The sequence below is a fragment of the Hemiscyllium ocellatum genome, chromosome 8 (genome assembly GCF_020745735.1).
Source record: "Hemiscyllium ocellatum isolate sHemOce1 chromosome 8, sHemOce1.pat.X.cur, whole genome shotgun sequence".
NCBI lineage: Eukaryota > Metazoa > Chordata > Chondrichthyes > Orectolobiformes > Hemiscylliidae > Hemiscyllium > Hemiscyllium ocellatum.
This window is the reverse complement of record NC_083408.1, coordinates 31,954,031-32,183,071: the sequence shown is the minus strand read 5'-3', so window position 1 is coordinate 32,183,071 and position 229,041 is coordinate 31,954,031. Positions and strand designations below refer to the sequence as shown.

The 229,041-nt window shown below is 47.7% G+C and overlaps 2 protein-coding genes across 4 annotated transcripts; one reads left to right on the top strand and one right to left on the bottom strand.

Moving 5' to 3' along the window:
- Positions 1-31,245: 31,245 nt before the first annotated feature.
- Positions 31,246-51,103, top strand: pigh (phosphatidylinositol glycan anchor biosynthesis, class H). 2 transcript variants are annotated; one of them, XM_060828314.1, is made up of 5 exons: positions 31,246-31,480; positions 36,024-36,233; positions 40,242-40,322; positions 42,723-42,836; positions 50,264-51,103. In XM_060828314.1, exons 1-4 carry the CDS (start codon positions 31,307-31,309, stop codon positions 42,804-42,806), a joined length of 549 nt encoding a protein of 182 aa, XP_060684297.1. In that variant the 5' UTR covers positions 31,246-31,306; the 3' UTR covers positions 42,807-42,836; positions 50,264-51,103. The 2 variants fall into 2 exon arrangements, with proteins under 2 accessions (XP_060684297.1, XP_060684296.1); XM_060828313.1 differs by having other exon boundaries at positions 40,239-40,322.
- A 7,455-nt stretch (positions 51,104-58,558) lies between these two features.
- Positions 58,559-217,668, bottom strand: plekhh1 (pleckstrin homology domain containing, family H (with MyTH4 domain) member 1). Of its 2 annotated transcripts, XM_060828794.1 has the most exons (29): positions 217,499-217,668; positions 186,690-186,866; positions 161,901-161,963; positions 147,017-147,166; positions 144,467-144,550; positions 142,129-142,210; positions 134,108-134,865; positions 131,385-131,463; positions 128,086-128,177; positions 125,655-125,805; positions 121,056-121,195; positions 118,491-118,601; positions 118,307-118,393; positions 114,228-114,386; positions 109,168-109,248; positions 106,443-106,622; positions 98,722-98,830; positions 96,851-96,963; positions 94,946-95,122; positions 91,124-91,221; positions 88,920-89,097; positions 87,502-87,657; positions 83,657-83,754; positions 82,715-82,856; positions 79,033-79,175; positions 77,149-77,278; positions 73,045-73,131; positions 70,618-70,764; positions 58,559-61,433 (listed from the first exon to the last, which is right to left on the bottom strand). In XM_060828794.1, the coding sequence occupies exons 2-29, from the start codon at positions 186,813-186,815 to the stop codon at positions 61,260-61,262; spliced, it is 4,095 nt and encodes a 1,364-aa protein (XP_060684777.1). In that variant the 5' UTR covers positions 186,816-186,866; positions 217,499-217,668; the 3' UTR covers positions 58,559-61,259. The 2 variants fall into 2 exon arrangements, with proteins under 2 accessions (XP_060684777.1, XP_060684778.1); XM_060828795.1 differs by lacking the exons at positions 161,901-161,963; positions 186,690-186,866; positions 217,499-217,668 and adding an exon at positions 148,946-148,993.
- Positions 217,669-229,041: the final 11,373 nt, after the last annotated feature.

Below are 229,041 nucleotides of genomic sequence, written 5' to 3'. Positions count from 1 at the left end.
AGTCTGAGGGGATTTTCCTCAATGTTAGGTTTAGATTTTTTTTTGAGAAATGAGCAGATAAGCTTCACAAATCACCAGTACTTCCCATTCGGACACTAGGACCCCGTTGAGTACTGACACGTGTAACATGTAGCCCAGTATTGAGAATTGTAACAGCCTCCCCTCTGCGTGGAGAGGTACTGAGGGGAATAGGGTGATAGGGTGGTGGAAGGGCCTTCTGAAAGAGCCCTTGGGATGTTGTCTGCGATCTCTTCAATTTTAGGGCGCTGATGGCCCCCAGCCACCTTCCCAAATACATCCAGACATTGGATCACATGAATCCTACCCCACAAAGGGTCTTTGCACCCACCCTCTATATTTCCTCTTCCCCCCACCCACCTTACTCTTGCAATGGGGCACTTCTGTGTCCTCTGTGAGATGGCAGACTGGCATTTGACCACCCTTCTCTGTGAGACAAGACTTACTTCTCCCAGGGGGCAGCCTTTCTCTGGCATTTTAGAGTTCAGCCTACCGTTCTGTCAGCAAATAAACAAGAAACAAAGAACAAACAACACACAACCCACACAGACAGGACTAAACACTGGCACCCTGGTCAATTGTTTTAATGTGATCGCAATTAAAAGTGCAAAGTCATCATTTTGGAATCAATTCACCATTCAAATGAAAGCTTTCACCACACATATCATCACAATCATTCAAAATTTCAAACTGGATATCCTTTCATTTGTATATAACAATTTACCAAAATGACCAATCTCTCAGAGGGCCAACAACCCCTATAATCATTTTCCTGATCAGGTATTTTCTCACAGATTGTCCCCCTTCCCGACTATATAGAGGGACTGTCCCATTTTACCTTATGACTCCTTGCTCTGCTGTAAACAATTTCCACCAGCCATATCTGAATGAGACAGCTCCCTAAGCCGAATCTGTCAGGTAGTGACGAACGTTTCCTTGACCAGAGTCCCCAGTCTCGACAGGAACAATACAGAATAGCCAATGCCACCCCGCAGCAATTCAGAGCAATCTGACAAAACTTTCCGACCTTACAAACTGGGTCTGGGTGGTTCATTCAACCTCTTCAAGGTACCAGTTCCACTGGGCGACGGACAGATTGTCTGGCTGAACACAAGCAGCAGTCTGGGGTAAAGTACCTTACCCTTACCTCCTGTTCAATTCAGACCTTCATGTCACGTACTCAGCCCAGTGAGACGTTTCCTATGTTGAGGTCCGAGTCACGGCACCAAATGCTGATGTACATTTTGTTCCATAAATCCGGACGACACAAGTTTCTGTACAACAGTAGATGCTTTATTATCGGACAGCTGGCGAGAGATTCGCAATGTCCCCAAAAGTAGTCGTGCATCTACCTGTGGTGACACTTCTCCACAAGTTTCTGCTCTACACACTAAGACAGTACTTTTTATAGGAATAATACAGAAGGTCTATAAGTGACATTGTTGATTATCGTTACATTGTTCGAGATGGGCAATTATAATTTTACACAGCAAAGTAAATATCGATGTCCTGTGATAACGAGTGAATGGATTACAGGGACCGACTATCGTATTCTTCATGGCCATGACAATTGGATAGGTACATGGATAGGTGCTTAAGCAAATGTTTCAGCACAACATTGTGGGCTGAAGGGCCTGTTCTGTGCTGTATTGTTCTATGTTCTATATATTGATGGGAAGAGATTAAAACTGAAGTGCTTTGCCTGTTCTCAATGGGGGATTCACATACGATGCTATTATGGAGGGGAAGCAAGATAATGGGAGCAGGAGGCAGTTTAACAGGGTTGTGGCCAAGGCTATCAGTCTTGTCTGGGGAGGACAAATACCTTTGCCTGAGGCTGCAGAGGAACCCACATGTGTGGCTCCAATGGATTCCTTCTCTAAGATTCAGTCAGCCTCCTCCCTACTGAGATGTTCTGTCTCTTCTGTAAGAGGACAGACATAATTGATACGGCAGTGAGTCTCTTTGGTAGTGGAATGTTTAACCCTTGAGTCCCCAGTCTGCCTTGACAGAGAAGCAAAACATGGCACTGATCCCTTTGTGGCTTTCAAACTTTTTCACTGCAGGGGAACTGAGCTCAGCTCAGCTGCACACAAAGGGAGGTTGTCATCTGACTCTGATCTGATGTGTCTTAAATCTTTGCAGCAAATTGGTGTGAATTGTACATCAAAACACATAATAGCATGAAATAAATCATTTCCTCATCGTAACATTTATGTGCAGGATAATACTTTGACTCACAAATGTTGAGCTGTCATCTGTAAAGCACTACGGTCAACTTTTACATGAGATCGACCTTTACTCGTGTATATACGGTAATTCTCTTGGTCACCATGTCCCTGTGCTAGAGAGGAGGGGAGACACATCCAGCAATCACTCTCTTGATAGTTATCCAGAAACTCACTGCCAGATGTGAAAGTCACACACTTCAACACATTGGAGGGAACAGGATTTGTTGCAATGACCATGCATGTCTCTGGGTTCCCCTGCCCCTCCACCATTGCACCATTCCAGCTGCCCCTCACAAGGAATGCCATTTGCGGATGTACTAGGGAGAGGAGGTAGGGGTTGGAGAGTCGAGACTGGTGCCTGTGGAACAGTCAATGATTGAAAAACGGGGGAATGTGCCTATCCATTGCTCCACTCACATTAAATTACCCACATCACTGAAGTATTTCCATGTAAGTATCACAAAGATGATCAGGGCTAGATCTTCTGGACTTCCCCATTTGTTCTCAGCCTCTTCAATGAAGAGAACCTGTAGGAGATCACTGAGGTCAATAAACCTTTCATTATCTGGGAAGATTTGTTAAATTATGGTGATTTAAGGCTAAGATCAGAACAACATATTCAAAGAGATCTTTGTGACACAAACCAATGGACTAATTATTCAGCTGTAGGCTTGGGAAACTCTATTCACAATTGAATTTTGAAACACAGCTGGCAAATGGTTCTAGGATATCTGGTCAGTGTGGATGAGTTGGACCGGAGGGTCTGTTTCCGTGCTGTACAACTCTATGATTCTATGGGCCATGTGTGATATGAACTGCCAGAGGAAGTGGTGGATGCAGGGACAGCAATAAAGAGACCTATGCATTGGTTCATGAATAGGAAAGGTTTGGAGGGATATGGGTCAAATACAGACAAGTGGGAGTAGTTTACTTTGGGAACATGGTCAGCAGGGACTGGTTGGACGGTAGAGTCTGTTTCCATGCTGTTTGACTCTATGATTCAGGACTAGAATTGTTCCTCAGCAATCTGAGACTGTGCCTCAGTTAGTTGGTTGCTAAGACTAATTAAAATTTATCATCAACATCAGTTGTGCCCTATTCTTAATTCATCACTTCAAATTACTCGCAACAATCCTGAAGCTACAAGGCACAGATGTGTAGCCAGCCATTACTCTGCAGCAATGGAAAGCTAGACATTCAACAATCCCCCAACCCTTACCAAAATCAGACTTTGCCTCATCCCAGACACAACACACTTCAAGTGGATATACTAAAGGAATTTCATACATGCACCTTCATGCCTTCTAGAAACCCAACTGTCAGTAATGTTGGACTCTGACTCACCTGGAAGAATACTCACTGATCATTCACAAAACTAAAAGGGGACTTCTGCACCCCAAATCAACATGAACCATGTCACTTATTCAAATGTTATGCACGTGCTTAGAATATGTCAGTTTAAAAAATGTACTTATTTAACAGTAATATCCTCGTGTGTTTTTGCGTTGAGACTGTCAATATCTTTATATGACACCTCAAGCAAGTCCTGTTATGACACAAGATTGCCAAAATAGTTAGGTTGCAGGCTTGAGATGTGAGCCTGATTTAAAACTTCACTTGCAACTATTTATTCCATGAACTCAGTGTTATAATTTGCATTATAATAAAAGCATCCAAGTGTCAGAATTCTCAAGGATGTATAGCAATTTGCCAGGTGTCAGGGTTGTCAGAATTAGATTGTTCAATAGTTGTTTGGTGGTACAGGACTTGAGTGTTGCTAAATTTAAAATAAAACACGCATTTCCTCAAAGATTTTCATCTTGCACTCATAGAGTCATACGGCATGGAAACAGACCCTTTGGTCCAACTCGTCCATGCCGACCAGATACCCTGAATAAATGTAGTCCCATTTGCTAACACTTGGCCAATATCCCTCTAAACCCTTCCTATTCATATACCCATCCAGATGCCATTTAAATGTTGTAATTGTACCAGCCTCCACCACTCCCTCTAACGGTCTTGAAGAAGGATTACACCCGAAACATTGACTTTTCCACCTCCTGATACTGCCTGGCTTGCTGTGCTCTTCCAGCCTCCTGCCTGTCTACCTTAGGTACCAGCATCTGCAGTTCTTTTTGTCTTGCAACACTTCATCTGACAGCTCATTCCATTTTTGTACCAACCTTTTAAATCTTTCCCCCTCTCGCCTTAACCTATGTCCTCTAGCTTTGGAGTCTCCCAACCCAGGGAAAAAACTTGTCTATTTACCCTATCCATGTCCCCCATGATTTTATATACCTCTGTAAGGTCACCCCTTACTCATCAGAGTAATATATAGGAATACCAGTTCAAGAGGGAAACCAACATGAGGAGAATGTGTTTGGTTAACAACTGCACTTTGATTTGTAGAGGGGTTGATAAGGAGAATGCAACCATGAGTGTTGATTGACAGTTAACTGCCAAAACTTGCATGAACTTTAAAACAGACAGGTTGACTTTGACTGGATGGCTCTCATCTACCTTGCTTATTGCAAACAGCTGAAGGGACATGCAGTTTGAAATGATCAGCCAGTCTTTGGGCATGTATGCCTACAAACCTGGTATCACACTGGCACTGAAATGTATATACCACATTACAAGTAAACTCATGAAAGGCCTTAAGGTGGTTAACCTTGGTCCTGAAAGAACCTGGTCCACCTCAGATTACCCTGGAAGGGCAGAGTATCCCTCACGTTTCAGCAGCTCTGCCACTATGTGGTAGCAATATAAATATTGTTTGACAGTAAAGATGCTGCCATAAACAAAAACAGCAAGTGCTGGAGAAACCCAGCAACATTTTGAGTTCAGTGCCCCTTCTTCAGAACTGATTGTAGAAAGGAAAAGATTGGTATATACGCTAAAGATGGGGTCGGGGGGAGGATGGAGGAGTAAACAATAAGTGGAGATGGAGCCCAGAGCGAGGGAGAAAAAACAGTTGGACAGACAAAAGAATGGGTAATGGTTGGCCAGGGGAAATCAACAGCTGCTAATGTTGCAGCTGTACAAAACTCTGATGTGGCCGCACTCGGAGTATTATAGGAAGGATGTGGAAACAGGAGATTTACCAGGATGTTGCTAGGTATGCAGGGAAGGTCTTATGAGGAAAGGTTGAGGGATTTGAAGCTGTTTTCGTTAGACAGAAGAAGGTTATGAGGTGACTTAATAGAGACATACAAGATGATCAGAGGATTAGATAGGATGGACAGGGAGAGCCTTTTTCCTCGAATGGCAATGGCTAGCACATGGGGACATGGGTTTCAATGGAAGGGTGATAGATATAGGCCAGATATCAGAGGTAGGTTCTTCACTCAGAGCGTAGTAAGGGCATGGAAAGCCTTGCCCTGTCAGTGAGTAGTAGACTTACCAACCTTAAGGGCATTTAAATGGTCATTGGATAGACACATGGATGAAAATGGAATAGTGTAGGTTACAGATTGGTGTCATAGGTTGGTGTAACCTTGAGGGCCGAAGGGCCTGTACTGCACTGTAATGTTCTATGTTCTATGTTAATGGGGACTGTTAACATAGATTGGTTGTGGTAGCAGCCCATGTGATGTCAAGGCTTGGTGTGTGGGGGTTGGGATGAGGACATGGGCGGCACGGTGGCACTGTGGGTGGCATGGTGGCACAGTGGATAGTACTGCTGCTTCACAGCGCCAGAGACCTGGGTTCAATTCCCGCCTCAGGCAACTGTCTGTGTGGAGTTTGCACGTTCTCCCTGTTTCTGGGTGGGTTTCCTCCGGGTGCTCCGGTTTCCTCCCACAGTCCAAAGATGTGCAGGTTAGGTGAATTGGCCATGCTAAATTGCCCATAGTGTTAGGTGAAGGGGTAAATGTAGGGGAATGGATCTGGGTCGGTTGCTCTTCAGAGGGTCGGTGTGGACTAGTTGGGCCGAAGGGCCTGTTTTCACACTGTAAGTAATCTAAACATTTGGTGGTAATCTACAAAATGGGAGAAGGAGCCCAGTGCCTAAAGTTGTTGAACTCAACATTGAGTCTGAACATTCTGCCTATCATCCAACTGGGTAAACAGGATTAAAACTAAACTGAGTTAAACTTTCAACAAAGCTTGTGAATAGATAGTCAAGCATTAATAGGTATATTCACATTGGAAATGCCTCTGCCAATCAGAATTTACTTTCCAATCAGTCACCACACTCCTCTCATGTAGTATAAATGTTGATTTTCCCACTGAATTTTGGTATTCTTGCAAAGTTTCCTGATGAGATCAAGACAAGAAGCTTCAACAACATGTGTTTTTAAACTGATGAGAACTATTTCAAAATCCATCGCAATTTGTTACTGGCATTAATGTCTCTCTCTCTCAGTTAAGCTAGAGTGCTGGCAAATTGTACCCTTTAATGACTATCATTCAGTATCTGTCAATTTCCCCCAGTTATCAGGATAACTGAGAGATAAAACAAGCTGAAGCCTCAGATCTCACACACAGGTATATCTGGGAAGGGCACTTCTTGTGGATAGCAGCTCATGCGTAAATTGAATGTCAAACTAAATAAGACCAAAAGTAATACGTCTCAGTCTTGCTCTCAGCTCTTACTATCCCATTGAATTCAATTTAATGAAATCGATTAGGTTTATTTGAAAGTAATTTTGAGTTAAATAATTTCAAGCCTTAAATGCTAGTTTTACCAGACCCTACACAGTTTGCAGTCTGTCTGAGGGGAGGCTGATATAATGTCAGCAGTGTCTGCTTACGAAAAGGAAGAAATTGCATTCCTAAATGCCTTTCATGACCTCAGGTGTTCCCAAAACATTGTACACCCAGCAGAGTGCATCTGATTTACACAGACGGTTGTAATGGAGGAAACACAACAGCCAGTTTATAGGCAGCAAGCTCTCGCTAAAAAGCAATGAGGTAACAAGAAGATCGATTTATTTTAACCAGTGAGGTTGGTCAAGGGTTAATATTGGTCAGGACGTTGAAGAGAACATCCCACCTCTTAGAAATTAAGTCATGGGATCTTTTACATTCGCCTTTTCAATTCTGTATGATTTATGGTATTTATTGTCCATCTCTAATTGCCTTTGAAGTGATCAGCTTGCTATGCCATTTTAGAGACAAATAAAAACTGCAGATGCTGGAATCCAAAATTGGCAGGAGGCTGGAAGAACACAGCAAGCCAGGCAGCAACAAGAGGTTCAAGAAGGGTTACACCCGAAACATCATCTTCTCCTCTTTCTGATGTTGCCTGGCTTGCTGTGTTCTTCCAGCCTCCTGCCTATCCCATTTCAGAGAGCAGTTAAGAATAAACCACGTTGCTTTGGGTCTGCAGTCATGTGCAGGCTGGACTAGATAATGATGGCAGATTACCTTCCCTAAAGGACATTAGTGAGCAGGATGGGTTTCTATGATAATTGTTGATGGTCATAGCCACCATTGCTGAGAGTGCCTTTGTGTTCCAGATTTATTCAACAAATTTAAGTTCCACCTGCTCCCATGATGGGATTTGAACCCATTTCCCTGGAGCTTTAGAATGGGTCTTCATCTTTCAGTGCAGAAATATTGCACCTGTAGCAGCTTCTCTCCACCTGAGAGATGGGGGCCACCTTGGGAAGGCAGACATTATCGAAGTTTGTGAATAGATAGTCAAGCATTAATAGGTATATTCATATTGGAAATGCCTCTACCAATCACCCCGATTATAAAACCTCTTCAACTTCTTCCATCAGGCAGAAGAGAGAACAGCTTAAACACTTTTACCAACAGATTCAATAATAGCGTATTCAGAACACCTGCTGTTATTAGACTTCTGAAGGGACCTTTCAAACTTTAAATTTAATGTCGATCTCGCTCTGTGTGCACCTTCTCTGCAGCTGTAACAGTGTATTCCTTGCTCTGTTCTATTACCCTAATGCACTTTGTATGGTATCATTTGCCTGTACTGTACACAATAGTTTTCACTGCACCCGAGGTACATGTGACAATAATAAATCAAATCAATTTGCCATCTCGTGCCTATAGATGTCACCTCTGACAGTGCAGACTTCTTCATAGTTGCAATGGTAATGTCAGCCTTGATGTTATGCTCAGGTCTTTGACTCTCAGTCACAGAACTACCACTGAGCAATGGCTGGTACGCGCTATGCTTTGCAGTTGTCTCTCTCTCTCATGCTCTGCAAAGCTGTTTGAGTTCTTGCTGAAGAGTTTCTTAGACAGCAATGTCAGACAGACAAAGCCATATCATAATATCTTCTGCTGACTGTTAAAATTCAGTACAACTGTTTTCAAGCATTTGTCCACAATGAAATAAGGGTGCAAACCTGTCAGGATTACTCTGGAGACTTCAGCAGGTAAAGATTAACCTCCCAGATAGTTGAGGATATAGCAGGCGGTGAGAACGAAACCAATCGACCACAACTTTTATATGTTCATTCATAGGATGAGGGCGTCACTGGCTAGACCAGTGTTTATTGCCCAGAGGGCAGCAGAGAGAAGCAGGAGCTGGGCGGAAGTGAAGTCAGAGTGCAAAGCCAGTTGGGAAAGTAAGTGATTGTTATTTAAGCACTTACCTCGACGCCAACGGTCTTTTTGCAGCATAGAGTGGCGGGAGCTGGGCAGAAGTGAGGTCAGAGTGCCAAGCCGGTCGGGAAGGTAGGTGATTGTTATTTGAGTGAGTGTGTTCTGGTGCCAGGGTTAAAGACATCACAGACAGAGCGCAGGAAATCCTCAAGGACGAAGGTGAAGAGCCAGAGGTGGTGGTACATGTCGGCACAAATGATATCGGGAAGAAGACGAGGGACATTCTACAGCAGGACTTCGGAGAACTAGGAAGAAGGCTGAAAAGCAGGATGTCCAAGGTGGTTATCTCTGGTTTGCTTCCAGTTCCTCTGGCTGGTGAGGCCGGAAACAGGGAGATAATGGACTTGAACGTGTGGCTGGGGAACTGGTGCAGGAAGCAATGATTTAAATTCTTGGATCACTGGGGTATGTTTTGTGGTAAACATAAATTATACAAGAGAGACGGTTTGCACCTTAATAGGTTAGGGACCAGCATCCTGGCAGGCAGGTTTGCTACTGCAACACCGCTACGTTTAAACTAAGTAGCGAGGGGGAGGGGACAAACTGGATGTTTAAGAAGGAAATTGGAGGGAAAGTTAGAACAAGGGAAGTCAAGAAAGACAACTGTATCAATGAGGCAGAAAACTCAAAAAGGGATCATGCTGTAAGGTGGAGTGAATTAGGAGTTGATGGGAAGGGTGAGGGCAGTAACAAATTTAAAATACTATACATGAATGCACGAAGCATTAGAAATAAGATGGATGAGCTTGAAGCTCTTTTGGAAATTGGCAGATACGATACTGTGGGGATAACTGAGATGTAGCTTCAAGTGGACAGGGCCTGGGAAATGAATATTCAAGGCTACACGTGCTATCGTAAGGACAAATTGACGAGCAGAGGGGGTGGGGTGACCATGTTGGTAAGGGATGATGTTCAGTCCCTTGCACGGGAGGGGAATCTAGAATCAGGGGATGTAGAGTCAGTGTGGATAGAGCTGAGAAATTCTAAGGGTAAAAAGACCCTCTTGAGAGTTAGCTACAGGCCCCCAAACAGTAATCTGGATGTCGGGTGTAAGTTGAATCAGAAGCTGAAACTGACCTGTCACAAAGATGTTACTACAGTTGTTATGGGGGATTTCAACATGCAGGTAGACTGGGAGAATCAGGATGGTAATGGACCTCAAGAAAGAGACTTTGTGGAGTACCTCCGAGATGGATTCTTAGAACAGCTGGTGCTGGAGCTGACCAGGGAGAAGGCAATTCTGGATCTGGTATTGTGCAACGAACCAGAATTGATCAGGGACCTCGAAGTGAAGGAGCCATTGGGAAGTAGTGACCATAATACAATAAGTTTCAATCTGCAATTTGAGAGGGAGGGGGTACAATCAGAAGTGACAATATTTCTGTTGAATAAAGAGAACTATGGAGCTATGAGGGAGGAGCTGGCCAAAGTTCAATGGTGCAATACCTTAGCAGGGATGACAGTGGAGGAACAATGGCGGATATTTCTGGGTATAATGCAGAAGATGCAGTATCAGTTCATTCCAAAAAGGAAGAAAGATCCTAGGAGGAGGCATGGGTGGCCGTGGCTGACGAGGGAAGTTAAGGAACATATAAAGTTCAAAGAGAAAAAGTATAACATAGCAAAGATAAGTGGGAAAACGGAGGACTGGAAGCTTTTAAAGAACAACAGAGGATTACTAAGAAGGAAATACGCAGAGAAAAAATGAGGTATGAAGGTAAACTGGCCAAAAATATAAAGGAAGATAGTAAAAGCTTTTTTAGGTATGTGAAAGGCAAAAAAATGGTTAAGACTAAAATTGGGCCCTTGAAGACAGAAACAGAGGAATATATTACAGAGAACAAAGAAATGGCAGAAGAATTGAGGTAACAGTGGCTGAAGGACCTGAACTTAAGGGAATTTATATTTTCCAGGAATTGGTGTTGGAGAGACTGTTAGGTCTGAAGGTTGATAAGTCCCCGGGGCCTGATGGTCTACATCCCAGGGTACTGAAGGAGGTGGCTCGAGAAATCGTGGATGCGTTGGTGATTATTTTTCAGAGTTTGATAGATTCGGGATCGGTTCCTGCCGATTGGAGGGTGGCTAATGTTGTACCACTTTTTAAGAAAGGTGGGAGAGAGAAAGCAGGAAATTATAGACCAGTTAGTCTGACCTCAGTGGTGGGAAAGATACATAGAACATAGAACATAGAAGGATACAGCGCAGTACAGGCCCTTCGGCCCTCGATGTTGCGCCGACCGAATCCTACCATACCTATACTAGCCCAATAACTTCCAAATGCCTATCCAATGCCCGCTTAAATGACCATAAAGAAGGAGAGTTCACCACTGATACGGGCAGGGCATTCCATGAACTCACAACCCGCTGTGTGAAGAATCTACCCCTAACATCTGTCCTATACCTACCACCCCTTAATTTAAAGCTATGTCCCCTAGTAACACCTGACTCCATTAGCGGTAAAAGGTTCTTAGTATCTACCCTATCTAAACCCCTAATCATCTTATACACTTCTATCAGATCTCCCCTAAACCTTCTCTTCTCCAATGAGAACAGCCCCAAGTGCCTCAGCCTTTCCTCATAAGATTTTCCTACCATTCCAGGCAACATCCTGGTAAACCTCCTCTGCACTCGTTCTAAAGCTTCCACATCCTTCCTATAGTATGGCGACCAAAACTGCACACAATACTCCAGATGAGGCATCACCAGAGTCTTATACAACTGCAACATGACCTCAGGACTCCGGAACTCAATTCCTCTGCCAATAAAGCCCAGTACACCATATGCCTTCCTCACAGCACTATTTACCTGGGTGGCAACTTTCAGAGATCTGTGTACATGGACACCAAGATCCCTCTGCTCATCCACACTACCAAGTAGCCTACCATTAGCCCAATAATCCATCATCTTGTTATTCCTACCAAAGTGAACGACTTCGCACTTAGCTACATTGAATTCCATTTGCCACATTTCCGCCCAGCTCTGCAACTTATCTATATCCCGCTGTAACCTACCACTTCCTTCCTCACTATCCACAACTCCACCGACTTTTGTGTCATCCGCAAACTTGCTTACCCAGCTTTCAAGTCCTTCCTCTAGATCATTTATAAAGATAACAAAAAGCAATGGTCCCAAAACAGATCCTTGTGGTACACCGCTAGTAACTGCGCTCCAAGATGAACATAATCCATCAACTACTACCCTCTGTCTCCTTCCAGCCAGCCAATTCCTAATCCAAACCTCTAATGTATCCTCAATGCCATACCTCCGTAGTTTTAGCATTAGCCTACCATGGGGAACCTTATCGAACGCCTTACTAAAATCCATATACACAACATCTACTGCTTTACCCTCGTCCACTTCCTTAGTCACCTTCTCAAAGAACTCAATAAGGTTTGTGAGGCACGACCTGCCCTTCACAAAACCATGCTGGCTATCCCTGATCACGTTATTCCTACCCAGATGTTCATAAATCTTATCCCTTACCATTCTCTCTAAGACTTTGCCCACCACTGAAGTCAGACTCACTGGCCTATAGTTACTAGGGCTATCCCTACTCCCTTTCTTGAACAATGGGACCACATTCGCTATCCTCCAGTCCTCTGGTACTATTCCCGTTGACAATGACGACATAAAAATCCAGGCCAGTGGCTCTGCTATCTCCTCCCTAGCTTCCCATAGGATCCTGGGGTAAATGCCATCAGGCCCAGGAGACTTATCTATATTCATCCTTTCCAATATTCCCAAAACCTCTTCCCTGCATATTTCCAGGGCATCCATTCTAATTATTTGTGATTCCATATTCACATCAGCAACAGTGTCCTGTTCCTGAGTGAATACTGATGAAAAGTACTGATTTAATGTCTCTCCAATCTCCTCCGCCTCCACACACAACTTCCCACTACTATCCTTGACTGGACCGATACCTACCCTAGTCATCCTTTTATTCTTGACATACCTATAGAAAGCCTTTGGGTTTTCCCTAATCCTACCAGCTAAAGACTTTTCATGTCCCCTTCCCGCTTCTCTTAGCTCCCTCTTTAGCTCCTTCCTGGCTACCTTATAACTCTCAATCGCCCCTACTGAACCTTCACGCCTCATCTTTACATATGCCGCCTTCTTCCCTTTCACAAGGGACTCCAATTCCTTACTAAACCACGGCTGCCTCACAAGGCCCTTCACACCATGCCTGACTGGTACATACCTATCGAGGACACGCAGTAGCTGCTCCTTGAACAATCCCCACATCTCATTAGTGTTCTTCTCTTGAAGCCTGTTTTTCCAATCCACACATCCTAAGTCATGCCTCACTGCATCATAATTTCCCTGCCCCCAGCTATAACTCTTGCCCTGCGGCGCACGATTATCCCTCTCCATCACTAAAGTAAAAGTCACCGAGTTGTGGTCACTGTCCCCGAAGTGCTCACCTACCTCCAAGTCTAACACCTGGCCTGGTTCATTACCTAGAACCAAATCCAATATAGCCTCCCCTCTTGTTGGCCTGTCGACTTATTGTGTCAGGAAACCCTCCTGCACACATTGTACAAACACTGACCCATCTAATGAACTCGAGCTATAGCTCTCCCAGTCAATATCTGGGAAGTTAAAGTCCCCCATAACAACCACCCTGCTACCTTCACTCTTTTCCTGAATCATCCTCGCAATATTATCCTCTACTTCTCTAGGACTATTAGGAGGCCTGTAGAAAACACCTAACAGGGTGACCTCACCTTTCCTATTTCTAACCTCAGCCCAAACTACCTCAGATGGCAAGTCCTCTTCCATCGTCCATTCCACTGCTGTGATACTATCTTTGACAAGTAATGCCACGCCTCCCCCTTTTTTACCCCCATGTCTGATCCTACTAAAACATTTGAACCCTGGAACGTGCAACAGCCATTCTTGTCCCTGTTCTACTCACGTCTCTGTAATGGCCACAACATCGAAGTCCCAGGTACCAACCCACGCTGCAAGTTCACCTACCTTATTCCTTATACTTCTGGCATTGAAGTATACACACTTCAATCCACCCTTCTGGTTACAGGCACCCTCCTTAGAGATCACTGCATTATTCCTAACCTCCCTACACTCAAGGTCCTGTACCCTAAAGCTACAGTCCTGGTTCCCATGCCCCCGCGGAGTTAGTTTAAACCCTCCCAAAGAGCACTAGCAAACCTCCCCCCAAGGATACTGGTGCCCCTCAGGTTCAGGTGTAGCCCATCCTTTTTATAGAGGTCCCACCTTCCCCAGAAAGGACCCCAGTTGTCCAGAAACCGGAATCCCTCCCTCCTGCACCATCCCTGTAGCCACGCATTTAACTGCTCTCTCTCCCTATTCCTCGACTCTCTATCACGTGGCACATATGATGCTGGAGTATATTATAAAGGATGAAATTACGACACATCTGGATAGTAGTAACAGGATAGGTCAGAGTCAGCATGGATTTATGAAGGGGAAATCATGCTTGATTAATCTTCTGGAATTTTTTGAGGATGTGACTCTGAAGATGGACAAGGAAGATCCAGTAGATGTAGTGTACCTGGACTTTCAGAAAGCTTTTGATAAAGTCCCACATAGGAGGTTAGTGAGCAAAATTAGGGCGCATGGTATTGGGGCAAAGTACTAACTTGGATTGAAAGTTGGTTGGCTGATAGGAAACAAAGAATAGTGATAAACGGCTCCCTTTCGGAATGGCAGGCAGTGACCGGTGGGGTACCGCGGGGATCAGTGCTGGGACCGCAGCTTTTTACAATATATGTTAATGATAGAGAAGATGGTATTAGTAATAACATTAGCAAATTTGCTGATGATACTAAGCTGGGTGGCAGGGTGAAATGTGAGGAGGATGTTAAGAGATTACAGGGTGACCTGGACAGGTTAGGTTAGTGGTCAGATACATGGCAGATGCAGTTTAATGTGGATAAATATATGGTTATTCACTTTGGTGGCAAGAACAGGAAGGCAGATTACTACCTAAATGGAATCAATTTAGGTAAAGGGGCAGTACAAAGAGATCTGGGTGTTCTTGTTCACCAGTCAATGAAGGTAAGCATGCAGGTACAGCAGGTAGTGAAGAAGGCTAATAGCATACTGGCCTTCATAACAAGAGGGATTGAGTATAGAAGCAAAGAGGTTCTTCTGCAGCTGTACGGGGCCCTGGTGAGACCACACCTGGAGTACTATGTGCAGTTCTGGTCTCCAAATTTGAAGAAAGACATTCTGGCTATTGAGGGAGTGCAGCGTAGGTTCACAAGGTCAATTCCTGGAATGGCGGGACTACCTTACACTGAAAGACTGGAGCGACTGGGCTTGTATACCCTCGAGTTTAGAAGACTGAGAGGGGATCTGATTGAGACATATAAGAATATTAAAGGATTGGACACTCTGGAGACAGGAAACATGTTTCCGAAGATGGGTGAGTGCCAAACCAGAGGAACACAGCTTAAGAATACGGGGTAGACCATTTAGGACAAAAATGAGGAGAAACCTCTTCACCCAGAGAGTAGTGGCTGTGTGGAATGCTCTGCCCCAGAGGGCAGTGGAGGCCCAGTCTCTGGATTCATTTAAGAAAGAGTTGGATAGAGCTCTCAAAGATAGTGGAATCAAGGGTTATGGAGATAAGGCAGGAACAGGATACTGATTAAGGATGATCAGCCATGATCATATTGAATGGTGGTGCAGGCTCGAAGGGCAGAATGGCCAACTCCTGCATCTATTTCTATTAAGATTCAACCACATTGCTGTGGGTCTGAAGTCACATGTAGGCCAGACCAAGTAGAAATGGCAGTTTCCTTTCCTGAAGGTCATTATTCAACCAGATGGGTCTTTCCTGACAATTGACAATGGATTCACGGTCATCATTATATTCTTAATTCCAGACTTTGATTGAATTCAAATTCCACCATTTGCCATGGTGGGATTCAAACCTGATTCCTAAAACATTAGGTGGCATTAACAGTCCAGCAATAATATTACTAGATTGAAATCTCCCCTGGTCTTAGCTAGGCTTGCACATTGGTAGACAAGTGGCAAATGGAATTGAATATAGAAAAATATGAAGTGACACATTTTGGGAAGAAGGATTTGGAGATCCAATAATAAAAGGACAGAGGGACCTGGGTATTCACATGCATTGACCTTTGAAGACATCAGGATATGTTGAGAGAATAATCAGCAAAACATTGCAATTGTGGGCTTCATAAATGTTAAGTGCAAAAGCAATGAAGTTATGCTGGAAGTTTATAAATGAAGTAAAAGTTGCCATTGTCCCAGAGAACCATGGACTGCTCTCTCACTGGACAGAGACAGAGAGGGACTCTGTGGGTGAGTTACCTGACAGTCACCACTGCCTAGAGGAGAGGTGAGGGGTTGGGAAGCTTCTGCCTTCATAGTAATCTCAACCCCTGTAGTTGGTGCAACTCTGCTCTGCAAGCCAGCCAACTGGGCTATCCTATACAAAGTTCTGAGGAAGGGTCACCGGACCCGAAACATCAATTCTAATTTCTTTCACAGATGCTGCTGGACCTTGCTGAGCCTTTCCAGCAACTTCTGTTTTTATTTCTGATTTCCAGTGTCCCTAGTTCTTTCGGTTTTTATCCTACACAAAGCTCTGGTTGGATTTGAATGAAAGTATTATGGTCAGCATACTTTAGGATAGGCATCCCCAAACTGAGATGCAAGATTCAGGGGTTGTGAGCCTGAATCAGAAGCGACTGCTGTGAACTCTGACTGATTCTGAATTGCTGCATGGAATCTTTAAGTGTTCACCCTTTTTATTGATTGATGGGCGTATCTGACCCTGTTTTGGGCTGCTGCAGTGAAAGCTCACCAAAAAGGAACCATTCTTTTAGATTCTGCCTGCTTTTCATCAAGTCCCACAGAGCCACTTAGGTATTAAAGGAGTGGGAGTATATGGTTTGTGATGAAGGGGTAGGCGGGGAGTGAAGGGAGGTAGTTGGAGGGTGTTGATGGGGTGGGATGAAGGAAGGGAAATGACAGGGGAATGACAGGAATTTGGGGAGAAGGACGGGTTTTTGGGGAGGGAGGGTGAATTGTAGGAGATGGAGTCTGAAATAGGGATGGGCAGGTGACAAGATGGGGTTGTGAATTGGGAAGGTTGGAAGTGAAGGGGTGGCAACAGGAGTGTAGGGGGTGATGAGGCAGTTGAAGAGGTGTAGATAATGGATGAAGCTGGAAATGAGGACGTGTAGGGTTTGGATCAGGGGCACAAAGGAGAGGGAGATGAAGGAGGATGGTGATGGAAAGGTGAAGAAGATGTAGATGGGGGGGGGGGGGAGGCGGGGTGAAGAAGGAATACAACAGTAAAAAACTAACTCACTGGTAACATTGGGATCATTCCTGTTTTTGGAACTCAACTCCATGCTTAGGAATTACTCTTTATCAGAGTGAACCATGTGCAGCACATTTCCGATTTCCCCGGAGATTGTGAGTGAGATGACATTTCTGTAAAAGGAGGGATTCCTATTAAAGGGATGTTTTAGGTCAGATGGGTGACCTCCAATAAAGAGTTACATCAACGCCATGGGTTCAGTCCCTGCACCAGCTGAGGTCACCATGAAGGACTCTCCTTGCTGCTCCTTTCATCTGAGGGATGCTCTCAAATTAAACTACCACCAACAGAATGCAGATAGAGGCCATTTCAGCCCATCAAGTCTGCATCAACTCTCCAAAGGGTATCCCACCCTATCACCATAACCCTGCATTTTACCATGGCCAATCCATCTAGCCTGAAGCACCTGGTAGGCACACATGCAGATGTGGAGAGTCACTCCATACAGACAGTCACTGATGGTTAGAATTGTATCCAGGTCCCTGGCGCCATGAGGCAGCACTTCTAACCACTGAGCCACCATGTCACCCATTGTCTCTCTGTCTCTCTAATGACACAGCAGTCCTATTGTCTGTTGAGACTATGGTGACTTTATCTAATTTTTATCAATCCATTCATGGGATGAGTGCATCTCTGGCTAGGCCAGAATTTATTGCCCATCCCAGATTGCCTGGAGAAGAGTCAACAGCATTGCTGTGGGTCTGGAGTCACATGATGGCCAGATCAGGTAAGGATGGCAATTTTCTTCTATGAAGGACATCAGTGAACTAGTTGGGTTTAGTGAAAGCTGGGCAACTTCTATATTGCATAGATATTGTTATATATTAGAGTTATGCATGAGCGTTTCAGTATGGGATATTTTACATCTGCACCTTGATAAGCATGTAATGTGTAAGAGAAACAGTAGAAACCAGTCTGGTGGAGACTGATTCCGAGTCACTTTTGTGCAGCAGCCTGTTAGAATAAAACAAGTTATAGATCTCTGCAGTTGAAACTTGAAATATGATTATTCAGACATCACAGAACACATATGACCATATTATGGGTGGCAGTGATGGAATCTGAACACACACCTTCAATAGATTAGCAGCATAATATGACTGAAAGGAAACAGCCAGTAAATACAAGCTGAAGGACACAGACAAAAGGCTGATAGTTCAACTCCGAAATACAGAAAGCACAAATTGGAAAGAACAAGTTCACAATATTGCAGGCACATTGCCAGGGACACAAAGGTATAGGCAGCAAAATTGATGCAGTGAGCCCGAAACAAACAATTTTATTTGGCACTGTGGGCGACAACCCGATTCACAGACAAAAGGACATCTCCTACATATGGATCAATCAGCAGGGCTGAAGATCAATCTTTCTGAAAAAGACATGGACAGAATAAAGCAAGGAGGCGATGGATGAACCACCAGAGACAGGAACACAGCACGGATTGCTCAGGAAAGAAACCAAAATGTCCATAATCTTGAAGGTGACAGCAATTTCAAGAACATACTGGACGTCGGAGCCATATGTTTGCATGGAATGTCTGGATGTGACAACTCCCAGAGGAAAGGAATTGACACAACCATTCACATCAGAAGAGGGTGTGAAACAAACCCACACCACAAACCTGAAGCTTGATACTGGAGTACTGCTCAGATTACACCAAAAACCTTGACCAAAAATCTGGAGGAATGTGGTTATCCAAATGGAGTTGTTTTGAAACCAAACAGTATCATGCTAATAGCATATGGAGGAATTGAAATCCAACAGCTCGGGTCAAACCAAATAAAAGGGACACACGAAGAACAGGATATTATCTGCGTGTTCTACACTATTGAAACAGCTGGTCCTGCTATCCTGGAGTCCAGCAGTTAGGAAGAACTGAAGATTATCTCAGAAAACCAAGAGATAAACCTGAGGATTGAAGATTGACTGAAAAATCTCCCTCTGATCACATGCAATGAAGATGTGGTGCAAACCTTTTAGCATGTTTCGATGAGGAGTTTCGAGGCTTTGAAGATTCAATGTCACTTCACCCTACCTGGTCTGGTAATCAGTGATTCATCCCCTACATAAAGTACCGACTGAAACAAAAGAAAAGCTGGAAAGAGAACTCAAAAAGATGAAAGAAAAGGTGATAGACAGAGTCACAGAGCCTACAGATCATTTCCATCATGGCACAGTGGCTCAGTGGTTAGCACTGCTGCCCCACAGCGTCAGGTTCGATTCCAGCCTCAGCTGACGGTGTGCAGTTTGCACATTCTCCCCGTGTCTGCATGGATTTCCTCCCACAGTCCAAAGATGTGCAGGTTGGGTGGACTGGCCTTGCTAAATTATCCGTAGTGTCCAGGGTTGGGCAGGCTAGATGGGTTAGCCATGGGAAATGCAGGGTTACAGGGAGAGGGTAGGGATAGGTGGGTGGGTCTGGGAGGGATGCTCTTTGGAGGGTTGGTGTGGACTCGATGGGACAAATGGCCTGCTTCCACACTGTAGGGATTCTGTAATTACGATGAGAGTAGAAAAGAATGGCAAAGAACTTGCCTGGATCCCAAAGATCTTAATCAAGCCGTAAATACAGATCACTACCCCATTCCAGTATTGGAAGAGATCACACCGATGCTAGTCAAGACAACACGCTCAATGCTAGAAATGCCGACTGGAACATGGGACTAGATATGGATCTCAGAACTGAATGAGGGAATATACGCAAGCCTGTCTCTTCAAGGCAGCTTGGTAGTAAAAGATTTAGACTCTCAAATATAACACACAACGTTGGACTGAGAAATGCAGATGGGGAGTTGTAAGGACCTGAGGAAAACAGTAGTTGAACATAATGAGTTACAAGAGTTGTTTCTGATTGTTGGAGCAAAGCAAATCCAAAATGCTGACTGACCAGATAGAGGAGGTGGAAATGCAAATGACAAGGGACAAAGCCTTAGAGATCAGTGAGACTGCATATCAGCTGGTTTGGATTGGGCTTCAGGAGGAGGAAGCAAAATGCTGCTGCTCAGAAGTGTTGACCATTTCACAAGACAAAGGTGAAACAAGAAGATATGTGTGTTTGACCAAACAGCTGGGACCACAGTGGCTTAAAGTGCTTTTTCCAGAGGAACGTGAATCTGGGAGTGGCTAAAAAGATAGCAGTGATCAACAAACCATGAATGGAACAGAAGCCCGTCACATTTGTGAGAAATTTAACAAGTAAGACACATAAGAAGCAACACAGAAAGAAACCCAGCAAAATGTGGAGGAGAAATAAACTTCTGCAGAGTAGCAGTTCTCCAAGTGATACAGGAGCTTAGATGATGTACATTCTGATCCTTGAATGTTCCCAGTGACTGGGAAGTCCAGGGCCAGGCGTCACTATTTAAAGCTACAGGATGAGATGAGCAGAAATATCTTCACCTGGAGAGTGATGGGTCTGTGGTATTCCTTGTTGTAGAAAGTGGTTGAGACCAAAACATTGAAGGTTTTTGAGGAATAAGATATAATTCTTAGGGCTATAGGGATCAAAGCATGTGGGGAGAAAGCAGGAACAATGTACTGAGTTGGATGATCAGTCACGATCATATTGATTGGTAGAGCAGGTTTGAAGTGGTGAATGGTCTACTCCTGTACCTATTTCCTATTTCTATAGAAAAAGGAAAAGGTGAAGAAGGATTGTAGCTTGCCAGCTCACCTTTAAGAGAACCTCCTCCCTGAAAACACTGGGGTCTACCTACACCAAATAAGCTGCTGTTCAAGAAGGCATCTCGCCACCACCTTCCTAAAGGCAACTAGGAACAGGCAATAAATGCTTGGTCAGCTAGCGACATCCACACCAAATGGATGTTCAAACTGCCAAATGTACATGATGGGAGCACAACATTTAACCACCTTATTAGATGTTATTGTTAATTTTTTTTGGGAGGCAGTGGTGGGGGAACACCACAGTGGTCATGCCACAGGTGAGTGCGACTGCAAGTGAGGCAGGTGAGGGGATCCAGAGGACAGGAGTGAAGGAGCATCAGCCTTTTCTATTGTCCAGCAAGTCTGAGCTTTCTTTAGGCTTATTTGGATAAGAGTGAGTCCTGCAGGTTGGATGAACTAACTGACCACTGCACTGTGGTACAGGAAACCATTCAAGAATGGGTGAATGCAGTGGTAGGAGTGGACAGTTTAGACAATGGGTTTGACAGTGTTCTCTGTGGCAGAACGCAAGTCCACAGTGTTGTCTGCCCTCTCCAGGATTTGGGACATCCACTTTGGGCTGGAGAGAAATTTACAGTGGGAGGGGTAAGACCCAGTCGTAGTGGTCCATGTAGGTGTCACAAAATTAAATGAGTTTGGTCAGATGCATAAGAGAACCCGATAGGTTTTGTAGTGAGAAACCCTCTGGAAAAGTTGACATAATTCAAACTTAACCAAGAAAAACCTCCATAACTCCACTACCTCCCATTGACACTCTACAAGCAGAATTCCACGTGTTCCTGACACAGAGTCCTTGCCTGGAAAACTGTACCAAAAGTAGGCAAGACTTTAGTGCGGTCTGGGTAGAAATAGGAGGTTCTGTAACATTCAGGCCTTTCTGTCTCTTTTACAAGAGATTTTAATTTATCACTTTCGAAGATCTAGGCTGGAGTCAAATCTGCTTTGTCATGGACCTGACAAGTTATTGATGACAAAGACCTTCTGCCTGACAGTAACGATTAGTTTGTCCCCCAGAAGCTGAACAGCTTGGGAGTGGGGGTGCAGGGGAATGGTGTGTGAATGTTTCTGTATGAACAATTGGATCACCGCAATGGCAGCAGCTGGTTCTTTTCTCTGTAGTAGAGAGTGTCTCAAGCTTGAAGGCTGACAGGTTTCCAGTTGCTATAAGCTGTGACTTTTAATTAATAAATCAGAGAACTTTATATGTGTGAACCAGTCACCCTGTGCGTCCTGCAAACAAGTGGAAGTACCTGGAGAAGGAAGACTGAGAAGCAGCATTCTGAGCAACAAAAGGATCACCTCAGCAAACCCTGTGGATAGGGACCACTGAATTACCTTCCCAGTCTTTCCCTCCATTCATCACACCCATGTTTGTTTTCTGACTGTATCTGTCTGTATGTATGTGTAGATGGGGACCTCATAAGGGGGTTAGAGTTTTAACCAATAGTTATATGTTGATGGTACATAATTGTTTAGCTGTGCATTGTGTCAAACAGAATTTGAAAGCTTGGGGATTCTTCATACTTCCAAAAATCTTTTAGCTTTTGTTGATTTTGGGAACAGCAGAATTTGATTTCCCGCACGGTACCCCAGTAAGTCATGACACAGAAAGGATGATGCTGAGACTGGAGGTTTGAGTTATAGGGAGAGGCTGGATAGGCTGGGGCTTTTTCCCTGAAGCGTCAGAGTCTGAGGGGTGACCTTATCGAAATTTATAAAATCACAAGGGGGATTGATAGGATGAATAGGCAAGGTTTTTTTCCGAGGGTGGAGGAGTCCAAAACTCAAGGGCATAGGTTTAAGGTGAGGTGGGTAAGATTTAGAAAGGATCTAAGGAGTAACTCTTTCACGCAGAGGGTGGTGCGTGTATGGAATGAGCTGCCAGAGCAAATAGTGGAGATGGGTACAATTACATTTAAAAGACATCAGGATATGGTCCAAATGCTGACATACGGGACTAGGTCAGATTGGGATATCTGGTCAGCACAGACAAGTTGGACAGAAGGGTCTGTTTCCATGCTGCATGACTCTATGACATGCCCATGACAGCTCTTCAGCTTCCCTAGTAAGTGTTCCCCATCATGTTTTCCTGCAGTTGGTACTACCTTTGTAGCATGGTGTAGCTCCCAAACATTCAGTCCACATGTTTCATCCGCTACTGAGGCCTACAATTCTAACTCTTGTCTGAAATCTATCTGCAAATCCACTGCTTGATTCCCTTCAGAGTATTACTTTGCGATAAATACAGAACGTAGATCGTTTATTGTTCTCCTGCACTGGATCCAGCTTCTGATGTGGACCCCAGGGCTCCTAACCTATACTGCCTCCTGCATCCAGGCTGCCCTAGTCTGACAAGAGAGCCTCCTGGGGAACAGGTGCTCCTGCTTTCCCCAAATGGCCCTGAGTGAAACATTGGTGAACCATGGGGCCATGTTTTGTTTTCTCTGAGACTTCGCTCTTGAAAACAAATACTAGCAGCAGCTGTTAAGGTATTTGAGAGGATGGGTGATTGGCATTGTTTGCTCAAGACGTGAGACAACCAGAAAAGCAGACAGAAATTGCTAGTATGTGTAGAATGAGTGCCACTGCGGGTGCCCACTTGAATATTTGAAGTCTAAGGTCATTGTAGGTGGCATCAACTTCCTGCCTTCCTTCACACAGGATTCACCAAAGTGAACACTGAAGAGCCAATCAATTGACTGCTGCTTGCTTGCGTGCAGCCAATCCACTAGTGGGAGGAGGTGTCTCGTATTTCTGGTCCCGTCACTGATCATCTCAATGACAATGTACGATCCCAGACACCAGGTTCCCACAAACAGGAGTGATAATGACCAGATAATCTTTCTCAGCAAAGTTGGCCACAGATAAATATTGGTCAGGAAACTGGAATGGCCGTCTTTGAATCGCACCAAAAAATTGACGACATCCACTTGTAAGAGAAAATGGGGTGCCGGTCTAACAGCTCATCCAGAGAACAGCACCTCTGATAGCACTGTACCTGAATGTTAGGTCAGATCACATGCTCAGGTCTTCAGAATGAGGTTCAAACCCATGATCTTTCCACACCAAGGCAAGAATATTGTCCACTGAGCTATAACGGATATTTCACGTGGAGTACTGAACACTCCTTAAGTAATTTAATCATGAGGGATAACAAGGGAGCAGGGATGCTCCAAATTTACCTGCATGTATGGATCAAATGGGCTAAATAGCCTTTCACATCCACAAGGCTCTTGTGGAGTGAAGAGTGAAAGCTCTATGAGATAATATTGGTTAAGAGATGAATGTTGATCAGGGAATTGGAATGTAGACTTGTTTGAATTGTGCTCAATGATCTTTTATGAGGCAGTTGGGACCTCTAACAGTTCAATAGTGCATCATTACATGGATTTAACAGCACTGAAACAAGTCACTGAGCCCATGTGATCAATGTTGATGTTTATACTCCACATGAGCATCCTCCCACTCTAATTACCTCTTCCCACACTGCCTCTGTGTTCCTCCAATGGCTTCTCCTGCATGTACGAATCAAGCCTCTACTTAATTGCATCAATGTAGTTTATTCTGCCTACTCCATGGGGTGGAGATCCACTTTCTCACTACTGTCTCTGCAATGAAATTCCTCTGTTTTATTTGGTCTCCAAAAGTGAAAATTGTTTTCCATGTCCACCCTGCCGAATGCCTTCACAATTTCAAAGGCATCTATCAGGTCCCCTCTCATGTCCAGAGGTAATGGTTCCTGCCTGCTTCATTCTTTCCCTCTGCAGCTGCAGCCCCTGAAATCTTGCAATATCCTAATAAAATGTCTGTGCATTTTTCAGAGCATGGAGACTCAACCTCAAAGCAGGGTACTCCACAAAATTAACACCACCTCCCAACTCAGTGCTCATTTGCCTCTAGAAATGAACTCCAAAACTTCACTAATAATTATGATGTATTAATGTATCTGTATTTCCAGAGCACTGTGCTCCTCTACCCCATTTAATAACTCGTCTCCTTGTTCTTTAGACCAAAATGAACTAACTCACACTTTTCTAGATTGAAATTCATTTCAAGATAATACCAATTTGAATTATCCACAAATTCTGATAGCATCGCTCCCAGGCCTTAAACTGTGTCATTTACATATGCGGTGAACACTGATGGTCCCATATGTAAATCAATGGGTAACTAATTAATACTTTCTGGCAGAGTGAGGAATCTCCCTAAAGAGTCACTAGCAAAGGCAATTGCTTTTGAGAATGTGGTACTGAGCCACCTTCTTGAACCTTAGCAGTCCATGTGGTCTAGGTACAAACACAATGCTCTCTGGGAGGAAATTCCAGGATTTTAGGCCAGCAACGATGACATATTTTCAGGTCAGGTTGGCATACAACATGGGGATTGTGCTGTTCCCCTGTATCTGTTTGTCAAGGTGTTGGAAGAAGTTGGTCAAACAAGCCTTGGTGACTTGATGCAGTGTGTCTTAGTGGTGGTACACTGTGCAGCCATCTTGCACTGTTGGCAGATGGACAGATATTTAACATCGTGGATAGTGCTTTTCAATACATTCTACTCATGTATCATTGCATTGTTGAATGATTACTGCATAAGTGAAGGCCATTGTGTTCAAGAGCTCATTGTCTACAACAGCTAATCAGTCAGCTTCACCCTGCCCTATCACAGAGGTCTTTTTGAATGCTAATCCAATTCCCTTTTAGAAGTTACAATTACATCTGACTCCATCATACTCTATGGCAGTGTGTTCCATACCATAATCACCCATCACATAAAAACAAAAGCTGTCGGTTCATTTTACAATTACCTTAAATCAGCTTCCTCTCATTCATGACTCTTCCAGCAATAGGGACAGATACCTCCTATTGACCTAGCTACTCCCCAGACATTTTGAACACTTTTTTTCCAACCTCCTCTCAACTTCTTCCAAGGAGAACAACTTCTGCAACTCCAATCTAACTTGGTACCTTATGCCAAGGAGTCATTCTCATGACCCTTGTCAGCACCCTCCTGAGAGCTTTCACATCTGACTGAAAATGCAGTGCCTAAAATTGAGCACAATACTCCATTCAAAATCAGACCAGTGTTCCATAAAGGTTCACTAAAACATCCTTCCTCTTCTAACCTGTATTTTAATTAATAAGGCTCAGGATCCCGTATGGGATCCTTGCCGGATTTTCACCATCCCTCCAGATCTCCCCCTCTCTGAGGATGAAAGATCAGTCCTCAGCAGGGGCCTCACCTTCATTCCCCTACGCCCTCGGATTAATGAGTTCAACACGCAGCGAGATATTGAACAATTCTTCCGCCGCCTTCGCCTCCGTGCCTACTTTCACAACCAAGACTCCCGCCCACCCTCTGACGACCCCTTCTCCCGCCTCCAACACACCCCATCCACCTGGACACCCCGTGCAGGCCTCCTACCCGCCCTCGACCTCTTTATAGCCAACTGCCGCCGTGACATCAACCGACTCAACCTGTCCACCCCTCTCACCCACTCCAACCTCTCACCCTCAGAACGTGCAGCCCTTCACTCCCTCCGCTCCAATCCCAACCTCACCATCAAACCCGCAGACAAGGGAGGCGCGGTGGTAGTTTGGCGCACTGACCTGTACACCGCTGAAGCCAAACGCCAGCTCGCGGACGCCTCCTCTTATCGCCCCCTTGACCACGACCCCACCTCCCACCACCAAACCATCATCTCCCAGACCATCCAGGACCTCATCACCTCAGGGGATCTCCCATCCACCGCCTCCAACCTCATAGTCCCACAACCCCGCACCGCCCGTTTCTACCTCCTGCCCAAAATCCACAAACCTGCCTGCCCCGGCCGACCCATTGTCTCAGCCTGCTCCTGCCCCACCGAACTCATCTCCCAATACCTCGACACGGTCCTGTCCCCTTTAGTCCAAGAACTCCCCACCTACGTTCGGGACACCACCCACGCCCTCCACCTCCTCCAGGATTTTCGCTTCCCCGGTCCCCAACGCCTTATTTTCACTATGGACATCCAGTCCCTGTACACCTCCATCCCCCATCACGAAGGACTCAAAGCCCTCCGCTTCTTCCTTTCCCGCCGCACCAACCAGTACCCTTCCACTGACACCCTCCTTCGACTGACTGAACTGGTCCTCACCCTGAATAACTTCTCTTTTCAATCCTCCCACTTCCTCCAAACTAAAGGAGTTGCCATGGGCACCCGCATGGGCCCCAGCTATGCCTGCCTCTTCGTAGGATATGTGGAACAGTCCATCTTCCGCAACTAAACTGGCACCACCCCCCACCTTTTCCTCCGCTACATCGATGACTGTATCGGCGCTGCCTCGTGCTCCCACGAGGAGGTTGAACAGTTCATCAACTTTACTAACACCTTCCATCCCGACCTGAAATTCACCTGGACTGTCTCAGACTCCTCCCTCCCCTTCCTAGACCTTTCCATTTCTATCTCGGGCGACCGACTCAACACAGACATCTATTATAAACCGACTGACTCCCACAGCTACCTGGACTACACCTCCTCCCACCCTGCCCCCTGTAAAAACGCCATCCCATATTCCCAATTCCTTCGTCTCCGCCGCATCTGCTCCCAGGAGGACCAATTCCAACACCGCACAGCCCAGATGGCCTCCTTCTTCAAGGACCGCAGATTCCCCCCAGACGTGATCGACGATGCCCTCCACCGCATCTCCTCCACTTCCCGCTCCTCCGCCCTTGAGCCCCGCTCCTCCAACCGCCACCAAGACAGAACCCCACTGGTTCTCACCTACCACCCCACCAACCTGCGCATACAACGTATTATCCGCCGCCATTTCCGCCACCTCCAAACGGACCCCACCACCAAGGATATATTTCCCTCCCCTCCCCTATCAGCGTTCCGCAAGGACCACTCCCTTCGTGACTCCCTTGTCAGATCCACACCCCCCACCAACCCAACCTCCACCCCCGGCACCTTCCCCTGCAACCGCAGGAAATGTAAAACTTGCGCCCACACCTCCACACTCACTTCCCTCCAAGGCCCCAAGGGATCCTTCCATATCCGCCACAAGTTCACCTGTACCTCCACACACATCATCTATTGCATCCGCTGCACCCGATGTGGCCTCCTCTATATTGGTGAGACAGGCCGCTTACTTGCGGAACGCTTCAGAGAACACCTCTGGGCCGCCCGAACCAACCAACCCAATCACCCCGTGGCTCAACACTTTAACTCCCCCTCCCACTCCACCGAGGACATGCAGGTCCTTGGACTCCTCCACCGGCAGAACACAACTACACGACGGCTGGAGGAGGAGCGCCTCATCTTCCGCCTGGGAACCCTCCAACCACAAGGTATGAATTCAGATTTCTCCAGCTTCCTCATTTCCCCTCCCCCCACCTTGTCTCAGTCGGTTCCCTCAACTCAGCACCGCCCTCCTAACCTGCAATCCTCTTCCTGACCTCTCCGCCCCCACCCCACTCCGGCCTATCACCCTCACCTTGACCTCCTTCCACCTATCCCACCTCCATCGCCCCTCCCCCTAGTCCCTCCTCCCTACCTTTTATCTCAGCCAGCTTGGCTCTCTCTCTTATTCCTGATGAAGGGCTTATGCTCGAAACATCGAATTCTCTATTCCTGAGATGCTGCCTAACCTGCTGTGCTTTGACCAGCAACACATTTGCAGCTGTGATCTCCAGCATCTGCAGACCTCATTTTTTACTCAGGATCCCGTATGCATCCATAGCATTGTTTCAACATGCCTTGTAACTTGCAATGATTTGTGCATATAGGGCCCCAAGCTTCTCTGATGCTAGAATATTTTTAGAATTGTCCCCTTTGTTTTGTACCACCTCATTCTTTCCACTAGTCTATCACTTTGTATCAAATCCTGAAATGGTAATGTAGTGGTTATGTACTGGAATTAGATTAGATTAGATTCTTTATAGTATGAAAACAGGCCCTTCGGCCCACCAAGTCCACACCGACCCGCCAAAGAGTAACCCAACCATACCCATTTCCCTCTGACTAATGTACCTAACGCTTTGGGCAATTCAGCATGGCCAATTCAACTATCCTGCACATCTTTGTGATGGTGGGAGGAAACCGGAGCACCCCCATGCAGACATGGGGAGAATGTGCAAACTCCACATCGAACCTGGGACCCTGGTGCTGTGAGGCAGCAGTGCTAATCACTGAGCCACCGTGCCAGTGCCAGAATGGTAATCTTGAGGCCTGAAGAATGCTCTGAGGATGTAGATTCAGATCCCATCTAGTGGAATTTAAATATCAATTAATTAATGTATGACAACAATATGCTAGTCTCATCAAAGATGACTGACCGTTAACATCAACTGTTATAAAATCTCAACTGGTTCACTAATTAATGTTCTTTAGGGAAGAGAATCTGTCGACCTTAACAGAGTTCAGACCCACAGCAAAATGGTGGAACTGCCTTCTTAAATAGCTAGACAAGACAATCAGATTCAAGGTGGACAGCAAATGTTGGCTTTGCCTCCAGAGCCTACATCCCATGTAAGAATAGAAGCAGAGAGAAAAAAAAATGCTTAGCCAAAGATCTCTTCTGTGGCACCTTCTAACAATAGATACACACCACAGCTTTTGTTATTTCTTTTTTAATCACCTTTCTTTCAAAAGTTGGTTAATTTGTATTATAGCCTCAATCACTGGCTGTTTTGCTGTCTGGTCTTTTAACAAGAATTCTAGCATCTTACAAAGTGAAATACTGCTGATGCTGGAAATCTGTAACAAACTGAAATGCTGGAAACAATCGAGAGGGTAGCTGTGGAAACATTTTTTAAAATTTGGTCAGGGGATGTGGATATTGCTGGCTGGTCAGCACTTACTGCTTAGCCCAAGCTGCCTTCTTGAACCGCTGCAGAGCATGTGCTGTAGGTAGACCACAACGTCCTTTGGGAGGCACTTCCAGGATTTTGACCCAGTGACAATCAAGGAATTCTGATACATTCCCAAGTCAGGATGGTGAATGGCTTGGATGGGAACTTGCATATTTCCTGATGTCAGAAGCACAGAACTTTGGGCAGCTTGGTGGCTCAGTGGTTAGTATTGCTGCCTCACAGCAGCAGAGTCCCAGGTTCGATTCCAGCCTTGGGTGACTGTCTGTGTGGAGTTTGCACATTCTCCCCCTGTCTGTGTGGGTTTCCTCCCAAAGTGCAGGTGAGGTGAATTGGCCATACTAAATTGTCCGTAGTGTCAGGCCAATCATTCAGAGGGAAATGGGTCTGCGTGGGTTACTCTTCAGAGGGTTGGTGTGGACTGGTTGGGCCGAAGGGCCTATTCCCACACTGTAGGAAATCTAATCAGCCCACCTCCTCTATGCCAACCAAGTTTCTCAAACCAAACGAGTCCCACTTGCTTGTATTTGTCCCATATCCCTCTAAACATTTCCTACTGATGTACCTATCTAAATGTCTTTTAAAGTCTTGTAACTGTAATTGCATCTTCTACTTCCTCTAGCAGCTGATTTCACATATGAGCCACTATGTATTTGAAAACTTTTGCCACTCTGCTCCCTATTAAATCTTTCTTCGCATCTTAAAAATATGCCCTGTAGTTTTGAACTCACCCACTCTATTAACCTTATGTGGCTCTCAAAATCTTATAAACCTCCATAAGGTCACCCTCAACCTTGTACCCTCCAGTGGGTAAAAAGTCCCAGCCTATCCTTATAAGTTAAGCCCTCCAATCCCGGCAATATCCTGGTAGATACCCTGTATATTTAATATTACCCTTCCTACAGCTCGGCAACCAGAAGTGTACACAGTAGTCAAAAAGTGACCTCACCAAAGTCCTGCACAACCTCAACACGTCTTCCCAACTCCTATTCTCAATGGTTTGAGCAATGAAGGCAGATGTGCTAAATGCCTTAACTGTCCGATCTGAGATGCAACTTTCAAAGAGCTACATACCTGAACTTCTAGGTCTCTCTCTTTGACAACACTACCCAGGGCCCTACCGTTAATTGTAGGAGTCAAACTCTTGGAATTTGGAAGGTATAGTTTAAAGGATCTTTGAATTTCTGCAGTGCTTCTTGTAGGTAATACACTCTGCCATGACTGAGCATTGGTAGCATCAAGCTGAGTTGTTGGATTTGTACTTATCGAAGCATGTGGGGGGTACGACTTCACAGTCCTGACATGTCTTTGATGGGATAGGCTTTGGGGAGTAATCATAGTCCCTGACCTGCTCTTGTTTATTTATCAGGCAAGTCCAGTTGAGTTTCTGGTCAATTATTACCCCCTGGATATTGGTAGTTGGGTTTGGGGAGGGGGATGCAGTGGAAATGCAGCTTGCAGCAATTTGAAGTTGCTCCTGGCTGGTCAAGAGGGTGGCCTGTCTCTTTAAAAGGTCACGTGCTCCGCCCGGTCACGTGATCGGACACAGCCAACGTCCGCACGGCACGAGCAGCTCCAACCGGCGGCGGGAGCGGCAGACATGGCGTCGACTTTCACAGACCTGAACGGCCGCTGCATTACCCTCGAACAAACACACCACTCGCCGCTATGCCGCGAGTTTACAATCCTCTCCCCGAAGATGTCGCTGCGCTCGGTGCTGGGTTACACGGCCGCCGTTTGGTTGACCGCTTACGCCATCTTCTACCGCACTCAGGTGAGAGGGTGGAACCCCCTGGTAATTGGACGGGGTGCCGCTGACGTAATATTCCCCGCCCGTTTGGTTGGCCGGGACCGACTTGTGATTCGCTCACGCCCCCTTCCGTCAGAGGCTGGTGATGACCACCACCCTCGTTGGGCATGCCGATTGGTACACGCTCTTGTCTGTCAAGTCATGGTCACGCCCCTTCCACCGGGATGGGCTGGCCGATTGAACCAAGTTCCAGTCACGCCCACTCCAATATGGTAGCCAGGTCGATTGGCCCATGTTGCCGTAAGTCAAGGCATGGCAACGAGCCATCGACCGTATCCGGCAAAGCGATTGGCCGATATCCCTGTCAGTCAAGAACTAGTACCGCTCCATGCACAGTGTTGGCCAGGCAGATTGGTCAATGCTCCTGTCGTTCAAGGACTGGCGTCGCCCCATATACGGTGTCGATCAGGCCGATTGGTCCATGTCACTGTCAGTCAAGGTATGGTCACGCCTATTTTCATGCACTGTCCGAGGGGGGAGGCGGAGACATTTTGATTCCCCACATGCGCAGTACCCTCACGGGTAGATGCTCAGGTAGGCAGTGTGCTCAGAGGGACATGTCAGGTTTCTGAACCTGGGAATATCAGTTTAGGTTTTGGTCAATGGATGTTGATAGTGAGGGGCTCAGTGGTGGCAGTGCCATTGAATGTCAGGGGTTGATGGTTAGATTCTCAAGTACCAGCATCAGATTGTTAGTCCTGATCTATATTAATGACAATAAACTTAGATGCACAGGGTGTAATTTGTAGATTACTTCCAATTTTTTTTGTCATGCTGTGGACAGTGGAGAGGATAAGACCTCAAGAGGACCTAGGCAGAATTATTGGATGGATATAAAGCGGATGAAATTTAATATGAATAAATCTGTGGTGATGCAATTTAGATTAGATTACTTACAGTGTGGAAACAGGCCCTTCGGCCCAACAAGTCCACATCGACCCGCCAAAGCGCAACCCACCCATTCCCCTACATTTACCCCTTACCTAACACTACGGGCAATTTAGCATGGCCAATTCACCTGACCCGCACATCTTTGGACTGTGGGAGGAAACCAGAGCACCCGGAGGAAACCCACGCAGACACGGAGAGAACGTGCAAACTCCACACAGTCAGTCGCCTGAGTCGGGAATTGAACCCGGGTCTCAGGCACTGTGAGGCAGCAGTGCTAACCACTGTGCCGCCCACAATTTAATAGGAGGTGATATAACATAAAGGTCAATTTCTAATATAAGCAATTAAAAATGGTATGGGTAATTATCATGGGGGATTTTAATCTACATGTCAATTGGTTGATCCAGCTTGGTTAGATTAGCCTTGAGGAGGAGTTTGTTGAGTTATCCAAGATTGCTTTCTTGAACAATATACAATGGAACGACGAGGGGGCAAGCTATCCTAGATCTCGTCCTGTGTAATGAGACAGGAATAAGAAATGACTTTGTTGTTAGGGATCGTCTTGGAAGGAGCGATTGAATTTAGAAAACAGATGGAGCGTGTGAAGATAAAATCCAATATCAGGGTCCTGTGCTTAAACAAGGGAGACTACATTTTGGGAAAGTAAATCTTAGCAGGATGTATACGCTTAGTGGTAAGGTCCTAGGGAATGTTACTGAACAGAGAGATCTTGGTGTGCAGGTTCATTGTTCCTTGAAAGTAGAGTTCCAGGTAGATAGGATAGTGAAGAAGGCGTTTGGTATGCTTTCCTTTATTGGTCAGAGTATTGAGTATAGGTCTTTGTTGCGGCTGTACAGGACATTAGTTAGACCACTTTTGGAATATTGCATTCAATTCTGGTCTCCTTCCTATTGAAAGCATATTGTGAAACTTGAAAGGGTTCAGAAAAGATTTACAAGGACGTTGCCAGGGTTGGAGGATTTGAGATATAAGGAGAGGCTGAATAGGCTGGGGCTGTTTTCCCTGGAGCGTCAGAGGCTGAGGGGTGACCTTACAGTTGGACCAAAGGATCTGTTTCTGTGCTGTACATCTCTAACACTCTATGACTGTATAAGGGAGGACGTGACTAAAGTAGACTGGAAACAAAAGCTTTATGGTTGGACAGTTGACAAGCTGTGAAGGACTTTCAAAGCAATTACTCAAAGTGCTCAGCAAAAGTATATTGCAGTGAAAAGGAAGGATGATAAGAAAAGGGGTAATCTGCTATGGGTGTCTAAGGAAATAAGGGAGTCTATCAAATTGAAAGAGAAAGCCTTACAAAGTGGCCAAAATTAGCTTGAAACTAGAAGATTAGAATAGCTTTAAAGATCAACAGAAAGCCACACAAACAACTTTAAAGAAAAGTAAGATAGAACATGAGAAAAAACTAGCACAGAATATAAAGTTAGATAGCAAAACTTTCTATAAATATATAAAATGAAAAAGATTGGCTAAAGTAAGCGTTAGTCCTTTAGAGGATGAGAAGGGGCATTTAGTCTTGGGATATGATTGAACAGGTATTTTCTATTGGTCTTCACATTGGAGAATAGTAATAACATGCCAGTAAGTGACACAGAGACAAAGGTAGGTGAGGACCTGGAAACAGTCATTATTACTGAAGAGGTGGTGTTGGGCAAGCTAATGGAGCTAAGGATAGACAAATCTCCTGGCCCTGATGGAATGCATCTCAGGGTACTAAAAGAAATGGCAGGAGAAATAGCAAGTGCACTTGTGCTAATTTCCCAAAATTTGCTTTGACTGGGGCAGTTCCTGCAGATTGGAAAACAGCAAATGTGATGCTGCTGTTTTAAAAGGGAGGTAGATAAAAGATGTGGAATTATAGACCAATGAGCTTTACCTCTGTGGTGGGGAAGATGCTTAAGTCTATTATCAAAGAAGAAATAGCAAGGCATCTTGATAGAAATTGTTCTGATGGACGGACGCAGCATGGGTTCAAGAGGGGCAGGTCATGCTTAACCAATGTTTTGGAATTCTATAAGATATTTTGAGCAAGGTGGAGAACAGGGACCCAGTAGATGTGGTGTACTTAAAATTCCAAAAAGTCTTCAACAAGGTCCTGTACAGGAGGCTGCAGCATAAGGTAAAGGTACATGGCATTACTGGTAAAGTATTAGCGTGGATAGAGGATTGGTTGACTAACAGGAAGCAGAGATTGGGGATAAATGAATGTTATTCTGGTTAGCAATCAGTAACTAGTGGTTTGCCTCAGGAAACAGCGGTGGGACCGCAATTATTCACAATTTGTATAGGTGACGTGGAGTTGGGGACCACGTGTGGTGTGTCACACTTTGCAGATGACACTAAGATGAGTGGCAGAGCAAAGTGTGCAGAGGACAGGGATACATTGAGGGAGTGGGCAAAGGTCTGACAGATGGAATACAATGTTAATAAAGGTGAAGTTACTCTGGTAGGAGTAACAGTGAAAAGGACTATTATTTGAATGATAAAAAATTGCAGCACACTGCTGTGCAGAAGGAGCTGGGTGTCCTTGTGTATGATTCACAAAAGGTTGGTCTGCCGGTGCGACAAGTAATTAGGAAGGCAAATGGAATTTTGTCCCTCATTGCTAAAGGGGCTAAGTTTAAAAGCAGGGAGGTAATGTTACAGCTGTACAAGGTGTTGGTGAGGCCACACCTGGAGTACTGCGTGCAGATTTGGTCTCTTTACTTAAGAAGGGATGTACTGGCACTGGAGGGGACGCAGAAGAGGTTCACTAGGCTGGTTCTGGAGTCGAGAGGAGAGGCTTGTGAGGGTAGATTGGGATTATAATCATTGGAATTTAGAAGAATGAGGCGGGATCTTATAGAAACACACAAAATTATGAAGGGGTTAGATAAGGTAGATATGGAGAGGGTGTTTCCATTGCCAAGTGAAACTAGGACAAGAAGGACTAGCCTCCAGCTTAGAGGGAGCAGATTTAGGACTGAATTCAGAAGCAAGTTCTTTAGAGGATTGTGAATCGATGGAATTCCATGTCTGGTGAAGTAGTTGATGCTACTTCAAAAAATGTTTTTAAAGTTAAGATTGATTTTTTTTTAGCAATGAAGCAGGTAAGGGTGATGGCGGGACGGCGGGGAAGGGTGGTGGCGGGACGGCGGGGAAGGGTGATGGCGGGACGGCGGGGAAGGGTGGTGGCGGGACGGCGGGGAAGGGTGGTGGCGGGACGGCGGGGAAGGGTGGTGGCGGGACGGCGGGGAAGTGGAGCTGAGGCCATGAAAAGATCAGCCATGATCTTAGTGAATGGCAGAGTGGGCTCAAAGGGCCAGATGGCCTACTCCTGCTCCTAGTTCATATGTTCTATCATATTGCAAATGCTGGAGCTCAGCAATAAAGACAAAAAATGCTGGCGAAACTTATCAGCTCTGCCAGCATCTGCAGAGAATGAAACAGAGTTAACGTTTCAGGTGTGTGTGACCTTTGATCCGAACTGGGAACTGAGCTGGTGAGCACTTGCAGCATTTTCCGTTTCCATTATTGGAATGGAACTGGAGTTGGAATTCTGAACTGTCTGCAGGAACTACACTGATATTGTGTGTTGGAAATTGCTTTTTTGCAGAACACTTCAGTGCTGTCAGCTTCAATTGTTTTGACTCTGGTTGGGATGATACTGCACCTTCATTTATTTAAGATTGATCAGGAGTCGGTGCTGATCATTGGATCGATTGGAGTTCAGATGAACACCTTGTATGCCTCGGGCAGAGAGAGCGTGAGATTCATTGAAATGAAGAAGGTGAAAGATATTGTGATCAACGAAGCCATTTATATGGTAAGTGGGGCAGTTACTGAAACTCAGCTGCAGGGAAATGACAAATATGGTACCTGAAAATGAAGGATTGTTTAAATGTTTGAGAACATTCCACATATAAACGGGTCAGTACTGGAGGAACTGCATCAGGAATGTTTTTTTACTTTCTATTACCTGCCTTTAATGTTGTAATGAACAAACCACATGAAATGTGCAAATTGCATAGTTGTTTTCAGAACAAAGGCCAGGATAGGAACGCACATTTGTACAATGCTTTTCATGACTTCAAGTGTCCCAATTTATTTTTTCTTTTGGACATTGGGTAAGTCACTTTTGGAATACTGCGTGCAATTCTGGTCTCCCTGCTATAGGAAGGATGTTCTTCAACTTGAAAGGGTTCAGAAAGGATTTACAAGGATGTTGCCAGGGTTGGAGCGAAGGCTGAGGGATGACCTTACAGAGGTTTATAAAATCATGAGGGGCATGAATAAGGCAAGGTCTTTCCCTCAGGGTAAAGGAGTCCAAAATGAGAGGGTATAGATTTAATATGAGTGGCAAAGCAGTTAAAAGGGACCTAAAGGGCAACTTTTTCACGCAGAGGGTGGTGCGTGTATGGAATGAGCTGCCGGAGGAAGTGGTGGAGGCTGGTACAACCTCAGCATTTAAAAGGCATTTGGAAGATACATGAATAGGAAGGGTTGAGAGGGACATGGGCCAAATGTTGCCAAATGGGACTAGATTAATTTAGGATATCTGGTCAGCATGGACGAGTTGGTCTGTTTCCATGCTGTCCAGCTCTGACTCTAAGTGTGCTACTGTGTATTGGGAGTCTCCATAATCTTACCAGACAAATGGCCACTGTCTTAGAGAGAGAGAGAGAGAGAGATGACTAATGATGACTTAATATCAGGGCCACCATTCCTGAGGAGTGGGGAGAAGTTGAGGAGGTAATGTGGGGATTGAACCCATGGTATTGGCATCACACTGCTTTGCAACCCAACCGTCTAGCTGACTGAGCTAAACTGATCCCCATGGGGGCACCTAACTGGATGTGAGATGCCATTTCTGGAGCTTCTATTACTGAGAGCTCCGAACTCTCATCGGCCAGGGTCGCTCCTCCACTCAGTCTCAGCTGATTTCCTGCCTCCCTCGAAACTCGCAAAACTTCTAACTTCTCCCAATTTTGTCAAAGGACCTGTAATGTTAAACTCCGTCTCTTGCTGCTCAGATTCTGCATGACCCCTAGATTGTTCCCAGCATTTTCAATTTTTATCTCCAGATTCCCAAGATCCACAGTATTTTGTTTCTGGATCCATTTGTATTTAAATGTATTGAAATGCCTCTGAGTTGAATTTTTAAAAATTAATTTGTGAAGTATTAAAGGGATATAGAAAAAAATGTAAATCAGTAAAACGGAAGGTTGCAGAATTAGACGCAGTCGGTGAAAGAATCTTTTGAACGTTATGAAGTGAGTAGTTGCTCATTGAAAAGGGCTGGGGTGGGCTGAATAGACAGGATCCTGGAGGTGAGAGCTGGAATGTGAGAGAATGTGACAGATGGGGCAAGGGAGGGGAGGCGGGAATAGAAAGTCTTGTCGGAGTGTCAAAACGGAAACCGTGTAGGAGGTGAAAAACAGATTGTTTTAAAAATTAAAACAGGTAGAGGGGAAAGATCTGGATGTAAAAGAAACAATTTAAAAATGAGTAAACTGGAGGGCGGAAGGAAGATTGCAGTTCACGAGGTGGGCGGGGGAGTGGCGCCGATAAAAGTGAAAGTGAATTAGCTAAGTGTTGGAAAAGGAGAAAGTTGCACCGCTGTGGGGAAGAAAGACCATTTCTCATTCTAACAAAGTTAAAAATCGCACAACACCAGATTATAGTCCAACAGGTTTAATTGGAAGCACACTAGCTTTTGGAGTGACACAATCACCTGATGAAGGAGCGTCGCTCCAAAAGCTAGGGTGCTTCCAATTAAACCTGTTGGACTATAATCTGGTGTTGTGTGATTTTTAACTTTGTACACCCCAGTCCAACACCAGCATCTCCAAATCATCATTCTAACAAGTAATGGCTGAGGGAAATTGGTACTTAAAGCAAAATTCTGGAAACATCACGCAGTGTCTCAGAAAAGTTATGTGGAATTAAAGTTTCTGGGCCTCAGGCTTTCACCCAGTTGATATTGACTGATTATCCTGACCTTGCTGCTCTGTGTGAAGTGGCTGTGGTCATCAGGCAGTGTTGTTGAACTATACAGGCCCTTTCATACACTAAGTGAAGGAAGTGAAAGTAATAAAACAAGCAGCTGCAGATGCTGGGCGATCTGAGACCACAACGGAAATCGCTGGCAAAACTCAGAGGGCCTGGCAGCATCTGTGGGAATAAAGCAAGTTGATGTTTCCGAACCAGCTCTGATGAAGAGTCACTGGACTCAAAACTGCTTACTTCTCACAGATGCTGCCAGACCCTCTGAGTTTCTCCAGGAACTTGTGTATTTGCGAGCGAAATCAAATCACGGCTTTGATCCAAATCTGGATAAAAGTGTGGAATTCTAAAGCTGAGATATCAGGCAACATTTAACCAAATGAGGAATCCTGATAAAACAGAAATGAATCGAGATTAAAAGGAGTGATTGGAGTCATACCTAAAAAGTGGATAAATGTTTGGTAATAATCATGCCTAGGAAGTCTGATTGTTCAGTGTGTATAATCCCTGCTTCCATCATAGTAATGGCAAAGGCAGGTGTGTTCATTATATGGCCAAACAGGCTGGGAGCAACTGGGTAAATCCTTGCAATTAATTCCAGTGGAAGGCAATAATAGAGATTCCTGGTCATCCATACTATTTTCCCATAAATTGGAGTCTCTGTCATCAATTCCCATAACGCACATGTGTTTGTTGCTGCAACAACTCCTGACTGAGTTGGGTGTGTGGGAGGTACGGGTGGTGGCGGACGTGACACTGGCTTAGCTGACTGGTGGCTAGTGGGGACCACCAGCATGAAGTTCAATCCCAATGGGGAATTTGGGACCTGCAGTAATGAGTTGACACTGTGTGTTGGTACAATGTAGAAGATCTTTTATCCGAAATGCTCAGGACCAGCTGTTTTTCAGAATTCGGAATTTTTTGGTTTTCAGAATGTGTCAGTTTAATGGTGAAATGTTAAAAAAAATCTTAGCAGAGAAGCAGATTTCTGACTAAGAACATGCTTGGCCAGGCTCTTCCCCCGCCCCCCCCCCCCCCCCCCCCCCCCCCCCCGCCCCACATCACATCTGGGTGACATGCATCGAGTGGGTGTCGACTTGGGTCAACTGTTTGCTCACCAAACAACTTTGTTAATGAGAAAAAAACCTGCGGATTTCAGAGCTTTTCAGTTTTTGGATGTTCGGATAAAGGATCTTCTACCTGTACTACCTTTTGCGCAAAGTGCTCCTGTTGTGCTGCTCATCTTGAGGTTTCATAACATTACAGATGTTATATAAATTATAAGTGACTGTTGTTGGGTGGTCCTCCTAACTGCTAATCAATCTATTTCACCAGGCTAATGCACTCGACCCCATGGTCTGCAACTGTTCCGTTGATTACATCCTCATAACATCTTGGGGACTGCAGTCCATGCTTGGATGTAACCAGGCAGAGTTTTAGGGGTAATGCTTGTCATAATGTTCATGCTAGGCTATGGATATCTCTGCAAACAATAGAGAGGCTCATCGCATCTCGTGCCACCATCGCTAAATTCCAACTCACCAGCGATGTGGGGGCTTACCATTGACCAGAAACCCAACAGTTCAACCACATGCATAACTGTGGCTGCTAGAGCAGGTATTTTTATGGCTCACCTCTTGAATCTTCAAGCCTCCCTTTTACCTCTGAGGTATAATGAAATGTCCTTCACTTCCCTGGACAGATGCAGCTGCAACATCTTTGCCAGATGTTCTGTAGCAGTCCCAGAGGAGTCTGTGTTTGGGAAAGGCTGGGGGATGGATGGGGTGAAGCCGGTTGTTGAAGATTATTTGTTTCTTCCTTGCAGCAGAAAGTTATCTACTACCTGTGCATTCTGCTGATCGACCCCGGAAACCCCAGGGGAGTGTCCGAGGTGGTGCCAGTATTCCAGGTAAAACATGGCTAGACCCAACAATTGAGAGTGTAAATGATGATTTCTCCCTCTCCCTCTTTCCTTTACCACCCACCACCTCAAAGGGATACACGAGGCACTGACTTTTCCTCCGAAACTCACTCAACTGCTGCTCTTTTTGTAAGAGGGAGTGCTAAACTGTGAGAAAGATTGCAGCCAAGTTTGGCCTTGGCTCTGACTGCTGCTGTAGATGGGTGCAGGTTCGCTTATCAATTATTGAGAAATGAGGTGGGCTTTCTCCACCCCCCCCCCAACCTTGGTAAATGAAAGCAACTTCCAACAGCAGCAGCACCATGCTTTCAATTGGGCAATATTTACCACTGAGCTTTATGATCAAAGTTTTCAGTCAGAGAGGTAGCAGGCATTTATAAATTGTACATCATGCCTTCAGGCCATCCCAAATGCTTTTCAGGCAATGTCTTAATTTTAAAATGCTGCAGTGAAATTGGTACGTTCCCACAATCGGCAGCATGGTAATGAACACACCATCCGTGTGAGTGATGTTGCTTGATCTGGCCAGGGCAACAGGGAGAACACTCCTGCTGCTGCTCTTGGAATATTGCAGTAGGTGTTCTCCATTTTGCTCAGTCCTGAGTGTGCGTTGCCATTGTGCCTCGGTTTAACATTTAGACCAGCTCCCCGCTCTCCCCCAACCCCCACAGTACAGCATTCCCTCAGACTGTGCTGGAGAGTCAGCTCAGACTCTGCTCTCTGGAGCTCCCGTAAGCTTCGAACTCAGAAGCATGAAACATCAGAGCTGGACTTAATCCTATTCTTGCCCAGTCTGGTTCACAATTAAGGTTATTAGGAGGCTCTTGCGGCACCTCTGATCCAGAAGTCCTGGGTTCGTGTCCCCAGTGCTCCAGAGTATGTAGTAACATCACTGAACTGGTTGATTAGAAAGATCTGTATCTTAAAATCAGAAAGCGGGCTAGACCTGCGATCTTGCAGATTCTGAGATTTGATGTCGCTCCACATTCAGGATTCAAGGAGCAGATATTGGAGACTGATTGACGTTATTGAGGAAGACCACTGTCATTGATCTGACACTGTCACTGTCATATGTGAGGATGGAGGACCAAGGGGAATCATGAGGGAAATGAATTGAAGAAGAATTCCAGGGAATGTGAGGAAAGGGGGCGAGATTAACTAGGGAAGAAGGAAACATATTTATAACTGTTCAAAGTAGGGGTAAATTTTAGGGTACTGGGACTTCCCTGCTCCTCCTTCGCTCACCCCCTCCCTCCCTCCCTCTCTCTCACCCCCTTCCTCCCTCTCTCCCTGTCTCTCACCCCTTCCTTCCCTCCCTCTCTCTCACCCTCTCATTGTTTCGCTGTTAGTCTCACCCCTTACCTCACTCACTCTCTCACCCTACCCCACCTTTCCCTCCTGTATATTTCTGTCTGTCTGTTTCCCTCAGCTACTTGGTGATCTTGCCTTATCTCTCTGTGTAGCCAGCTGAGTTCTCCCTCTTGTTCTCTGTAGCTTGATTGTTAATTCATTTCCTCTCAGTCATGGTGACACGGTAGCTCAGTGGTTAGCACTGCTGCCTCACAGCGCCAGGGACCCAGGTTCAATTCCACCCTGCCCGTGTCTGCATGGGTTTCCTCCCACAATCCCAAGATGTGCAGATTAGGTGGATTGCCCATGCTAAATTACCCATAGTGTTCAGGGATGTGCATGTGAGGAGAATTGTCCATGCTAAATTATCCATAGTGTCCAGGGATGTGCAGGGTAGGTGGATTAGCCATGGGAAGTGCAGGGATAGGGTAAGGGGATGGTGAGCCTAGGTGGGATGCTCTTTGGAGGGTTGATGTGGACTCTGGGCCAAATGGCCTACTTCCACACTGTAGGGATTCTGTGATTCTCATTGTCTCTGTATAACCTGCTGTATCTTTTCCCCAATTTCTACTCCCTCTCTGTGTCTATTGTCTCGATTGCTAAACGTTCCTGTATGGGGTGGTGATCTTTCTTTCCCTCTCCTCCTCTGTACTTTTAGTTGCACATCTGGGTCTCGCTCTCACTATATACTGGTTCCAGTTCTATGTTGACATACGTTATTCGGTGCCCGTCCACTCAATGTGTTTGCTAAGTGCTGTGGCCAGTGGGTTATTGACTGCAATCTGGATTCTGGGCAGCACATCTTCAAAAATATTAAAAGATTTGGTTTTGATGGGGAAGGGTTTGCTAGTTGTGTGAGGAAGCGATTGGTTTATAACTGCTTGGTATGTTTCAGTGTTGCTAGCACTGTGTCTAAGATACACCTGAGATCGGAGAAGGTCGTGTGGATCCCTCTGTAGCTCCGAGCTATGTGGAGGAGCTTGGGGAAGGGGAGGAAGTCCTCAGGTTTCTAACCCCACTCCACCTCCTTTTTTCAAGAGTGCCAAGCCACGTCTGGACTGTTTATCGCAGGTGTACAGAAGCTGCCAGGAAATCCTACAACAGACACAGGAGGAACAGTGACCGAGTCAAGGAAAGGCCCTGTTCTGTCAGGTAATGGCACACCCGTCCTCCATGCTCGTATTCATTGACAGTAGAGTGGGCTGCATGGGATTGATGACATGCGATTTTCCTCACCCGGTAAACTTGACCAAATCATAGAACCGTAGGATATCCACAATGTGGAAGCAGGCCGTCCAGCCCATTGAGTCTACACCAACCCTCGAAACAGCATTCCCTCCCAGACCTGGCCCCTACCCCTATCCCCATAAGTCTGCATTTCCCATGGCTAACCAACCTAGCCTGCGCATCCCTGGACACTATGGGCAATTTAGCATGGCCAATCCACCTAATCTGCACATACTTGGACTGTTTGAGGAAACCGGAGCAGCCGGAGGACACCCACGCAGACACTGGGTGAACACGCAAACTCTACACAGACAGTCGACCGAGGCTGGAATCGAACCTGGGTCCCTGGCCCTGTGTGGCAGCAGTACTAACCACTGAGCCACCGTGCCAATATTGAATTATACCCAGTGCCAATTTGAAGAGAAGTTAGATTTTTCTGAGAAGGCTTGGTGAAGGGCTACATTGTACCATGGCTGGTTTTCTGGCTGTGCTCACCTGGTATCCTTTTGAGTATAAAGGATTACTCATAGGATTACAGAAAAAAAAATAAGACCATTTCACCCCTTGTATCCTTGATTGCTGAGAGAGAGAGAGAGAGAGAGCTGTCCAGCCTAATCCTGCTTTTCACTTTTCTTGCTTTGTTAGCCCTGAAGGTTAAATGCAGGTCCACAATACCTCTTGCATTCAGCTCGCTTTCAGACAACGAGTTCCAGAGTCTGCTCAACTTTTCTCTAATCCTTTATCCAGTCTTTCCTTACAGTTACATTTCACCAGCCGTAGTCACACAGCACAATCAGTCCAACTTGGTGGATTGGTTCAGGCCATCTATGTTTCTCAAACTGAATTAATCTCCACTTGCCTGTATTTGGACCATATCCCTCTAAATCATCTAACAGTCCAAATGTCTTTTGAACTTGATTCTACCACTTCCTCTGGAACTTCTTTCATTATACACCCTCTGGGTGAAAAGGTTGCCCTCAGGTCCCTTTTAAATTTGCCTCCTCTCAACTTAAAAATATGCCTCCTAGTTTTGAACTCACCCTCCCTAGGGAACAGACCTTGGCTATTTGTCTTATTTAGTCCCTCATGATTTTATCAACCTCTTTAATGTCACCCCTCAACCTCCTATGTTCCTGTGAAAAACAATCACAGCCTATACAGCTCTCCTTCTAAATCAACCCTTCAGTCCTGGCAACATCCTGGTAAATCTTTTCTGAGCCCTCTCCAATTTAATAATATCCTTCCTATAGTAGGGTGACCAGAATTGTATGCAGTACTCCAAAAGTGGCCTCACCAACGTCTTGTAACAACCTCAACCTGATGTCCCAACTCCTATACTCAAAGGCCTGAGTAATGAAGGCAAGCGTGCTAAACATTTTCTTAACCCCCCCCAGTCTAGCTGTGATGCAACTTTCAAAGAATTATGTATCTAAGCCCCTAGGTCTCTTGGTTCAACAACACTAGGCATTAAGGTGGACAAGTCCCCAGGTCCGGATGGGATCTATCCCAGGTTACTGAGGGAAGCGAGAGAGGAAATAGCTGGGGCTTTAACAGATATCTTTGCAGCATCCTTGAACACGGAGGAGTTCCCAGAGGACTGGAGAATTGTTACCCTTGGTTAAGAAGGGTAGCAGGGATAATCCAGGTAATTACAGAGCTGTGAGCCTGACGTCAGTGATAGGGAAGCTACTGGAGAAGATACTAAAGGATAGGATATACACCCATTTGGAAGAAGATGGTCTTATTAGTGATAGGTAGCATGGGAAGGTCATGTTTTACAAACCTAATAGAACTCCTTGAAGAGGTGACAAAGTTGATGAGGGAAGGGATGTAGATGTCATATACATAGACTTTAGTAAGGCCTTTTATAAAGTTCTAGGAGAAAGTGAGGACTGCAGATGCTGAAGATCAGAGCTGAAAATGTGTTGCTGGAAAAGTGCAGCAGGTCAGGCAGCATCCAAGAAGCAGGAGAATCGATGTTTCGTACATGAGCCCTTCTTCAGGAACCTTTGTAAAGTTCCCCATAGTAAGCTGATGGAGAAAGTGAAGTTGCATGGTGTGCAGGATGTACTAGCAGGATGGATAAAGAACTGGCTGGGCAATAGGAGACAGTAGTAGTGGAAGGGAGTTTCTCAAAATGGAGACCTGTGACCAGTGGTGTCCCACAGGAACCCATGCTGGGCCCACTGTTGTTTGTGATATACATAAATGATTTGGAGGAAGGTGTAGGTTGCCTCATTAGCAAGGTGGCAGATGACTCTAAGATTGGTAGAGTAGCAGACAGTGAAAGGAACTATCAGAGAATACAGCAGAATATAGATAGATTGGAGAGTTGGGCAGAGAAATGGCAGATGGATTCAATCCGGGCAAATGCAAGGTGATGCATTTTGGAAGATCCAGGTCAAGAGCGAACTATACAGTAAAAGGAAAAGTCTTGCGGAAAATTGGTGTACAGGGAAATCTGGGTATTCAGGTCCATTGTGCTCTGAAGGTGGCAATACAGATCAGTAGAGTGGTTAAGAAGGCATATGGCATGCTTTCCTTCATCGGACGGGATATTGAGTACAAGAGTTGGCAGGTTATGTTACAGTTGTATAAGACTTTGGTTTGGCCACATTTGGAATACTGCATACAGTTCTGGTCGCCACATTACCAAAAGAATGTGGATGCTTTGGAGAGGGTGCAGAGGAGGATATTGCCTGGTATGGAAGGTGCTAGCTACGAAGAGAGGTTGAGTAGATCAGGATTACTTTCATTGGAAAGGAGGTTGAGGGGTGATCTGATTAAAGCCTACAAATTCTTGAGAGGTGTAGACCGGGTAGATAGCAAGAAACTTTTTCGCAGAGTGGAGGACTCAATTATTCGGGGTCCCTAGTTCAAAGTGAGAAGGGAAAGGTTTAGGGGAGATATGCGTGGAAAGTTCTTTATGCAGAGGGTGGTGGGTGCCTAAAGCGTGTTGCCAGCAGAGGTGGTAGTGGCAGGTATGATAAAGTCATTTAAGATGTATCTAGACAAATACATGACTGGGCAGGGAGCAGCAGGATACAGATCCTTAGAAAATAGGCAGCAGGTTTAGATAGAGGCTCTAAACCGGTACAGGCTTGGAGGGCCGAAGGGCCTGTTCTTGCGCTGTAAGGTTCGTTGTTCTTTGTACTGCCCAGGGCCCTACCATTAACTGTATAAGTCCTGCCCTTGTTTCTTTTACCAAAATGCAATAACTCTTGGCAACATGACACTAAAGTCGGTAGAGTTGTGGATAGTGCAGAAAGAGAGAGACATAGATAAGCTGCAGAGCTGGGCTGAGAGGTGGCAAATGGAGTTTAATGCGGTAAATTGTGAGGTGATTCACATTGGAAGGAGTAACCGGAATGCAGAGTACTGGCCTAATGGTAAGATTCTTGGTAGTGTAGATGAGATCTCAGTGACCATGTACATAGATCCCTGAAAGTCGCCACCCTGGTTGATAGGGTTGATAAGAAGGTGTACGGTGTGTTAGCTTTTATTGGTAGAGGGATTGAGTTTCGGAACCATGAGGTCATGTTGCAGCTGTATAAAACTCTGGTCTGGCTGCACTTGGAGTATTGTGTACAGTTCTGGTCACCACATTATCTGAAGGATGTGGAAGCTTTGGAAAGAGTTCAGAGGAGATTTATTAGGATAATGTCTGGTATGGAGGGAAGGTCTTATGAGGAAAGGCTGAGGGAAGAAGGTTGTTTTGTTAGAGGGAAGAAGGTTGAGAGGTGACTTTCTTGCAACATATAAGATAATCAGGGGGTTAGATAGGGTGGACAGGGAGAGCCTTTTTCTTCAGAAGGTGATGGCTAGCATGAGGGGACATAGTTTTAAATTGAGGGGTGCTTGATATAGGACAGATGCAACAGTAGTAGACTCGCCAACTTAAAGGGCACTTAAATGGTCATTGGACAGGCATATAGAGAATGGAATAATGTAGGTTAGATGGGCTTCAGATTGGTTTCACGCGGCACGGTGGCACAGTGGTTAGCACTGCTGCCTCACAGCGCCTGAGACCCGGGTTCATTTCCCGACTCAGGCGACTGACTGTGTGGAGTTTGCACGTTCTCCCCGTGTCTGCATGGGTTTCCTCCGGGTGCTCCGGTTTCCTCCCACAGTCCAAAGATGTGCAGGTCAGGTGAATTGGCCATGCTAAATTGCCCGTAGTGTTAGGTAAGGGGTAAATGTAAGGGTATGGGTGGGTTGCGCTTCGGTGGGTCGGTGTGGACTTGTTGGGCCGAAGGGCCTGTTTCCACACTGTAAGTAATCTAATCTAAAGTTAGCACAACATTGAGGGCTGAAGCGCCTGTACTGCGCTGTAATGTTCTTAAGATTAAGATTAGATTAGATTACTTAGTGTGGAAACAGCCCCTTCGGCCTGACAAGTCCACTCTGACCCGTCGAAGCGCACCCACCCAGACCCATTCCCCTACATTTACCGCTGCACCTAACACTACAGGCAATTTAGCATGGTCAATTCACCTAACCTGCACATTTTTGGACTATGTTAACATTTTCATTAATATCCTTTGTACCTTTTTGGGAGGTGATCCCATCGTTCCTGGATTGTTCCCAGTACTCTAGCTTGGCCTAATTAGTGTTTTGCACAGTTCGAGCACAACTTTGCTGTGTCTTGACTTCTTCCACCTAATGCCCCTTAACCACGTTAGATACCTTCAGAGAGCTCTGGGCATGCACTTTAAAGTCCCTGTGTTCCTCTAGGCTTCGCAGTATTCTGCCATTCCTTGCCTTGTTTGTCCTCTCTATCCTGCTCAAATGCATTGCATCATACTTCAACAGTTTATAAATATCCATTGCCATGTTTCTGCTTCTCTCCCTAGTTCATTGATATCTTCCTGCAGATTGGGGATTCCTTTCTCTGCCAATCACAGGATTTGTTTTATATCAGCTACAATCCTTTTAATCGCGTTCCCCACATTTAAATCTAAGCCAGCGATAAATAACCACAAAGATATCAAATATCCAGGAAGGGGTCTGTGCAACCCCACAGTAATACTTTTCCAGTCAAGTAATACCCATCCTGCACCAAACCAATTTTGTATCCAATTTGACATTGCCTCTTGGCTCCTGTAGGTTTTTAGTTTTCTATCCAGTGTGTACACAAGACCTTGTCAAAAGCCACTGCAAAATTCATCTAGGAAATGTCCAATGTGCTGTTCCCATGGCCCCTTCTTACTATACAAAAAATTAATGAACTGAAAATGTGTTGCTGGTTAAAGCACAGCAGGTCAGGCAGCATCCAAAGAACAGGAAATTCGACGTTTCGGGCCAGAGCCCTTCATCAGGAGGCTCTGGCCCAAAACGTCGAATTTCCTGTTCCTTGGATGCTGCCTGACCTGCTGTGCTGTAACCAGCAACACATTTTCAGCTCTGATCTCCAGCATCTGCAGACCTCACTTTTTACTCTTTCCCTTAATGAAAACATGTTGACTGTGCCTAATTAATCTGTACCTTTCTACATAATTTATACTGTCCTTCACAACTTGTTCCAATAATTTGCTCAGCACTGATTTTAGTCTGACTAGCCTGTAATTACTGGCTCCCTTTTAAACTAATGGTATGTATTAGCAGTCGTGGGCAACGTGCCTGAAGCTAAGGAGAATTGGAAAATAATGGTCAGAGCCTCCTCAATTTCCTCCTTTACTTTTTGAGCAATGGCAAATTATTTCACTTTTTGTGAAGACAAATACAAAGTGTTCATTAAGACCCATGTCTGTGTCATCCTTTTCCATACAGAAGATACATTCTCGGGCTGTAACCCTTGATCATCCTTTTGCTCTTTGCATATTTTTAAAACAAAAATCCAAGACGCTCACACCAGAAGTTGCCTTGTGATAACTTGGCTGAGTTTAACTAGGGTAGTAAGGGAGCTGATGCAGGGCTACAGAGGAGAAAGAGAATTCCTTTTCCTTACTATCCAGTGGAAATTTCATGACAACGAATGTCAGCTAAGGATGAAGTTGAGATTAAGTTGCCTGTGCAACCTTCTAAAAAAAGAACCCGGCAATTTATTTTTTTAGATAGCAACACGTAATAGGAAGCTCCTGGGGAGTGTTGTCGAACAGAGACCTGGTTCTTTGAAAGTGGAGTCACATTTAGACAGGATAGGAGAGAACATGCTTGCCCTTATTGGTCAGTGCATTGAGTATAGGAATTGGGGTGTCATGTTGTACAGGACATTGGTTATTTCACTTTTGGAATACACTGTTCAGTTTTGATCTCCCTAATATAGGAAAGATGTTGTGAAACTTGAAAGGGTTCAGAAAAGATTTATAAGCTTGTTGGAAGGTTTGAACTATAGGGAGAAGCTGAATAGGCTGGGGCTGTTTTCCCTGGAGCTTCAGAGGCTGAGGGGTGACCTCAGTGGTTTATAAAATCATGAGGGGCACAGATAGGGTAGATAGACAATGTTTTTTTTTAAGATTACTTACTTACAGTGTGGAAACAGGCCCTTCGGCCCAACAGGTCCACCCCGACCCGCTGAAGCGCAATCCACCCAGACCCATTCCCTTACATTTACCCCTTCACCTAACACTACAGGCAATTTAGCATGGCCAATTCACCTAACCTTTTCCCTGGGGTGGGGGAGTCCAGAACTAGAGGGAATAGGTTTAAGGTGAGAGGGGGAAAGATATAAAAGGGACCTAAGGGCAATTTTTTTCATGCAGTGGGTGGTGCATGTATGGAATGAGCTGTCAGAGGAAGTGGTGGAGGCTGGTACAATTACAACATTTAAAAGGCATCTGGATGGGTATATGAATAGGAAAAATTTAAAGGGAGATGGGCCAAATGCTGGTCGATAGAATTAGATTAATTTAGGATATCGCAGCTGAGATTCTGTGCTGTTCAACTCTATGGCCTCAATGTATTGAAACATCCCAAGGCATGTCATGTTTGTAGGTTGTAAGTGTTTTAAAAATTAATTCATGGGATGTGGCCCGCGCTGGATGGACAGCATTACCTGCACATCCCTGGTTGCCCACCGCAAACCAGTGTATTGGGATTTATGGAGCATCTTGGAGGAGGAATGAGAATAGCTGAGCAGCCCTTGGTGTCCAGTCTCGTGTTAAGGATAGTGAGATACCTGAGATTGGCTGGTCATCATAGAACTCTACCCCAGCCAGAGACTGAGAGAGGTGAGTGGTAAATCCCATCCAAGAAACACCAGGCCCGTGCGTGAATTTCAGTAAGTGGAGTTTTAGAGTTAAACTTTGAGTGTTGTTCCAGAAAGTAATGCTCTGGGAGTGAATCATGTTTCGGGTGGAGTATGCTCGTGTTGTTGAAATTGACCTCAAAGAGGACTTCTTCTCTAAAAACAGGTGCCTAAAGGAAGCCCTCGACCTGTCAAATGATCCTCAGCAGCCAGTGAAGAGGACACAGCACTTCCCACTGCTGTCAGCAATGTCATGGAAACGACCCCACCAGGTCGTAAACATCATCAGGTGCTGGCCATTGGAAATGACATCCTTGTTGTTGGCACACTTCACGAAAGAAGGACGTTGGCATAGCCACAACGTATCAGACGCAGGGCAGTTGGATGCAATTACAGACTGATGCTTCTTTGTTCCTCATGCCCACCAGGGTGACATAGACTTTCCAGATATTGCACCTTTCACAGTCACGCGATCTGCCAGCACACAAGTGAAGTACTTACAAAGTGAGGTTGCTGTTGTAACGTAGGAAGTGCAGTAGCAGTTAAATGTGCAACGATATGCTGATAATTTGATAATCAGTCTAAACTCATGCTGATTGAAGAATAAACAGTGACTTGAACACCAGAGAAAACTGCCTTGCTCTTCTTTGAACTAGAATCTTTTATGTCCATCTGCGAGAGAGAGAGAGAGAACGCTGCACTGTGGTGGAGAGTCACCCTGGTATCTACAATCAAGTTTTGAGATTGGAACTTGAGTGCACCACCTACTGACTGGGAGCTTAGAGTGCTGTTACTAAATGAGTGACAACCACTGGTAACAATCAGCAACAGGATTTATTTCTGGAGACCTGTGCCTAACATCTCATGCAAATGTACCCAGTATTGTCCTGAGCAATTTTATTGCCACAATAAATGGTGGGGATGACTGTATAAATAAAATAATGGAGAGGTCTGGTTATTAGGTTAGTTGTGGACCCTCTGGTGACCACATATGTTGATAAGTGAGTGAGCATTAAAAGATTTGTGAACTTCAGCTCGTGTTGTTGCACCCTGTGGTTCAGGCTGTGTTAAGAAACCACATAGTGGTCACTGAATTTGTGACCAGTTCTGACAGAAAGCTGTCTGCAAATGGATATCTTTTAAAATGTTTTGTGGCTATTACATGGAATTCACCGCATTCAGCTGAGTCCAGGAGCAGCTAACCAAATACTCCTTTGTTTCAACTCTCCTGGATTTTAATCCCCTTGTACGCCTGTCCTCTTACATTGCTAAATATATATTTGTGTGCGCGTGTGACACCATGAAGGTTGTTGTGTTAACAAGTCTTTCCTATCCAGCTAGTTAGGTGATAAATGTATCTTGTTGCAACAAATTACTGCAGATGCTGGAATCTGTACTGAAAACAGCAGATGCTGGAGGTCAGACAGCATCCATGCAGAGACAGCAAGCTGATGGTTTCACTCCCCTTCCGAGCTGAAGTGAGGTGTGGAGGGGGCAGCATTTATGACATGGTGGGGGGTGTTGGTGGGGTGCAGATTGCTGCTAGAGAGGTGTTGATTGTTCACATTAAGTGATCGGGATGTGAGAATGTATCTTGCTCTTTGTTTAATCTAAGAAAACATACCAAAAGGATCAGCACTGGGTCCACTACTTTTCGTCATTTACATAAATGATTTGGATGTGAGCATAAGAGGTACAGTTAGTAAGTTTGCAGATAACACCAATATTGGAGGTGTAGTGGACAGCAAAGAAGGTTACCTCAGATTACAATGGAATCTTGATCAGTTGGGCCAATGAGCTGAGGAGTGGCAGATGGAGTTTAATTTAGATAAATGCAAGGTGCTGCATTTTGGAAAAGCAAATCCGAGCAGGACTTAGACATTTAATGGTAAGGTCCTAGGGTGTGTTGCTGAACTAAGAGACCTTGGCGTGAAGGTTCATAGCTGCTTGAAAGTGGAGTTGCAGGTAGATAGGATAGCGAAGAAGGCGTTTGGTATGCTTTCCTTTATTGGTCAGAGTATTGAGTACAGGAGTTGGGAGGTCATGTTGCGGCTGTACAGGACATTGGTTAGGCCACTGTTGGAATATTGCGTGCAATACTGGTCTCCTTCCTATCAGAAGGATGTTGTGAAACTTGATAGGGTTCAGAAAAGATTTACAAGGATGCTGCCAGGGCTGGAGGATTAGAGCTACAGGAAGAGACTGAACAGGCTGGGGCTGTTTTTCCTGGAGCGTCGGAGGCTGAGGGGTGACCTTAGAGGTTTATAAAATCATGAGGGGCATGGATAGGATAAATAGACAAGGTCTTTTCTCTGGGGTGGGGGAGTCCAGAACTAGAGGGTGAGAGGGGAAAGATATAAAAGGGACCTAGGGGGCAACTTTTTCACACAGAGGGTGGTATGTGTATGGAATGAGCTGCCAGAGGCAGTAGTGGAGGCTGGTACAATTGCAACATTTAAAAGGCATCTGGTTGGGTATATGAATAGAAGGGTTTAGAGGGATTTGGGCCAAATGCTGGCAAAGGGACTAGGTTAGGTTAGGATATCTGGTTGGCATGGACGAGTTGGACCAAAGGGGCTGTTTCTGTGGTGTACATCTCTATGACTCTGAGCAAATTCTTCATAGGCTTAAAATGTAAATTAAGTGAGACTTACAGAATTGACAAAACACATCCTATCTCAATTGTAAAACATTAAATTGGTTACAGGAGGAGTGGGAGAGTGCGAGGCATCATTTCACCCCTCCTCGTCTGCCTGTAACAGACGAGGAGAGTGGAATTAAGAGCAAGACCAGATCAGCGATGATCTTATTGAATCAGAGCAGGCTGAAGGGGCTGAATGGCCTACTCCACACCCTTTGTTCCTATGTCATAGAATCATTCAGCCCAGAACAGATCCATCGGTCCAACCAGTCCATGCTGACCATAATCCCAAACTAAACTAGTCCCATAGGCCTGTGCTTAGCCCATATCCCTTTTCTATTTATGAATGTATCCAAACATCTTTTCCATGTTGTGAATGTACCCATATCCATCACATCCTCTGGAGGTTCATTCCACACACGGGCCACTGTTTGTGTAAAACAGATGCTCTTTATTTAGTGATCTGGAAAGTATGAAAGCACTGGAAGCAACTGGAAGAACTTAGTGTGGGCAAACAAGAACACAAAACACTTAACCTGCTCCAGTATTCCATCCAGTTCACTGAAACCAGATTCTCAGACAGGAGGAACAAAGCCCTAGAGATCTACAGCACAGAAACAGACCCTTCTGTCCAACTCATCAATGCCGACCAGACATCCTAACCTAATCTAGTCCCATTTGCCAGCAGTTGACCCATATCCCTCTAAACCCTTCTTATTCATATACCCAACTGGATGCCTTTTAAATGTTGTCATTGTACCAGCCTCCATCACTTCCTCTGGCAGCTCATTCCATACATGTATCACCCTCTGCGTGAAAAAGTTCTCCCTTAGGTCTCTTTTATATCTTTCCCCTCTCACCCTAAACCTTTGCCCTCTAGTTCTGGACTCCCCCAAAAGACCTTGTGTATTTATCCTATCCATGCCCCTCATGATTTTATAAATCTCCATAAGGTCACCCCTCTGACACTCCAGGGAAAACTGCCCCAGCCTGTTCAGTCTCTCCCTATAGCTGAAATTCTCCAACCCTGGCAACATCCTTGTCAATCTTTTCTGAACCCTTTATTTCAATCTTCCACTTCATTTCTTTTGAAGGGAAGTGAGGAAGCCCAATTATTTCCACCTTTCTTTTAAATCCCATTATTGTCACCTTTCCTGATGGGAGGTGTGACGGTTAGGTGTGTTGGCTGTAGCATGATTACATCGCCAACACTTCAACTGCTGTTTCTGAAGCGTGATTGTTTTATAACGCGGGGTTGCACGACCAAATTGTTATAGACAGACTGATTGTGGAACGAGTTCTGAGATTACTCAGAATTACAAATGGCTGTCAAATGAATAGTGGAAATTTGTGTTGTGGGTCATGAGAGATGCCGTATGGGTGTGGTGATTGTAGTGGGAAGGGTTATTATGTGAGTGAATAATAGGTGGATTGCGAGATGGGATAGTGGGGTTTGTGATGGAATGTATGAAGCCTCATTGGATGACTAAGGTTTAGTGTCGAGGTGCTGAGTGTGTTTTGGGATAGCAGGGTAAGAGCCAGTCAGTCTACAGCTGTTGGAGTAAAATGCCAGATGGGTTAGAGCACTTTACTTTCCCACAATTGCTCTACTAATGTGTGGAGTGCTGTATCGGGGTTGAATTATTTCCATTAGTAAGTTGCTCTTAAACCATGGCTCTCTTTTTATTGCTACTTCAGCTCAGTGACTCCCAGCATGGGCAACAGAAGTAGCTGCTGGATGTGAGTTCTTGCTGCTTTTCGTTGGTACCTGAAATTGATAAATTAGCTGCATAATTCAAAATGGTGGATAAGGTGAATAATTTTCCTTCATATCAAGGTCGCAGTTGTTAAAAAGTGACACCAAGGAGTCCTAGGCAAATCAAGCCAGTGGTAATTGGGGAAGACTCCAGCGTGGAGTCACAAGGGAAGATGGTTATGGTTGTTGGAAGCCAATCATCGAAGCCTTGCAGAATTTCCTTTAGGGTAGATATTTTTAACCAGGCACATTGTGCAACATCATAGATCTGGCGGGGTCTGTGACCCTTCTTCACTCTGTTTTCTCTTCACAGTTCCTGCTGTCAGGTGTGTCGAGTTTCTCCCAACAATTCCCATTTTTGTTTCCGATTCCCAGCATCCACAGTTGTTTATTTTACATTAAGAAGCATCTCTGGAGCAAGTGGGACCTGGACCCGGGCCTTCTGTCCCAGAGGTAGGGCATCACCACGGAGTCACATCAGCCTTGCATTCCCTCGGGGTTGATGTTTTCTGGTCAGGATCATATCCCTAAGCCCAACCATTGTCACCTGCTGCATTAATCTTCCTTTATCGTAAGGTCTAAAGTGAGGGGATATTTACAGGGTTCAGTTCCACATGCAACTGTTGAAATAATGATGCATGTACCAGGATCTGGAAAACACTTGTGCCATAAAAGGACCACTCAATAATCATCTCCAAGAAGAGAAAATCTAGCCAGCTCCCATTGACGTTCCATACGGTTTTTAGCTGAATCTCCACCATTAACATTTCTGGGGGTTAACATTGACCAGGAATGTAATTGCCATATAGATACTGTAGCTATAAGAGGAGATTAAAAATGTATTTTCAGACAAACTGTGAAACCACTGTCTACAAGGCACAAGTGTGATGGCGTACTCTCCCCTTGCCAAGAATGAATGCAATTCCAAAAACACTCAAGAGGCTTGACACCCATTCAGGACAAACGTGGAAGATAGGAACAGGAGGAGGCCATTCAGCCCTTCGAGCCGTCTCCACCATCATGGCTGATTGTCCATCTCAGTACCTTAATCCTGCTTTCTCCCTATAACCTTTGATCCTGTTCACCCCAAGTGCTATACCTAGCTGCCTCTTGAAGACATTCAATGTTTTGGCATCAACTACTTCCTGTGTTAATGAATTCCACAGGCCCACCACTCCTTGGGTGAAGAAATGTCTCTTCATCTCTGTCCTAAATGGTCCACCCCAAATTCTCAGACTGTGACCCACCTGGTTATGGACACACCCACCATCAACAACATCCTCACTGCATCTACCCTGTCTACTCCTGTTAGAATTTTGGAAGTCTTGGTGACATCCCCCTGTTATTCATCTGAACTCCAGTGAAAACAATCCTAACCTCGTCAATCTCTCCTCACGCATCAGTCCCGGCGTCCCCAGGATCAGCCTGGTAAACCTTTGCTGCACTCCCTCGAGAGCAAGAGCACCCTTGCTCAGAAAAGGAGTCCAAAACTGCAAGCAATAATCTATTCAATCAAATATTATTCCCTACCTTCCCTGATGCACAGTAGTGTACTATATTCAAGATATCGTGCAGCAACTCACCAAGTCTCCAAGATGGCGGCAGAGCAGGACTCCTGAGTTGGAGCCCACCTGCTCAATGCACCTTTATTTTCTTTTTTATCCCCTCTCTCTTCACTTTTTACCTCCCGTTCTCAGCGTGGACTCGAACTCCCGACCTGGTCTGGTTAGGGAGGGCTGTTATTTTGAACTCTCACTTCTCTATTTTTCCAATCTGTTGTCGGATTTTTCATTTTCCTCATCTCCCCCCCCCCCCCCCCCCCCCCCCCCCCCCCCCCCTCACCGGCAAGAATTTGTGTGAAATAATCTGTACCTTGGAACCTAAGATGGGGCACCGTAAGTGACGAATTGTAAACTTTGCACTGTACTCCATGCAAGCACGTGACTGTAAAACTAAACCTAAAGAAGTTCTCAGTTTTTTTGACCAGTTTTGTAAAGTAGTTCATGGGAACATTATTTGGGGTTGGGAATTCTATCATCATTACGTTCATTGTGGTTGTGTTAAAATCCTGGATCTCCCTCCTTAACAGCACTGTGATAACACCCACTTCCTGCACATTGTCACAGTTCAAGATGGTGGCTTTCCTCCCCACTACCATCTCGGGGACATTTAGGAATAAGTAATCAGTGGTGGCCTGTCAGTGGTACGACTACATTTTAAAAAGTGACAAAGATACAAAAAAACAGAGTGCATAGATTACTTTGCATGGTTCCAGATCATTGTTTTGCATAATGCACCTTTACTGCCTTACACATCAGCTAAATATGGGTTTGATGCACCAGTTGCTAAAGGTCAGAAACACCTTTTCTGAGTAACGAGAGTAGAATGGCTCTCCATTAGCAGTTGGCAAGACGCAGATATGTTTGTGTTACCACTTTTTATTTTGACTACTAGCAGTCATAGATGGAGGGTGTGTGGGAACATTCCAGTATTACCCTCTTAAATCACACAATGATTCCCAAAAATACAGGCAACTGCTCAGATTTAAGTGTGAAAATCACAGTGTTCACTTCCAACAGTTAGAATAAATAAGAGGTACAGTACATTGGTATAACCATTCACAGAAATGGGTTTGTCCCTGTCACATTCAAGTATTCAATAATATATTATACAGTGTGGTGTATTTACACTCACACACACAATTGTCAGGGATAACACTCTGTGTTCTATGAGAATGCCATTTGTTCTGTGTCGGCTTTTAGGCTTTGTACCGATCTTTGAACAGAAAAGGTCATCTTCAAGTCTCTGTGAAAGAACAAAGTGGTTAAAGAATGCTACACATCTCGTGGTGACAAGCTTCACCTGTGGCTGTATGTGAAGGAGTCGCTAGCGCAAGTCTTCACTGGTCAGGCCTACTGCCCTACACCAACAGGAAACAAAAGGATCACTCAGTGGCTGAGTCAGAGCCATGAGAACAGCCACCAGCTCAAGTGGGCACCTGCAGTTCACTACAAAACGGTTTCTTCCCCAAATAAAGCCTCAAGCCCACGCCACGCACATTTCACTGGGCATTATAAATAGAACAGGGTAAGTCAAAACTAGAAGGTGGCTGCGAACATTGCTAGACAGTTTTGTCAGTGCACGAGAAGGACTTGTTTTTTTCCCCCAATGAACTGAGGTCGTTTTGGTTGGAATGGGAGGGAGTCAAGCTGACATTATTCACCTGGGACACTGCACTGACTCACTGAGGGCTGTATGTAACAGCCTAATGGAACAGACACCCACTGGCCCTGCAGGAACTGAGCTGCCCAATGCAGATTCAGGAATAATAAATAGCCCATCTTCCAATGAGGCACTTTAACAGTGAGTTACCATCATATTTCTGGACAGTCCATGTTGATCATGCTTCTGTCATAATCATTTACCCCTCCCTCTGGAAGCATCTTTCTTTACTGCCCCAGTGCCATCCTATATTGGCTTTGTACCATCATATAACCTTTGGCCATTTACTCTCTCCTGCCTCCAGACTAATCTAAGTGAATGAATGCCCTTTAGTCAGTGCTCCCGTCTCTCGTGCTTCCTTTAGGTTCTTCCCTCTTGCCCTCCTGTTCTAGAGCCGTCTTAGTACCATTAGTAAAACTCTTAAGCTCTGGGGAAAGGTTGTGGGCCCAAAGCGTTCTCTCCACAGATGTTCCCTGACCTAGTGGGATTTCCAGCAACCCGGAACATTCTATCTGATCCCTAACGGGAATGGTCTGCCTTTTGGATGCCGCTTGGAACTCAGAACAAACCAGCAACAACCAGAGACACAGAATGTGCATCTGTCCAGGGGAGGTTCAATCAAAGGTACGCAAGTGGATGCTTAGATGGGGAAAAGTGTACGGATTTTGACTTTGACCCGTCTTTATTGCTGGAAATTTCACAAGTATTCCTCACCAGCAATTAAATAGGCAAAGCTTAATGCTAAAGAATGGTTATAGGCCAGGAGGAATTAGAATTAGAATCCCTACAGTGTGGAAACAGGCCCTTCGGCCCAACAAGTCCACACCGACCCTCCGAAGAGTAACCCACCCAGACCCATTCCCCTACCCTATATTTACCCCTGACTAATACAGCTAGCCTACACATCCCTGAACACTATGGGCAATTTGGCATGGCCAATTCACCTGACCCACACATCTGTGGATTGTGGGAGGAAACCAGAGCACCCGGAGGAAGCCCACGCAGACAAGGGGAGAATGTGCTAACTCCACACAGACAGTGCCTGAGGCTGGAATCGAACCCAGGTCTCTGGCGCTGTGAGGCAGCAGTGCTAACCACTGAGCCACCCTCACGTCCAGGTACTACTTCAAATAACTCCAGGGAATCTTTTATGGCTTGACTGTGAGGGAAGACACAAATATGCTTTCCTGTCTCATCTGACGGAGCTGCACTCCCTCTATGCACTGGAGTATCAGCTCCTGCTTCAGACTCTGATAGTGAATCCACAAACCTCCTGCCCGGGAAATGAGGAAGTTACTGATGGGGAGCACTGACAAACATGTGTACTGGTCATGGCGCTGGGCACGGTTGCAAAATCTCCAACTGGGGTGCTGGAATGCAAGCTGGGCCAGGAATAGGGCAGCGACAGTGAAGTTATGAGAGAAAGCCAGTGGTTCACTCATGGACCCTCATGAGATGACAGCCCTCTGAGGGAGCTACAATGGTTGAAAAGTGTGGTGCTGGAAAATGACAGGAGGTCAGGTAGCATCCAGGGAGCAGGAGAGTCAACGTTTTGGGCATAAGCCCTTCATCAAGAATATGGAGGTAGGTGGGGAGGGTAGGGGGCTGAGAGATAAATAGGAGGGTGGGGGTCAAGGGTAAGGTAGCTGGGAAGGCAATAGGTAGAAGGTGGGAGGGAGGGTGATAGGTGGGAAGGAAGATGGACAGGTCAGACAGATCAAGAGGGCAGTGCCAAGTTGGAGAGTTAGATCTGGGATGAGGTGAGGGGAGGGGAGATGAGGAAACTGGTGAAATCCACATTGATCCTGTGTGGTTGGAGGGTGCCAGAGTGGAAGATGAGGCGTTCTTCCTCCAGGCATCGGGTGGCTAGAATCTGGCAGCAGAGGCGGCCAAGGTCTTGCATGCCTTTGTCAGGATTTGGGGGGGGGGGGTTGAAGAGGGGCAGTGGGGTCAGTTGGTGTTTGGGTCCTGGAGATGATCTCTGACATGTTCCGCGAGTCGTCCAATGCGACAGTGGTAGGTTCTGCGAGTTGTCCATTAGTACAAGCAATGTCAGTAAAGCAAGGACCAGCACCTCAGCTTTCTCAAGGTAGGCGTTGGTTATTAAGAGTCTCGTCCACAGGCTGATCAATTTTACAGCACTACCTCCTTGGTTCATCTTTGAGAGGCAGTGACAGCCTCTGACTGTTCCCTTGATTTCCGTGGTCTCGTTATTTAATCCCATGTTAACACACTGATTTCAGGACGGAAAATCTGAGCTTGATTTTGTTAGTCCTGGATAACCAATGATTTCAAAGCCCTTTAGTCTGGGGACCTACAAGAATACTTGGACTCTAGGAACCTTTGCATTGAAAGGCTCACTCCTGTATCATTTGTGATATACCAATCCAGCGGCATGTGTTTGGGAGCAGTTCCTGCAAAACAGCAAATACTCAGCCTGAAACCAAACGTTAAAGACAGTGTACTCTCCTGAGGCGTCGTGTGTCTAACATATTCAAAGAGCAGGTCCTGAAGGGGGGGGTGGGGATTGGGGTGGTGGGTGCAGAGTCCTATTCTGGGTGCTGCCTGGTATAGAATCATTAAATCTCTACAGAGCGGAAGCAGGCCATTCGTCCCATTGAGCCCATACCGGCAGTCCCAAAGGGGAATCCCACCCCTATCCCCTGCAATTTCCCATGGCTAATCCGCCTAACCTTCACATCCGTGAAAACTCCGGGGCACTTTAACACGGCCGATCTACCTGACCTGTACGTCTTTGGATGGAGGGAGGAAACCGGTGCAACCAGAGGGAATACGGGGACACTGGGAGAACGGGGGCAAACTCCACACAGGCACTTGCCTGAGGGTGCGAGGCCAGGCCCTGTTGTTCCTAGTTTAACAGGTACCAGTGCTCCTCTGATTGACTGCACTGATGATTCTTTGCCTGATGAAAGGACAGCACCAGGGTGTCTGCAAAGAGGAGGTCATGGACCCTGTTGCTGTTGCTGCTGTGACCCTTCTTCCACTCTTACGCAAAGGCCCCTGGCTTCTGCTGATAACCTTACAGTTTTGGACTCCCAAGACAATTTACTGTGTACCAACACCTTTGTCACCCACAACCTTGCCCCTTGGGTGCCGAAGCCCATCAGAACTGGAGCTATGGCCAAGGGGTAGGAGGTGGGCACTGCCATGTTTGCAGAGTAATCAACCCTCGGGCGGAACTGGGTAAGGGAAGGGAACCGCTTTGGAGAAAGGCCTTGTCCCATTTCAGGGTGCTTTTCCCGGGAGCCTGCACCATTCCGGCTTTACTGCATACGGACCAGCCTTAGCACCGGTGGCACAGAGCATGCTGGGATCTGCACGCTCAGCTCGCACGAGATCTGTGAAGTATCAAAACAAAAGAAGATCTAAAAAACACTACTCAAGCACTTAAATACAGGCTGCAACAGAGAGAGTGCAGACACAACGGTGATCCATGCACCATTTGAATCTTGCAAGTGGTTTGTCCTCTGGTAGCCGGGTCTCATGTTCCGCGTCTTCAGCTCTCACAAGGGGCTGGGGTTCTCAGAGCAGGGTTGGGCCCTGGGTGGTCCGTGTCATGCTCGGGAAGTGCTTGCTGTCGATCTCCCACAGCTTCTTGCCCGAGAGGTTCGCAGCCGGTAGGTTCGGCGAGGCGGATGGGGAGGGCCAGCCGCTGTGGTTGATGTAGCTGGCCAGTATCAGGGTCAGCTCCAGGATCTGCAGAACACAACAACAGGGCAAGAACTGACAAAAACAAACTGCTTCGCTTCGGGGGAGTGACCCAGGGAACCTGCCTCAACTCTTCATTATGTCACCACAAGTCAAAGCTGGAAGGTTCCGGAATCACTACTTGCCTGACCTTGTGCCAGGCCTAACACCCTCTGGCACTTCTTGACTAAACCAGAGAGCCTGCCCAGCCTTACAAAAACTCAGGTCACAATCAAGTTTAGAGAACATGACGTTTTGTGGCATAATTCTGTTGGTTTGTTGCTCATTATTCTGATTTCTTCTTTGAATATTAACAGTGGCAGATGTGAGTTTAATCTGGATAAATGTGAGATATTGCACTTTGGAACAAAACAGGGAAGGACTTGTACAATTAATGGTCCGGCCTTGGAGGAGTGCTGTAGAACAGAGACACCTAGAGGTTCAGGTACATAATTCTTTGAGATTTGCGTCACAGGTAGATATGGTGTTTAAGAAGGTGTTTATCATGCTTGCCTTCATTGCTCAGACCTTTTGAGTATAGGAGTTATAGAGTCATAGAGATGTACAGCATGCAAACAGAGCCTTCAGTCCAACCCGTCCATGCCGACCAGATATCCCAACCCAATCTAGTCCCACCTGCCAGCACCCGGCCCATATCCCTCCAAACCCTTCCTATTCATATACCCATCCAAATGCCTCTTAAATGTTGCAATTGTACCAGCCTCCACCACATCCTCTAGCAGCTCATTCCATACACATACCACTCTGTGTGAAAAAGTTGCTCCTTAGGTCCCTTTTATCTTTCCCCTCTCACCCTAAACCTATGCCCTCTAGTTCTGGACTCCCCGACCCCAGGGAAAAGACTGTCTATTTAACCTATTCATGCCCCTCATAATTTTGTAAAGCTCTACAAGGTCGCCCCTCAGCCTCCGAAGCTCCAGGGATAACAGCCCCAGCCTGTTCAGCCTCTCCCTGTAGCTCAAATCCTCCAACCCTGGCAACATCCTTGTAAATCTTTTGTGAACCCTTTCAAGTTTCACAACATCCTTCCGATAGGAAGGAGACCAGAATTGCATGCAATATTCCAACAGTGGCCTAACCAATGTCCTGTACAGCCGCAACATGACCGCCCAACTCCTGTACTCAATACTCTGACCAATAAAGGAAAGCATACCAAAAGCCTTCTTCACTATCCTATCTACCTGCGACTCCACTTTCAAGGAGCTATGAACCTGCACTCCAAGGTCTCTTTGCTCAGCAACACTCCCTAGGACTTTATCATTAAGTGTATAATTCCTGCTAAGATTTGCTTTCCCAAAATGCAGCTGAAAAATGTGTTGCTGGAAAAGTGCAGCAGGTCAGGCAGCATCCAAGGAGAGGAGAATCGACGTTTCGGACATAAGCCCTTCTTCAGGAATGAGGAAGGTGTGCCAAACAGGCTAAGATAAAAGGTAGGGAGGAGGGACTTGGGGGAGGGGTGTTGGGAATGCGATAGGTGGAAGGAGGTTAAGGTGAGGGTGATAGACCGGAGAGTGGTTGAAGGCGGAGAGGTCGGGAAGAAGATTGCAGGTCAAGAAGGCGGTCCTGAGTCCGAGGGTTGGGATTGAGACAAGGTGGGAGGAGGGGAAATGAGGAAGCTGGAGAAATCTGCCTTCATCCCTTGTGGTTGGAGGGTTCCTAGGTGGAAGATGAGGCGCTCTTCCTCCAGGCATCATGTTGCCATGGTCTGGCGATGGAGGAGGCCAAGAACCTGCATGTCCTTGGCGGAGTGGAAGGGGGGAGTTAAAGTGTTCAGCCACGGGGCGGTTGGGTTGGTTGGTGCAGGTGTCCCAGAGGTGTTCTCTGAACTAGATTACACCTCCTCCCACCCTGTCCCCTGTAAAAACGCCAATCCATATTCCCAATTCCTTCGCTTCTGCTGCATCTGCTCCCAGGAGGACCAATTCAAATACCGAACAACCCAGATGGCCTCCTTCTTCAAAGACTGCAATCTCCCCCCAGACATGGTTGATGATGCTCTCCACCGCATCTCATCCACTTCCCGCTCCTTCGCCCTTGAACCCCGCCCCTCCAATCACCACCAGGACAGAACCCCACTGGTCATCTACCACCCCACCAACCTCCAGATACATCGTATCATCCTTCGTCATTTCTGCCACCTCCAAACAGACCCCACCACCAGGGATATATTTCCCTCCCCTCCCCTATCAGCGTTCCGGAAAGACCACTCACTCCGCGACTCCCTTGTCAGGTCCACACCCCCCACCAACCCAACCTCCACTCCTGGCATCTTCCCCTGCAACTGCAAGAAATGCAAAACTTGCGCCCACACCTCCCCCCTCACTTCCCTCCAATGCCCCAAGGGATCCTTCCATATCCACCACAAATTCACCTACACCTCCACACACATCATTTACTGCATCCGCTGCACCCGATGTGGCCTCCTTTATTTTGGGGAGACAGGCCGCCTACTTGTGGAATGTTTCAGGGAACACCTCTGGGACACCCGCACCAACCAACCCAACAACCCCATGGCTCAACACTTCAACTCCCCCTCCCACTCCGCCAAGGACATGCAGGTCCTTGGCTTCCTCCATCGCCAGACCATGGCAACATGATGCCTGGAGGAAGAGCGCCTCATCTTCCGCCTAGGAACCCTCCAATCACAAGGGATGAATGCAGATTTCTCCAGCTTCCTCATTTCCCCTCCCCCCACCTTATCTCAGTTCCAACCCTCGGATTCAGCACCGCCTTCTTGACCTGCAATCTTCTTCCCGACCTCTCCGCCCCCACCCCTCCAGTCTGAAAAACAACCCTCCACCACCCTCTGAGCCAGTTCTGTATCCAAATGGCTAGTTCTCCCTGTATTCCATGACATCTAACCTTGCTAATCAGTCTCCCATGGGGAATCTTGTTGAATGCCTTACTGAAATCCACTGAGGTCAGGCTCACCAGTCTTTAGTTCCTTGGCTTGTCTTTACCCCCCTTCTTAAACAGTGGTACCATGTTTGCCAACCTCCAGTCTTCTGGCACCTCACCAGTGACTATCAAATGATACAAATATCTCGGCAAGAGGCCCAGCAATCACTTCTCTAGCTTCCCACAGAGTTCTAGGGTACACCTGATCAGGTCCTGGGGATTTATCCATCTTTAACCATTTCAAGACATCCAGCACTTCCTCCTCTGTAATATGGATATTTTGCAAGATGTCACCATCTGTTTCCCTCCAGTCTATATCTTCCATATCCTTTTCCACAGAAAATACTGATGTGAAATATTCATTTAGTATCTTCCCCATTTTCTGTGGCTCCACACAAAGGCCTCCTTGCTGATCTTTGAGGGGCCCTATTCTCTCCCTAGTTACCCTTTTGTCCTTAATGGATTTGTAAAAATCCTTTGGATTCTCCTTAACTCTATTTGCCAAAGCTATCTCATGCCCCCGTTTTGCCTTCCTGATTTCCCTCTTAAGTATACTCCTACTTTCTTTATACTCTTCTAAGGATTCACTCGATCTATCCTGTCTATACCTGACATATGCTTCCTTCTTTTTCTTAACCAAACCCTCAATTTCTTTAGTCATCCATCATTCCCTTTACCTACAGCCTTCCCTCTCACTCCAACAAGATGATATTTCTCTGGATTCTTATTATCTCATTTCTGAAGGCTTCCCATTTTCCAGCCGTCCCTTTACCTGCGAACATCTGTCTCCAATCAGCTTTCGAAAGTTCTTGCCTAATACCGTCAAAATTGACCTTTCTCCAATTTAGAACTTCAACTTTTAGATCTGGTCTATCCTTTTCCATCACTATTTAAAAACAAATAGAATTATGGTCGCTGGCCCCAAAGTGCTCCCCCACTGACACCTCAGTCACCTGCCCTGCCTTATTTCCCAAGAGTGGGTCATGTTTTGCACCTTCTCCTGTAGGTACATCCACATACTGAATCAGAAAATTGTCTTGTACACACTTAACAAATTCCTCTCCATCTAAACCCTTAACACTATGGCAGTCCCAGTCTATGTTTGGAAAGTTAAAATCCCCTACCATAACTGATCTATTATTCTTACAGATAGCTGAGATCTCCTTACAAGTATTGTTTCTCAATTTCCCTCTGACTATTAGGGGGTCAATAATACAATTCCAATAAGGCGATCATCCCTTTCTTATTTCTCAGTTCCACCCAAATAACTTCCCTGGATGTATTTCCTGGAATATCCTCCCTCAGCACAGCTGTAATCTATCCCTTATCAAAAACACCACTTCCCCTCCTCTCTTGCCTCCCTTTCTATCCTTCCTGTAGCATTTGTATCCTGGAACATTAAGCTGCCAGTCCTGCCCATCCCTGAGCCATGTTTCTGTAATCGCTATGATATCCCAGTCCCATGTTCCTAACCATGCCCTGAGTTCATCTGCCTTCCCTGTTCGGCCCCTTGCATTGAAATAAATGCAGTTTAATTTATTCGTCCTACCTTGTCCCTGCCTGCCCTGACTGTTTGACTCACTTCTGTTCTCAGCTGTACCAGTCTCAGATTGATCTCTTTCCTCACTATCTCCCTGGGTCCCACACCCCCCACCTTACTAGTTTAAATCCTCCCAAGCAGTTCTAGCAAATTTCCCTGCCAGTATATTAGTCCCCTTCCAATTTAGGTGCAATCCATCCTTCTTGTACAGGTCACTTCTACCCCAAATGAGATTCCAATGATCCAAAAATGTGAATCCTTCTCCCTTACAACAGCTCCTCAGCTCATCTGCTCTATCCTTCTATTCCTACCCTCACTAGCTCGTAGCACTGGAAGTAATCCAGATATTACTACCCCTTGAGGACCTCCTTTATAAATTTCTGCCTAACTCCTTGTAATCTCCCTTCAGAATTTCAACCTTTTCCCTTCCAATGTCGTTGGTTCCAATGTGGACAATGACCTCCTGCTGGCCCCTCTCCCCTGTGAGAACATTCTGCACCCTCTCTGAGACATCCTTGATCCTGGCACCAGGGAAACAGCACACCATTCTGCTTTTTCTCTGCTGGCCACAGAAACGTCTGTCTGTACCTCGGACTAGAGAATCCCCTAACACAATTGATCTCTTGGAAGCCGACGTTGCATTAGAGCCAGTCTCTATACCAGAAACTTGGCTATTCGTGCTCTGTTCCCCTGAGAACCCACGTCATGTTGAGGTTGTACAGGACATTGGTGAGGCCACTTTTGGAGTACTGTGTCCAGTTCTGGTCACCCCGCTATAGGCAGGACATTATTAAATTGGAGAGGGTTCGGAAAGGATTTAACCAGGATGTTGTTGGGATTGAAGGGGTTGAGTTACGAGGAGAGGCTGGATTGGCCAGGGATGTTTTTCGCTGGAGTGTAGGAGATTGAGGGGTGACCTTATAGAGGTTTACTTTTTCCTAGAGTGGGGGATTTCAAAACTAGGGGGTATATTTTTAAAGTGAGAGGAAGAAGTTTTAAAAAGGACATGAGGGGCAATTTGTTTTACACAGAGAGAGTGATTCATGTGTGGAATGGACCACCAGAGGAAGTGGTGGATGCAGGAGCAGTTACAACATTTAAAAGGACCATCGGGTAAGTACATGAGTAGGAAAGGTTTGGAGTGATATGGAGCAAGTGGGACTCGTTCAGTTGAGAACATGGTTGGGCATGGATTCGTTGGACCGAAGGGTCTGTTTCCATGCTGTTGAATTTGTGACTGTCTAACTCTGTATCCAAACCGCACTTTCCTATCATAACCCCCATATCCAATCATCCACCTGCTCAGCAAACACTTATCCATCGCAGTTGTGAAAAAGCAACCGTTCCTTCAACTACTGTTTTTTGGGGGAAAAAAGCTTCCAGATTTTTACCACCTTTTAGATGAAATGTGCTTCAAGGCTTCGCTTCTGAGTGCTGATTCTTACCAATCCCAAAGAAAATGTAGAGACATAGAGATTTTGGTCTGTACTGGTCACCAAGCATCTATTTATTCGATTCCCATTTCCCAACGCTTGGTGCATCACCCTGTATGTCATGGTGCTGCAAGTGCTCCTCGAAATACTTAAATGTCCCAAGCTCCAGTCTCCACACAACCCTCTGAGTGAGAAACATTTCCTCAAAACCCTGCTCCTCACCTTAAAACTGTGCCTCCTGGTTACTGATCCCTCTACTAAGGGGAAAGGTTTCTTCCAGTTATGTATGCACCTCAGAACTTTGTACAACCCTGCTCTGCAACCTTCTCTACTTTAAGAAAACCAATCCCAGTCTATCCAATCACTCTCTGTAGTTAGATTGCTCCAGCCTGGGTAACATCCTGGTGAATCTCCTCTGCGCCCTCTCCTTTCACACCTTTCCTATTGTGTGGTGACCAGAACTGCACATACCAGTGGCCTAACCGATGTCTCATATCTCACCTTGCACTTGTACTGAATGCCTTGAGTAAGAAAGGCAAGTTCTCAAATGCCTCCTTAACCACCTTATCTGCCTGTCCTGCTGCCCTCAAGGATTTATGGATATGCCTCTGATCCTCTGTACTTCCTACGGTTCCACCGTTCCACATGTACGTTCTTGCCTTGTCAGTTCTCCCAAATGCATCGCCTCACACTTTTCTGACATATTTTATATGTTTGTGACACTTATTATGGAGATACTGATGTCACGTTACAATAATTTGGAGGCTTTTCACATTCCTACAGTTGCTGCTCAGACAGCCATCTACCTGGTTGAGGGTTTAGTCATGTATATCATTTTAAAATTGGAATTCCCACTCTAAACTTGACAGGTCGCAGAAAAGATTTACAAGGATGTTGCCAGGGTTGGAGGGCTTGAGCTACAGGGAGAGGCTGAACAGGCTGGGGCTGTTTTCCCTGGAGCGTCGGAGGCTGAGGGGTGACCTTATAGAGGTTTACAAAATCATGAGGGGCATGGATGGGGTAAATAGCGAGGGTGGGGAAATCTAAAACTAGAGGTTTAAGGTGAAAGGGGAAAACATTTAAAAGGGCAACTTCATCACTCAGAGGGTGGTACGTGTATGGAATGAAGTGGTGGAGGCTGATACAACTGCAACATTTAAGAGGCATTTGGATGGCTATATGAATGGGAAGGGTTTGGAGGGATATGGGCCGGGTGCTGGCAGGTGGGACTAGATTGGTTTAGGATATTTAGTCAGTATGGACAGGTTGGACTGAAGAGTCTCTTTCAATGCTGTATATCTCTGACGAGCAATCCACAAGATCAGTCTATTGCACCGGGATGTGGGTTCATATCTCAGCAAACTGTCTGGCAGAATGTACTTCACTGGTTACACCTGGCCCAGAGGATTACATTTCATAACATACAAGATCTCCGGCTTCTGGAGATAATCAGTTGAAGTCAGTGGTTTCTGCCCGCCTTCCTTTCAGCCAAGAAAGTTATCCTAAACCATCCTCAATCACAAGAGAAGTCTGAGCTGGAGAATTACGCTCTGTTCTGGAGCTGCAGTATAATGGCAAGGTGCTGGGAAGGGGGCAGAGGAGATTGACAGGAATGGATCCAGACACCAGATCTCTGTGTGTGCAAATACTGGGATTGCTCCGAGACAGGATGAAAGGGAGATTTAATACCGCTGATCAAGATCATGGTAATTTCTAATCAAATAAATAAAGGAGATATTGGTCCCAAACAATGGAGGGTCACTACGAGCACATTGAGAGGAGAACAAGGCAGTACAGGGGGACAGTGAGAGAGAGCGTAGGGGGAGAGCGAGAGCACACAGGGGGACAGTGAGAGAGAGCACAGGGGGAGAGCGAGAGCACACAGGGGGACAGTGAGAGAGAGCACAGGGGGAGACGAGAGCACACGGGGGGAGAGAGAGCGCGCAGGGGGAGAGCGAGAGCACACGGGGACAGTGAGAGAGAGCGCAGGGGGAGAGCGAGAGCACACAGGGGGACAATGAGAGCGCGGGGGAAGAGTGAGTGAGAGCACGCAGGGGGACAGTGAGATAGAGCGCAGGGGGAGACGAGAGCACACAGGGGGACAATGAGAGCGCGGGGGAAGAGTGAGTGAGAGCATGCAGGGGGACAGTGAGATAGAGTGCAGGGGGAGACGAGAGCACACGGGGGACAGTGAGAGAGAGCGCAGGGGGAGACGAGAGCACACGGGGGAGAGAGAGCGCGCAGGGGGAGAGCGAGAGCACGCAGGGACAGTGAGAGCGCGGGGGGAGAAGAGAGCACACGGGGGGAGAGTGAGAGAGAGTGCAGGAGACAGTGAGAGAGTGCGGGGGACAGGGGGAGAGCGCAGGAGTCAGCGAGAGAGTGTGAGGGACAGGGAGAGAGTGCGGGAAACTGGGAGAGAGCGCGGGGAACTGGGTGAGAGCGCCAGGGACAGGGGGAAAGCGCGGGAGACAGGGAGAGAGCGCAGCAGACATCGAGTGTGTGTGGGGAACAGGGGGAGAGTGCGGGGGACAGGGAGAGAGCGTGGGGGACGGGGGAGTGTGGGGGACAGGGAGACAGCACGGGTGACGGGGGAGAGCGCAGGGGATGGGGGAGAGTGCAGGGGACTGGGAGAGAGCACGGGGGACTGGGAGAGAGCGCGGGAGACTGGGAGAGAGCGCCAGGGACAGGGGGAAAGCAGGGGAGACAGTGAGAGAGCACGTTAGACAGCGAGAGAGGGCAGGGGACAGGGAGAGAGTGCGGCGGACAGCGAGAAAGCGCGGGAGACAGCGAAAAAGCGCAGGGGCCAGGGAGAGAGCGCGGGGGCCAGGGAGAGAGCGCGGGGGCCAGGGAGAGAGCGCGGGGGCCAGGGAGAGAGCGCGGGGGCCAGGGAGAGAGCGCGGGGGACAGGGAGAGAGCGCGGGGGACAGGGAGAGAACGCGGGGGACAGGGAGAGAGCGCGGGGGCCAGGGAGAGAGCGCGGGGGACAGGGAGAGAGCGCGGGGGACAGGGAGAGAGCGCGGGGGACAGGGAGAGAACGCGGGGGACAGGGAGAGAGCGCGGGGGACAGGGAGAGAGCGCGGGAGACAGCGAGAGAGCCAGCCCAACGTGGAGGAAATTGAGCCCATGGTCTCCTGGTAACTGTATTGGTGTTGAGTGTGGAGAGACGGAACCCCTGTGCAGAAAGTGAGCCCCGCATGGCTGAACACTGCCATGTCCAATTATTAACTTCTTTCCTTATCTTTCTCCTTTGTAGTAGGTACCTTCTCTCAGTAAGAGAGTGATCGATCTGAAACCTCCTTACCTTGGGTTTCACCATGGCAAACACCAGCTTCTCCACGGTGCTTCGTACCGGGTTCCCCTCCTTGACTTTGCTGACCACCATCATAAAGTCATCGCCACAGCCTCCGAACGTCAGGACTGTCGGATAGGGATAATTTATCACAGGATGCTGAAAGCCACAAAAAGGGACACCATCTGTCAGGGACCGACCTGCTGCTCCGCGGGTGACAGGGAACGCAAAGGCACTGACATCACTCAGTGTGGGCTTCCTTTGCATCAGGCAGACATATCAATCCTCACAGCCAATATCTGGCCCCACGGTGGGGAGGGGCCTCAGTTATTTAACCCCCCACTGTTGGCGAGTGGTATACCAGTGGGAAACCGGGTCGGGTCAGGTTGCTTTGTGATCGAAGGGCTGGTTACAAGGAGCAGCCACCCCTGCTGGTGCTCAGACTTGATAACAAAGTAATAAGTTCTCTGTCGAGGAAGGCTGGAGAACGGGGGAGCCAGGCCGGACAGAATCCTTAGTGCTGGCTTTCCCCACTTTTGGCTGGACACAAGTTCTCGGGAGGTAAATTACAATGTTTGGGTGTGATCTTCCACCTCCTGCATCTCCCTTTCCTTCTACTACACCAGGGTTTTGTGCTTTTGTTAACTATTGTCAGCCCCTCATTTACAGGCAATAAAGCCCTGCATTCCCTGTTCAATTTTCTTCATAATTCACGCTTGGAAAAAACAGCACTTTTCTGTTGTGCCTTTCAATTCCAAACTATAGTTTGTGTTATATATTCTATATATATATTCCCTACAGATTTGTACTGTTTATGGTATAGAACTTTGAGACATGTCGCTGCATTATTCCCAGCAGCAGTCTGTTGAAGTACACTTGCCATGGAGTCTAGGTCCTGCCCAGAATCTGTGGGAGGTGGGGAGGCTGGTTATACTGCAGCTGCTACACACTCTAGCTGGCCAGGAATCTCTCCCACTCTGCTGTGGGCGCATGTGCGCTTGCCTGTGCTGTAACACACCTTCCAAGCCCACTGAGTCCTGAAGTAGGGCCTGTGGCTTAGGTGAAGTAACACTATAGCGCATTACCGGACCTCCTGTACCTGACAACTGAAAGGCGTTGTCCATTGCTATTAAAACAGCAACACACTTGTGATTATGGCAAATCAAACCGATGATTAAAACTGATTGTGGAAATCTTTTGAACGGTCGAGTATATATAGTGATACACAGGTTTTAATAACTGCATGTGACAAGGCTGGATTGATTAGAAGGTTTTCAGCTGTCAATTATTATTCACATCTTTATATTAACTTGAGTGCCCCCGTTGTATTTTAAATAACTCAAGTTTGCAGGTAATTATGTTACTGCAGTGCGGAGAAGAGTATTTTGACGATATTGAAGCATTGAGCTGGCAGAGATGGGGAAGGTTTCAATCTGTCAGTCACTAGCAGTTTCAGTCAATAATGACAACGCTGGGAGGTGGGTTCCTTCCTTAATCCCTGCGAAGGTAACAGTTTGTTGAAAAACAAATTCTCAAAGCGTTTTCAGGTGCTTTAATAAAGTTTTAGTTCAAGATTAAACAGACTGCTAATGAGGTTTATAAACCAACCAACGAATTGTGATGTCTAAAAATAACTTGTGATTTATAACATCAAATCTCTCTTCTAAGTTTGTCTTCTGTTTGATGAGACAGTGGGGGCTGACATTACTGCTCTGAATAATGACGGTATGGTGAAAATCTGTATCTGGAAGAGAGTGATAGCGGGCGATGTTTTATATCCCTTTATGGGTTAGGCCTAAATGAAGCTTAAATAATCCTAACCCCAGGTCGGGGTCTATTTAACACAAACCAACCTACAGCTTTAGGACCAGCTAACCCGTGCTGGATTTGAGAAGCTTTCAATCAATGAGGAATACAGGGACAGGTCAGCCAGTACAGCCCTACCTCTGGTCCAGAAACACCAGGTTCAAGACCAATGCTGAGGACTTGAGGGCCACAGACGTTGTGTCAGAACACAGTCACAGGGGTCACAGAGGTTTTCTGCATGAGATACACAGGCAGACAGACAGACACACGCACGCACACTCATGCACAAACACATGCAGACAGACACAAATAGACACACAGGCAGACAGATACACACATGCAGACACACACAGATGCACAGACACATACAAGCAGACAGACAGACATACATACAGACAGAGACAGACACACACAGTCACAGATACACACAAACTGACACACAGGCACACAGTCATAGATACATACAGACACACACAGACAGAGACACACACACACACAGACACAGATACACACACAGGATAGGCTGACTGTCCACCTGTGGGAGTGCTGGTACCATCCCACCAAACCCACTCGCTCGTGGTCAGCCTGCAACAGACTGAAACTGACCTTGTGTCTCCCAAAGCAGGTACCTACCATTGTGCTGCATTCCAGAATGTTGACACCATCTTCATTCACTGCCAACCACACAGGCTTCTCATCGAGGGGGGAAGGAGCAACCGGCTGCAGAGAGATGAAAAGGGTTGGTTAGGGTCTCACAGAGACACTCGATTCAAAGGGAGCTGTCAATTAGGCCTCAGTGGAGGCAGAGAGCCAGTAGAGCAACCTTGCTTATTTCCTCCATCAGGTTAGCGACATGACATTACGCTGTGTCACACTAACCTTGCCTATTCCTTCCAGGCTAGTCACACACTTCCAGGAAGAAAAATGGCTGAAACTCTTCATCAGAGACTCACTGATGATGTTCCCTAATCATGGTGACAAAACGTCTGAAAACAAACCTTCCAGCTCAGCGAGCTAACTTACATCCATATCATCAACCTGAGCTACAAGTCTTCTCAAACATCACTGGCTGAAACTCTGTGACACTGGAGTATGTCAGTGCTTTGCTGTGCACTGGTTTGGCTCTCAGCCAGGGAAAAACAGACAGCCAGGGAAACCAACATGACAATAATCACAGAGGAGGAGGAGGCCATTGAGCATCTTGAGACTGTTCAGCTCAGTGTGACTGATTCACCTCAGCGCGACTGATTCACCTCAGCGCTAGTTCCCCGTAACACCATGACATCGCTTGATGCGCGTCCATGGGCGCGCCTCCCCCGGCCCAGAATCCCAAAGAGTGGCCAGTTTCAGAATGAAGCAATTCCTCCTCAGCTCAGTCCTCGATGGCCTGCTCCTTATTTCGAGACATTGTCTGGTTGTAGAAACCCCTCACCATCCAGGGTAAACATGTACCCAGGTACAGAGAAAAGTTTTGTTCTGCTTACAGTACAGGCAGATGATACCATACACAGTGCGTTAGGGTAATAGAACAGAACGAATGTTACAGCAGCAGGAAAGGTGCAGACAGAGCGAGACCAACATTAAATTTCAATTTTGAGAGGTTTGTTCAGAACTCTAATAACAGCGGGGAAGAAGCTGTTCTTGAATCTGTTGGTGCAGTGTTTAAGCTTCTGTATCTTCTGCCCAATGGAAGAGGTTGGAAGAGATTATAACCGGGGTGGGAGGGGCCTTTGATGGTGTTGCTGCCTTCCTGAGGCAGTGGGAAGTATAGATGGAGTCAGTGGCTGGAAGGTGGGTTTGTGTGATGGACTGGGCTGTGTTCACAACTCTCTGTAGTTTCTTATGGTCCTGGGTAGAGTAGGTTTTGTCCTAAGCAACTGATTCGTCCAGATGGCATAATTGCTACCATTTTATTACTTTTTTCAACCTCGAGATGGTGCGATCTTAAGTTTGTAAACTCTGTCCCTTCCTTCCACACTCAGTTCATCAATTCCCTTTTTGTAATCTACTCTCTTGCATTCTCTTTAACTTATCCCAACCTCCCCCACTTGATCCTTCTTTAACTATTGAGGGTAAAGCGCTCTCTGCTGCTCTGGTGGTACACCTTGCCCGAGCGCTGGTCCCAGCACCTGGCCATCCTCACAGCTGAGCCCTTATTTTCTCCAGCAGTGGTGACAATGGCCCATGGATTAAAGCCCATCTCTCCTACACATTTAACCCTCCATTCTCGTTCACACCGTAACAATTTGCTCATGGCTTCGGTAACAATCCAGACATCTAAGTTACTGCAGCTTTTAAAGCAGCTTTACTACCTGTCGTTACGTTACACTGCTATAAATTGCTCGAGTTCTCATTTCAGATATTGTGCTAATTCTGTGTGGCAAACTTTAAGAAGGATGTTAAGGTCTTGTCAAGGTGTGGAGAAGACCTTTATATTATCAGGATCTGAGTTGGACAGGGCCAAGTGGACAGAACAGAGACCTTTACGTGGTGTTCAATAACCTGACCAATGCCTTTGAAACCATGAAGACTCTGTAGAAGGTGCTATACAAACATAGCTGCTCTGAATACACCCTCGTGACGGTACGGTGGCCAGCATGATGCAAAACAGTGTCTTAGCAGACACGTGACCTGTTACCAGTCCGCAATTCTGACAGTTATCTGCCTTTTGGCCGTACCCTGCGTTGCAATTAAAAGCCTCACTGTAATCAGCCTGATCAATCTGTGAGGGTTCGAGGCCTTTCACACTTGCACAAGGGTCACAGGGAAATGTTACGGAGCCAACCCGCACTTTCTGACAAACTTGCTCCCTTAGCATAAATGCTGCAGGAAGTCCAGCCACTTGTTGACCCACTGTGTCCAACAGTTCAGCCCTACAATAAACATTACATGACCGGGGGGGTTGGTATTGATGCAGTTAAGGGGAAAGCTGGACAAGCAGATGCGAGAGAAGGGGATCAGATGGGAACAATGTTCAAGGAAGTTCAAGTGAAGTCTAAGTACCAGGGGTGATGGGTTGGGCTGAATGGCCTGCTTTTGAATGCTATATATCCAATGTAATCAGCCATTAGCTTCTACAAAACACCCCACAGAGTGATACAGCACAGAAACTTGACACTGAGACACTGTGAGTACAAAAGAGGTGGGTTTGAAAGACAGTCTCTTAACAAAGGAGGGGAGGCAGACAGGTATAGGGAGAGAATTCCAAAACATTGGGTTCAGGCAACTGCAGACACGGCAGAAACAGACATCGCTGGAAAAGCTCAGCAGATCTGGCAGCATCCATGGAGAGAAACCAGAGTTAGCGTTTCGGGTCCAGTGACGTTTCCTCAGAACCGATGGCAGCTAGGAAAATTGTTATTTCTGGGTGCTCCAGAGAAGCTCGGTACCAGCTGGAAGAACAGAACCTCGTTTTTCGCTTGGGAACTCTACAGCCTTCTGGATTCAACAACTGAGCGGCTCGAGGCATCTTCCCCCATGTTCTGATAGTCAACCTCCACACAACCGGCCTTTGTTATCACACAGTCTGCTACTACATACAACCCATTGTTAGCCACAATTCTCCCAGGCAGAAGTGGGTACTGCAGATGCTGGAGATCAGAGTCAAGATTAGAGTGGTGCTGGAAAAGCACAGCAGGTCAGGCAGCACCTGAGAACCAGGAAAAAAAATCGACGTTTTGGACAAAAGCCCTTCCTCAGGAATTTCCTGATTCCATTAGCATGGGTCAACAGCACCCTCTGGTGGTGCATACCAAGCAGTGCAAGGATTCCCGAGGAAGGGCTTTTGCCCGAAACGTCGATTTTTCCTGCTCCTCGGATGCTGCCTGGCCTGCTGTGCTTTTCCAGCACCACTTTAACCTTGATCCATTCTCCCAGGCTGACTGTTATCCACTCCTTTGTCTGTCCAACAGTCCTTCTCTCGCTTTGGGCTCTAATCCCTACCTATTGCTTACATCTTACCCCGTCCCATCCGAGCTTTTGCAGAAAAACCAACCCTTTCCTCGTTCCCATCAGTTCTGAGGAAGGGTCACTCGACCTGATACGTTCCGATGTTGAAAGTACGCGGCCTTGGTGAGGGAGAGGATCAACTACCAACTGTCATGACCTTTAAATTCTACTTTGTGTGTGTGCGTGTATGAGAGTGAGAGTGTGTAAGTGTGAGAGAGAGTGTAAGTGTGTGAGAGAGAGAGAGTCTGCACGCGTGTGTGTCTGCGCGTGTCTGTGTCTGCACGTGTGTCTGTGTCTGCACGCGTGTGTCTGCGCGTGTGTGCGCGCGTGTCTGCGCGCGTCTGTCTGCACGTGTGTGTCTGTGTCTGCACGCGTGTGTCTGCGAGTGTGTGCGCGCGTGTCTGCGCGTGTCTGTCTGCACGTGTGTGTCTGCGCGTGTGTGTCTGCGAGTGTGTGTCTGCGTCTGCACGTGTGTGTCTGCGCGTGTGTGTATGCGTCTGCACGTGTGTGTCTGCGTCTGCACGTGTGTGTCTGCGCGTGTGTGTCTGCGTCTGCACGTGTGTGTCTGCGCGTGTGTGTCTGCGTCTGCACGTGTGTGTCTGTGTCTGCACGTTTGTGTCTGTGTGCGCATGTGTGTGTCTGCGTCTGCACGTTTGTGTCTGTGTCTGCACGTTTGTGTCTGTGTGCGCATGTGTGTGTCTGCGCGTCTGCGGGGCAGGGGTGAAGGGTACCCAGAGCTCCTGAGGTAACTATTTGCTGTGGCCCTTGTCACATTGATTCAGGTTTTACCTTCGCCGTGAACAGTTTTGCTCCGAAGAATGGCCACTTGCGAACGACAGTCTGGTAGATTCGGACGCAGTCAGCTCCACTGCAACCCCTCAGAAGCATCCACTTTGTGGCCAGTGTGTCTGCCAGTCGCCTGTTTGAATAGAGATGGCCAGCATCACACAGAGAAACAGCACTATGGTTATCTAGGTTAAGGAGAGGTGTCGATCCGCACTCATAAACTGTTACCTTCACCTGACCGGCCCTCCCCTCCCTGATCGTCACTCTCTCGGACGGTTGGAAACATTTGGAACAGAAGGTGGTTGCTGTTCCAGCTCCTCTGTTCCAGAATTCAGTCAGATCATGGCTGATCCACAACTCAATTCCATTCTCCCGCCATCGCTCCGCATTCCTTGAGGTTGTCACTTAAAGAAAAAGACAACCATCCATCCACAGGCACCGAATGTCCCATCCCAACACCATGGCCTCCTCAGATAGCATTTCCAGTGGCCTGCCCTTTCTGTGGGAAAGGAAGCCCTGTACTTAACTTCCTGATCTTTCAATCTATATTATCTTTCCTTAGTCTTAACACCCTGCTACAGCCAGGTGAAATAGTTTCTTCATAGATACCTTCCTGAATCCTTTAAATATTTGAAACACATTCCATCTTTAAAGCTTAAGGGAATACAATCCTGCTCTATCCAATGTGCCCTCATAACATGAGCTTATTAATCATAGCAAGGGCGGCACGGTGGCTCAGCGGTTAGCACTGCTGCCTCACAGCACCAGGGACCTGGGTTCGATTCCAGCCTCGGTCTACTCTCCCTGGGTCTGCGTGGGGTTTCCTCCGGGTGCTCCGGTTTCCCCCCACAGTCCAAAGATGTGCAGGTTAGGTGAATCGGCCATGCTAAATTGCCCATAGTGTTAGGTGCATTAGTCAGAGGGAAATGGGTCTCAGTGGGTTACTCTTTGGAGGGTCGGTGTGGACTGGTTGGGCCAAAGGGCCTGTTTCCACACTGTAGAGAATCTAATCTAATCAAGTTTAATGTATTCTGGTCCATGGTTACAGCAGTCTCTCCAAGACCAACATACCCTCCTTGAGGGGCTGCACACATACAACATGTGGCTGTAGTACCTTCTACAATATATGAATAATAGCAGTTCAACAGCACTTCCCTAAGGTGACGTTCAGGCACAGTTTGCCCACGTGCTAAATCTAAAAATGTTCCCATCCACATTACTGACTGAACTCAGTACAGGGCGCTCAGTTGTGTTATCCAAAGTCCAAATAGTGAGTGGGTAGGGCCCCAACCCAGATCATTACGGTACAACACTAGTCACTCACGAGTACATCATCATTATTACTGCTCTACCCACCCAGCCAATCTTCCAACCCCAAGTCAAAACCTTGCTTTCAGTTCCAATGAGGCGTGATTTCAGCTGACAGTCCCTTGTCAACTATTTCCTAACTCGAGATTAAATCAGACAAAGGCCTGAGGATGTTACACTGCTCTTAAGCTACTTCATGGATTTTACTTGGTAAAGGTCGAGAATGGGCTGAAAATGTGTTGCTGGAAAAGCGCAGCAGGTCAGGCAGCATCCAAGGAACAGGAGAATCGACGTTTCGGGGAGGAGCCCTTCTTCAGGAATGAGGAGAGTGTGCCAAGCCCCTCCCCCAAGTCCCTTCTCCCTACCTTTTATCTTAACCTGCTTGGCACACTCTCCTTATTCCTGATGAAGGGCTCATGCCCGAAACATCGATTCTCCTGCTCCTTGGATGCTGCCTGACCTGCTGCGCTTTTCCAGCAACACATTTTTCAGCTCTGATCTCCAGCATCTGCAGACCTCACTTTCTCCTGAAAAGTTGAGAATGCCCTGGCACAGTCAAAGAATCGAGGCCAGGCCTACCTGAGCTGCTGGGGTGTACATCCTTGTCTGTAGTGCTTGGGATAGAATTTCTCCAGAACCTGCTGCAGAAACTGGTGGGTCTTCGACTGGGAGCTGCTCCCGGGGCTGGAAGGGATCGGGCGTGCCAGATCACCGTACTCCACCTGGAGGAACCACACCGGCACACATTACAAACCCTGAAACGTCACCATAAGGATCCAGTGGCCCCCCACCACCAACAGAAAGTGGCAGCACTGTCTACCATATAAAAGAGCCGCTGCAGCAACTCAGCAAGAGATTTCTGTCAGCAACACCTTCCGAATCCAAGTCTCTACTGGAGTGGCACGGCGGCTCAGTGGTTAGCACTGCTGCCTCACAACGCCAGGGACCCGGGCTCGATTCTAGCCTTGGGTGACTGTGTGGAGTTTGCACATTCTCCCCGTGTCTGTGTGGGTTTCCTCCGGGTGCTCCGGTTTCCTCTCACAGTCCAAAGATGTGCAGGTTAGGTGGGTTGGCCATGCTAAATTGCCCGTAGTGTTCAGGGATGTGCCAGTTGGGTGGTTTGCCCATGGGAAAATGCAGGGTTACAGGGATGGGCTGGTCTTCGGAGGGATGGTGTGGACCTGATGGCCTGCTTCCGCACTGCAGGAATTCTGTGAAGGGCAGGGGCAGCAGATACATGGAAACACCACCACATGCAATTTCCCCTCCTAGCCATCCTGACTTGAAAATATATTCCATTCCTTCAGTGTTGCTGGGCCAAAATCCTGGAATTCCCTTCTTAACGACATTGTACGTCTCCCTACATGCACCATCTTCTCAAGGATAACCCAGAATGGGTACCTATCCACGTGAACCAGGAGGGGCTGGTTTCCATCTCCAAACAGGCCGAAAGAAAAACACCTGACTAGGGGATGGCCAATGACGCGCAGAACCATTAAGAGGAGGTAGTTCCTGGAAATTTGCTGGGAAGCCATTTTAAAAAAAAACAAAGCAGAAGGTCCACCCTGGAGAATCACCCGCACTGGCTTGTGGATGTACTAGGCGCTTCTGCAGGGAAACACAGCCCGCAAGTTGGTGACAGGAGGAACTGGGGGTCAGTCACTGAGCCTTTGACACTGTTCTGCCATTCAGTCAGATCACAGCTGCCCCGTCCTTGCCCCCACCCACCCACCATCCCCATATCCCTTGATTCTCTGATCCACATTCGGAGGTTGTGGAGTGGAGCTGGTATCAGTACAGGATGGTTGAGAATGATGGACAAGTGCAACATCCGGCCACACCTCTACCCTGAGCCAGCAACGCAGAGGCCAAAAATTATTCTCCTGAGAGGTGCAGGGCCGTTTTACTAGATGTGTGACAAGTTGGAGGGTTGCGATTAAACTAAACACAGAGAAACTGCTCCCACAGCAAGGAGATCTGGAGACCACAGGGGGAGGGTGGGGGCAGGTTTCAGATAATTGATAAAATGACAAGGGACAACATTTAAGAGGTACTTAGATGGGTATATGAATAGGAAGGGTTTGGAGGGAGATGGGCCGGGTGCTGGCAGGTGGGACTAGATTGGGTTGGGATATCTGGTCGGCATGGACGGGTTGGGCCGAAGGGTCTGTTTCCGTGCTGTACATCTCTATGTCAACATGAGACAAACTTTTTATGCAAAAGAGTTACAATTCAAAACACCTCAGCTGAAAATGTGGCAGAAGGGGTTTAGAAAGTCGCTTTCAGAAGAAAATTAGATAAAGGGAAATGTAACACCAGGGTGACGAGACACCAAGACAGTGGGTCTAATTGGAAATCCCTTTCTACAATAAGGCTCAAATGGTTTTGCTCTATACTGTAAGGTTCTAGGAAGGGAATAGATGTATTATTATCAGGTTCATACCTCTGAGCAAAAAAAAGGTATTTAAACAATTCACCAGTGTTCCTGGTCACAAATATTGCCCAGTGTCCTCTGTAGGAAGATATATGAACAAGCACAATACAGAGGAACCGCGATTATCCGAAAAAGATGGATGAGCACTATTTCGTTCAGCTAATTGATTATTCGGATAATCGATTCAATGCCTTTCCTCTGGGGCTCGGAGTTTTCTGTAAATTCTGCACTCTGTTCAGGGGATAAGACAGCATCACAGCGTGCCCGAGAGCCCCGCACCCCGCTCCCCCACAACCCTGTCCAACATTGCCCCCCGCCTGCCCCCAAACCCTGTCCAACACTGTCTACCGCCCCCTCCCTGCACCCCTGCGTGCCCAACTCCCTCTCCAGGGGCAGCCGGACTGGACACCAACAACAAGACAGCTGCTGCTGCTCCTGCTTTTCGGGGGGGTAGGGGGATGTCCCCAAATAGCGTGCGTGCACACACACACACAACCTTTCACTGCAACTGTTCGACAGGTTCCACCTCTGCCCTGTACAGGACAGTGTTGGAGAGATCGAGTTGAAAATGTGTTGCTGGAAAAGCGCAGCAGGTCAGGCAGCATCCAAGGAGCCGGAGAATCGACGGTTCGGACATGAGCCCTTCTTCAGGAATGTTGGAGAGAGTACCTGGGGAAAGGGTGTTTTGGGTACACGCCTGTGTAGACCTTCAGGGAAAGTGTGGGGTGGGGGGGGAGAAAGAGAGAGAGAGAGAGCATGGGGGAGGTCAGTCATTTAGAGACAGTGCCTGCGCTCCCATCAATCCAGGACTGTTCTCAGCAGCATGTTTAATTACTGTAAATGAAAGACACAATCAGTGTTGGACACACGTCTTTGACGTAATGTTTCTGTCGGGACCTCGAGATCTCCTTCGGATGATCCGATTTTCGGATAATCGAGGTTCCTCTGTATTACATACGTGGGGAGATGAAGGCCTACTGGTATTATTGTTGGACTCCTAATCCAGAGACCTATTGAATGTTCTGGGGGCCCGGGTTTGAATCCTGCCACGGCAGACAATGGAATCTGAGTTCAATAAAAATCTGAGAATTCAGAACCTAATGATGACCACGAATCCATTGTCCGGAGAAACCCCATCTCGATCACTAATGTCCTTTAGGGAAGGAAAGTGCTGTCTGGTCTACAATGGGACTCTGGGACCACAGCAATATGGCTCCTACACGTCCCTCTGGGCAACCAAGGAGCATCACATCCCGGGCCAGTGACACCCACATACTGGGAAAGAAGAAGATAAAAAGTATTGGGTGGTCAAATCCTTCAAGAAGGAAGGCAACTTGGATGAAATAATGTACAGGTACATCACTGTTAATAGGCAGTAGCCAAATCCACTCTCATCTACCAGCACAGAGTCACTGGGGACTGTACTGCATGGTTCTATGGAGGAAAACATGGAAAATTAAAACCAGGGTCTCTGGGGAATTCTTACACACACCATGGCAAGGCAGACACAACAGAAAGGGTGGGATAAAAGCAGAACAGAGGTGACCATGCAGGAGAAAGAAACAGCACAGCGATGGACAGAGTGAGAGAAGGATCAGAGAGATGAACAACAAGGAAGTATGAGAATGAGAGCGAGAGGGGAGATGTGGGAGCGTGCAATAGGGGCAGGGGGCATTTACGTGACAAAGGAAAACAGCATTAAACACAGAGGAAAGAACAAGTGAGAGAGAATAGCACTGGAGTCTGAATGGCCCTTTGAGCAAACAGCTCTGCTTCCTGATACCTGCAACAGTAATACACATTAGACTCTCCGAGCCACACACTCACCTGAGCCATTAAGGCAGTCACCTCCAAGGCCAGGTCTTTATTCACCGGGAATCGTCCGTTCACCACCTCGTCATTAACCTGATAGGTCAGCAGGAGGCGCTCTCGCTCTGTTTCGCCCTTCGCCTGAGCTCTGAAATATATCCTGTGCCAAACAACAGAACCAGTGTCACCAGACGGCCGACAAGACAGCAAAGCCCACAGTGGGGACGAGTGACAGGGTGTGCCTCAGCCCCAGGTCTGTGGGGAAACAGCCTGCAGTATGTATTCAGGCTCACCCAGCAGGGGATGAGGACTATCTCACAATCTGACTCAGAATTACTCAGTTTCAGTTGAAAATGTGTTGCTGGTTAAAGCACAGCAGGTTAGGCAGCATCCAGGTTTGTAACTGTACACATCACTGTGTGGCCACAAGATGGGGCTGGAGACACATGTCAGTGAGAATCAATGGGCTAACAGTTAGTCCATCATTGGCAATACTGGGAATATAGGACAGACAATCACCAAAATATCTCGCATATAATCAAACTATTCTGTAATAGCAGAATACAAGATGGTAAGGCAGCACAGTACGTTATAAACACAGAGATTTGGTATAGGCTGTGTATTAATTACGCGGATAATTAATTACGTGCCACTGTTATATGCAAAACACAGGTACATGATAATGTGGTATATGATAATTATAGAAATAATATACTCTCAACATGAGGATAACTCTGTAAAGTGCTTCATAAACACAGGGATAATGCACTCTAGAGTGCGTTATAAACATTGGGATAATTCACAATGAAGTACATTATAAATATGGGGTGAGTGCCATGTAGAGTGTGTTATAAAAGCAGGTACATCATACTGGCAGAGGGATAAGGTATGATAGCATACAGTATAAACAGAGACATAATGCTTAGTGGGATATGATGATCTGTCAGTCTATGATCTTACCTGCTTTTATATATTAGTCGGACAATCCTGTTCCCTTCATATTTACCGGGGTGCTGTTCCTTTAGCGCTTGTTCCCATTTTGAAATCACATCACAAATCTTCAAGAAATAAGTATTGAAATGGTTAAAATTCCTCTGGTACAGCAGTGATAGATTCTGACATTACCTTAACAGGTAGCTACTCAACAGGTAGTATAACCATATTTCAGTGACTCAATACCAATTTAATAGATCCAATTGGACTGAGTACAGATCTGACCTTGTGACAGCTGGACTGAATCAGTACACAAGGATCACAGGTAAAAGGGGTATGGGGTATATCAGTGTTACAGTGAAGGGTGTGGGGTATATCAGTGTTACAGTGAGGGGTGTAGGGTATATCAGTGTTACAGTGAGGGGTGTGGGGTATATCAGTGTTACAGTGAGGGGTGTGGGGTATATCGGTGTTACAGTGAGGGGTGTGGGGTATATCAGTGTTACAGTGAGGGGTGTGGGGTATATCGGTGTTACAGTGAGGGGTGTGGGGTATATCAGTGTTACATTGAGCGGTGTGGGGTATATCGGTGTTACAGTGAGGGGTGTGGGGTATATCAGTGTTACAGTGAGGGGTGTGGGGTATATCGGTGTTACAGTGAGGGCTGTGGGGTGTATCGGTGTTACAGTGAGGGGTGTGGGGTATATCAGTGTTACAGTGAGGGATGTGGGGTGTATCGATGTTACAGTGAAGGGTGTAGGGTATATCTGTGTTACAGTGAGGGGTGTGGGGTATATCGGTGTTACAGTGAGGGGTGTGGTGTATATCTGTGTTACATTGAGCGGTGTGGGGTATATCGGTGTTACAGTGAGGGGTGTGGTGTATATCGGTGTTACAGTGAGGGGTGTGGGGTATATTGGCGTTACACTGAGGGGTGTGGGGTGTATCGGCGTTACAGTGAGGGTTGTGAGGTATATCGGTGTTACAGTGAGGGGTGTGGGGTATATCGGTATTACAGTGAGAGGTGTGAGGTGTATCGGTGTTACAGTGAGGGGTGTGGGGTATATCGGTGTTACAGTGAGGGGTGTGGGGTATATCGGTGTTACAGTGAGGGGTGTGAGGTATATCGGTGTTACAGTGAGGGGTGTGGGGTGTGGGGTATATCGGTGTTAAAGTGAGGGATGTTGGGTATATCGATGTTACAGTGAGGGGTGTGGGGTATATCGGTGTTACAGTGAGGGCTGTGGGGTGTATCGATGTTACAGTGAGGGGTGTAGGGTGTATCGGTGTTACAGTGAGGGGTGTGGGGTATATCAGTGTTACACTGAGGCATGTGGGGTGTATCGATGTTACAGTGTGGGGTGTGGGGTATATCGGTGTTACAGTGAGGGGTGTGGGGTGTATCGGTGTTACAGTGAGGGGTGTGGGGTATATCGGTATTACAGTGAGGGGTGTGGGGTATATCGGTGTTACAGTGAGGGGTGTGGGGTGTATCGGTGTTACAGTGAGGGGTGTGGGGTATATCGGTGCTACAGTGAGGGGTGTGGGGTGTATCGGTGTTACAGTGAGGGGTGTGGGGTATATCGGTATTACAGTGAGGGGTGTGGGGTATATCGGTGTTACAGTGAGGGGTGTGGGGTATATCAGTGTTACAGTGAGGGATGTGGGGTATATCAGTGTTACAGTGAGGGGTGTGAGGTATATCGGTGTTACAGTGAGCGGTGTGGGGTATATCGGTGTTACAGTGAGGGGTGTGGGGTATATCGGTGTTACAGTGTGGGGTGTGGGGTATATCGGTGTTACAGTGAGGGGTGTGGGGTGTATCGGTGTTACAGTGAGGGGTGTGGGGTATATCGGTGTTACAGTGAGGGGTGTGGGGTATATCAGTATTACAGTGAGGGGTGTGCGGTATATCGGTGTTACAGTGAGGGGTGTGCGGTATATCGGCGTTACAGTGAGGGGTGTGGGGTGTATCGGTGTTACAGTGAGGAGTGTGGGGTATATCGGTGTTACAGTGAGGGGTGTGAGGTATATCGGTGTTACAGTGAGGGGTGTGGGGTGTATCGGTGTTACAGTGAGGAGTGTGGGGTATATCGGTGTTACAGTGAGGGGTCTGGGGTATATCGGTGTTACAGTGAGGGGTGTGGGGTATATCAGTATTACAGTGAGGGGTGTGCGGTATATCGGTGTTACAGTGAGGGGTGTGGGGTATATCGGCGTTACAGTGAGGGATGTGGTGTGTATCAGTGTTACAGTGAGGGGTGTGGTGTGTATCGGTGTTACAGTGAAGTGTGTGGGGTATATTAGTGTTACAGTGAGGGGTGTGAGGTATATCGGTGTTACAGTGAGGGGTGTGGGGTATATCGGTGTTACAGTGAGGGGTGTGAGGTATATCAGTATTACAGTGAGGGGTGTGCGGTATATCGGTGTTACAGTGAGGGGTGTGGGGTATATCGGCGTTACAGTGAGGGATGTGGTGTGTATCAGTGTTACAGTGAGGGGTGTGGTGTGTATCGGTGTTACAGTGAAGTGTGTGGGGTATATTAGTGTTACAGTGAGGGGTGTGAGGTATATCGGTGTTACAGTGAGGGGTGTGGGGTATATCGGTGTTACAGTGAGGGGTGTGAGGTATATCGGTGTTACAGTTAGGGGTGTGGGGTGTATCGGTGTTACAGTGAGGAGTGTGGGGTATATCGGTGTTACAGTGAGGGATGTGGGGTGTATCGATGTTACAGTGAGGGGTGTAGGGTGTATCGGTGTTACAGTGAGGGGTGTGGGGTATATCGGTGTTACAGTGAGGGATGTGGGGTGTATCGATGTTACAGTGAGGGGTGTGGGGTATATCGGTGTTACAGTGAGGGATGTGGGGTATATCAGTGTTACAGTGAGGGGTGTGGGGTGTATCGGTTTTACAGTGAGGGGTGTGGGGTATATCGGTGTTACAGTGAAGGGTGTGGGGTGTATCGGTGTTACAGTGAGGGGTGTGGGGTATATCGGTGTTACAGTGAGGGGTGTGGGGTATATCAGTATTACAGTGAGGGGTGTGCAGTATATCGGTGTTACAGTGAGGGGTGTGGGGTATATTGGCGTTACACTGAGGGGTGTGGGGTGTATCGGCGTTACAGTGAGGGTTGTGAGGTATATCGGTGTTACAGTGAGGGGTGTGGGGTATATCGGTGTTACAGTGAGGGGTGTGAGGTATATCGGTGTTACAGTGAGGGGTGTGAGGTATATCGGTGTTACAGTGAGGGGTGTGAGGTATATCGGTGTTACAGTGAGGGGTGTGGGGTATATCGGTGTTAAAGTGAGGGATGTTGGGTATATCGATGTTACAGTGAGGGGATGTGGGGTGTATCGGTGTTACAGTGAGGGGTGTGGGGTATATCGGTGTTACAGTGAGGGGTGTGGGGTGTATCGATGTTACAGTGAGGGGTGTGTGGTATATCGGTGTTACAGTGAGGGGTGTGGGGTATATCAGTGTTACAGTGAGGGATGTGGGGTGTATTGGTGTTACAGTGAGGGGTGTGAGGTATATCGGTGTTACAGTGAGCGGTGTGGGGTATATCGGTGTTACATTGAGGGGTGTGGGGTATATCGGTGTTACAGTGTGGGGTGTGGTGTATATCGGTGTTACAGTGTGGGGAGTGGGGTATATCGGTATTACAGTGAGGGGTGTGGTGTATATCGGTGTTACAGTGAGGGGTGTGGGGTATATCGGTGTTACAGTGTGGGGTGTGGTGTATATCGGTGTTACAGTGAGGGGTGTGGGGTATATCAGTGTTACATTGAGGGGTACGGTTCATGACGGATGAGTGATGGAGTGGGTCCAGATTCTACAGTGGTGGCCCTGACCGTGGATAAAGCTGTCTTACCTTCACAGTGCCCTGCAGACAATGTTCCAAATCCTTTCCAGAAGGATCATCGGTGAAGAGTGCGAATCCCGAATGTAGCGGCTTTCTCATCCCTATTTCCTGGTTGAGCGTGTGCAAGAATTCCTCAACTGTCGTGGATCCATCAAAGCCCACAACCTGAGCAAACGGGAAATGGACCTGAGCTGGTATCAAATTCGATCCAATGTGTCAAGACTTGGATTGTAGACTGACCCAAAAGCTGGGTGCAAATCATCTCTCAACTCTGGACCGGGTTATTCAATGACTGACTAACTCCCAACTCTGGAAAGAGCAAAGCACCAAATATCTCCAAGAATATCCAATCCTTACTCATGAGTAGAATGTACAAATGAGAATTCAATGGCCGTCTCATCTTCAAATTCCATGAGAACCCCACAGTGAATTAGAGTCATTGCCATAGTCAGACAGCATGGAAATGACGCTTTGGTCCAACCCATCAATGGTGACCTGGATTCTCCAACTAAACCTGTCCCACTTGCCTGTGTTTGGTCCGTGTCCCTTTAAACTCATCCTACCTCGCACCCCACCCCCACTTGCCTGGATGGGTACAGCTCCAACAACATTCAAGAAGCTTGACACCATCCAGGACTAAGTAGCCCACTTGATAACCCACTTCCTCCACTCCCGGAAGTAGCATAAGTGTGTCCTATCTACGAGACGCATGTAGAAATTCACCAAAGGTCCTCAAGACAGCACCTTCCGAACCCACGACCACTTCCATCCAGCTGGACAAGGGCAACAGATAAATGGGAGCACCACCACCTTCAAGTTCCCCTCCAAACCACTCACCACCCTGACTTGGAAATGTATCACCGTTCCGTCAGAGTCACTGGGTCAAGTCCCAGACTTCCCTCCCTCAGGGCATTGTGGGTCAACCCACAGCAGGTGGACAGCAGCGGTTCAAGATGGCAGCTCACCCCCACCTTCTCAAGGGGCAATAAATGCTGGCCCAGTGGCGACGCTCACATTCCACACACGAATAGTTAAAAAAGCTTTCTGATTCATGTCCCGAACAATTGTCCTCTAACCCCGTTCAAGCGACTCAGCATTGACAAATTCACACACAAACACGTGGAATACCGTAACAGGGAGATGCCGATGACTTACTGCAATACAACTGATCACTGCCCAGAGAAAGGACACTGGCCCAAATTTACAATTAGGGTTTCAGCTATTTCTTTACCATTTCTTTGCGTAAGGTTCTCACTGCTGGGCTGCCACAGTGGCATTGAATTATAAGGCTGGACCTACACTGTCACTGCTGCAAAATCACACGCATTTTAAATGACACGGAGAGGGCGGATTAACCCGCCAGCAAGGCCACGGATTCCTTAGGAACAGCTCTCCTGAATCAAGGACACTGACAGCGTGTGACTGACCTGGTAAGTCCCGTTCATGAAATGGACCGGGATACTGAAAGGCAGGGAATGGTGGTAAGGATTCCGTAGGAGGATTGACATGATCTCCATCCGGGATGGCTTGGCTTCCCGATCCCCGTTCCGCAAGGTCCGCTCCGCCGACCTCTGGCAGTAGATGGAGTATTTACCGATCTCAGTCCTGCGATGGGCCAGAAGAGAACTGAGTCATCAATGCTCAGTAGCCTCCTTGCTCTCCCCGTGAATAACTGCAAGTGTCATGCTGATGGCTGGCTTGGGGACAGTGCTCCGCACAGGGATAGGCCAGACCCAGTTTTATATGCAAATCGAGCAAATACCCAATCGGTTTGTCCTTGCGTGAGTGTTTCTGACAAGATTGGAACTTATTATCCATCTCCGCTCCGACAAGCTGAAGTTGGGCCTTCCTCTTGGAGAGCACTCACAGTACAGAAACAGGTGATTCGGCCTAGTCTGGGCGAACCACCGTACCGAATTTTAGTGGCAGTTTGGTACAACTGGTTACTATGAAGGCAATTAAAAGTCAACCACAATGGCATAGAACTGGAGGCATACAGAAGGGTGACTATTAATCAAGGACTGGGTCACTCAGTAAGATAAACACTACATTATTATACCCTGTAGGATACAAGGAGCTCCCTCAAACGTGGCAACCACGAGCTTGACACAAAGGGTGATTTACTTCAAGTTTTTATTCATTCACTGGCCTAGGTCAGCATCCACTGGCCATCCCTCATTGCCCAGAGGACAATTCAGAGTCAACTATGTTGCCGTGGGTCTGGAGTCACATGTTAGGCCATACCGGGTAAGGATGGCTGTTTCCTTCCCTAAAGGACATTAGTGAGCCAGATGGGGTTTTCCCAATCAACAATCACAGTCAGCATTAGACTTGTAATCCCAGATTTTTTTTTAATTTTCAATTCAAATTCCACCATCTGCTGCGGTGGGATCCAAACCCAGGTCCCCGGAACGTTTCCTGGGAACCTGGGTGAGTGATCTAATGAGAATACCGTTGGGTCATCACCTCCCCTTAATGAAGTGCAAACTATGCTACACTTCGCCTGGGAATGCTTGACAGAGCGTGAAACATGGGAAGGAATTCCAAATCTCAGCCGGGTCCTTCAGTGATCTTGGGTAAAACTCTGGGAGAGAGAGACTAAGGAGCTAACCAGCAACGCCTGTCTGAAAATAGTTCCAACATAACAGTCGTTCCCCGATCAGGACCGGTGACTACAACAAGCCAGCCATGATTCACGAGAGGTTGGTTTGCAGATGCAGCAGGTAATTAAGAAGGCAAGTGGAATATTGTCCTTCATTGCTCCAGGGATGGAGTTTAAATGCAGGGAGGTTGTGATGCAGCTGTATAGGGTGCTTGTGAGAGCACACCTGGAGTACTGTGTATAGTTTTTGGTCTCCTTTCTTGAAACAAGGATGCATTGGCTCTGGAGGGGGTGCAGAGGAGGCTCACTAGGTTGATTCCAGAGTTGAGGGGGTTGGCTTATGAGGAGAGACTGAGTAGACTGGGATTATATTCATTGGAATTTAGAAGAATGAGGGGGGAATCTTATAGAAATGTATGAAATTATGAAGGGAATAGATAAGGACAGGAAGCAGGGAGGTTGTTACCACGGGCGGGTTAAACTGGAACTAGGCGGCACAGCCTTGAAATAAAAGGGGAGCAGATTTAGGACTGAGCTGAGGAGGAACCTCTTCACCCAGAGGGTTGTGAATCTGTGGAATTCCCGGCCCAGGAAAGGGAGTGAGGCTTCCTCGTTGAATGTTTTTAAGGCAAGGGTAGATTTTTGAACAGTAGAGGAATTAGAGGTTGTGGTGAATGGGCGGGTAAGTGGAGCTGAGGCCCTGAAAAAGATCATCTGTGATCTTACTGAATGGCGGGCCAAATGGCCTACTCCTGCTCCTAATGTTCTTACGTTCAGACATGCAATGTTGTGGAAGTTTTTTCTCACTGGGGATTTGGTACGGGCTGACTGAAGGAGAAAGACAGGAGACAGCAATATTTGTAAAGGTCTGGGAGATAGGGCTACCTATGATGGTGGAACGACACAGAACCAAAAAGCAGACGTTAGTCCGTTCCGATGCAGTAGGAAATGGCCATTCGGTGTTCCATTCGCACACACTTCATGTCATACAGTTTGACCCTTAAGTACAATGCAGCAGGTGCCTCCTACCTGGGGTCAGCATGGCGCTGCAGGTGAAGCTTCAGATACCACAGGAAGTGATGCTGGGGAAGGAAAAGAGCAACACACAGAGCCAGGAGCTGCCAACACTGCAGGGAGAGTAAAACGCCACAGTTAGAAGTTTTCACTTTGTATTTTAAGTGATCAATACTGGCTCAAGTGATTCTGCCACAGACTGCCCACTAAGGCACACACAGCAGAGATAGCAAGCCAGCCAGTACACCAAGTACAAATGTAAATCTCCCGTTTATCGTAAAATTAATCAAATTGCATGCACAGACGTTTGCATTTACAAATTACCCAACAGATACAGCTACAAAGAAAATGATTGTTCATTAACAAGCCAGTGTGTTACCTTTAGTCAGTTCCCTTTTCAGTTTCTGTACGTTGCATAAAACAAATCCTTTAAATCATACAAGTCCCTTAACAGTGCATGCACACATTGCCATTGGCTGTTTGTTTGGTATCTGCTCCTTTCGAGGGTATTGGTCTCCCACCAGGAGTGTCAATCACATGGAGAGTGCTGGTGATGTGGTAAAACGGTGCTGTTGATTCATTTCCATTTTTCTGTGGCTGATGGGCATTCTGTAATCTGGGCCAGTGGTACAGTTTCAATAGTTGTACCATGATGTCTATGGTTACAAAGATATACCTGGTCATTCATTTAGTTGAGGTGATAACAGCTCAAAACAGGTTCCAAATTGCTATTCGGACTGGCTTTTGACGAGAACGTTGAATGTTTGCACTCTGACCGGCTCTCTAGTGCTCACCTCTGGCAATGACTTAGCCATTTTATCAAAGTGAAATTTGGCCGCCATTGAGACTTTTCGCCCATGTCTCACATCCATTACTTCAGGCTTCAGTAGCAGCTTCACAACTGGAAGAATGTTCTGGGTGTGGTGAGACATTCCTCTTTGGGCTCAGTTGGTATTTTCTCCACAGACTGCCTTATACAAGACTGTGCTGGATTTGCCTGGTTTTTTTATGGTCCCTTTGGTGTGTTTCACAGTTCCTCACCTTTCCATTTGAGAAGGGGTAGTGTGAGATGATGTATGTTACTGAATTTCCCAATCCTACTTGCAGTGCCTGAATTCTCCATTTGTGAATTAAAGGCTATTGTCATGCATCACAATGTCTGGAATACTGTCACGGGTAAACTGTACGTTCAGGTGTTCTGCAATCTCACTGGTAGCTGTTGATATCAGTTAGTATAACTCCCAGAGGCCAGAATAGGTGCTGACAGTGACAAGATAATCGGTTCTTGCAAGTTATTCCCACTTCATTCACGGTCAGTTGGGGATGTTGCGTATCATCAGTGACTCTGTAGCTTGCTGAGCTCAGTGCTTATAGAGTCGTAGGGTTGTACAGCATGGAAACAGACCCTTAAACACATCCATGTTGACCAGATATCCTAAATTAATCTAGTCCCATTTGCCAGCACTTGGGCCATATCCCTCTAAACCCTCCACATACACGTAATCATCCAAATGCCTTTAAATGTTGCAAATGTACCAGCCTCTACCACTTCCCCGATAGCTCATTCCATACACACTCTTGTCTCCCTCATTCTCAACATAATTCCTTAATGGCTTGCATAGGTGCATCTCTTGTCTCATCTATTTAGGGACAACGACTCAATTCCTTTCTGACAAGATGCATCTTGGACTATCACGTCATCTGTGTCTGCCCTAAACTCTTTGACAGCAACAAGTGTGTTCTTGATGCTTTCAGGCCAACGTTTCCTCACTCCTCCCTGCAGTATTAGATGTGTGACATCATGCTGTACTGTCTGCTTGATTTCAGCAAGTCAGTTATCTTTCCCATTCTGCTAAACTGAGACCTTACCGAATGTGGAGCTGCTGCTTTCACTGCACTGTGGGAGATGGCACACTCTCTTGTAGTGGTCAAAAAAAAAACATTCACCAGAGGGTGGACAAAGTTATAAATCACACAACACTAGGTTACAGTCTAACAGGTTTATTTGGAAGCACTAGCTTTCAGAGCGCTGCTCACAACCACCTGGTGAAGGAGCGTCGCTCCGAAAGCTAGTGCTTCCAAATAAACCTGTTGGAATATAACCTGGTGTTGTGTGATTTATAACTTTGTACACCCCAGTCCAGCACTGGCATCTCCAAATCATGACTACCAGAGGGAGTGCTACTCCCAACACCAATGTCTACAATATATGGTTGTTACCACTGCTTTTCCTTCACATCCAGATGGAAACAAAATTGCATTCCTTGCAGATCGAGGCGGTTTCAGGAAGTGGCTTATGGGTGAACACTGCTGTCACTTTGTCTCTCCCAAAGGAGTGGTGCTCAAAATAGTCACCAGCAAAGACAGTGGCTAGGCGCTCTTTGGTAATCTGAGCATTGTTCAGTTTGCATGAAAGGTCTGGATGTGAAAAGGATTGCTGCCAGAGATTGCTCCCTGGCATCACACTACAGGGTGATTTAACACGGTACCTACCGCAGCACTGACATGGTCATGACTGGCTGTTTAATGTAAAGTGAAAGCTGTACCCCATACCATGGAACATCTTTCCCAATGAGGTTCATACCCTCTGATGACAATTACACAAGAACTTTGCTAAGTCGTTCAGAAATCCAACAAATCATTGCCTTGCTTTCACCTCCTTTGCTTGCTGCACCTCTGCTTCAGCTCTCATCTCGTCAGGATCTGGACAAAGTCTTTCCGCTGTCAGTAAGGGACCTGTGTGTTTGACTTCAGGCATCTGATTCAACTGGACTCACCATAACACTGGCTACAAAAGCAGGTCAGAGGCTGGGAATACTGTAGTGAGTAACCTCCTGACTCCCGAAAACCTGTTCCACCATCTACAAGGCACAAGTCAGGAGTGTGATGGAATACTCCCCACTTGCTTGGATGGGTGCAGCTCCAACAACACTCCAGCAGCTTGCTACCATCCAGGATAAAGCAACCTGATTGATTGGCACCACATCCACTTCCTTCACCACTGACGCTCAGTAGCAGCAGTGTGTACTATCTACAAGATGCACTGCAGAAATTCACCAAAGTTCCTCAGACAGCACATTCCAAACCCATAACCACTTCCATTTGGAAGAACAAGGGCAGCAGATACATGGGAACACCACCACTTTCAAGTTCCCCTCCAAGCCACTTACCATCCTGACTTGGAAATATATCGCCATTCCCTCACTGTTGCTGGGTCACAATCCTGGAATTCCCTCCCTAAGGGCATTGTGGGTCAACCCACAGCAGGTGCACTGCAGTGGTTCAAGATGGCCGCTCACCACCACCTTCTCAAGGGACAACTAGGGACGTGCAATAAATGCTGACTCCGCCAGCATTGCCCACATCCCATAGATGGACAAGAATCAAAATCTTCACTTGTACTTTTCTCTTGCTGAGCTCAGGTTCATCCAGGAAGTTCTCTCTAGCCTCACATGAGATTCTGATCATACTTTGCAATGGCTTCTTTCATTGCGTCTCCACCTCCACAGGCCAGCAGATCATGCACCATAGCTTACACTCTAGGAAGATCACCAACTACCTTGTAGAGTCGGCGATGACTTCTCTGGAGCATGAAAATTACAAAAGGCATTTGCAACCACCGAGATCGCCCGCTTGGTACCGTTAACGTAGTTAGAATACTGCTGTTTGCAACTTAACGTTACAACGGAGGGAGTGCTACTCTCAACACCCACTGTGGCAAATAGGAATTAAATGGCCAGTTGTCAGTCAGGAATTACATGCAAAAAATAAACGAGTAGTGAACCCAAAGTCTACATACTGACGGAACCCTGAAATATTCCATTATGTGCTGGTTACCTGTATGAGGGAGAAGTTGTGAGGTTGCCTATGGCTTGTCTGTTTGATGAACTGACAGTAGATCTCATTCTGTAGCTCCGTGTGAGTCAGGCAAACCTGCAGTGCATTCTGTGCCAGTGATACATGGTAGTCAATTGAAGGTGCCTCAACCAGCACATTGATGAACAGTTGACATGACTGTGGGGACAGAATACGGTGAGGCAGCCATTGATTAATACAGCAAGTTGTCCGCACCAACTAGGAGACACTCACAAAGTGGTGAAAGGCTTGATTAGGGAGGTGGGTTAACACAGACCTCCATAGAATACACAGCTACAAAAAAAACCAACCTACCCAACTATTTAATGCCAGTATTGATGGAAGGGACAGCCACCCTCACACCCCTCTTTATCGAACCCCATCAGCATCTCCTCCTTCTCCTTTCTCCCCATGTGCTGATCTAGCTCCCTCCAAATGCCATCACCTCACTAATCCACGTGCAGCGAGTTCCATCTTCTCATTGCTGTCTGAGCAAAGAGGTTTCCCCTGATTTCTTACTCACACACACACACTTTCACACACACAGAGGCACACATGCATGGACAATTTCACACAGACATATATGCACACGCACACACACATACACACACACACACACACACAGAGGCACACATACATGGACAACTTCACACATAGGTGGATAATTTTGCATGCACGCACACACACACACAAAGAGGTGCACAAACATGGACAATTTCACACATACAAGCACAACTTCACACACACTCACACACACACAGACACAGACGCACACGTGCATAGACAATTTCACACATATGTAGATAATTTCACATGCACACACACAGACACACATACACATGGACAATGTCTCTCTCTCTCTCTCTCTCACACACACACAGAGACAATTTCACACACAGAGGCACACATACATAGTTAATTTCACTCATATATACACACACACACACACACACACACACACACACACATATACATGGACAATTTCAAACATACAAGGACAATTTCACACACACATAGGGAGACATAAACACAGACAATTTCACTCACTCACACACACACACACATGCTCACGGTCTACTTTTTCAAATCGCATCAAAAACAGAGGAACTCTTAAAGGAAGATAGAGAGGGTGTGAGGGGTGAGGCGTAAACAGGGGGTGACAGAAAAAATACCAGATTTTAGGGCCAAGATGCACAAGGTAAAGGTGAAGTGAAGGGAGTGATGGTGGGGTGAAGAGGAGAAGCAGAAAGGCTGACACCGGAGGAATTAGCAGTAATATGATTGAAAGAGTTCAGAACCAGGGAGATATTCCCTATGAAGGGATGTGAATACAGAGTGAGGATTTTCATTGGATGCTGTTTGGGCACCAAGAGCCAATATAGGTCAGGCGTGATAGAATCAGAATCCTGACAGTGTGGGAGCAGGCCACTCGGCCCATTTGAGTCCACACTGACCCTCTGAAGACAAGCCCCACCCTATTCCTGTAACTTGCCTATCCTATGGTTAAGTTGGCCTGCTGTGCTTTGACCAGCAACACATTTTCAGCTATCCTATGGTTAATCTACCTAGCCTGCACATCCTTGTGACTGTGGGAGGAAACTAGAGCACCTGGAGGTAACCCACGCAGACACGGGGAGAATGTGCAAACTCCACACAGACAGTCACCCGAGGCAGGAATTGAACCTGGGACCCTGGTACTGTGTGGCAGCAGTGCTAACCACTGAGCCACCGTGCTGCCTGTGATAGGTGAACAGGATAATCACAGAAGACTAAGAACAATGTATTAACGTGGAACACAGAGTGAGTAGGCAACCCTCTGCACATCGAAAGCACACTAACTGATCATGTCCACCCTCGAGTCCATGCCAAAGGTGTGCGAGTTTTTACCTTAAACAGTTTGAGTGCCTCAGTCTGCAGAGCTTCGGAAGGGAGTGTGGTGAGGGCATTCACTATTCCATCCTTACTGCAGCACAGCACCGGGTGTTTCCAGATCACAGAGTCTAGGTGTAAAAAGACACATCACATCTCTCACATGGCCATCAATGGGTACCTCAACACCCACAAGCCAGAGAACTCAAAAAAACCCCCACAAAAACCACACGTGAAAAGCAGAAAACTCTGCTGTCACTCAGGAACTGCAGGTGTAGACTTTGGGTTCACGTACTCACCCAGCCCCCTGCCTCCCTGTGGCGGATATTGGCACAAGGTTTTACCTTGCCCCAGACCCCTCGACCATCTCTTCGACAGGCAAACCGACTGTTAATACTCTTGAGTCTGAGCTCATCAATGGCATAACAACTGCAAAGGACACTCAAACTAGACAGATCGAACAGTGTGAGTCAGACAAAGAGGGTCTAGCCTCCTGCTCCACTGTCGGGGAGGGAATCTGAAAACCAACATCGAGATATCTTCCGCCTTGGACGCAGCTCAGGGACTGGGGACCTCTGCCGTGCTTGGAAACTCGGACCAACCAAAGCTCCACTTTGAGGTTTCTTTTTATTCATTGACAGTACGAGGGCATCACTGGCCAGGCTGGTACTTACTGCCCATCATTAATTGCCCAGAGAGCAGTGAGTAGTCAACCATTACTGCTGTGGGTCTGGAGTCACATGTAGGCCAGGCTGGGTAAGGATGGCAGATTTCAACCCTATTCAAATTCCACGTGTTCACAGGTCCATATGGGTGTCATACGTTTATTGCTTGTAGCTGAGCAAGTGGCCCCCTGAGGCTGGCCATTCTCAGGATTATTTCCCAATATTTGTTTGGCACCAAACAACAGAGATGTCTTTCAGTCAGCCTCAACACCTTATAGGTGTGGCCCGACACTCTCAGCACTATCATCAAACCCCTTTGAGCAATGTAAGTACAGGAGCGAAATGGGAGACAGGGCTGGCATAAGGTCAGTGATCATGGAGTGGAATGGCCCAGCAGGATCCAGGGGCTGAATGGCCTCCACCTGTTTCACAGAAATAACAGAATCCCGCCAGTGCTTATAGAGACTACGCAGCCCACCGAACCTGCACTGACCATCCCCCCTTCACCTTCATAACCCCACATTTACCATAGTTAACCTCCCCTAACCTGCACATTCCTGAAGACTATGGGCAATTTACCATGGCCAATCCACCTAACCTGCACAACTTTGGACGGTGGAAGGAATCCCACACAGACACGGGGAGAATGTGAACACTCCACACAGACAGTCGCCCGAGGCTGGAATCGAACCCCAGTGCCTGGCACTGTGAGGCAGCAGTGCTAACCACTGAGCCACCGTGCCAGCTGCAATCTGAACACATAAAGTTAGCACCAGGGCAGAGTGTGACCCAACAGTGTGTGCGAGGCTCACACACTGGCACTTGGCACCGTCTACATTTACATCAGCGCAACTGACCATTCAGTCAATACCAACGTGAACCAACTTACTCCTTCCTATCAGCTGCTATTGAGTAGCTTCTCACTGAGCTTAACAAATGGATACCATTTACCTTAACAACACCAATGTGAGAGCTTACCACACTTTGGAATCCAGAGGCCTGACTTCCATTGCTCCTCAGCTTTATTAGTGACTATCCCTATGAACCATCCCCCCCGACCCCCTAATTCGCAAAGCCACCACAAGTCTCTCCAAATCAACCTTATTGAATCATTTCAGAATGCTAGAAGTCTCAATGCAACGGGGTTGTCAGGAAACGAAACCCCGGTCACACCATTCAATGGATTTACATCCCACAAGGACAGCTCTCTGGTCTCATACTCACTCGGCTCCCCATCGATGTCCAGCAGTTTCCCAATGAGCCGCTCATACTCAGTTCCCACTTTCGACCGACTGCTCCCAGCTGCCACAGTCAAGTGGTACAGCCAGGTATCCTGTGGAGGAGGGAGATGATGGGCAGGTGAGTGAGTTTGTACTTCACAAATATATTTTGTTCCTACATGTCTTTATATACATACATAGTCACTAGAGCAGTTTGATTCTGTACAGTCTTTACATTTGAGGACTAACAAACCCAAGGCATTATGTACTCATACAACATTATATTTACACGTGTATTTGACACACTGGGAAGGTCCGATTACCTGACGGACCACTACTTACTTCAGCAGAAAGACCTCAGAGGGTGGTCTTTCCCCACTGCGCCTTGGGCAGCAGCTGCTCCCAGCTTCAGTGCGTCCCGCAACACATTGTCCTGGACCTTGGAATGTGCCAGTCTGCAACACTCAGCCAGGGTCAGCTCCTTCCTGTGGAAGGCCCAACACGTTCCGGGCAGACCAAAGGGCGAGTTTCGTCCAGTTGGTGGTCCTCCAGACTCAGTCGATGTTTGTCTCAGCATTCCCCCCACCTCCACCACCAGGGAACAGAACAGTAGAGCACAGAGTCCTGCGTCACGGAGCTGCCCCCCACCTCCCCCGCAGCCACTTCGAGGGCAGTGAGCAGTTGCACAGACGGACAGTCATGAAGAATCTGACAGGCACTGCCCTTCTAACCACCAGCCTCACCACGATGTGTCTTGGTGCTGCTTGGGAAAGTTCTGGCAATAAGTCAGGTGACTTACCCTCCCCCCCACCCCTCCCCTTTTTCCCACAAAGTCTCGACGATGCTACGTGCTGACCATTTCCTGACGGACCTGCTGCCAGAGGTTGCTTTTCTTTGCAAACTTCTCCGTGAAAACTGGACAGAACCCCCAGGATCAGTGATTCAGAGGCGGGGTGTGAGAAAGACACGGAGGAACAGAGGCCCAGGGTGTTGCAGGACTGCATTGGCGTCGGAGTAGGCCCCGTAAGCTGGAGATCGTCCGCCCTGTCCATTTTTTTTTTCTTTTTTCTCTTTGTTTTGTTTTTCTTTCTCTCTCTCTCTGCTTCCCTCCATCCCTCAGACGGCGCTGGAGGTGGGGAGTCAAGCTGGCTTGGATTTGATGGACTCTCAGTCTCGAGGTGAAAGCCAGGGCAGACTCCCTGCTTTAGAAGGGCTGTAAACGCTGAACTTTTAACTTGATTTCTTTACTGTTTGAATTTATAAGGAGGAGAAAGTGAGGACTGCAGATGCTGGAAATCAGAGCTTCAGGAAGGAAGAATTCAGGAAGATTCCTGAAGAAGGGCTTATGCCCGAAATGTCGAATCTCCTGTTCCTTGGATGCTGCCTGACCTGCTGCGCTTTTCCAGCAACACATTTTCAGCGTTTTCGAATTTATACCCAAGCCTTTGTAACTGAGATGGTGCTGGAAATGGCGACGTTGTAAACGTTTCACTGTACACCTGCGACAACAAAACCTAACTGTGACTGTGCACAGTTCTGGTCACCACATTACCAAAAGGCTGTGAATGCTTTGGAGAGGGCACGGGGGAGGTTTACGAGGATGTTACCTGGTATGGAAGGTCCTAGTTATGAAGCGAGGTTGAGTAGGTTAGATTTATTTTCACTAGAGAAAAAGGAGATTGAGGGGGGACCTGATTGAGGTTTACAAAACCATGAAGGGTATAGACAGGGTGGATAGAGACAAGCTTTTTCCCAGGGTGAAGGAATCAATAACGAGAGGTCACGCTTTCGTGGAAAGTTTAAGGGGGATAGACGCTGCAAGTACTTCACACAGAGGGTGGTGGGCGCTGGGGACGCGTTGCCAGCTGAGGTGGTAGAGGCAGGCATGGTAGATTCATTTAAGATGCGTCTGGACAGATGCATGAGTTGGTGGGGAGCAGAGGGATACAGATGCTTAGGAATTGACCGACAGGTTTAGATAGAGGATTTGGATCGGCCCAGGCTTGGAGGGCCGAAGGGCCTGTTCCTAGGCTGTAAATTTTCTTTGTTCTTTGTTCTAACTCTAATTCTGTAGGGTCATGGTAATATGACTGGACTCAATTACAAAGGGATCAAATCTTACCCATCATTGTCATGGAATTTTAAATCAATTTAAAATCCAAGAAATATTCTTTTATAAACACTCATCTCTGTAAAGGTCAGCACAAAGCCCCCATGTTGTGCTTCAAATATTCAAGGATACGTGGGACAAGTGCAGGAAACTGGGATTAATGTGTTTTTAGTGGGAGTTTGGTCAGTGCAGACTTGACGGGCCTTTTCTATGAATCTGATTTATTCAGAACAGAGTATGTGCTGTCCTTACCCAGGCAAAAGTGAGGACTGCAGATGCTGGAAATCAGAGTCGAGAGTGTGGTGCTGGAAAAGCACAGCAGGTCAGGCAGCATCTGAGGAGCAGGAGAGTCGGTATTTCAGGCAAAAGCTTTTATCAGGAATCCTTACCCAGTCTGGCCTGTAGGCGATGCTAGTCCTACATCAGCATGAGGTGTCTGACAACTATCAACCAATCCTGATGAAGGGCTTTTGCCTGAAACATTGATTCTCCTGCTCCTCAGATGCGACCTGAGCTGCTGTGCTTTTCTAGTGCCAGACTCTCGACTCTAATCTCCCGCATCTGCAATCCTCACCTAACTGTAACACGCACGCGCACACACGCACACACACACCACTCTGCAGGGGTATCTCTGGTGGTGAGATCCTTCATGTACGCTTGGTCGATCTCTGCAATCTCACGCTGCCCTCGAAGAAGCTGCGGGGAGGGGTTGGGACTGTCACCCATCTCCTGCTGAAATGGGTCTTCGTAAAGAGAAATGCAGTGGTCTTTGACGAGGTTTGTCCCGAGCAGCCCCGTGAGGCAGGGCTCTGTGCTCTATGGCCTGTTCCCCTGCGCACACACACACCGAGACAAACATCAACTGCGACTGGAGGACCATCAACTCGGTTGTTCTGCCTGAAACGTGTTGGACCTTCCAGAGCAAGGAGTTGACCCTGACTGACTAGTGCAGAGTGACACATTCCAAGGTCCAGGGCTACGTGCTGAGGGATGGACTAAAGCTCAGGGCAGCAGCCACCAAGGCGCTGTGGGGAAAGACCACCGACTGAGGCCTTCCTGCTGAAGGTAAATGGGGGTCCGTTCAGTTATTGGACTGTCCCAGTGCCTCATATGCACGTAAATATCGTCAGGTATAAGAAAAAAAATGCCTTTGGTTCGTTTGCTGGATACAGTCAAACTCCAATATTTGTTTTTGCTTATGCCTCTGTACAGAACTGAGCTGCTTTCGTGACGATGTATGTACATAAGGATATTTTTATAAATAAAGTATGTTTTCGGAATAAAAAACAATGAATGAATCAGTTCTCTCCACCGGTGCTGACTGCTAACATTGGGAATCAGAGCTGGCAGAGTCAAGGGCAAGGGTTGAGGGTTGGCAAAGCTGAGGGCACAGGTGGCAATCAGACATGGGGCAGGAGAGGGTAGGGAATGGGTCCAGAAACACAATGGTGCTCAGAGCCAGGCCAATCAGGGCCCGCTCAGACAAGGTTACGATTGGCAGAGGCTGGAGGGTCAGGGAAGGAACGCCTTCCTTTGGAAGGAAGCACCAACCACTTTGCCAAGGAATACGTAATGCATAAAAAAAATTTCTTAAAGGACATTTCAAAATATAACTTATATCCTTTGAGCATCTTGCATTCCTAAGTGCTCCAATCCAATGCAACGCCATAGCCCCATGTATACCGGAGTGGAATTAAGCTGTTCAGCCCATTGTATCTGTTCCACCATTCCATTATGGCTGATATATGTTTCTAAACCCCATCCTCCTGCCTTCTCCCCATAACCCTTGATCCCCTTACCAATCAAGAGCCCAACTATCTCTGTCTCAAATACACTCAATGACTTGGCCTGCACAGCCTTCTGCAGCGACGAGTCCCACAGATTCATTACCCTCTGGCTCAAAAATTCCTCCTCATCTCACTTCCAAAGGGTCGCCCCTTCCCTCTCAGGCTGTGCCCTCAGGTCCTAGTCTCTCTTACGAGTGGGAACATCTGCTCCATGTCCACTTTATCCAAGCCTCTCAGTTTTCAGTAAGTTTCAGTCAGATCCCCCACCCTACCCTCAGCTCATCCTTTTAAACTCCTTCCAGTATTGACTCAGACTCCTCAACCACCTCCTCATATGACATATCTTTCATCTCCAGGATCATTCTTGTAACCCCCCTCTGGACCCCCTCCAACACCAGCACATCTTTCCTCAGATATAGGATGCAAAACTGCTTACAACATTCCAAATGCAGTCTGTCCAGATACTAATGCAGCTTCAGCAGTACATCTCTGTTTTTGTACGCAAGCCCTTTCGAAATTAATTCTAATATTGCATTTGCCTTCCTAATTGTCAACTGAACCTGCATGCTAATGTTAAGAGATCCCTAAACGAGGTCTCCCAAGTCCCTTTGCGCTTTAGAATTCTCAATTTTCTCCTCATTTAGAAAATAGTCTATACCTCTATTCTTCCTACCTAAATGCATCTCCTCACACGTTCCCACATTGTATTCCATCTGCCCCTTCTTTGCCCACTCTCCTAGCCTGTCCAAGAGCTTCTGCAGCCTCCTCACTTCCTCAACACTACCAGTCCCTGCACCTACCTTTGTGTCACCTGGAACCTTAGCAACAAAGCCCTCAGTTCCTTCATCCCGATTGTTAATGTATAAAGTGAATAGTTGTGGTCTCAACATGGACCCGTGCGGAACTCCACCAGTCACCGGCTGCCATCTTGAAAAAGATCCCTTTATCCCCACTGTCTGCCTTCTGCCAGTCAGCCAATCCTCAATCCATGCCAATACCTATCCCAGACACTATGGGTTCCTGTCTGGCACCTTGTCAAAGGCTTTCTGGAAATCCAAATAGATCACGTTCACTGGCTCTCCTTTGTCTAAGCTGGTCATTACTTCCCCCAAGAATTCTAAAGGATTGTCAGCCATGACCTCCCCTTGATGAAGCCAAGCTGACTACTACACATTTCTAAGTGTTCCGCAATTTCATCCTTAATACTGGACTCTAAAGTCTTACCAACAAATGAGGTCCAGTTAACCGACCTAGAATTTCCTGTCTTCTGCCTCTCTCCTGTCTTAAACAGAGCTGTTACATTAGCCATTTTCCAGTCCTCTGACACTAGTGATTAGATTAGATTAGATTACTTACAGTGTGGAAACAGGCCCTTCGGCCCAACAAGCCCATACCGACCCGCCGAAGAGCAACCCACCCAGACCCATTCCCCTACATTTACCCCTTCACCTAACACTACAAGCAATTTAGCATGGCCAATTCACATAACCTGCACATTTTTGGATTGTAGGGGGAAACTGGAGCGCCCAGAGGAAACCCTCGCAGACACAGTTAGAATGTGCAAACTCCACACAGAGTCACCTGAGGTGGGAATTGAACCCGGGTCTCTGGCACTGTGAGATCTGAGAAAGAATTTTTTTTCACTTGAAGGATGGTATAAAATGCCTGATTCTTGAAGATCACCATCAATGCTGCCACAATCCCCTGGGCCATCTCCTTCAGTTCTCTAGGGTGTAGTCCATCTGGTCTGGGTGATTTATCCACCTTCAGATCTTTCAGCTTTGACCTTCTTGGTGTTGGCCACTACACTCACCTCTGTCCCCTGACTATCTTGAAGTTCTGGTATGCTGCTGATGTCCTCCGCTGTGAAGACTGTTACAAAGTGCCAATTCAGTTCACTCTCTGCTGTTTCTATCTACCCAACTACTACTTTTATAGCCTCATTTTCCAATAGTCCATTAGGTATTTTAAAAAAAAACTCTTGCAATCTTCTTTTATATTACTAGCCAGCTTACTCTCAAATTTCATCTTCTCCCCCCCCACCGCCCCTTATTGCCTTAATTAGTCCTTAATTCCTGAAGAATGCTGGGGAGTCCTGAAGGGGTGCCAGCCCTGTAGGAGGCCATAAGACAGGGAGGTCATTTTGCTCCCTGATCCTGCTCTGTTCTTCACTAAGATCATAGTCAATCACAACTCCTCCATCCTGACTGATTCCCATCCCCTTTAACTCCCATAAAAGTATAACTCTTGTCTTCCTTAATTCAAAGGCCCATCCTCCTCTCCATTCTGGTAAGAGATTTCTACCGACTAATGGCCATCTTCATCTTAAAATGCTGACCTCTTATTTTTAAGCCTTGCTCTCCCTACTCCCTGACAACAGAAAGCAACCTCCTAGTTTCTACACAATTGAGACACCCTCAGGATCTTACGTTTCAAAAATCATTCGACTGAACCCCAAAGGGTAAAGGCCCAACCTCATTAACCTTTCTCTTCAAAAATCCTGATGAAGGGTTAAGCCCGAAACATCGACTCTCCTGCTCCTCAGATGCTCCCTGACCTGCTGTGTTTTTCTAGTACCACACTTCATCCACTCTGACTTCTCCAGCATCTGCAGTCCTCACTATGTCCTAATTGCTGCAAACCTTTCTTCATAAGATCAGTCCATTGTCCCAGAGATAGAATTGAATCGTCTTTGAAGTGCTTCCAACGCAATTATACCCTTCCGAAACGAGACCAAAACTATACACAGGTTTCCAGTCTCTGGACCCAGTACAACGTCCCTGATTTTGAATTCCATTATCCTTGTGACAACTGAGATACACTCACTTGTACCTCACATTCATGAACTAGGACACCCAGATCCCTCCGTACCTCAGAGTTGAGCGATCTCTCTCTTTCTAAATTTTATTCTTCCTGCCAAAGGGAAGAAGTTCACATTTTCCCACATTAAACTCCCTCTGCCAAGCTATGCGTAACCCTGAGCAGAATCTCAACTTCTTCCTGACAACTTCCTTTTCCTCCCCATCATGGTGTCATTGATACCGAACTGTGTACATCGGTGTGCACTGTACTCCACCGTCCGCACTGATGGGGTACTCCATCGAGGTAGATATCCTCAGCCCAATGGTAATCACAACACTTGGCAGATGTTCCATTCATTCTGCTCCACCCTTTCCTGAAATGTTTTCAGGAAGGGTTACAGTCATACAGCATGGAAACAGACTCTTTGGTCCAACCAATACATGCCGACCAGAAACCCAAACGAAATAGGCCCCCTGCCTGTGCTTGGCCCACATGCCTCCAAACCTTTTCTATTCATGTTCTTATCCAAATGTCTTTTGAACATTGTAACTGTACCTGCATCAACTATGTCATCTGGAAGTTGGTTCCGCCCACAAACCACTCTCTGTGTTAAAAAAAAATGCCCCTCACGTCTGTTTAAAATCTTTCCCCTCTCACCTTAAAAATATGATCCCTAGTCTTGAAATCGCCCACCTTAGGGAAAAGACACCTTATCTATAACCCTCATGATTTTATAAACTTCTATAAGGTCAACTCGCATCCTCCTAGGCTTCAGGGAGAAAAGTCCCAGTTTATCCATCCTATTTTTATATCTCAAACCCTCCATTCCCAGTAACATCCTGGTAAATCTCTTCTGATCCCTCTCTCCAGCTTAATAATAACCTTCCTATGACTGGAACTGGATGCAGTATTCCAGAAGAGGCCTCACCAATGTCCTGTTCAACCTCAGCATGGCGTCCCAACTCCTACACTCAAAGATCTGAGCTGACTTTAACTTTATTCTGCCACTTCCAACATGTCGCTCACCTTTTCCTGTTTGGTCCCAATCAGCAAGTAAGTCGGGCTTTGATCCTTTGGATGGATGATGACTGTGAAGTGTGAAGAGAGGAATCCTCGGCCTCCTGCCTCGTAATCCTCATCGGAGTCGCAGGAACGGTCCACCTCTCCGATCTTAGCTTCCCGGACCTTCAGGTGGCCTAGAGGGAACTGGGACAAAAACACAGAGTTAAACCTCTCGGCTAACCTTCCTCTTACCCGAAGCCAAACCTGGGTGAAGCCACCCAGCTTACGTTTACGAGTGGTCAATCACCTCCACGTGGCCTCAGTTCGGCCTACTGCTGGATTGTCACTGTCGTCCTCCTGAGGCCTACCACTGAGGGATGCAACTTTCATGGATCTTTCAGACGGTAGGCCACTTTCAACCTGTGCACGAGTATCCCACAGACCTTCCCCTTTTGCCATTTTATGACATTTTGGTTGAAGCCTGGGCCATTAGCACATTTTAACCAAGCATACATCCAAAAAGGCCTCAGAAAGGTAACCACGGACCCCAGATCTCATGTCCCTCCTGATATTCTTGAATCTTAATGTTGGTGAAAACATTAGAATATCTGAATTGAAGTAGTTATCGCATCAACACACCTAATTAAGTGGGGCTTTGGAACATAAGCAGGAACAAAACGGAACTGTTATTTGATGACAACTACAGTTTACAACCTTGGTTGAGGTCACTAATCAACTGTGTTTCTCTTGGTTCATGGCTGAGTATTCTAAAATTAAACTCACTGCCCTGCTCGCTATCTTTTTATCTTTTGCTCAAATTTTCCTTAAAATGAAACGTGTGGTCAAGGTCTCCATTCTCCAGCTGCGCTCTTTCTGATGCAATCTCTTCTGATTTCTCTCCTCAGCTTCTTTGAAGCAACTCTAATCTACTCAGTCCCCAAACCAGAGAAAACAGACAGTCAATTCTTTCTCCACTTCACATCAATTAATAGTTTGGTTTTGTTGCCATCAAAATTCAATCCCCTCTTACCTGTCCACTCTAGTGGAAGTACCATCCCCTCACATGGCACAGTGGCTCAGTGGTTAGCACTGCTGCCTTACACTGCCAGGGTCCCAGGTTCGATTCCAGCCTTGGTCTGTGTAGAGTTTGCACATTCTCCCCGTGTCTGCGTGGGTTTCCTCCCACAGTTCATAGATGTGCAGTTTAGGTGGATTGGCCATGCTACGTTGTCCATAGCATGGAGGGATGTGTGGATTAGGCCTGGGGAAATGCAAGGTTACAGAGATGGGGTGAGATGCTATTATGAGGGGCAGTGTGGACTTGATGGGCCAAAAGGCCTGTCCCCACACAGTATGGATTCTATGGCAACATGGTCCTGGGAGAGAAGACGCAACAGGATGAGAGTGTTCTTTATTTTAAGAAGGTATGAAAGATATGTGTCGGGTGGAACATTTTTCACTGGGGATTAGAAGGTGACCTGACAGAGGTGTATAAAATCATGAGGGGTAGAGATAGAATTAATGATAGGTGTCTTTTTTCTTGGAGGGTGATTTAAAGCCAAGGGGGCATTTTTTTTCGAGGTGAGAGGAGAGAGATTTAAAAAAAAGACAAGGGAGGGCAAAGTTTTTACACAGAAGGTGGTTGGTGTGTGGAATGAAGTTCCTGAGGGAGTGATGGATGTGGGCACTGTTACAATGTTTAAAAGATACTTAGATAAATAAATGAACAGGAAAGGTTGGGAGGGATATGGGCCAGGAGCAGGTCGTGGGGACTAGGTTAGTTTGGGATCATGCTTAGTTTGGACTGATTGGACCAAAGGGTCTGTTTCCGTGTTGTATAATTCTCTGACCTTCTTATTTCTGTGAATTTCTGAAGCAATGAATTTGGATTCCAAATAACATGTCGCTACCATGTCCTCGGCTATCCACGTGTCACAGAAATGAGACACCCGCCTTCTATTTACTTGAAGGTTGACGGCTAAGCAAATCATCGAGGAACTCACCCTCTTGTGTGTGTGCCTTTAGTGCCCGTCCTGTAATGGGTTTCCAGGCCTGCACAGAACAGTTACTATATCCTCTTCAAAACTCACCACTACTCCTTTCCCTTCGTACTCTGGTCCTATTCTTCTTATTAAAACCCAACATATTTCTGGCCTTTCGGCTTTGTTCACATTTTCCGGGAACTTGTAATTCAGAGATCCCCAACATAGAAAGTGCTGGGGAGCCACCATTTTAAAGGTGTCCAGTGATATTGGTGAAAATGCACACAAGATTGGTAAATATATCTCCCATATATCCACAGAGTTTTAATCAGCCTGCTTAGACACACGATGGAGCAGGTGGAACTGGAATTTTGTCCTTCTGGTCGGGAGATAGGGACACTTCCACTGTTTTGTAAAATCCCTGTCTCTCATGGACGTGTACTTAATTAAAATCTGACGTGATTTAGAAAACCAGACAGGAAGGCATCCCTCAGCTATCAAAGAACAATTCTGCGTTTCACCTTACTGTTTAACCCTGTCAAATACACAAAGGAAGATGAAAGGTAAGTGCAAGCTCCAACATCTGGATTTCCCATGAGCCACATGCTGTGAACGTACTGCAGGTATATACTGCACTGATATGTTCATGTTACATGTTACACACTAAGCAAGCACGGTCAATGGAGCAGGTCTCATATGGCACCGCGCTCACTTGCCCCTCAATCGGCTGGTTTCAGTCGGTCACCAGACCTGATCACTGGTCCTACCTTGTCATCTTGGTTCCGATAGTAGTAGAAGACCTTTCCCACGAGGGAGCACCAGACCAGCTTGGAGTAGCCATGCCTCACCTGTAATATGCAGGAAGGACAGTCAATCACCAAGTGAATAAGTGGGGCAACTTTCCTTTGCCTAGGTTAGAGTGGCGCTGGAAAAGCACAGTGGGTCAGGCAGCATCCGAGGAGCAGGAAAATCGACGTTTCGGACAGAAACCCTTCATCTTTCCTTTGTATCCAGGTTAACAAGGATATCAAACGTTTCCCACACGATAATCAAAACATCTGATTGACTTTATGCAATGGTTTCCACCAGGTGACGGCTGTGGGAGGTAAAATGGCTGAGGGAAGGCTGCCCTGAGCTGCTTAATTGCGTTGGAGTCTCAGATTGAATCCCGAACGGCATTCCCTACTTTGCTGAGGTTAGAAAGGATTCAAAACGGGATTCAAAAGGGTTCCAATCCCTCCACCCAAATATGATGCCCTGGACTAGAACAGAGTTCGTACCCGAGGCAATGCAGCTGCCAATCCCGTCCAACACTGGAACAAAGTTCAAATCACTTTTCTGACTCATCTTGACTTTCTTTTTGAAATGTAAATCACAATGGACCTCTAAGTTCACTGGTTTGTATCATAAACTGCACAGGCTCTGTTAGTCATATCCTAAAATCAGCGGGGCATGTCGTTAAAGAGACAGTCTCGTGGTGCAGTTAATGACAGAACAAGGCTAAACCAGCTGTCAAGTTCAGACATGTGGAACCGTCACCTTGAGAAAGGCATTGATTCCACATCGTTGATGCAGCTTGAAATATTAGCATGCAAACTTCATTATAACAGAGTGACACAAACAGCAGCCAATCCTAGTGTTCATCCAGAGATGGCTGGGCCCGTTAAGGGTGCAATAAGTGCATCCAGATCAGGAAAGGCTCAAAGTCTATCAACAACTTGCATTAATATAGCACCTTTAATCAGACAGTGTAACCTCCCCCAACCAGTCACTTCACAGGAGCGTAATCAGACAACAACAGACACAGACACAGAAGATATTTACTGCAGTTTCCCATCCTGTTGAGATGTCAACAGCAACTGCTTAACGCCAAACCTAAAAAATATCTAAAATAACTAGAAAGTCTGGTCTGCGAGAGCCGTAAGGCCAGGCAATCAACATGTGGTGAAAGAGTTAGGCCTTAATGGGCAGCTGGAAGGAGGAGTGAGATGGAAAGGCGCAAGGGTTTAGAGAAATCTTGTACAATTGTTCTGAAAGAGTTAATGCTGACTTTGCACTCACTGCACCCAACCTAATGATGAGACTTAATCTCTGGTCTGCATTATGGACCAGATCAGACCCCCTCAAAATATTTTAAGAAGGTAACCTGGACCCTTAATTTTTCTTATATTAAAGGCAAATGTAAAGTGCTGTGTTCCAGATGCAATGCGACTGGTCAAACTACTTGACATTAAGCAAAACACAATGTATTTGAACACGATAGTTAACACTTGACAAAAGAAAGAAGAATTTCGTATAACTTAACTCTATTGGAAAACTTAACTGAATAATAGATACAGTAATAATTACTGTTTAACTGTTCCAATATAGTAACATCCCGTACACACACCCTTTGGCAGTTCGGCAAATTCAGAAACAGATTGTCTCACATGCAATCCAGCAGCAGAGACAGAAAAGATATCAAGCAGCCAGGAAATATTTACTGCAGTTTCCAATCCTGTTGAGACATCAACAGCAACTGCTTAACGCCAAACCTAAAAAAATCTAAAATAACTAGAAAGCCTGGTCTGCGAGAGCTGGACAACACCCATTCAAGATGCTTCTATTGTTCCAACTTCAAAAATGAAACCCCAAGGTTTCACAAATCGTTTCTCTTCTCATAGGCTGCTCACCATCTGTCCCCAGTCTCTCTCTAAAAGAAATCAGGACAAAACACTCCTCTTGAAGTCACAATATCAACCCAACTGAGAAATAGTTCAGTTTGCACAAGGTCCCAATGGAGACAGACATGACATAGCTGGCTCCAGAGAGTTGTCATTATGCATAACTAGTTCATGATCATGTGACTACTGTTATCCTGCAATTGGCTACATCTTGTTCAGTAAGATAAGTGACTCTTCTGCTAAGACTGTCTAGTGGTTTATCCTCTACCATAACAGGCCCTTGGGCCTAACAGAGAAAGGAGGATTGATGGCAGTGATCGTCCCCAACCACCACTGTTAACGGTTGGTGCCTAATGCTCAAGATGTCAAGTGGAGGTCTGGAAGATGGAACCTAGGCAGCTAAAGGCAGGAGCATCGATGGTGGTGTGAAAAAAATGGGAGACATACAAGAGGCCGGCAAAGGAGAAACACAAAGTTGGAGGAGGGTTGAAAGGCCCAGAGAAGCTTATGGGGATGTTAGCCGAGGTTCCCACTCCCAACGTCAGACAATGCCCTGAGGAGACGTGTGCGTGGACATCAGCTGAGCTTGGATGTGGAGCCTGCTCACAATGGACAGCGACGGTCTGAGCACATATTGAGAGACGTGTAGTTGGGAGCAAACCTGCATGGTCAACCACACTCCCTCCAGCCCCCAACACACTGTTGTTGGGGTGGACCGGGGGAGATTGCAGCAAGAGGTTTACACGTTATTGGAGGGCCTGCCCAGAATGTACTCTGTATTGCTAATTGCCTTTCGAAGTCCACATAAAGTGATGGACCCTCAGGATCGTACTGAATTTGAGTTTGTTGATAAATGGGAGTGTGTCTTAAAGAAACAACAGAGGGGCGTTGAGAACAGATGCCCAATGTCTCCAGGGGCTCCCTGAGCTCTACCAATCAACCGTGGACTTTGCACTCAGTGCAAGCCGGGGCAATGGTTTCACCACTGTGTCTCATCGGGAGCACTGACAGAAAACAAACTGTTAGCACGAAACACAACTCCAAACAATGAAGCAACAATTTGAACATTCTTCCAGTCTGGCATCAGTCCAGGCATCGTAATGAGTTTCACGGATGCACTGCTTCTGAACTGGTGCCAGGTGAAGAGAGTCCTCATTCAAGTGTCAAACGAGTGAGTGACCCGGCTGCTCCCACTATCTGAGCTGAAATGTGAAACAGATGCTCGGTCTAGCCAATGCTAAAGAAACATCTGGCTGCCTGAACTCTCGGGGCTGTGTGTTAAGGCCAAATGCGCACGCGCGCGCACACACACACACACAAAACAAACACACCATTCACCCAGAGTGCCCCTGTTACAACGGGAGACATCAATCCCGGACGCACAGCACTGAGTGCCAACAGCAGCTGGTTCAAACCTATCTCGATCTGCATTATCACCAACTCCATTAGAATGGAATTACAGGAGCAATGTCAGGCGGACTGAGCACTGCTGTGGCCTCATTTCTGCAAATGGAGTATTTCACCTCCCCACACACTCCACCATCGTGAACCTCTGTATCTCCTCCTTGGGGTGAAGACTGGCCTCTGAACCAATCAGGTTATCACACAGGATACAGGATATCACAGGGGTACGTGCTCTTTCACACATGGGATACATTTTGTTCTCACAGATTGGAGAGGGGTATCAGAGTGGGAGATTGACACAGCCCTGAAGGAGGCTATTTGGCCCATTGTTCCTGTATTAGAGCTATTGGGTTGACTCCGCTGTACAGTCATGTCTAGATCATTGTTTTAGGGAAGGTGAGATAAATGGGTTTTCCCACTGTCATGACAGACAGAGCACTGTATGGGATCACACAGTCTAGAAAACATTATATATATCACTGACAGCAGCCAAACATAATGCCAACACAGAGAGCTGAGGATCGTGGATGTGATGCAGACAACTGTGCTACCTAATACTCTCACATTCCTACAGTGACCCCAGGACCTTCCTAAATGCTTCACAATCCCATGAAGTGCCTTTGAAATATAGTCACTGGTGTAATATAGGCAAGGTGCCAGCAACAGGCAATCTTCCGAAAACAGCACTGAGATCCATGGTCAAACCTCTGTCCGAGTCAGCTCTCTGGATGAATTAACATTGGACTTTTCCTTCAATGGGAACATGGGAGCAGGAGTAGGTCATTGTGTCTCTTGTTTCACTCTCTAACGAGAGCTCTTCTCAGCATTTTGGAATACAGGAAGCGAGATGAGGCCCATCACCCTCGATCATGGCTGCTCATCTATCTCAACACTCTATTCCTGTGCTATCCCCGTGCCGCTTGGTGTTATTAATAACTAGAAATCTAGCAATCTCTCTCTTGACTCAACGACTGACCTCCACATTTTATCTCTGGGATTGAGAATTCCCAAGCTTCACTGGCCTCTGACTGAAGCAGTTCCTTAGCTCAGTTCTAAACGGCTTGCCTTTTATTCCGAGACTGGGTCCCCTTGGTTTCAGACTCCCACAGTCGGGGAAGATGTCCTTCTTGCAACGGGCTTTGTCTAACCCTTTCAGGATTTTCTCTGCCTCGCGACTCTGAAGGAAAAGGCCCAGACTCCTGGGAGGACAGCCCCATCCCATTAACCAAGCTCGCGAACCTCAGCTACGTTCCCCCTTTGGCAACGCTGTTCCTCCTTAGAAAAGTTAGCTGGAACTGTACACAGTTCTCCAGGTACTGCCTCTGATACCACTGAAGGAGTACCCTGGGATCTTCCACATCCATTCGAGAGGGCTGCTCGGATTGAATAAAGGCCATTTGTCTGGCACTCATCAGGACATTTTGCAAGAATTACCAAGCCAAGGGGAAAACTAACAAAGCTGCTCTCCCACTAAATCCCAGCGGCAGCAGGATGGTGCCCTCAAACGTGGGGGTGCAGCCTGCCCTGTGTCCTTCTGCAAGAGCAGCTAGGCATTGGGCATGTCGGGCCGTGGAATTTAATTGGCCTGAAGTCCCGGTGCTAGTAAAATGCAGTGCAACGAGTGCTGACTGGAGGTGGAACCTCCTGCATTTCGATGTGGCAACGGACGAGTGTTGTCACGTCCTCCTGGGAATGAGGGCTTGGAAGGGGGTGGGGGACACGAGGGCGGGAGCGCGCGAAGTCAGACAGCAGCTGCTTACCTTAGTCAGCCAGCCTCGGACAGAGGGCTTCGATTCGGTCTGGGTGATGGCCGGGCCAGCCAGCTGCACCTTCAGAATGCTCTGCAGTACCCGGATCCACTCCTCCAGGATGTTCGGTGAGTCCGCCGTCAGATAGTACGTCCGTTTCTCAGTCACCAGCTGCCGGGAGAGAGAGAGGGAGAGAGAGAGAGAGAGAGACAGAGACAGAGAAAGGGTCAGTCGGGAGAGGAGGCCATAGGGGGCGGGGTTAGCGACTCGTGAGTGGGCTGCGGTTCTCGGAAGACCCTGCCACAAAGCTGCATTGCTGCAATGGCGCTGTGCCCCTAACTGGGTACACTCAGCAGCCTGGCTCCAACATGCTGCAGGACAAACAGAACTTAGCCCAATCCCCTTCGACGTCACATGAAATAAGAGCAGGAGTGACCCCCATCGCGTCCACCCCGCCATTTAATCCGAACATGGCTGACCTTTTTCATGGCCTCAGCTCCTCTTACCCGCCCGTTCACCATCCTTTACTGTTCAAAAATCTACCTTTGCCTTAAAAGCCTCATCCCCTTCCCTGGGCCGGGAATTCCACAGATTCACGACCCTCCGGGTGAAGAGGTGCCTCCTCAGCTCAGTCCCGACTCCGCTCCCCCTTATTTTGAGGCTGTGCCCCCTAGTTCTAGTTTCACCCGCCCGTGGAAACATCCTCCCTGCTTCCTATCCTTATCTATTCCCTGCATAATTTCAGACGTTTCTATAAGATGTCCTCCCCATTAGCCTAAATTTCGATGAGTGTATAGCCCCAGTCTACTCAGATCTCTCCCCAGTGCCAGGCAATATGCTGGCGCTGACTTGTCACAATTCAGATTTTTTGACCGATCCTCGCCACTGAAAAGTATTTGGCGGAAAGAGTTGGCATGTTCAGATTTTCAAAGCGTTCGCAAGCAGTCTTTTATTTAGAGAAGTCCGAGTGTGGTTAGGATGCTCAGTGTAACGTCCGCCCTCCAAAGCAAAATACGGAAAGGATGGTTTATTTGGAATAAAAACAGAAAATTCTGGGAATGCTCAGGGATGGTGTCGGCAGCATCTGTGGAGAGACTTTCCTTGCATTCCATAAGCATTTTACACCTATTGTATTTGGAGGAATCTGGTCCTGAGTGCAAACAGAGGGACGTACGCAATCCAGAAATGAATAGACAGACAGACAGTCAACAAAGGCAGTGCTTTTGAAAAAGCTATTAATGTGAACCTGAAGAGAATTAATGAGGTCCCACAGAGTGGAACATGGTGCACAGAGAAAAGGTTATTTTTATTACACTTCCTGTCACTTTCAGTTTCTCATGCTTCGCCCTGGGGCTTTATGGCTGGCCTGGCAATGAACATTGTAAATATTAACCCTTTCCAGGGCTGCACAATGGCTCAGTGGGTTAGCACTGCAGCCTCACGGCACCAGGGACCCGGGTTCGATTCCAGCCTCGGGCGACTGACTGTGTGGAGTTTGCACGTTCTCCCCGTGTCTGCGTGGGTTTCCTCCGGGTGCTCCGGTTTCCTCCCCCAGTCCAAAGATGCACAGGTTGCAAGATGGCCACGTTATAGTGCCCAGAGATGTGCAGGCTGGGGGGGTTAGCCATGGAAAAGCTGAAAATGTGCTGCTGGAAAAGCGCAGCAGGTCAGGCAGCATCCAAGGAGCAGGAGATTCGACGTTTCGGGCATGAGCGATTCTTCAGGAAACTCAGTTTCTCCTTAGCCATGGAAAAGGCAGGGATACAGGGATATGGGAGGGGTAAACACCCGGTGGGATGCTCTTCAGAGGGTTGGTGCGGACTCGATGGGTCAAATGGCCTGCTTCCACACTACGGTGATTCGATGATAACAATTGTATTGAATAACATAAAAGTAAGAAATGCTGTGTAGAAAAAAGTTTCACCTTCAAGTTGAAATATTGTGCAATACGCCTTTACAAATAAAATATATTTGTGGGGAAAGATGACAGGTTTTGGTCAGGTCCAGAGGTGCGATATGCTGGAGGGAAGTTATTTTACTGAAGCAAATCAAGCAACAAGGATTCCCGCCTCAGATGACTGTCTGTGTGGAGTTTGTATGTTCTCCCCGTGTCTGTGTGGGTTTCCTCCCACAGTCCAAAAGATGTGCAGGTCAGATGAAGTGGGCATGGGAAATTACCCATAGTGTAAGATGCATTAGTCAAGGGTAAATATAGGGAAGGGGAATGGGTTTAGGTGGGTTATTCTTTGGAGGGTCGGTCTGGATTTGTTGGGCCGAAGGGCCTTTTCTCCATACTGTCGGGATTCTAATCAATGTGAAAAATCAAACTGAACTGGGCGAGTATGGTTAGTCCATGAAGCTGCGTTCTACTGTTTGAACTATGTGAATCTGCTTAAAACTAATACAAGGCACTTCATTTGCATGAAATAATGTAGATTAAAACTGCTGTAAAACCACCCAAGGGGCCCCATGGGGGTGGAATCAGATAAAGTTTGCTGCTGAGTCACGTAAATGGGTCATTTTCTGGTTGGTAAGGTGCAATGAGTAGGGTGCCACTGGCGCCCTCAACTGTTCACAATTTATTGAAACAACAAATGTAAGGCCGTTAAATTTGCTGACAACACAAAGCAAGTAGTGAAGGGACATAAAGGGGCTAAATATGGAAGGTATAGGCTTCGTGAGTGGAATTATGGTGAATGGATTCTAATCTGGGAAAGTGTGGAATTATCCACATTGCTAGGAAGACTTACAACTAAAGTGAGAGGTTGCAGAGCTCCGAGATGCAGAGAGATCTGGGTGTCCCAGTGCATGAAACATGGCAGGTTAGTATGCAGGAGCAGCAGGGTAGTCAGGAAAACTAATGGAACGCTGTTGCTTTTTGAGAAGGGAATGGATTTTAAAAGTAGGGAGTTAAACAGGGTAGTGGTGAGACCACATCACAAAATCGCTGCACAGCTCCTGATATAAAGAAGGATGTAAATATATTAGAAGCAATTCAGAGAATGTTTATTGCACTAATTTGATTGAAGTAAGAATCTGATGTTCTTGACAGGGTGATTGCCATAGAGACGTACAGCATGGAAACAGACCCCTCAGCTCAACTCATCCACGCCGACCAGATATCCTCAATTAATGTAGTCCCATTTGCCAGCACTTAGCCCATGTCCCTCCAAACCCTTCCTATTCATACACCCATCCAGATGCCTTTTAAATGCTGTAATTGTACCAGCCTCCACCACTTCCTCTGGCAGCTCATTCCATACACGCACCACCCTTTGGGTGAAAAAGTTGCCCCTTCGGTCCCTTTTATACGAATATGGAGAGGATATGAGAGAATCTACAAGTTAGGAGTCACGTTTAGAAATAAGGGGTTGTCCATTCAAAACAGGGATGTGGGGAAATTGTTTTGTCCCAGAGGGCTGCAAGCTTCTGGAACTCTGTTCCACAAAAGGCGATAAAAGCCTCGTCCTTAAATATGGTTAAGGCAGAGATGGAGAGAGTCCAGATTTGAGGGTGAAAGGTTGCTGGTCTTGGACAGGAATGTGGAGTTAGCAGTTCAGGCATGGTCTTAATGAAGCGTGGAGCAGAACAGAGATAGCTAGTGACCCGATTCCTATATTTGTACTGATGAAGGCAGTAGGACTGTAAGCTTGGCCGAAGTGGTAGGGTTAGGAAGCAGGTTAATGGAGATTTGAGCTAGAGAGGCAGAGACGTAGGGAAGGAAATCTAGAGCCTAAGCCATAACCCAAGAGATAAAGCAATGAAAAGAGAGGATCGAATTAGAGGGGCGCAGAGGGGAGGATGTTCCAGGAATAGGGATGAACCAAGTCATGGAGGTATCTTAACAAAAGCCAAAGAAATGAAACAGCAAGATGGGAAACCACTGAGCACACAGGGTGGTGAGTGGAATGGGAGTCGGTGCAAGTTGGGGTAGAGTTTGTGATGAGCTGCAGTTTACACAGGGTGGACAGCCTGAGGGGGGGGTGGAGTAGTAAACGCTGGAGGGAAGACAGGCCGGGTGAGGGTACCAGCAGCGCGCGCGCACACACTCTCTCTCTCTCTCTCTCTCTCTCTCTATAGGAGGCTCTGACCTGGAAGGTTTGTGCTCCTTCTCCCCGAATGATACGACATGAGGAAGTGAGCTCGATCCGGCCCTGCGGCTTCCGGATGACATCGCTCTGCAGGAGAAAGAGAGAAAAATGCAACATTTTGTTGAGATTTTAACGGCTCTCCAAAGTGTCCAATTCAGTTGCCTCCAAGTGCGAGGGTACTCACAGGTGACTTGTAGTACAGGATCTCTCCATTTCTCAGCACAAACCACCGTCTCTTCCACGTCCTGACCTGACCTCCCATCTTCAGCAGATAGCCGGACTTCTCCAAAGGCTCCTGAAAACAGCACACACACACACACACACACATAGACGGGGTCACTCCAACCACAGATACCCGGGTCAGGGTGCAGTGCCAGAACTAGCAGTAGCTGAGGTGGGTGAGCAGTTAATCGGAGCGTGGATCTCATCGAAACCTATAGAGCTCTAATAGGTTTGGAGGAAGGATGTTCCTGATGAGGATGGGAGTCCAGAAACCGTGGGTCATTGTTTAAGGATAAGGGCTAAACCTTTTAGGACTCAGATGAGGAGAAATTTCTTCACTGGTAAGCCGGTGGAATTCATTACCACAGAAAATGGTTGAGCCCAAAGCGTTGTGTTTTCAAGAAGGAGGTAGGTTTAGCCGTAGTGGATAAAGAGATCAAGGGATATGGAGTGTGGGGGGTAACGCTGGGATTAGGGTATTGAGCTCGAATGTCAGCCAAGGTTATATATAACAGCGGGACAGGCCTGAAGGCCTACTCCTGCTCCTATCTTCTATGTTTCTCCGCCTGCGGCCTGCAGGACTAATTAGATTCGATTACTTACAGTGTGAAAACAGGCCCTTCGGCCCAAAAAGTCCACACCGACCCGCCGAAGCACAACCCACCCAGACCCATTCCCCTACATTTACCCCTGCCCCTGAACACGATGGGCAATTTTAGCATGGCTAATTCACCTATCCTGCACATTTTGGACTGTGGGAGGAAACTGGAGCACCCGGAGGAAACCCACACAGACACGGGGAGAATGTGCAAACTCCACACAGTCAGTCGCCTGAGGCAGGAATTGAACCCTGGTGTCTGGCGCTGTGAGGCAGCAGTGCTAACCACTGTGCCACCGTGCTGCCCAAATGTACACCATATTTCCTCCTTCTGAAACTGACAGAGAGAGTTCTCGCTCATGAACATTTGCTGTATGAAAAAACATCTTCCTTCTGCTCCCCCTTTCCTCAATACTTGCCCAGGACGATATATACCTAATCCCCTATGTCTAGGTACCATGAGCTGGTGAGAATACCCTTTCTTTCTTTAGCTGATCATCATCGTCTTGTACAGCTCAATCAAATCTCACCTCGACCTCCTACACTTGAGCACTACCCTACCTCCCCTCACCAGGTTCTCTGAACTCATCTGAGCTAAAGTGCCTGCACTGCCACCAGAACATTCTAGTCAATCTTCCTGCATCGTCTCAAGGAACCTCACCTCATTCCTAAAGTCTGGTGAGGGGGCAACATACCCATTGTTGGCTCAGTCAGTTCAGTGTTGCTTCAGATGGACAAAGACATAAAAGGCCATTGGAGCTGAGAGAGAGAGAGAGAGAGAGAGGTGAAAGAGAGAGAGAGAGAGAGAGAGACGGGGGGAAGTGAGAGAGAAGGGGGGGGAAGTGAGAGAGAACGAGGGGGGGGGGAGAGCGAGAGAGAGGGGAGAGAGAGAGAGAGGGGAGAGGGAGAGGAAAGAGGGAGGGAGAGAGAGGAAGGAGAGAGAGAGATAAAGAAAGAGAGACAGAGATAAAGGAAGAGAGAGAGAGACAGAAATAAAGAGAGAGAGAGAGAGAGAGAGAGATAGAGATAAAGACAAAGAGAGAGAGAGAGAGTGTTTCTGACCTGACTCTCATCCCCATGCTGTAGAACTCCCCTCCATGAACCTGTCCACTTTGACCTACAACCTTCTTAAACATCAGTTGTAAGCAAGATTCAGGTTGACTTTGAAAATTTACCCATGTCGTTCTGGGCGAAACTCTGCGACGGATCGCGAGGCTGTGAAGCATCTTAGGAATTTTTCCCACAGTATAGCGCTAAGTAAACCTAAGCAATGGACAATACAGCACAAGGCAGGCCATTTGGCCCTCCAAGCCTGCATCGACACGTTTTGCCCTTCTATACTAGGACTGTCTTCACTTACAGGATCCGTAACCCTCTGTTCCCTTCCTGTTCATGTATTTGTCTGGGTGCTCTTGAATGTTCCCACCACCCCTCTGGCAGCGTGTTCCAGGCACACACACCCCTCTTTGTGTGAAAAGCATGCCTCACACATCTCTTTTAAACGTCCCCCCCACCTTGAAACTATGTCCCCTAATAGTTTCCAGCCATCGTGTTCCACCTCTCCTTCCTTAAAATTGTTTCCTGTCAGATTGACATTCATTTTATGTGAGTGTTGGCACCAGTGGGTGGGCAAGTGGGCAGGGGGAGGGCACCGATAGTTGCCGTGAGAGGATCGGACCCTGACCTGCTCAGGAAGCTGTGAAAAACATGTCAAGGGACCAGGTGAACTAACTGACAACAATCTGGGAGGTAACTGTCCAACACGTGTGGAGTTTGCATTGACTTGCAGATGACATTAATTCTGAATGCAAATGTTTTGCCCCGGGGATATTTCAATGGCTCCTGTGCACCCCTGAAGGAGATGCCTGATTGCTCACTCAGTGGCCCCCTCCCCCCATGTACTGAGGGTGCAGTTTGCCCAGCACTTACGGTGCAGTTGCCTTCCGCAGAGTAGACAGAGCAGGTCCGAAGGAGCTTGTGTTCCGGCTCAGAATAGTCACTGTCCACGGAGCAGGCGTCGGGAGGGATGGCATAATCGCTCTCAGAACTGACTGAGGACATCGAGACCCCTGTAAGAAAGGGCAGACACATCGTGACCTCCCTCCCTGTACTCATAATCCGGTTCAACCACATCCGAGTGTGACCATTAACCATGGGCAGCTCAGAAAGGGATTGCAGGTTAGGGGCAGGAGGCAGCTTCACATTCCATTGCTCCAATGGACTCGCCACATGTGGCTACAAGAGCAGGCCAGAGGCTAGGAATACTGCAGTGAGTCACTCACCTCCAGCCTATCCACTATCTACAAGTCAGGAGTGTGATGCAATATTCCCCACTCGCCTGTCAGCTCCAACCCTGAGAGTCATAGAGATGTACAGCACGGAAACAGACCCTTCGGTCCAACCTGTCCATGCCGACCAGATATCCCAACCCAATCTAGTCCCACCTGCCAGCACCCGGCCCATATCCCTCAAAACCCTTCCTAACCATATACCCATCCAAATGCCTCTTAAATGTTGCAATTGTACCAGCCTCCACCACTTCCTCTGGCAACTCACTAGGACAAAGCAGCCCACTTGATTGGCACCACATCCACAAGCATCCCCTCCCTCCATCACCGATGCTCAGTAGCAGCAGTGTGTACCATCTACAAGATGCATTGCAAAAATCCACACCAACCAGATGCTGCAGGAGGTTGGAATAGCAACATGCAACAAATCTGGATAACAAAATCCACTCCCTTCTTGACTCCCTCGTCAGGTCCACACCCCCCACCAACCCAACCTCCACTCCCGGCACCTTCCCCTGCAACCGCAGGAAATGTAAAACTTGCGCCCACACCTCCTCCCTCACTTCCGTCCAAGGCCCCAAGGGATCCTTCCATATCCGCCACAAGTTCACCTGTACCTCCACACACATCATCTATTGCATCCGCTGCACCCGATGTGGCCTCCTCTACATTGGGGAGACGGGCCGCTTACTTGCGGAACGCTTCAGAGAACACCTCAGGGACGCCCGGACCAACCAACCCAACCACCCCATGGCTCAACAGTTTAACTCTCCCTCCCACTCCACCGAGGACATGCAGGTCCTTGGACTTCTCCACCAGCAGAACATAACAACATGACGGCTGGAGGAGGAGCGCCTCATCTTCCGCCTGGGAACCCTCCAACCACAAGGGATGAACTCAGATTTCTCCAGTTTCCTCATTTCCCCTCCCTCACCTTGTCTCAGTCGGTTCCCTCAACTCAGCACCGCCCTCCTAACCTGCAATCTTCTTCCTGACCTCTCCGCCCCCACCCCACTCCGGCCTATCACCCTCACCTTGACCTCCTTCCACCTATCACATCTCCATCGCCCCTCCCCCAAGTCCCTCCTCCCTACCTTTTATCTTAGCCTGCTTGGCACACTCTCCTCATTCCTGATGAAGGGCTCTGGCCCGAAACGTCGAATTTCCTATTCCTTGGATGCTGCCTGACCTGCTGTGCTTTAACCAGCAACACATTTTCGGCAACAAAATTCTATGTCCAGGGTCACTGCCAAACTCTGGAGTTGGGTGTTCCACCCTGAACAATCCCCACAGTGTATCCAGCAGCAAGATGTCTGAAAGCCTCCTGCTGTCACTCAGGGCATGTAAGTGCCCACGTATGGGATCTCTGCCTCAACAACTTGGACCAGGAGAAGGCCTTTGACAGATGACTATACACCGACACATTGGACATGCTCTCCGGCGTGGGTTTTGGGGAGGGAATCTGCAAATGGATCCAGGTGCTCTGCGGAAAGGTCAGTACCACAGGTACGATGGACGGGGTGGGAACTGCGAAGCTTCCTGATCAACCTGGAGTCAGGCTCGGCTGCCCTTGCCCGCTTGTCCCATCCAGCTGTCGGTATCCTCGAGACTCCCAGGAAGGATGGGAGGTAGGGTGCGGTGACGATACCAGATACTGGGGGCACTTAGCCCAAACTCTCTGTGTCCATGGGCAAAGTCATAGTTCTCCAATTGGATCGCTGACTGGTATCTGCTGTCAGTTCAAACTGGCCTCGGTGTGTGGGGGGGGGTTGTTTAGTGGGTAGGGGTGGGGTTGGGGGGAGGGGATGTTGGTGATGCCGATGATTTGAGGTAATAGTGAGGCCATCATCTTCTGGAAGTACACCAACTGATCCTTTGTCCCCCTCACCATCACCTGAAGGTGCCGGTGGATGTGTTTCGGAGGGATTGGGCACGTGTGTCTAAAAGAAAAGGTTTGGGTAGATGGAGGAGAACAAAAATTGGGAATGCAGGAATGACGTTCCCTCTGCTTTGTGGGTAGAAACCCTGATTATCGGTGTCACAGCCCCCGGTGCAGGTTCGGTCCAATCCCCACTCCCGAGCTGTGGTGATCATCCCAACCATCTTCCGTTCTTTCCGGAGCTTGGAAATGACCGTCTGTCCGGGGGCTTGGTGACCAAATGCCCATCCAAAGGCGGGGGGATAGACAACCCCAGTCTCGCCCTCACCTGGACGTGTGCAGCTGCATGACAGTGTGTGTGTGTAGCTTCCCAGGACGCTTAACATAGAGCAGTACAGCACAGTACAGGCCCTTCAGCCCCTCAGCACCGACAGTCAACAGTGCACCGAGGTTCTCCCAGTCTCTGGGATTGTGAAGGATGGATCCAGCCATGTTGTTGCAGGATGCGCTGCATAGGCACACTGTCTCCTATCACCTCACAGTGTGGTTGATGCAGACAAAGACCTTTCACCGCAGCCCATCAAGGCAACGTTCTGCATGGGACGTCCTCAACGCTCCCCAGGGTGTTCGATCCCGTCGCAAAACCACCACACCGCCAACCCCGGCAAATTGTTAAAATTCTTCGGCAAAACGTTTCATTGGTGGAATCTTCAAACAGGCTGGTGGAGAGGAGGCCCCACTCCCACCCTCCATTTAACCCGATCCTTTGGACATGCCCAGTGCCTCACCCACTTTGCGGACTGTCATCAGGCCTGCTGTGGTGGGGAAGTGATCCCCATCCCCCTCCTTGTTGAATTAGCCTTTGCAAAGAAGGTCTGGAAAAGGCACGGTGGCCCCTCGTTCAAAGTGCTTGATCAAAGCGACTGGACACCGCCCCCTCTCCATTGTTCCCATCCACTCGGCCTCCCTTCCTGCTCAGGGGGCCGGAGACCCTGAAAGATCCTCAGGGCGCCACCCTTTCAAAGGTGACCTTTTCAGGATCGTGACAGGCCACCGACCTTCTGGGTAAAGCCAATCATCACACTGCCGCCGTGTGGGATCTTGCTGTGCACAGTTTGGTCGCCGTGTTTCCGACTTTGTGCATCGCTTTATGGAGTCGTGACAGGTGCTATATAATTGCAACTTATCATTGCCCCCCCTAACTCACCAAGGGTTTGGATAAGTTTGAGTTGGTTTGTTTTATTATTGCTCCCATGTACCTAAGTACAATGAAAAGTTTTGTTGTGCGTGCAGTACCATAATAGATCATAACGAGACATGCAGATCATGGGTCCCTTCGACAGAGAGAGAGGCATTCAGGGTTACAGTTGCGCAGGAAGTGCACAAAGCCAGATCAACATTAGGCTTGAAATTAGAGAGGTCCATTCAGCATTCAGGGAAAATAGCTGTTCTTGAAATTGTTAGTACGCATGTTTAAGCTCTGTATCTTCTGCCTGATGGAAGAGAGTATAAACGGGGTTGGAAGGGTCTTTGATCATGTTGGCTGCCTTTGCATGTTGATAATACAAACAAGGGCAAGATTCACATTTGGGCCTTGAGTAGTGTTGTAGAAAAACAGAGACCCAGGGGTTTTGGTACATAATTCTTTAAAAGTTTGTATTACACATAGACAGAGTGGTTAAGAAGGCATTTTCCACACTTGCCTTCATTGCTCGGTCTTTTGGGTATAGAAGTTAGGACGATCATGTTGAGATTGTACAGAACATTGGTGAGGCCTTTTCAAGAGTACTGCGTCCAGTTTTGGTCACCCTGTTATAGGAAGCATATTATTAAACTGGAGAGGGTTCGGAAAAGATTTACCAGGACGTTGTTGTTCCTGGAGGGTTTGAGGTACAAAAATAGACCGGAAAGACATTTTTTTCATTGGAACATAGGAGGTTGAGTGGTGACCTTATTGAGTTTCATAAACTTACCAGGGGCACAGATAAGGTAAATAGTGAAAGGTATTTTTCCTGAGAGTGGGGGAGTTCAAAACTCGGGGGCGTATTTTTATGAAGTGAGAAGAAAGATTTAAAAAAGACATGAGGGGCAACGTTTTTACACTGAGGGTGGTTTGTGAGTGGATTGACCTTTCAGAGGAAGTGGTGGAGGCGGACACAATCACAATATTTAAAGGAAATTTGGATTAGTGCATAAATAGGAAAAGTTTGGAGGGACATGGGCCAAGCGCGGGCAGGTGGGACTACTTGAGCTTGGTAACGTGGTTGGCATGGACTGGATGGGCCGAAGGATCTGTTTCCATGCTTTATGACTCTATGACTAAAGCCAGCCTCTGGGTTTCCCATCCTGACAAAGGCCTACCTCTTTTCACGGCTCGGGGGCTCCCGGGTCCACTGTTCTTCCTCGTCTCCGTTCCCACGGCGGACGTCCGAAAGCTGGCTTGGGAGCTGCTGTCGTCGTCGGATCCCGACGACTCGTCCGGAAAGGGAACGTTGCTGATCTGCGTGGCTTTCTGTGTCAGGAAGGAGAGAAATCAGCCGTTCGCTCGGGGACAAACCGCAGCAAGCCCTCGCTGAGCTCCTAGACAGAGGCCCAGGTCGCTGAGCTGACACTGAGAGAGAAATATCCAGGCCGTGCCTCAGAGGGGCCTGCAGGACTGGAGCATTAAAGATTGATCTCTCGAGGGTGAGGCCTGAGCAAGACCCAGGGCAAAATTAAGAAAGAAATTCATGTCGTTTTCACCTCCTTTGGGAACTGGAGGTGGGGAGAGCCTGCTGTTAGACTGAGTCCAGCATTGTTCAGTTTGAGGGCCAGAGAGTGAGTGGAAAAGCCAGGCATTCCGGGGGATGGTCTTTTCTGGTGGAAGCGTGGGACGGGACGCTTTCTTCCCCGCTTCCTGCCCGGTGCTGGCTGGATTGAGGGGCTGCTGGGTAAGGAGGCCTGCACGCAAAGCTGCAGCCAGGGACTCGGGTGTCGGTGTGGCAGTGATGCAACGGTCACATCTTATTGTGGGTCAGGTTGTCCTTTTCTTTTTAAGAATTTGAACCCTCCCCACCAACTACCCTTCCTTGTGATGATGACACCTTCCCCACACTCTGTGCCATGTACGGATACTTCACTGAGTCTTTTGCAAGGTGACTTTAAGGCAACAAATGCTGCCTTCCCAGCAATACAGAGCTGTTACCCACAACACATGGGAGCAATGTCTTTTTTTTAAAATGGCTGAAGTGTTTTCTTTCACAGTTGTGGTGAGGGGGGGGGGGGGGTGTTGGGTAAGAGTGGGCATCAATGTGAGGTGTTGTTGCCCTATCCGTAGTTGCCATTTCAGAGGGCAAGTGGGAGTTAACCACCTCACTGTGGGATTGGAGTCACTTTTAAAATAAAAATGTTTCTAATTTGTTCACAGATGAGACCAGCATTCATTGCCCATCCCTCATCACCCACAGTTAAGAGTCTGGGTAATTTAGCAAGGCCAATCCACCTAACCTGCACATCTTTGGAATGTGGGATTAATCCTGGAGGAAGTCCATGGAGACATAGGGAGAACGCGCAAACTCCACCCATCCAGTCGCCTGAGGGGGGAATTGAACCCGGGTCCCTTGCACTGTGAGGCAGCAGTGTTAACCACTGAGACGCAAGAGTGTAGCCTCCTGGTCATGTGGAAAGGCCTCGTGATCAGTTTGTGTGTCAGAGCACACGTGAAGGGAATCTCTTTCAGGTTATTAATAAACTACACAAGCAGGACATTTGACCATTGACACGCTGGGCGCGGTTGGTAGCCATTACGCTGAAGTGAATCCCTGAGGAGACAGGCAGTGCTCTCTCTCTCCTGATCGCTAACCAACAAACCCTTCCTAGGAAGAGTGTGTGAGAGGTGGAAGGAAATGGGGTCACTCAGCCTTCGCTGCCTCCACCACAATGCACAGGAACAGCAGTGTGCAGCTATCCACTGGGTTCAATGCGGTCACTAAACACAAGTCCATCAACAGCTCCTTCCAAACCTGCACATCTAGATGGACAAGGGCAGAAGGAGCATGGGAACAACATCAGCTGCATGCCACCCCCTCCACCTCCAAATCAACCACCATCCTGACCCGGAAATGGAGAGCCATTCCTTCAGTGTCGCTGGGTCAAATTCCTGAACTCTCTCCCTAACAGCATTGTGGGTGTCTCTTTGGTCTGCAGCAGTTCAAGAGATGTTTTTTTGATTTTGATTAGATTCATTACTGTCAGATGTACCTAGGTGCAGTGAAAAGTTTTGTTTTGTGCACAGTACAGGCAGAACATACCGAATAGAGTGATAAAACAGAGCGAGGAGTACAATGTCCCAACTGCAACAAAGGTGCAAAAAGAGGAGGACCAACATTAAATTGAAGATTTGAGAGGCCCACTCAGAAATCTCATAACAGGGGGGAAGACGCTGTTCTTGAATCTATTGTTTAAGCTTCTGGACGGAAGAGGTTGAAAGAGATGATGACCAGAGTGGGAGGGGCCTTTGATGATGTCAGCTCCCTTCCCCAGGCAGCAGGAAGTATAGATGGAGCCTATGGATGGAAGGTTGACAGACTGGCCTGTGTTCACGACTCCCTGATCCTCATCACAACATTCTGGGCAGCCAAGTCAAAATAAACGCCTACCTTGCCTCGCAATGGCCTCACCACATTCGAGACACTCCTATCAAGTTGAACAGCTTTCCCCCCCGTGACAAGCTTACAAATGGAAAGTATTAACCTAGTTCCTTGGGGGTTGCGTCCGGTCAGCGAACCTCTCGCAAGCCAGTTCATTGCCTTACCCCTTTCAGAGTGGTGTAGACAGGAACCGTCATGTTCTTGTAGATGAGATGAGCGAAAGGCCCGGAGGTTAGGCTCCCAGGAAGGTTTGACACTGGAGGGGAGGACAGAAATTTACACAAGGTGAATAGGGTGAAAGTTAGAGCTTGGTTCACACAGACAGGGAGCTTTCCTTTGACTTCTGGCCAACCCCCCCCTCACCTCACCTGCTTCCCTAAGGCCCGTGGAAATAACTTGACTGAGCTGGGCCTTCTCACATCCATCGCCCGTGGAGCCTGTTGAAAGGGAACAAGTGACGCAGCTCCCAAACAGTTCTGGCCTAAAATTGGAGTTGGGTTCTGATTTTGCAACACTCACAGGGCCGTGACTGCTGTGTTAAAAAGGAGCCTGTTGCTTTGAGCAACTGGGTGTTTTTAACACCCGACAGGAGGTTGAAATATAGCCAGCCTCCCCACTTGTGTCAAAATGGCTGCCATCCCACCTGACACCGGTTAATATTGAACAACGTGAGAAGCCTTGAGGAGGAGACTGGAGTGACATTCGGCCCTCATTTTGGCTCAGTCGGGTGGACAGGCTGCGAGACTCCATTTTACGGAGTTACGGAGAATCAGGGGAGGCTGAGACGCACTCAACAGTGCTGGTGGAACTGGTCAAATACAGAGGAGCCTCGATTATCCGAGCAAGATCACAGGGTCCCGATGCTTGGCTAAACTGTGCTATGCAGCATTCGATTACCCGAACATTCGATTATCTGAACAAAATACTCCTCACCTGTATCGTTCGGATAATCGAGGGTCCTCTGTAGACCCTTTCGGACAATAAGCTGGCATTCTTGGCGGCGCCAAGAGGGGAGGGGCGGGCGAGGCCTCCCAGGAGAGGGTGCTGCAGGCAGCCCCCCTCAACCTCAAAGCGATAAAGTAAAACTCGGTCTGGTGTTCGGATCTCCACACCTTGCTCTGTACGTTTTGAGGGGGGGGGGATCGGGAATGAGCAGCTCTCTCTTCACCCTTGCTTGATGAAGCAGCTCCTCCCACCAACCCCAAGCCCAGGACAAACCCCCAAGTCACTGGCTACAGTTTGCCACCCGGCCAGGCCTAGCCCGTGTGCTGAAGGGAGACCCTCCATCTCTGGAGGAAGGCAGCCAGAGCACGCGACAGAGCCATAGGACTTCGCAATTCCAGCTGGAAGAGGCTGAAAGTCAAGTCCGATGAAAACCAATCAAAGTGGAGAATTCATCGTTGCCCCCACCCCACCCCACCTCCCCACCTGTTGCCTCTTTTGATTTCTTTCAACCCTCCTCAGATCCGGCCACCCTGCCTTCTGTTTATTTAAGGCTGTGAAGCCAGTGCTGGTGAGGATTTACCGGTAAACACAGCCTTTAATTACCAGGGGACGGGGAGACTCTCCTTCGATCTGCGCCGCATGGGGGACTGAGTTGGAAACTGCTGCTCCCTGTAACCTGAGCTAGAGCATATCCGAGGTGGAGGGGTCTCTCCCCGGGTGGACAGCTGTGCAGGAGCCAGGCAGAACACTGACCAGCAGCTAAAGGAATGAAGGAGGAGGGCACCGCGCTGTACAAAGTGGATGTGTCCAGGAGGTCCCTGGGCCCGGCTTCCACACTTCACCGGGCAACTCCTCACTGGTGTCACCAGCTACCCGGAGGTTTCGTCAGGGCCCGGGGCGAGGAGACGGGGGGGTGGGGAACTGGCTCCAAAGAACTGGAGAAACACATCTTTATCCAAAGCAACAGATGCTGGAGATCACAGCGGGTCAGGCAGCATCCGTGGAGAGGGAGCAAGCTAACCTTTCAAGTCTAGGTGTCTCTTCATCATAGCTGAAGTGAAGTGTGGAGGTGGGAGGGAGAAGGGGGAACTGGACTCTGGTTCCCTGGGAAGTTCAGGTGAGGGGGAGGAGGCCCCTGGATAGGAGAGGGGGAATGTGATTTCTATCCATGCCCCTTTAGATTTTGTCACATGACTCCTCACATCCCCCTGACCACCACCACCACCTCCTCCTCCTCCTCCAATCAGAAGCAAAAATGGTTGAAGAAAATGAAGCCTTTTTCTCCCCTGAGAGAGGACACCCAGTTTGACATCGAATTTACATGTCGGATTAAAGGTTTAAAGGGGGAGAGGGTGGGGTAGTGGAGCTGAGGCCGAGATGAGAGTGGCCTCAGAGGTTAGCACTGCTGCCTCATGGCGCTAGCGTCCCAGGTTCGATTCCAGCCTCGGGCAGCTGTCTGTGTGGAGTCTGCACATTCTCCCCGTGTCTGCGTGGGTTTCCTCCGGGTGCTCCAGTTTCCTCCCACAGTCCAAAGGCATGCAGGTTAGATGGACCGGCCATGCTGAAACGCAGAGTTGGATTGGTTGTCTTCGGAGGGTTGGGGTTGACTCAATGGGCCAAATGGCCTCTTTCCACTCAGTAAGGATTGTGTGAGATCAGCCATGACCACATCAAACAGTGAAGCAGGTTTGACAAGGCTTACTCCTGCTCCGAGTTCTTATCTCCTTAATGCCTACATAAGATCAATCATGCCTACATAACCTCGGGAGGGGCTCACCCACAATGTACTGATAGCAACAGTCTGTTCACATTGACATATGCAAAGATAGGGAACATAAACCATTTAGTTAGTCATTACCACACCAAGTGGCACAAAATTCACCTGCATACACATCACCACCAGTCCCCACCGTGTTACACACGACCCTACAGTGTAATGTCTTGGGATCCAAGCCCCGCTCTTGCCCCTGGGAAGCTGACACTCATGGTACAGCCCTGAGGGGGTGCTGCACTGTCAGGGATGCCACCTCTCAGGTGAGAGGTCCATGATCATTCCCCTCCCCTCCCCCCCTCCGGTCGGATAACGTATAAGATTCTGCGGGGAATGGCGATGGTACTCCCCCATCTCTGGGGCCAGTATTTATCCCCACGACCCGCTGGTGAGACAGACAAGCGGCTTCCTGCCCAGTCTGGGGGATTTTGCCATGAGCCGCCTTCCAGTGAGAGCGCGGCTACATGACGTGAACTGACTGCAATATCCCGAGGTTGGAAAAGTGCAATGGGGTGGGGGAGGAGGGGGATCTTAGTTTCTCAGAACGCGGCTCATCGATTGGTCTTGGCCAATCCCCCCCACCCCTCCACCTCCCCACACCCAGGAATGGGCCTCACCGGGGGGAACAGAGCTGACTCCTGGCTTAAAGATAAAGGGCCCTCATTCCCACCACGGGGAGACCACTCCGTCTCAGAAACAACCAATCAAGCTCACCAACGAGAAGTCCCGTCGAGAAACCTCACTTACATCTTTTCGTGGAGCTGTTAGCCAATGTCACCTCAGACATCCTCATGCCAGACTTGGCAAGGGCGTAAATTCGACCTTCCTGTAAACACAAGCAATGGGGGGGGGGGCAGGGTATAAACAGTTGCCAATCAGTTCCCATCTACAAAGCTTAAATGACTCTTCCCCCACCCCCCCACCCCCCCATCATGAGTGTGGCGCAGAGAAGAGTTAACTACCAAAGTTGCACCAGCGATCAGAATCGACATCGTAAGCTATAGCACAGCGCACAGCACGTTCATCCTCGAGGTGATGCCCTGGGCTCGAGCGCACAATCTAGGTCTAACCTTGTCACGGTGCAGTATTGAGCACGGTCGGATTGCAACGCTACTAAACGGAGGGTGTGTCAGGGTGCTGCTGAAAGGTCTGAGTGTCTGACCAATCCAGGGCAAACACCACTCTGACATAATCGCCAGTAAGCTCTGAGAGAGAGAGAGAGAGACGAGAGAGCACGAGAAAGCGAATGAGAGAGTGAGAGAGAGCGAGAGAGAGTGAGAGAGTGTGAGCGAGTGAGAGTGAGAGTGTAAGAGAGCGAGAAAGAATGAGAGAGAGAGTGTGAGAGAGTGAGTGTGTGAAAGCGTGTGAGAGTGTGTGAGAGAGTGAGAGAGAGAGAGAGAGTGAGAGAGAGAGCGAGAAAGAATGAGAGAGAGAGTGTGAGAGAGTGAGTGTGTGAAAGCGTGTGAGAGCGTGTGAGAGAGTGAGGGCGCGTGTGAGACAGTGTGAGAGAGCATGCATGCAAGAGAGCGAGAGAGAGAGCACACACTCGAGAAAAAGAGAGCAAGAGTGTGAGAGAGACAGAGGCAGAGACACACAGAGAGACACAGAGAGACACAGAGAGACAGAGGGGAAACAGAAGGGAATCAGGAGAGAAAGGCAGGAGAGTGGACGTGAGGATTTGATGGAGGACTTTTGCCCGAAACGTCGATTTTCCTGCTCCTCGGATGCTGCCTGACCTGCTGTGCTTTTCCAGCACCACTCTGATCTAAACTCTGGTTTCCAGCATCTGCAGGCCTCACTTTTGCCCTGTGAGGATTATCAAGTCAACCTTGATCTCATTGAATGGTGGAGCAAACTCAATGGCTTACTGTCCAGCTATCCTGAGCCAAGCAGAGGTGCACTTATCCCGGGTTTTACCTGATGTAGGAGAGGTTGGGATTGCTTTCCTTGGAACAGAGAAGGCTGATCACTGACATGACTGAGGTATACAAAGCTGTAAGGGGTAGAGATAGACAGGAGGAACCTGTTTCCCTTGGCAGAGAGTTCAAAAACCAGGGATCGTAGATTCAAGCTAAGTGGCAGGAGGAGACAGGAGGAAAAATGTTTTCACGGAGAGAGTGGTGGGTGTCTGGAAATCGCTGCCTGAGTTGGTGGTGGAGACAGAGACTATAAGCTCTTTTTAAAAAAAGTACCTGGATCTGAACCTTAAGTGGTGTAAACTGCAGAGATTTGAGCCATGGGCGATTATGGCGGGATTAGAAAATGGCCGGCTCAGTATGAACAAGATGGGCCAAATGGCCCCCTTCTGTGTTGCATTGTTTCTACAGTTCTATTCCCAAAATATGACAATCAGTGAGGCTGAAATAAATTGCTGTTACGTGCTAGTGAGCATCTCACTTCTCTTTAAGTAAATGTTGAGGCAATTTCCCAAGGAAACTCAGACATGTAATCCCAGTAATCATTGTTTTCCTGTGGTGCAGAAAACACTACCTCTATTTATGGATTCGGGCATTCTTCTCTCTCCATGGCTGGGACCATATAATCACCGAGGAACGTGTCTCAGTCACAGCCTCCAGCAGCACTCTGCCTGACAGGAGGGGCCTCAGGGTTCAGAGGTCACTTCCACGAGGGGGGACAGGGAATGGGTGACCGGGCGGGGGAGCGGACATTACAGCCTAGCTGACATGCGATACAGAGACACAGAAAACAGGAGTAGGAGCAGGCCATTCGACCCTTTGAAGCTGGTCTGCTATTCATGATGAGCATGGTTCAACATCCAACCCAGTCCCCTGTTCCCATTTTCAATCCATACCCCCTTTAGCTCTGAAGAACTATTATCTTCTCCTTGGAAACATTCGGTGTTTTTGCCTCGACCACTTTAACTGGCGAAGAACTCCACAGGCTCACTACTCTCTGGGTGAAGAGAATTTCTCACCAATGGCCTACCCTGTATCCTTAAACTGTGACTCAGGGCTCTGGACTCCTTGGTCCTTGGGAACATCCTTCCTGCGATTAGCATTGTGGAGTCCCAATGGTGTGGAAGCAGGCCATTCAGCCCATTGAGTCCACACCGACCCTTCGGAGCACATTCCACACCTTTCCCAGTGACCCTGCATTCCCTATGGCTAAGCCACCTGGGCCGCACATCCCTGGACAATGCGGGCAATTTAGCACGGCCAATCTGTGGAAACCAACCCAGACATGGGGAGGACGTGCAAACTTCCCACAGACAGTCACCCGAGGCTGGAATCGAACCTGGGTCCCTGGCGCTGTGAGGCAGCAGTGCTATCCACTGAGCCACCGTGCCACCCTATTAGGATTTTATAGGTTTCTATCATTCTTCTGAACTCCCAGTGATTACCACAGTCACAGGAATCAGTCTGGTAAACTGTTGCAAAGTAAGGAAAGTGGAACCCAGGCTTGGCCCAGTAGGGTAGGCTGAAGAAAGGTTCAGGAATGATTCCTCTTACCCAGGAGGGCAAACGATGCAAGGGGGGAGGCGGAGGCTCGTTCCTGGGGGAGGAGCTTTCAGCATCTGCCGAAGCCTCTTTCGCTGCTGGTAGTGACGGTAGCGAGGGTGGCGGTGATGACATTGGGGAGGGGACAGAGCATTCCTTGGCCGGGGCGCCGCCACTTTCTTCAGTCTCCATTTGCTCAGGAACGTCGTCGATGTCAGTCTCCTGGACCCGGACCGGTTGCCGGGCGGGGCCAGCAGGCCTGAAGGAGGGGCAGATGTCGATGCGGACGACACGGTGGGGCCTGTCAGCGGTTCCGGCCTGCGGTTGGCTGAGGTGTTTCTTCGCCAGCTGGATGCTGTCCCTCGGAGCCAGCGGTGTCCTCACCTTGGGCAGGGTCATGCTGGTGCCCACGGGGCCTTCCCTGGCCGCCAAGGCTGGCAGGGTGGGCCTCGGCCTCTGGATGGTGCCCTCGGTGTCCGGACGGGCCTTCACTGTCTCCTTGGCGGCCGGCGGTGGGGGCCCAGCTTGGGGGCATTCATCCTCTGCCAGGCCCGGGGCAGACTCAGGAGAGCAGGCCTCAGACCTACTCCCCGCCTCGGCGCAGCCCTCCTCCCCCTCTGTGGGGCTCCGTCGAGGCTGCTCCTTCCTCCCCTTGACACAGGGCTCCTCACCCCCTGGCGCAGGCCGGGCCGGGGCAGCTGAAGGCAGGGGGGATGCTTCTGAGGCTCCGTCCACTGTCGCGTCAGCTCCCGGTCGCTCGCTCCGTGAATCTGTTCAACATAAAAAGTGAGCTCGGTTTACTGGAGACGCCCAAAGGTCTTCAAACATCAGATAAATGAAGGAAATCTCTCAATATTAATGGGGGAGGGGGTTAGTGGGCATGGACTGGAGGGGAGACGCATAGAAACTAAGAGGAGTAGGCCATTCGGCCCTTCATTCCTCCCCACGACTGATCATCTGCTCCCCCTTTCTCCCTTTTGATCCCTTTAGCCCTAAGAACCAAATGTAACTACTTTGTGAAAACATTCAATGTCTTGGCCTCAACCATTTACTGTGGTAATGAATTCCACAGGCTCCCCACTCTCTGGCTGTGCACCCTTTTAAAACCACCACCCTGCCCCCACAGCCAGAATTCGTGAGACCCCCCCACCACCACGCCCAAACCCACAACCTCCCCTCACCAGCACCAAATACTAGTCCCTGAAGGAAAGCTCGGCTCTTCATCTCAGTCAGGCTCCGAAATGGTCTACCCTGTGTCCTTACTGGGATTGGAGGGAGAGGGAGGAGCCGGGTGTGTGGGATGAGGGAGGGTTCTGGGATGGGGGCTGCAGTGTGGGAAAGGCTGCGGTGAGACGTTGAGCCTGGGAGGGGTGGAGAACGACGGGATGGGAGCTCGTGGAGGTGGTGACGGGGGTACAGGGCAGCACAGGGCAGCAGGGCTGACAAATGGTGGGAGGGGCATGACAAGAAAGGGGGGGTGGGCAACAGAGTGTGGGTTTGAGAGAATTTTGGGAGGCCTGGCTGTGGGTGGAGATACTTGACTGGTTGGGGCTTACGGCAATGGAAGTGATGACGTGGGAAGACTGGAACGTGGGGATTGGGTGTGGGGTCTGTAGTTGGGTAACCAGCTAGCAAAAGGGTTGTGAATAATCCCTTAACCACAATATGGCCTTTCTCAGAGGTGGGCAGGTCCTATCACAGAGTCAGAGAGATGTACAGCACAGAAGCAGACCCTTCGATCCAACCCGTCCATGCTGACCAGATGTCCCAACCCAATCTAGTCCCATTTGCCAGCACTTGATCCATATCCCTCTAAACCCTTCCTATTCACATACCCATCCAGATGCCTTTTAAATGTAATTGTACTAGACTCCATCACCTCGTCATTCCGTACACAGACCACCCTTTGCATGAAAAAGTTGCCCCTTAAGTCCCTTTTCCATTTTTCCCATCTCACCCTAAACTTATGTCCCCTAGTTCTGGACTCCCCTACTCCAGAGAAAAGACCGTGTCTATTTACCCTAGCCATGCCCCTCGTGGTTTTATAAACCTCTATAAGGTCACCCCTCAGCTTCTGACACTCCAGGGAAAACAGCCCCAGCCTGTTCAGCCTCTCCCTGTAGCTCAATTCCTCCAACCCTGGCAACATCCTTGTAAATCTTTTCTGCACCCTTTCAAGTTTCACAACATCTTTCCGATTGCATGTAATATTCCAACAGTGGCCTAACCAATGTCCTGTACAGCTGTAACATGACCTCCCAACTCCTGTACTCAATACTCTTATCATTAAAGGAAAGCATACCAAATGTCTCCTTCACTATCCTATCTACCTGTGACTCCACCTTCAAGGAACTATGCACCTGCACTCCAAGTAGCTTTGACCACAATTTGGGCTGGAAGTATAGCAAAGGAAGCCTCTTGCCTTGTTTCAAATAAGGGGTACGCCATTTCGAACAGAGTTGAGAAACCTCTTCGCCCAGAGAGTAGTGGATATATGGAATTCGCTGCCCCAGAAGGCAGTGGAGGTCAAGTCTCAGGATACTTTTGAGAAAGAGATGGAGGGAGCTCTTAAAGATAGTGGAATCAAGGATTATAGGGATACGGATTGGATACGGATTGTAGTTGATCAGCCATGATCATAATGAATGGTGGTGCTGGCTCGAAGGGCCGAATGGCCTACTCCTGCACCTATTGTCTATTGTCTATTGTCACACACATTATCAACACTGATCCACCCAGTCCACTATCGCCACTTCTATCCAGCTTCCAATTCTCACCACCAGCCCGAACATCCGCGCCCGTCATTGAATTCTCCTGCACGCTGCGCTCTTGGGTATCAGGGCCTAGTTTTGGTCCTAGAAAGGGAACAGATATTTGGGCCATGGAGGCAGGGTGGAGGTTTTAAAAGGGTGCACAGCTGAGCAGTTGGATAGATCTGTTCCAGGTCCAATGTTCACTGCCGTGCAGAGATTAGACAGACAGGACAGACTTCCTCAGCACCATCAAAAGCAAATACCATTCCCTCCCCCGACCAAGCTGAGGAACTGGTTCAGCCATTCAGTCATCTGAGCCTGCTGCTCCATTCAGTCCCACCACAGCAACTCACAACCTCCATTCTCTTCTCTTGTCTTTCCTGAACAAAAATCTATAAACCGGACTCTCAAAAGTTTCAGTTGACTCTCCCTTTTCCAAAAGCCTTGGCAGCACTTGGGATACAGAATTCCAAATTCCCATAATCTTTCGTATGGAAAATGTGTGATCTTAAACCTACCCATATACAGAGAAACCTCGATTGTCCAAACAAGATGGCCGGGCACTATTTTTTCGGAAAACTGATGATTCGGTTCATTGTTTCAATGTCTTTCCTCTGGGGCTCGGAGTTTTATGTTAGGCCTGCTCCCCGTTCAGGAGACTAGCAACAGCACACCACGCGCGAGACCCGTCCAACCACGCCCCCACCCGCCCTCCAACCCTGACCAATACCGACCCCCCCCCCATCCACCCCCTCCCCCAACACTGTTCCCCACCCCCACCCCCAACCCAAGACGGTACCTGGGCATCCATCGATGTCCAGGACTGTTCTCAGCAGCATTTCAGTGATCCGAGTTCACTTTTAAACAAAAGGCGCGATCAATGTTGGAAACACATTTTCAATGTAACGTTTCCATCAGGCCCTCGAGATCTCTTTCAGATAATCCGATATTCGGATAATTGATATTCGGATAATCGAAGTTTCTCTGTAACTAACCCTAAAATGGTGTCCCATGGCACCGGATTCCTCAGTAAGAGGGAGATTTGTCTGGGACTCCATCAATACTTCGAGTCTCTGTATCTGATCTCATCACATTATGTAGTAACTGGTCTTCTAACCTAGGCCTCTACTTGCCAGTATGCCTCTTATGAGTCCAGGTGTGGTCCCTCAACACAATACCCGTCATCCCGGCAGAATATCTACCATGGCGATGGTGCTCCAGCGAAGTGAGGAGGGGACAACCACCCCCTGCCTCTGGAAGACTCCCAATTCAAAGGTGGAGGTTCCGCTAGGATAGCGTTCAAAAAGGCTGGATCAAAATTTGTGGAAGCATTTGCAAACCCACAGACAGATCTGACAGATCAAAGTGGGGGCAGAGGTGGAGGATTGGTTGTGGATAACAGAGCAGGGCTTGTGGAGCTGGGGAGGAGGCGACCATTCGGCCCATCCTCACTTTCAGCCAGAGCAAGCAAAGTCCAAACTCCAGCGAACCCCCAAAGCCCCTGCCCTGAAATTTTTCTTTCCAGTTCTGCCATGCTTACAGGAGGTCTGAGACCCTAAGCCCTAGCCGTGTGTAACGATTCACCTCACATTATCCCTCCTCACCTTGCTAACCAGCTCATCCTCTCAACCCTGGAGCCACTGGGAAACGGTTTGTGATGGAGTAGATCAAGCCAAACCATCATGGGCTTGAAGAGGCTCATTCAACATCCTCTTAACGTACCTCCCTTTCGCTTGAAAGGAAGAAGGCCCACAAGCTACTCCAATCCATCCATGAAGCCCTGCATCCCCGGGAGGTGTTCCCATGTTCTCCCTGTGAGGCCTTCACATCCTACCCAACGTTCCTTTCCCAGAACTGGACAAAGTACTCCAGCTGAAGCTGAACCAGGATTTTATAAAGCTTCACCATAACTTAATAGCATTTGCAGCCTTTGCTTATAACCTACTCCTTATCCCATTTGTGTTCTTGTCTTGATTTTGACGATTGGTGGAGACAACAGCTCCTGCCCATTATTCTTGCAGCCTGGGAAATTAGATTCTCTTTTTAGGGAAACCTATCTGCTTTGACCCTTGCCTGATCGTGTCGCAAAAAGCAGTCTGAACGATCGAACGGAAAGATGATGGACATTCCTGCTGGTTAATCCCTGGTTACTGAGTAACAAAGCACCATTTTACGTTTCGGCCTGTAAATCTGTTATTGTTGTTCCGCTGAGTCATTCGGTTATTAAGCAGAATGTTACAGGAAAGCAGTCAAACATTAAACCCCAAGGTTAGGTATTTCCCAAACCAACTAACCTGTCTGTTCTGCAGCCTGTGTTTTGGGTCGATTTTCACACACTAAGAGCCAATTCTACAACATTTATTTGGCACCTTTATAGTTGGGGAAGGAGTTTCTGCACAACATTCCTGACCATGAGTCCAAATAGATGAACACACAGAAAGACAGACCTGAATTTATATAGCACCTTTCACTACCTCACCATGTTCCAGATCACCTTAACATATCTTATCCTTTGTTTCTCCATCACAGTTTGGCCCAACCCTGAGTTGCCCTTGAAAACGAGCGATTTGCTCAGCATTATGGGAGCAGTTACTACACAGTAGTGTGCCCTGGAGTCATGTCTAGGCCAGACTGGGAAGTGTCCAGCAGATTCCAGTCCCTAAAGGGTGTGAGCCAACTGGGATCGGCTTTCAACGGCAATCAATGATCACTGCCCCAGCTGAGTCCAGGACATTTAACAACCGTTCTGAGGAAGGATCACCAGATCCGAAACGTTAACTGTGATTTCTCTTCACGGATGTTGCCAGACCTGCTGAGCTTTTCCAGCAGTTCCTGTCTTCACTCCGAATGCTGTGGTGGTGAGATTTGAACCCGTCTCCCCACAGCATTCAAACTGGGTGCCCAGATTACTGGTCCAGTGACAATATCATTGTGCCTCCTCGGTGAATCTCTCTCTCTCCCTCTCTCTCACATTCACTCTCTCTCTCTCATTCTTGCCTTCAGTTACCCGACTTACAATATCCTTCCTTCATCCACCCTTGTGTTTTTATCTGACTCGCCCTCCCATACGCTGCCTTAGGACATTTAACAACATTAAAAAAGATGTGCTCTCAATCCTAATTGTTGATGTCAAACTAGGTCTATGTATCTATATATAAAATGACACTGCGTCACATCAGTCACTTATTACACGCTCTGTGCCACAAACGCACTGGCTTCCTGCTGCCGTTGCTGCACGGCTTAAATTTACCAAGACAAACAAACACATCAAAACTGCAAGGGAGGAAATGTCTGAGACCTGAGGAAAACAGTTAACTCCATTTCCACCCAGGAGCAAACCGCTGGGCTTGGTCAGCAAAGAACTGACCAGGGAATGAATGGAACCAATTCAAATTTGACTGGAATCTTGTTGGCTCCCTCTTGCTGAACATTCAAGTCAGAATAAAGTCTGGGACAAAAGAAGGAAACCGCGAGGCTGTTGGAGATCGTGTAAATGGGGTGATGGGGAAATGATAATTTGGCCGATCTGCCCTTACCCATCTGACACCACGATCAGTGATCTCTCCTGTGGGCAGCACAGTGGCTCAGTGGTTAGCACTGCTGCCTCACAGCTCCAGGGACCAAGGTTCAATTCCACCCTCGAGTGACTGTGTGAAGTTTGCACATACTCCCCGTGTCTGCATGGATTTCCTCTGGGTGCTCTGGTTTCATCCCACAATCCAAAGGTGTGCAGGCTGGGTGGATTGGCCACGCTAAATTGCCCGTAGTGTCCAGGGATGTGCAGGGTAGGTGGGTTAGCCATGTGAAATGTAGTGTGACAGAGATGGTTTGGGTGGGTGGGACACTCTTCGGAGGGTCATTGTGGACTCCTCGGACCGATCGGCCTCTTGTAAGGAGATTCTATGATACTCCCTCCACTACCAGTGGGCCCTGCCTGGAACCCAATAAAGCTGCACTGTCACCTCCTAGCCCTGCGATTGATACTGATTAGAAGGACAAGGACAGAAAATGCATTGTAGCAACACTACCAACAAATGGTTTGTTTTCCGAGTGACACACACTGCCCACTTGTTCATGGTCATCGGGTTAGTATTTTCCACCCCCTCGGCCTGTTCCTGAGAACACATCGGGATTACCTTCAGTACAAAGGCTGCAGTGGTTCATTCAGGCAGCGTTCTGTTATCAGGTCAAGGGCAAGTAGGAATTGGAGCTAAAATGGTGGTCTGCCCAGTCACACCCACAGGCCCAGACAGTCGTTATGAAACAGCCTGGCCCAGCAGTCGCACTTTCACTTCTGTGTTGGGAAAATATGGGCCTGACACAGCGTAGTACTGCTACCTTTCAGAGGAGGCCTTAACCCAAGGCTTCTGCCCAACGCTGAATTAAAGGCTTCAATCTCTGGGAGTAGGCCTCAAACCCACGAGGTGCTGACTTTGGAAGCAACCGTCCATTTCAGCCATATGTTTGAACTGTGGAGCCCTCAGCCCCTCCCCAACAGCAGAGGAAATGTGGTAGCTGGTCCACACAACAAGATCCACACAAACTACAACATGATATGTGGCCTGATGACTGAAGGATAATCATTGGGCGGCATGGTGACTCAGTGGTTTAGCACTGCTGCCTCACAGTGTCAGGGACCCAGATCGATTCCAGTCTCAGGTGACCGTGTGGAGTTTGCTCATTCTCCCTGTGTCTGCGTGGGTTTCCTCCGGGTGCTCCGGTTTCCTCCCACAGTCCAAAGATGTGCAGGTTAGGTGGGTTGACCATGCTAAATTGCCCGTACTGTTCAGGGATGTGTTGGTTAGGTGCATTAGTCAGGGGTAGATATAGTGTAGGGGAATGGGTCTGGGTGGGTTACTCTTCGGAGGGTCGGTGTGGAAGTGTTGGGTCAAAGGGCCGGTTTCCACACTGCAGGGATCTATGATTGGTGAAAGGTTTTGACAAAGGAAAGTGGACAGACAGCTAAGAATGCGCAGAGATCAAAGTGCCCTCCGGGGGATGGATTATATCAGCTGGGTTTAAGAGAGGGAACCGGATAGAAGATTTGCCAGATAAAGCCTTTGAAGGAAATGAAAACTAGAATTGTAGTTCCTTTTCCTTAAACAAAGACTCCCAGACCACCCAGACACGCCAAAAGGCTTCTTAGTGTTCCTTTGCCTTGGTCAGTGGACATGAGCACCTTGCTCTGAAGTTAGCGAACGAGGAACATGGAGGATTCAAAGCAAATTCCCATTTCTCATTTCAAGACGTCAAAATCCTGTAAAGGACAAACAGATGTACCTTGAATCTTGGCGCGCAGGGCTTCAATCTGTTCGGCTTGTTTCTGGGTCGTTTCTTTGAGATGATGGTTTTCAAATTCCAGCTTCAAAGTTTAAATTAAAAAAAAATTCACCACAATGTCAAAATGAGAAGGGAAGGAAACTTGCATTTACATGGCGCCTTTCACCTCTGTCAAGCGTACACAAAGCCTCACAGCTAATGAGGATTGGCAAGGCTCAACGTTTCCATTTTTGTTTCACCACCCCCACCCCCCCCCCGACTTTTTCTCAATAGAGAGGGGACAATAGCAGCCGTGACACACGATCCCCAAGTGCAACAGCGGCAGTACGACACTGGAGATGTGTCTAATGTAGAGGGCACCTCCAGGCTAATTCAGGCCCACAGACAATGCTTTAACAACCTCCACAGGCCTCCCATTTTGGCTGCGTGGATTCCCATCAGCCCCTCCCCCACCAGCTACGTGCCCCCTTGACACCACCCATCCTTAACCAGCGGGGCACAGGAGAATGTGTGTGTGTGTGTGTGTGTGTGTCTGGTGGTGGGTGGGAGAGGGGGGAGTAGAGAAGAAGAGAATCCACAAGCGTGACTCTTTGCAGGAGGCTTGGGAGCGGAGGGGATGGGTTTCAGACAGCAAGGAAAGGGAAAACTGGGAATAAACAGCTTTCCTGGGACAGGCCTGGAAAACCCACCCAGGGGTTTGCTGAGCTCGGCTGGAGAAGCTCGAAGCAGTGAGGGAGCAGGCGGGGTGAAGGTTCAGGCAGGGCCCAGGTGAGGCAGTTTGAGACATTTGTCGGCTCTGGTGAGGGAGGACCAGAAACAGCAGCCTTGGCTGCACCATCAGACCATCCCAGGGTCAGGAGGAACTTCCTCCCAGGAAGGACGGTGGAAATCTGGATGGTGGGGGGGAGGGGGGGAATATAAACAAAGAGCATGACCTTCTTCATAATGGCTAAGTCCGGGCTTGCGGTATTTAATAATATTTTGACATCCTAGCCCAGGAATGCACGTTAATCATCTGATGATAAGAGCGGGGCCAGGGGTCAAGGAATGTGCAGAGATTCCGGAACGATGATGTATTGCCTGGATGCAGCACCTGGAGGGAGCGTGAACTCAAATCTTTGGACGGCAGCAGGTTTGTCCCCTGTGGCGACCCATAGTTGCCTGAACTGGAGGAGTGGGGGAGAGCGTGACAGGAACACCCTCTTCCCTGAGCTCCTTTATGGTGGGGGCCACGTGCCGGGGATGATCAAGTGAGGGCCAGAGTTCTGGCAACAGGGTAAAGGCTTCGGGGGGAGATGCAGGCCCGATGAGAAGTGAGATTGGGCCTACTCTCCCATTCACTGAAGATTGAGGTGGAACATTCCGGCCCCAAGACTGGGATGAAAAACCCGCCTTGGATCCCTGCCCCGTTCCCACCTCCATCCTCAATGTTCGACGTTCCCGTCCCTCCACCAGCAGAGGGCCCATAACAGGTCAACGACTAAACACTTGAGGGCCTCATCCCGCACCTTTTGGTGACCAGCAGCTTTCAGATGGGCAGAACGGCCTCCATGTCGATGGACAGGCTTCCGGTGACCACTTGGGCGCCTGTGTGTCGGAGGATCTGCCAGGTTTTCATATCCCCCTTTTGTGAGGGAGTCCGGGACCAGCTGGTATAACCTGAGAATAAGGGGTCACCCTATTTATGACAGGGCTGAGGTGGAACCACTTCTCTCAGAGCGGAGTGAATCTGTACCACAGGAGGCTGTCGCGATTGGGTCATAAAGCATACTGCTTTTAACTGGCTGGGTTTTGTTTCTCTGCGCAGTTCCCCCCCACCCACCCTGGGAAGTTGCACAAAGGGGTTTTAGAAGAGGCTGACGAAAAGGGGGGGAGATTTACTCAGATGAGGAAAACTGTTTTCACCCAGAGTGTGGTGAGCCTGTGAAATTCCCTGCCACAGGAAGTGGCTGAAGCCAAAATATCAAACGTTTTCCAAGAAGGAGACAGATATAGTTCTTGGAGCTAAAGGGATCAAAGGGTATGGGGAGCATTGGGTGATCAGCCATGACCGTATTGAGTGAAGGCTCGAAGGGCCGAATGGCCTACTCCTGCCCAGTTTTCTGCGCTCCGATATTAAAAGCACCTCTTAGAGCAGGAGAGGGAGAGGTGGGCAGTGAGGTCAGAAGATTCAGGTGGCGAGTTCCTGAGGCAAGCTGTAGGCAACAAGGGGTAAGCGATCGAAATTAGGGCTAGAGGCCAGGACTGGAGGAGCGCAACGATCTCGGTGAGTTCGGCATCTCGTTCCTCTCACTTCACATTGCAAAGTGTCCTCGGTGAACCAGGACGCAGGACTCACCTCTCTTAACTTAAACGTCACCCACTCTTTGATTCTAGCTGCCTTCTCCTCAATCACCTTCGCCTCCCGTGCTCTCATTTGGTTCTGAGAGAAAGAAGGATTTTAAAACCGACCTTGAGCATGAATTTATTTCCGCATTCCAAAACGTCACGCGAAGCAGCGCACATGGATAAAATTTCAATCGATGAGATTAAACAAGAAAACTTGACAGGTTTGGAAGTCAGTACACAAGCTTGGAGGTAAAATAAATAACAGCGTTTTCGCACAGAGAGAGTAAAGCATTCGTTTTTGTTCAAAATTAGTCATGTTAGATAATGTTTTTAAACATGCCAGTGTTCATTTGACCTATGACCCGGAAGCAGACCTGGAATAATGCCTCCCTAGGCCTGTCAGCCCACTGATCCGGAATGTTCTGTCAAAAAAAACTGTTTCAAATGTCACCAAAGTCAGACTGGACCAATTCGAATATTGTTCAATGTGAAGTTAAACAGTAACCTATTTAAAATGGATGGATGATTGTGAATCAAATTGCCACCCACCATATTGCTAGCTTGGTTATCATGTGTCAGCCATGACTCATTGGCACACACATTCTTATCTCTAAATCCAAAGCTTTCTTTTACAATCTCGAACACAGAATTTAGGCTGATATCCCAGTGCACCAAAGCGCCTGTGTCTGCCTATCTCAAGAAAGATATTATAGCTGTAGAGGGAGAGCAACAAAGGTTCATCAACTCTGTTCCTGGGACTGGCAGGCAGGATGAAGAGAGATTGGTCAAACTGGGCCTGTGCTCTCTAGAGTTTCAAATATCAAGAGGGGCTTGCATTGACACTGACAAAATAGTTAAAGAGATAAGACAGGGGACTTGGGGAATGGAAAACCAAGTTTTCCTTGCTTTGAAAGTGATGGGGTGCCATTTTTGGGACAGAGTATGGTGGGGGGGGGGATCTGATAGAATCATTTAAAATTATGAAGGGAATAGCTAAGTTAGAAGCAGGGAGGATGTTCCCACGGGTGGGTGAAACTAGAACGAGGGGGCCCAGCCTCAAAATATGGGGGAGCGGATTTAGGACTGAGCTGAAGGAGGAACTTCTTCACCCAGAGGGTTGTGGATCTGGGATTCCCTGCCCAGGGAAGGTGTTGAGGCTACCTCGTTGGATGTATTTAAGGCAAAGATAGATAGCTTTTTAAATGGTAAAGGAATTAAGGGTTATGGTGAGAGGGCAGGTTAGTGGAGCTGAGTCCATGAAAAAGATCAGCCATGATCTTATTGAATGGGGGAGCAGGATCAAGGGGTCAGATGGCTTACTCCTGTTCTTAGATGAGGTGAAATTTATTTATTTATTAAGAAGGTGGTGTACCTTTGGAATCCAGAGGTTCAGTGGAAGCTAAGTCTTTCAAGTAGATTAGATTCCCTACAGTGTGGAAACAGGCCCTTCGTCCCAACAAGTCCACACTGACCCTCCGAAGAGTAACCCACCCAGAGCCGTTTCCCTCTGACTAATGCACCCAACACTATGGGCAATTTAGCATCTTTGGACTGTGGAAGGAAACCCACACAGACATGGGGAGAATGTGCAAACTCCACACAGACAGTCACCCGAGGCTGGAATCGAACCCAGGTCCCTGGTGCTGTGAGACAGCAGTGCTAACTGCTGAGCCACCGTGCCGCCCATACATAGATACAGGAGATTTCTGATTTCCAATGGATATTAAAGGGTTATGGAGATAGTATGGGTAAAAGGATTAAAGTGTTCAATCTTTAAATGATAGAACAGGCTTGATGGGCTGATTGGCCTAATCCTCATCCTGCTATAAGCACTGTTAATATTTGAGTCACAGAACTTCCTTTTCAATCCAGACGTATGATTAACCATACAACTCCTAAACTTGTGGCCTCCACCATCTTCAGAAACATGAGTAGCAGGCTCATTGGAATACTACCCACCTCCAAATCTCACTACACATCACACACCATCGTGACTTTCAACGATAACGCTGCTCCCTCACTGTGACTGGGTTAAAATCCTGAAACTCCCTCCTGGGTCGTCCTGTGTATGTACCTAACATGCTGCCCAGTGAAAAATTGAGCTCTCAGAAACAGCCTACAATCTTTGTCAATAATGTCAATGGAGAAAAAGCCACTTTTAAATAAAAACCTCAAGATTTTTGAAGGTTTTTCAAATGATTTAGATTCTCTACAATGTGGAAACAGGCCAACCAGTCCACACCGACCAATCTAGGAGTAATCCACCCAGACCCATTTCCCGCTGACTAATGCACCTACACTATGGGCAATTTCCCACGGCCAATTCACCTAACCTGCACGTCTTTTGGACTGCGGAAGGATAACGGAGCACCCAGAGGAAACCCACGCAGACACGGGGAGAACCTGCAAACTCCACACAGACAGTCACTCAAGGCTGGAATCGAACCTGGGACCCCAGTGTGTGAGGCAGCAGTGCTAACCACTGAGCCACAGTGCCACCCCAATTTCTGATGGCCCTTGCGAGATGTGGTACTGAACGTAAACTCTTTTGTTGAGGCACCTGTTTGTCCAACTGTTGCTCCAGCCTCTGAATCACATCGTCCTTTTCCTGCAGCGTATTGGTCAGCTCTTGGTACTTCTTGAATAAGCTGTTCTCTGATTCGCTGGTCTGGATGTTGGCTGCTTTCAGTTTCTCCTGCATTGCCTGCACCTGAACAGACAGCAAAGATTAAAACCGTTTCCACCGGCAACGCCCCAAAGGCACCATACTAACGTTCTGATTGGACAGACAGCGTCAGGCGGAGTTAGGGATAGAAAGGTTGTGCTTTGAATTTACAGCCATTTATGATACTCTGTTCATAGCCTCTAATACAGTGCAATGGATCAAACAGTGCAGCTTATTGTTGTTAGTAGCTTCTCTTCCCAAGCAATGGCTAGCCTTCTGCTAGTGCCATTTGGCTGAGGAGAGAGGGTGGTTGGGCTAGGGTTTACAGGCCTGGCCAACTCTTTCCCTTGTCTGTAAGATGCCAGCCCTGGTTTTGCATGTCATTTCTGCAGGGCTCCCCGTGCTCTCCAGCCCATAACAAAATGTCTATTCTACCGAGTTCCCTTCCATCACAGAATCAAATAGAGTGGCAACAGACCCTTTGATCCAACCAATCCACACCATGTTCCCAAACTAAACTAGTGCTTGGCCCGTATCCCTCCAAACTTTTCCTATTCATGTACTTATCCAAATGTCTCTTTAATGTTGTAACTGTACCACATCCACCACTTCCTCTGGCAGTTCATTCCACACAATAACTACTCTCTGTGTAAAAAAATGTTGCCCCTACTGTCCTTTTAAATCTTTCCCCTCTTAAGTTAGAAATATGCCCCCTAGTTTTGATCTGCCCCACCCTAGGGAAAGGACTCTTGCTATTCATTTTATCTATGCCCCTCATGATTTTACAAAACTCAATAAGGTCACCCTTCAACCTCCAACACCCCAGTGAAAAACGTCCCAATCTTTCCAGTCTATTTTTATAACGCAAACCCTCCAATCCCAGCAACATCTTTTCCGAACCCTCTCCAGTTTAATAATATCCTTCCGATAACAGGGTGACCAGAACTGGACACAGTTCTCCAAAGGAGGCCTCACCAATGTCCTGTACCACCTCAACATGATGTCTCAACTCCTATTCTCATAATGGTCTAAGCAATGAAGACCAGCATGCTAAACACCTTCTTAACCACCCTGTCTGCCTGTGAGGAGACAGTGAGGACTGCAGATGCTGGAGATCAGAGTCGAGAGATTGGTGCTGGAAAAGCACAGCAGGCCAGAGCAGCATTTAGAGGGGCAGGAGAATCGATGTTTCGGGCATAAGCCCTTTATCCACCTACGACACAAATTTCAAAGAATGTATCTCTGGTCTCTGGGTCCTACCACACTAAAAAGGACAGTCAGTGGTTTGTGTGTGGGATGAACTGCCAGAGATAGTGATGGGCGCAGGTACAGATACAGCTTTTAAAAGATATTTGGATAAGTTAAGGTCTGGAGGAATATGGACCAAGCGCAGGCAAGTGGGACCAGCTTAGTCTGAGAATATGGTCGGCATGGACTAGTTGGGCCGAAGGGTCTGTTTCCATGCTGTATGACTCTGAGACTCTACCCAGGGCCCTGCCATTAATTGTAATGTTTGTTTTACAAACCGTGTCTGGTGGGAAATGATATCTGCTCATCCCAGTGACCGAATCACCTTCAACACAAAGACCAAAGGGGGAGGCCATAGGAAGGGCAAGGGTTAACTACCTCTCGGTTCTGTTGGAGACAGAGACAGAGAGTGAGAATTTACAGCCAGGGAAACAGGCCATTGTGGTTAAAGAGCTCTGTGTCAGGCCTGTCCTTTATACCCTCTACCAGCTTCTTGACCCGATCCTTCCAATCTGAGTTTGCTCTTGTATTTATACAGCTCCCCCTTAAAAGCATCCAATTACTCGCCTCAATTACCTCCGTTTGAGCCTCTTATAAACTACCCTTTGGATAAAGGTTCCCATTCTCTGGAGGAATTATTAGCGAAACCCATGTGAAAATGTTTCTTTTATCTGAATCTAACCACCCCCTCCTCCCCCCCCTTCAAGACCCATGAGAGGTCACGAGTCAAACGTCTTTCTCTTTCAGACAAAAGGGACCTCAGTCAGTTCCTCATCAGTTATCGGGCAAGGACGGGACTGAAGGAAACAGCTCGGGACATGACCACCCAGGACTTTGTTTGAAGTCAGCTTTTAAACGTCGGCTAAACAAAGCGTGCGCCGGGTTGTAACCTGAAGCGACCCATTGCTCCGCGCAAGGTCACAGCCCAACATGGCCCCCACACAAACAAAGTCAAAACAGGACGGGCTAAATCTGTTTTCTCAGACAGCGACAGATCAAGGCCCCTGGCTCGTGTTGACACAACACAACCTCGGAAACCAATGCCTGACAAAAGAGACGGTTATTGACACTCAGTCACAGAGTGTGAGAAAGCTAACCCATGCTGCCCCCTCCCCCTCCCACCCCATCCCCCGGCCCGTAACCTTCCATCTTGACATGCACAGAGTCTTAATAATGGGCCTTGGCTTCCTAATAATTCAGCTAAGTGCCAACCTTGACAAACCGGAGAGGCCCTAATCGCCTGGCTTCTTTCGACGGGTCTGTCCGTCTGGGCTAATGATGGGCCTGAAGCCTTTTGAAGTCCACCTTAAAAAGCCCAAAGCTGAAGCCTCAGTGGCTGTGTGTTTTTTTAACCCTTCCCCTGCCTGGTCTGCCACCAGACACCTCCTGGAGATTGCGGGGGGTGAGGAAACGTACAGTAGCTTGGATGCTCCGCCAATCACAGTTCACTCGTCGCTCCTCTCTGTTCCCGTTTAGCTCCACATTTCTCGCCTGGGAATTCCCAATCAGGCTCCGTGAGAAAGTCCCCAGGACGGCAGGATCGTCAAGGGAAATCGAGTCCCTCACCCTGGTGCAGCACAGCCGGGCACTCTGGGAGCGACCTGTGGGAGAATTTAAAGGAAGTGTGGGGTTTCGGGTGCAGGGTAGTCAAGGGTTTAGGGGTGCCACGTGGGGGTTGGGACAGGGAGATAGGCTCCCAGGTAAATGACGGGAGTGCTTATGGCAGATGGAGGGAGCTATGGTGCATGCAGAGTCTGGGGGTAATTGTTGGGTCTTGTGTGTTGGTTTTTGGGGTTGTGCTCAGACAGGGGGAGGCACTGTCAGGGACTTGGGAAGCCTGAGAGGTTGTGGGTGGAGTGGGGGGGGGGGGGGGGGGGGGGGCTGGTGTTGCAGTTACTTGTGTGCGGTAAGTTGGGAGGTCAACTTGATAGTTAACACTAGGTCTAACATTTTCTCGGCGGTTATTAATGGAAGTGGAGGTCTTCATGATCTCTGAATGTTAAAGGGCTTTTGAGTTGAGAAGATCCACACCCATTGGGGAGATTGACCATCAGAAATCTCAATTCAGTATGCAAATGGAATTGAATTAACCTTATTGTCACATGTTGCCACTTACAGTGCCATGTTAGGTACAAAGGTGCAGGCTCTTGAGCACATGTTCAATCCGGGTCAGCTGTGTTTTGGGATTCCACAAGACCCTGATATGCCACTCCAATCTATGATGCTCCAGCAACCGTCTCCCTCCGTCTGGTTCAATGGACCGAAGGTCAATGTTGACCTGGTTATTGTTAACCTGGTGAATCTGAATTGGGGTGCTTAAATCCCAGCCAGCTAATGACACCACCAGGGTCACCGCCATCACTTCACTCAGCAAGTTCTACTCACAGCTACTATCGTTTCCGAGCAGAACTCTAACTCAACACCTTCCTGGAGGTTTCATGACATGCTGAGGAAGTGGGATTCATTTCATAGTTACTTACTATCCAGCTTCAACATTCAGCTTTATTTTAACATTTCCAATCACTCAACAAAGTGTTTGAAGAGCATGAAATATTAAAGTACGCCATCCTGTCTTGGAAATACCCCACCATTCCTTCAGTGTCACTGGGTCAAATCCCAGAATTCCCTCCCAAAGGGCATTGTGGGTCTACCTGTAACTAAGGAATGTAACTAGGTACTCCATACCCAAGATGGTGCCATGTGTTGGTGATATTATTACACTGTAATTAATCTAATAACTGAAGAAGCTGTGCCTAGGTACCTTTGTACCCAAGTAGTGACTTATCCAACTTTTCATTGTACTCATTAAAGTAGGTGACAATAAATTTAATTCAACTCAATTCAACCTACAGCACCACGGACTGCAGTGGTTCAAGATGGCAGCTCACCACCACCTTCTCAAGGGCAACTGGGAATGGACAATAAATGCTGCTCTTTCAACAATGACAACTTGTGTCTGAACGGTGCCTTTAATATGGAAAAACATCCCAAGTTACATAAGAGAGCGATTCTCAAAGATGACCAATTGGTCCGAAAAAAAAGGGCGGAATTTCTTTCCCTTGCCCTCCCACAAATTGCAAGGGGATGGTATTCCCACGAATCTTCTGCCCTTGTCCTTCCAAGCAGAAGTTGTCGTGGGTGCTGTCTGAGGAGATTTGGTAAGTTTCTGCAGTGCATCTTGTAGATGGTACACACCGCTGCTCCTGAGCGTCGGTGATGGAGGGAGGGGATGCTTGTGGATGTGGTGCCAGTCAAGTGGGCTGCTTTGTCCTGGATGGTGTCAAACTTCTTCAGTGTTGTTGGAGCTGCACCCATCTAGGCACGTGGGGAGTAAGAATCAGATGAATTCAATATTAAAGGCTTTCAGGTGGGAAGCGACAATGAGAGTACTGGGATTATTGAGTAGCAAATTTCAAATTCTCCACGACGGAGAATGGAGAGGGAAGGGCAGTCCCTTCTCATGCAAAACAATAATTTCTACTTAGGGTCTCCGTTTCTCCCCTGACTCCGGGGCTGTTCCCAGGCACACTCACTGAAGTGAGTCGGTGAAGGATAAAGCTGTGGACCCAAATCGTCGAAGGTTTAATCATTCATCCGTTGCCGGGGGAGTTGTGGGAACCTGGAGTGCACAAACGCATCACTAGGCCAGCTCACCTAGGTAACCACAGAGGGCGGTGCAGAATTTATACACAGCCCGGCCGTCAATCCCCACTCAGACTCACACCGACACCATCGCTGACAACACCGTCAGCGGCAACACCAACACAAACACCAACAAAAACTTGTACAGTTATGCAGCAAAACAAACGGCCCACGATCTTTCCCAGGAATGCTATCAGCCAAACGTTGACACTGAAAACTCCGTTGCGGGGCTGGAGGGGTTCTCACAGTGAGGAGTGTAAACCAGAGGATGAGAATCTTAAACTGGCTGGAGGAGGTGGCAGAGGGGATATAGTGCGAGTCAGGATCCGTGTGACATCTTGGTGTCATTAAGGAACAGAAGGGGACCAGACTGCTCATTAAGTCCATGCTAACGCCTGCGGGGGCAAAACAGTTGATCCCATTCTCCAGCTTTCCCCCTCATGGAGTTTGTTGAGTACGGGTTCCCTTGGTAACAGGCAAATGGCCAGCCCAGCTGGAACTCATCACCTGAGCCCTTCATAAAGTCGATCCAGATGGTGGGGGTGGGAGGGGGGAGCTCACCCCTGCTGATCGTCTGCCCCTTTTCCATGGTTACGTTTGTGCCCGGGTGTCTTTGGAGAAGGAGGAGGCTGTGCCCATCAATGCTCTTGATGCCTTTTGAGAGAGGTAGGCGCAGGATGGGGGAGGTGGTACAGTGTTTATCTCCTCCTCAGCTCCATTTTGATTCCATCTCTATCTCCCTACCACCAACCGATCGCTTGCATTGCCCATAATGCCCTTTGCCTTTAAATTTCTAATTGGCTACATGGGTGTTTTACTGGTAGTGCTGGCTAGTAGTTTAAAAAAGCTTGGTGATTTGGTGGTGGGAAAGCCACTGGGCGTGATTACACTTCCTGATTCAATAAAAATAAAGTAGTAGACCCAGAAGGGCTCTTGTGGTGTAGTGGTAGTGTCCCACCTCTAAGCCAGGAGGCCGGGGTACAAGCCCCACCGGTTCCAGAAATGTGTGCAATAAAGTTGATTCAAAATAAAGCAGACGCAGAAGGGCTCTTGTGATGCAACGGTAGTGTTCTTGCCTCAGAACCAGGAGGCCTGGGTTCAAGTCCCACCACCTGCTCCAGCGATGTGTAATAACATCTCTGAATGGGTTGATTCAAGAATATCTTTTAACAAAAAAAAAAGACCCAGGTCATTCAGAGGGAGCACATCATAACCATCAATGCTCATGATGTCTTTATTAGGCACTGAGGGGGAGACTGTGCTTACTTCCCCCCACCGACTCCATTTTGGATTAATCCCTTCCCTGTCTCCCTCAGTTTGATGGTTTGCATCACCCTTAATGGACTTTGTCTGCTAATGTTTAATTGGCTATACGGGTGTTTTACTGGTGGTAATTAAAAGTTAAAAACAATAAAAAAAATGTCACAGGGATTTGGTGGTGAGAAAGCCATTCAGTTGTGTGTGATAACACTTCCGGATATAGAAGAATGGAAAACAGAAAGAGGAAAACCAGACCCGAGTCTGCAGCACTGTCTGCGACTAGCCTATGTACTTAACGTGTAGTGGCTCTATTTTGGCGTTCAGTTGGTTTTCCTGAGTTAGTAAAGTGCAGAATGTTGCCGAAAAGAAATACTCATCAGCTGAGTTAAAAATTGGAGAGTTAAGAAAGGAGTTATACTTCATTGGGGTTGAGTATCCAGAAAGGATATTGCTGGGAAAAAGGCAGAAATTTTCTTTATGCAGTTTATGATAAAACATTTCCAATATATGCAACTTTGTTTTTCTGTATAATACACTTTTGTTAAAAGCACATTGGCAGCCTCTTGTAAATGTGTTCAGTGAATGATCACCACAATAATCAAAGTGCAAAAATAAAACTTATGATCTATCAAGCCAGGTTTTACGTCAGAATCTGTCTTACGCAGTTTTACCATCAGCTGGGATCAGTCGTGCAATAAAATTATGGCTAATGTGATTGATCCACATCCCTATCTACCTGAGTAGCCTGTCATCTCCTTGTTTACCCATAATTCATCCAGTGCCCTGTGTATCTGAAACATAATTAGATTAGATTAGATTACTTACAGTGTGGAAACTGGCCCTTCGGTCCAACAAGTCCACACCAACCTTCCGAACAGCAACCCACCCAGACCCATTCCCCTATATTTACCCCTTCACCTAACACTACGGGCAATTTAGCATGGCCAATTCACCTAACCTGCACATCTTTGGACTGTGGGAGGAAACCAGAGCAAACCCACGCAGACACGGAGAACGTGCAAACTGCACTCAGATAGTTGCCTGAGGCAGGAATTGAACCTGTGTCCCTGGCGCTGTGAGGCAGCAGTGCTAACCACTGAGCCACCGTGCCACCCTAATGCTTTATTCAATTCCCCTTGCAAGAAACAATTCCATTCTTCTGGCTTCCCTAATTACTTGTTGTATCTGCAAACTAAAAATTTGTGATTCATCTACAAGGACACCCAGATACCTCTGCACCTTCGGGCTCTGCAATCTCAGACATTTTAAAATACTTTTAATTCCAGTTGCCAAAATGGACAACTTCACATTTTACACAAGGTAGTAGATATTTGCTCACTCACCTATCTATATCCTCCATGCAGTCTCCTCATGTCCCCTTCACAACTTACTTATCTCATCAGAAAATAGAGCTAACATATCATCAGTTCCCTCATATAACCTTCAATTCGAGAAATTATTTTTAAAAATACTGATCCCTCTGGCATTGTTACATCTTGCCAGCCAGAAAATGACCCATCTCTACTATTCTATTTCCCACTTATTAGCCAATCATCTATCCACGCCAATATATTACCCCAAACCCACGAGGTCTTACTCTCCATAATTACCTTCGATGTTGCACCTCATTAATGCCTTCAGCAAATTTAAGTACAGTAGATCTACCAGATCCCCTTTCTCTACAGCACGTGACCTTAAAGAACTCCAGAAAACTAGTTAAATATGATTGCCCTTTCATGTATTAACTCTTCCTGATGACCTTAAACTCTTGTAAGTGCACTGCTATAATAATGGGCTCGCACACCTTCCTTCGGACAGATGTGAAGCCAACTGACTTTGTTTAAAGAGAGCAGGAGACAGAAAGGAGGAGCTAAACTGACTCCTTTCCAATCTGGTGGTGATTTCCCCGAACCTTGGAAATTTTCTAAAATGTCAACCAGTGCAGCAACTGTCCCACCAGCCACGTCTTTAGAGAGCTGAGATAAAGCTCATTGGGATCTGAGGACTTGTCAGCTTACAGCTCCAATGTGGTCAGTGACTGGACCACAATTACAACCTTTTTTTTAAAAAAGTTCCTCCCTCCCTTCCATTTCCTGATTTACCACCCATTTCTGGGATGTTATTTCTTACTGCTACAGTGAAAACTGTTGTAATATATCCATTCAACTCATCGGCCATTTCCTTATTTCCTATTAGCTCCACAGACTCACAACATGACCAAAACTCACTTTGTGAACTCTAGATATCTACAGAAACTCTTATTGTTTTAACATGACTAACTAGTTTCTTTTCCCTTCATATTCAAATTTTCCCTTCTTGTTCATTTTCTAAACATTCTTTGCTTTTTTAAAAACAACACTCTGAGTTACCATTCATCTTTGTGTAATTATATAGTTTGATACTATCTTTAACTTTTCTCATTAACCATGGCAGGTGGATCCTCCCCTTTGAATTAAAGTCCTTCTTTGGGTGGGGTGTCCATGTTGCGTATTCTGAAATAGCCCATTAAACGTGTGCCAAAGCATCTCTGGTGACCCCATCCCTTGCTCGAATTTTTCACTTCACTTCAGTGAGCCCTGGTTTCGCACTTTTCACAACTGCCCAGATTTACGTTTAAAATACTAGTCTTGGACCCACTCTTCTGACCCTCAAAAGTTTAATTATATTTTCATCACTGCTCCCTAAGTGGGCACACTATGCGGGCAGCATGGTGGCTCAGTGGTTAGCACTGCTGCCTCACAGCGCCAGGGACCCAGGTTCAATTCCCAACTCGGGCAACTGTCTGTGTGGAAGTTGTACATTCTCCCCCTGTCGGCGCGTGTTTCCGCCGGGTGTGCAGGGTAGATGAATTGGCCGTGCTAAATTGCCCATTGTGTTATGTGCATTAGTCAGGGGTAAATGTAGGAGAATGGGTCTGGGGACATTGCTCTTCGGAGGGTCGGTGTGGACTTCTTGGGCCGAAGGGCCTGTTTCCACACTGCAGTGAATCTAAACTAATCTATCCTCCATGCAGTGGTACAGAGGCATTGGGGTGAGGTGCTCATAGAATCCCTACAGTATGGAAGCAGGCCATTTGGCCCATTGAGTCCATACTGACCCTCTGGTGCACCCCACCCAGACCCAATCCCCCACCCTAACCCTGTAACAATGCATTTCCCACGGTAAATCCACCTAGCCTGCATCCCTGAACACTATGGGCAATTTAGCATGGCTAATCCACCTAACCTGTTCATCTTTGGTCAGTGGGAGGAAACCGGAGCACCCAGAGGACGCAGACATGGGCGGGATGTGCATACTCCACACAGACAGTTGCTCAAGGCTCTGAATTGAACTGGAGTACATGGTGCTGTGGGGTAGCAGTGCTAATAGTGAGCTAACGTGCTAATCTGTCCTAATACGTGAATAACAAACTTAGTGTGCAGGAACAGCAAATGATGAGGAAGGCAAATAGAATGTTGGCTTTATTGTAAGGAAAGTGCAGTGAAAGGTGCAGGTGTTTTGTTGCAGTTGCTCAGGTCCTTTGTGAGACCACATCTGGAGCACTACATACAGTTTGGTTCTCTCTATTTCATTAATGACCCAACTGCCCTAGAAGCAGGTCAGAGAAAAGCTCACTTCTCTCATTTCTACGATCTTTAATGTTAAGGGTTTAGATGGAGAGGAATTTGTTAAGTGTGTACAAGACAATTTTCTGTTTCAGTATGTGGATGTACCTACTAGAGAAGGTGCAAACCTTGACCCACTCTTGGGAAATAAGGCAGGGCAGGTGACTCAGGTGTCAGTGGGGGAGCACTTTGGGGCCAGCGACCATAATTCTATTCGTTTTAAAATAGTGATGGAAAAGGATAGACCAGATCTAAAAGTTGAAGTTCTAAATTGGAGAAAGGCCAATTTTGACAATATACGGCAAGAACTTCCGAAAGCTGATTGGAGGCAGATGTTCGCAGGTAAAGGGACGGCTGGAAAATGGGAAGCCTTCAGAAATGAGATGACAAGAATCCAGAGAAAGTATATTCCTGTCAGGGTGAAAGGAAAGGCTGGTAGGTATAGGGAATGCTGGATGACTAAAGAAATTGAGGGTTTGGTTAAGAAAAAGAAGGAAGCATATGTCAGGTATAAACAGGATAGATCGAGTGAATCCTTAGAAGAGTATAAAAGCAGTAGGAGTATACTTAAGAGGGAAATCAGGAGGGCAAAACGGGGACATGAGATAGCTTTGGCAAATAGAATTAAGGAGAATCCAAAGGATTTTTACAAATACATTAAGGACAAAAGGGTAACTTGGGAGAGAATAGGGCCCCTCAAAGATCAGCAAGGAGGCCTTTATGTGGAGCCACAGAAAATGGGGGAGATACTAAATGAATATTTTGCATCAGTATTTACTGTGGAAAAGGATATGGAAGATATAGACTGTAGAGAAATAGATGGTGACATCTTGCAAAATGTCCAGTTTACAGAGGAGGAAGTGCTGGATGTCTTGAAACAGGTAAAGGTGGATAAATCCCCAGGACATGATCAGGTGTACCCGAGACTCTGTGGGAAACTAGGGAAGTGATTGCTGGGCCTCTTGCTGAGATATTTGTATCATTGATAGCCACAGGTGAGGTGCTGGAAGACTGGAGGTTGGCAAACAAGGTACCACTGTTTAAGAAGGGTGGTAAGGACAAGCTAGGGAACTATAGACCGGTGAGCCTGACCTAGTTGTTGGAGGGAATCCTGAGGGACAGAATGTACATGTGTTTGGAAACACAAGGACTGATTTGGGATAGTCAACATGGCTTTGTGCATGGGAAATCATGTCTCACAAACTTGATTGAGTTTTTTGAGGAAGTAACAAAGAGGATTGATGAGGGCAGAGTGGTAGATGTGATCGATATGGACTTCAGTAAGGCGTTCGACAAGGTTCCCCATGGAAGACTGATTAGCAAGGTTAGATCTCATGGAATACAGGGAGAACTAGCCATTTGGATACAGAACTGGCTCAAAGGTAGAAGACAGAGGGTGTTGGCGGAGGGTTATTTTACAGACTGGAGGCCTGTGACCAGTGGAGTGCCACAAGGATCAGTGCTGGGCCCTTTACTTTTTGTCATTTATATAATTGATTTGGATGCGAACATTAGAGGTACAGTTAGTAAGTTTGCAGATGACACCAAAATTGGAGGTGTATTGGACAGCGAAGGAGGTTACCTCAGATTACAACAGGATCTTGAACAGATGGGCCAATGGGCTGAGAAGTGGCAGATGGAGTTTAATTCAGGTAAATGCGAGGTGCTGCATTTTGGGAAAGCAAATCTTAGCAGGACTCATACACTTAATGGTAAGGTCCTAGGGAGTGTTGCTGAACAAAGAGACCTTGGACTGCAGGTTCATAGCTCCTTGAAAGTGGAGTCGCAGGTAGATAGGATAGTGAAGAAGGTGTTTGGTATGCTTTCCTTTATTGGTCAGAGTATTGAGTACAGGAGTTGGGAGGTCATGTTGCGGCTGTACAGGACATTGGTCAGGCCACTGTTGGAATATTGCGTGCAATTCTGGTCTCCTTCCTCTCGGAAAGATGTTGTGAAACTTGAAAGGGTTCAGAAAAGATTTACAAGGATGTTTACAGTGTTGGAGGATTTGATCTATAGGGAGAGGCTCAACAGGCTGGGGCTGTTTTCCCTGGAGTGTCGGAGGCTGAGGGGTGACCTTATCGAGGTTTACAAAATTATGAGGGGCATGGATAGAGTAAATAGGCAAAGTTTTTTCCCTGGGGTCAGGGAGTCCAGAACTAGAGGCCATAGGTTTAGGGTGAGAGGGGAAAGATATAAGAGAGACCTAAGGGGCAACTTTTTCAAGCAGAGGGTGGTATGTGTATGGAATGAGCTGCCAGAGGATGTGGAGGAGGCTGGTACAATTGCAACATTTAAGAGGCATTTGGATGGGTATATGAATAGGAAGGGTTTCGAGGGATATGGGCCGGGTGCTGGCAGGTGGGACTAGATTGGGTTGGGATATTTGGTCGGCATAGACAGGTTGGACCGAAGGGTCTGTTTTCAAACATCAAAACATCTCTATGACTCTATTATGAAGAAATGTTAGACAGGGTTGGGCCTATATCCATAGCGATCAGGGTAGAGAGGTCAGACAGGTGATCTAATTGAAACATTAAAAACACTGAGGGGACAAAATAGGGTGGATGTTTCTGCTTGTGTTGGTGGTGGTGGTGGTGGGAGCTGGCGTTCGGACGAGGGGACACTGTTTAGGAATAAGTGGTCTCCTTTTTCAAACAGGGTTGAGGAAAATTGTTTCCAATCAGCGGATGGTTAATCTGAGGAATTCTCTTCTCTTCAAGATAGTGCAGGCTGGTTGGAGGTTGGGTTAGAGAGATTTCTGATGGACAAAAGACTCAGTCAATCAGAGAGAAAAGTCAAACCAGCCATAATCTTATTGAACGGTGAGCTCTAACACCTAAAATGGCTCCCAAGTACTACATTCCAATAAATGCCGTGTGATGGAAATGTTGTGCAGCTGCTTCTACTGGCTTCTGTTACCACTCTCCCTCCTGATGGCCTTCTCCCGGCCCAGGTGGCTTCTAGCTGTCTGGGCTCAGCCGTCTCCCGGAACGGAATCCTCGTCCCCAGGCAGAGGTCTTCCTCACCTTCAGAATTCAGGTATTCCAGTAGCCCGACAGGACGTCTTGCCCAGGAGTGGTGGTCTCAGCCTGGTATGGCAGTCTCTTTCGGTGAAGGCTTCCGGCCTAGTACTCCTGCAGCATGGCGTGGTGGCCTCACCCTGGAATGGGGTCTCATCCCCACTGCACCTATTGAGTGCCTTATCATACCTTCATCGGCTTTCCCTGTGCCCAGGAGCCATTCATGGAATCGTGACAAATTTTGTCTTAATTTGACTTTTTAAACCAATTATGATGTACGATTTCTGTCACTGATGTAGGTGACATGGTGGAGCGACTTATAAAACTTCTCACTGCGTTTTTCATGTAAAAGTACACGTGACAGTAAGTTTCTATTCTACAAAGTCAGCAAGAAGGGTTGGGGAGACGAGAGAAGAGATAAACCTGCTAAAGCACCACAAGTTATTCTGATTTGGAACGCAGTGTCTGAAGAGATGGTGGCAGCACAATTGAAGGTGGAAACCCCCAGGGGATCGGAGTTTAGACATTGGGTAACCCAAGTCGAAAAAGACTGGCGTAGGCATGATGGGCCAAATGGCCTCCCACCGAGCTGTCAGAAACCACAAGGGAAGGAGGTGGGAGAATGCCAGAGACTGGGCCCACACAACTAAAGTCACTCCTGAGGAAATGGCTGACAAAAGATTTTTTTTTAATTCACTCAAGGGATGTGGATGTCGCTGGCTAGGCCAGAACTTTTTTGCCCATTCCTAATTGCCCAAAGGGTGGTCAAGAGTCAACCACATTGCTGTGGGTCTGGAGTCACATGTAGGCCAGACCGGGTAAGAATGGCACGTCCCTTCCCTAAAAAGACATTAGTGAATCTGATGGGTTTTTCTGAGAATCTCAACTTCAGATTTTTTTTTTAATTGAATGAATGTCAATTTTTTTTTTGAAGTCAGAGTTCAGCAGTTGCCATGGCAGGATTTGAACTCAGATCCCCACAATGTTGCCTGGGTCTCTGGGTCCATCGGTAACACCACTAGGCCACTGCCACCTCCGTGAATGACGGAGGGATAAGCTTGAAAATGTGGAACCATTTGGATTAGATTAGATCCGCTACAGTGTGGGAAAAGGTCCTTCAACCCAACAAGTCCACACCAACCCTCCGAAGAGTAACCCACCCAGACCCATTCCCCTGCCCTATATTGAACCCTGACTAATGCAGCTAACACTACGGGCAATTTAGCATGGCCAATTCACCTAATCTGCACACCTTTTGGACTGTGGGAGGTAACCAGAGCACCTGGGGAAAACTCACGCAGACACGGGGAAAACGTGCAAACTCCACACAGACAGTTGCCCGAGGCTGGAATCGAACCTGGGTCCCTGGTGCTGTAAGGCAGCAGTGCTAACCACTCAGCCACCGTGCTGCCCCATTTGGGGTAGAGGCACCCAGTCTCCCTGCAGACAGGGTGCCATTCTCTCACAGAACTTCAATGAAGGGATGCAAGGCCGAGCTCCTTATGAAAGGAGCAAAACGAGTCAAAAGTTGGCAAGAAGGGCCCCAAAGTGACCTCCCGTCCGGATCCCCCCAAGTTACTCCTGAAAGGTTTCTCCTTCCGCTGACTTGTATTGTCAAGAGGCCTCATCACACGACCTCACAGCTCCAACAATCCCTCCCCTCCCCCCACGCTCAGGCCAGTGCTCACCAAACATGCCCGCTCACACGGTGGGACACCCACCCATCCCGCTCGGAAGCTAAACCCGACGTCTATCTATGCCGTCCGTCGACGCTCTTTGCCCCACGCGCAGAACTTTCCAGAACCAAGTTCCGGAGGTGTTCCCAGAAAACAAAGACGCAACTTTTCAGATTCCCCCCAGCCATTACCGCGGTGTGGGATTAATAATTACTATTCTTGGCAACTCTTAAGGCAGCCAGGCTCCTTTTCGAGGGTGCGTAGCCGTGTTAGTGCTGCATATAACAGACAGCCACTTCCCCTGTGGCTGTTATGAGGGAGATACCTGTTTCTCTGCATTCTCTGCCCGCTGGTCAGCCTCAATCACTCTCTGTTCCAACTCCTGCATCTATAAAAGAGGACAAAAGGCAAGGATTAAACTACACGCGCGGCAAAGCTGACCCGACAGGGGGAGACTTGACTTAACCCACTCCGCGTTCCGATATGGGTGAAGCACACTGTGGCTTGAGAGGCCTTAAGGAGAGCACCTTCGCTCAGCACCGACATCATGTGCCTCAGGTTACCGTGTGGGGGACAAACCTAATCCAACCTGCAAAAACAGGGCAACTCAACTCAGCTGGGTCATTAAGCTGCCCCCTCCCGGGAGGTGCCACCTCCCACCGCTGGCAGCCCACCCAAAGGCAGTGCCGTCTCCCCCTTGAAGTGTAAAGCGCTCTCCCAGAATACCGTCATGCCATGGCTCCCAGGCCCGGGCGGCACTGCCAAACCTTGGGTGGGCGGAGGATGATTGGCACCTGCCTGGATAATGGCGGGTGAGCCTCAAACAGGACCCCGCCACAGCCCCACCTGACAGGGAGTTACCGGCCGAGAGCACCTCGTTGCCGTGGTTCCCAGAGGGTACCATGATGCTTTGGGGCTCCCAGGCAACGAGACAGAGAAGAATTTGGAGCTGCTGTAATCACCGGTGTACAATTGCAGTGAAGGGTCAACATTGGAAACCCCGCTCAGAATTCCCTCCTCAATCTCTTCTGCCTCTCTTGATCTTCCTTTCCTTCAAACCTATCTCTTGTGGTTCACTGCCTCAGTTTTCAGAGAATCTCTACAGTGTGGAAGCGGGCCATTCGGCCTGTCGAGTCGACACCGACCCTCCGAAGAGCGTCCCAACCAGACCCATCCTGCCCCCGCATCCCTGCATTTCCCCATGGCCAACCCACCTGGTCTGCACACCCCTGGACTCTAGGGGACAATTTAGCATGGCCAACCCACCTAACTTGCACGCCTTTGGCACTGTGGGAGGAAACACACACAAAGACTGGGAGAACGTACAAACTCCACACAGACAGTCGCCCGAGGCCGGAATCGAACCCGAGTCCCTGGCGCTGTGAGGCAGCGGTGCTAACCACTCAGCCACCGTGCTGCCCTACTGCTTGACCTTGCCCCATTCCTGCTATGTTCAAGGCCCGCTCCCTCCAGCATCTCGGCCAGCGTTTCTCCCTCAACTGGTACCAGCAGAACCTTGCTGCTCGTGGGATCTTGCTGTGCACAGCATTGAAAGGCCATGGTAAGGCAGCAGCAGTGCTGCTGCAAACCACTCAGGGGCTGTAAACGTGCTTCAGAGTGCCCCCAGGTCATGAGCAGCATTATATCGACAAACAAAACACAAGGTCTCTCTTTGAATCTGCTCAGTTTAGCGCGACGCTCTTTGCTCTGGTGTCGGAATAAAAGCTTCCTGTTTCCAGCTGCTGTCTAATTGCAGAGTGTGAGCCCCGGGGCTTTGATCCAGTTGAAATCCATTACAAGGGACTCACTTTAACAAGGGAACGAGAGAATGCGCGCGCGCGCTCGCACACACATACACACACACATTGCAGACAGAGGGAAAGCTGCAAAGTCTAAGGTTTCGGAACTCACCTGTTTGATGTAGGCTAAACAATTACACAGTTTGTCTGAACCGACAATCCCCACCCCCTCCCCCTACACTCCCCACCACCACCAGAACCGCAGACCTCCTACAGAGCTCCAGCTCCTCAGGAGGTAGTTGGAAAAGAGATGGTGCATTCCCGAAATCAGCCCCTTCCACTGACCTGGGCGAGGGTATCTCAACACCGCCCCCATCACCACACCCCCAGGCTGCTCTCAAGTAGGAAGGTGGAAGGCCCCCCACTGCAATCCCAGCTGTAAACTCGGGGCGTCTTTGCCCGCTAAAGGGTTACACTGGCTGCCGAGTCAATTCCCCAGCCGTCCACATCAATCGGGGAACGGATCCCTTTTCTCGCCCGACTTCCCCCGACCCTGTCCTTCCTTCCTCCAGGAAGGTGTTGGTCACAGGACTGCGAGATGTCACTAGCTCCCCCTGCATGCTTCACTAGTGGCTCCTGTGTGGCCACTCCCTGTACGTATCCCCTTGCGGCTGTTAAATGCAGCAGGAAGCAGCTCCCTTCTTCCGACAGAAGGCATGATGCTGACCTGAATGCATAATTCTTAACATTTCATTTTTTTGTGGGATACGGGAGTCGCTGGCTGGGCCAGCGGTTACTGCCCGACCCTAGTTGCCCCTTGGGAAGGCGGTGATGAGCCACCTTCTCGAACTGCTGTGTGCCCTTGGTTGACCCTGAGGGAGGGAATTCCTGAACTGTGACCCAGGGAAGGAACGGCGATATGTTTCCAAGTCTGGGTGGTGAGTGGCTTAGAGGGGAACGTGAAGATGGTGGTATTCCCATGTATTTGCCACCCGTCTTTTTCTAGGTTGAAGTATTCATGGGTTTGGAAGGTCAGTCTGAGGAGTGAATTCCCGCAGGGCATCTTATAGATAGCACACACCATTGCTACTGAGCGTTGGTGGTGGACGGAGGGGATGCTTGTGGGTGTGGTGCCAATCAGGCGGGCTGCTTTGTCCTGGATGGTGCCAAGCTTCTTGAGTGTTGTTGGAGCTGCACCCATCCAGGCAAGTGGGGAGTATTCCATCACACTCCTGACTTGTCGGGTAAATGGTGGACCGGGAGTCAGGAGGTGAGTTACTCACCCCGGTACCCCTAGCCTCTGGATTGGCTGCTTATCTACGACTTGGGGGCTTCTGAATGATTTTGTGGGAACTTACCTATCACCTCTGTACTCGCAGATCGACACTGTTCCCCGAACCAGCAACGTCTTAAGACTTTTATCAGGCACGGGCTGCTCCCTGAAATCTCTCAAACCCCCAGCCACCTCCAATTTTTGCCCCTCAGTAACTGGGGAGCTGTAGGGTGACCCACAATGCCATGAGGGAGGGAGTTCCAGGATCATAACCCAGCCATGTTGAAGGAAGGCCTAGGAGGGAAGGCTTACTTTACCTCGTACAACTACAGCCCTAGTTCCGCTGGGGAGTGGAGGCTCCAGGTTTCGAAGGTGTTGCTGAGAAACCTGAGTGAATGTCTTCGAATCACAGAATCCCTACAGTGTGGAGTAGGCCACTGGGCCCCACGTACTGACACTCCCTCCCAGACCCACCCCAACCCTGTAATCCCCATGACCAACCTACCTAGCCTTCACACTGTGGGGCAATTTAGCATGGCCAACCCACCTAACTTGCAATTTATCGGACTGTAGGAAGAAACCACAGCACTCAGAGGGAACCCACGCAGACACGGGGAGAATGTTCAAACGCAGACCGTCACCCAAGGCCGGAATCGAACCCTGGCGTTCTGAGGCAGGAGGGCTAACCGCTGAGGCACTATGACGACCACCAACAGTGCATATTGTAGCTGGGGCACACTGTTGGTCACTATGATGGCGGAGACGGCACACGAGGTGACAACGACCCGAGGTACTCTATCCTGGATTGTGCCGAGCTTCATTATTGGTGGCTCTGCCTTCAGCTGAGTCCTAAGCTCGGAAATTCCCAGCCTTCCTATACCCGCCTCCCAATCCCCAATCTCCCACCTTCTTCCTTTCGGACGCTCCTGCTTGCCTACCACACTGTGAAAGCCTTTGGCCTTGTAGCCTCAAGCTAACAAAATCAATAAAAGGAGACCCAATGGACGTAGTATGCCTAGATTTACAAAAAGCATTCAGTAAAGCAGACCACAGAAGGCTGGTTAGAAACATTAAAGCACATGGGACAGGAGGTAACCTACTAGCATGGACTAACGCTGAGCCAGCAAAGTAAGGAGCAATATTCTCATATTGGCAGGCTGTGGCTAGTGGAGTATTACAAGGGTTAGTACTTGGGCTCCAGCCATTCACAATACATCTCAATGATCTGAAGTTAAAATAATATGTCAAAATCTGCAGCTAACACAAAGCTAAGTGGGAATACATGTTGTAGAGGAAGATGCAATAAGCGTGATGGATTTGGACAGGCTCGCTGAATAGGCAAGAACAAGGCAGGTGGAATACCAGGTGGAAAAACGTGAAGATATTCATGTTGGTAGGAGGAACCAATATGCAGAGTAATTCTTCAGTAATAAGAAGCTTGTGAGTATCTGTGCAGAAAGGGATTTGGGTGTCCTTGCCAATAAAAAAGAAGGTTCAACATGTAGGTGCTGCATGCTCTGAGGAAGGTGAATGAAACGTTAGCCTTTATTCCAAGAGGATTTGAGTGCAGGAGCAGTGAAGGCTTGCTTTAACTGTATCGGAGCTTGGCTGGACTGCACCGTGAGCAGTTTTGGTCTTCTTTCCTCAGCAAAGATATTATTACCACAGAGGGAGTGCGATGAAGGTTCACCAGATATTCCTCCCACAATATCCCAGTCCCAAGTCTCCAACCCGGCCCGCCCTCTGGACCCGTCCATCACTCCCCCTTCTGACCTTCTCCCTCACCTTCATTCACCTATCACTTACTCAGCTACCCACCCCACCTCCCCTCCCCTTTATCTCTCAGCTCCCCCCCAGCCCACAGGCCTCTTTCCTGATGAAGGGCTTATGCCGATTCTCCTCCCCCCTCGGATGCTGTCTGATCTACCGTGCTTTTCCAACCCCACACTCGCGATGCTTATTCCTGGGATGGTCTTCGGCAAAGTCAGTCTAAATTCTCCAGAGTCTCAAAGAAGGAAATGAGAATCCCATGAAATCCTCCAAAATACTTGTAGGGACAGACGGGAGGGATGCAGGGGAGGTGCTACACTGGCTGGGGAGTCGAGAACAAGGGGGGACCATTTAAAAATAAGAGAGATCCCACTCAGGTCCAAGCTGAGGAGAAGGTTTTGAACGGAAAAGGATTCTGAACATTTGGAATTCTCTAGCACAGACGGCCACAGAAGATCAGTCCTTGAGTACGTTTCAGGTAAAAATATGGTTATTTCCGATTACTAGTGTTGTACATGGTTACGGTGATGTTGTGGCTAATAGACACCAAAGATATCTGATCAGCCAAGATCATTTTGAATGAGCCAAATGGCCTACTCCCACCTTCCTATTTTACTCACACCTCCTTAGATTGGATGGCATCCAATAACACTCCTGCAAAGTGCCGGGAGACATTTGATACATTAAAAGGCGCTACACAAATGAAAGTTGGGGTGGTGCAACAGGACTACCAGTCATTACCATTTGTAAGTGGGTAGTGCCAAGGCAGCATTAGATTCCCAGGCAAGTGACAGCGAGTAATTTCCAAAGGCGGGGGGGGGGAACAAGAGGTAGTTATAAAAACAATGAACCTTTGGGCAGAGTTACAACAACAAACAAATCCTTTCTCAATAGCGTCAGTGGGTTTGCCTGCTCAGATCCTCCCCCTGACCCTGGCTCCCTCAAGGAACACGATCTCCTTCATTTAACAGCATCGAGAATTTACAGCTTTAATTTGTTTCACACAACAGAGCCAGAGCTCCGATAGAGAGCTGCGTTTGTCATCAGACATAGGAGCCTTTACAGTGCCCTTCCATCTCTTCCTCTTATTCCTCCTCTCTCTTTCTTCATCCCACTCTCCCTCAACAGACACAAATTCATTCATTGCTGTGAGACCATGTCTTCCCCCTCGCCCCACCACCCCAAAACAATATCATGATTAACCAACAACAAAAAGACATCTCGCAGTTATGTCAGACTTTTTAAATGTCATAAAACATCTCAAGGAACTTTACAGGGATAATGGTGCTCGACGACGGTCCAGGTAAGGTGATAGTAGGATAAAGCGACAGGCCCTTTAATGGTGGAGAAGGGAGAGAGTGAGGTAAAGAAATAAAACTTGCATTTCTATAGCATCTTTCAGGATTACAGCAGATTTTAAAGCACCTTGCTGCCGAAGAAGTATTCTTGAAGTGTATTTGCCGATTAGTAATGCAACAAACTCCACAGTTGATGTACTAACTGCCACATCACAGAAGCAGTGATGAGATTCCCTGGGTGGAGAAGGGGGCAGGGAACGGTCCGGTGAGAGGAGGGTAGAACTGAGGGGCGAGACTAAGGCTCCAGCAATGACACTCACCGTTCCAGTCCCAAATCCTCGTTCAAGAGGGGTGTGGGCGCACAATGATGACATCAACAGCACTAACTTCTCATTCGAGTGCCTTGTCAGGTGAGATCCTTTTAGAGAGTCGTAGAGCTGTACCGCATGGAAACAGACCCTTCGGTCCATCTCATCTATGCCGACCAGACATCCTAAATTAATCTAGTCCCATTTTGCCAGCACTTGGCCTATATCCCTCTAAACCCTTCCTATTCATATACCCACTCAGATGTCTTTTAAATGCTGTAATCGTACCAATCTCCACCACTTCCTCTGGCAGCTCATTCCATACATGCGCCATTCCAATCCTAAATCCCAGTCCCAGATGACTGTCTGTGGGAAGAAATTGCTCCTTATGTCTCTTTTATGTCTTGTCCCTCTCACCATAAACCTTTGCCCTCTTGTTCTGGACTCTCCCACCTCAGGGAAAAGAGCTCGACTATTTACCCTATCCATGCCCCTCACGATTTTATATACCTCTATAAAGTCACCCCTGAGCCTCTGACACTCCAGGGAAAACAGACCCAGCCTATTCAGCCTCTCCCTATAGCTCAAACCCTCCAACTCCAGCAACAGCCTTGTAGAAAGAGATCAGAATTGAACACTGTATTCCAAACGTGGCCTAACCAATGTCCTGTACAGCTGCAACATGACCTCCCAACTCCTGTACTCAATACTCTCACCACAACTAAGAAAGGCAAGGGTACCAAATGCCTTCTGCACTAGCTGGCCTACCTGTTACAAGATGAGAGTGGTGCTGGAAAAGCACAGCAGGTCAGGCAGCATCTGAGAGGCAGGAGAATCGACGTCCCGGGCAAACCTGTGACTCCACTTTCAAAGAACTGCTGTAAGAACCCATCTGATTCGTTGGCTAAAGGAAATCTTCTGTCTTTAACTGGTTGGACCTACATGTGACTACTCCAGGCTCTGACCAGCCCCATGAAATGGTCTGGAAAGTGTTGCTCAAGGACAATTAGTGCTAGACCACAAATGCTAGCCTTGCCTGGGACACCCACCTCCCATGAAAGAATGAAAAATATAAAACAAAACCTCATTTCTTCCCTTTTTGACCCTACGGCAAAACTATCAAAGGAGTCCAGGGGCTATCCTTTGGATACTGCTTGCTCAGCGCGAACAGCAACATGCTAAATGGCGTGGGGGAGCAAGGTGTGAGGCCGGTGAGGGGAGAGCAGCCAAGAGACGGTCACACAAAGTGCGAGGGAGAAGCTCTCAGCAGCTCTGGCAGCAACCATGAGAGGGTCAACGCTTCAGGGCTATGGATTCTGTACTCTAGCTCAAAAGGTTGGACACACAATTGGCTTTCAATGAGGTAGGGGAGGAAATGCAGCACTCTGTACGACTGAGTGGAGGGCAGGAGAGATTAACAGCAACACAGGGTGAGGCAAGTGGAAATAAAGTCGGACCAGATTCATTCAAAGTAAAGGGCAACAGCCCCCTAAATGGGTACTGCAACAGAACTCAAATACCAGAAAAAAAGGCACAGTGAAGAAGCTGGCCATTTGTCCCATTGAGTTCACGCTGACCCTCTGAACAAAATCCCATCCAGAGCCACTCTCTAACCTATCCCTGGGACCATTTCCTAAGGCCAGTCCACGCATCCCTGGACACTCTGCACAATTTAGCATGCCCAATCCACCTAACCTGCACGATGGGAGGAAACCCAGGCAGACACGGGGAGGATGTGCAAACTCCACACAGACAGTCGCCCGAGGCTGGAATTGAACCCAGGTCCCTGGTGCTGTGAGGCACTGTGCTGCCTTGATAGATGAAAGAAAAAAAAACACCAAAGTGACCTGGTGATGGATATACCCTGAAGAATTCCTGCAGACATGCCCTGAAGCTCAGATGACTGGTACAACAACCTATGCACCAGGTATGACTTCAACCACTGGAGAGTTTGCCCTCTGATACCCACTGGTTCCAGTTTGAGTCCAGGGGTCTGATGCCACCCTCGGTTGAGTGCAGCCTTGATGCTAAGGGCTGCCACTCTCAGCCCAACTCTGCAATTCAGCCCTTTTAACCAGGTTTAATATTTACTTCACTGAATTAAATTCAAATCCCTCTTGTTGCTGTGGTGGGATTTGAGCTGTTGTCTCTGGTACGTTAATCCAGGTTTCTGGAAGAGATTTCCAGGAATTTTACAAGTATGCTCCCGTTCCCGATAAACATCATCTTCGTTCCGTCTGTAAAAAGATACATCCCATCGGGACTGACTGATCATCTTTTTTTCCCTTTAATTTCCCAACGTTTAAACTCCCTCTTCTTCACCAATTTCTATCTAAGCTGAGATTGCTAACCATTCTCTGACCTTTGACTGCATCCTCTCCTGTAGTGAGGGCAGTTGCAAGACATGCCTTCACTCCCTCAGCCATGACCTCTACAATTCAAACAAATTTCCTATTTGCTCATGGACAGCACCGACTGGTCTTCCATTATTGTTCCTTTATTCCTGATGAAGGGCTTTTGCCCGAAACGTCGATTTCGCTGCACTTTGGATGCTGCCTGAACTGCTGTGCTCTTCCGGCACCACTAATCCAGAATTCCATTATTGTTACATGCTTAAAGACACTTTTGGGTTCATAGACTCATAGGGTCTGTTTCCGTGCTGTACATTCCTTCAGTCCAACCCGTCCATGCCGACCAGATATCCCCAACCCAATCTGGTCCCACCTGCTAGCACCCGGCCCATATCCCTCCAAACCCTTCCTATTCATATACCCATCCGAATGCCTTTAAATGCTGCAATTGTACCACCCTCCAACACTTCTTCTGGCCGCTCAATCCCTACACGTACCACCCTCTGCGTGAAAACGTTGCCTCTTAGGTCTCTTTTTAAATCTTGCCCCTCTCACCTTAAACCTATGCCCTCTAGTTCTGGACTCTCTACCCTGGGTAAAAGACCTTGCCTATTTACCCTATCCATGCCCCTCATGATTTTATTAACCTCTATCAGGTCACCCCTCAGCCTCCGATGCTCCAGGGAAAACAGCCCCAGCCTGTTCAACCTCTCCCTGTAGCTCAAATCCTACAACCCAGGCAATATCCTTGTAAATCTTTTCTGAACCCTTCGAAGTTTCACAACATCGTTCTGATAGCAGGGAGGCCAGAATTGAATGCAGTTTTCAGAAGTGGCCAAACCAATGTCCTGTACAGCGGCAATGTGACCTTCCAACTCACTCGTAGCACACTGACCAATACAGGTAAGCCTGCCAAATGCCTTCCTCACCACCCTGTCTACCTGCAACTCCACTTTCAAGGAGCTATGAACTTGAAACCCCTTTGCTGTTTTCTTGTTGCGTCCACTACAAATCCATTCACATTCTCCCTTTCATCCTATCTTTCCCTTTTGAAAAATGTTCCCTGTACTTTCCACATCCAGTCTGGTTCTCTCCTGTATTATGAACGATAATAATCTCAAAACTCTGTCCTGCTTTCACCTTGCTATCTCCAGTTAACCAGACAAGCTCTAGCTTGGGATGGGTAAAACCATCTCACTTGCCCCCCTCCCTGTCTGCCCTGTACCAGATCCTTGAAGAGCTTCTCAATATTTGATTCCTGCTCCGAGACGGAATTTCTGATCCCAAACAACATGGATTGGGTTCTGTAGTGACCGGACCGGGGTGAGCCGGGCGTTCCTCGTAGATTGGGGCTGTCCAATCAGGGAGCCCTGGCTGGTAGGTATAACCAGGAGTGTCAGAGGTCCTGCTCACTCAGAGCTGGCTCTGAGGGAGTTGGGTCAGTGTCATGTACTGTGCATGTGGAAATAAAGGGTGACTTGGCGACAGCATACCAGCCTCTGTGGAGTTATTTTAGCTTCCTTTTCCACCCTCTGGAGTCAGTCTTGTATAAAACGTTGACTGTACCCTCCGCTTTCCCAGAATCCTGATTACAGACAAAAAGCAGATCTGTGTTTCCATAGCGCCTTCAGGCATTCCAAAGCACTCCACCAGCAGTGAGGGTGAAAGGTTGTCATTGTTGACGTGCAGGAAGTGCAGCACCCAGTTTGCACGCAGCAAAATCCCATCAAAAGCAGCGTGGTGACGACTGGGTGGTAGTTTTTGTGAGGTGGATTGCAGGAAAAACACTTATCCTCTCTTTTAGATGCACAGTGGCTCACTGGATAGCACTGCTGCCTCACAGCGCCAGGGACCCGGGTTCGATTCCAGCCTCGGGTGACTGTCTGTGTGGAGTTTGCACGTTCTCCCCGTGTCTGTGTGGGTTTCCTCCGGGAGCTCTGGTTTCCTCCCACAGTCCAAAGATGTACACGTTTGGTGAATTGGCCATGCTAAATTTCCCATAGTGTTCAGGGATGTGTAGGTTAGGTGCATTAGTCAGGAGGGGAATGGGTCTGGGTGGGAGACTCTTCGGAGGGTTGGTGTGGTCTTGTTGGGCCAAATGGCCTGTTTCCACATGCTGGGGATTCCATGATTCACTTGTGGGTGCCTTGACTTGAAGTTTCATCCGAAAGACAGACGCCTGGGTTTTTGTTGAGTGTCTGTCGAGCTGAGAGAATTGCTGGCCGTATGAGTGCCTCGATTCTCGGCCTGGAGGGAATGCAGCCCGTGTTAGATGTTAGGGTGAATAACCCTGTTAGGTGCTGGGGTGGACTGGGAGGAAGGCCGCTTTTAACCCACCATTTTAAAAAAAAATCTCACTTCCCACAAAGCCCTGGGATACACTAGATCAGGTACCAGAGATTTATCCATCTCTACATTTTCTAAGATCTCCAGCACTTCCTCTTCTGTCATGTGAACTGTTTTCAAAATATCAACATTTATTTCCCAGTTACAGGAAGGATATTATCAAGTGTGAGTGTGTTCAAGAGCGACTTACCAGGGATGGAGGGTTTGAATTACAACGTGAGGCTGGACAGACTGGAGCATCGGAGATTCAGGGGTCTCTGTACAGAGGTTTATAAAATTATGAGGGACATGGATAAAGTAAATGGCAAGTGCCTTTTCTCTAGGATGGGGGATTTTAAGACTACGGGGCATATTTTTAAGGTGAGAGAAGAAAGAATTAAAAAAACATAAACATATTTTAAACACAGAGCGTTCATGTGTGGAATGACATTCCAGAGGAAGTTGTGGAACGTGGGTACAGTTTAAAAGACACTTAGGTAAGGACTTGAATCAGAAAGATTTGGAGGGATGTGGGCCAAGCACAGACAGGTGGGACTACTTGAATGTGGGATCTTGGTTGGCATGGACTGGTTGGACCGAAGGGTCTGTTTCGGTGCTGTATGATTCCAGCACCACGTCCAAATATCTTCAAATTCAACTGAAGAATACAACACCCCTTCAACCTTACCCCAACTGCCTCCCCCCCTCACAAATCCATGAACACGCCAAGCTCCATCCAGGCCAACTCATGCCCTTCCATGGCCCTTCACAGAATCCATGTAGCTTCCTAATCCCTGCGCTAACCCATGTCCCCATCTCTCAGCCTGCACCACACCAGCTCACACTTGGTAGGCCTCAGGTTCATGCAGAGAAGAGACAGAATAATGTTCAAAGAATGAACGTTTCCAAATGTCTACTACAGACTATTACAAAACTACTTGTATTGAAAAAAAAACAGTACATTTACATTTCTTCAATTAAACATGCCTTATCACATCAAACATTTAACTCCAGTACTTAATCCCTTATAACAACAAGCATTTGAACTTATAATGCCACTTCATTTGACACTTGTAGCTACCAATCAAACTGAACTGGCAGGCACCCAACTCTAACAATGGTGGCTGTGAAATCAATCACACAGCAGTAATCCAACAAGAGAAACCCACTGATTTATGTGAACAGCATGAAATAGCAAGAAATGGTCTTTTTAACACTCGAGTTTCTTTTCTGAAACATTTAAAAAGGCAAGAATGCCTGGCTTAATGCTTCCCATCTTTAACGATTACTCGACAGCTGCTTTAACAGGTCTGCTGACAGTTTCAATGTGTCTAACAACTAACGAGATTCTAACAATTCCAAAAGGTCTCCAAACATGTGTCCCAGGACCATAACCAAAAGGGGGCTACCTTGGCTATCCAAAAGAAATGTACAAAAGCTCAGAGCCGCTCCTATCGGGTCTACGCCTGGGGTTTCACACACCCCTGGCCTCCAAAGATCTGATCGAGTGGAAGCAGTTACTGCTTGGAACAGGAATCTAGAAGAGCACATTAACGAAATGCGGCCCATCCTCATTCCCACCCCCCATTTAAGAAAAAGGGGTCACCTTCCTGGGATGGGACTGGTGATTTTTCAGGTGCTCTAACAGATGCTCCATTGTCACAGAAACCCAGGCCTACACCTTCCAACAGCCTGGAGAATGGTTTGGAGCTTCCAGCGGTTGAGAAACTAAGTGTGAAATAAAAGCAAACCCTTCATTTTACATTCCTGTTTCTCTTCAGATAATTGAATCTTACCATTGCCAGCACTCAGCAAACGTATCTCAGCAAACTGTCCGCAATTTTCATCTTCTACTTCTGCCTCGATAGTGGCCCATTGTATGCAGCCAGTGGATTAGCGTCTCTATTATCCCTCGATTCAAACCAAATAATGGACCCCTCAGATACATCCTGCCCACTGCAGTGTTAAAAGCATCTCTGATTAACACCGCCACCCTCCCTTTTTCCCCCTCCCTGGTTTTTCCTGAATACCCTGTCACCAGGAGTATTAAGTTTCCAATCTCTATCTTGCTATTTTCTCATTGTCCCATGTGATGGCTTGTGCCTACAGCTAACCTGCACTTTAATTAAAAATACATCAAGGTCCACACAGCCCAGACCCACCTCTGACTGGTTTTGCAATTGCGCTGTCTGATCCCCACTGCTTCTTCACTTTGCGGCTGCCTGCCTGCCTCTCTTGTTGTTTTAGTTCTGCTCCCTATGGTTTCATTCTGGTGCCTGTCCACCTGTGGAAACTCCTCTCCTCGCTCCCACTTTCCCACAGTGATATTTGTTCAGGGTGAAGTGCTGACCTTGGGAAAGGTCCCCGTTGCCCTAGCACAGGCCCCAAAGTTCCAGGAACCGGAGCACCTCCCACCAAACCCCTCTCTCTAGCCCCATATCAACCTGCTGCTGCTATCCTCACCAACATGCCGCCTCGGGAGGAGGCCAGAGATTACAACTTTTTCGGCGCTGGTTTTACAAAATTTGCTCCCGAGCTCCTGAAACATTGACCGCAGGAACTCGAGCCTTCTCCCTCTTCCGTCTGCAATTCCCACAGACAGTGCGGACTCTCACCTCCGACCACTCCCCTTTGTGTTAGCTCCCACAGAGGAAGGAGAGAAAGTTGTTAGCGTGAGTGTTGGGCGAGACTTTGCGGGAGTGGGGCCTACTTCGCGGGAGCTGGGCCTACTTCGCGGGAGTGGGGCCTACTTCGCGGGAGCTGGGCCTACTTCGCGGGAGCGGGGCCTACTTCGCGGGAGCTGGGCCTACTTCGCGGGAGTGGGGCCTACTTCGCGGGAGCGGGGCCTACTTCGCGGGAGACTCACACCCCACCTGCAGAAAGCCCTTGTTCTCCTATTGATCTGTAATCCCTCTGAACAGGAGCCATGTTGGACTCAGACTGTTAACTCTGCTTCTCTCTCTCTCTCTCTCTCTCTCTCTCCCCCCCAACTTCACAGAAGCTGCCAGACCTGCAGAACTTTTCCAGCACTCCCTATGCTATATTCCCAGTGTGTTGGGCACCTTGCTTTTATCAAGTCCCCTCTGGTTACCATCTACCAGTGCAGTCATTTGCCCCACCGTGCTGTAGACAGCTTGACACCACCCAATATGGAAACCCACTTCTGCAGTGGTTCTACAAAGTCTGAAAAGGGTTTCTTATCCGCCTCGTGCCCTGGCACCACCATGTCTTTACTCGACGCGCAAGTCGGATTCCACAATGGTCCAGCCCCCACAGAGTTAACATTGTGCGTCCACACAGTATAGTGGGTGCATTATTCACCTGCGACACTAGATCTCCTCCCCTGTGTCACTGCTAGGAATTGAAATGCGGCTGTCTCCCTGGGAGCAAAGAGAGGGTTATAACCGTGCCCAGCAGTAACGACCCTGCTAAAGTACTCTGCAGAGTTCTCCCATATGTAGCAGTCTGCGGTAAAACAAAGATCTCCACGCTGATTATTATTTCGGAATATGGACTGCGTGTTTCCATTCCACTGGTATGCTTTTTGAGTCAGTTTTGTTCAGGGGCGGGGAGCATCAGGCCTGGGAGTAATGGCTGACCCTGAAAGCCAAAGTCATTGCAACACAAGGGGGCTCTTTGTCAAATCAAGGACGGGAGATAAGAAATTTCAGAGGAATAGAGGGACTAGAGACACTAGGGATGCGGAGATTTGAATGGAAGCATCAAGGTTTCGATATATTATCAAAAAGAGAAACCATTTCTACTGGAAGGAAGGCCAGTGAGTGGAGGACACCACTTTAAGCTAACTGATAAAGAAGAGTAGTTCCTGTTTCTGCACAGTATTATTTTGACCTGTCTGAAAACGGACTCACTGCATTTTCGAAAAGGGAACTGGACGAGTATTTAGAGTCAGAGTGGCACAGCATGGAAACAGACCCCCGAGTCTGACCCGTCCATGCCAACCAGACATCCTCCATTAACCTAATCCCAGTTGCTAGCATTTGGCCCCTGTTTAGCGAAGGATAAACTTGCTGAGCTACACAGAAAGGAGAAGGGGAGTAGGAATAATCCAACGTGTGCTGTACTGAGCCAGGACAGGTACAAACCATAAAGCTTTTGTGATTTACTGTCTGGGGGCTCAGTTGTAAACTAATCAAAAAACAAAAAGAGGTTGACACATGCAACAGTTAACAACTCCACTGTGGCCGGATCACGCAGGAGAAACAGGCACAGTTTGATCTAGAAATTCCTGTATCTTTCCACATACTTTGAATTGTACATAGCCAGGGATTTTCTACCCATTAGACAGCTGGATGCAGAGTCTATGCTGAGAACTACTAGAGGGCATGTGTGTAAGGTGAGACGGTCGAAGATTTAAAAAGCGACCTGAGGGGCAACTTTTTTCACACAGAGGGTGGTGCGTGTATGGGATGAGTTGCCAGGGGAAGTGGTAGATTGGTACAATTACAACATTTAAAAGGCATCTGGACAGATACACAAGTAGGAAAAGTTTGGAAGGATATGGGCCAAACACAGGCAAATGGGACGAGTACAAATTAGGAAACTCGGTTGGCATGGAGGAGTTAGGCCGAAAGGCCTGCTTCCATGCTGAATGACTCTAAAATGGCGTATCATTTCCTAAGTGGCCAAACAGACAGACATGATGGCTTGAATGTAGGGGACCCTCCAAAGTTCACTTCACAACAAATAAAATTTGACAGTGAGCCCAATATCTGGCCAATGACTGGAACAAGATGGTAATTATTACAGGGTGCTTCAATGGACGAGAGAGAAGTGAAAAAGATAGAGAGAGAAATGGAGAGGTTTAGGAAGTTAATTCCAAAGTTTAGGACCTAGTCAACTCAGTGTAGCACTGCCGATGGTAGAGTGATTAAAATCAGGGCGGGGGGCAGAACCGAAACACAGAGATCCTGGAGGGTCAGGCCAAAGGAGGTTGGGGGAGGGGTGACAAGGCCACAATTATTTTAATGCATAGATAAAAGTTTTATTGAACAGTATAAAGTGCTCATTGTTCACCTTGTGACTTCCAAATTGATTCGTGCTCAAGGTCACGTTCTAATTCATAAGGAGTGTGGGAAAATGGTCTGGAGCCAGCTCAAATGAACACGGGTCCTCCACAGACAGACACACACACACACACACACACACACACACACACACAATGTGAATGCACATCAGCAGCAGAGTCAGAGGAAGGCAATCTACTGGGAGCCACAAAAGACACACAGGAGTGGAGCTCCGTGCCTCTGAGGGCACCTCTCCACTGCCTCGCGCAAAGTGAGGAAAGCGGAGATGTGCGTTTATATAGCGAGTAGCACAACTTCAGGACACCTTGATAATGCAGTCCACAACTCACCACACACCCCTTAAGTGGATGAAACAAAGAATAATGCACACTCTTTAAGTAGGATCCAGAACGAGAGGGCATAGGTTTAGGGTGAGAGGGGAAAGATATAAAAGAGACCTAAGGGGCAACTTTTTCACACAGAGGGTGGTACGTGTATGGAATGAGCTGCCAGAGGCAGTAGTGGAGGCTGGTACAATTGCAACATTTAAGAGGCATTTGAATGGGTATATGAATAGGAAGGGTTTGGAGGGATATGGGCCAAATGCTGGCAAATGGGATGAGATTAATTCAGGATATCTGGTCAGCACTACAAGCTGGACTGAGGGGTTTGTTTCCATGCTGCACAGTTCCCTGACTCTGTGACTGTATGGTTGTAACACAGAGTTGAGCCCTGTAGTCCTAGCTGACTGCGACAGTACATTCTACTAAGAGTCAGGGAGGGACAATACTGCTGGCTTTCACTAACACACAGAGACCTTAGCGTTCGGATTTGCCGAGAGCACAGCACTCAAAAAGCTTCCAAATCTTCCGGCACCCCCTAGATTCAAAGTGCAACGAGTTCTGAAAACGAGTGAGCCAGGTAACAGACTTGATTAGGACTGGCCGATGATAATAATCAAATACGTGTAACGGTAAGTACAGGACACAGACAGAGGGCAGGGAAAAAATAATGCATGGAGAACAAAAATCTTCCGTCGCTTCCCCATTCAGTGAGCAGATCAAATTCTTCAGAAGAAGCCAGTAGAGAAAATGATCAAAAAGAAATCTCCGTGGTGGAGAGGGCTCAGTCCTGGAGGTTGGTGGGGTGAGGTGCTGCCTATCTCCCTGGGTCTGAAACCACGCAACATAACAAGTCGGCAATTTCGGAGTAATTGCCAGTCGCGTTTCCACCCTGACACCTCCCTTTGTAGCTCCGTTGAGTTTCTAATCATATAACAAAACCGCTGGAGAGTCTGGCATCAATTAGAAGCCAGTGGTTGAAGGCTGAACGTCAGAAGGGAAAAGGGATTTCAGAGTCTGCTGGCAATGAGCAAAACCTTGCGGAGAGATCAGCCCCGACAGAAACTCGACGCCAGGCTCCCCGGGTGAGCTCCTACCCGACGATGGTCCCATTCAGGCCACGCACACAAAGACAGGGAGAGAGAGGGAGAGAGAATAAGAGAAAGAAAGAAAGAGAGAGAGAAAGAGAGAGAAAGAAAGAAAGAGAGAGAAAAAGAAAGAGAGAGAAAAAGAAAGAGAGAGAGAAAGAGAGAGAGAAAGAGAGAAAGAAAGAAAGAGAGAGAGAGAAAGAAAGAAAGAGAGAGAAAGAGAGAAAAAGAAAGAGAGAGAAAAAGAAAGAGAGAAAAAGAAAGAGAGAGAAAAAGAAAGAGAGAGAGAAAGAGAGAGAGAAAGAAAGAGAGAAAGAAAGAAAGAGAGAGAAAGAGAGAAAAAGAAAGAGAGAGAAAAAGAAAGAGAGAAAAAGAAAGAGAGAGAAAAAGAAAGAGAGAGAAAAAGAAAGAGGGAGAAAGAGAAGGAAAGAAAAAGAAAGAGAGAGAGAAAGAGAGAGAAAAAGAAAGAGAGAGAAAGAGAAAGAAAGAAAAAGAAAGAAAGAGAGAAGGAGAGAGAGAGAAAGAGAGAAAGAAAGAAAACTTTCTCCCATGTGACGGGCTTCAGGATGCTCCCCTGTAGTGTTTTACAGCTGGCAGATTTTCCTGTAGTAACTCAAGGGAACCCGGACAGCTGATATGTCCACACAACAGAAGCAGAAATAAAGATAACCAAAGAGCATGCTCAGCAGTGCAAGATGATGTTTGGAGAATCAATATTAGCCTCGACATTGGTGAGAAAACTGCCCCCACCACCCCATTCTTGTCTTTCGACAGCCCCTCGCTGCGATCCTTCGAGAGGGATCTTGGTTTAGTGCCCCATTGGTAGGGAGGATCCTTTACCTGACGATATTCCCTCAGAACTGTACCGTTCAAACAAACAGGTATCCCCCACTATCCAAAAGTGGAGCTTACCTTTCCCAAGTCAAAATGATGTAAAGCGAAGAAGCAACTAATTTGTATGGGAAAAGTTTTGCCTTTTCTTGTAAAAGCAAAAATCCCGCTTGGGGTTAGCAAAAACAGGTACTTTTTCGTAAAAGTGAAGTGGTGTAAAGCTAACTTTTGAAAAGCGTGGGATGCCTGCACTCAATCGTTTTATCCTGGCTTTGAGCAGCCCCTCCCCCACTGGTGTGCTGTCAGTGGTACAGGGTCATGGTACACACCACAGCAACGCATCAACGCCTCTTTAACCGTGGGCGGCACGGTGGCACAGTGGTTAGCACTGCTGCCTCACAGCACCTGAGACCCGGGTTCAATTCCCGACTCAGGCGACTGACTGTGTGGAGTTTGCACGTTCTCCCTGTGTCTGCGTGGGTTTCCTCCGGGTGCTCCGGTTCCTCCCACAGTCCAAAGATGTGCGGGTCAGGTGAATTGGCCATGCTAAATTGCCCTAGTGTTAGGTAAGGGGTAAATGTAGGGGTATGGGTGGGTTGCGCTTCGGTGGGTCAGTGTGGACTTGTTGGGCTGAAGGGCCTGTTTCCACACTGTAAGTCTAATCTAACAGCACCTCCCGAATCTCCAACCTCCAACACTGGGAGGCTAAGCTAGCAGATACACGGACCACCATCTCCAGTTAAACATACACCACCATCCCTTCACTGTCACCGGATCCAAAACCTGGAACTTGCTAACAGAATCACCAGAACACTTTCAGCCACTCAAGGGCCAGCATTTATTGCCCGACCCTAGTTGCCCCTTGAGAAGGTGGTGGTGAGCTGCCTTCTTAAACCGCTGCAGCCCACCTGCTGTGGGTTGACCTTAGAGGGGGGTGAATTCCAGGATTGTGACCCAGTGACCGTGAAGGAACGGCGATAAATTTCCAAGTCAGGATGGTGAGTGGCCTGGAGGGGAACTTGGAGGTGGTGCTGTTCCTGTGTATCTGCTGCCCTTGTCCGTCTAGATGGAAGTGGATGCAGGTTTGGAAGAGTCACAAGAAATGAAACGTGAACTCCGCGCTCTCTCCAAAGATACTGCCAGATCTGCTGAGTCTCTCTAGCACTTTCTGTCAGTGTTTCAGACTTCCAGCATCCGCAGTTCTTCTACCTGTGGGCTCAGTAAGGGGTTTTAGAGGGGGCACTTTCACATTCTAACAAGGTATAACTGTGCCAGTCATGACCACCTCTTGTGAGCGATTCTTTCATAAAAAAAAAGACTTTTTTGAAGTGAGACATGAACTACGACCTTCTGGCTGAGGCAAGTCTGACAGCTGACAAGCATAGCTGAGCGTCCTCTAGAATACTCCACGTATTATACAGAGTTATGAAGTCAAATGGGTGCCAAGAGTTGTGGAATGAAAAGCTACCCTGTAAGTACACAACCCCAGTTGCTGTCCGACCTCTGACACGTCCAACGTTAACAAAGACATAGTTAAAGTATAACATGATCAGTCACTGTGACATCTAAATTGTCAAGCAGGTCTTCTGGCAGGAGTGTGGGTGAGATAATCCATCATGACAGAGAGTTGTGAACACAGCCCAGTCCATCACACAAACCAACCTTCCAGCCACTGACTCCATCTATACTTCCTATTGCCTGAGGAAGGCAGCGACATCATCAAAGGCCCCTCCCACCCCGGTTATAATCTCGTCCAATCTCTTCCATTGGGCAAAAGATACAGAAGCTTTAACACCGCACCAACAGATTCAAGAACAGCTTCTTCCCCACTTATTACACTTCAGAATGGACCTCTCAAATTTTAAACTTAATGTCGATCTCGCTCTGTGTGCGCCTTCTCTGCAGCTGTAACATTGCATTCCTCGCTCTGTTCTATGACCCTAACGCACTGTGTTTGGTATCATCTGCCTGTACTGCACGCAAAACCAAACCTTTCACTCTACCTAGGTACATGTGACAGTAATAAATCAGATCAAATAAAACCCAAAGAACTGCAGATGCTGTACATCAGAAACAAAAACAGAAGTTGCTGGAAAAACTCAGCAGGGTCTGGCAGCATCTGCGAAGAGAAATCAGAGTTAGCGTTTCGGGACCGGTGACTCTTCCTCTGAGGAAAGGTCACCAGACCCAAAACGCTAAGTCAAATCAATTGTCGGGAAAGATCAAATCGAGATTATCAGTGCTGTTTTCCGAGACTCGGTGAACCTCCTGATCTGAGCCCAAGATGGATGCTCCCAGTCCTTTCTGTTTCTGTAATGATACCCCCCACATTTACAAAATATGACAAAATTAGCACCAACCATCCACTTCCTGTTTAAAGACTCGGGAATATTTGATTTCTCAAGAGCATTTCTCTTGGTCTTTAAATTGCCCAGATGAGTTCAAGGAGTTTGAACAGCTGCAAGAAAGAGTGGCGGGCATTTTCTCTGACCGTGTGGTCACATGGTTCATGGTCAGACCAGCTCAGCCAGTGGAGGCTGATGTGGCGCTGCAAATACAAAACTCTCCAGGTTGATACGACAATTTTTTCAGGAGTCTGGAAGACGTCAAGGAGACAATAAGTGGAGCTTCCTTGTTTCTCTTCAGTCCAACAAGCTGATCTACTGTCGCAAACACAAGAGCAGCCTGCTCGTACTGAAGCTGAGGCAGAAGCAGTCCTGAATGTTAATGCATTAGAAATAAGATGCTGATGAGGAATTAACCCCTCACAGAACTACAAATGAGGGATGGACAGTGTTCCACCAGTGACGTGCTCAGGATACTGTAGGCAATTATTGTGGCTAGCTCTCGAGATTCAGGAGGCCAAGCGTGCCGTTATAGATTAGATTGGTTGCATTAGATTAGATTGCTTACAGTGTGGAAACAGGCCCTTAGGCCCAACAAGTCCACACCGACCCATCAAAGCACAACCCACCCAGACCCTTACATTTACCCCTTTACCTAACACTACGGGCAATTTAGCGTGGCCAATTCACCTAACCTGCACATCTTTGGACTGTGGGAGGAAACCGGAGCACCCGGAGGAAACCCACGCAGACACGGGGAGAATGTGTAAACTCCACACAGTCGGTCATCTGAGGCGGGAAATGAACCCGGGTCTCTGGCGCTGTGAGGCAGCAGTGCTAACCACTCAATACTCAAAACCCAAATTCAGAATAGCCAGCATTTTTATTGGCCACAACCCCACAAGGAAGGTTTTGCCGAACCTGCCGAAATGTGGGAAAATCCCACATGATCCACACCTGTGATTTCCCGTGCCAGCTCCGGGGAAATATTCAAAAAGGTGTTTGTGGTTCATTTGGGATCACTGCCCAAAACGAAATAGGGCTCCTAGTATATCCTTACAACCGTGGATGGGGCTACCCATTACCTAAAGGGTGTTCTCCTGAGAACTATATCTGTCAAAAAGTGTGAGGGAGGGAATTCTTTTCTGTCCATTCACAAGATGAGGATGTCTCTGGCTAGGCCAGCATTTATTGCAGTTAAGAGTCAACCACATTGCTGTGGGTCTGGAGTCACACATGGGCCCGTTCAGGTAGGGATAGCACTTTCTTCCCGAAAGGACATATCAAACCAAATGGGTTTTCTTTCCAATAATGGCTTCATGGTCATCATCAGACTCTCAAGTCCAATTTTTTTTTTCCCAGAAAGGTTGAATGATAATTCCGTGATCTGTCATGGCGGGATTTGAACCCAAGTCCCCAGAATATTAACTGGGTCTCTGGATTAACAGTCCAGTGATAATACCACTAGACCATTGCCTCCACTATGGGTGAGAGAATTCTGCAGCCTATAATGAGAGCCCAATCAGGGCTCAGATTTCATGTGCAAAATATTCCAGAATATCCTGGGTAACCATGTCATGACCCAGGGAGGTCTTTAGTATAACCCACAGTCACGGGTTGGTGGTGGTGGCGGGGGGGCTGTGTGTGCTAGATGGTACTAGCAAACCCTAAAAACAAGGTCAATGTTGATCATCCTAGCATCCAATTAACCAAGAGGGGGAGAGGGTGGAAGAGGGGCAAGAGGGATTCAGAGACAGAGTGAGAATACCTCTTGAATAGGTCCAGGAACATTGCTCTCCCTTTAGCTGTAGAGACTGGCAGCTCCTGGGTCTGCCGTTAGACTCAAAACCCCAGGACAAAGCACACAGCATTTTTATTGACCACAAAACTCCACAAAGACGACAGAAGGTTTTGCAGAAGCTGCCGGAATGTGGGAAAACCCCAAACTACAACGTGACCCGCGCTTACGATTTCCCGTGCCAGCTTCTGGGGAAACATTCAAAGAAGTGTTTGTGTCCTGAGCTGCCCGGCTCCGCAATGGCTCTGCACTGCCTACCAGGCGTTAATGCAGTAGGCCACGGCTACCTCACCTCCCATATGGGCGGCACAGTGGTTAGCACAGCTGCCTCACAGCGCCTGAGACCCGGGTTCAATTCCCGCCTCAGGCGACTGACTGTGTGGAGTTTGCACATTCTCCCCGTGTCTGCGTGGGTTTCCTCCAGGTGCTCCGGTTTCCTACCACAGTCCGAAGATGGGCAGGTCGGGTGAATTGGCCAGGCTAAATTGCCCGTAGTATTAGAGAAGGGGTAAATGTATGGATGGGTTGTGCTTCGGCGGGTCGGTGTGGACTTGATGGGCCGAAGGGCCTGTTTCCACACTGGAAGTAATCTAATATCAATGGGCCAGCTGAAAGGCCCTACATCACCAAGGGAGGTTTACTCCGGGGCCTACTCGCAGCCTGCCTTGCCTGTCTGCGTGAAGGGGACCTCTGCCTGAGATGATTCTGTACCAGACTGCTGAGTCATGCCACTCAGACTCAAATGCCCCAGTTGCCTTCCAGGAGGTTGATGGACCCAACGCTGCCTGGCTTCTCTAGCTGTGTAATGTACCCAGACTGTATGCAGTGATGCCTGGGAATCAGACTTAATGCAATGGAAAGCCCTCTTTCTGGAAATACCTGACCTCGTGGTCAGCCTTTAGGATGCAGTGTTGAGTCCAATACCTTTGGTGCCTGAATCCATCCTTCAATGTTGTTCTGTCACATCGCACTCTGTCCTGCTATGGGATGGGCTGCTTTAAGCGCAGTCACTATCCTCACGCACTCCTCAGCCCATTATCACATTATATACTCAGCATAGCTAATCCGCTCTGTCCTACTCCTGGTGGTTAGCACTGCTGCCTCACGATGCCAGGGACTTGGGTTCGATTCCAGCCTCGGGTGACTGTCTGTGTGGAGTATGCACATTCTCCCTGTGTCTGCGAGGGTTTCTTCCAGGTGCTCCAGTTTCCTCCCACAATCCACAGATGTGCAGGTTAGGTGAACTGACCGTGCTAAATTGCGCCTGGGATCCAGGCTAATGGATTAGCCAAGGGATAAGGGGGATGGTCTTTAGAGGGTTGGTGTGGACTCAAAGGGCTGAATGGTCTGCTTCCACACTTAAGGGATTGTACGATTCTAGTTCCTAATATCACGCGTTCAACTTTCCTTCTGGTCTGGCCTACTATCCATAATCTCCTTGCTTACCTACACCTTTCAACACTCTCTCTCTCTCTCTCTTTCGCTGTCTCTCTCTGTGGGCTCCATCTCCACCTATTCACTCATGTCTTCCCCACCTATCTGAGTTGTCAATGGCTTTGGTGACAAGTCACGTTAACTCTGCTTTCTCCCCGCAGATGCTGCCAGACCTGCTGAGTTGCGCCAGCAATCTCTGTCTTTGTCACCGAGTGGGGGTTTGCCAAGTCCATCGTGTTCGATTTGGGACGTAAGGTAGGTGAAAGACAGAGCCAGGGTCAGGAGCACAAGCAGCGACACAGTGTCCTATCCCCACAACTAAATGGAAAGGTTTGTTTTTGTCGTGAATGTGTGCGGTGTGTGTCTGACAAGTTGTCATGGATGGTGAACCATTAAGAGTTCAATTAAATAAGGAGAAATTTGGGCCTAAAAATTGTTAACCAGGGGACACAGATACAAAAAGAAATTAATGAAGGACACAGAGACTAATGTAAAGGGATTTCCTGTTGTACAATGCACTACTGTGTTCTAGAATGTACTTTCTGAAAACACACTGGGGCCAGAATCCATGTGACTATCCCAGTCCAATGTGCTGCCAAGTTGGCATGAACTCTGGTGGGCCCCATGTGTTGCTGATCCTCCATTGGTTGTTCCCCCCTGGGCCAGGCTACCCCATAGTTCGAGATGCTAGAGTCTGACCCTCTCCTTATAGACAGGACACTCACCTTGGACTCTACAGCCTTACCCAGAGGGAGCACTGCCCAATGTAAAGACTTATTACACTCATCTCAGCGTTGATGTCCACCCTAACCTCTATTCTCTGTAGCGTCTGACTGCTGAGATATCATGTCATTACCTTATACTACGAGGTTCAAAACAGAATTGGCAGTGTAATTATGTGGAGAAAGGGCTTGACTACGGGCTCTTTAAATTGGGCCACCCACAGAAACAACGGGCCAAATGGCCTCCTTCTGTATTAACGTGGTTTCTGATTCATGGATTCTGACAACACAGCAAGGCCTCACCGTTTAGCTGACTGCGGTTCTTGAAAGCTTTCGAACTGGGTTTTGTTTGGAGTGCATGGCTCACGACACGTGGTGGAGACAGCAACCGCGCTAAAGCAGAGTCCCCCTTCCCCTCCCCACCCCCCCGCCTCCCTGACCCCAATGACCCCACCCCCATTCACCTTTTCAGCCAACAGCTCTCGGATCTTGCCGGCCTGCAGCCTGAACCTGAAGAGCTGGGACTCTAACGTCATGCAGCGTTTCTGCCAGTTGTAGCCACCCCCGCCATTTTCTGCCACTGTCTCCATGGTTACTCGCTCTCACCGCTGGTGGGGGCGCGTCCTCCAGGTACTTGGAACCTGAAAACGAAACGCAAAGTTCAGAAAACAAAAGTAAAATAAAAAGAGTAGCAACACACCCCAGTGCCCAGAACATAAAGTAACCGTGGAGATTATGATTGAACGGGAAGATGGTTAAAGGGCCTCAGTCCAATCTGATTCCACCTTCCTCAGCCCTTAGATTGAAGCACCATCTAATGTTCAAGCTTCTGGAATGGGACTTGAACCCACAGCCTTCTGATTCAGTGGTGAGAGCGTTATCCCAGCAGTTAGAGAGAACCTCAGGGAACTCCACTGAGTGGACTCTGCAGTCTGTCTACCCGGCCATACGCACCAGCCAAGGTTAGCTACACAGACCAGACCAGACCCTCTACTCCTTACACTGGGGAAGGATGAGCAGTCCGGGTGTTGAATCACAGGGTGAAATCTGGTCTGACCAGTGCACTCAGGTCATTTTCCTCTTTTTAAACCCTTTGCTTCTCCTAAAACTGTCAATTGCTTCAACCAATCCCACAATAGCCAGTGCCACATTTGCAACACTCATTCAATTGAAGAACTTTCTGCCGAATTCACTGCTGTCTATCTTGTACTGACAGTCTCTAGCTATACGTGGGGAACCTCTCCCCAGGTCCTCTCTGTTGAAAACCTGCTGAAATTTGAAGATCTCCATTAGGTCAGCCCTCAGCCACCTCTTTTCAAGATTCAGGCTGTTTGCTCTATGCTGATAGGTATAAATATCACCTCATTCCTGATGAAGGGCTTATGCCCGAAACATCGATTCTCCTTGCTCCTCGGATGCTGCCTGACCTGCTGTGCTTTTCCAGCAACACACTCTCGACATAGGTGTCACAGGTCATGTATTATCATTATAACTCGGCACTGTACCCTCTCCAGCCCCTAACAGCCTGAGCCAGGACTCTCAGTGAGCTCCTGGTGCCCGGCAGACGGACCAGAGGCCTGGTGTGGGCGACACCTGGATTAGGGCTTTGGGGATCTGGTGTGCAGCAGCAACTAAAAGCCTAGATTTCGGCTTTCGGGGGAGGGGGGGGGGGCTCTGAGATACCAGGAGCAAGCCCAACACAGTGATGGAGGTTCCCCCTAACATCTGCAGTAGGAGACATGAGCCAACGCGCAGAAGATCGAGCCCTTGTAGGGAGTGCAGTCCCAGAATGGCTTAGAGAGACTGCAGTGGCTGAACCTTTAGCTTTATTTCTTTATTCTTCTACTTAATACTAAGAAAGACTGTAATGTCTAACTTTTGTTTTACATTACACTAAGAGTGCCTGTGATGTTTAACTATTAACTTTGTTCCTTATTTCTTTCAACCTTGGTAAGGTTTTGTACCGAGGTGACACAGTGTGTGGCAACATTGATGACTTTTCAGTGCACTTCAGTACGCCCGACAATAAAGTCTCAGCCTCTATAATAGGCCATCAGAACCACACATTATAAGCTCAATGCAACACATATTCAGAATAACACCCCCACTTTTCAATTCCAGTCCTCTCAATATCAACCGCAGTCAGTGTTTCACTTTTGATTAAATGAACCTAGATTCCCAATTCTAGCAATTGCTCTATTTGCATTTCAAAATTTCTTTGTTTCTCTGTCCCATTTAGACTTTTAATTTCAAAGTAGCATATGACTGAGTTGTTTTTCTAACCCGAAACGCACCAACCTCACTCTTGTCGACGGTGAAATGAATTTGCCGATTACTTCTACACGCTGCCAAGCCCGTTAACATCTTCTTGTAATTTGTTGCTCTTCTCCTCAGTATTGACTATCCCAACATCCCACTCCCAGCCTGAAGTGAGGCTGACGCTCATTTAAAAAAAACTGTGGCTTTGCTTCGAAGCAGTTAATGTGAATTGTAAATGTCTGTGGTCCCAGCACTGTTCCTGTTCTCACAATCTCTGATTTTCAGAGTTGCATATGACTCAATCATTTTTCTAACCCAAAATGTAACAACCTCGCTCTTGTCGACGGTGAAATGAATTTGCCGATGACTTCTCCACTTTCCAAAGTTCATTAACATCTGCTTGTAATTTGTTAGCTCTTCTTAAGAGCCATTCTTTATCTACAGTCTCTGCTTGCAGCTCACTAGAAACCTCTCCAGACTCTACATATTCCAACCTTAGGCATTATGTTTTAGAAAAAGGACCTTGTAGAAATTTAGATACATTACATCGACGGCATTACCTTAGTCTATTTTCATCTCTCCAAAAACATTCAATGGAGGTTGGTCAAGTCAGATTTTCTCTTTCGAAATCTATGTTGATTGTTCGTTCTTACAGTTTTTTATTTTTTCTAGATTGTTTCCTATTTTCCCATTTCATAGCAACTCCATTAGTTTCCTTTCGCTAGCTGGCTGGTTTATAGTTTGGTGTTCTACTCTCCTTCTTAAATATAGGAACAAGACATGATGTCCTCCAGCACTACACCTTCATGAATTGCTGAATGGCTGTTATAGCGCAACACCTCCACTAGGCTCTTTAACAATGCGTGCACACACAATCTGTGCAGAGAAGGGGCTGTCCCCTCACAGGTTCGATTAGCTTACTTACGATATTTCCTATTCCATTTTAAATGCAGTTATGCCCTTTTTGAAAATCTCATTCTCTGATGTGTTGACAATTTGACTTGGTCATTACAAAAGTTAAAAAAAAAGTCTGCCCTTTCACCAAGGGGGTCATGTCAGTTAGTGACCCTACTCCCATCACAAATTTCCTCTGTTTAAATTAGTGCACTTCTGCAGAATTTTACTCTTTTGTTCTGTGTTCTTTGATAATTGGAATTTCATTGTTCATTGGTCCATTCTGTTTTCCTTCTCTCAGGCTGGCTAATGCACCCGCTGCTTAGAAACAAAACTTTGAGAGGACTTGACGGGGTCAGTACAGAAAGTACGCTCCCCCTCATGGGAGACTCTCGAGCTAGGTAGCACAGCTTTTAAAAAAAACTATCCCCCTTTAGAATGGGGATTAGGAGACTTGTTTTCCCTCACAGATCAGGGATCTGTGAAACCCTACCCCCAGAAAACAGACTCATTGAAAATATTTGAAAATGTGTTGCTGGTTAAAGCACAGCAGGTCAGGCAGCATCCAAGGAATAGGAAATTCGACGTTTCGGGTATAAGCCCTTCATCATATTGACAACAGGAATAGAGAAGATTCATGATTAACAAGAGAGTCAAAGCTTTGTGGGGGAAGGTGGCAATATGCCCTCTAATTTCTTCTCATCATTTTGTGTGTGGGTCTCCAAGGCCCATCTGCAGTCTCAATTTCCAAAACTGGAGGTCGATGCGTTGCTATGGCGATAGGAGTGGCTTAGAGAGTGTGGGAATCGAGGACATTATTAGATCAACTGTGATCTTATTGAACGGTGGAGTTAGCCTATACAGCCTGCTGCTAGTTTGTATGCTCTCTTCGTACACTTTCACCCTGCCTGAATATTTTGTGTAGGCCTCTTTCCTTCATGTCTTTAGCAACCCTGAAGCAGTTATAGAATCCCTACAGTGTGGAAACACGCCATTTGGCTCAAGAAGCCCACATCAACCCTCCAAACAGCATCCTACCCAAACCCATTCCCCTACCCTATTACTCGACATTTACCCCCGACTAATGCATCTAACTTACACATCCCTGGAGACTACGGGGAATTCGGCATGGCCAATGCACCTAACCTGTGCAGCTTTGAACTGTGGGAGGAAACCAGAGCACCGGAGGAAACCCACACAGATAGGTAGCCCCACTAATTTTCGCTTGTTTTTGGCTTTAACAGACCTGTTGCAATTCCTCAGGTAACAAAGCATCCTGCACCTGCGGGCCACAACCACTAGAAAACGTTCCGACTTGGGGCTGATAATCCCAAATTACTGCACGTTCAACCAATAACCAACAGTGCCCACATTAAACAAACAAATAAATTAAGAAAAAGCACAACTTAAATCTTTCCTGTTGCCTGGTCATTACAAATGTAAAAATGTCCGCCCTTTCACCAAGGGGGTCACGTTAGTTAGTGACCCTACTCCCATCACAAATTTCCTTTCTGCTTACACTGATGCGCTTCTGCTGTATTTTATTCTTTTGTTCTGTGTTCTTTGTTTGTTTTGTCATTATTGCTGTCCGTTTAATATCTCCAACCCTGTTCTCAGTCCTTCAAAAATTAGATGTTGCTAATCGATTACCATCCTTTTTGTCATACCTGCATCCTTCGCAATCATTATCGCAAGCCATGTTATGGTCACTGCTGCCATACATCCTGGTATTGCTCTCAGCTGGTCTAACACATTTCCCATTACGGTGCCCTATAAATAAACCTGGTCTTCTTAGGCTTCCTGCAAATCCCTCCTCCCCTCCCCTTCATTGTAGATCTACCTACACCAAACAAACTGCAGTAGTTCACCAAGACATCTCACTGCCAGCTGAAAGGGCAATTAGGGATGGGCAATAAATAGCTGCCCTGCCAGCCAAGCTCACACCCTATGAACGAATTAAAGAATGGAGCTAGAAAGGTATTCTGAATAGATTGCAGGAATTTCATTCCCTTATCCCTATTAGCTACCTCTTGTTCAATTAATATAGTATCATGGAGATATACAGCACAGAAACAGATCCCTCAGTCTAACTCATCCACGCCGTCCACGTATCCTACATTAACTGAGCCCCATTTGCCAGTATTTGGCCCATATCTTTCCAAACCATTCCTGTTCACATCCTGACCCAGATGCCTTTTAAAATGTTATAATTGTACCAGCCTCCACCATTTCTTCAGGCAGCTCATTCCATACACACACCATCCTCTGCGTGAAAAAATGCCACTTTAGTCCTTTTTTACATCTTTCCCCTCTCACCCTAAACCTATACCCTCCCCCACCCTGGAGAAAAGACCTTGATTATTCACCCTATCCATGCCCCTCATCATTTTATAAACCTCTACAAGGTCACCCCTCAGCCTCCGACGCTCCAGGGAAAATAGCCCCTGCCTATTCAGCCTTACCCTATAGCTCAAATCCTCCAACTCTGGCAACATCCTTGTAAGTCTTTTCTGAACCCTTTCAAGTTTTATAACATCTTTCCTATAGCAAGGAGATCAGAATTGAACATAATATTCCAAAAAGTGGCCTAACCAATGTCCTGTACAGCCACAACATGACCTCCCAACTCCTGTTCTCAATACTCTGACCAATAAAGGCAAGTGTCCCAAACACCTTGAACTGTGAATTTGTACTCCAAGATCCTTTTGTTCAGAAATACTCCCCATAACCTTATCATTAAGTGTCTAAGTCCTGTTGTGATTTGCCCTACCAAAAACATAGCACCTCACAGTTATCAAGATTAAACGCCATTGCCACTCCTTGGCCCATTTGATCAAGATCCTGTTGTCCTCTGAGGTAATCTTCTTTGCTGTCCACTACACCTCCGATTTTGGCATCATCTGCAAACTTACTAACCATCCCTCCTATGTGCACATCCAAATATATAAATGTTGAAAAGCAGTGGACCTAACACTAATCGCTGTGGTACATCACTGGTCACAGGCCTCCAGTCCAAATAGCAACCCTCCACCATCACCCTCTGTCTCCTACATACTAGCCATTTGTGTCTCCAAATGGCGAGTTCTTCCTTTATTCCATGTGATCTAACCTTGCTAACCAGTCTACCATGCGGAATCTTGTTGAACACTTTACTGACATATAGATAGCGTCCACTGCTCTGTCTTCATCAATCGTCTTCATCACTTCTTCAAAAAACTCAATCAAACTAGTGAGGCATGATTTCCCATGCACAAAGCCACATGAACCATCCCTAATCAGTCCTTGCCTTTCCAAGTACATGTAAATCCCATCCCTCAGGATCCCCTCCAACAACTTGCCCACCACCAAGGTCAGACTCTCTGGTCAATAGCTCCCTGGCTTTTCCATACCACCTTTCTTCAGTAATGGTACCAGATTAGCCAACCTCCAGTCTTCCAGGACCTCACCAACGGCCACAAAGTTCTTGGGTTACAACTGATCCAATACCAAGGTAGGCTTCTGTTTTTCATTCGTTTCCCTAATTTGTCTGCATGGTTTCCTCCCGTCTAATTCCAGTCCTCTATTCGGAGGTCTCTACACCCGTGATGAATCCTCTATTTTGTTCCACCTCTATGTACAGGATTCTATTTGTGTCTTACTGGCAGTCAAGCCAGTTTCATCCCGTGCTATTATGTCATCCTTCCCCACCTCCCGGCCTTTGTCCCCCCAACCCTTTCTTTTCCAACTATACTATGCCCTAGAACACCGTGCTGCCCACATGGTGTGTGGCACGGTGGCACAGTGGTTAGCACTGCTGCCTCACAGCGCCAGAGACCCGGGTTCAATTCCCGCCTCAGGCAACTGAATGTGTGGAGTTTGCACATTCTCCCCGTGTCTGCGTGGGTTTCCTCCGGGTGCTCCGGTTTCCTCCCACAGTCACAAAGATGTGCGGGTCAGGTGAATTGGCCATGCTGAATTGCCCGCAGTGTAAGGGGTAAATGTAGGGGTATGGGTGGGTTGCGGGTCGGTGTGGACTTGTTGGGCCGAACGGCCTGTTTCCACACTGTAAGTAATCTAATCTAAACACTTCATCTACAATCCTGACTTCTCTGTAGCCACATCTCAGTAATCCCTACATTGGATTCCACACACAGATCATCACAGACACTATGAAAAGCTGCACCCTTAAACATTTTTTTTCACTTCATTTCTAACTAGCTTTTTTTTTTGCACTGCTGTTTTATAACTCTATTCTTTGGCTATATATTATATATAATATATATATAGTCTCTCCCTTATTTTGGTTTCCTTTCCTGTGTTGTTTACATTTAGATTTGTTTGTACGTGGCGCTTCAGTCTCACTAATTTAAATCCTCTCCTTAATCCGGCAGCCGATGAGTGGAAAACTGATGTGCAGGGATATGATTGCGCTTGGATCAGACTGAATTCAGCACTTCATCCAAAAACCAACACACCCTGGCTGCCTTCCCATGTGGAGCCAGGGAGCACTGTGAACCCACAAGACCATAAATACAGAAGCAGAATTAGGCCAGTCAGCCCATCGAGTCTGCTCCACCATTCAATCTTGATATGTTTCTCAACCTACTCTTCTGCCTTCTCCCGTAACCCTTGATCCCCTTACTAATCAAGAGTCTACCTCTGTCGTAAATCTACTCAATGACATGGCCTCCACAGCCTTCTGTAGCACTGCGTTCCACAGATTCAACACTCCCTGACTGAAGGAATTCATCCTCATCTCAGTTCTAAAGGGTCACCCCTTCACTCTCAGGTCCTAGTCTTTCCTACTAGTGGAAATATCTTCTCCACATTCATTCTAACCAGGCCTCTCAGTAAGTTCCAATCAGGTCCCCCCCTCATCCTTCTAAACTCCACTAAGTTCAGACCAGAGTCCTCGATCGACCCTGGTATGTTAAGCCCATCATCGTTGGGCCCATTCTCATGAAATTCCTCTGGACTCCCTCCAATGCCAGCACATCCTTCCTTAGATCTGGGGCACGAAACTGCTCACCATATTCCACAAGTGGTCTGACCAAAGTCTTATGCATCCTCAGCAATACATTTTTGCTCATAATGTTGTAGCCCTCTTGAATTTAATTTGCCGACCTAACTGCCGAATTAACTTATTTCCAAGTAACCAGTACACTTTTTTAAAAAGCTATCATTGAATATGTTTGAGTTACTTTTTCAGACAGGACTTTTCCGATCACAATTTGTTGAAAAATGCTTTTGTTTTCCCAGATCACCTCTTTTGGCATATATCTGTTCCCCCCCTCCCTGGTTACTGAGCTTCTGAGACAAGAAGCAATTATTCCTCAGTCTATCACTATTCCAAATGGTGCCTGACCAGAGCCTTATATAGCCTCAGCAGTACATGCCAGCTCTTGCACTCTAGCCCTCAGCGGTGAGGCACAGGGTAGTGTTTCTGCTTCTCAGTCAGGAAGGTCAGGAGTTCAAATCCCTCCGCAGACAGACATTTTTAAAAAAAAAGAATTCTTGGCAATTTGGGCATCGCTGACCAGGCCAGGACAGAAGGCCCATTCCTAATTGCCCTTTGACATGGTGTGGTGGTGAGCTGCCTTCTGGACTTACTGCAGTCCTTGGGGCATGGGCACACTCACAATGCTGTTAAAGGAAGGGAGTACTGAATGATGACCCAGTGACAGAATACCAGGACAGGCTGGTAAGCAGCTGGGAGGGGAAGATGCAAGAGGGCGGCGTTCCCATGTAGCAGCCACCCTTACAGCTGGTGGGGGCGCAATGAGTTTGGAAGGCACTGCTAAAGGTTGTCTGTCTATCAGTGAATGTTGAAGCCGGTATAAATCTTCAGCATTGTTATTTCAATCTGACACTCCCAGCCACTTCAGAGAGGGGGAGTTCCCTTACAGGTGAAAGGTTACGCATAGCTCCTATCTAATGCTTATCCTGTTTTTTTTAAAATTCATTCATGGGATGAGGGGGTTTATTGTCAATCCCTAATTGCCCAGAGGGCGGTTCAGAGTCAACACGTTGCGGTGGGTCTGGAGTCACATGTAGGCCAGACCAGGTAAGGATGGCAGCTTCCTTCCCCGTAAGACATTAGTGAATCCAGTTGGGTTTTCCCAACAATTGGCGATGGCCTTGTGGTCATCAGTCGACTCTTAATTCCAGATTTTTTAAAAATTAAGCTCAAATTTCATCATCGGCCATAGCAGGATTCAAACCCACGTCCCCAAATCATTACCTCGGTTTTTGGATTAACAGTCCAGCGAGAATACCACCAGGACATTGCCTCCCCACCATTGTGGTCATAACAACGGCTTTAAAAAGCGTATTTTGTCCTGATGTCTTTGAGAGAGAGATTGCTGGGGTGTGGGTGATGAGCAGTCTATGAGAAAATAAACAATTCCTCCTTTCTTTTGTTGTATTTTAACCAAAGCCGATGAATAAAGTGAGTTTTGCTTTAAATCTGGTAGTTCACCCAATCGAATTGCACCTGGAACGCGGCACCTTACATTCACCCTTAAAATAGCAAAAAGGTTTCTGAATATTTGGAGGGGATTGGGTCTGATCTATAACTCTGTACTCAACTGCAAGCAAAGCAGCCTAGCAATCATGGTCACTCCATTAAATATAGATGCTACATGCGGAGACATTTCTTCAGCCAGAGGGTGGTCGGCCTGTGGAATTCATTGCCACAGAGTGCAGTGGAGGCCGGGACGCTAAATGTCTTCAAGGCAGAGATTGATAGATTCTTGATGTCACAAGGAATTAAGGGCTACGGGGAAAATGCTGGTAAGTGGAGTTGAAATGCCCATCAGCCATGATTGAATGGCGGAGTGGACTTGATGGGCCGAATGGCCTTACTTCCACTCCTATGTCTTATGTGTCCCATGTATTATCCTGCCACTGGTGACTATGCCCTCTTGGCCTAAGTCGCTATAAACATTTCATAACCTATGCTGTCCCTCTCATTCACGTCTGTAACACAGACTGCTTCTTCGTTCTCAAGGCCAAATTTAGTTTGATAATCAGTGAGGATCTTTGGGAAGCCTTCGTAGGTCAGGGGCGCAATACAAATGCAAGTTATTGTTGTACCACTTGGGACAACTGATGAACTGAACACATTTCGCAAAGAGTGGCTATCAGACTCTGAGCTGCAGAGATATTAGGCCAGGTGATGACAAAGCAGCATCTTAAAAGGAATACAGGGCAAGGCAGGAAGATGAAGAGGTTTAGGGAGGAAATGATAATGTCATAGCGTCATAGAGATGTACAGCATGGAAACAGACCCTTCAGTCCAACTCGTCCATACCGATCAGATATCCTAACCTAATCTAGTCTCATTTGCCAACACTTGGCCCATCTGTAGAAACCCTTCCTATTCATGTATCCGTCCAGATGCCTTTTAAATGCTGTAATTGTACCAGCCTCCATCACTTCCTCTGGCAGCTCATTACATACACGTACCACCCTCTGCGTGAAAAAGTTGTCCTTTAGGCCCCTTTTTATATCTTTCCCCCTCTCACCTGCTTTTTGGGCTTGGACAATTAATGTGACTGCAGAGGCATGAGGATCAGCAATGGTGCAAAGCATGAGTTAAAGGATATCTCATTTGTAGGGCTGGAGAAAAACAGAGAGGGAGAGACGAGGCTTTGAGGTGGGTAACACAAAACCTGAGAATTTTAAAATCGAAGACTTGCCATTGTAGGAGAAAGTGAGCACTGCAGATGCTGGTGAGTCAGAGTCGAATAGTGTGGTACTGGAAAAGCACAGCAGGTCAGGCAGCATCCGAGGAGCAGGAGAATCGATGATTCAGGCATAAGGCCTTCATCACCATCACGTTCCCGATGAAGGGCTTGTGCCCGAAACATTGACTCTCCTGTTCCTCAGATGCTGCCTGACCGGCTGTACTTTTCCAGCACCACAATTTTCGACTTGCCTCTGTAGCCCACTGAGCAAAGTGTCGGGTGAATGGAAGCCAGAACAAGTGAGGAAATGGGAAACAGGGATTTGGATAATTGTTGAGAAGCTTGTTGTTGATGTTCTTTGTCAGGATAAATGCAAGGATTCCAAATTTCAAAGACCCACAACAATTAGTACTACGAGAGGAGGAGATGATACTGATCGGTTGGCAGATCGACTCCAATTGGCCATAATAAGAGCAGAATTAGACCATTCGGCCCATCGAGTCTGTTCCACCATTCGATCATGGCTGATATGTTTCTTAACCCCATTCTCCTGCCTTTTCTCTGGAAGCCCTTCATCTGCTCACCAATCCCAAGAACTGATCTCTCTCAAACAGGCTGAGATGTTGTCATGGACAAAACGAGAGAGAACTATAGACTCTTTGATTTCCCAAATAATTTTTTTAAAAGTCTTTTTAAATCACATTCTCATTGTCTGCAGAGAATGAGTCCCTGTGAGTAAATGAGTCACTTTATCAGCTTGGCCAATCATCTTCAACTGCTTGTTAGTGTGGGTTTTGGCACACTCAGGACTCTACAACGGATGCTGTCCGATCATAGACTCTTACTTTAACAGTAATTATCTTGGTTAGCATTTGCAAGCACAGGAATTCTGACAACGAGTCACCGGACTCAAAAGGTTGATTCTCCTTTCTCTCCCCAAGTGCTGCCAGACTTGTTGAGATGCTTGAGCGATTTCTGCTTTTATTTGTGAATGGAATTAGCTGGGTCTGGACATGACAAAGGCATAGGTGAGGATTTCAGTAGCAGATGAGCCGAGACAGGGTCAGCGAGGAATGTTGTTAACCCCTATGGTTAATTAAAGCTTTCCCCTGCCCACATACCCCAACCTAAAACAAAATGGCAACTGGAAGTGAAAGACAAGGGCAATGATGTTTTCTCCTGGTGAGGTGACACTTGAGGTAATCCTTGAAGAAACCCTGGATGTGACTGGCCAATTGTGCTTGCTTTTGTTAACACAGACTGATTAGGAGAGTCCAGTTTTACAGACAAGAGCTGAACTCGCCAGTCCTTGAACTAACCAACCATCTCCACCCATTGTCCCACAGCTCAATGCTCACAGACCATACATTAATTGGAATAATCAGCGCACAATGGACCAAGTGTCTTTCTGCATGACGGACGCATTAAGACAAGGTTCGGTAATCAAACACAGTCCCAGGGAAGGTAAGAGAGAGAGCAACTGTACAAGAACAGAGCTATCGCCAAGCTGGAGACTGCAGGGTGGGTAGCTCAAGAGCCAAGACCCATCTTTAAAGGTGAAAACAACTGCAGCCTTTCAGATTTCCAAACCCGTTTGGTACTCAGCATTTTCATGGCTTTGCTGCACTCAAACAGAGACTCAAAATGATCTATCTAAAGCTTGGTGAAACAGGCAGAGTTCCAGCACACAAGTGACTTTCTTCCAAAACCCCGCACGCACACTCATACACGCAGAATAGGAGGCTTCTGTTTTCTCTCGGTCAGGATCTCCTCCCATGATGCAAAATGCTTCACCCAACAGCGGCCAAACCAAGACCAGAACAGCTCCCATCGGGAACTCAGTGCAAGCTCCATTCCCATTAGGCTCCCACCCTCAACCCTGCCTGAGGCCTCATCTGTCAGTACACTCAAACAGGGCGGAACATTTTCATGTTAAACCCAGGTAAATGTCCACCACCACAGAGTCTGCACCCAAAACACTGCTGCAAATCCTGTTCCTTCAGCCCTTTAGTGACTTATACTCGTGCCATTCCGGTTAAAGAGCTTATGCTCGAACCATCGACTCTCCTGCTCCTCGCATCCTCCTCAGAGTCGCATTTTTTGACTCTGATCTCCAGTGTATCTGCAGCCCTCACTTTCTCCCAATGTTTGGAGTGCACCTTGCCTGGTTTCCCCGGTCACCTGCCTGGATTGGCTCCAGTCCAGGAACGCTTTGAAATTCTCATCCTTGCTTTCAAATCCCTCACCCTCAATCTCCTCCAGCCCCATTATCCCTCCTCCAACTTTACGCCCCTCCAACCCAGGAGCTCACAGACCCCGACAATTTGGATAATTGCACCCCGTGGTTGCCAAGCGCCCAAAGTAAAACCAACTTGGATGCGGTGGGATCCCATCAGCACGTAGCCCTGCTTGGGCGGAATTTCACAATCGGCCCTAGGGTCCCGTACCCTCCTCCCACCCCCTGGGGCACCTGAGCCACCCCCGGAATATTTGGGATGTCTTTCAGGGATGCGAAAGGGCTGGCCACGGACAGACTGCTGCTGCACATGGTCCACCTCTTCTCCGTCATCCCTACCCCGGACACGCCCTGGCGTGCTCATTTATGCCTGGGTGGCACAGATGCCCAGTGGAGGGCTCTCAATGGAGGGGTCCTCACCCTATCCTTGGCAGGGGGGGGGATCTGGGGTGGAGGGTGCTGCACGCAGCGGTCCCCTGTAACAGCAGATTGCGGTGGTTCACAGACTCCCAGCCCAGCTGCTTGTTCTGCGGTGCTGTGGAGTCCGTGGATCGTAATGGGGCGTTTGCACTCCCTTTTTAGTTTTCTGAAAATCCTTCTCCTCTGCTTTTGGCTGCACTTCAGGCCCACGCTCCTGCTCTTTGTGCGCCCAGTGCAGAGGGGCAAGTCCAGGTCAGAGGACCTCCTCGTGGGTCTGCTCCTGGGCCTGGCTAGCCTTAGCCATAAACAGGTCCCGGCAGTGGACGGTGGAGGGGGGTTGTTATGGCCATTTGTCTGCCCCTCTTCCGCGGTCACGTTCGGGTTGGAGTGTCTCTGGCGATGGAGCACGTGGTGTCTACCAACACCCTCGATGTCTTCAGGGTGAAGTGGGCACCACATGTGTGTTTTATTTACCCTACACCCCCCAACTCTATTTTGATTTAATCCCAACCCTCCCCCTTTCACTTCGCTCATCTCAGCATTGCCCCTCTCTCTCTCATTACCGGTCCCCAAAGGGGTGTTTTTCCTGGTGGTGGAAACATTGAATAAAAAGTTAGGAAGAACACCATTTGTGTTAATAAGTCCCTGCACAAGATGGGTGCTGGGTGAATAATGTAAGCACCACTGCTATATGGTGGGTAGTGTGGGAATAAAACAACATAAAAACCAATCTGTATATGCTCCCTCACTCTCTCCACCTCTCTCTCTCTCTCTCTGAAAGCCCTTGTTTACATATACAAGGCCATTAAGAGAGTTTACCTTTTCAAAAGAAAAAGACACCATTGCTGTGAGTATACAATGTTGGGACTCTGCCTGGTAGTTAGCCCGTTGTGTTTAAGACAGAAATCAGGAGAATTCTTTTCCCCCGGGAGAGCGGGCTGAGCATCCAAGGGAATCTTCTCCCCACGAGGCAGTGGGAGCCTGATGTTAAAAAAGTTAAGCTGCTACACGGGTGTTACCAGGACCATAAACCTGCTCCCCCGTGACAGCGAGAGAGACAGAGATAACTGGTGGTGGTTTAACCAGAGGGTTACCGTGCCTTGGCCGAGGGGAGAGGTCAAGAAGCAGACTCCTCCCTGGTGACCCCAGCCAGTGCAGGATTTGAACCCACGCTGTTGGCATCGCCCCTGCACAGAGGTGTACAGATTCTTGTTCAGGGGTGGGCGAAAGGTTATTGTAATAGGTGGAGTCTGGAGCATTCAGATCTTCTTATCGAACAGGTTGAGTAGCCTCCTCCTGCCTTGTACACTAAACATTGTCACTTTGCTGTAATGCTTGCTTCACAACTTACAATGGTGTTTTAAATAAACTAACCCACTGAGCCCTGATTGATTAACCCCTGATTGATTAACGTCAACAGTTGCCTGTCCTAATACTCCCTCAAATCTTGTGGGAATGCTGCTGCCATGCAAGTGCTTCACTATGTTTTATTCCCTTAAAAGGCAAATGCTAGCAATTTTTTTTTTGGCCGATCATTTAATATAACAGTGTGGACAGCCTTAAGCAAACCTCAAGTTCCCATGCTAATGGGAATCGTTTCTGTTTTCACTCATCATAAGGCCCCATCTGTTTTTATTTCGTCCTGCTCCCATCACATATTACTGCGACCCCGATCCAATAACTCACAGCTACTTGAGCAGGTCTGTCCTTCAAACGTGAGTCTAACAGCATGGGGGCAAGCTGCCAATCTGCTGTCCCAGCATCTCACCTCATACATACACCTTCAACTGAGCTGGGACTGGAGGCAAACAGAGTGCATTCTGGGGGAGCGGGGGACGGGGTGTACTCGATGGGCTGAATGGTGGCTTCCATACTGTATGGATACTACGATTCTCTGACATGAGACACCTTGGCAGCAACACCAAAAATACATCAGGTTTCACATGTACCCTGACCTCTCTCACCATCATCTCTCTCTCTCTCTCTCTCTCTCTCTCTGTCTCTCTGTCTCTCTGTATCTCAACTCTCTGTATCTCAACATGTGCTGATGATCTTAACACCTTGACCTCACGTCACCATTAAGACCACAGCTCTTTGATTCATGTTCTGTATTCCACGTTCCCATCTTGCCTCGCAAGACTCCACCTACCTCCACCTTCAACTCATAATGTCACCAAACCGTCAGAGGGGATAAGAAAATTCCTCTCATCTCCCTCCGGATTGGGCAACTCCCAGTTTCGAAAGCCTGGTTCTGGACTCGACCACAAGATGATACATTTTTCTCCATGTCCACCTTGTCAAGACCATTCAGGGTCTTGTACACTTCAGTGAAATCACCCCTTGCTCTTTAAAGCAAAACTAACCCAAAAAGTGTCCAATCTTTCCTCATAAGAGGAGCCACTCATTCTAGGTGTCCATTTATAAACCTCTCCAGTGCATTTACACTCCTTCAGTAAGGAGACCAAAGCTGCAGTGTTCGAGATGTGGTCCCACCAATCCCCGACATAATTGAACCAGAACCGCCTCACATTTATGTTCAATTCCTTTCGGTGATAAATTCTGACATTCCTTCTAGGTTAGGTATTGTCGCTGAAAACTCACATTTTGTGACAAATGCTTTAGATAACCTAGATCTTTCTGAACCTCTAGACTACCTCCAGCCGTTGAAATAACACCGTTTTCTAAGCTTCCTGGCAAAGTGAACAACTTCGCATTTTCTCCACGTTACGCTCCATCTGCTAGATATTTGCTAATTCCATCAACCTATCGATACACATCCGCATCATGACCTTTGTAACACACTTTCCTCTTCATCTTGTCTTTGTTCCTTCCATCTGAGTGACTTACAGAAACTGGGAAAAGTTGAGGTCCTAACATAGACACCTGCAGGACCCCACCCAACCCTTCTACCCTGCCAACCTGAAAACAATCTATGGAGGATGCTCTGTTTTCTTCAGGCCAGCCAGTCTTCCATTCAAGCAACTGTACAGCACAGGCTCCTACTTTAGTGCAAAGGTATGCCTTGTGAAATGCCTGCTGAAAAATCCAAGCACGATATATTTACAGGCTCCACAGTGCAGAGCACTCCCTCAAAAAACTCCAATGAATCGATTAAACTTCATTCCATTCATAAAACCCCTGCTGACTCTTCTTGATTTGCCCTGGCTTCTTTTTCCCAAGTGCCCAGTTACAACCTCCTTAATATGATCAATTGTAACACCTTCCTTATGGCGGCGTCAAACTGTGGTTTGTCGTTTCCACATTTTCCACCTCCTCCATCTGGAATAGTTGGGAATATTGACAGTAACATTCACTTTTTAAGTTCAGGACAATGTCCATCAGGACCGAAGACTTATCAGTCACCGACTCATCAGTTTATTCCGCCCCACTGCCTTGGCGATTGCAATTTCACCCAGCTCCTCCCTTCCTTCAACCTCTCGCTATGTCACACTGGTTGTCTGTGTGGAAGAGCAGGACTAATTTCCCATCAAAACAGTGCAAAGACCAAACCTTCAGACCTTCCTACAAAATCTGGACCCCAAGCTGCAACTCTGTCCTCCTCCCAGCCCACTGACTGATGCCCAGTTTGATCACTGACAGCTAGGCTCAGAAAAAATGTTACCTGAGTGCCTTGGTGAGATAGGCATATTTGAACTGCAAAAATCGCCATTTCTAATGAGGTTCTCCAGAATGCTGGCATATTGTTGAAATCTGTTGTGGATGCCAATAAAGTGCATAGCTTGGTGAGATAAGCAACTTTGCACATCAAAACCTCTATTTCCAGCAAAATTTCCTTAAACGTGTTGATGTTACCAATAAATTGGTGAGATAAGCAAGTTTGAACAGAAAAATTACCTCTCTCTCTCCTGCCCCCTCTCCCCAACATCGAGACACATCTTAAAACTGTACTTCCAACATACATTTGGTCACCTAATCTCGCACGTGCTTCAGCGTCAAATATTGCTTCACGGGAGCACTTTGTGGCTATCAAGATATAATGGCTAGAGAGAAGGAGACATGAAAGAGAAGGAGCAGGAAGATTGGGATAGAGACGGATGATGGGAGAGGCAGGAATAGGCACTTGGGTTACATAGGCGCATGGATAAAGGCAGAGAAAGATTAAAATAAAACAGGAGGAAGAAACGCACAAGACAAGAGATTTTTAATCAAACCAGAGACAGACAGCAGGATGCAATGCAGAGTCAGGAAGCTTACAGTGACACATGGAGATAAACACGGAAAACAAAATGTAAGGAACACAAAGTATGGAAAAGGAGAAAAGAAAACTTAAGATATTGGCAAACCAGGAGGAAATGACCAGGATGTTCAGGCTCTGCTTGGTCCAAGTAACAAGCAGTTCAAGATCCACACACTGCCACTGAATTTCTGCATCACTGCCACGCTGATAATACAGCGAACCTGCAGACAGCACTGGCCACACACTCTGATTAAAACCAACCTCTGATCATCAGGGTCATCTTTGCTGATTCCAGCAGCCTCCAATGTTGCAGTTGAGATCTCCCTAGTACAGCCCGATTCCTGCAGTGAGTGAGTGAGTGAGTGTGCGCGTGTGAGTGAGATCAATCTATCAACACAGAAAAGATGGCACCTCAGAGAGTGCAGCACTCCGTCAGTACTGCAGCAGGAGTATCAGCCTAGAAGATGCCCTGATGTCCCTTGAGTTAAGCCCATCAGCTTCTGCCTGAGGGAAGACTGCATCCTCGGACCCGATGGTTGGTGTTGTGGGTTCGCCCTCTCTTTCACATGCCAGGAGCAGTCTCTGTGAAATCAGCCATTCACTCTGGTAGCCTCCCCTCAGTCCCTGGGTCGTACACAATCTAAGTAGTACCGTCGTCGGTGCTTTCCAACTGGTGAGCTTATCTGGCTGCTGATTGGGCAAGAAATTGCCATGGGGACTGGGGCAAGGAAGGGGTGCCCTTTCCCTTCCCCCCCCCCCACATTCCTTCCCCACCCCCACATTTCTGTTTAGATTTTAGCGCAATGTGCTTCTTCCTGTAGAAGACAGCCCCTTTCATGTGAGCATGAGTGTATCCAGCAACTTGTGCTTACAAAACTCAGAATGTAGGTTAGATGGGATTCTACCATTGGACAGCACTCGCAGAACAATCCCAAATGTGTTAAGAATTTGTGAATGACCCATCTAAATTATGACTCGCAATGTGGGTCGCTTAGGCTTGCTCGATGCCACATATATTCATACTCAGGTAACAGAAGAACTGGGAGCAGGCAACTCAGCCACACAAACCCGCTCCAACATTTGGTAGGATCATCGCTGATCTCATCTCGGCCTCAGCTCCACTTCCCTGCCCACTCTCCATAACCCTTCAACCCACGACAAATTAAAAATCCTTCCCCTGTTCAAATCTACTCAATGTTCCAAGTATGAATCTGACTCGAGGAAAAAGTGAGGACTGCAGATGCTGGAGATCAGAGCTGAAAAAAAATGTGTTGCTGGAAAAGCGCAGCAGGTCAGGCAGGAGAATCCTGAAGAAGGGCTCATGCCCGAAACGTCGATTCTCCTGCTCTTTGGATGTTGCCTGACCTGCTGCGCTTTTCCAGCAACACATTTTCAGCGATGACTCTGACTCGAGCAAATTCCAAACAGACTCAACGCTTCGAGAGAGGTCATTTCTCATTTGGTTTAAACCTGTTGCCCTTTAGCCCAAAGCTATGATCTCTCGTTCCAGATTGCCCTACAAAACGAAATATTCTCTCTGTGTCTACCTTATCAATCCCCTTTAGTGTCTTGTATTCTTCAAAATTCAATTACACCTCATGCTTTTAAACTCCAAAGAGTTTTTTTTAAGATTAGATTCCCTACGGTGTGGAAACAGGCCCTTCGGCCCAACAAATCCACACCGACCCTCCGAAGAGTAACCCACCCAGACCCATTTCCCTCTGACTAATTCACCTAACACCATGGGCAAATTAGCATGGCCAACTCACCCTGACCTGCACAGGATTGTGGGAGGAAACCAGAGCACCCGGAGGAAACCCACCCGGACACGGGGAGAATGTGCAAACTCCACACAGACAATGCTCAATCTTTCATTAAAAGGACTAACCCTCATCTCTACACTCAATCTAGTGAAGCTTCTCTGAACTGCTTCTAATGCACTACATCCCTCCCCAAGTCTGTCAACATTACTCCAGGTGCAGACTTAATAATACCTCGTACAATCACAGTAGCAATTCGCTATTTTTAATACAGAACAACCCTGATTATCTGTACCAGAAGGACAAGGAGTATTTTGTTTGGATAACTGATTGTTTGGGTAATTGATAATGTTTTTTTTTTACAGGACCTGGAGATCTTGTTAGGATAATCCGAAATTCAGATAATTGACATTCGAATAACCGCCATCCCTTTAGTGATGTGCCAAAGTGCCATAGCTGAGACCTCTCCAAGATGAAGATGACCAGATAGCCCCCTTTAGAGTCATAGAACAGCACAAAAACAGACCCTTCGGTCCACCCCGTCCATGCCGAGCAGATATCCCAACCCAATCTAGTCCCACCTGCCAGCACCCGGCCCATATCCCTCCAAACCCTTCCTATTCATATACCCATCCAAATGCCCTCTTAAATGTTGCAATCGTACCAGCCTCCACCACTTCCTCTGGCAGCTCATTCCATACACGTACCACCCTCTGCGTGAAAATGTTGCCCCTTAGGCCTCTTTAACATCTTGCCCCCTCACCCTAACTGTTAGAAAATGCCCCTTAGGTCTCCCATGCAGCAATATGTGGCACTGAAGCACATGAGAGATTAGGTGACCAAATTTATGTGGGAAATATAGTTTTGGGTTAACACAGGCACGCATTCGCCATGACAATGCTTTGGCTAGAGTTGAGTAGCCAACCATTAGCACCATTTTCTCATGTGGTATAAACTGTTCTCCCCTCGCATTGTGGCATTCATGTGTCTGTGCTCAGAGCTGGGCAGGATGTCTCCTCGTCATCATTGAGGAATTTTAGAGTCAGTTGGCAGCACGGCCAGAATGAGAGAGGAGATGGGGGGTCCCTCTCCACACAGTTTATTGGTCAGTGCAGTGAGTATAGGAACCGGGTCATCATCATGCAGCCGTGAGACTACTTTTGGAATACCCACATTCAATTCTGGTCCCCCTGCTATGGGGGGGGGAACGGTGCTCAACTTGAAAGGGTTCAGAAAAGATTTACAAGGATGTTGCCAGGGTTGGAGGATCTGAGCTATACGGAGAGGCTGAACAGGCTGGGGCTGTTTTCCCTTCAGCGGCGGAGGCTGAGGGGTGACCTTATAGACATTTATAAAACCGGGCGGGGCATGGTTATGGTGAAGAGCCAAGGTCTTTTTCCCCTAGGGTGGGGGAATCCAAAACTAGAGGGCATAGGTTTAGGGTGAGAGGGGAAAGATTTAAAAAGGGCAACTTTTTCACGCAGAGGGTGGTACGTGTATGGAATGAGCTGCCAGAGGAAGTGGTGCAGGCTGGTACAATTGCAACATTTAAAAGGCATCTGGATGGGTACATGAATAGCGAAGGGAGATATGGGCCGAGCGCGGACAAATGGGACTAGACTAATTTAGAATATCTGGTCAGCACGGATGAGTTGCTCTGTTTCTGTGCTGTACAACTCCATGGCTGTGGCAATGACTAATGCTCCCTGCACAGTGCTGAGGAAGTGTCGTACTGTTGGAGAGGTCATTATTGGGAGGAGATATGGAAGGGAGGTGTGGCATGTGCCCTCTCAGATGGACAGTTGGTAGTCAGTGGGAAAGCGCGGGATTCTGTCTGGGGGTCAGGGACAGCACTGTCTCTCTGCAGCTGCTGACTGGAGGTGCCCCTGATGTGTGCACTCAACAGCTGCCGGAGAATAAAGGTTTCCAATCAAGAAAAGAATTTGCGGCCTCAACCAGATTTGGACGTGGCACTAAGTCTAAGGCACTTTGTTCTGCTTCTGTTTCTTATAAGGAACAGATGGAGGGAGGGAGAAAAGAGCTTGTGATGATAGAACTCAACTCTGCAGCCTTTCACACACGTCAGAGTAAAGCGTACACAAGGCAACAGAACATGGTAATGCTTTAATCTCCAACACAACCACGATGGATTGCAAGGGGGGAGTGCCAGAGGACAGTACCTTTTGACAGGCACCAGGAAAGGTATCTTCCACGGCTACTCAATCTTCAAATGCAGAGCTCATTAAATTGACAGTGATGGTTCATTTCTAGCGCCAAGTGCTGGCAAATGGGAACAGACTAATTTAGGATAGAGGGTCAGCACGGATGAGTTGGACCGAAGGGTCTGTTTCCGTGCTGTACAACTCCATGGCTATTGCAATGACTTGACCATAGGCTAATCCAGGCTAACATAGATAGGGTTGACCATGAGAACCTTTTTCCACGTATGGAGTCAGCTATTATGAGGGGGCATAGCTTTAAGTTAAGGGGTGGTAGGTATAGGACAGATGTTAGGGGGTAGATTCTTTACTCAGCGAGTCGAGAGTTCATGGAATGCCCTGCCAGTAGCAGTGGTGGACTCTCCCTCTTTATGGGCATTTAAACGGGCATTGGATAGGTATATGGAGGATAGTGGGCGAGTGTAGGTTAGGTGGTCTTGGATCGGCGCAACATCGAGGGCCAAAGGGCCTGTACTGCGCTGTATTTTTCTATGTTCTATGTTCTAATGCTCCCTGAAGTGTGGATCTTCACTGAGGGTGAACGGCCCAGCTCCCTAACTGGATACGTCACCCGAGTGGCCATGTTTCATAACCCACGCGGGCGTGTTCGATGACGGGCATAACCCTGGAATCTGACGCACTTCTTTATGCAAACTCCAAGGATAATCATTACAAAAAAAAAAGGGGGACTAGCTATCCTGGTTTCTCCTCACCATCTTCCCTATCCCCCCTCTCGCACCCAACAACGCCAGGCACTTTTATTTCCCCCCCCCCAACCACTTCATTCTTCGAAAGGTGGGCATCACTGGCGAGCCCAGAATTTGTTGCCCACCCCCAACTGCCCTTGAACAGAGAGGCTCGCCAGCCCAGTTCAGAGGGTGCTTAACCAAGTCCACCACATCGCTGTGGGTCAGAGGTCACGCACAGGCTAGACTGGGCCTTCCCTCAGAGGGAGCTCAGCAAAGCAGATAGGTTTTTTGACAACAAAGTATTGTTGCACTCACCCTCTGGCCCCAACCCCAGCTCATTCTCAATTCCAAAAACAAAAGCCACGTTTTTATTTCACCAGCTGCCACGGTGGAAGATTTGTACCGCCTCAAGAATATTTTGAGATATATAGTCCAGTGACACTGTCACCTGGCCCCATCATCGCTGCATCGGAGGTACACTGGGGCGAATCCTCAGCGGGTGAACTACACCAGACTGGGAATACTGCCAAGTCAGGGAGGTAGCTGGATCCTTTTCCATTCCCTCTGGCTTTCCTACGTACAGAATGATCTGTTGAGGATAACTACGAGCAGAGAGGTCCTTTGTAAGCTGGTACCTCAACAGTTCTTTTCAAAAGAAAGAGGAGTATTTAAATGATCCTTTCATGACCTCAGGCCTTGACGAGCAAAAGGTACTATTGGAATGTGATCACACGCAAAAGCACAGGGAAACCCCAGTGGGGCACAGCAAGATCCCACAAGCTGCAAAGTGGTGACAACCTGCAAGCTTTCCAGGCATCACATCCTTAGTGCTGCCGCGTTGGTGTTGCTGTGATTGACTGGATGACAGACTGTTGGCTCCATGCCAGCCAGTGAGTTTTGGTGACACCAGCTGACATTTGCCAACCAAGCCCCTCCATCCCGGTTGGCGTCAATCTGAAACGTGCATTCTGTCAGCCATTATCCCTCTTCCGACCACTTGATTAGGAATGATGGTGGTGGGATGGGGGGTGGGTGTGGGGTGGAGATGGGGTTATACAGCGAGGGGGGTTAGAATGATCACTGAATCACCATCTCCCTGTGGGCTAGCACATGACCTGCAAGTCGGCCGTCTTTCAGGCTGCCCACACAGTCGGCCTACAATTGGCTCACTCTGCTCTCCGGCAGCACCCCACCCACCCCTCCGACCATCCTCTGGAATCCCACTGGCCGAGGGTCGCTCGATCCCACCCCCTTTTACTTGGCGTCTCAGCCTGCTTCGATGGCATTTGATTGGCTGAGAAGTGCTCTTCACCGAGCGGAGTGCTACAGAAATGCAGAACGTGCTGTCACCCGAGGTAAAGACTTTATTATTTAAAAATGGGGAATGACCACAATGTCACAAAACACAGAGAGGTGTCCTGCTGCACGAGACAAAATGTTAGAGAGCAGGCAAACCGCGTAATCTGATGAGATGCCAACTTTTATTATGAATTGAGCATAAAAGACAGGAAGTGACTTTTATGGAGGATGATGGGACAGTGTAGGGGGACAAACTGAGAATAGTTCACAGGTCGGTGCAACATTGAGGGGCGAAGGGCCTGTTCTGCGCTGTCTTGTTCTATGTGATGCTTCAGTTATAGAGAACATTGGTAAGCCCACACCTTAGCAGCCAGATAGAGCTCTCAAGGATAGTGGAATCAAGAGTTATGGAGATAAGGCAGGAAGCGGATACTGATTAGGAATGATCAGCCATGATCATATTGAATGGTGGTGCAGGCTTGAAGGGCCGAATGGCCTACTCCTGCACCTATTATCTATTGTCAGATCACTGAGTTGGGACATCGTGTTGTGTGGCTGTACAGGATGTTGGTGAGGCCACTTTTGGAGTACTGTGCACAACTCAGGACTCCCTACTATAGCAAGGGCGTTAATAAATGGGAACGGGGACAGAAAAGATTAGGTTAGATTACTTACAGTGTGGAAACAGGCCCTTCGGCCCAACAAGTCCACACCGACCCGCCGAAGCGCAACCCACCCATGCCACTACATTTACCCCTTACCTAACACTACGGGCAATTTAGCATGGCCAATTCACCTGACCTGCACATCTTTGGACTGTAGGAGGAAACCGGAGCACCCGGAGGAAACCCACACAGACACGGGGAGAACGTGCAAACTCCACACAGACAGTCGCCTGAGGCGGGAATTGAACCCGGGTCTCTGGCGCTGTGAGGCAGCAGTGCTAACCACTGTGCCACCGTGCCGCCCTGATCGATAAAGATGTTACTGGGACTGGAGGGTTTTAGTTATGAGCTGGATAGTTTGGGATTTTCTTCACCCAGAGCATGGGAGACCTTTTAGAGGTTTTAAAATAAAAACCATGAGGGACATGTATAGGGTGAATAGCTAAGGGCTTTTTTCACAGGGTAGGGGAGTCCAAAACTAGACCACGAACACCAACGTTTAAAGGTGGGAGGGGAAAGATGTAAAAAGGGGGCGGAGGGGGAACTTTTTCCACACAGAGGGTGGCGTATGTAGGGAAGGAGCTGCCAGGGGAAGTGGCGGAGGCTGGTACAGCATTTGAAAAGACATTGGGACAGGTAGACGAATAGGAAAAGTTGAGAAGGTCAAAGGTTGGCAAGGGGGACTAGTTCAGTTTGGGGGGGGGGGGGGGAGAAAAAAAATCAGTAGGCATGGACAAATTGGACTGAAGTGTCTATGTGTCTCTATTGGATGACTCGACATGAGTGCAGTTTCGGACACCTTATTGAAAGGAGGATGTAAATGTACTGCAGGGGTGGGGTGGGGTGGGGTGGGGAGGTTGTTTACTTGACTGATACATGGATTGAACAGATTGTCTTCTGAGGAAGGGCTGGACTTGCTTTCACTGGGTGTTGGGAAGAGGAAGCAGTGCCATGACTGAAGTGTATCAGATTTTGCTCAGGTGGTGGATAAGGGGGAAAATGTTTCCCAGAATGAGACTTCAAAAAATTACCACACCCTCACATTCCCCCCTCCCCTACATTGCCCTTTCCTGAAGGGGTGGGGGGGAGATGAGGAGAGGCTTTGAGGGCCCAATGGCCTACTTCTGATGCTGACTTGTATCTCCACATTAGAAACAACTTGGCAAATGGGAAGATCATCTGCGTCAGTGAAAATTTGGCAAGAAAAGGGTTAACTTCAGGGATTGGAGACTGAAGGGAGATGTACACAGGGTGTACCGCACAGAAGATAAGATAACCTCACACTAAAGATAGACAGAGGAGAGGTCAGAGGCACTGCTGAAAAGCAAATCAAAATCAGTCCTATGTCAGGAAGCACGTTGATCCTCTCTGGAAATAGATTGACCACTGTAGGGTTAATGAAGCTGCACTGGAGTCAGGCTAAAGGGTGGAGTGCAGCACTGTGGAGGTCAGGGAGAGGGAGGGGGACAGAGTGTAGAGAGATTCGGGTCAAATGGAAAAGAAGGGGGGGGGAGCGTCACAGGCAGAATGGGAGAGCGTTGGGGAGGGGGAAGAAGGGTCCAGAAGAGAGAGGGGAAGGGGTTCAGGAAAAATGGCTGGGCTGAGGAGGAGAAGCAGCAGTAGAAAGAGGGCTGATGGATAGGAGGGAGATGGGGGTGGGAGAGACAGAGGGTGCAATAGGAGAAAAAGGAGAGAGGATAACAAGTGTGTGTGTGTGGGGAGAGAGAGAGAGAGAGAGAGAGAGAGAGAGAATGTGACGGGTGAGATTGCATGTAGGGTAGTGGGTGGGTGGGAGGAAGTTGGGCAGGGGAGGTGGGGGGGCGATGTGGGGGAGGGGGAATGTGATGGGGGTGAGGAAGTTGGGCAGGGGAGGGGGAGGAGGCGACCGGGTTGGGGGGGGGGGGGGGGAGGAGGAGGTGGCGATGGGGGGGATGGGGGAAAACGCGATGGGGGGGAAAGGTGAGGGAGGGGAAGAAGGTGAGGGAGGGGAAGAAGGTGAGGGAGGGGAAGAATGGGATGATGGAGGGGGGCGATGGGGGCAACCGCAGTATGGAGAAGGGCGAAGGGCACTCGGACACACTTGCCCCTGGGCCTCCTCCTGCCTCTGTGGCCAGGGCTGGGTTGTGGGGAACTTGGCGGGAGCTGCCCCGAAATGGGCAGAACTCAGAGAGGCCCGATTCCCCCAGGGTCGGTGGGGGGGGTACAGCTCCAGCCTCTGGGTCTGTCTCACTGAGCACAGCTCATTACTATCTGTGTGTGTGTATGAGTGAGTGAGTGTGCGTATCTGTCTGTGCTAGTGTGTGTGTATATCTGTCTGAGTATCTGTGTGAGTGTGAGAGTTTGCGTGTGTATATCTCTGTGTCTGTGTATCACAATATCTGTGTGTATATCTCAGTATATATATGTGTGTGTGTATCTGTATCTCTGTGTCTGTCTCTGGGTGTGTGTGTCTCTGTATATATCGCTGTATCTATGTGTGTGTGTATATCTTGGTGTCTGTGTCTGCGTCTCCGTGTGTATGTACGCGTGTGTATGTGTGTATCTGCGGCTGAGAGTATGGGTCGGTGTGTGGATCTGTGTTTCGCTGTGTCTGTGTCTGTGTCTCTCTCTGTGTGAGTGTTTGTGTGCCTGTGTTTCTCTGTGCGAGTGTGCGTGTGTCTGTGTCAGTATCTGACTGTGTGCGTGAGTGTGTGCGTGAGTGTGTGCGTGAGTGTGTGCGTGAGTGTGTGCGTGAGTGTGTGCGTATCTGTCCTTGCGATTGTGTGTGTATCTGTCTGTGCGAGTGTGTGTGTGTGTCTGTCTGTCTGTGTGTGAGTATCTATGTATCACTATATCTGTGTGTGTATATCTCGGTGTCTGTGTGTGTGTGCTTGTGTGCGTGTGTCTGTGTCTCTGTATATCTGTGTGTGTGTGTCTCTGGGTATGTGTCTTTCTCTGGGTGTGTGTGTGTGTGTGTGTCTCTCTGTGAGTGTCTGTCTGTGTGTGGGTCTGTGTTTGTGTGTGTGTGTCTGTGTCAGTGTTTCTCTGGGTGTGTGCATGTGTCTGTGCCTGTGTTTCTCTGGGTGTGTGTCTGTGTGTGTGTCTGTGTGTGTGTGTCTCTTTGTGAGAGTATGTGTGTGTGTCTGTGTTTCTCTGTGTCTATGTGAGTGTATCTGCGTCTGCGTTTCTCTGTGTTTCACTGTGTGTGTGTGTCTGTGTCTGTGTGTGAGTGAGTGAGTGTATGTCTGTGTTTCCCTGTGAGTGCGTGCGTGTCTGAGTGCGTGCGTGCGTGTGTACGTGTTTCTCTGTGTGAGTGTGTGTGCGCGCGTCTGTGTTTCACTGTGTATCTGTGTGAGTGTGTCTGTGTTTCTCTGTGTGTGTGTGTCTCTGTTTCTCTGTGTATGTGTCTATGTGAGTGTGTGTATGTCTGCGTCTGTGTTTCCCTGTGAGTGTGTGTCTGTGTGAGTGTGTGTATCGGTGTCTGTGTCTCTCTGTGTGAGTGTGGGTGTCTGTGTCTGCATCTCTCTGTGAGAGTGTGGGTGTCTGTGTCTGTGTTTCACTGGGTGTGTCTGTGTGAGTGCGTCTGTGTCTGTGTTTCACTCGGTGTGTGTGTCTGTGTGAGTGCGTCTGTGTCTGTGTTTCTCTGTGTATGTATCTGTGTGAGTGTGTGTATGTCTGTGTTTCCCTGTGAGAGTGTGTGTGTCTGTGTGCATGTGGGTGTTTCTGTGTGTGTGAGTGAGAGTGTGTGTGCGCGAGAGTGTGTCTGTGTTTTTCTGTGTGTGAGTGTGTGTTTCTCTCTATGAGTGTGTGTGTGCGTGCCTGTGTTTCTGTGTGTGAATGTGTCTGTGTTTCTCTGTGAGTGTGTATGCGCGTGTCTGTGTGAGTGTGTGTGTGAGAGTGTGTCTGTGTTTCTCTCTGTGTGTGTGTCTGTGTGAGTGTGTGTGTGTCTGTGTATGTGTTTCTCTGTGTACGTGTGTGTGTGTCTGTATGTGTTTCTCTGCGTGTGGGCGTGTCTGTGTTTCTGTGTGTGCGTGTGTCTGTGTCCATGTTTCTCTGTGTGAGTGTGTGTCTCTGTTTCTCTGTGTATGTGTCTATGTGCGTGTGTGTATGTCTGCATCTGTGTTTCCCTGTGCGAGTGTGTGTCTGTGAGAGTGTGGGTGTCTGTGTGAGTGTGGGTGTCTGTGTCTGCGTCTCTCTGTGTGAGTGTGGGTGTCTGTGTCTGTGTCTCACTGGGTGTGTCTGTGTTTCTCTGTGTATGTATCCGTGTGAGTGTGTGTATGTCTGTGTTTCCCTGTGTGAGTGTGTGAGTCTGTGTGCATGTGGGTGTTTCTGTGTGTGAGTGTGTGTGCGAGAGTGTGTCTGTGTTTCTGTGTGTGTGAGTGTGTGTTTCTCTCTATGAGTGTGTGTGTGCGTGCCTGTGTTTCTGTGTGTGAATGTGTCTGTGTTTCTCTGTGAGTGTGTATGCGCGTGCCTGTGTGAGTGTGTGTGTGAGAGTGTGCCTGTGTTTCTCTGTGAGTGTGTGTCTGTGTGAGTGTGTGTCTGTGTGAGTGTGTGTCTGTGTGAGTGTGTGTTTCTGCGTGTGTGTCTGTGTCCATGTTTCTCTGTGAGTGTGTCTGTGTGAGTGTGTGTGTGCGTGTCTGTGTTTCTGTTTGTGTGTGTGTAGGTGTGTGTGTGTGTGTGTGTCTGTGTTTCTCTGTGTGAGTGTGTCTGAGTGTGAGTGTCTGTTTCTCTGCGTGAGTGAGTGCGTGAGCGCGTCTGTGTATGTGTGTGTCTGTGTTTCTGTGTGTGTGCGCGTGTCTGTGACTGTGTGTCTGTGTGTGTGTCTGTGTGTGAGTTTGTGTGTGAGTTTGTGTGTCTGTGTCTATGTGTGTGTCTGTGTCTGTGTTTGTGTGTGTGTCTCTCTGTGTAAGTATGTGTGTGGTCTGTGTTTCTGTGTGAGCGTGTGTCTGTGTGAGTGTCTGTGTGAGGTGTGTTTGTCTGTGTGAGTGTCTGTGTCTGTGTCTGTGTTTCTGTGCGTCTGTGTTTCTCCGTGCGTGTGTCTGTGTGAGTGTCTGAGTGTGAGTGTGTCCGTGCGCGAGTGTGTCCGTGTTTGTGCGCGTGTCTGTGAGTGTGTGAGTGTGTGTCTGTGTGTGAGTGTGTGTGTGTCTGCGTCTCTGTGATTCTGTGTCTCTGTGTGTCTGTGTCTGTGTAAGTGTGTGTCTATGTGTGTGTCTGCGTCTCTCTGTGTAAGTGTGTCTGTGAATGTGTCTGTGTCTCTTTGTGTAAGTGTGTGTGTGGTCTGTGTTTCTGTGTGAGCGTGTGTCTGTGTGAGTGTGTCAGTGTGTGTGTGTCTGCGTCTGTGAGTGTGTCTGAGTCTGTGTTTCTGTGTGTGTGTGTCTGTGAGAGCATCTGTGAGTGTGTGTCTGTGAGTGTGTGTCTCTGTGAATGTGTGTGTGTGTTTCAGTGTGTGCGTGTGTGTCTGAGTCTGTGTTTCTCTGTGTGTGAATGAGTGTGTCTGTGTGAGTGTCTGTATGTCTGAGTCTGTGTTTCTCTGTGTGTGAATGAGTGTGTCTGTGTGAGTGTCTGTGTCTGTATGTCTGTGTCTCTCTGTGAGTGTGTGTGTCTGAGTTTCTCTGTGTGACTGTGATTGTGTATCTGTGTGAGTGTGTGTCTGTTTGTGTTTCTGTGTGTGTGTGTCTATGTCTGTGTTTCTCTGAGAGAGTGTCTGTGTGTCTGTGTGAATGTGGGTGTGTTTCTGGGTTTCTGTGTCTGTGTCTCTCTGTGAGTGTGCGTGTCTGTCTGTGTTTCTGTGTGTGTTTCTGTGATTCTCTGTGTGCGTGTCTGTGTTTCTCTGTGTGAATGTGCCTGTGTTTCTGTCTGTGTTTCTCTGTGAGTGTGTCTGTGTTTCTGTGAGTGTGCGTATGTGTCTGTGTCTCTCTGTGTCTGTGTTTCTCTGTGTGCGTGTCTGTGTTTCTGTGTGCCTGTGTTTCTCTGTGAGTGTCTGTGAGAGTGTGTCTGTGTTTCTCTGTGTATGTGTCTCTCTGTGTATGTGTCTCTCTGTGTGTCTGTGTCTGTTTCTCTGTGAGTGTGTGTGTGAGTGTGTGTCTCTGTGAGTATGTGTCTGTGACTGTGTGTGTGTGTCTGTGTTTCTGTGTGTGTGTTTCTGAGAGTGTGTGTGTCTCTGTGAGTATGTGTTTCTGTGACTGTGTGTGTTTCTCTGTGAGTGTGTGTGTGTTTCTGTGAGTGTGTTTCTGAGTGTGTTTCTGTGACTGTGTGCGTGTCTGTGTTTCTGTGTGTGTTTCTCTGTGTGTGTGTGTCTGTGTGTGTGTTTCTCTGTGTGTGTGTCTGTGTTTCTGTGTGTGTGTTTCTCTGTCAGTGTGTGTGTGTTTCTGTGAGTGTGTGTGTGTTTCTGTGACTGTGTGTGTGTCTGTGTTTCTGTGTGTGTTTCTCTGTGTGTGTGTGTCTGTGTCTGTGTTTCTCTGTGTGTGTGTTTCTCTGTCAGTGTGTGTGTGTTTCTCTGTCAGTGTGTGTGTGTTTCTGTGACTGTGTGTGTGTGTTTCTGTGACTGTGTTTCTGTGACTGTGTGTGTTTCTGTGAGTGTGTGTTTCTGTGACTGTGTGTTTCTGTGACTGTGTGTGTGTGTGTCTCTGTGACTGTGTGTGTGCGTGTGTCTGTGTTTCTGTGAGTGTGTGTGTGTGTGTGTGTGTCCCCCAGTGAGAGCTGCCGGCTCGGAACTGGAGTCTCTGCTCCCGAAGCAACGAAAAGGACCCGCGGGGCAGGGATGAATTTCAGTACCGGGAGCGGGCAGGGAGGGCTGGGTGCAGGGGCTGGCAAAACCACCGCTCAGCCCCTACCCACCACAGACACACACACACAAAACCAATACAGGAGGGGGTGCTCAGTACATGGTTAAAATACAGCCACCTGAACCTTAGCACCAGCAATGGAGCATATGCAAATAATATACAGATCTCCATATGTTACAGGTACACACAGACAGTGCAATTACCTTGTGTTCCTCTGGATCTACAACTTCTTTCTCTCCGGAGGTGAGGGTCAGTAAGATCCGAACTCCATTGCATCAGCACTGGACTTTCTCCCTCTGCTCTAGCTGCACGCTGCTCAACCCTCCTGCCTTGCACATGTCTCTCTCTCTCTTCTCCCTGTATCCCGCAGCTTTTGACGTGCACGGAATCAGCTTACACACACACACAGCCTGAAAGGACACAGAGAAACAAAAAACCCAGCCCCCTAAATACCAAGTGCCGGAAATTACATCAGGTCCCAACAAACAGAGAGCAACAACACGCTCCCATAATCTCTCCATGACTTTGTCACTCTCATCGATCTTAGTGTTTGACAAGAAGGAAACTGCTCGAGTAAATCCTTCCCTCTCTCCCCTGTCTCTGAACAGCCGCATTTTCCACAGCTTTATTCAATGTTCCCCCCCCCCATTAAAATTGTCATTGCAACTCTCAGGTGCAGCACACTTCTAGTGCTCCCCCCACTGACTGTGTTAAATACAAAATCCGCCATCCTGCTGGTGCTGAGGCTAATCAGTTTGACCGGTCCTGCTCCTGAAGATTCAATTGCAGCCCCACATGCTCTGAAACCCCAGTCTCCTGTCAACAAAAAATGCTGGAAATGAGTGAAAAACAATCTTACGTTGCAGGCTGTTTAGAGTTACAGACTATATTCCCTACAGTGTGGAAACAGGCCCTTCAGCCCAACAGGTCCACTCTGACCCTCCAGACAGGAACCCACTACTCTCTGACTAATACACCTCACACTACCAGGCAATTGAGCATGACCAATTCACCTGACCTGCACATCTTTGCACTGTGAGAGGAAACACACACAGACACGGGGAGAATGTGCAAACTCCACACAGACAGTCATCTAAGGCTAAAATTGAACCTGGGACCCTGGTGCTGTGAGGCAACAGTCCTAACCACTGAGCCACCGTGCCACCCCAAGAGTCATATGACATGGAAACAGACCCTCCAGTCCAACTCATCCATTCCAACCAGATATCCAAAATTAATGTAGTCCCATTTGCCAGCACTTGGCCCATATCCCTCTAAACCCTTCCTATTCATATTCCCAACCAGATGCCTTTCAAATGTTGTCATTGTATCAGCCTCCACCATTTCCTCTGGCAGCTCATTACATACACACACCACCCTCTGGGGGAAAAAGTTGCCCCTTGGGTCCTTTCTAAATCTTTCCCCTCCCTTCTTAAACCTATGCCCTTTCGTTTTGGACTCCCCTATCCTGGGAAAAAGTCACTGTCTATTCACCCTATCGATGCCCCTCATGAGTTTATAAGCCTCTGTAAGGTTACCCCTCAGCCTCCGATGCTCCAGGGAAAACAGCATCATCCTGTTCAACCTGTCCCTGTAGCTCAACCTCTCGAACCCTGGCACAGTAAGTCTCTTCATCTCTTAAAGTGCAATAGTTTGAATTGGACAGAACTCCTTCAGCAGAGATCTAACAAGGAAGCTGATGGGGTTGGGGGGGGAAAGATAAAGTTTGCCTTGTGATTCAGTTATAGCCCTCACTTCAGAGTCAAAACGCAAAGCTCACTTGACCATGCATTTATAAAGCAACTTTTGTAATATCCGGAAATCAGATGCAGATGTTTTGGAAGGGTGGTCAATGTAGGAAACCCAGCAGCAAGCTCCCACCGCTATGATACCGAGCAGACAATTCACTTGACGTGACTTTGATTGAGAGATAAATATTCACCAGGAGACCTCGGGCAGAATCCTGCTATTCTTGTTAAAATCCATCGAATCCCTACATTGTGGAAGCAGGCTATTCAGCCCATCGAGTCCACACTGACCCTCCAAAGAGCATCCCACCCAGTCTCACATCCCCATCCAATAACCCCACATTTGCCATAGCTAACCCATTCAACAGCATGGCCAATCTATCTAACCTGCACACCCTTGGACTATGGGAGGAAACCCACACAGACAATGTGTAAACTCCACACAGACAGTTACCAGAGGCTGGAATTGAACCTAAGTCCTTAGCGCTGTGAGGCAGCAGTGCTAACCACTGAGCCACCATGTCAGTTATGTTATATTAAAATGTGAGTGTTTTTCTTGAGGCATTCTTTGATGGGCTGTGGGTGTCACTGGTATTTATTTGTCCATTCCTAATTGCCCTTCAATTGAGTGGCTGGCCACATCAACCACCTCACTGTGGGTCAAGAATCACATGGAGATCAGACCAGGTAAGGATGGCACACCTCTTTTCCTGAAGGAATTTGATGATTTTATTCCAAGATTAGTCACTGTCGCTAAGGCTACCTTCCAATTCCAGATTTATTGATGAAATTTAAATCCCACCAGATGACCTGGGTGGGACCTGAACCCACATCCCCAGTGAATTAGCCTGCGTCTCTGGATCCAGTGACTGAACCGTTGCCTTCTCTACAAGGGGATGGAGCGGGTCCTCGTTTAACACCCAAACAGCACCTCTGACAGTGCAGCTCTCCCTCTGCACTGGAGGGTGGCCTTCTGACCTAAGCAACCTCCAATCATAGCCCAATCGCTAATCACCTAAATCCCAATTCATCACCTGCCTGAGAGGAACAGAGCTGAAGAAGGCCATTCGGCCCATTATGGGTGTGACGGCTCTACAAATGAGCATTATTACCTCTTGCCCATTTCCTGCTTTAGTCCCAGACCCTTGTATGTTATTTCTATCCAAAGAACCATCGAATACCCCTCTTGAATGTTTCAATTGCACTTGCCTCCACCACATTACCAGCGTATCTTAGACACTGAGTGCTCCTTAGGTGAAAAAGATATTGCACACAGTATTTTTGCTTCTTTTGCAAACCACTTTAAAATCTATGCTCTCTGGTTCCTGATCCAGTGGGAACAATTTCTCCTTATCCAGTCCACTCATATTTTGAAAACCTGTATCAGATCTCCTCTCAGCCTTCCTTTCTCCGTGGAGAATAGTGCCGATCTTCAATCGATCCTCAGTTCCTCCTCCCTTGAACCATTCTTCTGAACCGCTTCTGCACTCTCTCCAATGTGTACAAATCCTTCCTATAATGTGGCACCCAGAACTGTACACAACACCCCAGCTTGGGTCTAACAAATGTTGAATGCAAGTTCAACATCACCCCCACTGCTCTTGTACTGTTATGGCTGATATTCATTGCCAGACTCATCGTTTTCTGTTATTTATTAATCCAGCACAGAAGGCTGCAGGAATTTACCCGAGAGATGCATTTGGTTAGACATCCCAACACTGCGACCTCCCTCTCCAGCCATTGCATTGTCACTGGGCATCATTGTGTATCAAGCAGGTTTGATCTTACGTACTGATACTGTATTGCACCAAATGTGTTATCAGTCTGATGTTTACTGTGACACTTACCAGGGAGCAATTCAAGTGCAGAAGTTCTGTATAGATACAGCTGAGCTCCATCCCCGCTGTATTCAGACTCGGTTCGGAACAGGAATGGCCTGATCTGGTTTTCTCTCCAACGTTGGGATTTTGAATTTTCTCCACCAACTTTCCCCTCCCCCCACCTCTGGGAACATGTGTGCGGTGTCTTCAAAAGCAGGTTATCAGAGAGAGAAAGAGAGAGCAATTTCCTCTGAGTGGCTAGAGGGACCAATTACAGGATCAAAGAATAGTGCAGCTCAAAGACTCCCCACAGTGAGTCGGGGAGAGCATAAGATTTCTGAACATTTCCGCCCACTCCTTAAAGACATGGACTGGCCTCACAGCTATCAGTAAGGTATAAAATCCCCATTGATGGCGCAGTCTCGGGTCCGGAGCGACAGATCTACCAAAGGCACATTGAATAAGTTAAAAATCACACAACACCAGGTTATAGTCCAACAGGCTTATTTGGAAGCACTAGCTTTCGGAGTGCTGCTCCTTCATCATCTTATACTCCATAACCATCTGAGGAAGCTCTGAAAGCTAGTGTGCTTCCAAACAAACCTGTTGGACTATAACCTGGTATTGTGTGGTTTTTAACCTTAAGGTTAGAGTGGTGCCGGAAAAGCACAGCAGGTCAGGCAGCATCCGAGGAGCAGGAAAATCGATGTTTCTGGCAAAAGCCCTTCATCAGGAACCCGAAACGTCGATTTTCCTGCTCCTCGGATGCTGCCTGACCTGCTGTGCTTTTCCAGCACCACTCTATCTAATCTTGACTCTAATCTCCAGCATCTGCAGTGCCCACTTCTGCCGAGCTGAGTTTTAACTTTGTCCACCCCAGTCCAAAATCAACACCACCAAATTAGGAACATAGAGTCCCTCCAGTGTGGAAGCAGGCCATTCAACCTAATGTCTCCACATTAACCCTTGGGAGACCATCCCAGCTAGACCCTGCCCTTAACCTATACCCCTGCATTTCCCATGGCTGACCCACCTAACCTGCACATCTTTGGACTACGGGAGGAAATCAGAGCACCCAGAGGAAACCCACGCAGACACAGGAGAACGTGCAAGCTCCACACAGTCAGTCGCCCAAGGGTGGAATCGAACCCAGGTCCTTGGTGCTGTGAGGCAGCAGCGCTGACCACCGAATGCCTCAATGCTTGTCCTTGTTAAATCCCTCCAGGGTCCCGTCCCACCATAACCCTGTAAACTCCTCCACTCCCCTGAGGACCTTGCACCCTGTTCTCTAATTTTGGACTCTTTCTCATACCACTTCTTCCCGTTGTCCCAGTCTTTCTCCTCGCTGGGTCCTGCTGTAACTTCCTGGTCTAACCCTCCTTCTTTCAGCAGCTCCTTATAGCTCTCTATGTTCCCCAAGCATTTTTTGTTTATTAGGTGTCAAATGTAGTTTGATCTCTTGCACACAGAGATTTTATTCGATTACAGGCACTGTGTAAATGCAACATGTTGACGTTGCCAATTGTGCAGGATTGTCTTGGAGTCCCAGCTTGAAGGACCAATCTCCTGCATTTTCCTGGGAAAGATAACATCTCTGGTACATTTTCCACTCCCATTTTAAATCCAGCCGGATTTGAAAGCACCTTGGTCCCAGGAGGCAACCTGAACCCGGCACAAATGAGTTCCAGCCAGTAAAATCACGTGAGGGATAGGGTGGTTTCTGCAGCACAAAGGATTGTGGGTACGGTAGCCACCATGATTGCGTTCTCACCAAGTCAAGCAACCAATGGCGAGAGGGGCAGGGTTTGGGGGGTGGGGGGAGGGGTAAGGATGAGGTGTGTGAAGTTAGGCAGTGACACCCCAGAATGCAATCCATCCATGAATGTGGGTGACCTGGCAGTTATGGCTTCACTCCCAATCTCCTTGGTGGGAGTAGGAAGGAGAAACGTTCCCAGTATTGTTCATGGTGTTCCAATGGAAGTGCCCGCATGGTCTTTGCATTAAGATGGGAGCTGCCCCATCTATGATGGCCCCAGTGCTCAAATTGTCAACTTCCTAGAGTCATAGAGATGTACAGCACGGAAACAGAGCCTTCGGTCCAATCCGTCCATGCCGACCAGATATCCCAACCCAATCTTCCCAACTGCCAGCACCTGGCCCATATCCTTCCAAACCCTCCCTATTCATATACCCATCCAAATGCCTCTTAAATGTTGCAATTGTAATGTTCTGGGCAGGTAGACCAGCTGGGCACAGTAGCAGATGCCACCCTCCCTCAACATTCACCTCCACCTTCGAGTTGAAGATGGCAAAAGGAGCATTGTGGGAGTGAGGGCGTTACTTGTGGGCTGAGGAAATGGTGGTGTCTGTAGAAGACTGCAAACTGGTTGGGGGGGGAGTGGGGAAGGCGGGGGTTGGCGGCGAAGCGTGAAACACCATTGGAAGACTGAGTGACGGTGACAAAGGCTGAGCTCCATTGGAGGGAGGGAGGAAGAGAGGCCTTGGTCTCTGAGTTGTGTGGAATGCCAGGACGCAGACTGGTTGCAAATTAAGTAATGACTGTCGCTCTGCCTTCAGACTTTGCTGTGCTATTCCTGAGCTGTGAGGATTAGAGCAGGAACTGTAATAATTACTGCATCAATGGGAAGCAGCAGAGACGCTAACCCAGTCAGAATTAAAGGCTTGGGTGGGAACTTGCAGACAGACTGATACCACTGCCACACACACAAAAAAGGCTTTTGCAAGTCTTTCAAAGACACAACAAAGAGACCCATTTTCATTCCTGCTCTGTACTGAGTTATTAGAACACAGATGAAGGAGAAAGGGAAGTGCGTCTGGTTTATAATTAGACCCAGAATGGGAAAATCATCTTGAGCGTGTTTTTACATAGATACACTTAATATACTGCTCCCACAGCTCATCAGCTGCTGGCACCTTCATTATAATGGGGGAGGGTACAGTGGGTGATGTCACCAGTGGAGTAATCCAGGCTATGTGGGCACAGGGGTTCAAATCTCACCCTGGCAGGTAGAGTAATTCACTACCTTCACAGGGAGTATCTGATTCACTGATGGCCACCCTTCACTCACTAACGTCAAGTCACAACTTGAAAATAATTCACAATGGGATTGCTACTTCCCACAGAGGGCTGTGGAAATTTGGAATGCATTATTTGAATCCGTTACAAGGGAGCTTCTCAAATCATAGAAGCAGAGAATCCCCAGAGCGTGGAGGCAGGTCATCCACACTGATACTCAGAGCATCTCACCCAGACCCAGCCCTGACCCTATCCCTGTAACCCCACATGTCCCATGGCTAACCCACCCAGCCTGCGCATTCTTGGGCACTACGGGGTAATTTAGCCAATCCACCTGACCTGCACACCTATGGGCTGTGGGAGGAAACCGGAGCAGGCAGAGAAAACCCATGCAGACACAGAGAGAAGGCGCAAGTAATTAATAGATAAGTAATTTGCAGAGACACAGAGGGAAAGGCTGGGACAGGCAATTATGTTGGTGATGTGGCAAACTCACTACAGGCTGAAAGGTGGAATGTTTTGGTGGGGTTTTTTTTGAGCTGGAATCAATGAGCTGGATTTTCTGCTTCCCCCCAAGCTGGCAAATTTGGGGCTGGTAGGCGTATAAAAGATGGCTGTGCCCCCCACTTACTTCCCTGAGCTCTCAAAATGTTACACTGGCTGGTGGCAGCCAGTAGGTTACTTGCCCTGGGGCCTACTCAGCTGTCAAATGGCCAATTAAGGATCTCAGTTGTCCCTCTCAGCCATGTGGCAGCAGACGCACACCATCTGGCTTATACAAGCACCTCCTGGACCCATCGCAGACAACAGGTAGGTCAACCTTCGCCCTTTAACTCTCTCTCTGCAGTGGCTTGAACCAAGGGACCTGAGGGGCAACCTTTTCACACCAGGGAATGTTCGTATGTGGAATGAGCTGGCAGAGGACGCGGTGGGTGCAGGTACAGTTACAGCATTTCAAAGACATTTGGGCAGGTACCTGAATAGGAAAGGTTCAGGGGGGTATGGGCCAAACTCAGGCAAGTGGGACTAGTTTAGCTTGGGAAACTTGGTTGGCATGGATGGTTCGGACCGAAGGGTCTGTTTCCGTGCTGTAACGACTCTGTGACTTTGCATCCTCTACTCATCAGGACCAGAATACAAGAAACCAAACTTAGAAAAGGAGCAATTTCTGCAGTGTGTGAGGAGGGTGCTGATTGATTGGGAAATTCGACGTAACGGGCAAAAGCTGGACGCCTCATTCCTGAAGAAGGGCTTTTGCCTGAAACGTCAATTCTCCTGCTCCTTTTCCAGCACTAGACTCCCGACTCTAATCTCCAGCATCTGCCTTGCTGATTGTTTGGACTAGTTTTGGCACAGATGTACAGTTGGATGAGTTAAATGTCAATTTTATTCTCAGGTCACTTTTTAAGGATCTATGAAATTTCAAATCGAGTGAGCAAGCAAATTGCGCGGATGTGTCGGTGACACAGTAAATGATTCCTCCTCCTGACCTCCATCAGGAAACATGCAGCCTTTACTGTGGGAGCCCTGGCTTTGAACTGTGCACTAACCTTCATTCTATTTACAGGGCCGTGTGTCACTGGCCTGACATTCTAGAAATGAGCCAAGCATCTGATCAAGCCAGTCGAGCTTTGAACCAGTACACTGGAGTGTGAACCAAAAGCAAGGAGTGCTTTACACAGTGCCACTCTCATCATCCAGAATCTGACACTGAGTCACAGATTGGATGACCAAAAGACTGAAGTATTAAGGAGAGTCTTACAGGATTGAGAGAGGGGTGCAGTTCGAGAGTTCCGGAAATGGGAGTGCTGAAGGTGGTGCAGCGAAGGAATTCAAGTCAGACCCCTTTTGGAATACTGTGTGTGATTCTGGTCTCCTTGTTACAGGAAGGATGGTGTGAAACTTGAAAGGGTTCAGAAAAAGATTTGCAAGGATGTTGCCAGGGTTGGAGGGTCTGAGCTACAGGGAGAGGCTGAACAGGCTGGGGCTGTTTTCCCTGGAGCATCGGAGGCTGAAGGGGTGACCTTATAGAGGTTTATAAAATCATGAGGGGCATGGATAAGTAGACAAGGTCTTTTCCCTGGGGTGGGGATGTCCAGAACTAGAGAGGGCATAGGTTTAGGGTGAGCGGGGAAAGATATAAAAGGGACTTAAGGGGCAACGTTTTCACGCAGAGGGTGGTACATGTATGGAATGAGCTGCCAGAGGATGTGGTGGAGGCTGGTACAATTGCAACATTTAAGAGGCATCTGGATGGGTATATGAATAGGAAGGGTTTGGAGGGATATGGGCCGGGTGCTGGCAAATGGGACTAGATTGGGTTGGGATATCTGGTCGGCATGGATGGGTTGGACCGAAGGGTCAGTTTCCGTGCTGTACATCTCTATGACTCAACGAATCTAAGTTTGTAAGAGAGGCTCGAGTTTAGGGGTTGCACACATCGGAGGATCTCCCAGCCAGAGGGTGGGATGAGGCCATGGAAGGAACTGAGCATAAGAATGAGACGTTTAAACTGGAGAGCTTGGTTGTGTGGGTCAGCGAGCACAGGGGGAAACAGATAAGTGTTACTCACTGCAAGGAGACCGTTCTCGATGAGCTCATGTTAATGGGCAGTGAGGAGCTGGGAAAGCACAATGTTAAACTCCTAATTCTCATCAAATCCCTCTCCCAACGAATACAATCTACTCCAAAGCTTGTCACTCGATATTTTAATAATAAAGAGAAGGGCACACTGGGAGTCTGATTAATTACCATAGATACCAGCGCTAATCACACATACACACAAGAATATTAAATGTTCAAAACACTAAGGGGCTTCTTCAGGGTTGAAGGAGGCCCATTGTCAAAGTAATCTGTAAGAGGTATTGATGAAATAAATGCTGATCTCTGCACATCTAGTACTGGGATCTCTCTGTCTCCCTCCCTCCATCCCTCACCAAGGGTCAGCTGTAACTCTTAGCAAACTTGCTTCTCAATCCAAACGCTCTGAGTTCATTCACACTGCCTCCCCCACCCCAACCCACCAGGGAGTTGAGCTAAAATCCAGGCCGCCTCTCTAGTGCAGTACCAAGGGGAACGCCACACTATCAGAACCCACCCCTTTTTGAGTTCCATCTGCCCTGTTCGGTCAGTATAAAACTCCCCAGTGTACCATCCCACAAAACAAAACAAAAAACACACAGAATTCTCCTGAGTGCCTTGGCCAACATTGTCTTGAGGAAGTAAATCGTTATTTTTTTATTGGTATTGGTGAGATCTTGCTGCACAACTTGACCATTGCCACTAACCACACAGTCAGAAGCATTTTGTTGGCTGTAAGATATGTTGAGGCACCTTTAAGGATGAAGATGTAAGTTTTCCTTTCCACCATAGCCTTGCGATAATAGATTAAGAGTGAACAAGTTCGTAGGATTCATCTTGGGGTGGCACGATGGCTCAGTGGTTAGCACTGCTGCCTCACAGCACCAGGAACCCAGGTTCAATTCCAGACTTGAGCGACTGTGTGGAGTTTGCACATTCTCCCCGTGTCTGCGTGGGTTTCCTCCGGGTGCTCCGGTTTCCTCCCACAGTCCAAAGATGTGCAGGTCAGGTGAATTGGCCACGCTAAATTGTCCATAGTGTCCAGGGACGTGCAGGTTAGTCCTGAGAAACACAGGGTTACAGGGATTGGGTGGGATGCTCTTCAGAGGGTCTAGATGTGGACTAGATGGACCAAATGGTCTGCTTCCACACTGTGGGAATTCTATGACCGAAAATAAAGTGACCCAGCCACACTGGAAGGAAAAATTAATGCGCCTGGCAAGGAAACAAGGGTTCCTTTAAACAACAATGACAGCTTCCATGGAGCTAATTGAAAGGCTTTTGTGTGTGTGTTTTTTTTTAACAGTAACATGGTTGCTATGACCAACCACAGCTCCTACAATGCCCTTTTATTCGTGATAGAGACGCATCATAGGCCATTGGATCAAACCTCTTCTGATTGGCCACCAAGGCCATCAGTCATAGAGGGGGTGGGCTGGGATGACCCTGAGGGCACCTGATTGGGTGGATGTTGAAAGGACGTTTCTTCTTGTGGAAGAATCGAGAACAAGGGGCCATCATTTATAAATAAGGGGAGGGGGTCTCAGTGAAAACAGAGATGAGGAACACTTTATTTTCTCAGTGTTGTGCGTCTTTGAAATTCCCTTCCTCAATAGGTAGTAGATGCAGTGTCTTTAAACAATTTTAAAGCAGAGGTTAATAGGTTCTAGATTACCAAGAGGATGAAAGATTATCAGGGACATGTAGGAATGTCAAGTTGAAGTTGAGATAATGATCTTATTGAATGACAGAACAGGCTGAGAAAGCTAAGTGACCTAATCATTTTTGTTCATATTTTCAACAGATCACCTCAAGTGCTAATGAATCAGGGCAAGAATTAAAAGTGGGAGGACAACATTGGGCTTTTTAATCTCTGAAACCTCCCTCCCTCACCAACTGAGTTTGAAAATCCTGGAAGCTCGCTGCAAGCTTATAAAGCACAGATCTAAGAAACTGTGTACAATTCTCAAGTAGAACTTTATTACAAAGAGGTGAACACACACAGAGCGCCATCTCTGCTTTAGTCAGAGAGGTACCGACTAGTGCAGGATTATTCTCAGTCTAATAGTGAGTGCATGCCAAGGTCAGCAACAGTTACTGGCATAACAAATCTTTTCATTGGTTTTGGCCCACCTCTCAAAGCCTTGGTGGTGCTGACCTTGAACTTGGGGGAGGTGGCTTGCCCTCCATTACACCTTCCTTCGGCCGCATGTCAACTTGCAACAGGACGAGGCAAAGCCTTGCAATGGAATGCGATTGACTCAACAGCTTCAGCTTGAGTTAACCAGGTCCTCATCACCCGCTACAAAGACCTGTATTTACATCACGTCTCTCCAAAGCTCATGAGATGCCAAGGCGTTTTCAGCCAGTGAAGTATTCTTGAGGGGTAGCCATTGTTGTAGGAACTGCAGTCGCCAGTTTAGACCAACCGACAGCAGTGTTTTATTGACCGGTCGTCCTGTGTTCTGTTGGCAGATGGGATTAGTTGAGAATGGCCTCATGGTTGGTACAGACGTGGTGAGCTGGAGGGCGTGTTCCTGTTCTATGTTCTATTTTACCAG

Excerpts from the sequence above, each read along its gene's own strand:
- pigh (XM_060828313.1), top strand. The coding sequence starts at position 31,307 with ATGGCGTCGACTTTCACAGACCTGAACGGCCGCTGCATTACCCTCGAA. Across the intron at positions 31,481-36,023 it reads CCATCTTCTACCGCACTCAG|AACACTTCAGTGCTGTCAGC; the intron begins GTGAGAGGGTGG and ends GCTTTTTTGCAG. Across the intron at positions 36,234-40,238 it reads TCAACGAAGCCATTTATATG|CAGAAAGTTATCTACTACCT; the intron begins GTAAGTGGGGCA and ends TCTTCCTTGCAG.
- plekhh1 (XM_060828794.1), bottom strand. The coding sequence starts at position 186,815 with ATGGAGACAGTGGCAGAAAATGGCGGGGGTGGCTACAACTGGCAGAAA. Across the intron at positions 79,176-82,714 it reads TGACTGCCTTAATGGCTCAG|GTGGAGTACGGTGATCTGGC; the intron begins GTGAGTGTGTGG and ends TGGTTCCTCCAG. Across the intron at positions 73,132-77,148 it reads CAAAACTGTTCACGGCGAAG|CCGGTTGCTCCTTCCCCCCT; the intron begins GTAAAACCTGAA and ends ATCTCTCTGCAG.